At 41.0% G+C, this 288,358-nt stretch overlaps 1 protein-coding gene, 1 non-coding gene and 1 pseudogene across 5 annotated transcripts; 2 read left to right on the forward strand and 1 right to left on the reverse strand.

The window, feature by feature from the left end:
* Window positions 1-8,492: 8,492 nt before the first annotated feature.
* LOC130854723 (U6atac minor spliceosomal RNA) lies at window positions 8,493-8,593 on the reverse strand (annotated as a pseudogene).
* An 86,102-nt stretch (window positions 8,594-94,695) lies between these two features.
* PAG1 (phosphoprotein membrane anchor with glycosphingolipid microdomains 1) lies at window positions 94,696-233,986 on the forward strand. 4 transcript variants are annotated; one of them, XM_057735457.1, is made up of 9 exons: window positions 94,696-95,181; window positions 140,941-141,010; window positions 174,642-174,729; window positions 208,657-208,864; window positions 210,486-210,537; window positions 214,082-214,178; window positions 216,572-217,176; window positions 221,216-221,275; window positions 225,612-233,986. In XM_057735457.1, exons 4-9 carry the CDS (start codon window positions 208,740-208,742, stop codon window positions 225,978-225,980), a joined length of 1,308 nt encoding a protein of 435 aa, XP_057591440.1. In that variant the 5' UTR covers window positions 94,696-95,181; window positions 140,941-141,010; window positions 174,642-174,729; window positions 208,657-208,739; the 3' UTR covers window positions 225,981-233,986. The 4 variants fall into 4 exon arrangements, with proteins under 4 accessions (XP_057591440.1, XP_057591441.1, XP_057591442.1 ...); XM_057735458.1 differs by lacking the exon at window positions 140,941-141,010; XM_057735459.1 differs by lacking the exons at window positions 94,696-95,181; window positions 140,941-141,010; window positions 174,642-174,729 and adding an exon at window positions 178,826-178,891.
* A 33,274-nt stretch (window positions 233,987-267,260) lies between these two features.
* Window positions 267,261-267,457, forward strand: LOC130854746 (U2 spliceosomal RNA). The gene has a single exon (XR_009054177.1). It is a non-coding gene; the product is annotated as a U2 spliceosomal RNA (small nuclear RNA).
* Window positions 267,458-288,358: the final 20,901 nt, after the last annotated feature.

Here is a 288,358-nt window from a genome sequence, read left to right on the forward strand (position 1 = left end):
ATAAAAGGAATCCAAATTGGAAAAGAAGAAGTAAAACTGTCACTGTTTGCAGATGACATGATATTATACATAGAAAATCCTAAAGAAGCCACCAGAAAACTACTTGAGCTAATCAATGAATTTGGTAAAGTTACTGGATACAAAATTAACACACAGAAATCTCTTGCATTTCTATACACTAACAATAAAAGATCAGAAAGAGAAATTAAGGAAACAATCCCATTCACCATTGCAACAAACAGAATAAAATACCTAGGAATAAATCTAACCAAGGAGGTAAAAGACCTGTACTCAGAAAACTATAAGACACTAATGAAAGAAATCAAAGATGACACAAACAGATGGAGGGACATACCATGTTCTTGGATTGGAAGAATCAACATTGTGAAAATGAGTATACTACCCAAAGCAGTTTACAGATTTGATGCAATCCCTATCAAATTACCAATGGCATTTTTCACAGTACTAGAACAAGAAATTTTATGATTTGTATGGAAATGCAAAAGATCCTGAACAGCCAAAGCAATCTTGAGAAGGAAAGACAGAGTTGGTGGAATCAGGCTTCCTGACTTCAGGCTATACTACAAGGCTACAGTGATCAAGACAGTATGGTACTGGCACGAAAACAGAAATATAGATCAATGGAACAGGATAGAAAGCCCAGAGATAAACTATGGTCAACTAATCTATGACAATGGAGGCAAGGATATACAATGGAGAAAAGGCAGCCTCTTCAATAAGTGGTGCTGGGGAAAATGGACAGCTATATGTAAAAGAATGAAATTAGAACACTCCTTAACACCATATACAAAAATAAACTCCAAATGGATTAAAGACCTAAATATAAGGCCAGACACTATATAACTCCTAGAGGAAAACATAGGAAGAACACTTTTTGACATAAATAACAGCAAGATCTTTTTTGATCCATCCCCTAGAGTAATGGAAATAAAGCAAAAATGAATAAGTGGGACTTAATGAAACTTCAAAGCTTTTGCACAGCAAAGGAAACTATAAGCAAGACAAAAAGACAACCCTCAGAATGGGAGAAAATATGTGCAAACAAATCAACAGACAAAGGATTCATCTCCAAAATATATAAACAGTTCAGCCAGCTCAATATCAAAAAAACAAACAACCCAATCAAAAAATGGGCAGAAGACTTAAATAGGCATTTCTCCAAAGAAGACATACTGATGGCCAAGAGGCACATGAAAAGCTACTCAACATCACTAATTATTAGAGAAATGCGAATCAAAACTCCAATGACGTATCACCTCACCCCAGTTAGAATGGGCATCATCAGGAAATCTGCAAACAGTAAATGCTGGAGAGGGTGTGGAGAAAAGGGAACGCTCTTGCGCTGTTGGTGGGAATGTAAATTGATACACCCAGTATGGAGAACAGTATGGAGGTTCCTTGCAAAACTAAAAATAGAGTTACCATATGACCCAGCAATGCCACTCCTGGGTATATACCCAGAGAACACCATAATTCAAAAAGACACATGCACTCCAATGTTCATGGCAGCACTATTTACACTAGCCAGGACACTGAAGCAACCTAAATGTCCATCAACAGATGAATGGATGAAAAAGATGTGGTACATGTATACAATGGAATATTATTCAGCTGCAAAAAGCAATGAAACTGGGACATTTGTAGAGACATGGATAGACCTAGAGACTGTTATACAGAGTGAGTGAGTCAGAAAGAGAAAAACAAATATCGTATATTAACACATATATGCGGAATATAGAAAAATGGTACAAATCAACCGGTTTGCAAGGCAGAAATAGAGACACAGATGTAGAGAACAAACATATGGACTCCAAGTGGGGAAAGCGGGTGGGGGGGTGGTAGTTGAGGTGGGATGAATTGGGAGATTGGGATACCAAATTATACACTCAAAATATGTGCAATTTATTGTATGTTAACTGTATCTCAATAAATTTCTTTAAAAAAAATAAAAGGAATAAAGCATTGTGAGGTGTGTGAATCTATACACATGTGTAGCCTAAGTATAGGAGACAGCTGAACTTCACCTTCTCCAGGAAACTGTCCCTAATCCCTCTGCTGAGAGCAGTTGCTCCCTTCTGTGACTCCCAGGATCTCACTTGTTCTTTTCTCATATTCTTGTCATTTTCTTGCTTGTATAATATTCATAGACATGGCTTTCATATACTTTATTAGTCTTTAACTCTTCTTGGGAAAAATTCATGAAGAAATTACCCTGGAATAGTTAAAACTATCTTGAATGCCCTACATAGTAGTACCCAATAGTGGGTGCCCAATTAATACTTTGAAGAAAAGATAGTAACTCAAACAAGAAGGGAAGGTGGATGTGTTGAGTCACTGAGGTGCCCTCCATTCTCACTAAGGTCTTATATTCAGGAAACATTAGAGAAATAGAAAAAGGAATTATGAAACCCAGAGCTAGTACTATTGAGAGGCAGATAGGCTTGAGAAGATTGCTTCTAAACTAAACTACCTCTTTGGGGCAGAAATAAGACATCTAGTTAAGGATGTCAATTAGTCCCCTTAAGATGCCAAAGGATGCAACAATGTGATATACACTGAAGCATTTCATAGCTTGGTGTCCAACAGCATTCAAATTTGTGAAGATGTTTGTTTCATTAGTAAATATATTTCTTAATGATCTAACACCTGAGAATTAATCCATGTGGGTTTGATTTGTTACAATTTTCCTAAATCATACCAATTCTCTAGTCTGGGGTTTTGGTTAGAAAATATTATAGGCTGGAACTCAGAAAATAACTGTAACTTTAGCATTCAGCCCAGCCTCTTAATATTTCCTTTCAAAAGCAAATTCCAAATGACTGGATGGGAGAAAGAAGAAGAAAAGAAAACCTACATTTAGTTTCTGAAAGCTCTGAGGGAAAAAACCAGAGCAGCGTTAGCTCAGCAGTACCTCTGTTGTTTTACTGAAGAGTCTTTTCAACTGCTTCGTCACACACACACACACACACACACACACTCTTCAGGGAAATTAACATTTTCCGTAGGTGGGTTTTCTTATTCATTTTCCTGCTAATGGGAATAAATTTAGGATGATCTTACAAAATTTTGAGTGTTTCACATAGAGTTATTTTATTAGTGTTCAAGTTCCCTTCTAATAGATTTGATCCTTCTGAGAGAAATGAAAATTTATAAGCCTAATTAAATGTACATATCTTCCAGCCAAACTGGAAAAAAAAAAACCTTTTTTTTTCATTTTACGATTCTGTTATTTGGACCTTTCCCTTCAGAATCAAAACAAGCATTTCTAATTGGTAAAACAAAAGAGTGATATTTGAAGTAATCAGTTGGGACAAGCCATAGATGATAATTTAGGCAGTTAGGATATAGAAAAAATATCAGGTAGATAAAACAGAATACTTAGAGATACACAATTGGAAATGCAATTTTCAGATAAAATAAGCTATTTTGCCAAATATTTTCCGAAATTTTTTAAAGTTCCTCAAATATAAATTAGAGCAATTTTAAGAATTAACAACCTAAACCAAGATTTATAATATTAATTTTATGATATTTAGAGAATGATGATTAAGTCAGAAATGATTAATAGTTATATTTTTGATCTTGGGAAAAAAGTTACGCTCTCAAATTTATTTGAATTAAAATATGTATGAAGAGTATAAAGCTTGGAATGCATTAAATTTAGCTGTAAGATACAGCTGCATATTATAAAGCATAAAATATATAAAGCGTTTAGTAAATTCTAGAAAGAAGATACATTTGAGAGATATTGCTTTATTTATGAGAAGAACTTACTGTAATAAATTAGAGGAAGAATAGTTATTTTGAAGACATTTTATCAGCCTATCACAAAATTTCATATACTCTGAGTCTCAGTGCACAGGCAGTTATTTCAAAGGACCCTGAGTCAAACCTACTTGGAGATGCAGGAGAAAACTGAGACTCCCTCTGGGGACATAGACCCTGGCAGCAGCCATTTTTGGAAGCTCATCCTAACACAAGGACGCTAGTGCTGGCAAGAACCATTTTGGAATCCTCCCTCTAGCCTATAAACACTTACCTGCCAACCAGCAAACTGGTACCTGTCCTGGGACCCCAGGGCCCCACAACCACCAGCATGGGGACATGGACTCACCCACTAGTGTACTGGCACCAGCCCTGGGCCCCCTCAGGCCCCACAGCCAGTTGCCTTGGGACACAGCCCCACCCACCAGTGGGCCAGGAGTTATTGCATGAGACAGGGCCTGGCAGCCAACCAAGCTATGGACCAGCCCCACACATCAGCACACCTACCCTACTCCAACCCACCACAATAGAAAGGCCCACACAGACCACAGAGGGGGCACTCCAAGAGCATATAGCTCTGATGAACAGAAGGGAGTGTGCTGCTGGGCACCATGAGACATCTCCTACATAAGGCCCCTCCTCCAAGATTGAGAAATGTAACTGACCTGCCTAATACACAGAAATAAACACAGAGAATTAGGCAAAATGAGGAAACAGATGGATATGTTCCAAACAAAGGAACAAGATAAAGCCTCAGAAAACTAAATGAAGTGGAGAAAAGAAACCTATCTGATAAAGAGGTCAAAATAATGATCATAAAGATATCCAATGAACCTGGGAGAAGAATGGATAAACACAATGAAAACTTAATAAAGAGTTAGAAAATATAAGGTAGAGCTGAACAGAGCTGAGGAATACAGTAACTAAAATAAAAAGTACACTAAAAAATAATCAATGGTATTTTAGATGATAAAGAGTAACAGATCAGTGAACTGGAGATAGAGTAGTGGAAACCACCTAAACTAAACAGAAAGAAAAGAATTTTTAAAAATGAGGATAGTTTAAGAGACGTCTAGGGCAGTGCCAAGCATACTGACATTTGCATTAAAGGAGTCCCAGAAGGATAGGAGAGAAAGAAAAGAGTAGAAAGCATATTTGAAGAAATGATAGCTGGAAACTTCCCTAACCTGGATAACAAAACAGATATCCAGATCCAGGGAGCACAGAGACACCTAAACAAAATGAAACCAAAGAGATCCAAACCAAGAGATTATAATTAAAATGGAAAAAATTAAGATAAAAAGAGAATATTAAAATCAGTAAGGAAAAAGCAACAAGTTACAAACAAGTGAACTCCCATAAGTCTATCAGTTGACTTTTCTGCAGAAACTTTTCAGGCCAGAAGAAAGTGGCAATACATATTCAAAGTGATGAAAGAAAAAAAATCACACCAGAGAATACTCTACCTGGCAAGGCTATCATTCAGAGTTGAAAGAGAGAGAAAGAATTTTACAGACAATCAAAAACTGTGTTCAGTGCCACCAAGCCAGCTTTATAGGAAATGTTAAAGGGACTTCTCCAATCAAAAAAGAAAAGACCACAACTAGAAATATGAAAATTACAAAAGGAAAAATCTCATTGATCAAGGCAAACTTATAATAAATATGATAGATCAACCACTTATAAATCTAGTAGAAAGGTTAAAAGATAAAAGTAGCAAAATCATCTATATCAACAATAAGTAATTAAGGGATACACAAAGGGAAAAATGTAAAATAAGGTGTCAAAATATTAAATGTTACCAGCAGGGAGGTGAGGAGTAAAAATGCAGGGTGGTTAGAATGCATTCAAATTGAAGAAAACATCAACTTAAATCACACACACACACACACACACACACACACACACCCCTCATGGTAACCAAAAACTTATTATAGATACACACAAAAAAGAGATAAAGAAATTTAATACTTAACATAACACTGAAGATAGTCATCAAATCACAAAGGAAGACAGAAGAAGAAAGGAACAAAAAAGACAAAACAACCAAAAAAAATAAACAAAATGACAGAAGTATATATCTACCAATAATTACTTTAAATGTAAACGGACTAAATGCTCTTATCAAAAGGCACAGAGTGACTGAATCAATACAAAATCAAGATCATATATATGTTGCCTACAAGAGATTCACTTCAGATTTAAAGACATACATAGACTGAAAGTGAGAGGATGGGAAAAGTTATTCTATGCCAATGGAAATCAAAAGAAAGCTAGGGTAGCAGTAAATAATATATCAGTGAAAGCAGATTTAAAAATAAAGATTTTGACAAGAGATGAAAAAGGACTTACTTAGTGATAAAGGGATCAAACCAACAAGAAGATATAACAAGTGTAAGTGCACATGAACCTGACATAGGAGCACCTAAATACATAAAGCAAATATTAATAGATAAAAGGGATAATTTGAAAGTACACAGTAGAGGATTTTAGTACCACACATACATCAATAGAGAGACAATCCAGACAAAAGATCGATATGGAAACATTGGCCTTAAATAACATTAGACAACATGAACTTAATAAATATATGTAGCACACTCTGTCCAAAAGCAGTAGAATATGGATTCTTTTCAGTTGCACATGGAACACTCTCTAGAATAGATCACATGCTAGGCCACAAAACAAGTCTCAGTAAATTTACGAAAATTGAAATCATTTCAAGCATCTTTTCCTACCAAAGTGATATGAGACTAGAAATCAACTACAAGAAAAGAAAAAGCTACAAAAAACACAAATGTGTGGGGGCTAAACAATATGCTACTCAACAACAAATTGCTCACTGAAGAAGTCAAAGAGGAAGTAAAAACATACATGAAGACAAATGAAAATGGAAACACAATGATCCAAAATCTACAGGATGCAGAAAAGCATTTCTAAGAGGGAAGTTTATAGCAATACAAACCTACCTCAGGAAACAATAAAAATCTCAAATGAACAATCTAATCATACACTTAAATGAACTAGGAAAAGAAGAACAAAGAAAATCCAAACTTAGGAGAAGCAAAGAAATCATAAAGATAAGGGCAGGAAAAAAAATAGAGACTAAAAAATTGGTAGAAAACATTAAGGACACTAAGAGCCAGTTCTTTGAGAAAGATAAACAAAATTGATAAATCTTTAGCCAGACTCATCAAGAGAAAAGGGGAGAAGGCTCAAATAAATAAAATCAGAAATGAAGTTGCAACTGACACCAAAGAAATACAAGGGATCATAAGAGATTGCTATGAACAATTATATGCCAATAAAACGGACAATGTAGAGGAATGGATAAATTCCTAGAAATGAACAATCTCCCAAGACTGAACTAGAAAGAAACAAAAAATATAACAAATTACCAGTAACAGAATTGAATCAGTAATAAAAATTCCCAGCAAACAAAACTCTAGGAACAGATGGCTTCATGAGTGAATTCCAACAAATATTTAAAGAACAGTTAATACCTACCCATCTCAAATTATTGCAAAAAATTGAATAGGAAGGAACACTCCAACTCATTGTATGAAGCCAGCGTTACCCTGATACCAAAACCAGACAAAGACACTACAAAAAAAGGGAAATTACAGGCCAATACTACTGAAGAACATAGGTGCAAATATCTTCAACATTTTCAAGCCAAATTCAAGAATACATTAAAAGCATCATACATAATGATCCTGTGGGATTTATCCCAGGGATGAAAGTATGGTTCAATATATAAAAATCAATTAATGTGATACATCACATTAACAAATTGAAGAATAAAAATAATATGATTATCTCACTAGATGCAGAAAAAGCTTTTGACAAAATTCAATATTCATTTATGATAAAAAAAACTTTCAACAAAATGGGTATTGAGGGAATATAGCTCAACATAATAAAGGTCATATAGAACAAACCCACAGCCAAGATTATACTCAATTGTGAAAAACTGAAAGCATTTCCTCTAAGATCAGGAGCAGAACAAGTATGCTCACTCTCACCACTTTTATTCAACAGAGTGTTGAAAATCCTAGCCACAGCAATCAGATGAGAAAATGAGATAAAAGGAATCTGAATTGGAAAGAAAGATGTAAAACTATTACTGTTTTTAGATGACATGATACTATATATAGAAAATCCTAAAGATGACACCAAAAAACTATTGGAACTAATAAACAAATTCAGTAAAGTTACAGAATACAAAATTAATATACAAAAATCTGTTGTATTTCTATACACTAACAATGGACTATCAGAAAGAGAAATTAAGAAAACAATCCCATTTAAATTGCATCCAAAAGAATAAAATACCCAGGAATAAATCTAACCAAGGAGGTAAAAGATTTGTACTCAGAAAACTATAAGACACTGATGAAAGAAATTGAAGGCAACACAAACAGATGGAAAGATACACCTTGCTTAGGTACTGAAAGAATTAATATTATTAAAGTAACCATACTCCCCAAAGCAATCTACAGATTAAATGCAATCCCTATCAAAATACCAAAGCATTTTTATTAAAAAAAAAAAGAACAAATAATTCTAAAATTTGTTCAGAAACACTAAAGACTTTGAATAGCTAAAGCAATCTTGGAAAGAAGAAGAAAGCTAAGGATATTATGCTTCCTGATTTCAAACTACACTACAAAGCTACAGTAATCAAAGCCGTATGGAACTGACACAAAAACAGATACATATTTCACCATATGCATGTTGTCAGGTCCGAGGGCCTCTTCCATCCTTGTCAAGGGGAGTGCTAACCTTCTCTCCTTTCATGCAACACCAGATACATATTTCAATGGAACAGAATATACAGCCCAAAAATGAACCCACATTTATAAGGTCAATTAATCTATGACAATGGAGGCAAGAAAATATAATGGGGAAAAGAATCTTTTCAATAAATGGTGCTGGGAAAATTGGACAGCCACATGCAAGAGAATCAGACTGGACTACTTTTCTCACATTATGTACAAGAATATACTCAAAATAAAGACCTAAATGTAAAACCTGAAACCATAAAACTCCTGGAAGAAAACATAGGCAGGACACTCTTTAGCATCGGTTTTAGCAATGTTTCTTTGGATATGTCTCCTCAAGCAAGTGGAAAAAAAATAAACAAATGGGACTACATCAAACTGAAAAGCTTTTGTACAGCAAATGAAATTATCAATAAAATGAAAAGGCAGCCTACTGAATGGGAGAAGATATTTGCAAATGATATATTTGATAAGGAGTTAATATCTAAAATATACAAATAACTCGTACAACCCAAAATCAAAATCCAAACAACACAATTAAAAAATGGGCAGAATAAAATGCAAAAAAAAAAAAAAAATCACACGATGAAGCATTAGAAAAAAAGGGGGGGCAGAGAACTTGAACAGACATTTTTCCAAAGAATACATAGAGATGACCAATAGGCATGTGAAAGGATGTTCAACATCACTAGTCATCAGAGAAATGCAAATCTAAATCAGAGATACTACCACCCTTGTCTGACTGACTATCATCAAAAAGACATCAAATAACAAGGTAAGGGTTATGGAGAAAGAGAACCCTCATGCACTGCTTGTGGAATTGTAAATTGGTGCAGCTGTTACAGAAAACAGTATGGATTTTCCTCAAAAAATTAATAAAGAACTGCCACATGATCCAGCAATTTCACTTCTGGATATTTATACAAAGAAAACAAAAATAATATTCAAAAAATTGTATGCACTCCACTGTTTCATTGCACCCCATTGCAGCATTCTTTACAACAGCCAAGGTATGGAAGCAACCTAAGTGTCCACTGATAAAGGTATGGATAAAGAAGATGTGGTACATATATACAGTAGAATTGTACTCAGCCATTAAACTAAATGAAATCTTTCCATTTGTGAAAACATGGATGGATCTAGAAGGCATTATTCTAAGTGAAATAAATCAGACATAGAAAGACATATACCACATAATCTCACTTATATGTGGAATCTAAAAAACTAACCAAACCAAACAAAAACAGACTCATAGATGCAGAGAACAAATGGGTGACTGCCAGAAGAAAGGGGGTTGGGGAGATAGGCAAAATATGTGAAGGAGATTAAAACCTACATTTATATAATAAATAAGTCACAAAGATGTAATATGTAGCATAAGAAATATGGTCTATAATATTGTAATAACTTTATTTGGGGACAGATGGTTACTAGATTTATTGTGAAGATTATTTCATAATATATGCAAATATAATACTATTATGTAGCACACCTGAAACTAACATAATATTTTACATCATCTGTATTTCAATAAGAAACAACATACCAGAAAGAAAATAAAAGCACTTAGGTGACTTTTTTTTTAAATTTATTTATTTATTGGCTGTGTTGGGTCTTTGTTGCTGCGCGCAGGCTTTCTTTAGCTGTGGTAAGCAAGGGCCTACCTTTCATTGTGGTGCACAGGCTCCTCATTGCCATCGCTTCTCTTGTTGCTGAGCATGGACTCTAGGCCCGTGGGCTTCAGTAGCTGCAGCACATAGGCTCAATAGTTGTGGCTCACGGGCTCTAAAGCGCAGGCTCAATAGTTGTGGTGCACGGGCTTAGCTGCTCCGTGGCATGTTGAATCTTCCTGGATCAGGGATCGAACCTGTGTCCCCTGCATTGGCAGGCAGATTCTTAACCATTGCACCACCTAGGAAGCCCTTTGGTGACTTTTTTACCAATTCTATCACAATCTTTATTTTCTTGACTTTCTATGTTCCTTTTGAGTCAACTAAAGCAATATATAGTTTACTTAAAATTAGTATTTAATTAACATTTCAATTTTACTATTATCAAATAGTTTTATTACTTTTCTATATCCAGGTTTGTCAAAGAGAGTCCATTTTACTTTCTTTAGAGAACCAAATTATTTATTATTTTGGACGGTTTATGGTTTTAATTTATTAATATTTTATTATTACTTAATTCTTTCTCCATGCTTTTTAAATTTAAATCCTTAATTGAGTTGAATGCTGAACTCAGTGTTTCCTAAACTGCTCAGAAAAGCACCACTCTGAGATATTAATAAGTGTACTATGAAAACAATTTTCTCTGATCAAATAGTATGGGAAACAATGAACACTATATTTCCTCTTAGAGCTTCACAACTCTCACTATCATGTTAAAAACACCTTGGAATTCTCAAGTTAAGAAATGTATAACATTTTTAACACAGCATTTTCCAAATAATTTTTAGCCTAGAAACACTTTCTATAGTACAGTATGCTTTAGTATAGTATAGAACAGAATTCTACGGTGTAGTGTAGTATCATATATATACTTTCCGTAGTTTAGTATAGTTTCTGCCGTAGAGTATACTTTCTATAGTATACCACTAACATTTTGTGACATGGTGGTGTGCAGGACACCAGTCTGGGAAATTCTAGCCTCAGGTCTTTTAATAAGGACATTTAATTTTAAGTTGATTATCACAACTAATAGCTTTCATACTACTTTTTTAGCCTAATTCTGTGCCATTGGCTACTCTAAAGCTTTTAAGAACATACTTAACCAAATTCTTCAAATTATCAATCCCAAGAATAAAATTTCCCCCCTTATTCCACTCCTCCCTCCCTATAGTTGAAGCTGTAATATGTGATTCTGGACAGATATAGTTTTACAATTATTCTACATTATTCATCTTCTACTTCAATCATTTTTACTATTTTGTACTTGCGCATATATTTCTGCTTGCTTGGATGAGAAATGAACATTTTATGCTAAATTGCTCCCAAGAAGAAAATCTACAGCCAATAATAAAGAAGCTAAATCACACTTGTGAAAGTGTGAGGAATCAGGAGAGATATCAGAGAATGAAGCTTAGACTTTATTAAAATACCTTTACTGCCTCAACACCTTGTCTCCGATTCATTGGCTTGTCATGCGGCGAGCAGAGCAAGCTTGGACAAATTTGGCTTGCCAGCCAGGAGCCTTGCTGCTTGTGGCTAGCTACTGGTCAGGGTATATTGGGGGCAAGGCCCTAGTAGCTGCCAGGACCATCTGTCCTGATGATCCTCCCTTCAAAGTTCCCTGAAGCGGCACTGGCTACCTCAGTGCATGCCAGTTGAAGCAAGGAACCGACAAACTTCATTTTCAGGCTATGAGTCAACAGATTTGATTTGATTCGGTTCTATCTGGGGAACTTCGGTTCCATCTGGGGCTACAAGTTGATGGACTTGATTGATTCTGGAGGACTGAGTTTCATTGTGGTGTGTGGGATCATCGTTGCAGTGGCTTCTCTCAGGTGGTCTTCAACACTGGGGAAGTCCTGGGAAAACTGGGACTTAATATTCATTTAATCCAAAACTTGGACATTAGTCTGAGGCTTGGACAGTCTTCTATAAACACCTCTATCGCCAGGACAAGCAGCCCCAAAAGTTTGGACAACCATGAGGAAACAAAGAAACACCATGCAGGCAAAGGAGCAGGAAAAAAACCCACAAGACCAAATAAATGAGGAGGAAATAGGAAAAATGCCTGAAAAAGAATTTAGAGTCATGATAGTCAAAATGATACAAAATCTCGATAACAAAATAGAGAAAGTACAAGAAACAGTTCATAAGAACTCAGAAAAACAAACAGCAATGGATAACAAAATAACTGATATTAAAAATACTCTAGATGCTATAACCAGCAGAATGACTGAGGCAGAAGAACGAATAAGTGAGTTGGAAGATAGAATGGGGGAAATAACTGCCACAGAGCAGGAAAAAGAAAAAAGAATAAAAAGATTAGAAGACAGTCTCAGAGACCTCAGTGATAACCTTAAACATACCAACATTCGAATTATAGGCATCCCAGAAGAAGAAGAAAACAAGAAAGGGTCTGAGAAAATATTTGAAGAGGTGATAGTGGAAAACTTCTCCAACATGGGAAAGGAAATAATTAACCAAGTCCAAGAAGCACAGAGAGTCCCATAAAGAATAAACCCAAGGAGAAATACACCAAGACACATATTAATCAAACTAACGACAATTAAGCACAAAGAAAAAATATTAAAAGCAGCAAGAGAAAAGCAACAAACAACATATAAGGGAAAACCCATAAGGATAACAGCTGACCTTTCTACAGAAACTTTGCAGGCCAGAAGGGAATGGCAGGATATACTGAAAGTCCTGAAAGAGAGAAACCTACAGCCAAGAATACTCTACCCAGCAAGAATCTCATTCAGATTTGAGGGAGAAATCAAAAGCTTTCCAGACAAGCAAAAGTTAAGAGAATTCAGCACCACCAAACCAGCCTTACAACAAGTGCTAAAGGAACTTCTCTAAGCAGGAAACACAAGAAAAGGAAAACACCTACAAATACAAACCCAAAACAAATCAGAAAATGGTCATTGGAACACACATGTCAATAATCACTTTAAATGTAAATGGATTAAATTCTCCAACCAAAAGACACAGACTGGCTGAATGGATACAAAAACAAGACCCTTCTATATGCTGCCTACAAGAAACCCACTTCAGACCAAGGGATACATATAGACTGAAAGGAAAGGGATGGAAAAAGATATTCCATGCAAATGGAAGTCAAAAGAAAGCTGGAGTAGCAATACTCATATCAGACAAATTAGACTTGAAAGTAAAGACTATTAAAAGAGACAAGGAAGGACACTACATAATGATCAAGGGATCCATTCAAGAAGAACATATCACAATGGTAAATATCTATGCCCCCAATATAGGAGCACCTCAATACATAAGGCAAATGCTAACAGCTATAAAAGGGGACATCAACAGGAACACAATAATAGTGGGAGACTTGAACACCCCACTTACATCAATGGACAGATCATCCAAACAGAAAATAAATAAAGACACACAAGCTTTAAATGACACATTAGACCATCTTGACTTCATTGATATTTATAGGACATTCCATCCAAAAACGACAGACTACACTTTCTTCTCAAGTGCACACGGAACATTTTCCAGGATAGATCACATCTTGGGTCACAAATCAAACCTCAGCAAATTCAAGAAAATTGAAATCATATCAAGCATCTTCTCAGACCACACCGCCATGAGACTAGATATCAATTACAGGAAAAAAACTGCAAAAAATACAAACACATGGAGGCTAAACAATTCACTCTTAAACAACCAAGGAATCACTAAAGAAATCAAAGAGGAAATCAAAAAATATCTAGAAACAAATGACAACGAAAACACAACAACCCAAAACCTATGGGACGCAGCAAAAGCAGTTCTAAGAGGGAAGTTTATAGCAATACAGTCCTACCTTAAGAAACAAGAAAATGATCGAATAAACAACCTAACCTTACACCTAAAACAACTAGAGAAAGAAGAACAAAGAAACCCCAAAGTGAGTAGAAGGAAAGAAATCATAAAGATCAGAGCAGGAATAAATGAAAAAGAAAGGAAAGAAACCATAAGAAACGTAAATGAAACTAAAAGCTGGTTCTTTGAGAAGATTAACAAAATTGATAAACCATTAGCCAGACTCATCAAGAAAAAAAGGGAGAAGATGCAAATCAACAGAATTAGAAATGAAAAAGGAGAAGTAACAACGGACACCACAGAAATACAAAACATCATGAGAGACTACTACAAGCAACTACATGCCAATCAATTGGATAACCTGGAAGAAATGGATCAATTCTTAGAAAAATACAATCTTCCAAGACTGAACCAGGAAGAAATAGAAACCATGAGCAGACCAATCACAAGTACGGAAATTGAGGCAGTGATTAAAAATCTCCCAACGCACAAAAGCCCAGGACCAGATGGATTCACGGGCGAATTCTATCAAACATTTCAAGAAGAGTTAACACCTATCCTTCTCAAACTCTTCCAAAATATTGCAGAAGGCGGAGCACTCCCATACTCATTCTACGAGGCTACCATCACCCTGATACCAAAACCAGGCAAAGATGTCACAAAAAAAGAAAACTACAGACCAATATCACTGATGAATATAGATGCAAAAATCCTCAACAAAATACTAGCTAACAGACTGCAACAGCACATTAAAAAAATCATACACCATGATCAAGTGGGGTTTATCCCTGGGATGCAAGGATTCTTCAATATATGCAAATCAATCAACGTGATACATCATATCAACAACTTGAAGGATAAAAACCATATGATCATTTCAATAGATGCAGAAAAAGCTTTTGACAAAGTTCAACATCCATTTATGATAAAAGCTCTCCAGAAAATGGGCATAGAAGGAAATTACCTCAACATAATAAAAGCCATATATGCAAAACCAAAAGCCAACATTGTTCTCAATGGGGAAAAACTGGAAGAATTCCCTCTAAGAACAGGAACAAGGCAAGTGTGTCCACTCTCACCACTATTATTCAACATAGTTTTGGAAGTTTTAGACACAGCAATCAGAGAAGAAAAAGAAATCAAAGGAATCCAAATTGGAAAAGAAGAAGTAAAATTGTCACTCTTTGCAGATGACATGATATTATATATAGAAAACCCTAAAGACTCGACCAGAAAACTGCTAGCACTAATTGAAGAGTTTAGTAAAGTAGCAGGATACAAAATTAATGCACAGAAATCTCTTGCATTCCTATACACTAACAACAGAAGAGCAGAAAGAGAAATTAAGGAAACTCTCCCATTCACCATTGCAACCAAAAGAATAAAATACCTAGGAATAAACCTGCCTAAGGAGACAAAAGATCTGTATGCAGAAAACTTTAAGATATTGATGAAAGAAATCAAAGACGACACAAACAGATGGAGGGACATACCATGTTCCTGGATTGGAAGAATCAACATCATGAAAATGTCTGTACTACCCAAAGCAATTTACAGATTCAATGCAATCCCTATCAAATTACCAATGGCATTTTTCACAGAACTAGAACAAGAAATCTTACGATTTGTATGGAAACGCAAAAGACCCCGAATAGCCAAAGCAATCTTGAGAAGGAAAAATGGAGTTGGTGGAATCAGGCTTCCTGACTTCAAACTATACTACAAGGCCATAGTGATCAAGACAGTATGGTACTGGCCCAAAAATAGAAAGGATGATCAATGGAATAGAATAGAGAACTCAGAAGTAAGCCCAAACACTTATGGGCACCTTATCTTTGACAAAGGAGGCACGAGTATACAATTGAAAAAAGACAGCCTCTTCAATAAGTGGTGCTGGGAAAATTAGACAGCAACATGTCAAAGAATGAAATTAGAACACTTCCTAACACCATACACAAAAATAAACTCCAAATGGATTAAAGACCTACATGTAAGGCCAGACACTATCAAACTCCTAGAGGAAAACATAGGCAGAACACTCTTTGACATACATCAAAGCAACATCCTTTTTGACCCACCTCCTAGAATCAGGGAAATAAAATCAAGAATAAGTGAATGGGACCTCATGAAACTTAAAAGCTTTTGCACAGCAAAAGAAACCATAAACAAGACTAAAAGGCAACCCTCAGAATGGGAAAAAATAATTGCCTATGAAACAACGGACAAAGGATTAACCTCCAAAATATACAAGCAGCTCACGAAGCTTAATACCAAAAAAGCAAATAACCCAATCCACAAATGGGCGGAAGACCTAAATAGACATTTCTCCAAAGAAGACATACAGATGGCCAACAAACACATGAAAAGATGCTCAACATCACTAATCATCAAAGAAATGCAAGTCAAAGCCACAATGAGGTATCACCTCATACCTGTCAGAATGGCCATCATCACAGAATCTGGAAACCACAAATGTTGGAGAGGGTGTGGAGAAAAGGGAACTCTCCTGCACTGTTGGTGGGACTGTAAGTTGGTACAGCCACTATGGAAAACAATTTGGAGGTTCCTTAAAAAACTACAGATAGAACTACCATATGATCCAGTAATCCCACTACTGGGCATATACCCAAAGAAAACCATAATCCCAAAAGAAACTTGTACCATAATGTTTATTGCAGCACTCTTTACAATAGCCAGGACATGGAAGCAACCGAAATGCCCATCAACAAATGAATGGATACAGAAGATGTGGCATATATATACAATGGAATATTACTCAGCTATAAAAAGGGATGAGATGGAGCTATATGTAATGAGGTGGATAGAACTACAATCTGTCATACATAGTGAAGTAAGTCAGAAAGAGAAGGACAAATATTGTATGCTAACTCACATATACGGAATCTGAAAATGGTACTGATGAACTCAGTGACAAGAATAAGGATGCAGATACAGAGAATGGACTGGAGAACTCGAGATATGGGAGGGGGCAGGGGGTGAAGGGGAAACTGAGACGAAGCGAGAGAGTAGCACAGACATATATATACTACCAAGTGTAAAATAGTCAGTGGGAAGTTGTTGTATAACAAAGGGAGTCCAGCTCGAGAATGGAAGATGCCTTGGAGGACTGGGGCAGAGAGGGTGGGGGGGACTCAAGGAGGGGGGTCGGGGAAGGGGATGTGTGTATGGAAACAGATGATTGAACCTTGTGTACCCCCAAAAAAATAAAAAAAAAATAAAAAATAAATCTAAGGCACAAATAAAAAAAATAAAAATAAAAAAAAAATAAAATACCTCTACTCAGTTAGTACTAGAGAATGAGAGGAGAAAGAGGCCAGAGCAGCCAGTGGTTGTGGCCGAGGGGGTGTAGAAATTGACCGCTCAAATGTCACTTGGCTTTACCTCTTACAGTAAAGGGCTATCTCTCCATCCACAGCACGCAGAGACATGTCAGTGGGTATTTACTCTGAACATAGAGGTCACTCAGAAATTCCAGTTAGGAAGGCACACTACACGTACTACATTACACGCTGAAACTCAATCAACATGCTGCTGACATTTCAAGGTAAGCCTCTCACCCCTTGCTTTTTTCCAGGTTACACAAGATTCAACAAAAACTTATGCTTTCTCAGATAAAGTTCCACAAATGCTGGTCCCCCATAGAGAGGAGGACAGAGCTATTCCAAAAGGAATGACCAAATTGCTCTGTTCCCAGGTTAATGCTTCCAGTTCTTGGGGAAAGATTCTTTGCTCTCTCCAGATAGTTTTCTATATGGGGGGAGACTCACTTGTGCTGGGGAGCCTGCCTCAGGACAGAGACCCACTGTACCTAGTTTAAGACTTTATGTTATCATGGCTCATGGGGGGAAAGTTGGGAGTAAATTTTGTTCTCAGTTTGTGAAGACTTCCTAGGGGAAAAATAGGGCAAGATAATTTATTCACATTCATTTTTAAATTAAGACACTTCATTTTTTATACCAGAAATTTTCTGTTTCTCTTATTGAATTTGCTTTATGACCTGACAATAATTTATGATTAAGCCTAAGGAGCCTAACTCAGACCAGGCATCTGGAAAGCACTCAATAAATACTGGTGACTGATTTTCTAGACTCTCTCAAAGGCTACTTTCTATAGAATTAATTGTTAAAAGTTTGATGTCAACCTGGCATTTTGTGAAACTGAGTTATCTTTGGGATTTGTGATCTGCAAGACTCAAGTTTCACTCCACAGGGATGTGATTAACCATCAAGTTCTATTAGGAGCTTGTACCAAATTAGACTATTACATCCAAATGGAGGCCTGATGGGGCATTTCCATACCCAACACCGCTCTTCTCTTGACATCATGTCAATACAAATCTTCCTGTATTCTTTCCTTAACTCAGTTAGGCCCTCGGCTGACATTAGCATAATTGACCTAGAAATTATAGATAATAGAAGCAAGAAAAGGTTTTAACAGGCTAGAAAGCATCATTTAGTCTTTTTCTATTGTGCCCTTTTTATTACTGTTATTTCACTCTCTTTATTCTATTTGCCACCTCTTGTTGAAGCACTGAGGCTTGTGAGACCACTATGAAGCCCCCTTTCCCTCAAAGACAAGCCTTCTTAAAATGTCATCATTCCTCACAATAACCTTCAAGGTCAGTTACTTAATAATTTAATGTTGCAAAGAGACATGGGAGACTCTAGGTTAAATGCCGTTCCCCAGACACATCGGGAGCACAGCTGTGGACATAACTCTTGTCCTTTTGGCTTGCAGCTAGTGCAACAGGAAAACAATGCATCCCTCTGGCTGGGATTGCTACCAGGACCACTCAGAAGGTATAATATACTGTTCTGATTGTGGGCCCATTTTTAACTATAATAGGTATGAAGCCACAGTCCTTCTGGGATGGGACTTGAACCTAGATACACCACAGATTGGGACTTGAACCCACAATCCCTGACTTAGGAGGGGATTCATACCCACTGTCTTTTCATTGAAACCACTCGCCTGGTGTCAGGACTTATTGGAGCTCAGGTTCTTTTGTCTCCATGCAGAAGGAATTCAGCATGAGGCAACGTGGCAGGCAAAGAGTGAGTTTATTAGCATAGGATGCGTGTGAGAGATACAAACGGGCCAGCAAGGGAGTGTAGCCCTGATAACAAGAGGCCTACATTTTTATAATCAAAGAAAAAGTAGGGAGAGGGGAAGACTACCTTCTTCCCCATTCTTAGTTAGACATCAAAGCTTACATTATTAGTTCCTCCTTTGGCCCTATAGTTCTAACCAGGACTGTCATGGCACTATTTAAATTACATGTATATTAGCAAAAGGGTGATAATATATACTATCATCTCAGGTTTGGATATAACGTCCCCTCTCATCTAGTTTTCTTTCCCCTTTCACCTATATTTCTATCTTGGCTACATGCAAAAATGCTTATCTTCAAGGACTATTAACTCCCTGACTTCATGTAACAAGATTCAGACCCTATATCTATTGTCTTGTGTTTTAACTATCAGGACGTGTGTCTTGAGTGTGCCTGGTGCTTGAATCTGCCTGGTCTTCCTTCGAGGTAGTGTAGATTGGTGCTAGGTTACTGGATTCTTTTCTTGAGTGGTCATTAGCCTACAACAGTCTTCCAAATGTCCTTAAAATTTTCTTTCTGTCTTTAATCCCCTAGTGGGATTTCTAAACTAATTATCCTACCCTATCCCTATCAAACAGTCATGCTTATCCTTTTTAGGTGACCAATCACTGGGCCTTGGTCTTTCAACTTAGCTACTAAGGTTTACATCAGGATAGAATTGAGAGAACTTCATGAAATTACAGTAATAAGAACCTTTTGTCTGGAAGCTTTCAATCAGCATTAATGTGGAAAACTCAAAAAATACACTTCTTGCCATATGGGAAGCAGAATAACCTGGTTAATGAACATGGGCCCTGTTCTTCTGGCACATAAGCGCTTTGGCCATAGTCCCAACAAATCTTTGCAACTATCCAAGGTCAGGTTTTGTCAACACTTGGATGGAAGGCATCCAGAGAACACCCCAGGTGTGGCAGGAGATATGCTGATGATTCAGGAGTTGACATTCTCCCTTCCGAGTCAGTAATTAACCCCAGCATGCTATTATTGGCATTCTGAAGACTTCTGTAATCTGCATGGCTTAAAAATTAGACTCAGTAGAAGCTATTGGTGGTAAAAGTAGTCCAGAGAAAACAACAAACCTGGGTATAAGCACATTTCAGAATTAACTGACTACATAAGTTTTGTCGAGTTCTTCAGGATTTTCTGTAGAGAACTTTTTTTGCCACAATTTAACCATAAGATTATAATTCCCTAATAAAAATTACTGTGGGCATGACAGCTGTGATGTAACATCTTGATAGTATTGTGGGAATAGTTTTCTCACACCAGAGAATTGCTTGAGTTTCCCCCCAAAAAACTGCGAGTTGTTTGCAATCGGGCAATAAGGCTACAGAAACCCTTCTCTTCAGGGAAAAGTACATATTTGAAGAAATAGTAGCTGAAATGTTTACGACTTTTTACTGTAGCCTTTTTCACTTATATTCAGAATGTTGATACATAAGTTTCATAATTATACCTTCCCTTTATTGAACCATAAACTCTTAATGTTTAGGACTAACAGCCTCACCTCTCCTCTTACATAAGGGATGAACAGGGCAGACATATTGAGTTACAGCAGTAAATACAGACTGGATTTCTTCCTGGTTCATAGTCCAGATGATACATTCTAGGTTAACATGTTCATGACGGTAAAAAATTCAAGCATCTGAAGAAAATCACTTTCAATAAAGATCTCTGAGGAAAAGAGATGAACCTAAAGGAAGGGTGTGGGGATGTAACTGATCCAGACGTATTGGCCCTACCAAGTAATGCCTCTTGATTAAAGGCCACCAGAATTTGACACAGAGAGGATACTGATAAATTAAGAGGCCACTTAAAAGCCAAAATTGTAAATATGTAAGTATTAAAACTACTCTTATAAGGTCAAGAATTTTTTTCAAAATTTCAGCTCTACTAAGGAATAACTGACATACAAAATTGTAAGATATTTATTTTTTTAAGCTCTTTATTGGAATATAATTACTTTACATTCTTGTACCAGCTTATGAGGTACACCAAGGTGAATCAGCTGTATTTATATATATATCCCCATATCCCCTCCCTCCTGCGACTCCCCCCACCCTTCTTGTCCCGGCCCACCAAGGCATCACCCAACATCGAGTTGATCTCCCTGTGTTATACAGCAAATTCCCATTAGCTATCTATTTTATAGTTGGTAGTATATATATGTCTATGCTACTCTCTCACTTCGTCCCAGCTTCCCAAGAACAAGAATAAGGTTGCAGATGCAGAGAATGGACTGGAGGACACGGGGTTGAGGGGGCAGGGAGGGGGGAGGGCGAAGGGGAAGCTGGGACAGAATTGTAAGATATGTAAAGTGCATAGTGTGGTAATTTGATGTGCATATACACTGTGAAAAGATTCTCCCCATCAAGTTATTTAAGGCACCCATCCCCTCACAGTTATCTTTTTTGGGTTTTGGTGAAACCATTTAAATTCTACTCTCTTAGCAAATTTCAACTATTGTCACAATGTTTTACATTAGATATTAGATCCTCAGATCTTATTCACCTTATAGCTGAAAGTTTGTATATTTTTGCCAATCTATCCCTATTTTCCCAGCCCCAGTCCCTGGAAACCAGTTTTCTACTATCTCTTTCTCTGAGTTTACCTTTTTTTTTTTTAAGATTGCACATATAGGTGATATTACACTTGTCTTTGTCTGTCTGGCTTATTCACTTAGCATAATGCCCTCAAATTTCATCCAAGTTGTCACAAACAGCAAGACTTCCTTCTTTTTTTTTTTTTTTTTAGGATCTTATTTGATATTTTATTCTACAACATCCTTTTTTTCACTCAAAAATGTTTCACAAATAACTTTCTATTTTATTTTTAACGGCTGAATATCATTATGTAGTTCCTATGCTGACGTCGCATCCTTCTCCAATTGAACAATGTTTCTCCTATTGAACAAAGTTATTTTCAGGTCTTCCCTATTACAAAAATTACTTTAATTAACTTCATGCTGAAATCTTTACCACTTGTGTGCTTGTGAAGAATAGATATTGGAAATATGGAGTCAAAGAATATGCACAACTGAAATTCTGATAAATACTGCCAAGTTACATTATTAATCATTTAAGACTTCCTTCTTAAAGACTAAATAGTATTCCATTGATATCACATCTTCTTTATCCCTTCATGCATCTGCAGACACTTAGGTGATTTCCACATCTTACCTATTATAAATAACACTGCAGTGAACATGGAATGCAGCTATCTCTTCAATATCCTGTTTTCATTTCTTTTGGATATGTACCCAGAAATGGGACTGTTGGATCATATAATAGTGCTATTTCTTATTTTTTGAGAAACCCTCATACTGTTTTCCATAGCCACTATACATCACCACTAACAGTGCACAAGTGTTAGTTTTTCTCCTCATCCTTGCTAACTCTTGTTATCTCTTATCTTTTTGACAATAACCATTCTAACAGGTGTGGAGTGATATCTCATTATGCTTTTGATTTGCATTTCCCTGATGATTAGAGATGTGGAGCATCTTTTTCAGTACTATTGACCATTTGTATATCTTCCTTAGAAAAATGTTCAGTTCCTCTGGCCATTTTTAAATCAGGTTGTTTGGTTTTTTGCTATTGAGTTGTATGAGTTCTTTGTATATTTTGAATATTAACTCCTTATCAGATATGTAGTTTGCAAATATGTTCTCCCATTCTGTAGTTTGCCTTTTCATGTTGTTGATGGTTTCCTTTGCTATGCAAAAGCTTTTTAGTTTGATGTAGTCCCACATATTTACTTATTTATTTATTTATTTTTGGTTTTTGGTTTTGTTTGTTTGTTTTGTTTTTTTTAAGAACTTTTATTGAGATACAATTGACATACAATTAACTGCATACATTTAAAGTGTACACTTTGATTTTTTTTTCCTTATTAGTAATGTATATATGGCAATACCAATCTAGTCCCATTTATTTATTTTGCTTTTTTGTTTTGTTTTGCCTCCGGTGTCAAATCCAAAAAAATATTGCCAAGATTAATATCCAGGAGCTGGTCCTTTACAATTTCTTCTAAGAATTTTATGGTTTCAGGTCTTATGTTCAAGTCTTCAACCATGTTGAGTTGATTTTCGTATATGGTATAAGATAGGGGTCCAGTTCCATGCTTTTGCATGTGGCTGTCCAGTTTTCCCAGCACCATTCCTGAAAAAACTACCTTTCCCCATTGTACATTCTCACTTCTTTGTCATACATTAATTTACCATATATGCATTTATTTCTGGACTCTCTATTCTGTTCCACTGATCTATGTGTCTGTTTTTGTGCCAATATTGTATTGTTTTGATTGCTTTTTAATATAGCTTAAAATCAGAAAGTGTGATGCCTCCAGCTTTGTTCTTCTTTCACAAGATTGCTTTGGCTATTCAGAGTCTTTTGTGGTTCCACATAAATTTTAAGATCGTTTGTTCTATTTTTGTGAAAAATCCATTGGAATTTTCATAGGAATTGCACTGAATCTATAGATTGTTTTGGATAGTATGGACTTTTTTCACAATATCAATTCCTCCAATCTATGAGTGTGGAATATCTTTCTATTCATTTGTGTCTTCTTTAATGTCTTTCATCATTGTGCTATAGTTTTCAGTGTACAAATCTTTTGTCTCCTTAGGTAAATTTATTCCCTGGTATTTTATTCTTTCTGATACAATTGCAAATGGAATTGATTTCTCAATTTCTCTTTCTGATAGTTTGTTGTTAGTGTATAGAAATGCAACTTATTTTTATGTATTGATTTTGTATTGTGCAACTTTACTGAATCTGTTAGTATTGGTTTACTGGTTTATTGGTTCTAACATTTTTTTTGGTGGAGTCTTAAGGGTTTTTACATATAATATTACATCATCGCAAACAGAGATGGTTTTACTTCTTTTCCAATTTGGATGACTTTTATTTTCTTTATCTTGCTTAATTGCTCTAATCAATTATCTAATTCCAGTAGTATGTTAAATAAAAGTTACGAAAGTGGGCATCCAATCTCAGATTTCAACATTAGGTATGATGTTAGCTGTGGGCTGTCATATATAGACTTTATTATGTTGAGATATGTTCCCTCCGTATACAGTTTGTTGAGAGTTTTTATCATGATTGGATGTTGAATTCTATTAAATGCTTTTTTTCTACATATATTGAGATAATCAGATGATTTTTATCCTTTATTTTGAATGCAGTGTATCACATTGGTTGTGAATGTTACATCTACATCATCCTTGCATTCTTGGAATAAATCCCTCTTGATCATGGTGTGTGATTCTTTCAATGTACTGTTGAATTTGATTTGCTAGTATGTTGTTTTAAAGTTTTACATCTATGTTTATCAGGGATATTGGCCTGTAATTTTCTTTCTAGGGCACTAGATGTTGGGTCCAAACACTTTCCTCCTCAGGGAGAAACTGGGAGTCATTAATTCCCTCCCTGTTGTATGTCACTGTGCCAGTGGTGGGGATTATGGTGAGACTGTGTCAGACTTTCCTCTGCATTTTGATATGGGTATCTTCTCTTTAACCTGGTGTGTAAGAATCACTCAGCTGGTTTCTGGATTTCATTCAGAAGCAATTGCTCCATGTGTAATTGCAGATTGGGTGCATCCGTAGGAGGAGGTGGGTCCAGGAGTCTCCTACATCAACATCGTGGACCAGAACACAGTAATTTGTTTCAAAAAGCATTTAATTTCAGAGCTGAAAGGGGTCTTAGCAATTACTTAGTTCATACTTGAAGTTTAAAATAGGAAAATAACAGATTTATATGACTACCTTTCCTCATAGATATTCCCTGGGAACCCATGAAGAATAGGACAGTGTACATTTCTGACAACTCTAAGCAAAATGGGGCAGTGAAGATTTGTTCAGAGATCACAGTCAGCCTCTCGGTAGTCAGGCCCTCTTCCAATTCTAAGGCTCTCTCTTAGATTCTTCCATGGAGACATCCTTTCTTAGATTGTGCTTATCTGAATACTTTACAGCCTGCCTCCCCTGAAATGTGCCTGCTTTAGCTGCCCTTTCCCTCAGTACTGAGAGTAGACTGGCCTGATAGTAGACTGGCTGATCTACTAGACTCACTACGAAAAAATCTATTCACTGTTAATAGTAACATAATATGTTATCTCCTTAATGTTACATTTTAACAACTGCTATCCATGCTTTAACCCATTGCTTTTTGAATTACTTAAAAAATTAAAATTAAACAAATCTTTATCTGACTCATGTCCCTTTGATAACATGGGTGAGGAGGGAAGGGGTGATGGCTAACGATAATACGGAGGGCTCACATTTTACGTCTATATTTTTGGAAAAGTAAATCTAGAAAACTATGGGGTATTCATTTAAAACAACCTTTTTTTAGAAGTCACAATATGTTCATTGGTATTACTCTCTTTTTAAGCAAGAGAATTAGGAGGTGGAGTAGTATGAGTGGGAAGAAGTAAGGAGAAGCATTAGAAAGGAAGTATTGAATAAGAACGAGGAGCAGTGTCATTAGGAAAGGACAAAATAATTATATATAGTGGAAGCAGAGTGCTGTTCTTGTCAAATGAGAAGGAACATATAAATGCTTGCCTGAAAGTAAGAGACCTAGTAGTTAAAATTGGTAGAATATTCTTGAGAAAAAATAACCACCTCTGAAATTATGCTAGCAATTTAGTGTTATTTTATTTGTTATTTGTGGTAACCTAGAAAAAAGAATTTTGGCCTAGGAAGGACTCTTTAAAAAGTGATTAGTGTAAGTCCCTTGCTTTACAAATGTAGAAACTGAAGCACAGAAAATTTAAATAACTTGCTTAAGATGAAACATTAATAGAATTGACATGTGAGTAAATAACTAGCTCCTAAACTAATGTTCAGTGATAGGCTTAGTAATGACCACCCAAACTTGCCCACATGATAATCCCCAGAACCTGTGACTATGTCATCTCAAACATTTGGAAAAAAAAGAAAAGGACTTTAGAGATGTGATTAAGTTAAGGATTATAAAATGGGGAGATTATCCTGGTTTATCTGAATGGATCCAATGTAATCACAACGGTCCTTATAAGAGAAAAACAGACCAGTCAGAAGCAGAAAAGAGATGCAATTATGGAAGCAAAGCTCTGGGTGATGTGCTTTGAAAATGGAGGAAGGGACCACAGCCCAGGAATACAAGTGGCCTTGGGCAGCTGGAAAAGAAGAGGAATCACTCCCCTAGAGCCTCCAGTAGGAATGAAGCCCTGCCATCACCTTGATTTTAGCCCATAAAACCCATTTCAGATTTCTGAGCTCTAGAAATATAAGATATAAACTTGTGTTGTTTCCAGCCACCAGGGTTATGTGAACTTGCTACAGTGGCAATAGGAAACTAATAATAGGAAACGAATGCACTTTCCATTTGAACAGCTTACTTCCCTTCTTTAAAATAATCACAAGTGTTATTGAAAGGAGCAGAGAAATCCCGGAACTTTACTGAAAATTCAAGTTTCTATTACCAGGTGAACTGTGATGCACTTAGATGAACCAACTGGCTAGTTTCCCACAGGCTAACATATGAACTAAACTCACTATTTTAAATTAAAAAAAAAAAAAAAATTTAAAACAATTTCCAAAATATAATAAAAGGATTTTAAAATAAAATGAAAGAACTACTGTGTTAGAAATCAGTTGGTTGCAAGAAAACAAACTCTGGCTAGCTTAAATGGAAACTCGAGGCTGGAAAGGAAGCCAAACTGTAGAAGAAACAGGGAATCTTGTAAGAATCAAGGTGACCACTTTCTCTATCTTTCTGTCTCACTCTGCATAGTCTTTTGGTTCTTCCTCTTTTTGAGCACAGGCTTACCTGCAGCCTACCTTTTCTCATGCCACCCAAAATTTTTAATTATTTAATTCTATAATTAATAATTTAATTCTAATTGATTAAATTCTAATTAATTAATTCTAATTTAATTTAATTCTATAATTAAATAATTTAATAATTTAATTCTATAAATAAGAATTAAAATAAAACCACAGATACCCAAAAGAATTAGAAAAGCAAGAGAGTACCATGCACAGCATATGGGGAAAAGGTGAATATTATTTAAAAAATGACAAAATATTACTCCTGTTTGAATAGAAAACCAGTAATTCAGAATTTTTTATCTAAATAATAGCTCTCTTCCCATAGTTTTTCTTGTCTGCTACCCAGTAGACAAAAAATACCTAGTAACATCTTCTGATGAAAGGCCACTGTGATTTGACAGAACTCACTCCATATTATCATTCGCCATTATCTATCCCCTACTCACTCACTTCCAGCTCACAAAATAAGAAAGACTTACTTAGCCAATGATTTCTTTAAGCCTTTTATTTTATTTAATTTTATTTTTTTTTAGTTGCTCCGTGGCATATGGGATCTTCCCAGACCAGGGATCAAACCTATGTCCCCTGCATTGGCAGGCAGATTCTTTTTTTTTTTTTTTTTTTATTGGAATATAATTGCTTTACACTCTTGTGCCAGTTTATGAGGTACACCAAGGTCAATCATCTGTATTTATACACATATCCCTTTAGTCCCTCCCTCCCTCGACTCCCCCCCACCTCCCTGTCCCAGTCCTCTTCATCCATCATCGAGCTGAACTCCCTTTGTCATACAGCAACTTCCCACTGGCTATCTACTTTACAGTTGGTAGTATATATAAGTCTATGCTACTCTTTCATTTCGTCTCAGCTTCCCCCTTAAGCCTTTTAATAAAATGCTGTTTTCATAAACTAACTACTGTAGAAAATTTTGGAATTTTCATCCACATTTTTCCCTTCCTTGAAGTTGTTGCTCTTCTGAGATATTAATGTTTTAACCAGATAAGGCTCCCTTGTACTTCGACAGTACTGGAAATTGAACTGGAGGGAAATCCTTGATCAAACACAAGAAAGATGGAAGAAGTTAACCTGGTTACAAGATTAACCTTTTCAAGATCAGTTAGGAAGCAGAGCAAAGGGACTGGAGATCTCAGATGAGATGTAGACATTCACAGTGATCAAATTCTTTGAGAGGGGCCTGATGTCCAGGTGCTAGACCGCAGGTAGAACAGGAAGTCAGGTACAAGGTAGGCACCGTCCTTGCACACAATGTATGCTGGGAAGTGTGGAGGGGGGCACGTTATTCAGGTGGCAGATTGCAGGTCAGGCATGAGGTAGCTACTGCTCTCCTGTGATGTCCATTCCTAGCAATAATCACACCTCTGTGGAAACAAGGTCTAACTCTTTCCTTCTCCCTTAAAGAAACCCGTTGAATCTATTAATGTATTTCCTGCTTTTCAGGATTGATTTAGGAAGTAAAAGGAGGCCACTGAAAAGCAAAGACTGACTTTCACAACTAGCCCTTACTTTCAGAAATTGAGTTCCTTCCTTCTGAGATATTCCTCTTAATTCCATCCTGTGAACATCACAGCAACTGGAGAAACCAAGAGGACTGAAAAGACTCGGCAGAGATTAAATATAGGATATACGTGGCAATCTCTTTATACAGGAAAGAGAACAAGCTTAAGTGGATATTTTTTTTTAAATTCAGTAGTTTTTTTAATCCCTTGTCTAATACACACCACTCCCGTTAAAAGGAATTAAACCAACTGTGGCAAAATTAGCAAGAGCCAGGACTGACAAATTTCTTTGGTTTTCTCCTGGACCTATTTTCTATACTTCCATTATCCTAACTCTGAATTTGGTCTGAAAATACATTGCAATTAATGTCTAACATCATGAAGCTTATGATGTGGTTATAGATTTTTCAGGGAACAGAATTAAACCATCAAACCCAGTTTCCAAGTCCAGGGTGAAAGGTTAATGGATTTACTAAAATGCTAAACAAATTCAAAGTAGTATCCTTTAGGGAGAGAGAGAGATGAGGAAAAACATCAAATGCTTGTCTGGACAATTTTTTCTCCATTCTGAAAATAGTCTAAATAATGTCAAAGGAACTTCATAAAAATTATCAAGGCTAGACAACTAAATATTGATGAGTTCGTTACCGTCTTCCACTGAGGATTTCCTAGCAAATTCCAGATTTTCCTTGTTTCTTGGAAGGCACAGAATAGTAAGTCAACAGCAAATGTTATCTACATTTAGCAGATTGTAGAAATGAGATTCTGCAGAAAAGCGGATATGCTCAGCTTCTCACATTAGTGGTAGGACCTGGTGAGAGAGTAGCATTGATGTATATACACTACCAACTGTAAAATAGATAGCTAGTGGGAAGCTGCTGCATAACACAGGGAGATCAACTCAATGATGGGTGATGACGGAGGGCTGGGACAGGGAAGGTGGAAGGTGTCATGGGAGGGAGAGGATATGGGGATATATGTGTAAATACAGCTGATTCACTTTGTTGTACAGCAAAAACTGGCATAACAGTGTAAAGCAATTATATTCCAATAAAGAGCTAAAAAAAAAAATTCAGAACCTGGGAATCCAACAACATGACTCATTACCTGAACTATCCTTTCTCTCTCAGAATTAAAAATATCATATTGCAATTGAATACAAAAAGAAAGTTATATTCCATCAGAAAATCTGGACTCAGTTGGAGATGGTATAGTAGGTTACATTACTGTATAAAAATATTCTCCTCACTCCCTCTGTAGGAGAAGTACGCTTCCCTGTCTTTAGGCTTAGGGCTTGCCACGCAGCTTCGTTTGACCAATGGGCTGTTGGCAGATCTGATGTTAGCAAGAGCTTGTAATGTGTTTGTGCAATTATCTTCCTGTGCCTCTGCTATTCCCATAAAAAGAGATTTTTCTGTGTATCTGTTTGTCCCAGAATAAAGACAAGTGAAGCCAACCAAAGCCAAGCTTGCAGCTCAGGGCAGAGCCATCCAGCTGAACCTAGATTTGCCAAGTACCACCAACAGGGAGACCCATAAAAAAATAAGCACTTATTGTGGAATGGCACTGAGATTTTCTGGTCGCACGGTAAAAACTGACCAAACGAGAATTATATGGTCTATAGTCTAGGATCTGAAGAAGGTTGACTTCTTTTTAACTGTGTTTCCTGAGCTACTTTTCCTATTTTTAACTCACGAGCTTTAATTCCCCCAGGCTAAGTGTTTTCCTCCAGCTCCCAGACATTCCTCTAATTTTGCAGTCAGTTTTGTTGCCTATACTACTGCTCCAATATTTACAACTTCAATGACCACAGCCCCCGGTCCCGTGTTGATTGGCTTTTTCTGCTCTTGCCCGGAGACATTCACAGAATCCCCAGGAATGTACATGGGTTGAAGGTATTTACAGATGTGGTGTCTGCATATTTTTTATCTTCGGCTATATTTAGAAAGAGACAGTTCTAAGGTCACTATTGTACAAGATAGGTTTTATCACTGTGAAAATCTGGTTTGCACGTAACATTTAGAAAGCAGCTATTTATTAAATTATAGAATCTGAGTAGAGTCCCACATTATTAAAACTCATAGGATATAAAAATTACTTTATTATGTTATATGTTTTATATATATATATACACACATATATATTTATATGTAGATATATCTGTTAAAATACATAAGGGCGTGTAATTCAGACTTTCAAATTACAGGGTTCTCAGTATCAGCACTATTAACATTTGGGGCCAGTCTGCATTAGGAGAGACTGTCCTGTGCCTTGTTTAGCAGCTTCCCTGGCCTCTACCCACCAGATGCCAGCAGCACCCGCTCCCCAGCTGAACCAAAAACATCTCTAGATATTTCTAAATGCCCCTGAGCAAAATTACCCCAGTTGAGAGCCGCCGAATTAGAGGATACCCTATTTTCATGTATCAGCCACAGATACCTAACTCAGAAGTTGCTCCAATTTCCCTTTTCTTCCCAGTGACTGTGCTAATCTGACTGGTCTCTGTACGTTCCTCACACCCAAACGTAGTCATTCTTTTCTCATATCTGTCAAAGTTTAAAGAAATGTTCCGTAGCATTGAAGTCCAATTGCAATGCAATGATTAATGTCAAAGCAACATTCATGGAGATAAATTCTTAAATAGGAAGTGCCTGGTTAACATAGTGTCAGTTATGCTAACTTTTTGGTTCAATAGTATGTATTGAAATCAGATCAACAGAATACAATAACCATGGGTCACGTGTCTGAACCTGCACAGTCTTATTACAGAGATCTGGGCATCATAATGATATTCACTGAAGTGATAGTTTACCTGTATCTCATTGTCAATTGTATAGCGTCAAGGGTAGGAAATTTCTCTACTGATTTGAAGCTTTGCACTCCAAAACAGCTAAAACTAGTCTGATTCTTATAATTAGACAGTATAAGATTTTTGCATGCAAACACCATAATCATATTTTGTTTTCAATAAAAAACCATCTGTTTTCTAAAGGATGCACTCCCAGACATGCAATATTTCATTTCGATATTATGGTGTTGCTGTATTTTTCCTTGTCATGTGAATCATAGCTATTGCAAGTGTAAAGTCCACGAGCCTTGTATTGCAATAAGGTTATCTCCTTTTCCAATGTTAGTTTTCAGGCAACGTGTCAATATTTTATGCGTAGAGTGACAAAGCAAATACGGGGGTAATAAAAACAGTTCAGTGGCGAGCCAACTCCACCGGCAGATGGTAAATGCTTCTTCACCAACTGCCTTTAAGCAGAGGCTATAAAGTCAAGGATGTTTGCTTGGAGAGGGCATTGGCCAATCTAATCTCCACCATTCCCTCTGTATCTAATATTACACTATTCTTATTTTTAAACACTCTGATTTCATTCAATGAACCATTAAAGTATTCTTAGAAACAAAGTGCTGCGAAAGGTAATGCCTAACATTTATCACATACATTATCTCATTTTATCCTTCTCAAAGTCTGATAACATGGGTATCGTCTCCATTTTACGGATGAAACAATTGAGGCTCAAAAAATTAAGTACCTCCTTCCAATTCCGTGTCAAGCAGACATTTAAGCCCAGGTCTGATCTGACTATACCACCACTACCCTGAAGAGGTAGACTAGAGGTCAGAGTCAGGATCACATGATGAGTTTGTAGCCAAATCATAATATACAGGCACAGATTTTTGCCGCACACAACAAACTCTTTCTCCATCCTTCTTAAAATCCTATGCCTTGCATCACTTACGATAATGTTCTATATTAAATAAAAACTGACTAGGCAATGCAGAGAACAGTGTTAATAAGAGTGTCTTGTGACAAATAAAGCTTGTTCTCCAGTTTTTAAGTAATCATATTGGTTCAAAAATATAATTAAATTTTCTACTCAAAAACTCAGTTAAAAGGGAAGAATAAAGCCTTATTTCAATGTTGTTATTTCCTTTAAAACTGCATATACTAATTTGGTGAAATAGTTTGTGTGTATAATTTGTGTGTGCATGTGTGTGTATGTGTGTGTGTAATTTTAGAGAAGTAAGTTTTGAGTCTTAGTTTCATGTTTATGCCATTACTTTCCACATCTGTACAAAGCCTTGTAAAGAAACACAACTGAAAATAGATCAAGAACCTTGTTTATGGTATAACTATTTTCCTGATGGAAGTCAGAAAGCTATAAAATGAGATGGTTCATTGCAGTATATATATTATTTCAGAGCAGGATGAGGAAATATAATGTTAAAACCATGCACTAGAAATGCTATTTCTGTATAAAAATAATGAAATGTCAGGATCAAAGGGAATCCCATAAATCACTATTATTCACTTCTGTTTTTTATTTTATTACATGAAATGCAAGCAGCTATGGATCTGAGACCTTTTCCCCTATTAAACCAACAATCGACTAAATTGACACAATTCTACACTTTCATTTAAAAAAAAAAGCCACCCAATCCAAATTACATGATTTATTTTTTATCCATTATTCGACCTTTTTCTATCTCATATTTCTTATTTATAGTTTCAAGCTTTGAAAGCTGGCTTGATTTATAAAAATATTTTCCTTATGGCAAACAAAATAAAGCAAGACAGTGCCCACAGAGCACTTTATTGTATTTACATCTCATCTTGTTCCAAAAGATATTTGAGAAAACTTACAAAATGACGGTACTAATATGGCAATATTAAAAGGTAAAAAGTCAGAGCCAAGGAAAATAAGAATAACAAGAGGAAAAATTTTATAATGTGATTTACTTGAAAAGTGAAAGTGATTGACCCCTGAGTCCCTATTATTTAAGATTATAAACAAAAGAACCATTTCAGATGCCTGTGCTTTGCTGGTTTTACTCTACTAGGTTATTTCTCTCTTCTTATGGCCCACTCTTACCTATTTCATAGAAATCTTTCTGGAAGGATGCTAGACTAGTAGCAGTAAAATAATCATGGATACTGTTTATTGAGCACTTTCTCTGTGTTACACCCAAAATATCGCTTATTAAATTTTGTCACACTCAAACCTGAATTCAATTCAACTAGTAGACATTTGGGCACTCTCATTTCATCTTTTCCCCACACATTTATTTCTTGAGTGCCCCGTGAGTGTAAATCCTTCGAGAAAGCAAGGACAAGATATTTTACATTTTTGATATTATTCACAATGCCAGTTCCACTACCCACCCCCCTCAAAACAAAACAAAACAAAAGCAAAACAACTCTGTTACAGAAGCAGGCTGTGGGAAGAGCAGTCTTTACCCATCTTTATCATGCGTGCGTGTGTGTGTGTGTGTGTGCGTGTGTGCGTGTGTGTGTGTGTGTGTGTGTCTCCTATTCTAAGCCTACTCAGATCCAACCCCCAAGCCTATAGTCTATAAAGATATAAAAAGAAAACTTGCAAGGACAATCCAAAGAGGTTGTTATGGGTTGAATTGTGTCCTTCCCAAAAGTCATATGTTGACGTCTTAACCCCCAATACCTCAGACCTTATTTAAAATTAGGGTCTTGATAGAGGTAATCAAGTTAAAATAAGATCATTTCAGTGGGCACTAATCTAAAATCACTGAGGTCTTGATAAGAGGGGGAAATTTGCACACAGACATAGGGAGAGAAGACAGTGTGAAGACACAGGGAGAAGACAGCCATTTACAAGCCAAGGGGAGCGGCCCGGAATGGATTCGTCCATCATGGCGCTCAAAAAGAACAAACACGGCTGACAGCTTGCTCTCAGACTTCCAGCCTCCAGAACTGCGAGAAGATGCGTTTCCATTTAATTCTCGCCATTTGCGGTGCTTTGTTACAACAGCCCTAGCAAACTAATACAGAAGTTTTTTTGTTTGTATTTTTAAACTTGCAGAAGCTAGGTATTTTTGGAGAATGCCTGAACTCATTGAAATAAGACTTGTATACATTTCACTCTTTGTGTTTATATATAACAAACTATTAAGAAAATATGCACAGGAGAGTACAATATCAATATTTAGTTCCTACTCACTGATTAATGGGTGGTAATCTTTAACCAGTGTTTACAAGTGAAAACTATGTGTTCTGGTCCAGTGTGAAGGATAAATTTAAAGTATCATCCCCATCAATAATGACATTTCATTGAGGTTTGACTCTGCCTACTACCATTCTAAGCACTTCATGTTAAATCATTTAATCTTGGCAATTACACTAGGAGAGAAAGGCTGCTATTAACTCCACACCTCACTGCTGTGCACAGCCAGGCCTTTCCTTATAATGATGGAAAGTTCTGGTCTTCCCTTTTGTATTTGCCTAAAGTATATTTTTTCAAGAACTAATGTTTATTAGCTACTTTTCTCAGAAGACTTTCATTCTCTCTTATAAAATATATTTTGCAAAATGCTGGATATTAACGTTATAAGTTAATGAGTGTTTCTCATGAGAATGCAGGCCTATGTTGTTCTGTAGATCACCTATTTTGCAATCTCCTTGACTATTCATTTAAAATTCTGGTTTTAAATTCCAGACTCTAGTCCAGATCTAGTCTAGATCTAATAAATTAGTTTCTGTAGATAACATCCTGACAACTGCCTTTGTAAAGAAATTTTGGGGCAATTCTTCTACACATTCTGATTTGAAAACTGTAGTCTATTTTGAAAATGTCATCTGTGTTTTCACTAAATATTAATTTAATTAATTGATTAGTTAATTAATAGAAACCTTGCCTATTTATCATTCCAGAAGAGCCTTTTTAAATGATAAAAGAATAAACATAAATTACAATAAAAATTTTAAAAATCAGTGTAGCTTTAAGGAAGATTCCATGCACACTGTTAGGAAGGCAAGGAAAGCAAGCACTAATATTCAACAAACGAGCCTTAAAACATCACTAATCCATCTGCTTTACATTACATGTCTCATTAAGGAGGATAATTTTGGCGTATGGTTACTGACCCTGTGGATTTTACCAATTATTTTGTAATACTGCAATCTGAGTTACAAGTTCAGAGCATGTATTGACAATGAAATCTAATGGACCAGAAAGAAGGAAAGAATTCATTATAAAAGATATGTTATTCTCATTACTTCAGAAAAATTTCCTAGAAGTCAGTAGTTTTATAGGAAAGGCCACATATTTCTAAGTTCCTAGTTGAATTGGTAACAGGAAGAGGCATGTTGTGGTAGCCAACCTTTAAGATGCCCCCAGTGATGCTCACGTCCTGGCATTCACACCTTTGTCTAGTCCCCTCTGATACTGCATCAGGCTGACATGTCTAACCAATAGGATCTTGCAAAAGCTGAAGGAATGGGACTTCTGAGGCTAGATCAAAAAGGATTTTTGGTTTTTCCTGTTTTCTCTCTTGGATCACCTACTCTGGAGGAGGCCTGCTGCCATGCTGTAGGATGCTTGAGTAGCTCATGGAAAGACCCACATGGAGAAAAACTGAAGCCTCCTGCCAACAGCCAGAACCAACTTTCAACTCATGTGAGTGTGCTCTCTTAGAAGCAAAACCCTCAGCCCCGGTCAAGCTTTCAGATAACTGTAACCTCAGCTGTCACCTTGTTTCCAATCTCATAAGAGACCCCACCCCCCAAACCAGAATATTTCAGCTAAGCTACTTCTGAATTCCTAACCCACAGAAATTGTGTGATAATAGCAAATGTTTATTCTTTAGCATATTTTGTTATATAGCAATAGGTAATTAAATAAATTTTAAAATGCAATCCCAATAAATCCCGGGGATGTTTGGAAAATACTGGAATAGCATTTGACACTATTAATCCATCTATCCTGGCTTAGCCCTCCAAAACCAGGTTCCATTTTCACTTTCCCAACATTTTTTTCATATAGCTCCTGCTCAGTTGCCTTTTTTCTTCTTTTTCTTCCTATCACTTATGCATAGCCATTTTCCAGAGATCTACTTTTCATTCTCACTGGTTCATTCATCCCATATCATATCATCTTCTCTATGAGGATGGTTTTCAAATCTTTTAGGCGACAATATGCAAATGGCTCTCAGACATTTCCACTTAGATATTCAAAGTCAACATATTGGCACCTGGATTTTTCTTCTCGTCTATCAAATTGATTGTCTCCTTCTGACTTCACATCTATTAGTAGGGCTATTCTTCTCTCTTTTGACAAACCATCAAACCACTAATTGTCTACATATTTGTTTTCTCTTAACTTCCACGTCCTACCTTAAATTCTATGAATTTATGCTTCACGATATCTTGAGAACTGTCTGCTTCTTTTCATTCCTATTACCTGACTCACTGCCAGATCCTTGTGAGCTGATAATTACAATAACCCCACGAGGTGATAATTGAAGTAACCAACCTCTCTGGTCTTCTTGACTCCAGGATTTCTTCACTTCCATTCATTATGCACATGACTGTCAAATTAATCCTTCTAGACACCACATCCATTCCTCTTCCATGCACAAACTGTCGATGGCAACTCCTTGTCTTTAATTTTACCTTCCAACCCCTTCTCTAATTACTGTATTACTTTAATACTCCTCAAATGAACTCAAATTTTATTACCATCTTAACATGTCAAACACAGTTCCTTCTCCGTACACTTTGCCCAGTCTCTTTCTCACTCACTAATGACCTCCTGAGTCTTTTTGCATATTCATAATATCTAAATCCTTGTCAAGCATCACAAAATGTTGCCAGCCTAAAATGTTCACAAAACATTGCATAATGAATAAAAAGGCAATATTAGTCTGGAATTAAAAGAGAATGAAACTATCTATAAAGGATATCTGAACTACTCTTACACTTGTTACTTGTTGCATTTGTCTAGAAATATATAACTTATATCTTTGTATTTTCCACCAGTGACAATGTAGCTCAATAGGAATCAGCTGAAATAGAATGACATTACTAGAAACCTCCGGAAATTCCATAATTCTTTCTGGGATTATGAATGAAGGTGGATCATTAACAAACCAGTTCTAACCAGATCATGCCAAGATAACTGGGCCAGAGTAAATGTGTTGTAATTTAAAATGGAAAGACAGTGGCCCTGCTTACAGCTGTTTGTTTTTTGTGCCGTTGTTCAATAATGTAATGCTACATTGATTAAATTATACTTTCTATGCACTTTTTTTTAAGCTCTTTATTGGAATATAATTGCTTTACACTCTTGTACTAGCTTTTCAGGTACACCAAAGTGAGTCAACTGTATTTATACATATATCCCCATATCCCCTCCCTCCCACCCTCCCTGTCCTGGCCCTCCAAAGCGTCACCCATCATCAAGTTGATCTCCCTTTGTTATACAGCAACTTCCCACTGGCTATCTATTTTACAGTTGGTAGTGTATATATGTCTATACTACTCTCTCACTTCGTCCCAGCTTCCCCTTTGCCCCCCACTGCCCCCAACCCGGTGTCCTCCAGTCCATTCTCTGCATCTGCATCCTTATTCTTGCCCTGTCACTGGGTTCATTAGTACCATTTTTTTTTTTTTTTTAGATTCCATATATATGAGTTAGCACACAGTATTTGTTTTTCTCTATCTGGCTTACTTCACTCTGTATGACAGACTCTGGGTCTATCCACCTCATTACATATAGTTCCATTTCATTCCTTCTTATGGCTGAGTAATATTCCATTGTATATATGTGCCACATCTTCTTTATCCATTCATCTGTTGATGGGCATTTAGGTTGCTTCCATGTCCTGGCTATTGTAAATAGTGCTGCAGTGAACATTATGGTACATGTTTCTTTTTGGATTATGGTTTTCTCTGGGTATATGCCCAGGAGTGGGATTACTGGATCATATGGTAGTTCTATTTGCAGTTTTTTAAGGAACCTCCAAACTCTTTTCCATAGTCACTGTACCAACTTACATTCCCACCAACAGTATGCACTTTATTAATAAGAGCAAGCACAGCTATTTTTCTCTAAAAATTAAAATAATTTTTTATGTCCCTGAAATCTCTTAAATGCTATCCCTAAGGGCCAAGTCCACATAATGGTACTTCTCTAATTGCATCAACATAGAACATCTACCAAAATCCAAGGAGCACCTTACAAAGTTGTTTGTGATTTGTGCAACCCTAAAAGAGTGACAATAATATCATGACAATTTTTCATGTTTATGGATCTCTTCTCCCTCCTTAGTTGGCTTGTCCCTGGGAGTCAAAAACTAGGTTCAGTCATTCATTCAATAAATGTTTACTCAGCATTGGTTCATGAGGATTCATTGGAAGATGTGAAGCAAAAATGTCTGAAGTGTTCTGAGTTCTGAGCTGTAAGCAAGAGAAACCAACCCTGGTCTATTTCAGGAGGAAAGGAAAACAATATATTGAAAAGCCATTGGGTGGCACACACAATCGTGTGGAAGACTGGCAAAGCAGGCATAGAGAATAGGCAGGAAGAAAAGACATAAAATTGACTGGGCCCTAGAGGGATGGGATAGGGAGGGTGGGAGGGAGGCTCAAGAGGGAGGGGATATGGGGACATATGTATAAATACAGCTGATAGGCTTTGTTGTACAGTGGAAACTGACACAACAGTGTAAAGCTATTATACTCCAATAAAGATTGAAATAAATAAATAAATAAATAAATAAATAAATAAATAAATAAATAAAAACATGGTTACTAAAGGGGAAAGGTGGTGGGAGAGGGATAAATTAGGAGTTTGGGATCAGCAGATACAAACTACTGCATATAAAATAGATAAACAACAAGATCCTAGTGTGTAGCACGGAGAACTATATTCAATATCTTGTAATAAACCATAATGGAAAAGAATATAAATATATATATATGTAAAACTGAATCACTTTGCTGTACACCAGAAGCTAATACAATATTATAAATCAACTACACTTCCAAAAAAAATTTGCTGTTCCAAAAAAAAAAACATTGAATGGGCAAGAACACTGATGTCCTACATCTGACCACAGGACGCTAAAACTCTGGATTCAGGAGGCCACCCCTGGCACTTGCCTGGAAGACTGGTTGTTGCTGCCACTCGTTACCTTGGATTCAGATTCTGCAGCAGGCATGTCTGATTCGGCTAGGCTGGCTTATGCATGTGCACCCAGCTGCAGGAGGCTGGCAAACCAATGACAAATCTCAGCTTCAGTAGCAAGAGGCAATCCAAACAATGAAATGTTTTGCAGGCATTAAAAGTCATGTCAGCAAAGAATACTTGTTGACATGGAAAAACATGTATATTATTGAATTTAAAGCAAGTATGAACTCATTTTTGTATTTTCGGAAAATTCTAAAATACCCCTAGTGACTAGATCTAAGTAGGATTATTCTGAAGACTTGGGGGGGGGGGGGGATTTTGTTTGTTTTTCTATTTTTCCAAATTTTCTTTATTGAGTATTCTGGCTTTTAAAACGAGAAAAATCCTCCAAATAAAAAATAATTAAAAGGACAATTTTAAGAAAAGAAAAATAGCAAGCGGCAAAACAGGCCACACGTAACAGTGTGATCCAGATGCCAGACAACAAAAGGTACTTTTTTCATAAAGGATGTGCACCCACTATCATACATTTTCATCATTTGCACGTTAGAGAGATCAGCCTAACAGGAATGTAGACAATAGATTACAGAAGCAAAAGTAGAGTTTCAATTTGAAGCTCCGTGCAAAACATTATGAAGCTAAAGGGAGAGGGAGGAAACAGTGGGTTTGAGAGAAAGTAAAGTGATTACCTTGACAGAACCTAGAGACTGAATCTGATAAGCAGAGGAGAGTTGTTGATAATATCTGGCCTGGGGGACCATGTGACTTCAAACAGAAAATTCAGGAATATCAGCAAATTTAGGGAAGATAATAAGTATCCATTGGGGGCATGTCAGGTATACAGTGTATGTGGCAGTTTGACTCAGAGGCTAACTGAGCTGGAACTGTTAACTAAAGGATCTGCACACACACTGCATCTCCATCCAGCTTGGGGTTTCACAATGGATTTTATATAAGCAAGAAATGAAACTTTACTGTGCTAAGCCACTAACACTTTGGGATTTATTATTGTGGCAGAGCCTGCCTTACCCTGGACTACTACAGTGATTTCTGAATATATAGCTACATCATGTAATGAAATATACTTTCATTTACCTTGTCGTCTTGTGTCTGTTAGCCTGGAGGCCAACCTGAGGAACGGCCTTCTGTTCATTCACGGGCAATCTGGAAAGCTGAGTTTCTGCTCAGTGAGGCACATGAAATACACATGACTCGGACCAGGGTGCCCGCCCTGCCATGCCATCTACAAATCGTGGAGCCTTGGGTAAGTCAGAGAATATTTCTGAGCCTCAGTTTCCTCATCTGCAAATAAGGAAGGATGATTACAGTACTTGTCTCAGGATTGTGGTGAGAATTAAACAAGATGAGATATCTATTGCATGGCAGTTGGAAAAATATATGGCCATAAATTTTGTTAGCAAGACATGGAGTCTATTTCTTAGCAAGACAAGGAGTCTACTCCTTGAAATATACCTGGTCTGATGATTCAGTTTAACCAATTCAGTTTGACCAATAGAATGTGGTGGAAGTAACATGACTGGCAAGTCTCAGCCGCAAGTGGTCTTGTAGTTTCTGTTTTCACCCCCTTGGAATATTTTCATCACCTTGTGAAGAAGCTCAAGCTAACCTCCTGAGGAGAAGAGATCACGTGGATAAAGAGAGGTCCAGCCATTCCAAGGTTCTGAGCTGAGGCTTCAGATATGTGAATGAGGCCAGCCAACCCATCACCTGACTGCAGACACCTAAGTGACCCCAGGAAAGACCAGAAGAACCACTCAGTTGAAACCTGCCCGAACTGCAGAATCATGAGCAAGTAAGTTATTGTTTGTTAAAGATACTTTTATTATACAGCAGTAGAGCACTGATATATTGCCCACAGAATAGCCAGAACAAAATGTCCATTTGGGAGTTGGATATGCATCTAGAGCACAAAAGAGTGATAATGTGACCATCATCATAACGGTCAATGCCAAAGATTGCATGAGATCATCCAGCATGAGGTCATGTTGTTTTAGTCATGGGCAAAGGTGATAAATTTAAAAAATATTTTATTTATTTATTTATTTAGCTGCATTGGGTCTTAGTTGCTGCACGTGAGGTCTTCATTAAGGCATGCAGGGTCTTTCATTGCAGTGTATGGGCTCTTCATTGTGGCACGTGGGTTTCTCTAGTTACGGCATGTGAGTTTTCTCTTCTCTAGTTGTGGCATTTGGGCTTTCTCTCCTCTGATTGTGGCGTGCAGGCTCCAGGGTGCATGGGCTCCGTAGTTTGCAGCATGCAGGCTCTCTAGTTGAGGCATGTGAGCTCTGTAGTTGTGGTGCGTGGACTTGGTTGCCGCACAGCATGTGAGATCTTAGTTCGCTGACCAGGGACTGAACCTGCATCCCCTACATTGGAAGCCAGATTCTTTACCACTGGACCACTAGGGAAGTCCCAAAGGTGATAATTTAAACCAATATTTAAGGTATGAGTAGAGAAAAGAAATCAGTGAAGGAAATTATAAAGAAGGAGTCAGTGCTGCTTCAAGCAAATCCATTAGATTCAGCAACTAGGAAGTGACCTTGGTGGAAAAAAATTGTGTTTTTTGAGTTGGTATAAAACTAAATGGAGATAGCTTGAGACATCAATACAAAGTAAAGTAAAAGAGATACTAAGCAGAGATATCTTTTTGTAAATATTTTCTTATGGCTAAAAGAAAAGATAGGGTAGATGTTGGAGTATTTTTTTTTCCAAAGATGAGAAAAGATACATGCATGTTTATAAAATGGCATGAAGTGTTTTTAAATTATTTAAATTTTTCAAGGATTTCAATGAGATGTAAGGTCCCTAAGGGAAAAGTAGGGGAAGGGAATAGGCACAAGTGCGAAGAGACCATCCTTTTTCAGGAAGAGCTGAATATTCTCTGACCCTGGAATGAAGAATAGAAGGACAGGTATCAGAACAGCTGATTCCTGGGAATGGTACCAAGTTCTGGTGGAGGGGGATGCGAGAAACACAATCTACTGTAAATGAAGTGCCAGGTAACAGCAGGAAAGAGAATTAATTCCTGCCTAAGATCCTCTGTTTTCTCTGTGAAGTTAGAGATCATTTACCTTCCAAAAGTGAGGAAATAGCAAGAGTGGCAGAGATTTCAATAAAGAATGGGAGACAGCGTCTATAGTCATTTAAATGTGGCCGTAAATTCTTGGCAGTTCTTAGCAAGAGCTGTGGTCTGTTTCCCCAACCCTTGATATCCAGTTAGTCTTAGGACTTGTTTTGACCAGCAGAATGTGACTGAAATAAATGTGATTGGCAAGTCTAAGCGAGCTGGGTTCAAACGCTGGCTCTGCAACCTTTTAGTGGTGTGACCCATGGTAAATGTATTTGTTCATTCATTCATTCATTCATTTAGCACCTATTTGTTGGATCACAGACTCTCAGATGTGCCAGGTAGTGTGCAAAGTATTAGGCATACAGCAGTGAAAGAAAAAAGGTGGCAACAGAGTCACTCACTACCTGCTATGGTCCGAATATTATGTCCCCTTAAAATTCACTGTCCCATGTGAAATCCTAACGTCCAATGTGATGGCATTAGGAGGTGGGGCATTTGGCAGATTCTTAGGTCATGAGGTTGGAGTATTTGTGGGTGGGATTAGTGCTCTTATGAAAGAGACCCCACAGAGCTCCCGATCCCCTCCCACCATGGGAGGACACAGAGAGACATCAACAGTCTGCAATCCAGGAGGGGGCTTTCACCAGGACCCCACCCTGCTAGCACCCTGATCTTGGACTTCCAGCCCCCAGAACTGTGAGAAATAAATTTTTGTAGTTTATGAGCCACCAGTCTGTAGTATTTTGTTATAGCAGCCAGAACAAAGACACTACCTTTCTGGAATTTACAGTCCTTGGAAATTACTGTGTCTCATTTGTCTTGTCTGAAAACTGTCTTTAAAAATGTAGCAATTATACTTACAGTAAGTAGTTTAACACTCAGTTGAACTAGTGTGTAACACCACACTCAGCCTTAATTGTGTTATTTTACTCTATTCTTCCAAGAGCACTAAGAGGAAGATACTTTTGTTTTTTCCATTTTGTAGATAAGAAAACTGAGATCAAGATGTTAAATAACTTATCCAAAGTCACACAGCCAGTAAATCGTGGAGCTGGATTTCAAATCCAAGCAAAATGACTCCAAAGTCTCCCTTCCTATAGGGAAACTTTATATAAACTAATCAATTAATCTTAGTGAGGAAAGGAACAGAAGAACAAGGGGAAAATGAAAAGCTCAACAGAAAGAAGTTGCCATGGAGCAGAAAAAACTATGACCAAATATTTAACAGTGTGTTGGGGGGGCAGGGGGGGGAGATGCCTAATGAAGCAATCACCACTATGAAACAAGTACATAAGACGGAAATGCAGGAACTCAGAAAAGGGATGGTAAGATAACAGGAAGGGATGAATTATGAGCTAGAGGCGTTTAGGAATAAAGTAGAAGAAAAAATACAATCATAACAGAAATAAATGGAAAAATTGAAGGGGATTCAAGGGAAGTGAACACTGATGGAATTCCCATGATGGACGCAGAAATAAAAATTTAATGAATAAGCAAAATGAAACAGAAATAGTTACTCAAGAAAAGTTTTCTGAAATAAATGACTTCACACATATTGAAAATTGACCATTCCCTAGAGTAAATTTACCCAGAATGATCCATGCTGAGAAATACACTCATAAAGTTAATAAACTTTTAAAAGAAAGAAAAGATTTGGGGCATTCAGAAAAACAGATCTTAGATTGGTTTCAGGCGTTTTTACACCTTTCAACCTCAGAACACAATGGAGGAACAGCTACAAAATCTTCAAGGAAAAATTGTGACTTTAGCATTTTATATCCTATCTAATTGCTTTTCAGTTGTAAGGACAACAGACAAATGGTCTCGAACATTCAGGGAATATTGTTCCCATAAATCCTTATTAAGGGAATCAACTAGAGGAAAGACTTCAACCAACCGCTGGCAGTGAGAATTGAAACTAAATAACTATAAAACTGAGACTAAAATAAATATAGGAAATAGACTGACAAACTGGAAACATTCTAATTTCTGACAAATTATAAAAGGTATAATGAAAAAAGAGTTAAGAGGAGTGGTGTGGCTGGGTGAGGGCGGGGGGGAAGAGGTTAGATACAGAATACGTACCTTAGCCTGGGTTCCCTAGAAAACAGAGCTTGCAAGAAAGATTTTTGTGCAAGTATTTTATTGGAAAGTGTGGTCTAGAGAGTGAGACAAAGGACAGAAGAGGAACAGAAGGAGGGAGAGTCAATACAGAAATGCATTATGGAGTCATACATTGTTACAGACCCCTCCAACTGACCCAACATCATTCATTGAAAACTGTAGCTTCACCTTACTGATTTGGGCTGTCGCCTTTTTTCTTTGCTAAATCCTTCTATTTTAGACCTATTTCTGGTTTTTCTATTCAGTTCCATTGATCTGTTATTTGATTCATGTACTGGTACCATATTGTTTTTGTTATTGAAGATTTAAAATATGTTTGAATACGCGGAAGAACTAGTCCTCCTCATGACTCCTTCAGATTTTTCTTGACTATTTTTGTCTTTTATTTTTCCATTTGAACTTTAGTACCAGCCTGTCTGATTCCAAAATAAAAATGCTGTTGCCATTTTTATTGAATCACATCTTTACGATGTTGATTTTTTTATCCAAGAAATGACGCACCTTTCCATATGTGTTTCAGTAGCATTTTAAAATCTTAAGTAGATCTTTATATAGACTTCACTCTTATTCCTAGACATTTTATTTTTCTTGTTGAATAGAGTTTTTTCCTCCCTTTTAACAAGTATCTATAATTTCTATAGATTGTTTATTCATAACCTTACTAAGCAATCTTATTTTGATTGCTCTCTGAGTTTTTGTCAGAGAATCTGACTTGAGTCTATATTGACTCAATTTTAATAGATTTAATGTGTCTTAGATTCAAGAGCTACAGCAATCCTTTGCATTTGATAAATGATGTTATTTGAACCCAGATCACATCTTCTATGAAGGCATTATTCCATCCTAGTTTAGGCATATAAAGTAATGTTATGATTGCTCTTGATTTGTTTGCTTTTCTTCAAAATTGAAAACAATATTCAGCTGTTATTTTATTATCATCAAGTAATCCATGGGTATCCTGAGAGCATATTTACTATAATTTAGAACTTTATTGAAAGAGGAAGTATGTGGCTTTATCTTTAAAAGGGTTCAGTTATTCTGGGATATGTCTTCTCTCATATCAGGAAACACCCAACTGATTTTCCATGCGTGCCTCAAGCTGTACCGAATTCTTCTGGAGCAGCAGGGATCAGAAGCACCAACTATTTGGAGCCAGGAATGCAAAGGATGAGCAACTCTCATTGATCAGTGCTAAGGCGGGTAGGTGAATTGATGCATGTATAAATCACAAAAGTCAGAAACCAAGCAAACAGACAATAATCCAGGGGGAAGGGGCAGTATTTACTAGAGGATAAGAAAAATCAATGGCAGAAAGACTAGGCAGAAGCATCACATATAACTCATGGAAGACAAAAAACCAATTGTCCAACAAAAAAGGAAGGGCAATCAATAAATGTGATGGGCTACTATGCAGCTGTTAAAATGACAATTACAATAATTAGGTAGAAACACTGAAACATCTTTACAAATGATTCTAAGTGAATAAAATACATGAAGCTGACTACGTATTCAGTATTGTAATTTTTAATAAAAAATCAACTACACGTGGACAAAATTTGTGAGAGAATATGAACAAATAAATATTAGAGAGTTAGGATTATGTTTACATTAAGAAAATAAACTTTTCATTGGTTTGACAATAATTTTTAAACTCTATTACTAAGATATGAATTTAAGAGAAAGGGCAAAGTGATGGCAACAAGAGAACCTTTTACTAAGGTGGGCATTTGCATCCACCAAGATATTTTACATGTTTCCTGTTATCATTAATAAGAGCTCATGTTTTTTTTTTTTTTTTATCATCTCCTGTATGCTAAGTCCTTAAAGCAAAAGTCAGTTCTTAACCATGGTTAGTATCAGTTTGCAAATATCATTCCCTACATTCCAATAAGAAATGGACAAAATGAATATGCAGAGAATGAGAAAGACAGAGACCAAAATAAAGGCATTTCATGCCATTCTCTCAAGGAAGGTATGAAAGAAACATATGAGATGACATCTGTTCTCAACACATTGCGAATTTAGCAGAATGGGGGAGGGGGAGGAATGAACCTGAAATAATTGGCAGTAAAATACTCTGTTTTCTGTCGTCTCAAATTACAATTACAGGTTAAAAAAGAAAATACATAAAAGCAACTCCACCAGTGTTTCTTAACAGCAGTGTTGGGATTTGTGGCAGAACAGTTCTCCAATTGTTCAGGACTGTTTCATGCACTGCAAGATGGTTCACCCAGTACCTAGAGAAGTGTTTCTCAACTTTTATTTCATTATTCCTCAGAAGACTTTCTTCAGACACTTGTCTTTAGAAATCCACTGCGTGTTGCATACCGGGAACCTAATAAAGACTGTTGCAATGAATTAAGGCTGTATCTATTCAGGAAAAGTTTAGGAGAATCTAGAAATTAAAGAAAGACTGAAAGTATACATGGAATTTGCACAGGGGAAACATTTCTCCGTTGAGAGAGTATTAGGAAAAAAGATTGTCAATTGTATGTTTGGGATCACAGAGAAACCATATTGAGTACACAAAAAGATATCTGATTATGAAAAGCCTTAAAAACAAATGTTGGGAGTTTGGACTAAAAGCTGACAGTGAAAAGAAAGAAATCATTATGGAAATTTACAGAGTAACATGATGAAAATTGTCTTATAGGCAAATTGGCCTGGCAACAGTATAAAAGACAAATCAGAAAGAGGAGAGAATGAAAGTATGTAGAGTCACTAGAAGCCTGCCAGTAATTGCATGTGCATTCAAGAGATGACAATTGTATGCAGAAAAGTGGAGAGACTGAGGTTCTTCCAAAGAGAATATGGCAGAACATTTTCTCACTAAGAGCCTTTGGCTGCAAGTAACCAAAACTGGCTTAAGCAACCGGGAAAAATATTGACTCCCATCACTTGCTATCCAAAAGAAGTACACCCATTTGGAGGGACTTAATCCAGTTTCCTTAGCTCCATTTTCCCAAGAGTCGTTTGACTCAGTACTCGTCCACCTGTTGGATTCACCCCAAAGTGATATTAACATAATGACCTCCCTTCTAGATGTCACATCCACACAGAATGTATCCTGAGCAAAAGCAAGGAAAAAAAAAGATAATTGCTTCCAAAAGTTTTCCTGGAAAAGTAAGAATTTCCCCAGAATCTCCAGCAAATCTTTCCTCGAATCTCAGGAGACTGAACTGGTTTGTATGACAATTGCTGAATGAATTCAGCAAGAGGAGGAGATTCTCCTTAGACCATTCTGGTACATTCCTGGACTTAGGAAGAGATTCAACTTCTGAGGTGTGTGGGCTGCCTAGGAGATTAGCTGATGGGTTAATCAAGTGGACAGTCAGCAATGACCCTGGGACCTAGGGAAAGCAACAGAGCTGGAAACAGAAATTTAGATGTCATCCACACAGAAGGGAATGAGCTTGCCCAGAGAATGAGTATTAAAAAAGGAGATATGACAATTCTTGTTCTCAGATTGGAGGAAGGAAAAAGAGATACTAGTGGACTGAAAAAAAAAAGAAAAGAACTGTCAGATCAAAGGAGTAGTTAGTGTAGTATAATCATGGAAGTTAAAAAAAGAAAAAAAGTTCAGGAAGAAAAGTGTCAAATGGTCCAAAGATATATGGCAGAGAAGGCTGATAAAGCCAGGCTTGGGGTTAGAAAGGAATGAGAAATATATAAGGAAGTCATTAAAATATTCATGAAAGATTTCCAAAGAGTAGCAAAGGCTAAGTTCAAGTTCTCAGCATAAATCTGCAATAGGCCAGGTAGGTTGGGTTCCTCTCACAAGCCAATAGGACTTCTGCACAGACAACAATTACAACAAAAGGATGATTCCATCATTGGGGGTGTGTTATTGGGTTCGGGAAAAAATAAAATAGGGAGAGAATTTAGAGTCCTGATAAAGAAATATTAAATAGCTGACATGGAACTTAAAGTGGAAAAGGCATTGTAAGCCAAAGGATGCTGATGGACAGATGTCCCTTGTTTATTAGGTGACATAGCCAGCGTTGGGTTCTATTTAATTGGATTTGCAATATAACAGAGTAGACTTGCTAGCTTTGTGTTTCAGAGCTCCCTTGAAAGCAGAGCTTGAATGAGGACATGGGTCCAGGTGGTTTATTTCGGAGGCGCATCTAGAAAGAAGAAAGAGTCCTGGGAGTGAGGCAGGGAAGTGATAAAAAACCCATCACATATCTGTTATGGATTTCAACCAACTTTAGCAGACGGTTCAGTGTAGTTACCAATATCCCACCTCAAGCTCAGGTGGTGCTATCTCTGAATTTCTGCCCCAAAGTTTTCTCTGAAGCCCAGCGACAGACACAGCCTGGAATTGCAGAGGTATTGACAAGTCTGAGGCAACCCTCAGCAGTAGGAGGGCACTGGGTCCATCAATACCACGGGGTCAATCAGCACCTGTTGCACCAGTTGCTTACCAGTGTAGGCAACGGAGGCTCCGTTGCCTGGGGTCATGAGGAGAAACTGTGTAGAAGGCCTCCAAGTGTCCCTTCAGGTTGCACACTGGTGGAGGGTTGCCCCCAGTGTTAATTCCTGAAGAATCCTGCACCTGCACTGGTGTTTCAGAGAAAGCCCTGAAGCAGAAAACCAAAGATGCACAACCTGAGGTACTGGTGAGACCCTGGCACCCCTGTCCGCCACAGCTGCTCTGAAACCAGTCACCGAAGGAGCTGTGACACAGGCACCACGTGCAGCTACTAGCCCAGCGTTTCTCACCTGCAGCCCTATGGACGCTTTGGACCAGATAATTCTGTGTGATGGGGGCTGCCCTGTGCATTGTAGGATGTTTAGCAGCATCCTTGGCCTCTCTTCCTTAGATACAAGTTGCCCCCTGCCCAGTTGAGACAAGCAAAAATGTCTCTAGACATTGCCAAATGTCCCCAGAGAGGCAAAATTCCCTACAGTGGAGAACCTCTGTGCAACACTGTAAACTTGGGCAGGTGTCTTCACTTCTCTAAATCGCAGTTTCTCATCTGTAAAGTGAGGAGAGTAGAGGACCAACCTCAGGGGGTTTGGGGGAGGACTCAATCAGATGGAGAACACTCAGCACTGGGCAGAGTCCCTGCCCCACAGTACATGTATAACAACAACAACAATAATAATAAGGTAGAAAACTTTTGCACGTTAGAGTGTTGATTTTTTTTTTTTTTTTTTTTTTGACCTGGCTGAGTACGGGCACTCAGTAAGGTAGTGGTCGAGGGGACAGATGCTTGGAGATGTGGAAGATGGGTCAGGCACCTCCTGGAGCTTGGGCTTCCCCTCTCCCCCGACCCACAGTGGGGAGGGTGGTCACAATGTCGCTGTGGGGAACAAGGATGGGGGTAGGTAAGTACGCACCCAGCACAGTGCAGGGCTGGTGGACAGGGCGGGCTTTGGGGGAGCTGTTATTAACCACGAGCTAGAGCCCCACACCCGTGCGCTGGCACCTGTGCCGCAGCTGAAGGCTGGGGCAGAGCTAGGTCTGGGCCGAGGGGGCAGCGGTGGCCTGTAGATCAAACTGTAGAGGGGGTTACAGGGGGGAGGGCGGGAAGGGTGGTGAGAAGGACCCCAGGTGGAGAAGCCTCCTCCCTCTGGAGCCCCACATTCCCGCCCATCTTCCTGTGGTCCATCCGGGAGCCTTGCAGACCTCCCTCCTCCGAGCAGGTCACAGTCGTTGGAATCGGCCCTGGCTCTACGTTAGTGCTGAATTTTTATGGCTAGAATTCAAGGTTCATTTTCCCCTTCTCTGATTAAAAATAATGATAATAAAGTACTAAAGTAATAATGATAACAAAGTACTTATTCCTAATATTTGTTTCGGCAAGTGCATCAAAGGCTGAATTTCAATGTGAATAAATCAAAGTGCAAAAGGTTAACATCAATCACTTTTGATCTTCTTTCATTACCAAACACCAATTAATGCTTTTTTTTTTTTTTTTTTTTCAACTGGCTGCTTTGGGTCTTCGTTGCTGCGTGCAGGCTTTGTCTGGTTGCAGCAAGGGGGGCTACTCTTGGTTGCAGTGCACCGGGTTCTCATTGCGGTGGCTTCTCTTGTGGAGCACGGGCTCTGGCGCGTGGGCTTCAGTAGTTTGGGCACGCAGGCTCAGTAGTCGTGGCTCGTGGACTCTAGAGCGCAGGCTCCGTAGTTGTGGTGCACAGGCCTAGTTGCTCCATGGCATGTGGGATCTTCCCAGACCCAGGATGGAACCCACGTCCCCTGCATTGGCAGGTGGACTCTTAACCACTGTGCCACCAGGGATGTCCCCCAATTGATGCTCTTAAGTTGGGATGAAGTGAGAGAGTAGCACTGACATATATACACTACCAAATATAAAACAGCTGGTGGGAAGCTGCTGCATAACACAGGGAGATCAACTCGATGATGGGTGATGACTTAGAGGGCTGGGATAGGGAGAGTGGGAGGGCACTGCGGGAGGACGGGGATATGGGGATATATGTATAAATATAGCTGATTCACTTTGTTGTACAGCAAAAACTGGCACAACAAAGTGAGAAGCAATTATATTCTAATAAAGAGCTAAAAAAAACCCAGAAGTTAAACATGACCATGTGTCATTTGTTATAGCTAAGTGAGCTCGGGGTGTGAAGGAAATACAAGAACTCGGTTTAAGGACCGAACAGAAAATTAGAATATTCTATTCAAGAATAATCTTGCAGAGTTTACACTTCTGTATTTTACAAAAGGCAGATTTAAAATGTACGCTTACTAAAACAAATTTTTCGAATATCGTCGGCAATCTCAGACTTTAAGGCATGAATATTTTAGGTTTATTAGCATAACCTGAATACCACCATGCATACACTGAAATGAATGTATGGAAATTGTTAATGATTCATTACATAGAATAGTTAGATTTTTGTATGATCTGAGTAAATGCATTAGCAAAAACAATTATGCACTGATACAATGAAAAACCACTCTCAGGGAAAAAGCCATTAGTGTAATAAAAAGGACATTTTCCAGGGGCTCCTCCTGTTCTTTTTTTGACTCAATCCCAAACAGCTGTTGCCATCTGCCAGGGAGAGCCTTTGGCAGAGATATTTGACCAACCTCTGCCAAACCCTCCTCTGCTGAAAATGTCTACCCCAAAACTCTCAGAGGCTGAAGATCTTTGAGAAGTAGCAAATGGATACCCATTGAGACTGGCTTATCTCATTCCTAAAGGATTGTAGGAGAAAAATAAAACAGGATAAGAATGAAAAGTATATTCATGGGAAAGTGCTTATGGCTTCTGAATCAGTCTCTCTGAAACTTGTAGAGGGTTCATGCTTTTGCCCACAGTGGACTCATTGTTCAAACTTATTGCATTGTATTATAACTATTTCTTTTCCCTTATAGGTTATTACAAAATATTGAGTATAGTTTCCTGTACTACACAGCAGGCCCTTTTTCATATGCAGTAGTCTGTATGTGTTAATCCCAAACTCCTAATGTATCCTTCCTTCTCCCTTTCCCCTTTGGTAACCATAAGTTTGTTTTCTATGTCTGTGGGTCTGTTTCTGTTTTGTATGTAAGTTCCTTTGTATCCTTTTTTCAGACTCCACATATAAGTGATATCATATGATATTTGTCTTTCTCTGTCTGGCTTACTTCACTTAGTATGATAATCTCTAGGTCCATCCATGTTGCTGCAAATGGCATTATTTCATTCTTTTTTATGGCTGAGTAGTATTCCATTGTGTGTATCTTCTTCATCCATTCCTCTGTCAATAGACATTTAGGTTGCTTCCATGTCTTGGCTATGTATATAGTATATATTGCAATAAACATTGGTGTGCATGTATCTTTTCGAATTATGGTTTTCTCCAGATATATACCCAGGAGTGGGATTGCAGGAGCATATGGTAGTTCTATTTTTAGTTTTTTATAGTAGTAGTTTTCTAGTAGTAATTTGTAACTACTTTTTTTAATGTGTCTTTGAGCTCCTCAAGTGCTGGTACTTGATTGTCATTTTTGTATCCTGGGGACCTGGCACGAGTACTCAATAAATAATGAATGAATAAAAATGTCAGTTGGTCCAGTCCACCACGACTGGTGGAACAGACCCTAACATTAGTTAAGGACTTAAAATATCAAAGTGTTCACAGGGATATCTTTGTAAGTACTATATCTCAGAACCACTGAACCTTCCTATCACAGCTTAGCCTTCCTAGAATAGATACAGTCTGAGGCAGCAGGAAATGAGGCAATCATGTGTAGACACTGAATGCTCAGAGCCATGTGACAAGGACCAGATCTACATCCCCCAAGAAAAGAAGTTAGGCAATCTTCCAGATCGTTGAAACAGAAAAAGATGTCTGCCAGGAATTGCCAGATAACTCAGGCGATGTTTTGGGGTTTTTTTTCCTGCTCAAATTAACAGCATAATTGCCTCAATTCTCCATTTGTCTATTCATGTTCAGACATAGCTTCGGATAAAATAATTTGAGGCAGCGAGTCCTAGGGGAATAAAAGTGAAGGAGCCCAAAGACAAATGAGGAACTTTCAGAGCTAGCTCAACTGTGTCACAGAAGAGCCTGAGTGAATCCAGGTGGCAGTCTGGAAATTATGAAGCGAAACTGGATCTACACAAATGATTAGGAAGTGCTTCTTCGACTTTTACAGTTAAGAATGATAGCTATTTTCACACTGTGAAGCATTTGATTTTACCTGAATTTATCAGTATGTCAACAGCAAATCCCTGTATCAATCGTTTCTATTTCATTTCTGTGGATGTTGACTGCAAGGAGGAAAGCTTCAAACAAACGGTGGTGAAGATAAGATGGTTTGAAAAACTAAACTTAAATGAGAAGACAGTCTTCCGGGAAATGATTTTGAATAATAAAAAAAATCAAATTAAGAACAGTAGAGTCTCACGCTGATGAGAAGTGCGAGACTCTACTGAGTCCTGACCTGGAAGTCTTGACTCTGAGATCGTGCTAGAGATGGAATAGTATTTTGAACAAGGATTTTCTGGGGCTTCTATTATTGGTCTCTGTTATATTTCATCCAAGACAACTCACCCTCTATCTCCCTGGTTGTGTTTATAGCCAGCCACGAACTTCAGACTATGACCGATCACAACAGAGTTCTAAAATCTGACAGAAAAATAAGCAGGCACCATACAAATTAAAATGAGATTATCCGTGAGAAAGCTTTGTAAACCGCAGCACACCATGCAAATCTGAGTTATTACGGCACAGAAGGCTCACTGGAGTATTTATTTTTTCTTTTAATAAAATGATGTGACTAATTACGAGGACAAAACCTCATTAAATGTTTTAACCTGATTTTCCTTTTTAATTATTGGAAGCTTATCTATTTTCGGTGAGCAGATTTCTGAAACGAAATCCCTCCCTGCTGTGCTTGGATTTCACGGAGACCACTGAGATACATCACCTCTGGAACTGAGTCAAAAGAATATGGGATTATTCTACCTGCATTAAAGTAATTCACCATGGAAATCACAGACCAGGAAAAAAAGTGTGTGAGAGAAAAGTAAATGAAGATTACTGTGGACTCTTGAACCCAGGTGGTTAAAATTATAGCTAGGATCACCTTGCTTACTTGGAATTCTGCTCCTGGGCCTTGAAAACAATTCACAGACACACTGTGAGTCAGATTTGGGGCATAAAATGAAATAACTTTGTTATAGTCAGCTAAATGACCTGCAAAATATTTTTTTTCCTGAAGACTCAATCTTTCCCAGACCTCATAGTTTAAAGATGATTTGTGAAGTTGACATACATTTTAAAACAAAGCACATAAATGCTCATGCATTTTAAAAAATAGGCTTCAGGTGTCATAAGACCTTTGTGAATAACATTATAAACCAAATGGTCAAAGATTTTCTGTGTTTTAACTTTCTTTTTCATTCTTTAGGATGTTTTTTTCTCTTCAGAGTTTGCTACTCTGAGAGGAAAGTGTGCTTTTAAATGTCTCATCAGGTTAAATAATTTTAGTGTGAAATTCTTTTGAAAAATTTGTGCATGTACTTTTTGTCTCTCACCAGTTTTTAAAAAAATGAACATGTCCCCAATCAATTTATGTTAAAATATTTATAAAACTAGATATTTTAAAGGTGTTTTAATAAAAATACTTCATCCTAAGAAGAGGTAATCAACCTTATAACTAGGATATCTTTTATGATTACCTTTGATAGACTTAAGAAGAACACATGCTAATAACCATACTTTGTTATTTGTTTTCTTTTCCTTCACTGTTCCCTGGGGCTTACATCACTTCTTAAGTTGCTTCTAGATGCCTCTATTGCTACCCTGAGTCCCATCTGGGAGAGTCTGATATTTTGAACATATTATAATGCAGCTTGCAGCAATGCTGTTTCAGTAGAGATCAGTTTTTCCAAGACCTAGTCAAATTCAATTTGAATGAAATTTCGTGGGTTAATCAAATTCTCTTAACTAAAATTTGGTAGAGTTAAGTATTTTATAAAATGAGTGGTCTATTATCAACACAATTTTCTGTATTCAGAAATTTGGGTCACAATATTGCTCTAGTAAGGTATGCTTGGGAATATTTATTTTCATTCTTACTAGTTTCACTTTCTTTTAGATTTTTTTTAAATAAACAGGAAGATCAAAAGACACACTGTGGTGTTGATACTGGTGCTACTGTTTTCAAAATATTCTTTTTGATGGAGATTGAGGCGGACCAGAATTGGAAGCCTGTTATCTTTTTGTTGTTGTTGTTGTTTAAAACACTTTAAAAGAATGAAATAATGCCTTTTGCAGCAACATGGATGGACCTAGAGATTATTATACTACGTGAAGTAAGCCAGACAGAGACAAATATCATATCATCACTTATATGTGGAATCTAAAAAAAAAAATGATACAAATATACTTATTACAAAATAGAAACAGACTCACAGACATAGAAAACAAACTTATGGTTTCCAAAGGGGAAATGTGGTGGGGGAGGGATAAATTATGTATTTGGGATTCACAGGTACACATTATATATATAAATATATATATAAATTATATTTATATAAATATAAAACAGATAACTGACAAGGACCTACTGTACAGCACAGGGAACTATATTCAATACCTTGTAATAAACTATATTGGAAAAGAATCTGAATCACTTTGCTGTATGCCTGAAACTAACACAACATTGTAAATCAACCATACTTCAAAAAAATAATAAAAGTAAATAAGTAATAAAACACTTTAAACCATACTTAATAAGTTTACTCAAATATGTCTAAATATGTAGATGTCATAAGTTACTACAAGAGGAAGTAGTATGGGAAAATTACATTTCAGAATGATTTGGAGTGATCTCTCTCACTCACACACACACACACACACACACACACATCCATGAACTTTTTCCAAAGCTTAACCAAGAGCTTGTAGTATGCTGGGGTCCTACAATTAAATTATCTTAATAAGTGCAAAGGATTGGAATGAGATCTTCCAGTCACACCTGATTTAACTCCAAACATGGTCCAAGTCACTCTATATTCTTGTGCTGAAAATTTAGATAGTGTATTTAAAAATCAAATAAAAATGTTTAGAATCACGTGGTCATTACAATGTAATCAACATCAGACATTGTTTTCGTTTCCATAGATAATCAAGAGTTGGACATATATTCTATTTTTGACCATATTTCAGATCAAGTTTAGTTGATCATAACAAAGGAAAACTCAGTGAATGCTTTTCAATGCTTGGCCCTTTTTATTTAATGGATTATTGATGCTTGAGTAACAACTGAATGGGGAAGGGGACTTAGATACTACTGTCACAATGAGAGGAAGAAAATACATTCTATCAAATGTTTAGATGTGCCTGTTCTTAGCTTTTATTCTAATTTTGTAACATTAAAAATTAATCTTCTCTCTTTAGAGAAGTGAAAATTTTAGACAGGGGATTGGAGAAAAGATGTATGTGGATATTTAATTATTTAATTATTTATGTCTGTCGATGCTCCCAGAGCTGTAAATCAGTGTAGAGAGGGCTTGGTGCTTTGGGACAGTGAGGAGGAGGCATTTGGAAATCTTTCACGGGGTGCTGTAAAGCATAGGTATTACCCAACATCTTTATGGTAAGCATGGTAAGCAATTTCCCACAGCAAAGGGAAACCATTTTTCTAAAAGTGGACGGGGTGTTTCACAGGACTTTTGCTACAGCCAGTTTCATAATTTACTGCACCAGCTTTTATTTTCCACCCTCCTTGCTAACCAACCCCCACTGACTGAAAAAGATATAATCAAGGGAGATATGTCCTCTGTTTGATTTCATCTGCTCCTTACCTTCCTGCCTCCCCAGCTCACCTCCTTTGTGAAGACTGCTTACTGCTGACATCTAAGTGCCGGCCTCATCAGCCAACCTCAGAGATACAGGTTGGAGCACCTAGAATGTGACCTTCACCTACTGAGCTTCAGAAAATGCTCATATACCCTGTGGTCATGGCTTCGATTCCAGAAGGTTCCAGGGTCACATTTTATCCTTCTGAAAGTCTTTTCAGGATTTAGGTAAATTTCTCAGATGCAAGTAAAGAAATTGACATGAGGGTAACCAACGGGGGGTTAGAAACCAGAAGTAGGTTTGGATTAGGAAGCTTTTAGCCACTCACCACAGCCACGCTCTGACTTCTCAACTGTTCTTAAGGAAACGATGAAAAGAGAAAGGTCATCAAGAGGAATGATTTCTGACCATAAAGTAAGTGCTTTCTTTATTGGCAGGCAGGTACTTGTATCACGCTTTCCCCTTCTCCCTTCCTCCACATTCCTCTTCAGGAGGGAAGATGTCAGAAGAAAAGGTGGAGGTGGAGTAGGGAGAGGGCAGAGTCTGGGACGCGACATGAAATGCTATGGTTTCAGGGTCTCATCTCCTGCAGTCAACTTCCTGTGTCTCTGTCCTCTTCCCCCAAACACTTCCCTATTTTCTGTAAGGCTGAATGAACTGGAACGTTCGCTGGAGGATCTTTGCCTATTTCACGGGTTCTCTCTATTAACAGAAAACTACATCATCATAAAAAAAAAAGTGATAAAATGATCAGGCTATACACTCTTCTTAATTTAAATTTTGTCAGTTTTTAGGGGCTTTGTAACACCTCTTCCAGTGGCCTCCCAGATTTCATCTGATTTTTTGCTATGGTGGTTGTTCATCAAACCAGCAGAAGATCACCCTGCATATTCATTATTTAAAGAAAAAAAAACTGGAGGCCTATTTATAACTGACAGTTGTTGCGCTTAGAAGAATGAGGCAGGAGATTGTCTTGTGCCCAGGCTCTGCATCCAAGCAGGAGATGACGATGTGCCCAGTGCTCCCAAGGCTGCATTTCTCCATCTCTAATTAACCTGATTCACTGGCGGTTAATTCCATCAGGAATTTTTGACAGAAAACCAACACATCAGAGACAAAACTGAAGGCATGAATTCTGGTCTTTTAAGCCTAAAATATGAACATAGCAACCAATCTGATGGAGGGGACGAGGCTGAGAGGGAGGGGGTGATATCACAGCTGCACAATTGCATGTTGTAATCACTGCTGTTATCTTCTGTGCTTTATAGTCGATAGTCCTCTGATAGTTCTCTGTGCTGAACACTGCATATTGATTTGGAGAAAAAGGAATGAGTTTCTGAATACATAAGGCCTTTCTGATATACTTAGAATAATTCACTTCCCTTTTTTTCTTTTCTGATGTATTTTCTAACTTCAAAGGTCACGTGACACTTATTTTTAGCTTTTTTTTTTTTACATAGTTTATTCGGCAGGACATTTGATGGGGTAAGCATGCAAAAAAATTTTAAATTGAATTAGAAACAAATTTCTTTTTAATAAGAGCCCGATTCAAAGTCACATTTAAATGTTCTGATACAGTGTGTGGGATATTTATGTAAATCATCCTACTCAGACATCTAGAAGGTGTTAGAGGGTAGTGACTATGTTAAAAAGGCAGCACTTTGACTCAAAAGTGAGGCTCCACTGCTGGAAACCTCAGTGTTGTGGATTTCAGGTTGTGGATATGCCTGACAAGAGATTTCAGGTTGTGGATATGCCTGAGGCCATGAGTGTCATATGCCCCCCTGGCATTTCTGTCCCTGGTTGCAGACACGGGAAGTGTATGCTTTAATGAGGGTGACTGGACTGCTCACTGTCCACAGAGAGGGCTCAAGAGCAAGGAGCACCTGTCTTGGGAACAGCATCATATAGAGCCTGGTCCTCCATCGGATGTAACCGAGCTTAAGAAGAGCACCCTAAGTGCTAAATTCTCTCCTCTAAGATGATAATAGGCAGCTCCCATTATTGAGTGCCAAGTGTGCCAGGAATAACGTCAGATACTTGATATAAGAAACTAATCACATCCTTAAACAACCCTGAGAGGTAGGTTTTATTATTGGTCCCGTTTTAGAGATCAGGAGACTGAGGCTTAGGAAGGTTAAGTTACTGGGCACAAGCTCGCAGGGCTAGAAAGAAGTAAGGAATGATGAGATTCTTTTTTTTTTTTTTTTTTTGAGAGGGGGTATACTTGCTTTACAAGGTTATGTTAGCTTCTGCTGTGCAACGAAGTGAATCAGCTCTATGCATACATACAGCCCCTCCCTCTTGGACCTCCCTCCCCCCACCGCTCCATCCCACCCATCAAGGTCACCACAGAGCACCTCACTCACGCTGTTAACCAGGCTCAGTCGTCACTGCTCTGGACTCTTCCCCCGGCTGCCTCCCAACATGCTGCCATTGCCCTGAGTAGGAGCTGATGTTTCGCAAGATGACCCCAGAGGTCTATTATCAGACAGCTTGCATTCGCACCCCCGCCCTGCCTCTTTCTAATGCCTGTGGGCAGTTCCCGATCTCTTGCCAGTAAAACGGAGAAAATTTGACTGTGACTAAGGGCCACTGTAAGAGTTAAATTCATTTTCCAAGTCGAGTCCTTGGTATATAATAGGGGCTCAGTTAATGGTTATTGAGTCTGATTCTTTAATTCGATAAAGAAAAATGTATTTGCGTATTCAATATAGTTTCTCATTGTATAGCAACTTGATAACACCTCAGTTCATCTTTCACTGTAGCTGGATAAAGTCTCAGTTTATCTCTGAGAACGTAATTCTCCACTTTATCCTTAACCTGTGCGTGAGTAACGGTGCATTTGCTCCCACATTTAGAGCTCAGGGTCTCAGCTAAATGTTCACACGTATGTCAGGAAGATGCAAGCACTTGGCTCAGAGCCCACAATAGGAACTCAGTGACATGTTGTTGAACTGAATCTCAGGCCTGTCAGTGAACTCTGCCCAAGCTGATGTTTACACACACCCATTTCCTGACACAGCCTCGTTGGCCTCACAGGGTTCTTGCTCTTGGCTGTTTGCACCTCCTCCCAGCTTACAGCCCACAACGCTTCACCGTCCCTGCCTCAAGAAGGAGAAGGTGTTGCTGGCAGTGTAGCTGGAGTGGGAAGAAACGTTGCCCAGGGTGATGGGAAGAGAGGCAAGAGTCAAGGAGCTAGAGGAGCTGCAGCATGCATGGGTGACTTTGGCCTTCTGGAGATGGTGGGTGGACTGGCTAAGGACACGATGGAGTGAGGGGTGCTGGTGTGCTGTGGGACAGAGCGACCATGAGAATATTCCCAGCCTGGGTGACACTGGAAAGATCTGCACAGAACCGCAGATTTCAGAACCTTTGCACATGCTCTGTGGAAATGTTCTCACTCCCGGCTATGCAGCCAGTGTTTCTCTTCAAGAGCTTTCTCTGACTTCCCTATTGAAAGCAGTTGTTGTCACTCCCATGATATTGTGTCATCTTCACAGCGCCTTATCATGATCTGAAATTACAGTGTTTATTTACTTGTTTTGTGATTTCTTTTCCCCTTCTGGAGTGCGAGCTTCTTACTGCTCTCTCCCCAATGCCCAGAATGACTCAGTGCATATTTATGAAAAGAATGAATATTACCAGTGACCCTCTTAGGCTGTTAATTTCCTTTATTCTAGGAGATCTCCACTCAGATATCCCAGTTTTATTCAAAACCAAGCCTTAAAATTGAGCTACAGCTCCTCCTTTCAGTTCCCCAAAGAGCCAAGATATTTCCTTCTGGATGTTGTGCCCTCTGCTTGAACATCACCCTCCTCAATTCCTTCCTTCCCATAGAAAATGCTCTGCTTTTAGGATGGTTGGCTTCTTCTCATCCAAACCCAATGTCATTCCTCAGAAAGATCTTCCCCGATCACCCTGATCAACAAATCTGTCATCATTTTCTGTCAGAACAATCTGGATCCCCCCCTTTTTTATTTCATGTTAGTTTCAGGTGAACAACGTAATAAGTATATATTGTGAAATGATCACCATAAGCCTAGTTAACAATCATCACCACACAGTTACAAATTTTTTTGTAACAAAAGGTACAAACTTCTAGTTATAAAATAAATAAACCCTGGGGGTGTAATGTGCAGCACGGTGATGATAGTTAAGAATACTGTATAGGATATTTGAAAGTCCCTAAAAGAATAGATCTTAAAAGCTCTCATCACAAGAAAAAAAAAAACTGGATTTCTTTTGTGTATTGTTTTTCAATTCAATTGCTTATTTGTTTGTTTGTTTCTTAACTCTCTCCCCCACTAGACTCTAAGTTTTGCCAGGGCAGAGAGTGTGACTGTTTCATTTTATAATGCAAGCTGAAACTATAGCATGATGCCTAGATCAGAGTGGGTACTAAGTCAATTGTTGAATGAATGAGTGAGTAATCGTAAGTCCATCCGTCCCCTTTTGGATTAGGAGGCAACACTTTCTTCCAAATTTATTAATACTTATAACTCCTTACCTCTTTTAATTTCTAGATAGACTATTCCTCTGCTAAAGGACAGGTTAAAATTCTACTTTGGCCATGAGGCTTTGCTAAATTACTCCAGCCACTATCACTGTTCCCTTTGCCAGTCTCATTCGTTTAATTCACAAACTGGTACTCAGTGCTGTAAGGGGTAGAAAAGATGCATTGGATATGATTCCTGACCTCAAAGAGGTTTAAATATGTATCACATACTTTTGGACTTCAGTGTAACTCATATGTGCCAAATGAATAAATATAGGGGCTTAATTATAGCTTGGTTGACCTCAACTCATTTTTCATGATACTAAACACAAACACATAGCTTCTTCCCGTAATCATCCTGGGAAGGCTCAAGAAAGATCATCTTTCCAGAAAAATTGAGAAAGTGTTCTATTCGCAGTGAAGAATGGATACTGGGAAGTGAAGTAGCTTCCCAGCATCTCCTAAGTCCTATTTGCACCCTTTTAATTCATTATATTTAAATGAACTTCCTGATAAACCACAGCATCTTATATTTAAATGTAAACATGAAAACATTTCCAAGCCAAAAGGTGAAGGTTTTTAATTAGCTTTCATATGAAATGACGTTCTTTCATGGGTTCACATAACTCCATTAGTCTCTCTTTTATCTCCCCTGGTTTCTCAGGTCACATATGGTGGCACTGTATTTGCATCCCTACTAACTTGAAACCAAGTTCGAAATCAAATCCAGATTTTTTTTCCCCTGCTTCATCCATTACAGCCAATCCTTGAAGAAAGTTTTTGTCTGTGGTACGAAAACAAGTAGCTAAAATGTGGAAAATGTAGTCAATCTGTTGGCTATTTTGTCTACATGACGCTCTACCAGAGTTAAATGATTTTTCTCTGCATTAGATTAATGGAGCAGTTGTTTTGGCAGTATCTTGGCACAATTGGTAGGCTACCAATTTTCTGTAACACTTCTCAGCTTTTTTCTTCTCAGTGCTATTTTTTTTATTAGTCTCAGCAGCAAGCTGCTTGAACTGTCTTATCCTAATTTCTCCTCCTCCTTTCTGCCCTGCCCATCTCAGCCACAGTGATAAAATCCCAGTATCCTTTTAAAAATAATTTTTTTAAATCTATTTTGGCTGCATTGGGTCTTTGCTGCATGCAGGCTTTCTCTAGTTGCAGTGAGCAGGGTCTATTCTTCGTTTCAGTGCGCGGGCTTCTTCAGTATGGTGGCTTCTCTTGCTGCAGAGCACGGGCTCTAAGTGCGCAGGCTTCAATAATTGCAGCTCGTAGGCTCAGTAGTTGTGGCTCTGGGGCTCTAGAGCACAGGCTCAGTAGTTGTGGCACATAGCCTTATTTGCTCTGCAGCATGTGATATCTTCCTGGACCAGAGATCAAACCCATGTCCCCTGCATTGGCAGGCAGATTCTTAACCACTGCACCACCAGGGAAGTCCCAATCTCAGTATCCTTTATATATGTAAATTTCAGATTACTCCTCTTCACTAGCTCAGCGATTCGAACTTCCAAAGAACAGACCTTAGGAAGCTCACTGTTCCTCCTCACCTCCTATAATGTTCTGGCTATATTTTCTGCTTAACTAAAATCAACCTGTTTGTTACCCTCTGCTGTCCACTCACTCAGAGGTTCAATCTCCTCATTAAATCCTTCTTCAAGTCCTGTGAGTCCCACCCCCATAGTTTACCCCAGTACTAAGCACTCCTCTCTATCCTCACCGCTACAGCCTTAGCTGCCATCACGTCTCTCCTATGCTTGGCCGGGGCCTCCCTCCATCACCTTCTGCACAGTAACTGCAAACAACTCTGCAAATTTACTTTCTGAAACATAAATCAGATTATGTCCTTCCCCTGCTATAAGTGGGCTAGTGGCTTCCCTTTGCGTCCAGGATAAAATCCCAGGATTCTGGGACTTCCCAGCCCTCCGCCTCTTGCTTTGTAAATACATTGTGGACGCACTGGCCTGTCTGGCTCTTGACAATCCCCTTCTCAGAACCTGGACTGGCTCTTTCTTCCCCCTGATGTCCTCTTTCCCTGTACCTGCACGTGGCTTCCTGCATCTCGTGATCTCACAGCAATTCCAATGTCACCTTCTCAGAGAAGCCTCCTCTGTCCTCTGCTAAGCAACATCGCGCTATGACGTCTCCACCTCTGTTGTGTCGTTAGCGCCCACCTGTGTGTGGAATCATCATACTTCTCTGTATCGTCTACCTCTCCCCTCTTAGAATGTAAGCTGGCTATGGTCAGGCTGACTGTGAGTATTTACCGTTGTATCTCTAGCATCTAATGCAGCATCTGGCACACAGCTGGCATGCCTTTCATTCACTTGACAAAGGCTTATTTGGCAATGGCTATATGTCAACCACCATCCCAGTCACTAGGATATAGCTGTGAATAAAACTGAAAATTACCCATTTTCAGAGGGTCTGCGTTACGTGGGGTGGGGCTGGTGCACACTGGAAAAATTTTAAAATGCTGATTAATAAACAATATCTACTATATCACGTGATAGTAAGTGCTCTAAAAAAATAAGCTGGGAAGGGGATTAAGAGGTATCTTAGGGAACACTCTCCCCTAAAAAAATAAACTGTGTGCATTATACCTGCCTTTGTTTCCATAGCACTTTAGATATACTTTCCCCCCACACTTATCACACTCATCCTAGTTACAGGTTCACAAGACTTTCTTCATGTGAACTCATCTGACTCTGAGTTCAAAGTTAGTGATGTCGTTACACGTGTCATTCTTTGTGCCTGACAGACAGGGAGAGTCAATAAATGCAAGTAAATAAAAGAAGAAAAGAATTAATGTTTACATTTTCTACTCTTACCCGCTAGACTGTCTTCCATGTATAACTTCATGAAACAGCATCCCTAAGAGATCTGGAGAAAATATTTATTACTTCAAATGCACAGACAGTGCCACATTCGCTGTCTCTGTGTTTCATCTATTCTCGGTGCTGCATTTGCTGTCTCCTGTGCATCGATGCATGGAAGGATAGCCTCGTTAATGGCTGTGTATCTTTAACTTGTTAAAGCATCCTCTGACCATGGTTGGACAAAGGTCCGTCCTCCTTTCCTTCAGGCCACAGTGGTAGGGCTTACGCTCATTTACCCTTTTCAGGACACACACTAAATGTGTGCCCATAACGGAGATACACAATACACATCATGCACTCATTTGGCTTCCTTTGTTGCAGAGGAAACAGTTATAGAGCAGAAATTGTGTATTGTGTACTTCTAATCTAGGTCCTTGGCACCCAGCCAGGCATCAAGGGTACATCCAATATTCCTGCAGAAATGCTGTGATACATCTGAGGTCCTTTCTACAATGATGTTACACTGCTTTCCTAGACAAGCAAAAGCAAACGTCTTTCTTTTTCTGTGTATTTCAATATTAGAAGCAATAAAAGGCTTTAAGCCCTGTTTTATTCCTTAAGAATTGGTTCCCGGGTTGCATTTTGACATGGCTAAGGAAACTATAGATAAAAAAATAATGAAATCTGACTCTATATCCATATGAGGGGTAGTAAAAGGAAAATTAAGTTTCCCTCAAAGAATCTGGGTGGTGGGAAAGCACATCAGGAGAGCAAATGCTTCACCACCAGCCAAGCAGTTCATTTCATTATAAAGACACCTCACGTACCCCTATGAACAAAAAAAACCCAGCCCATTTCTCTAGTAAAAGAATATAGTGACCAATGCTGTGGGACAGAGAAAAGGAAGAGATTATTTTGATGTACATTATACCGGATTTCAAAACACATGTGGTTTCCTGCTAGAAACAATTTCTAGCCTCGTCTCCAAACAGCTTAGGTTGGGCTGTCACGTCATAGATTTCCTGTGTCCCTCGCTGATGGTATGTACACAAAAATAGAAAGTGAGAAGGAAACACTTCTCAGCCAAAATATATCACGTTGTGTTTCAAGAGTCAGGGAAGAGATAAAAAGACTACACTGTCAGTTAAATCTCTACTACACATTCAGCTTTTCTGCCCTTCAGAGTAGTTCCCTAATAGTGATCCGTGTGAAATGCCAGAGACTCTTTGGACTGAGCACCTATTCGGCATGTGTGATCCAAGTGTCTGGGGAAGATCTACGTCTTGCCAAACAGCCAGGGAAAAATCAATGCAAGTGTGCGTGCAATCTATATGGAAAGTGTCGTATGGAATCATTTTTGTTTCAGGCACTATAAGAACTACCATTTCATAAGGCCGGGAAATGTGGGTCTTTCATGCCAATCTGCCACTGGTGTGGGAACCACTAATGGATCCAATGAATCATGTTTAACTGGCTCATAAAAGGGATCCTTCGGAATGCTCAGCAAATAAAGCTTCTATTATTCATCCATCTTTGACCAGCCATTGTACACAGTTCACATCTTGTTTGCTGGGCCTGTGAAAAGAAGTTCTGAATGATGAGCACTATTGTCAAGAATTTTCCATATATTGAGAGGTTTTTTTCTTTAGAGTTTTAATTATTACACGTGTTTGGCCAAAAAACATCTCAGATGTGGTCATTTCTGCTCCTCTGTAGGTGAGAGAGGGATGCACACATGTAGAATAAAATTGCATCAGATCAGATTGGAATGTTTTGACAGCAAAAACCAGCAAAAGGGTATGCTGGTATTATAAAGCAGGGGAGCATAACAAGTGATTTACGACAGCAGCAGAGGCGCAAATGCGAATCACAATGAATAGAGCCAGCTGGCTATTAAAAGTACAGAGTAGTTAATAAAACTGCACTTGATTAGATGAAAATTTGGGGGATCATCTCTCATGCATCATAGATAACGGTTCCAATAATGCCAAGTGGATTTTTAAATTTTGATTTATATTACCCGCTCTTTGACGGACCCTCCGGGCATGTGTATGGCAGCCCAGCAGAATTCAAATAAGTCAAATTGTCAAGAGAATCCATGTTCATTTTTATCAGGAAAATCCTGATTTAACAGATGTGCTTTGTGTAACGCCCTGAAGGACAACAGGTTTAGATTTTTCTGAAGCAAAAGAAAGAAAATTCCAGAGACTTACATTTCTTTATAAAACGCTCCTATTCTCACTCCTTAACTAAAAGACAACTGAGTCAAATTCTCAATTTTGACTTTAGAATAAGAGGTCCTTCCCTAAGCCTGAAGACAATTGAATGGCAATCCAGGAGAATGGCACAGACGTTATTTGCATTATTTAAAAAAATAAATTTTTATGAGGCATAGAAAAAGAGTATGTGGATGGATTTGAAATGGGTTAGATCAGACTGTGAGGATGTCATTGATGAAACAAAAATAAACAAAAGCAATGATCGTGCTGTGGAGTAATCATATTTTCTGTCTTTTTTTTTAATATTATGTTCAGAAGAATGATTGAGCTAATTTATGGAGGACAAAGAGAGTGATAGATCCCATTTTGGAAAACACTTTTATTTTTTGAGTATGTTCCTTAAAAATCTTAATGCAACAGTTTCACTATTAGAACACAAAACTGAAATCTCCCAATCGCTGCAGGCCAACATTGCAACATTAGGGACTAATAGAGATCGCTGTTCTTGATGCTGCATGTAGAATTCCACGCTAAGGAGAGAAGAGTCAAGGGGGAAATATGAGGAATAAGTGCTTTTTAATTTTTTTAATTTTACTATTTTTATTGAGGTATAATTGTTTTACAATATTGCCTTAGTTCTAGGTACACAGCATAGTGACTCACAATTTTTGCAGATTATATTCCATTATAGAATATTACAAGGTACTGGGTATGATTCCTTGCGCTGTATAGTAAATCTTATTGCTCATCTATTTTATGTACAGTATTGAATAGTTTGCATCTGTTAATCCCATACCCCTAACTTGTCCCTTCCCCCCCGCTCCTCTTTGGTAACCATACGTTTGTTTTCTATGTCTATGAATCTGTTTCTGTTCTGTACATACATTCGAGTCATTTTTTAGATTCTACATATAAGTAATATCATATAGTATGTCTTTCTTTGCCTGACCTATTTTACTAAGTGTCATATTCTCTAAGTCCATCAATGTTGTTATAAATGGCAGAGCGGTAAGTCGCCTATATACAAACTTTCAAGTTGCAAACTTTCAAAGATGCAAACGTGTGTTCTGTCAACATCAGGCAGGAGGGAAATTGCAGCTCGCCCTCCAGCTCCTATCTCTGAGGATCCTTCAGCTCTCCCTCCTCCCATCAGTAACTTTTCTTGCCTGTGCACGCGATGCCAGCCCCTGTATGCCAGATGTTGTACTGTACTACTGTACTTTTCAAGGTACTGTACAGTAGGATTGAAAATGTTTTCTCTATTTTTGTCTTTGTTTTTTATGTATTATTTGTGTGGAAAGTACTATAAACCTATTACAGTACAGTACTATATGGCCGATTGTGTTAGTTGGCTACCTAGGCCAACTTTGTTGGCCTTAGAACAAATTAGACTTACAAACGTGCTCTTGGAGCAGAACTCATTCATATGTAGGGGACTCAATGTATTTCTTTTTATTTTGTGGCTGAGTAATATCCCAGTGTCTGTGTGTGTGTGTGTGTGTGTGTGTATCACATCTTCTTAAGCCAATCATCTGTTGATGAGCACTTGGGTTGCTTCCACGTCTTGGCTATTGTAGATAGTGCTGCTATAAACACTGGGGTGCGTGTGTCTTTTTGAATTAGTGTTTTCATTTTTTCTGCATATATACCCAAGTGTGGAATTGCTGGATCACATGGTAGTTTTATTTTTAGTTTTCTGAGAAACCTCTACACTGTTTTCCGTAGTGACTGTACTGATTTACATTCCCACCAATAGTGTACAAGGGTTCCCCTTTCTCCACTTCTTCACCAACATTTGTTATTTGTAGACTTTTTGATGATAGCCATTCGGACTGGTGTGTGGTGCCATCTCATTGTGGTTTTGACTTGAATTTCCCTATGCAAGTCGAATAAGTGCTTTTTTAAATCGGCAGAATTTTAATTCTTTTTTCTTCTGAACAAACAATATGTTATATGATTGATTGTTCATCCAAGATTTCTCTCAGAAACATGTGGGTTTTGTTAATTTTCTTAGAGTTAGGAACTGGGTAATGTACAGACAAACATGATTGCCTCTTGACTGTAGCAAAAAAATAATCTCCAGGTATAATGAAATAGTCCATCTTATTGCAATAAAAAGCAAGAAAACCAGGGCAGTGAGATTTGGTGCTTTCTGTAGTTTATGTCCCTGAAGACCTTTGGAGGTAATATTCATTCCACCTTCCATTTCCGTAGTGCCTGATGGTTCGGAAAGTACTTTCACATATATTATTTCATTCAAGGAAAAGAAGGGCATATTCTATAAGGGCCATTCCTGAAAGAAAATAAAATGTCAAGTAAATGAAAACTACTCTTAGATTGAATAATTCAGAAAGCTGCTCTGTCCAAACAGTGAACTACTTCATGAGAAACAGAGGAGCCAGAAAATAAGATATCATCACCATGAGCAGAGCTACGAAATACATGGGCCTTGCTAAATTTTTTTCACTATGTTTATTATTCGGGGACTATAATTTGTTCCAGATTTATTGAAATTGCAAAGAAGATGAAAAACAGACATCCTAGATCTCAGGTGCCTGGTGGAATTTTAATGGTTTGCCACCTGAGGCAAAATGCCCATACATTATTTGGCAGTGTAATGACTTTCCTTTGCCCTCTGATTCCATCCAAATTCCACTCCCTGCCTCATCCTTACCTCTGTGTACCTTCTGCTCCAGCCAGGCCAGGATGCTCCCTTTGAAAATAATGTGCACATTCCTGCCCCTAACTCTTTGCTCCTTGAAACATTCTTCACAGCTAAAACCATCCTTCTTCCTCCAAGTACATTCCCCAACTACTCTGAGACACAGTTTCCTTTCTTTGTCTTCCAGTAGCTCATATTTTTCGCTCATGCATTCAACAACTATTTAAAGAGAATTAACTATGCACAGGGCATCAGCTAGGCACCGGAAATGGAATAATGAAAAAGACCAACAAGACCTCTGCTCTCAGGGAGCTGACATCCTCTAGGAGAAGAGCAGACGATAAACACATACACCATAAAAGATTATTTTAGGTGCTGCTAGGTGTTCTGAAGACCTATAAAGGGGTGATATGAGGAAGTGGCTGAAGGGAGGATCGATAGCTGAGATTGGGGGACCAGGGAGGACTCCACTGAGGAGATGACATCTGAGCTGGGACCTGAATGAAAAGAGGGAGCCAGCCCTTCAAAGTTGAGGTGCAAAGCGTCCCAGGCAGAATGGACATCTGCTAAGGTCCCAAGGAGGGACTAAGCATGGAAGTTTCCAGGAAGAGAAAGAAGGGAGGTATGGCCAGAGGGTAGCAAGTGAAGGGAAGCATGGTAGAGATGCAGCTGAGAGGTAGGCTAGTGTTAGATCACGTAGGGACTTAGTTTTTTACTAAGTGCATCCAGAAGCCATGAGGGGGTTTCAGGCAGGAGATAACAAGAGAGTATTTGTGTTTTTTGAAAGCTCTCTCTGACTACTGGGCAGAGAGTGGACCATAAGGGTAAAATATTAGAGCACAGGTGACCAGTAGGGAGATTATTGCAGGCCCATGGGGTACAAGTGAGGTTAGGACTAAGGTTGTGTGTGAAGATAAAGAAAAGCTGACAGATTTGAAATATATTATGCAGGTAAGGTTAAACCATCAGGACTTATTGGTAAATTAAGTGCAGAAGGAAGAAGAAATTCAAATTCATGTTCTACCCTGTCCTAATTAAGCTATTTAATGTGTTTGTACATGTGTTCCCAACAAGATTATAATGACTTTGCAACCAGAGATTACTTTTATCCTACTTTTTTTTTTTAAATCTCAATCATAGAAATGAGGATCGCTCTTTTCAAAAATAAGCACACAACAAAGACAACTTGTAGCCAATGAATATTTTTACCTCTGTCGTGAGGCCAAAAATCATCCAATCCAACTGACCATTGCAAAGCACAGTGTCTCCCCTCTATTTTTTTCTGCATGCTACCATGTGTCCCTTCACCGCTGGCTACTTTTCCTGTAACTGTAATTCTCCCTGTGATTTCTTGGCACCCACCCTCTGCTGATGAGATCTCTGCTTATGTAAGGGTGCCCACTTCCTTTCTCGCTGCACGCCACCCTGATGCAGCTCACTGCAGCCACGAACTCTGCACTCCCTCCCTGCCAGGCCCTCTGCGGATGATGGGGACCCAAAGATCAACAAGAGGAGGCATGAGGAACCTTGCCATCTAGTCTTCACTAAGAACTAGGTGGGAGAATCCTAGACCACATGGATATGCATAAGAAAGAATGGGAAGAGTTATAAAAGAAAACACAGATGTGAGTCTCTCTGAGGGCTATATATAAAAAGGAAGCTCCAACTGCTTCCCCATCCCTTATCTCTTGACTTTTGTAAACACTACATGATTCCAGTTCCAGGAAAGGGAATCTTTAATCCCTCCACGAGAGGCAAAGAGGATTCCGTGAACACGTTTGCAGAAATGTCTTTGAGGTTGCTTAGATAACTCCATTGTTCATCCCACATCCTCTCTCCTGGAAAACAAATGTCTTTTCTTGTATTGGAGTTCATTTCTTTTCAATAAATATTTATTATATTATGACTACTATACACAAGACCCTGGACGTATCCTAGAAATACAGTCCTTGTCCTCTAGATCTTTGAAGAAAATGCATAAAACAAAGTAAAATGAAATCCATGGCAAGTAGACACCTGCATATGATTTTTGAACACAAAGGAAAGGTAATGCATCCTGAATGGATGGTGCAAGAGAGATGCTTCAGAGGAGAAGGAGTCTGGATGGATGTGGAAAGGCGAGTAGTATTTTGAGCGGCTGAGAAGAGTATGCAGGTGCAGAACCAGCTGGAGCAAATCTCAGCGGCATGACCCTGCATTGGAATGCCACAGGCTGGTGTGGAGTTTCCTGGCTGGAGAACAGGAACCGGGAGGAAGTACGCTAAAAGTAGGCAAGGTAAATGAATTCCATGTCAGGGTTGCAGAATCCTTCAATGCATGTTGGACATCATTTTGTAACCAACAGGGAGCGATCACAGACTTTTAGATGGCAGGGGTGGAGGCACTATGATCTGGTCCAGAATAAGGAAAATAATTCTGCCATGCCGTAGGCATGTCCCTCTCAGATGTCCCTTTAAGAAAATCTGTTAGGCATAGAAAACAAACTTATACTTGCCAAAGGGAAAGGAGGAGGGATAAATTGAAAGTATGGGATTAACAGATGCACACTACCATATATTGAATAAATAACAAAGATTTACTGTAGAGCACAGGGAACTATATTTAATATCCTGTAATAAACTGTAATGGAAAAGAATTGAAAAAAGCAAATATATATATAACCGAATCACTGGGTGTGCACCTCAAATTAACACAATATTGTAAATCAACTACACTTCAATTTAAAAAAAGAAGGAAAAAGAAAATCTCTTGGGGAGCAGAGATGATTGATGGTCTCCAGCAGTCTCTCCTTTGGGTTCAACCCAATGGTGAACACCCCAAAGCTGCCCACCCTGACCAACAGGGAAGCTCTTCAATGGGAAACTTTGTCTTAGCTATTTCCCATCATTCTGGCTGAGACTGTCTCCACACTGTGCTGTGCTCTGTGGCTCTGGGTACCAATCCTTTCTCCTCTTTCTCGTTTCACAGGTGTCAGGTCTGCAGGGCAGTCTGAAGCTCCCCTCACCCCCGTCTGTTCCTGCTCTCTCTCCTAGTTTTCTCCATAGACAATGCCCCAAATAAACCTCTTGCATGCTTTCCACCAGCTTCCCAGTGGACCAGACTGACACAGCTGGTAATGCAAGAAGGATGAACAGCCTCGACCCATTTTAGGGGTAATAACTAAAGAACCACAGGCTGTGGCAGTACCGACAGACAGAAAGGGGAAGTAGAAGGGAAGTGAAAGAGAAGGGAACACTTTTTATAACAAAAAAGTACACGTTTGGTTGATCATCTCCAAAAGCCTTGTGGGAGGGAGGGTCATGCTTGATACTTTGAAATCACTCAGTCGTCAATGTGTTTTTCATCTGTGGTGGGGATGGATACGTATTGGTGTTTGTGTCATTGCTGACTCATTGCCTGTCCCCCCCCACCCCGCCTTATGTCCCTGTAATGGGGCCTTTAGGATGGGATTGACTTAGTAACTGAGATCAAATGTAAGAAAATGTTTGTTATTGAAAGTTTTAACATTTATGCCCTTTTATTGATATCAATAACAACATGAAATAACATTTCATATAGTCAAATTTTCCCAATTAAAGAATACTACTACCATTCATATGCTCTGAAAAACAACCCTGAAGAGGCTGTATAGAGAATACAGTTAGACTTGCACTCTATCTACTAGCATTTCACAGAAGAAATCATGGCTTTAAAAAAGTGTTTTGTTAAAAAAAAAGCAATAGTCTATTTAAGAAAATAACTTTCCTCTCATCCTAAAATACTTTTAATGTTTAACAAGAGAATAGTAATTATAATACCTAAGACCAGTTCAGTAATTTCCAAACATTCTCTTTAAGTTTTTATCGTTACTTTTAATATTTAATTCATGTAGAATTCATAGTGGACTTTCTATTCTGATTTTCTACGTTCCCATTTGTTTCTCTACTAAATATAAACATATCAACATTCAGAGTGAAAGAATATGAACTTATAGAAAAATTAAATGGAGTAGTAGTCCTCAACTACTGTGAGTTGATGAGAACAAAAATTACATTTAAGAAAAACTATGAGGGGAACCATAAAAACTATGGGATATTTGAGCTGACCATATGACCACCTAATTAAAGATATTTCTAAATCTAAAATAACTTGATAGTAATTATACACTTGTGTGTTAGTATGGAATTTTTTAACTAAAAAGGGATTGTTGTTTCATCCCCTATGATTCTTCCTAAACTGTTGCATATAAACTGGTTTCATGACTTGTTTTCATCTCCACATCCTGTGAAGTGCTTTTGTTTATAATATTCTTTTTGAAGTCAAGGAAAGCTTTGCAGATGAAAGAGATAGCACAATCTTGTACTTTCATATCATAAAGTAAATAAGGGGAATTGTTCCCTTGATCAGTAGCTGTCGCTTTGAAATAATTTTCCCCAAGTCCAGAGTCTTGGAATTATTTGGAAGAGAACAGTCACCCCTAGCAACCTGTATAAACCACAGGGAAAACTGAGTGGTTGATTGCCTTTGGCGTATGAAGAAGTTCATGTTCCAGTAGAGTGACAAGGTCCTTCAAAATCTAACCCACAATGATTATGTTCCATTTATAGTTAATATAAAATATTGGCTATATTCCCTATGTTGTACAATATATTCTTGTAGCTTATTTCTTTTACATATAGTAGTTTGTATCTCTTAATCCCATACCCTGTCTTTCCCTCCCCCCGTCCCATTCCCCATTTATAACCACTGATTTGTTCTCTATATCGGTAAGTCTGTTTCTGTTTTGCTATATACATTTGTTTGTTTTATTTTTCAGATTCCACATGTAAGTGATATCATACAGTGTTCATCACTCTCTGTCTGACTTCTTTCACTAGGCATAATATTCTCTAGGTCCATCCAACATTGCTGCAAATGGCAGAATTTCATTCTTTTCTTATAGCTGGGTAATATTCCACAAAAACCCTTTCCCTCCGAAATTCTGCTCATTAAAATGACTCAGCTCAAATGAGAAACTTTCCCCAAACTCATCAGCTCCCCACCATGCTCCCTTAATGCTTTGCACTAGCCTCACATTTACCAACCAGGCCAAGGGAGTGATCCTGGAGGAGAGGACTCAGTTCCTATTCTTCGAATCATCCCAATACCATCACGCTGTTCCCAGCACCTAACACAGCACAGGAAGCACTGGGACAAATGTTTCCTATTTGTTAAATCTTACACTTTCCAGACTACTTCAGGAGATAACCTCGGTCTCATCTCAGAATTTTTCAGAGGGGATTTCCTTTAGTTCTAACTGAAGTTTTATTCTTCCTCCACCTGCCACTCCCAGATTAGGTTAAAAAAAATACTGCAATAGTCTTTTTGAAGGACAGTTTATAACAATTAAAATTTTAAATGTATATAACTTTTGATCCAGCAGTTCCAATGCTAGAGAGTTACCCCAGAGATACATTGTACAGCTGGACCAAGACATCTGTACCTAGATATGGATTAGAGCATTGTTTATAACAGCAAAAATTGAAAACACGCTAAATGGCCACTAATAAGAGACAGGTTAAATAAACTATGGCACATTCACTTATAAAGAGAATATTGTGCCCCTGCGTAAAAGAACCAGAAAATCTATATATGGTGGCGTGTAAGGATTGCCAACATATATCACTAAGGAAAATAATCCAGTTGTAGAAGAGTATATTTTTATCCCTTTTCTGTAAAAAATATTTACATACACTGAAAGAAGCAAGATGAATGAACTCTAACTTATAAACTGTCGTTAGTTCTGAGGTTGGGACATTTACTGTCTTAGATTTAGATATCTGTGTTGAAAGGATTTCTATAAGCCATATTTGTATAATATTTATAATCAGAAACACATTACTAAGGAAACATCTTCTCTGGTATTTGTCACTAAGAATGGTAGGAGGCCAGCAGCGTCTGCAGGGGTGCTGCCTTTATGCAGAAGGGAATAAGCAGGGTCAGTTTGAAATGTAGGCTAGAGAAGGGCTGGAAATGGGCAGTAAGACTGGAGGTCTAGGGAAGAAGAATACATGATGAAAACTGTCCAAAAATAGGGCAAGTTGCATTGTTAGGTAGTGAGCTCCCCACTCATCCAACTGTGCAAACAATAAGAACCTTGGAAGTTTCCTTTATACCTTTCTCTCCCTTATTCCTCGATTCCTTTGATACAGACACTCCCTTTAACACACTGTTTAGCTCTCTTTAACACTCCCCATCTGTTCCAACACTCCCCTAACCCAGATAACCAACCTCTCCTGCTTAAACTATTAGAATAACTTTCTAATTGGTATCCCTAGATCAAGTGTAATAGGCAGAATTCTGGCCATGACCTTCATCCCCAATGTCATGACTGTGACTAACACACTACATGGCAAAAGGGCCTCTGCAGGTGTCATGGTTATTACTGAGCTTGGCTTTAAAATATGGAGAGTATCCTGGATTATCCAGGTGAACTCGGTATCATCACCTGAATCCTTCCAAGGGGAGCTGCCTGTCAGCCCAAGAAGAGGAAATCAGAGAGAGGCAGCAGAAGAAGAAGTTGGAGAGACTGAACTTGACCTGCAGGAGTTATTGGCTCAAAGACAGGGGGAGTTGCATGGAGAGCAGGAGAGGGAAATAAAATCCAACAACCTGTGAGCTCGGGATGGGAACCTCAGCCCCAGGTGATACCTTGATTCCTAGCTGGTGAGATCCTGGACAGAGAGCCCTGTTGAGCCTCGCCGTGACCAACCCTCTGACCTATGAAAACTGTGGTGTTGCTTTAAATGCCTAATTTGTGATAGTTTCTTTCAGATGCAATAGAAAAATAATACATCAACCCTGGCCCATGTCTGGTCTATTTTTCCAAACATGAGAGTGATTTTTTCCCCAAAAATGCAAATCTGGTCATGACACACTCATTTACAATCCTTATTTGCTTTCCACCGCTTTTCAGAAACACTGTGTACCCTAACCCTGACCCTTAACACAGCCTTCAAGTCTTGCATGGTTTCCAGCTCCCATGAACCTCTCCAGCCTCATCTTCTTCCACCAGCCCCCAACTCTGAGACTCAGCCAGAAAGGCAAGGCTTAGTTCCTACCTGGAAAATCTATGCTGTTAAAACCTGGCCATGGAACAGGAAGACCTGAGATAGAGTTCTGTCAACTTCAAGTTTTACTGAACTTCAACGTGTCAGTTAACCTCTGAGCAGTCAATCTCTGCTTGATCTGTGCTGAATTGCTAAAAGCTTAACTCCCCCCACCCCACATCAAAAAAAAAAAACCCAAGCACTTTACAAAGTTAGTGCCTTTTCTAATTTACTCAGACTGCAGTGCTCCTTTGCATGCACGACCTTTACACAAGCTGTCCCTCTGCCTAGAATGTTCTCCACTCTTCTGTTCATCTTCTGGCCACTACCTTTCATCCTTTGGGTTTAAGTCCACACAGCTCTCACTCGGAGAAGTCTCTCCTGACCTCTCTGACTAAATCAAACATAGAAATTACAGGCTCCTGTGGAAGTACGTATCTGTCCTTCCAAGCAATTGTCATGGTTACAATGGTTTGTGTGATTACACGACAATTACCTGTCTTCAGTGCCAAGCTGTAACCTCCATAAGGACAGGGAGTGTGTTTGTCTTTCCTCACCATTGTATCATCAGCTCTTAGTAGAGTGTCTGAAACATAATTAGTTCTCAAATGATATTTCCTGGCTGAATAATTGAATCAATGAGTCACATGGAATCAATGAACCAGTGCTCTAGGATAGAATAGATGAGAAAATAAGTACCAGCCACCAGTAGAAGGTTGAATCAAGTGACCATATGTTATCCTACTGGTCCTAAGATTGCACCATGTTAAGTATTTTGTGGTCGTACAAAGTGTAACTGCCTTTTAATTTTACCTTACCCAGGGAACCTTGGTTTTTCTAATGAAAATAGCTGCCGAAGCGTCACTTTATCACCAATACATGTCTTGACTCACCAAATAAATTTAATAAATACTTAATGGGGAATGAATGACCAAGTGGAAGACACTGTATGTGTCCCAAGTGGTACATCATGCCCTTGATTATTGATATATCCAACTTATGTATTGAACTTCACACTTTATAAAATATAATACTGCAAATATCATCTCCTTTAATCCTCACAATAACTTTGTAAAGTGCTTGGTTGGTTGTTTGTTTGTTTGTTTGGTGCGGGGGTGTTAAGCTTTATTCAATTCAGCACAGATCAAGCAGAGATTGACTGCTCAGAGGTTAACTGACATGTTCAAGTTCAGTAAAACTTGAAATTGACAGAACTCTATCTCAGGTCTTCCTGCTCCATGGCCAGGTTTTAACAGCATAGATTTTCCAGGTAGGAACTAAGCCTTGTATTTCTTTTTTCTCCATCCCTACCCCCTGGCGCCCAGCCCAAGTGCCTCAGAATTGGTCTGGGCAACAGTGGACCATACCTGGTGTAATTTCTGTTTACATCTGCCCCTGCGCTTCCCAGCAGTGAGCAGAGGAACCATGGCTGGCAATCGATAGTGTTTGCCCAGTGGATTGTCTGCTTTACCCTCACACTTCACACTCACACAGTAAGCAATTATTCAAGCTTTAAGTGCCTCAGCAAGTATAAATTTTTACACAGGAAGCATTCTCTTTATTATTGATTATTTTGGGGTTGGCTTTAGAGCATGCCTCTTCTTAAGTAGTTATGATTAGAGGGAAAAGACTGGTGTAATTTCTGAGGGATGTGCTTTTCTTCTATGAATTTACATCATGATACTACAGATTAGTGTGGAGTGGGCCTTACCCAGAATGACTGGAACATGGTTAGCACACAGACATGAGCTCAAACATAAGCTTCTGTTTAATTGGTGTGGATATAATATTCCAATGATTCTGCTGAATGCACTGAAACATCCAAAAAACAGTTTTAAATAATTATTTCTGGACGCAGGGCATAGTTTCACCTTATAATTAGTTTTTAAAAGAAATTACTCTCATTTGGGTTCTTCTGGTATATTCTATTTTCAACAAGAAACTTAAGAATGGAGTTAAGTCAAAGGGCACAAACATCTTCCTTATAATTTTCTTTCTTTCTGATTTTTACATTATTGCATGCTTCTGTAGAAAATACAGAAAATAGAGGAAAGGGTCCAGAGGGAGAGAAAAAATTTACTAAAAATGATCCTTATTCTATCCCGAGGCAAATATTAATGTCTTGACACACTCATCTCCAGCATACTCCTGTTTATTTTTCTTACTTTAGATGTAGTCTATTTTTTTCTACTTAATATTATGTATTTTTTCACCAGTAAAGCATTTGGGTCAATGCTTTTAATTAAAAGTACTACTTCTCTGAGTTATGATTCAAAAGTTTGCCCGACTGATGTAACCACTGTTAAAAATTTGGCATGCACCTTCCTTACTTATTCCTTTGCTAAACTAACATATACAGTATATATATAAATACTACTGCTACCATTGTCTTTTGTTTTACAAAAACGGAATTGTACACATAACTATTTTTTCCTTAATATATCATTACATTTTCCCAATCCCTTCACATAGATCTACCTCATGCTATCAAAGAACTGCATGATATTCCATTGAGTGTAAGTATAATAATTTTAAGAAACCATCTCCTATTGATGAAAGCTCAGGATTTTGTCTTATTTTCCTATTATAAGAAAAAATGCAATAAAAATCATAGTGCCTATATTTAAATAATTCCACTTTTAATTTTATGAACTATTTCTTTGCTAATAATTACAAATTTAACAAATACAACTGGGTTCTTTCCATTGTTTTCCCATGAGGGTATGACCCATATTTGTCCTGATCATTGCTCTTTTGCCCAAACAGAAAGAAGAACATGGCATATAGAAAGTGTGAGTCAATTAAATATTTACCCAGTTGAATTGAACAGATGATGCTACTGTGGGAGCCCTGAATGTAAAAGTGGTCAATATGTGAGCTATGCTGTATGATGTTTAGGTAGGACATCGGGGTCAGGGTTTACTCTGTACATTCAACACCCACCGTGTGCATCCAGCTTAGCCATCAGTGGGCAGTATGTCTTTGAACTTGGTCTCCTTCCACTTTATCCTCTCTTTATTTATAAATTGGTTAAATGGCATGCATCTCATGTGGCATAGACATGCCCTTCTTTCACATGCATTTTGTTCTTATCAGATGCCTGATGACAATATAAGTTCCTTTAGCATTAGAGTAATAAGTTAAAATAATTCATTTGTAATTATGAGTGTGCTCACTGACATCTCTTTATAGCACATTTCACATGCAGAGGATGAAATGATGATTAAGTTAAATTCTTCCCTCATTGACTGAGCTTTAATGTACTCAAAACCTATGTGAGAATTAGCGCCGTTAGTCCACAGTCACCCTGAAAAATATATGGACCAACTGAGGTGATGAGAGAAGGTGATGTGAATGGGTCACTAGAAACCTACCAATCCGAGCCGGAAAACCAGAGGCCTCCTGGGGAAGAGTCAACAACTTCTTCTTGAATGTCAGAAATCAAAGGTACTCAATAATTAATGTCTTTTTTCCCCCTCACTTGAATTCCAAATAATTTAAGACATAGATAGAGAAGTCAGGTAGATGGAGGCCACAAAATAGCATTTATTACCAATAAAGATGTTAACAGAGGATGTGACTTAACACATCGATGGGCCAGCAGGCATCCTGACACAGCAGGCTCGCCTTTTCCGGAATTAGAGGCTCCCCCTCCCTGCTGTGGGGGTGCCGGACTCCCAGAGCACATCCGTCTCCACCATTCAACCCAGAGGTGGGCAGAGGAGAGGGTTCACTTCCTACCAGCAGCTCCCACCTAAAAGAGAAGAGGAAGGGGTAGGCTGTACATGCCCTGTTTTTTCTTCCAACCTCACCAGTCAGAAAGGCACTCTCTCTCCCTGGGTCGGAACCAGCAAGGGAGAGAAGAGAGCCCAGACTGTTTATGCTAGTGGAACCCCTTTTACATGGAAGAAAGTGTCACGTATGGGAAAGAAGAGCTTACGCCTTGCTGCTCACTATTGAAAAGTACGTTGTTTTGCTTATACACATGTTGCTGCCTTTTACAGGGACCTGAGTTTTGAGTTAGCAGACAACCTATGCATCCTCTGACTTCTTCCACAAAAGACACTCCACACACAGCACAGGTGAGCGCAGACACACCCTCTGCTGAAGTATGTGGTGAAGGCGTTCCTAGAAGTCATGAGCTAGAAGCCATCCTAACTGTTGAATTTTGTTTGGCGTCTGGACTTTAAATTCTCAACCAGTTTAAAGTGCATTCTGGAATATAACCTCTTATTGAGTTTATCTTGAAAACAGAGCATGGAAATTAATTTTGTCCATAAGTCCATACACTTTTAAAGTCTTCACAGTATTGTATATTTTTCCTGCTGACATCCCTATACTTTTCCTTTTAAATAATGTATTTATTCAAAGCATTTATTGAATACTTTTAATAACATTTATGAGTATCAGCAGTGATTCAAATTTTATAAGGAAGGTATTATCAAGTCTATTTTTCAAATGAGAAAATTAAGGATCGGATAGATAATTCATTTAAGGTAATACACAGACAGGAAAGGAAACTTGTGTTTGCACCCAGGTCTTGCCAGCTCTCATAGGCACTCCACCCTGGTTATTTGTATAGGCATCGTATCATCCTAGATGCAAATTACTTGCGGTTGGGATCATAGCTTCTATTGATTCTTTTTTTTTCTACCCACAGCAAAGTATACAATGCTCTCACTTAGTAGGTATTCAGGAAGTATTTAAGTTCAGGCAAATAGATTTATCGTGAAATTCTAGATATGAAAGATGCATAGAAATATTCCAGTTTGAATTTGTTTATGTAGCCAGGAGAGTGTCAGAATCCGAACAAGAGTTTAACTTCTTATGTACGGCCTTTCAGCTCTCCTGGCTACCATTTTCCCTTTACCATGGAAATCATGCAAGTGACAAGTGGCTTGTCATGGACTACCCTAGCTTAGCAATAGGAGGGGCCAACTGCTGCTTCTCCCGCAACAAGAGACCTGAGGCAACAGAGGTCATGCTGGTGTCACGGAGTTGGAAAGCCTTACAGGAAGGAAAATAACAATAATAAAACATCACATTTATTTGCAAAGCAGCAGAAAATTGTGGCTAACTGCGTGGACTCTGGAGCCATAGGACCCAGGTTAAGATGAGTACAGGTAATCTGCTGTTAACCAGCTGTGTGATCCTGGATGAGTTACTTAGTCTGTATTTGCCTCCGTTTCTTCATCTGTAATATGGGAATGCAGTAATTCGTACAATTTTTATGAGAATGAAATGTTACATATACAAAATGCACAGACTTCACCCAGCACACCCAGCACTATTGGTTGTTATACGAGCACTTTCTAGGTTCCAGAAACTGTGCCAAAAGTTTAAAAACCAGTAGTTACATTGATCATATAATTAAATATTAAATAAGAAAAGCCATTGTTACATTTTACAAACCAGGAATCTTGAGGCAGAAAGAGAATAAGCAACTTGATTAAGGTTCTAGTACCTGTCAGTGGAGGCATATAAACCTGGGGTACCTTCCCCCAGAGCCCACTCTGCTAATCACTGTGCTGGGGGCTGAAATCATCAACAAAAAAGGAAGACTGCTTTGGGGTCCCTATTTTAGCAGGCGCGGAATTCTCTAGCCAAGGCTACCTTTTTCTAACCAAACTCCATCAATTCTTCTGTGGCCCCAGGAGGGTGGGCCTGAAGCAGGCCAAATCATTCCTAATTCAGAAGAGCCTAAATTAGCCTGGACACTGAATTCTGGAGTTTTGAAATTGCTCTAATTGGGTCTTGAAAGAGAACCGATCTGGACTCCCCTGGAATTAAATACTGTTGACATAACCAAAATCAGGCCAATCTCTGAGGCCTTCCCTTGAGAAGTCAAATCCCCCAGGTGTTCTTCCATGTGAAAGCATATGCATACAAAAGCTTGTTTGGAACAGACATCCCTATTTATCCAGGAGTCTCCTAGAAGGAAAGGACCATGCACCTTTCTCTTAACTGCAAAAGTTTTACTAAAACCATCTGCTTTGACTCAGAGAAAGTGTCCCAAGTATGTCTGAATTTAAGACTCCAGGAAGCAATCCTTCCTGTCCACGTTTGCCATTTAGATAAAGCTCTTAGGGAAATGCATTGAGAGTCCGCGTATCAAGGCAAGTTTATTATTGAGCTTGTTAGCACTGGGTTAAATACACTTTGATGTTTCCTACCACATGTTTGAGGGGAATTTAAAGCTCTTAATGGACATGATTACATGTTGTCAAGTAGAATGTTACAGTAATGACTGTTCCCTAACTCCAGTTGCTGTCATTTTCAGAGATTCTGTTAGTAATAAAGTAAAGTTTGGTGTGTTAGAAAAGCAAGTCATTACCTCTGAAGAGCAGCGTTAAATAAGATAAAATAAAACAATATTTCTCTTCTCTTCTCCCTCCTGAAATAAATGGTTAGCTGCTATCCCCCCAAGACATTAGAAACTCCTTTGGCTGCAAAGTTATTGTTTCAGTTCTGATACACAACATGAGAAAGACTCCAAGAGTGAGTCCAGCTACAATTCAAAAGAGCTAATTAAATTTTATCCTGCTACACAGCCAATACAGTTATTTTTATATACCTGAGATTCCTTTTTTAAAATTTCTGTTTTGGTCAATGCTTAAAGTCTATTTCTTTTCCTTTTTTAAGAGTGTTTGTCTTAAGTTAGATTCCTAACATTTTGAATCACTATAAATGACTTACTAACTTAATTTGGCAAAATGACATTGAGTTTAATTACTAGCATAAACTTAAGGCTAAATGAACAATTCAAAGATAAACGACAAGCTCACTACGCATTATAGAACCTGCTTCTTAACTTCAGTGGCTATATCAGTGTCTATCATCATTCATAGAATGATTGGAACTAAAAAAGACCAGTATCTCTTAAGACTTAAGGAGGGTGTGATAAGCTAAGCCATAGGCTTGGAAACCCAAGTGAGATAGACTTTTAATTTCAGGTCTGGTCCTGACATATTCTCAGATTTTAGGAAAGAGGCTTATCTATGGCTTAGCTTTTCCTATTTGTGAAATGAGGGAGAAAAAAAAAGCATTAAAGTAGTGTCCATAGAAACAAGACTGTTAAATAGGCATGAAATGAAAGATGAGTATTATAATTAATAAGTACTTATTTGTACATCATCATATCAACCATAAAGCATGTCATTAGTACTCAGGATTTTTTAAGACAATTCATGAGGCATGGTTTGAAATATAAAGACATAGGAAATGTGGATTTAACTTCCACAAGTCCAGATGGAGAGATGGGATGCACATACTAAAATGCATTGATTATTTCACCGGCCACCAATCAACTTGAGCAGATTGACTGACGTAGACATAATCACCTGATATCATTGGTCTCTTCTTCACCTGGAGATGGTGATGTCATTTCTGCTCTATGTTAATCAACACTATAAATAAGACAACACAAAAACATCATGTGTCTTTTTAATCACACAATGTAATTTTGTGTTCTGACGCCAAATCCCTGACACCAACTGGGGGTCCTACAATTCAATTCAATTTTAACACTGACTGGGGTTAGCATCAGATACCACAAGCCAAGGTCCGCAACAGACTTCCCTTGCATCAGATGCCAGCTGCAAGAGGGGCCCCCAGGCTACCCACACTTCTGTCTGACTTGGCTACAAATTCAGAAGTTCCTACAATGCTCCTTTAGATTCAATAATTGGCTAGAATGACTCACAGAACTTAGGAAAACATTATATTTAAGGTTACCAGTTTATTATCATCGTTTTAAGATTCCCAGATTATTCTCATTGTATTTGGGCTGAAACCCAAATGAAGTATAATGCAGGACAGAACAGCCAGATGGGGGGTTACATAGCACAAGGTATGGAAGAGTGAGGCAAGTAGGAGCCTCTGTCTGTGTGGAGTCAGGTGCATGACCCTCTGAGTCACTGATATGTTCATCAACCAGGAAGCTCCCCAAGCCCCGGTGTCTTGACTTTCTTTTATTGCGGTTTCATTGCAGAGGCATGCCTGATTAAATCACTGGCCATTTTATTGAACTTGATCTCTAGTCCCTCTCCCCTCCCCAGAGTCAGGGAGTGGGGCTGAAAGTTCCAGCCTTCTAAGCACATGGCAGGTGTGCTCCATATCTCACTAGCATAAACTCAAGTATGGTCCCCAGAGGTTCGTTATATATATCATAAGATGCTCTTATCACCCAAGAAACTCCAAGGGTTTTTGAAGATCTGTGCTAGGAACTAGGGAGAGTTTGGGATAAGCGCCATGTAGATGATATAGACAGTAGGTGTTATAGATGCCCACAGGAGGAGAGAGTCCTCCAGAAGGAGAGCTAGGATGACCAAGGTCAACTACATGGACATAGTGAGATATGCATTAGGTATTAAAGCATGGCTGGTATTTGAAGGACAGAGGTGGGAAAGGAGAACTTGGGTAAAAAAAAATGGTGAAGAAATAAAATATCCAAACAAAACAAAACAAAAACAAACAAACAAAAAACAACAAATCAAAAAAAATGTGGAGGTTAAGCATTATGCTGGATATTAACCAATGGGTCACTGAAAGAATCAAAGAAGAATTAAAAAAAAAAGTACATGGGGACAAATGAATATGGAAACACAATGACTTAAAATCCATGGTAAACAGCAAAAGCAGTTCTAAGAGGAAGTTTATAGCAATAAAAACCTACCTCAGAAAAGAAGAAAAATCTCAAAAATAACCTAACCTTACACCTAAAAGAACTGGAAAAAAGAAGAACAAACAAAACTAAAACTTAGTAGAAGCAAAGAAATCATAAAGATCAGAGCAGAAACAATGCACTAGAGATTTTAAAAAGTAGTAGAAAAGATCAAGAAAAATTAAGAGCTGGTTCTTTGCAAAGATGAACAAAATTGATAAACCTTCAGCCAGACTCATCAAACAAAAAAGAGAGAAGCCTCAAATAAGTAAAATCAGAAATGAAAGAGAAGTTACGACCGACACCACAGAAATACAAAGGATCATAAGAGATTACGATAAACAATTATATGCCAATAAAATGGGCAACTTAGTGGAAACAGATAAATTCTTAAAAATGTACAATCACCCAAGACTGAATCAGAAAAAAATAGAAAATAGAAACAGACTGATTAAATTGAATCAATGATTTTTAAAAAGTCCCAAAAAACAAAAATCCAGGACCAGATGGCTTTAAAGGCAAATTCCACCAAACATTTAAAGAGCTAATAACATACTTCTCAAACCATTCCAAAAAAATGCAGAGGAAAGAACACTTTTGAACTTATTCTATGAGGCCAGCATCACTCTGGTACCAAAGCCAGTGAATGATACCACACAAAAAAAGGAAAATTACAGGACAATATCACTGACGAACAAAGAGGCATAAACCCTCAACAAGATATTAGCAAACCAAATTCAAGAATACCTTAAAAAGATCATACACCATAAGTGGGATTTACCCCAGGGACACAAGGAGGGTTTGATTCTTGCAAATTAATCAATGTGGTCCACCCATTAACAAATTTAAGGAAAAAAATCATATGATAATCTCAATAGAGGAAGAAAAAGCTTTTGACAAAATTCAACATTCGTTTATGATAAAAGAACTTTCAACAAAGTGTGTATTGAGGGAATATACCTCAACATAATAAAAGCCATATATGACAAACCCACAGCCAACATTATACTCAGTGGTAAAAAGCTGAAAGCAGTTCCTCTAAGATGAGGAACAAGACAAGTATGCCCACTCTCACCACTTTATTCAATAGCAATCAGACAAGGAAAAGAAATAAAAAGAGCCCAAATTGGAAAGGAACAAGTAAAATTATCACTATTTTCAGATGATATGATATTATTAAAGAAGATCCTAAAGACACCACTGAAAAACTGTTAGAATAAATGAATTCAGTCAAGTGGCAGGATACAAGAGTAATATAAAGAAATCTTGTTGCATTTCCATACACTAACAACTAACTATCAAACAGAGAAATTAAGAAAACAATCCATTTGCAATTTCATCCAAAAGAATAAAATACCTAGGAATAAATCTAAGTAAGGAGATAAAAGACCTGTACTCAGAAATTATAAGACGTTGATGAAAGAAGTCGAAGACAAGACAACAAATGGAAAGATATACCATGCTCATGGATTGGAAGAATTAATAGTTAAAATGATCATACTTCCCAAGGCAATCTATAGATTCAATGCAATCCTTGTTTAAAAACTAGTGGCGTTTCTCACAGAACCAGAACAAATAATTCTACAATTTGTGTGAAAACTCAAGACTTCAAATAGCCAAAGTGATCTTGAGAAAGAAGAACAAAGGTGGAGGCATCAAGCACCCTGATTTCCAATTATATTACAAAGTTACAGTAATCAAAACAGTACAGTACTGGCACAAAAACAGATACATAGTTCAATGGAACAGAATAGAGAGCCCAGAAATGAACCCACACTCTATGGACTATGACAAAGGAGGTAAGGATATACAGTGGGGAAGAGACTGCCTTATCAATAATGATACTGAGAAAACTGAGCAGCTACATGCAAAAGAATCAAACTGGACTACTTTCTCACACCACATACAAAAACAAACTCAAAATGGATTAAAGATTTAAATGTAAGACCTGAGCCCATAAAATACCTAGAAAAAAACATAGGCAGTACTCTATCAACATTGGTCTTAGCAATATTTTTTTGTATATGTCTCCTCAGGCAAGGGAAACAAAAGCAGAAATAAACAAATTAGATTACATCAAACTAAAAAACTTTCACACAGTAAAGGAAACGCTCAACAAAACAAAATGGCAGCCTAATAAATGGGAGAGATATTTGCAAATGATATATCTGATAAGGGGTTAATATCCAAAATATACAAAGAATGCATACAAATCAACATTAAAAAAAAAAAAAAAGCAAAAGAACCTGATTAAAAAATGAGTAGAGGACGTGAACAGACAATTACTAAAAGGACAACAAATAAAAAGTTTTGGCGAGGATGTAGAGAAAAGGGAATACTTGTGCACCGTTTGTGGGAATGCAAATTAGTACAACCACTATGAAAAACAATATGGAGGTTCCTGAAAAAATTAAAAATAGGACTATCATATGATCCAGCAATTCCACTTATGAGTGTTTTTCCAAAAAAAAAATTACTTCAAAAAGATATATGCACCCCTTTGTTCACTGCAGCATTATTTACAATAGCCAAGATTAGGAAGCAACCTAATTGTCCATTGACAGATGAATGGAAAAGATGTGATATATATGTATATATATGCATACACACACACACACACACACACACACACACACAATAAAATACTAACCATAGAAAAGAATGAAATCTTGCCATTCGCAACAACATGAATGGACCTAGAGGGTGTTACGCTAAGTGAAATCACACAAGGAAAGACAAATACTGTATGATTTCACTTATACGTGGAATCTAAAAACCAAAACAAATAAATAAACGTAACAAAACAGAAAGGGAACTCACAGATACAGAGAACAAATAGATGGTTGCCAGAGGAGTGGGGGCGGGAGGCTAAGTGAAATAGGTGAGAGAGATTAAGAGGTATAAACAGTTACAAGATACATGAGTCATGGGGATGAAATGTACAGCAAGGGGAATACAGTCAGTAGTATTGTAACAATTGCATGGTGACAGATGGTAACTAGCCATATCCTGGTGATTCTTTCCTAATGTATAGAAATATTGAATCACTACCTTGTGCACCTGGAATTAACATAGGGTTCTAGGTCAATTATACTTCAATTTTTTAAAAGAGGGGAAATAAATAAATTGTTAAAGTGGAAACATTTTATCAGCATAGAATTGAAACTGAATATAATTAAATAACACAGGGAATCAAAAAATAAATAAACAGTGAAACACTAAAGCAAAGAAGTACAAAGGATATGAAGCAATGAAGAGCAAACCAGTTTGACCAAAGTAGAGGAATCAGGATGGGGTATAGTAAAGGATACAGTAGGTTTGAATCACTCCTGTATACCAAAGCTCTTTTTATCAAGAAGCACAATCATGTATTTTCGAAACAAAACTCTAATTACTAATATAGACAAAGCAAACTACTATCAAATTGCCTATCATTGGTTTTAAAACCTGATAGTCTAGTATTTTCTGGGAAAAAAAGATTACTGTAGAATGGCATTATGGTTGGCTGGATACTGAACATTCCTCAAATAAGCGACTTGGACAAAGTATGTCAAAGAAATATAAGGGATATGTAAAGTTGCTGTTGCTGGCTCTACAAACCAAAATAATGTCTCTTGGGCTCAGCTGTCTGTTGCATATATAAACAAAACAGCCTCTACACTTTGTTTCTTTTCTAGCCAAGAGAAATTAGGCTCCCATGGCTTCAGACAGCTGTCACGCATTTCCCCGACTGCTGCCACATGAGTGTCAGGCTCTGTAGATCATTAGCAACCCCAACATCTGGCTCTGCTCGCTTCTTTCAAACACTGCTTAATTTTCTTCTGTGTTTCCAGAAACAGGAAATACCACGTGCACTTCAGTGGAATTTGGGATTAAACATTTCTAAAACCAACTGCTGTTTTTACAAGACATCTTGGAGTGATGGTTTATTTTATGGTTTTGCCTCTGGGAATTTTTCTTTGTGAATTGCTGTGAAATCTCCAAGGTCTGCCTTTCCATCCGGCTACATGCTTGTGCTTTTTTTTTCATCTCCCAAAGAATATGTTTGAGACTCCACTGACAGTGTGACCACCAACCACACGAGTAACATCTCAAATTCCAGGAGTTTTTGTTGCCTGTTCAGAACAGTAGGGTTGTCCACTGCCAAGTGTGTGGAAACTGTCCCTAGTCCTCCCTAGCATCCCTCTCTAGAGGTGTTCTCTTTGGGAGTTAGGAAGGGAAGAGAGTTGAGCAGAAACTAAATGCTCCTTTTTCATGGGGAAGTAGGAATAGGTAAATAGGTGACTGTTTCAGAGAATAATAAGAGCTACTTTTAATATTCCCATTTTCCAGATAAGTAACCTTAGGCAGACTGAGAAAGAAAGTCAAGTAAACACAGTGCATATTCCTCCAGTCCCAGATGGGCTTCTGACTCAAAGAAAAAGCCACAGCACACTGAATATCCCCTCCCTGTCATCTTGTGTCCTTCCATAACTAGATATGCCTCCACTCCAGAAAGGTTACAGGACTGAGAGCAGAAAAGTCTGTTTGCTGTAAAAAACGTTGAGAGGGTAGGAATGGAGAAAGAAATGACAGCAATGCTTTAGCCCCTGAAAGCTTCTCATGTCTTTCTGACTTTGGAGAGCGAGCAACTATCTCCTCCTGGAAGTAAAACCTTCGATAACTTTATACATCTTCCTTTCTCAATTCTGGATTTTTCTGTTGTCATTATTGGCTGATAATGAAACACACGGTTTTCTCTGATACTTACTTTGAACTTGAGTTTGTGAGAACTGTATTCTATGGAAGTGATAAAGGCAGAAGGGGTAAAAAGTGCATCTAAGGAGTCTCTGTCAACATTGTAACACATTCTCACATCACTTTTACAGCCACGAATCTTGAACAGTGATGTCAGGATAAAAATTTAAGGAATATGTAAGGTCGGGATGACAAAGGATGATGGGAATATCCGTTCTTTAATCTGTAATATAAAGACATTTTCTTAAGGCACTCTGTGTTGTCACTTTTTTAAGTACTGTCTGTTTTCCCACCATAATTTCTTTCTCCCAGTAGAAAGATCTGCAAGTGTCAAGTCCTAAGCCCTGCCTTTTCCTTTGCAGTACAGTGTGAGGCCACAGAGTAACATTAGAAGGCTTTGTCTTGATCTCCCCTGAAAGCCTTTTCTACAAGGTTTCCCTGTTCTCAGAGGAGCCCTAAAGTCATCCCTAAGTCTTCTGTCAAAAAGGGAAAGCACTCTCTTACAAACTACAGTTAATAATTGCTTACATTAAAATGATAAAACGAGCATTAGGAGACATCCAGCTACAGATTTTAATTCTAGCAACAACAACAAAAAAATCTAACCCTAATATCTGGAATTCATTAGGAACCTACTATGTGCTTAACACTATTGTTATTCCATAGTAGGTAATCAAAGATGGTAGCCCTGTGATTCCAGCAGACAGCTGGGGATGCTGGAAGCCAGAGCCAGAAAATTCTGTGTGGTTCCAGCTGTGCACATGGCCTCTCCACTGGCCGCCTCCTCCTTCTACTAGTGGGCAACTTGCTTGGGAGGGAGGGGTAGGTAATTCTTAGAGATTAAAATTGAATGTACATTTCCGTAGTAGTTCTTTAAAGCATGTGTCTATTTATAAGGGATTTAAAACCTATTTAGTAATCTCTGATCATTCATTCCTATAGATTAAGTCAAACGTGAGACCCTTAATACTTTAAGGAAATGCAAATGCTAAGTTGCAGGTACAGTTTCAACTGCTATTTCTCTTCTTGGTCACAGGCTCATACATCTCCTAAGTCTATCTCAGAGGCTACTTAAACAATCTTTGCCAGCCTCTGCTTCTCAGCCACCAAGACCATAGGCAGTCTTCCTCTTTGGTCCCTAAATTCCATTCTCCTCTGCCCCAGACCCTTCTCTTACCCCTGGGCCAGAATCCTCACCCAGTACTTATTTCCTCTTAAGCTTGGAGTTGCAATAAACACTATATTAATTTATTTGTAGGTTTAAAAAACATTTTGGAGCTAGCCTGAAAATCCAGATCAGGCTGTCCTAAGTACTAAACAAACTATTTAGAACAAATAATTGAGAAGTAAGTGTTTGAAATTCAGGCACTTCTTAATTTTCCCGTGTCAGGGAAAGAGGAATTGGGCTTTTCAATAGTTTTCAAAAGTTGCCCAGGATAAAAAAAGACAGAATGCGAACCTACCTATCTCCACTCCCACCTCTGCCCATCCCCACATCCCACCAGGGATTCAGTTATGGTTTCCAGGGAAGTTACTAGCAGCTGCACGTGTTCAAACAAGGCAAACTTGGTTATAAACCATGTCCAAAAATCAAGCACAATTTGTATTAATTTTTACAGCAATCTCATTGTTTCCCAAGTGAAATCTAATTCTGTGTTCCCACTTCTGTCTCAGCTTTGCCAGTCTCTTGGACTCCCCACAGTTCTCTGATCTGAACTATAACTATGAAGTAGGCAGAGGGTGGAAGATTTTCACGTCAAAGAATCTCTTTGAGTGAAATGGATGAAGAAATGCGACTAACAAACACAGAGAATTTGGGGGCCAAAACCTCTCAACTCAGTGACAAGCCTGTGATTCTTAGCATAAAGAGTTTAACAAAAATCTATTCGAGGTATAGTTTCTTGAATGAGCAGAGAATAGGTTCAATGGAGTCGCTAGCATCTGTATAATTGAAATCCTCACTATTGGGACTTTTAGAGGCATTGAATGAAGAAATTCTCAACCAAAGAGCAGGCTTTGCTGACCCATGAGGAATACAAACCTCAGAGAAAAGAAAAGCATAGTTGCTATTCCTGCCAGACAACAACAGCAGCTAATGAGAAATAAATTATAAATCAGACACAATCAATATTAATACACAGTAAATATTAAGGCAATATTACATATTTCATGTGTTTAATGCCAATCAATGATAGTGGCTTAAAATACAATGGCAGTGGTCATACTAATTAACTTTTTATAAAATTAAATCTTGGCTTTCTTAAAGTCAATATTCAAATGAATTCATGCATTATGCAGATAAATATTTTGATTGGAGGTTCTAATACCTAAGAAAACAGGATGACAACTTTGGACGCCTCTCCCAGAAGTCCCAACATGACTATTATGCTAACTTTGTGGACTTTTTTAATTTAAAATATTTTCTTATTAAAAACTGCACTAACAGCGCTTCCCTGGTGGTGCAGTGGTTAAGAATCCGCCTGTCAATGCAGGGGACACGGGTTCAATTATTGGTCTGGGAAGATCCCACATGCTGCGGAGCAACTAAGCCCGTGCGCCACAACTGCTGAGATCATGTGCCACAACTACTGAAGCCCACGTGCCTAGAGCCTGAGTTCCACAGTAAGAGACACTACAGCAATGAGAAGCCCACACAGCGCCACGAAGAGTAGCGCCACGAAGAGTAGCCCCACTCGCTGCAACTAGAGAAAGCCCACTCACAGCAACAAAGAGCCAACGCAGCCAAAAATTTAAAAATTAAAAAAAAACAACTGAACTAACAAAGTTCTACAACCAACTCCCTCATTTACAGAGAATTCTCTTTTAATTAGGCATTCATTTATTAGTTATTTCATTATCACACAGAGGAGTAGCTCTAATGGAAGAGTTACATTGGAAGTAAAGACAAAGGCGGGTCAGACATAGTTTACAGTGTAGCATTCCAAAGCAAACCTTTTGATTGGGAGACTGCATATAAATATCACACACTTTCTTCCAATACTTAACTCACACTGGGAATATAGACCAGAGCATTTACCACAAGCACAAGAATTGTTCCTGATACTTCTGGTTCTATATCAAGAAGCGACTTCGGAATAACTTTGGATTCTAATTTACTGATGGCAAATCAGTAAAAATTTGGAAATGGAAAACCATCTTCAGGAGGTCATTTGGTGACAGGAGAGCAGAGGAGGACAAAGGCCTGAGACTGGCTTTTGTCTGGATTTTGTCTAAATCTCTTACCTTCTTTGGGCCTGGATAAAATGAGGATGGTAATCATACTTGTCACCAGAAAATATGAGTGTTGCTCGCTCTTTGAACCTCTCAGTGAAGCCTGCACTATGTAACTGTAATGTCCTAAGACTGGGATGCTCTTAGGACAACATTTTGCATCCCAGTGTGTGGAGCTGCAAAACTAGGGTGAAGGCACAAAATAGATTATTTCCCTCCAAAAGTGAAAGCTTTTCTAACTCAAAACTTAGGCACAGCCTTTAAAGAATGTCAATAATAAAAGAGAAACCATTTTCCTTGTAAGATCTGAATCATTTTCCTTAGAGTTATAGAAGCTGCGTCTAACACTCAGATCTGTACTCTCTTTCAAATTCTACTGTCTGAGCGAGTCAACTTTTTTAAATCTGTAAATTGAGCATAAATCTTTTTTATCCAATTTACTAGACCATTGTGAGATTTCAGTGAGGTAACGTATCTGACGTACCACACATTCGTAAGTTCTGGAACACCTGAGTTTCACTCTGGGCTACTGGGCAGGGGACCAAATCTGGTTCCTGGATCTTCTTCTCCAAGGCACCTTTCCAGGACCTAGGCTGAGTCCAAGGTTTGTTTGCTGCTACATACCCTTCCCTCTGTGATGCTCTATGGAACAGGCCATCTAACATCCCTTACTCCATCACTTTGCTCCCTACACCCATACCTCCACTCCTCATCAGCCTTCTTCGTAGGCCAGATTTAAGCCTCCTTTAATGATATGTGTAAGGAATACAACATGTGTGTTGTGTGTGTTTTATATACTTTTCCTAAGTAATGCATAATAATTGTAGAAAATTTGGACTAGTCAGGTAAAGCACCAACTGGAGTTGGACTTGGGAGTCAGATGTCCTGAGTTCAAAACCAGACTTAGTGCTTCTCACTGCAAAGGTCATTCCCAACTTCTAGTTGCTGGTCTAATATCCTGAAGTTTGGTTCAAACAACACCTATATCAGGCTCATCTAGAGTGCTCCTTAGGATTCCAGAACCCCACCTCTGCCCAGAGGCTAAACCATAACCACTGTAAATAGGGCCCCGGAATATGCTCTGTATTTTAGAAAGCTACTCAGGTGATTCTCACACAGATTAGTACCTCTGCTCTAGGATCGCCATCACACTTCGAGTAGCAAAGACAGAGTGGTCTAGATTTGCAGCGCGGACATCATCTGAGAGCTCCTTAGACATGAAGAATCTCCCCATAGCACCCAAACCTACTGAATCAGAACCAGCATTTTAACAAAATCCCCAGAAGATTCTGTCACACATTTCAGAAGCTTTGCTGCACCTTGGTATCACCTGGGAAGCTTTACAACCTAATGATACCTGCGCCGCATCCAGAAATTCTCATGTACTTATTATTCTGGATCCTGGGGTGCAGCAAGGGCAAAAGGGCTCTTACTAGCTCCGTAAGTTGTTTTAACTTACAGCCAAGGTACATTGTGCCTTCAATCCCAGTTCTTTACGGTGAAACTATAACCTGAGTTAAATTGGCTTTTGTTGGCTTGCCCCTCGCCCTAAGGATCGCTTAGAGTAAACAGTGCTTTTTAAGGGACAATGGATTCTGGAGACAAACAAATGCAACCACACAGCTGAAGGTTCACAGAACCCCGGGCGGGAGACTTCCTGTACCTTCCCTCGAGGGCGCAGCGCGTGGCGCCGGGGTCCGCCCAGCGCCCGCACCCGGCCCCGCCCGGAGCACCCCCTCCCCGCCCCACCCGGCCCCGCCCCGCCCCGCCCTCCCCCGTGACGTGCCGCAGCGGGCCGGGCTCATGCGCACTCGCTCCCCGCGCCCCGTACGGCCGCACCGCCTCGGAGCCTGTCATTCTCCGCGGCGCGGCGCCGAGTGCCGACTGCGGCGCCTGCCTCCCCGGCCGCCTGCCCGCCGGCGCGCCCGCGATGTGACCGACCGCCTGGGAGCGGGCTGGCAGCTCTCCCCGCCGCAGCGCCTCGGCTTTTCCCTGGCCGCCTTCCTCGTGGAGCCGCGGTTCCCGCGGAGCCGGAGACACGCACCAGGGGCTCGAGGCGCCGCACTCCGGGGCGGGCGGCAGCTGCCGCGCTCGGGACCGCGCGGCCGGGTGCAGCTACTGTCGCCGCCGCCGCCGCCGCCGGGCGGTGCGCCCTGGCGAGTGCCGGGCACCGCGGGCACCGCAGAGCCAGGGCGGCTGGTGCAGAGCGGCAGCGCCTCGCCCCGCACCCGCCGCCGCCCGGGCAGTACGGGGCCAGCGGGGCTGTGCGCCCCCGGAGCGCGGTCCCCCCAAAAAGCTCCCTGTCGCCTGCGTGCCAGTAAGTTGACTGTAGTTTCTGAAGTTGGTGGGCGCCACGGGAAGGGGAGGTTCGTTTTTATTACCTTCACGTCGTGGGAAGCTGGGGGTGGCACCTCTTGTCAGAGGTGAGTTGGGGAATTGAAGGTGCGATGCCGCGGACGGGGCACGCACGGAGAGGCTGCAGTCCCGGGCGGGCTGGCTCCAGCCTCCGCTGAACGTGCCAGTTGGAAATGTGCTGGGAGAGGACAGGTGCTCTGAGGACATTTCGCCTGCTGCTGATTGCACATTCCGAGCCCACTGATTGTGTGTGTGTGTGTGTGTGTGTGTGTGTGCGCGCGCGCGCGCCGGCGGGGGTGAGCGGGGGGTACGGGGGTCTTGTCACCTCCATCCCGAATCCTCGAGGGAGTGACTCCAGTAATATTCCTGGGTGCGATAGAGCTTAGGGGATGGGGGCTAAGTCATTCCTTCTCAGGCCTCCAGGCTTCCCGCGCATCCCCTAGGCAGAAGTTGCCAACGTTTCCGTAATTGGAGCCCAGTCCTTTAGGGAAAAACAACTTATATGTCAACCTAGAGTTTTGTGCTATAAGGCAAATAAAATGAGAAATCCGCTCAGCGTGTGTGATTTCATACACTTTAAGAATGTGAGCAAGTCTCAAAGCAATAGTGTTCAGATGATGGCACTTGGGTTTCACCCTCACTGTCCTGCACCTCTTATGTAAGCCTCCCGGCGGGATAACTGTGTCTCTCTGCAGTGGCTGCAGCTGTGGCTCTCCATTCCATTTGTTTAAGGTTCAGCTTGAACGTATTTAATGAAAATGCTGACATGATATAGCGCCCTGCCGTCTGAAACAGAGTGCACTCTTCAAATTGGAGTGTCTTCTTCTAATAGGGAGCATGCAAGGAAAAACCCATTATATTTTTCAAGGCAGCTCCAGGAATTAGACACATAAATCATGTTTTAAAATAGCATGCATTGTGCAGAGAGCTTGCAGAGGACCCCTTTGAACACATCCCCTTTGTTTTAGAAAAAGTAGAAATTGTTCATGCCAGACAATTGTTGAGTCTGAAAGTTAAGTGTACTGATAGGCCTAATTATCTTAATAAACAAAGAGTGTGATTTATAGGTAGTTGCCCTGCCCTACTTTGAAGGATAGAATATAGAATTCTTTAACCTTTCTCGCTCATCTATCCCCTAGAGATTCCTTTTAAGCAGAGCAATAGATTATCATCATTGATGTTTAATATTTGAGTTGATTAAATTTCTCAGAGGAATACTTTGAAATACCATACAGAACTGCTATGACTTAAGACTGAATATTAGAAATAAGGAGAATATTCATATTTTTTGGTACAGAAGTCATTAGTTTAACAAAACAGACAACATTGGCTGCCCTAATAAATCTTTTTTTTAAATTTGGACTTGTAATAAACATTTAAACCAAAACTCAGGGTTGTGTTTTAATGTAAGATTTATTTAGGTACTCTTTAGAAAAAGAAGCACATTTATTTATAGTATTCTGGTACATGGAACAAGATGAACTAGTTATAGATACCTCATTTAAAAACATCATAGTTTTTTAAGGAATTCTAAGAAAATACACACAATGTTATTTCAGAAGTTGAAAAGTTAGTCAACACATTGTAGGTGGTGAGAATATCCATTGCTTATCTCTAGAAGAGATTACATCTGAGCATGGTAGCTCAAACAGGTTGACCCCCATATGCACCGTCACATCATGGTTAGGACGACAGAGTAGGGAGCTGTGCTGGTGGCTCAAGTACCATCTTTTTGAATCTGGGCAAGTCACCTAAACTCTGTGCCTCAGTGTCTTTGTAAAATGAGGATAATAGTACCCATTTTACCAAGGGACTGTGATGAGGATTAAATGAGTTCATAGATGTAGAGCTATTGAATCAGTGTCTGGCTTATTAAACTGAGTAAAATTATCATTGTGAGGAAAGGAAATTCATTTTTGGATACTGTGAACATTGAATGGCTGCTGATGGAGGTTAGCAGAGGCATTTCACATGTGTCATAGGCGAGAGGCTATGAGCATTTATTGAACACCTCCTGTTAATGCAGACACCAGCTGGTGTTTGACCTACTGTCTCTTTCGATTCCTCTCCAAGGTAGGTGGCTTCATCACCGCTTTGGAGAAGAGGAAACTGGTACTCAACAAGATCAAATAGTAGAAATCGCATTTATGATTTTAACCCATGTCTGTCTCTTTCAAACCGTGTCCTTTTTGGCCCTGCTGCCTCAACTTGCAGAGTGCTTTTTCCATCTCTTCTCTTTGAATCCTCATAATAACAGAAGAAAATGGGTACATTATTCTCTTTAATTTACAGATGAGGAGATTTACCGTAAGCAGTAAAGTATGCAAAGTGCTTAACTCACACAATAGTTCTCCATGACTGGGAACTATCATCCTTATCATAATTATTGGTGAAAAGCTTGCCTAGCTTAACGCGTGGTAGAGATGTCAGCAGGTGAAATGAGTTTTCTCCTTCCTTTTAAAGTGGATTCCATTGCTTTTTACTTCGCTATTCACATATTCAGAGAATCGAGAAAAAGAAAATGGTATGTTACAGTTACCACTGGAGGACAGCACTCCCGGGTTTGTTTCCCGCCTGCAGATGTAGTTGCAGGGTCCACACAGCCTAGTGAACCACCACAAGCAGGTCATCGATCCACAATCATTGTCATCTGTGAGCGTGAATTCAGCCCCAGCACTTAGGAGAGCACCCCTGGGGCAGAGAGAGAGAGGCCTTGCGCTTTCCTACATATTGTATTGTATGTTCAGAAATGGAGATAATTTATATTTCAAATAAGCATGCTTCCTCTGGGCCTTTGTACTAGTGTGATGGGGAGCAGTTTCAGGAGTCCTGTGTGAGCAGTCCAGTCAGCCTTCCATATATGAGGGTTTCACATCTATGGATTCAACTAACCTTGGGTTGAAAATATTTTTAAAAAATTCCAGAAAGGTCCAAAAAGCAAAACTTGAATTTGTTTTGCTCCAGCAGCTATTTACATATTTTAGCATTTACATATTTACTGTTTACATGGCATTTATACTGTATTAGGTATTATAAGTAATCTAGAGATGATTTAAAGTATGTGGGAAAATGTACTTTAAGGCTCTATGCAAATATAATGCTATTTTATATAAGGAACTTGAGCATCCACTGTTTTGGTACCCTCGGTGGTCCTGGAACCAAACCCCCATGGATTCTTCTTTGTTAAAAGTCTGGTCCGCAGCCTGTCAAACTTTTCACTTGACTTCCAAAAGTTGGCAATGATTAAAAGGCTATTTTTTTTTTCCTGTGGCTTTCTTAGATTATCATCCAGATCAACATAGTATTCTGGTCCTTGGTAAACATTTACTCTCTTTTCTAGATATAAAGTCTAATTGCCGTAAAGGGCACATAAGCCACAGACAGCTTACAGACTGATTTACTATTTAATGAAATGTGGTATCCTACGACTGAAAGGTGCTTTTAAAAGACAGATGTTCTAAGTTGGCTTTTTTTTAAAAGTCAAAACTCTCTGCACAGCATGGTGATTATAGTTAATGATACTGCATTGCATATTTGTAAGTTGCTAAGAGAGATCTTAAAAGTTCTCATTAGAAGAAAAAAAAATTGTAACTGTGTGAGGTGACGGATGTTAACTACTCACTGCGGTGATCATTTTGCAGTATGTACAAATGTTGATGCATTTTGTTATATGCCTGAAATGAGTAGCATTAGGTGTTAATTATATCTCAATTAAAAAAATAAAAATCAAATCTAAAGTCTCTGGGTGTGAGCTTCCAGGAGGGTGCCAGATAGAGTCCTTGCCATCAACTGAGTCTCTCTGTGTCTCTCTGAAATATCTTCTACTTCAGTTTTAGCCCTCCTTGTCAAAGAACCAATATTCCCTTTTACTCTTCGAAGTGCTTTTACATACATTTCAAATGCTCCTCTGCTCTGGGTCATTCCATAGTAAAAGTCTTCCTCGGTCACTTTTGTGACTCGAGCTGGGTCCATCACTTACTTTTAACTCATTCTTTAGACTGTATATAGTTCTGTTTTCTCTTTTGTTTATGTTAACTGTTTATTTCCTTATCTGTGGCCACCTCGAAATCTCCAAATAACTTTCCTCCAACATCCAGCTATTCTTGCTGTCAGAAGGTATATGTACAAGAAATGCAAGCTAATGTCAATATGGATGAAGTGAATGGAGACCCTTTACTCTCCCCAGTCATCTCTGCTGTGTTGAATTATCCTCCCTTTGGGCTTGGGACATCGGGGGCTGATTGTGTTTCTCGAGCTCTCGCCTCATACATCCGGGAGAAACGCGTTGGAGGTAATACGCCTTGGAGGTTATTCCAGTCTTGGTCCTCCAAGCAAGCTGTTCACGTGCAACATGGCAGAGACAGTCCCTCAGGACTGGGGTGTTGCTGAATTTGAGGGTGAGGGGTGGGTGTGGGGAAAGATAGCTCCGAGCATGATTTATCTGCCACATCCTTACTGGATGGAGTGAGAAGCTGACACAGGGCCCTTGCTGTGGGCTGGCTGCCATGCTAAGAACTGTACATACGGTATTTACTTGAATCCCCAGTGACCTTATGTGGTTACATTGTTATCCTTTTTTGCACAAGCGGAAACGGGGCCTTGAGAGGTCAGAGTACTTGTCCAGGATCACTAGTGAGTGGAGCCCAGGAGTCTGATGAGGCCTAGCATTGTACTGCATCCAATCTGGGGGGCCTTCATGATGGTTCAGCTATGTCGTGTAGATATCCTATATTGTGCTTCTCAAAATAATCCTATACTGTCTCACTCCATCCCCACAGTGACCCTGGGATAGAACTAAAGGGGTGGTAGAAAGGTCTGTGCCCACCGTCTTCCAGATCTTTATGGAGGAAGAGCTTAAAGCTTAGTTCATGCAGTGAGCTCGAAAAAGAAGCCCCCGTGTTAGCCCTGTGCAATAGGAAGCATAAAGCCTTCCACTGATAATGGGACACGGTGGAGAGGTGTGCGAACTTTATCTGTGTTTGATGTCACATACTTATATCTTTCTTATCGAAGAGAGAAATGTGGCAATCTGAGATTTTCTCAGGTGATTTCTAAAAAATTACATCAAAAATGATTTAATCAGCAATGAACATTGCTACAGCAGTGTTGTGTGTCGTTCCCAATAAGACGATGGTTTTTAAAGTAAATGAACACGTATGTCTCACAAGTAAGGTGCAAGCGTGTTGTCTCAGAAAAGGGACATTGCGTCCGATCTTCTGTGTCTGCATCGCAGGCTCCCTGACTCCACTCGAAACGCAGAGGGAAAGGGCAGAATTTAAAACCAACGTGTGATAGTTTCACAACCCTTTCCTTGAGCCCCACCTTCTCTATTTTTTCATGATTTCACACTGGAGCCAACGTTGGTTGCAGAGGTCTCTGTATTTTACAGCTGCCCTTTGGTAAGAAGTACTTTTCCCAAATAAAACCCATTTTAAAAAAAGCTTTTCATATCCGTTGGGTTTTGAGTTACTATTTTTGTTGTTGTTATAATATTGTAGTATATCGTACTAATGCCTCACCCACTCCCCCTCCTTGGTTTTATAGAACTGTATAATTTTCAAGCCTGTGAGTGACTAAAAACTTAGGAAAAAATCAGTTTTCTAAGTGTGGATTTTATGGAAGGGGACAGGGAAATTTGTCCTGATTGGGGGGGCCTTTACTTACTAAACTGCAGAGCACTTGAAACCCTGTGTCCCTTATGGAGTAGGCAGGTGTTTTTAAAAAAGTGTTTTAATTGATCAACAGCAGCTTTGTACTTTTCTATTTCATAGGACTCGGTCCCTGCATGTCATATCTTGTATTCTTTGTAAGTGATCAACTACAATTGATTTTCTAAAAGTACCCAAAGGTGTGACTAGTCAGCATTGCTGTATCTGTCATTTTAGTCTTCAGGGAGCCCCAGGGTTGCATATGGAAGCCTTTCTTGTAAATTTGTTCTCCGAGGATTGAAGGGCATTCAGATGGGTCCTTGGGGTTCAGGTCTTGCTGTATTTGTGACTCAATCATTGCTGTTAATGCTGTGTCCACTCACTGTGGCTTTTCACCCCGACTCGTACTCATTCCTCCATCACCTCACCTCCATGTGGTTGAACCTGCTGAAGCTACTGGGAAACGTTAATGTTGAAGCAGTTCATGTTATAGGTCAGAGGCAATAAAACCACACAGACAATTTTTTAAAAAACTATAAAAAAGCCAATCTGTAACTTGGCTACACACAAGAACACCACCACTTCTGTATTTAGCACTTGGGAATTGCAGCCAGAGTGGGCTTAGGATATTTTCCATGACACCTTCTCAAAAGAGCTGTGAACCTCTCATTCGCACATAATCAGTCACTAGCAGCTTGGCAGTGTTTGAGTCAAATTTAGTTGGAGTGATATTTACTCATTTATACATTCACCAGATATATATTGATATACCAGGCATAGTGTTAGATGAAGAAACCTCAGACATGAGAGGATTCCTTTCACTTCCCTCAAGAATCTCAGTCTTGGGAGGGGAAAAGATGCTTAACAGCAGTTGGAACCAGTGCATAGAAGATGCTGGGATCTATTAGAGGTACCTGACTCCAAAGAGATGATTTTTCCTTAGGGAATAGGGCTGGATCTGAGTCTGGAAGAGCGAGTTGGAGGGAACCAGGCAGCTGAGGATGGGAATGAGCTGGCAAAAGTCATTCTGAGCAGAGGGAACAGGGGAGAGCAGTGCAGTGAGGGCGCTGAAGAGGGCGGTACGTCTGTGGAACAGCTGTTTTTTCCCCCCTGTGGCTGGTGCTCATCAGGGGCAGTAGGTGAGGCTGGAAATGGAGAGTGGAGGCTGGAGCCACTTTGAGAAGGGTCTTGTGGGCCATATTTGGTCCAGATGAGTTTGAGCACTTCAGGTTGTGCTTTTAGAAGGATTGCTCTGGGTGTGTTGTAGAGAATGGATCAGCTGTGAGGATGGTGGTGTGGAGAAGAGCAGCTGTGTGAAAAAAGCTGTTGAGTCCTAGTGTGGATTTAAGGTCTGAACTTCGACTGATCAAGGCGAGGGGATCGGAGAAAGAGAAAAAAGCAGGGAGAGGATGGTGACTTCAGGGATGGATGATTCCCAGGGCTGTGGCTCGGGTGACTGAAAGGACAGATGTGTCCTTGGTCGTGATAGTGAATGCAGTGGATGGTGCACTATGCGGGAGAAGGTGGTGAATTCAGGTGTGGATTTGTGTAATGTGAGGCATCAGAGGGACACCCAGGGCCTGAGATTCAGTGGACAGTTGCACAAGCCTGTGGTTCTGGAATTCAAGGCAGAGGCTGAACTGGAGGTATAGGTTTGCAAGTCTTCTGTGTATTTGAAGTTGTTGTTGAGGTTGCGATCTGCCTGGGAGGGTGCATAGAATGAAAAAAAGATGAAGGCGGAGGTGGCAGAAAGAAGAAAGGGAGATGAGATGGTAAGATTAAGTGAGGGAAGTTTTTGACAAGTGCTTGGACACAGAGTGGCAGAAGCCAGAGACAAAGCAGGGTGAGGTGCCTGGTAGAATGGGAACCAGTGACAAAAGGAATGAAATAGAAAGAAAAGGCAGAGTGCAAGGGGGCAGGTCTGACTGTTAACTCACTTGCATCTGTACCAGTGATGGTGGCTATTTCTCATATAAGCTTTCAGGGCCTGTCAATAAGTATTAAGACCCACTATGTGGAAAGTGGATGGGGAGTGGGGTAAAGGAACGAAAGAAGAAATAAAATCATAAATAAAGCATGATCCTTGATCTCCAGCTGCTTATAGGATAGAATTGTCCTTTCTTGTTTTCCTTTTTCATTCATTTTTCTCCTTCGTTGACAGCAGGAAACACGTGGGAAAGTGGGACGAATGAAAGAATCACTTTCTTAGCACATAAAGTGCTTGGTTCTCCATAAGAGACATGCGTTGTTGTATCCATGAATAAGCACACAGAAAGGAAGAGTGATTAATGACACATTATTTGATAGCTTACAAAAACTAAGCTTTTATCATGGGCACAGCATCCTTGGAGGGTTGGGACCTCTGAACCAGTCAGAGTTATTAATGAGCCTTTTGGCTCATTGGTTTATTTGAGATATATTAAGTACCGTTTCCTGTAATTTTCATTTGTCTTATAAAAACAGTCATCATTAAGTTATAGACAAGCTGGAGTATTTGGGGGCTGGTGGAAATGATTACCATATGTTTTAGTTAATATCACACATTGCATTTCAGTCCTCACTTGTTTTATCCTTTGATTGTGACCTAAAGGTGGAATTACTCCCATTGTAGAAATGAGGGAACTGAGCTGCAGGGTTAGGATAACTGCATGGAAATAACATAGCTAGTAAATGGTAGAGGTCTTAGGACCTCAAATAAGGCGTTCTGATTTCAAATTCTGGCTTTTTGCCACTCCATCATGTTGCCTCTGTCTTCATGAATAGCTACTGAAGAAAAATTAGGATGTGGAATATTTAAGAGGTTTTTTAATTAGTCTGCTCAAAGCACCAATAGTGGAAACTGTATTGGCCACAGTCTTTATATTTGATGGGCCACAGGTTCTTTATGCAAATATATGTGATTAAGTAAGACTGGGGGAAAGCTTTTTTCACAGATCAACATCTTTTTCTTTCATTATCTTAAAAGCTTTAGAAAAGCATCTGAGTTATAAAGGCATTCAGCATTTTAAACTGTAAAATTATTGTAGTCAAATTTGCTGTCTGTGATACAATGGAAATTTATTTTTCAGTTGTTGCAGTGGCTGTTGCAAGTGAGGAGCGTTCTGTGTGTACATGTACATGTGCGTGTATGTGAAATAAGTAAGCCAAATTAAGTTGAAACTATTGGGTTTCCTTTTATATCATTCCTGAATTCTGCAAATACATTAAGTGATGTAGCTTGCTTTATCTTGCCAAAGCAGCTATTATGTTCCCTTTTAATGCCAAAATATTAAAGCATTTGTCTTTTTTTTAAGCAGTGTAAAATGATGCAGGATAAATCAAAAGGGCTTATTTTAGTTTTACAACTTGTGTTTTGGCTTCTGATATTCTAAAATTGTGATTTACCTGAGTTCCTACTGTTAAAGCAGATATTAACTATTAATATACGGAAGTGTTAGAATCATGAAATGTACATGAAATTTTATGGCTGTTTGAAAGTTTATGATGCTACCTTTTTTTGTTTCATAAAAAATATCTGTGAGCCTTGCTAAATGGCAATTGCCAGACGAAAGCAATTTCTAGCAAGTAGCAAAATGCTGGTACCAGTGCTTATCTTTAAATCTCAATTTCAAGCTTCATGGTGCCAATTTTACATTTTTGCTTTAGTGGAAAAAAATTGAATCCAAAAGCACTTATGCATTTGTGACATTCAGTGGGTTGATCTTTTGTTATTAGTGATGATTTTTTAAAATAACCATATGCTTATAAATTTTTTACAGTTTCCTAAAAATGTTAGGCAACTATCTTAGTTTTAGTAATTATCATTACACAGGGTGTATTGTAGTACCCTAGTCCATTGTAGTTGAGAAATTACATTATAGGCATAGGAGAATTTAAATAACAATATAAAATAATATGGTGTTTTATATGTGGTTTTATTGCATTTTATATTTATAATTATATGTGAGGAGATTCAAATGAAGTAAAATGAAAGTTAATTTGGCCATTTCATGCCTCATGTGTCCCAGTTTCATCCAAATGCAAATATGATAATCCCGGGCACAGAGTTAGTATCCTGTCGAGGCGATTTGACACTACTGTATTTACTGCTCACCACCAAGATGAATAATTAAGCTGCATTTCCCACTAATCTTTCCAGAAGTATATATTTTAGTATTATGTACTAGGAGTTTTCATTTTCTAAAAAGAGTAATTAAATTTTCTTTACCTTTTTTCTCTTCCCATTGAATTTTATTCTGACATGTTTTTTATGTTAGTGTGTACTTGACATGAGGACACATCTAAATTAGTAATCTAATTTGAATACCATAATTATGTGTACAGTTACAGCTTGATGGAATAGAGGACTTTTGCATGTTGTTTATTTTCTTTCTCATAGTGGATTTAGGAATTATATGCTTAATATTTCAGAGTCCTAAACCTGCTTATGTTTACCAATAGACATGAAGAGAAAAATACAAATATTTTCACAAACATAATTCTAAAAGACATGCTTCCTTTTCTTTTTTTTTAATTTATTTATTTATTTTATTTTTTAATTTATTGGCTGCATTGGGTCTTCGTTGCTGTGCACGGGCTTTTTGTAGTTGGGGCGAGCGGGGGCTACTCTTCATTGCAGTGCACGGGCTTCTTATTGTGGTGGCTTCTCTTGTTGAGGAGCACAGGCTCTAGGCGCGTGGACGTCAGTAGCTGTGGCACATGGGCTCAATAGTTGTGGCTCACGGGCTCTAGAGCATAGGCTCAGTAGTTGTGGCACATGGGCTTAGTTGCTCCGTGGCATGTGGGATCTTCCCAGCCCAGGGCTCGAACCCGTGTCCCCTACATTGGCAGGTGGATTCTTAACCACTGCGCCACCAGGGAAGCCCCTGTGATTCCTTTTCAAATGTTAGGAATTGACAGGTAACTGTCTACTGTACCTTTTTCTTATATGCAATAGATTGATAAATACAGAAGAGGCTGAAACCTGCAATGATGTCATTTGTAGTGCCGAAATTGTTAGTGTTGAGGTTAGGAGCGTACTTCTTTGTTGTCTGAATAAAAAACAGTGATCCTTTGCAGTAAAGTATTGAGTCTTGATAAATATTTAAGCATATTCAGGTAACGTTAAGAATATTTTTTCCTTGCTATATTATATAATAGTTACTTTGCCCAAAATATACATCTTGAACTTTTAGCATCAGCATGAAATTCCCAGTAAGAATTGACACTAAAAAGTTTGGAGAATCATTAAAAGCATACGATATGGGTACCAGCCTTTCAGATTTTGTGCCAGGGTGTGTGGGGGAGGATTGCTAAACACTGTGGTGGTTGAGAAAAATGAAACGCGGAAGTTTTATTAAAGCTTAAAACAAACTTACACTTATTTTAATAGTTTCTGTCACCACAGATCTTAACCTTTAAGTTCCAGCTGGCTGAGTGATTTACTAATAGCAGCTGCTCAGGACCTGAATTATTATGGATCATTTCCTTTGATCAATGTCCAATAGCATTTTCCAAATTGTTCTCCTAGATACAGTTCATAATAAACAGCCCAGTGCTGGCAGTGAACATGCTGCTTTTATACCGTTTCACAGCCATAGGCCATTTGACATTCGGACCCTTCCCTTATGGATTTTCCCAGCTCTGCATATCCTGAAAACCGTCAGCCTTGGGTCAAAGCAAGCCTTTTGCATCTCCACAGTTACAAGGAGAGTAGAAATAACTTCCTTTCTTCTCCCCATTATATGCCAAGGCCTGTGGTCAGAGAATCATCATTTGCTAGTCATATGCTTTTTTTCTCTTGATGTTCTCACTAGCTTTAGGAAGTGATAATATGAAAAGCACTGTCGAAACATGAACACAACAGTTCAATTTGTTCTGTCTTATACTCTCTGTTTAAAGCTATGGTTCTCAACGAAGGGTGACTTTGCCACCCGGAGGACCTGTGGCAATGTCTGAAGACATTTTTGGTTGTCACAGCTGTTGGGCGAGGGTAGTGGGGAGGGATGCGAGGGCTATTACTGACATCTAGTGAATGAGTAGAGGCCAGGGATGCCTCTATCCATCCTGCAGTGCACAAAACAGCCTTCCACGGGGAAGAATCATCAGGGTCAGAATGTCAGTAGTGCTGTGGTTGAGAAACCCTGATCTAGAAAGTAGGGAATGTCTTTTTAATTGGCTTTATATTGTTCAAGCAAGTGGAAATATGTTCAGTGGTTCTGGTAAAGAGATCCTTGCATTAAATATAATCATATATTGAATACCTACTAGGTCCTGAAAATACGGTGAAGACTATGACGTGGTCCTCAGGAGTTTCCACTGTCTTTGTGAGATGAGTGGTAGACAAAATCCTATTGTTTGATGTGATGCATGCTGTAATTAGAGAGGCATGTGTGGCATGTTAAATAGAAATAATTTCTGTTTCATTTGCTAAACATAGAGGAATATCTGGAAGAACTCATCTTCTCTGTCTAGAAGTAAAATTAGTCATTTGGGAGCAAAATTTTTCCTTTTCCCTTAATAATCAAGCGTGGGTCCAATTTATTGCACCCTTCTCCCTCTATTTGGACTGGTATTAATTTGAAACATCAGGGAAAAAGATGAGGTGTTGACAGAAAAAGTGTTACTTTAGAAATTTAGGATATTAGTTTTTTCATACCTTCATTGAGGTACAATTTACATGCCATAAAATTCTCCTGTTTTAAGTGTACAAGTCACAGATTTGTAGTAAACTTATAGAGTTATGGGACTATCCTCATGATTCAATTTTAGGACTTTTCCATCACCCCAGAAAGATTCCTGGTACCCGTTTGTTGTCATTCTGTGTTTTCGCTGGCAGCCCCAGGCAAGCACTAATCTTTCCGTCTTTTTCTCTCATCTGCCTCACTTTCTGTCTGCATTTGCTAAAAGGCAAATCTATGGACGTTTCATTTGGAATATTAACTTTTACAGTTAAAAATGTAGTTTAGTATCTTCTTTTTGAAGATCAGTATCATGTTTCTGGTTTTCGTGTTCCCTGTACCAGGCACATGCTGTGGTGCAGGAGTGGGTACACTCAGCATCAGAACTCCCAGACAGATGCAGTGAAAAGTGTGACAAAGGAAGAGATACGCACGTGTGTTTAAGGCAGCCTATGTGAAATCATATGAGATATGCCTGTTTTTCAGCTTTGTCTGGTTTTGCTCCCTGTGAATCTGTCTACTAAAATACTGCTATAGAAATCACTGAAAAACTGGGGTCGGATACACACCTGCATGATGTGGAAAGACGATAGACGGATTAGATCTGGAGAACTTACCTGTCTGGGGAGTTGTATGCAGGTCAGCAGTTCTTTAGCCAAACCCTTTGGGGCCAGATATCTTTGAGCATCCAGCTTTGAGAAAGGGAATGCGGTTTGTATACTGCAGGTTCTGTAATACTCCCATAGGACTCAGGAAACACAGTCATTTCTGGAGCAAAGTAGATGAATATTCACATTTAGTTGGACAGAAAAAGTCCTGGCAGCTCAGGTCAGGGTTTGGAACAAGTTGGTTTGATAGCAAAGTAACAGAGAAACGCTTGTTTTCACAAAATTTTGCATTTCACAGTTGTGACTGAAGGTTTATGAACCTGTCCCAGTGTATCCCAGGATATTACATTTCAGATAACTGCCCCATCCTTTTTTCAGCACCCCTCCCCCTGGGCTCCTCCACCACATACACGCTTCATACAGCTTAGCCATGGGTATACGTGTCTTTCTTTCACATCATTAACGTCCCATCAGACTTGACAGAATGCCAAGTTAGCTGTTCAGTTTCGGTGGATGAAGGCCAGGTATGGATTTGTTATGGCCAGCCAGACCTGCATTCTCTTGTGGTTTGAGGTTTCCCCTCCACTACTACAGGACTGGAGCGTAGCTGTGTCCATCTAGCCCAGCCCCCCAGGCCCAGGGCCCCAGAGGACGAAGATAGCTTTTGGGGGGTCACAAAAGATGACCTTGAAGAAAAAGCCAAAGGTAGCTGTCATTCCGGGCAGCCCCAGACTCACGTTTGGTAATCTTCACACCTGTCGCAAAATCGTGGGCAGTGAGACTCAACAGCTGTAGGAAGAGAGAAAAACCAGGGTAGGGGATCCACTACAGTCAATTCTCTTGAGATAAAGATATTTAGAATTTAAGAAAGGTAGACGTGAAGAAAATGACGAGGGTATTTACTGGGCTCACAACTTAGAAGAAGGAGGACACCTATCCAAAGCAAGACATTTCAGACTTGTTCTGAATTGTTAAAAATCCTGCATAATAGAGACTCCCCTGGTAGTCCAGTGGTTAAGACTTCACCTTCCAGTGCAGGGGGTTCAATCCCTGGTTGGGGAGCTAAGATCCCACATGCCTCACACATGCCTCACCGGCCAAAGAACCAAAACATAAAATAGAAGCAATATTGTAACAAATTCAATAAAGACTTTAAAAATGGTCCACATCAAAAAAAAATCTGTAAAAAAAATCCTACATAATCATCTTATACAATTTGCCTAATGGTGTTTAGCAAACCTTGTTGGTCTTTGAATCATAAATTTCACATCTCTGTTAATTTCCAGATTCCAGTGGTGAAATTGTAACTGTGTGGCAATGGGTTTTAGCTGGTCTTCCATGGCACTCCTAGGGAACTGTAAAATGAGTATTGAATATTTTGATCAATGTGCAAATTTCCTTTTTTTTTTTTAATTGATTGATTTTATTGGCTGTGTTGGGTCTTTTTTTGCTGTGTGCAGGCTTTCTTTTTTTAGTTATGGTGAGTGGGGGCTACTCTTTGTTGTGGTGTGTGGGTTCCTCATTGCCATGGCTTCTCTTGTTGCAGAGCATGGGTTCTAGGCATGTGGGCTTCAGTAGTTGAAGCACATGGGCTCAATAGTTGTGGCTCATGGGCTCTAAAGCGCAGGCTCAGTATTTGTGGCACACAGGCTTAGCTGCTCCACGGCATGTGGGATCTTCCTGGAGCAGGGATCGAACCCATGTCCCCTGCATTGGCAGGCGGATTCTTAACCACTGCGCCACCTAGGAAGCCCCTAAATTTCCTTTTGTGGCCTGTGAGTGTGCATGCCCTTATGGCAGCATTACTTAGGCAGAACATACTGCAGACTGTGGGGCCCATTTACAAGCAAGGGAATCCAATTTCTGCAAATGGGGAAAAAGAGGAGAGTGTAGCGTTGCACCGGGATCAGAGAAAAATTGCACATTTATAGGGACATCCAAGAAGTTTGCCTTCTGAAGACACAAAACATCATCAAGGCAGTAGTACTAAGTTCCTGAAGAGCAATGTGAGCCAAAGGTAGTAGGCACTCAGGAACATACTATTATTTGCTCCCTTTTTTTTTTTCCATTCTTAATTGCTTCAAGTATGATACCAACATTTCTTTTTTTTTTTTTTTTTAAGTCATTTTTGGCTGCATTGGGTCTTCATTGCTGCGTGCGGGCTTTCCCTAGTTGTGGCGAGCGGGGGCTACACTTTGTTGCAGTGCTCGGGCTTCTCATTGCAGTGGCTTCTCTAGTTGCGGAGCTCTGGCTCCAGGCGCGCGGGCTTCAGTAGTTGCGGCACATGGGCTCAGTAGTTGTGGTTCTCGGGCTCTAGCGCTCAGGCTCAGTAGTTGTGGCTCACAGGCTTAGTTTCTCCATGGTATGTGGGACCTTCCCGCACCAGGGATCGAACCCATGTCCCTCTGCATTGGTAGATGGATTCCTGACCACTGTGCCACCAACACCAACATTTTTATCTAAAGGGGGACCATCAGTGTGCAAAGCTGTTGAATCATTGCCGTTTGGTAGTGGAAGTACACACCTCGCCTTTTCTCGTGTAGACTTCCTTCCAGGGTGTCTTGGTTGACACCCACCTCCTGCTCCAGCTTCAGCTGACAGTTTCCTCACAGGTTTTACAGCCTCTTCCCAAGATTCATTTTCTCTCTCATCTCCCAACTTTAAATAGCTCAGCTTGTCCTGTCTTGGTTTGCCAGGACAAGTTTGTCTTCTGTTGCCAGGCATCTTCCTTGAGTTTTCAAACATGTCTTGTTGTTACCACATTTCCTGTCATCAAAGGGGTGGCAGTGCACAGGGGCCCACCTTGCTACTGCTGCACTTTCTTCCTGGTTTAAATATGCTCCCCACCCTCCTCATGCTGCGGGGATGCTGTGCCCCTCTGTTGGGGTGAACCCTCTGATCCCTCTTACCGTGTCTCTCTCCCTCTTTCTCTCCCACTGTCTTGAGAGCAGCAGTGTTCCACACTGGCTGCAGAAAGCATCGCCTGGGAGGTTTGATACTTTGTGATGCCCAGGGCCTTCCCGCAGTAGTTTTGATTATGTTACCCTGGGGTGGTGGTCCTCTGCCATGGTGGTACTTGAAAGCTCCTGCAGGTGATGTAGCCGTCACTGAGAACCACCCATGTACAGGGTGTGACACCTGTCTGGTGTTATAAGTAACAAGCCATCGTAGAAGGACCACCAGGGAAGTTTGGTTGCCAAGGGCGAGGGCGTTGGGGGAGGGATGGGGTGGGAAGTTGGGGTTAGCAGATAAAAGCTTTTATGTATAGAATAGATAAACGAGGTCCTACTGTATAGCACAGAGAACGATAGTCAATATCCTATGATAAACCATAATGGAAAAGAATATTAAAAAAAGGATGTGTGTGTGTGTATGTGTGTATATATATATATACACATTTGCTGTGTAGCAGAAATTAATGCAACACTGTAAATCAACTGTACTTCAATTAAAAATATTGATTAAAAAAAAGGATGAGAAGAGATTAAACAATAGCAACATCCCTCAGTTTATTTTATGATCAGTTTCAGCTCAGGGGTATGGGTTTCTGTAAGTGGCACCTACACCCCCCCGGCTGGTGTGACAGCTTCTCCCCCTTGGACTGTGTTCTCATCAGTAAATCCCTGGTGGCCCTGTGTCCCAGCAGGCCACAAGCCATTTCGGGCAAAGCCTGTACTTATCTCCTCGTGAGGCTGGCACCCAGGGGCCTGATTTTCCTTTTATAATTTTGCTTCCAGCCTTGCAACCAGCTATTTTCCGTTTTGTAACTCTTTGTAAACCGAAGCCAGGCACCCTCCTCCCTCATCTGCTGCTAGTTCACTTGCAACTCACTCTCCACAAAGACACACACAGGAGAACCAATTAAAGTTCCCAAGTGGAGATTTTCACTTTGCCTTTCCTTTTTGAGAAAGATGGGTGGCAGGGTCTTTGCTGGGAGACTATTGTATAGAATATAATTTTTCTGAATTAGTGAGAGAGGGGAAGCCAGTGCTAAAATGGAACTGCCACCTATTCACGGTTTTCTTTTATTCTTAATGTACCTGTGGGTCTCTGAAATCTTTCCTACATAATATTGAGTCCGGGAGTTGGACAGAAATGCATTCGAATAGGCTTCTTTATAAAGCTCTCTTTACAAAGCCTCTTCTCTAGACGTTCTGTGGTCAGAATGCACGTCCATTTTTCTGAGAGCAGTGCACAAGAGCCTTTGGATGTACTGCATTGTCCCACAGTTTCTAAAGGAGCTGAGAACAGTTATAACATGAGTGGGTTTCCAATACTGTCTGGACCCTACTGCTTTCTTGTTAAGGAATATTTTGTTCCAAAGACAATGACGATACTTTTATTTGTATCAGTAAGTAGGAAAATGCAAGTGAGGTGATTTGGGCGTGAGTCACAAGTATGCACAGCTAACTGTTTTAGGGGCGTCTCATGAAAATTTCGGAAAATTCGGTTGTGCAAAGGAGAAGAAAAAAAAGAAGAAATGCTTCCCTTTACAAACCACTGGGAAGATATAGGAATGATTTAAATGCCAGCTTTCTTTGATGGGATCAGTTTACAGAAATTGTATTTCTGTAACACTTTCCCCTGAGCACAGATACTGTATCATGCAAACCCTGCCCCTGCAGTTGTCTGCTTGCATGTAAAAAGGCAACTTTTCTGTCAGCCTCCTGCACACAGTGTGAGAGCCTGGCCAGGGCTGGCAGTGCAGGCCCATGATTAATTAATGTGTTCATCTATTCAGCATGCGTCAATTGAGTTCTCTCTGTTCCATGCACGGTGATAGGCAGTGGACAGTGCAACAAATGAGCTCTATCTACCCTGACTTTCTAGTGGGAGGCGACAACCACAGAAACAAGGGAATATCAGCAGGTATTAGGTTCTAGGCAGAAAAGTGAAATATATTAATGTTATTGGGAGTGACGGGGCAGTTAGGGAGGGCTTCCCGGAGGAGCTGCCATTTAGGCTGAAATGTGAACAGAACAAGCAGAGCTGGCCAGAATCCAGAGACCCGCCTGGCCAGAGCCGGCTCAGGTAGTCGGAGGGGACCAGGAGGCAGAGAGTTGCTGTGCGGGTGCTCTGCAGCAGGAAGCAGCCTGGCCAGGTTTGTATTTTAAGGTCACTTAGGAGCCGGACAGAAGGTGAACAAGAAACAGGACGGGGATGCTGGTGGCTTGGGCTGGAGCCCGGATCCTAGAACCAGCGTACCTGCTGAGAGCAGAGCAGGCAGCACGCCGATGTGATGCTAAAACGCTGATCTTGGGCTCTTCTTCTGCCCTCTGTCCTGATCAGAAGGGGCCTCATGGCCTTAATTCACTTGTTAAAATGCGTGTTCAAAGTGCTGATTTCCAGACTCCAACCTGGTCTAGTGGCGTGAAGTGGGACCCAAGACCTCATTAAGCCTCCAGGTGTCTAATGTGTGGAGTCCGTGGACTGATTTTTTTGAGAAATATTGTGTCTAAGGACTGTGTTTACTTGAATAGCCCATGTAATTCTCACAACAACTCTGTAAAAGAAATGTGTGCTCCCTGGGTTACAGATTAGGAAACAGGCTGTGTGATTAAGCATCTGGCCCAAGGTCGTACCGCTGGTGCATGTTTTGACTGGCAAAGCGACCTGGCCCTTTTTGTAGCCAGTGCTGCCTGCGTGAAGATGGGAAGAGCAGCTCTGCAAAATTCAGAAATCCTTTTGCGAGCTAATCCATCTCATGAATGAACATGGCCTTCTCTCAAATCCAGGACTCAATAAATCCCATCTTGGGAGAGAACCAGAAATGTCCATTTTTTGCTGGCTTTTCTGAAGGAAAAGTTTAATTTTCTTTCTTAAAGGTAGAATTTTAAGTCTGGGTTGGCGGGGGGAGTGTGTGTATTACAAAGGCGAGATTCGATCTTCATCAGTCTTTCTGGGTCTTGTTTTGCTTTTTTTACATAAAAGAAGAGAGTTAAGGGGTAGCATCTCTTTTAGTCACCAGTAGACCCGGAAACCCAACCATCACGCCTCACAGAAAATTGTGGTGCTTTCAGTTGCCATGAATCATTTATTTCTTAAGTGGCTCTTGAACCAAGAGTTGTGAAAATGATGTTGAAGAGGTGGAGGAGGGTTGCTGTGTGAAAAGCACACTGGTAATTAGAAATCTTGTGTAAAAGCTGGCATGAAAACACATTGGCTTAAATAAATTATCCGCCTGCCCCCATCTGACAGTGTGAGGAAGCTGCCAGCTTTATTTTCTTCTCTTGATAGAACGTATTTATCTGGAGATTTAATTTCATAATAAAGTTTAGGTTGACCTGGCTTTGGGGAAGGAAGGCATCCTGTATTATTAGTTTGTTAGGGTTCCCCTAACAAAATACCACAGACTGGATGGCTTGAACAACAGAAATGTATATCCTCCCAGTTCTGGAGGCTGCAAGTCCAAGACCAGTGTGTCAGCAGGTTGGTTTCCTCTGAGGCCTCTCCTTGGCTGGCATGTGCCTGTCCCCTCGCTGCTTCTTCATGTCGTTGTCCCTCTGGGCACATCCCTAATGTCTGTCTGTGTGTCCTTATCGCCTCTTCGTATAAGGACACTCATCAGATGAGATTAGGGCCCACCCTAATGACTTCATTTTAACTTAATTACCTCTTCGAAGGCCATATCTCCAAATACAGCCACACTCTGGGGTACTGGGAATTAACACTTCAACATACGAATTTTGGGGAAACACAACTCAGCTCGTAACACATGTTCCCTAAGCCCTGTGGAATATGTAGAGAGGCGGAGCGTGAAAAAAGAGCACGAAAAAATTCTCCCAGAGCAGCAGATTCTCCCTGCACGTCCATGCCCCTCTGCTGGGGCCCTGCAGCAGGCTGAGGGCAGGATGGCTGTAGACTAGCAGCTACTAGGATGTCAGCCACCACCCACACTGGCCTCAGGCATGAACCCAGTTTAAATGAGCTTCCTGGAAGCGATGGAGGGCCTCTGTCTCCCTCGAAGCTTGTCTGTTGTGTCCTGCAGAATTGGCAGGGAGAGGGCTGGCCTTTACAGGGCCCAGCCTGATTGTCACAGGTTTTCCCACAGGAGCATTTTGTTGCTTATTGTTGGCGGTCAGCCTCATTTCCATCATTAATGGTGGGAGGTGGACTTAGGGCCGCCTTTAGGGGTGTAGCATACAAGGCATCGTATTGTGAAAGTAAAATGTCCCCCCACCTGCCTGCATGTGAGCGAAAGAGGAACCTCAGTGACAATCTTGAAATGAAAAGAAAAGCAAAGGTTTAACTGTAGTTTAAAGAACGGAGGATTTGTAGAGTGGGAAGAGACTGTGGCTTTGTGATTGTCGTGAAGCATTCTGTGTTGACTGTGTAGGTTGCCTGTAAAGTCTGGAAACAGACATATATATCCTAGAACATATTGTATATTGTAAAGTAATATTAATATACCATATGTTATGTGTATTCACGGATTTAGAGATTTTATGACCACCCTCAGATTAAAATTAATTGTACTAGGTTATTGCCCCAAGTGCTAGTTGCACCCTGGATTCCCGGCTCAGCCTCTGGAGGTAAGATGACTTTACCTGGGGCAGCCTCAGGTCAGGTACATAGTCAGTTCTTTTTTTGTGCAGTGGGTTTGATGACACCAGAAAGGTTATATACTGTTAGCATATTATTTTCTTTGTTTTATACTTTGTTTAGTATATGTCTTGGTGGCTTCATTCATTAAACATTAATTGAAAACCAAGTATTTTTCAAGCACATTAATATACAGTGTATCATTAAGGCCTCAGAATTCCCACGTTGTAGGAGAGGAAATCTAGTTGAAGTGGTGGTGTGACTTGCCTGTGTCATGAAGCAAGGAAGTCCAAGTTGGGGTTTAAGGGAGATCTGATCATGCTCTGTGCTTCACCCCCTCTATTTTCCTGTGCTTTCTCTCTGGAAGCTCACCACCACAGGAAATTGACACTAGTTTTTAGATCAGTTAGGGATTAAAGAATGAATTGTTAAATAGGATTACATGTCCTTCTAATCTAGGTAAAACGGTAGAACTATGCCATTGACTTGAGAAATAATCTTCTTCTTTCTTTTTTCTGTATGATCTTGGCAAACACACGCTCCTAATGGTGAACTTAATTTACAAGGCAGTTGTCAGATCAGTTCCGTGACAAAGGATAAAATTTTGGACCGAGCTAGTATTGCTGAATCTGTGGAGAGACATCGACATTTGATGGTTACTTGATTGACATTTAGAAACCTCTTTGCTCTGAGATGCAAAGATTCTGTGGATTTGTCATATTTGACAAAGATGAAATCATATTCAGAATAAATGTTTTGCTCTGAAGCCTCATTGTAGAAAATGATGTCTTTTTAATATTCATAAATGGATTTATCTTTATTTAGACAGATGTCCAAACTAATATTGTCAGGGTTTTTTGCTTCACCATATGATCTAGGATACAGCTACCGTGGTACAACTCATTGATAAAATTGGCCACTCACTGTTGAAGATTTCGTTGACCCTAGCATTTATCAAGTATTGCCCTGAATAGTTTATTCATATATGTTTATTCTTAACCAGACCATAGAGGAAAAGAAGTGTGTTTAGTGCTTTTTCTTTTTTTTTAATAATTTATACCCTACTCCTGAAATTAGATCGTTGTTGAAATTTTTATTTTTATTTTTTTGAAAAATACATTTTCTTTCTTTTTTTCATGTTTTATTTTATTATTTATTTACTTATTTTTTTGGTTGCATTGGGTCTTGGTTGCTGTGTGCAGGCTTTCTGTAGTTGTGGCAAGCGGGGGCTGCTGTTCGTTGCAGTGTGTGGGCTTCACATTGCAGTGGCTTCTCTTGTTGTGGAGCACAGGCTGTAGGTGCGTGGGCTTCAGTACTTGCGGCACGTGGGTTCAGTAGTTGCGGTGCACAGGCTTAGTTGCTCTGTGGCATGTGGGATCTTCCCGGACCAGGGATGGAACCTGTGTCCCCTGCATTGGAAGGCAGATTCTTAACCACTGAGCCACCAGGGGAGTCCTTCAGTCCTGCTTTTTGGAGTTCCCCTTGGTGCCTGACACAAAATGAATATTTGCTGTATGATATCCTAACTCAACATGTTCGAACACCCAGATGATGGGTCTGCCCCTGTATACTGTCTTGTGCCACGTTTTATCTCTTCCTGAAGTCTTTGCCTTCCTTACCATCACCCATTCAGTAGATCTGACAAATAAGAGAGGAAGTCACTCTGATGCCTCTATATCCTTCCCTCTTCACAGGCCATGGCCACCAGGGTTTATACACTATGTCTGTTAAATACTGAATCTGCCTTTGAACATCAAATCCCATTGCCATTCTGTTAGTTCAGAGTCTTATCTGGATGACATATGGCCCAATATGATTTTTAAAGTTTTCTAACGGGTCTCCATTCTGCTGTACGTAGACAGAACTACATTGTTTTCTACCCTGGTGCTGGGAAGAATTATCTAACATGCAGACTTGTTCATGCCATTCTTTAAAAGTCTTCACTGATATTTCTGAAAGGGTCTCCCGGAAAGAGCGCTAACTCCTTAGCATGGCATACAGAGTTTTCAGTGATCCGGTCCCTGATAGTCAATCTGTAACCGAAAGTGAGGTCCGGCTGCTCATCATTCAAAAGCCAATAAAGAGGCAAGGTTAGTGGAAAGGAAAGTTTGCTTTGTTTTGGATGCCGGCATCCTGGGGTGGGGAAGGGCAGACACTTGCCCAGAGGCCGACTCCCCTCCCACTGACAGTCAGTGGACAAGAGCTGGTATAGGAGAAGGGAGGGGGCTACAGGCAGTAACAGCACAGTCACCTCTGGCAGTCATCTTGGTCACGTGGTGGTCTGGCCAGCCTCATCTTGACTGTTTTAATAAGTACAGTTGATCTTCAGTTCCAGGGTCGGTTTGTTCCTGTTTTCATGAGGCGACTTCTTGGAACTGTGGCCGCTTATGTCATGGCTACAGTCTGGTCATCATGTAGTTAACGTCTTCCACCTGGTGGGGGTTTCAGTATCTATATGGCAGCTCACAGGATACGGCTCAGAATATTATCTGTAGCCTTGAGAAGGAACCAAGGGTCCTTAACTGTGGCTTGCTGACTAAACTCTTATGGTTTTGTCCTGTTCGACTGCTTTCCTTTGTTTCTGTGTTTTCTCACTTCTCTGATTACACTTATTCTTTGGCTAAGGTTTTTCCACAGACAAAAGGCAGACAGAGGACATGGGGGGAAGGACCATAGGGTCCTGCTCCATTTCAAACCCAGCCTCATCTGTTACTCTTTCCTGGGTGTCCTGTGTCCTAGTTACACATCAACTCAGAGTTCCTTAAATGTGGCCCAAGACTTTACATGGACTCTTCCCTGGGACCCGTACCTGACTCACGCCTGCTTCCCTCTTCAGGTGTGCCTTTCTCTGAGCAGCTGGCCCTGCTTGTGCAGCCACCCCAAGTGAATCTGGTTTAGGTGTCTTTTGTTTGCATTCCCGTAATGCTTTGTTTAGCGTATCCCTTATCAAGAGCAGCTCACACGTTAATGTAATCGCCCCGTTGGTGGTCTCTCTTTCTCCCTCTGGACTATGAGTTCCTTGAGGGCAGACATCACAGCGTATTAGTGTTTATTTCCCCAGTATCTAGCACTGAATCTGATCTATAGTAAGCAATCAAACATTTGCTGAATCGATTCTGAAGTGAACTGAAGATAAAAACAGGATGACTGTTTTAGAGACATTGCCTAAATCAGAGAGTAAGGATCAATACCTGCGTTTTTAGAACAATTTGCACTTTATCTACATTGTATGACATTTTTACACAGTTCGCTGTTATTTTCTCACTTTCCCTTCAAAGCCTGTGAAATTGATAGAGCAAGCAACATTTTCATCGTGGTGTTGAAAACAAAGGTTTACGCAGGTACGTTGCTTGCCTGTACTCATCAAAAACCTAAGAGGTTCTGGGGCAGAACTTTAGAACTTTAGAGTAAGCTTCCTGACTTGAGGTCCAGAGCTACCTTTCAGCCTATCCCAGAAACTCCTAACTAGAGAGGAAAATCACTGTTATTCAGGAATTGAAATTTTCATGCATACATAAATCATAAGGCTGGACTGACTGGAAATTCTTTGAGCACATTTAGCATATTCGTCCACTTACCAATGGGGAAGGGTTACATATTCTATTTTGTTGCCCGTATCTAAACAACAGAATTTATCTTATTCAGTGTTTTGAGAAATGGAAGGGCTACCACATAGAAAGCGTAAGTATAGTACCTGGGATGCAGTAAGAGCTCCATAAATGCTGTGTGTATAGTCCACTCCAAGGACATATAGTAAGGTCCTCACCGAATATTTGTGGAGTGCTGTTGACTGATTGATAAAGCAGAGAGGGAGTTCCAGAAGTTACCCTGGGAGACAGTTCAGAGAGGTTATGGGATATATCATCATTGTGTTCCTATATACCAGGGAGAATTAGTTGTTTCAGATTGTTTTAGGTAATATAAAAATATAATTTATGTTAGCAATAGAAACCTACAAAAGGCTCAAGAAAAATCTTTATGAAGAGAATTATGAAACTTTATTTGAAACACATAAAAAAGACCTAAGTAAATGAAAAGACATACCGTGCTCAGGGATCAGAAAACTCAATATAGGAAAGATGCTGGCCTTCGCCAAATTGATCTGTAACTGTCGTGCGATTTCAGTGTCTTCACAGGTTTTATTGTTTGTTTCTGTTTGTTTTCAGTGAGTGTTGCAAGAGGTCTCTCACATAACCGCATGTCTTGCGAGTAGAAACACTATTTTTTCAAGGATGTCTGTGATGTGAACAGCCTTAGAAGACAGAGATAGTGTCTACATTCAGAGCAAAGGGTAGGTTTATTTACTGTCCAGTATAAAAATGTCTCCATCCAGGGCAAGGCTCCATTATGAACAATTCATGTTCCCCAAACTCAGGGCTTTTTAGGTGTGATGCAAACCCACTGCAAGCACAGCACCCACCTGAATCCCTCTGTAGCACCCTTGGGACCTGAGCACCAAGCAGAAGTGACTAAACAGGAAACTCATGCTGCTTGCTTGCCAGGTTGCAAGTAATACAACCCTTTGCCTCTGACCCAGAAATCTTGTGTCTTCTTACAGCATCCATGAAATGTAGCGGGCCAACTTGTTAGCTTAAAAGTTGGATAAGATCTCAGAGCCTTCACAGCTCTTGACAGAGTTGTGATAAATCTCCACTTGTAAAATAATTTAACATATTGAATTTCAAGAGGGAACACTAAGAATTTGGTACAGTGATTTCCAAGAAAGTGAAAAACAAATAGACCAGCCTTTATTGCCAAGAAAGAAACAGTTCTTTACTGATTTAACTTTTTTCCCCTAAGGATGGTGAATGAACCTCTTCATTTTGTCCAAAGCCTTTCATTTTGACATTTTTGGTAATAACTTTCCCTTGCCCTTGTTAGAGCTTAGCGTGTCTGGTTCTTTCTACTGGCATGTTAAGCTAGCCTTTTTTCTGAATGTGTGCATGGTGGTTTCATTTAAATATTTGGCAAGGCAGATTCATTTGGCTTCTTTTGAAAGGCTTAGGACTTTCCAACTATTTTTCCACATCTTCTTACCCAGTTTACGCTTATTACACCTAAAGATCACATAATCATTTTGCTATTTACCCATAACAAGGATAAACACATTAGGGTTATATGCATTAGAGGAAAAAATAGAAATGTGAAAAAAAAATTCCCCAATTAATAATGATTATAGAATGTTAATTTTAGTACCAGGAGCTCTTCTTTTGGAGAAAAATGGACGGTGGGTGATTGAAGGTGATCATAAAGGTACCACTGATATCCAGTTCTAATTTTAGTGAGTCACTAGAACAACACTTGCACTTGGGTTTAGTACCTTTTTTCATAAATTGATAAATCATTGAGACTGTTTCAAATCCTTTTAGGAAGGAGTCAGCATGTAAATAATATATAATCAGAGACACACCCAAACCTGAAGCTCTCTTGAGATAATAGATGTTGAAGAGTTATTTTTGATAACACATGAGGGTAATTAAGCAATATTAAAATGTCTTAAACTTAGAGTAAATGTGGAGTGCTGAACAACCTTAAGTTTTTTGTTTTTTTTTTTCTTTTGGTTTTTGTGTGTGTGTTTTTTTTTTTTGGCCACGCCGTGTGGCTTGTGGGATCTTAGTTCCCTGACCAGGGCTCGAATCCAGGTCCACAGCAGTGAAAGCCCAAGTCCTAACCACTGGACCGCCAGAGGAGTCCCAAGAACCTTAAATTTTATTTTTTTTTAAGTTTTATTTATTTATTCTCATTTGGAGTCATTTTCCTTTATTTCTTTAAGCTGTTTATTGGAATTTAATTGCTTTACACTGTTGTGTCAGTTTTTGCTGTACAACAAAGTGAATCAGCTGTATTTGTACATATATCCCCCGTGTCCCCTCCCTCCGGTGACTCCTTCCCACCCTCCCAATCCCAGCCTTCTAAGTCCTCACCCATCATCCAGTTGATCTCCCTGTGCTATGCAGCAGCTTCCCACTAGCGATCTATTTTACATATGGTAGCGTGTATATGTCAATGCTGCTCTCTCACTTTGTCCCAGCTTCCCCTTTGTGCTCCCCTCCCCGCCCCGCCCCGTGTCCTCAAGTCCGTTCTCTACATCTGCATCTTTATTCTTGTCCTGTCACTGGGTTCTTTAAATCAGTGTTATTTCGCTGATCCTTGATGTATCTTAGGACGAACCCAGTGGTATTAAAATGCCTCCCCTTCCTACCACTGTCTGAAGTCTTAAAACCACGGTGGGCAGCACATAGAAGACCGCCTTCTGTGTCTCCAGCAGCGCTGGCAGCCTGGCACGTCCACGTGACTGCCCGCAGTGCCGCGCCGCAGGCTGAGCTTCCTCCTCCTGCTGCCACACCTGGGCTCGGAAAGGGTCTCTCACGTGTCCTTTTCACAGAAAGGGAAAATAAGTCTCCACGCCATCCTCTGTGTTTCTCTCCACTGATAAACTGTCTTCTGTGGAGATAGGTAGGGGAATGTACTGTTTGTTTCCTTAAGCAGATTTTACAGTGGGCCAGTGAGCTGTTTTGGACTAGCTTTTGGAGTACAGAATGGACTCTTGTTATTCTAGTAATGGACTTGGTTGATCACAGAACACAATACAACTTTTCATGATTTTAATGCTTCTGTGAGTTATTTTGTTTTTTTTTGTGCTGCTTGTCACTTGACTGTTAGTTTGCTTTCTAGGATGCTTTTTTGCCAGATTGGCTGTGAGTCAAGGTGGTTGATGAAGCTTAATTTTTGCTAAATCTCCAGAATGGCTTGTTAATCCTTATTTTACATCTCACTGAGTACCATAGCATGCAGTTTCCTTCTGTTCACCCAAGGAAGAGAAAATGGCTACGTGAAGAAATAATGTGGTGAATTTAGAGTCTACCCTGAGGAGTCCCCATTTGCTTCTCATTGGCAAGTGGAACAGAAAATTCAAACCCTGATTTTCCCACAACTGTTCCAAGTAAATGCACAAACGTCCTAACTCAGAGCTGCCCTTAGGTTGTTTTCAAGTGCCTTTATGTCTTTGGAGGTTATTCTGATGTACACATTTCTTGTTACTTACTATATCTAATTTGGACTCTTTTTAAAATGAAATTTAGAGAGTAACCTTTCACATTGATCTGCAAAAAGGAATTTCTGTTGAGAACAGGCTTCATCTCAATGCGCTTTCAGCAGACTTTTATTTTCTTTTAGCTGTGCTTTTGCCACTCTGTCCATTTCATCTAAAAATAAAGGGCTGATTAAAGGAAAGTGGATGTAATGTTAGAACTCTGTCTGCTCTTTAATAATGACTGCCATTTTGTAGCACGCATCTAGTTCTCTTAAAATCTATAAGGAGGTGATGTAGGAGAAAAGCTTTCAGATAATATAACTGTAATCACACAGAATATCCACGCAGCTAATTCTTACAGACAGCTTAGGAAAGGAAGAAGCCTTCAGATAATGACTAAAGCAGGAAAAAAATTAAAAACCTCAGTGTTGTAGGTAACTAATTACAAAACATCACCCACAGAGAAAAAGTCCCTTTCTTTTTCTTGAAATATCCTCAAATACAAAGTTAACTAAAATTATTGGGTCTTTTGTGAGAACAGTTAAAATATACTCTTTGTCAGTTTGGTTTTCTTAGGGGTTAAACGCCGTGGCAAATTTTTAAACTTTTCCTTCAATTATTTGATAACTATTTGAAATTGATTTCATGGAAACTTTTGCAGCTATGTGATGTAGCATCCTCAGCACAGTAACTGCAACTTCCCTGTTTGATAAGGTTTCTAATTTTAACCTCAGAATGAAAGGAAGGACCACTTATGCTTCTGGAAAGGTGGAGCAGACATACTTTTCCCTGTTATTCTGGCAAAGTACAACTAAAACCCCTAGACACTCTCTGAAACAAACATAAGAAGACTATGAAAGGTGGAGAAGAGAAGGCAGATCATCTATGGACCTCAAGACCCAACCAGCGACACGATGATTAGTTACATGGGTTTTCTTTTTGCCTGATTATTTGGCAAAATACATCAAATTTAGAGTCGGAGAAGCCAGCAATCAGGAAACACCAACAGGAACTGACACAACAACAATGAGAACAACAAAAGCCTGTCCTCTTTAGCCAAAGGACTGGAAAAGGGACACCCTAGCAAGACAGAAAACTTTTCAATAACAACTGCTGTCCTCCAGCCAAACATCACAGAAAAAAACTGTGGCCCCACCCTGCCAGCAAAGGCTGATTGGGAAGCCTGGTCTTCCACCCTTGCTAGGCTCTAAGGAGGCACCCCAGCCCCCTCCCACGGTGGGTGGTGTTACAGAAGGCTGAGCAGTAGGGAGCCAAGACTTTGATTTCTGCTGGGTAGTAACAAAACTTGCCACCTTCACCCTTATGTAAGTGGAAACCACACGGGGAGTCTGGATTTGCACACCTCCCAACCACTAGGGTGGTGTCAGTGAAGACCACATAGGAAACAGTAACACTGCTCCTCCCAGCCAGGAAGGCATGGGTGGGGACCTAGTAGAGAGATAGAACTCCCCTTGTCCAGCGGTAAGGGGGGAGCCCCTCTCTCCGATGTCAGTGGAGGTGTAGAAGGGAACCTGATTCTTCCCCAAAGTGACAATAATGATATAGTCTTTCCCTTCCCTCGCCAGAGTGGTATCAGAGGAAGGCAGCTAAAACAGAAAGCTTAAATAACACCCAGAGTCTCATAAAATCATACTCCAAATGTCCAGATTTCAATTTAAAAAAAAATCACATCATACCAAGAACCAGGAAGATCTCAAACTGAGTGAAAAAAACGCAATCAATAGAGGCCAATACTGAGATAACAGAGATGGTAGAATTATCTGACAAAGAATTTAAAGAGCCATCATAAACACGCCTCACTGAGCAATTATGAACAGGCTGGCTACAAACGAGGAAATAGAAAGCAAAATAGGAAATATAATGACGAGCTTGGTGGACATTTTAGGCTGGAAAAATACAACAACCGAAACGAAAATCTCAGTGGATAGGCTGAACAGCAGAATGGAGGGAACAGAAGAAGGAATCAGTGCCCTGGAAGATAGAACAATGCAGATCACCCAAATCAGAACAAAGAGAGAAACAGACTGAAGAAAACATGAAAACAGACTCTCGGGGACCTGTGGGATCTAACATTGTGGCGTTGGAGTCTCAGGAGAAGAGGAAGAAGAGAGAAGGGCTGAACAAGTACTTTAAGAAATAAAGGCTGCAAACTTGCCAAATTTGGCAAAAGATATAAACGTACAGTTACGAGAAGCTAAGTGTGGTCAGCTGAATGAAAGTCCACTAAAGATGTCCACATCATAATTCCAAGGACCTGTAAATCTGTTACTTTACATGGTCAAGGGATTTTGCAGAGGTGATTAATTTAAGAATTGTGAGATGGAAAGAATCTCCTGGATTTTGGGTGGGCACAGTGTATTCACAAGAGCTCTTTTAAGAGGGAGGTAGAGCCAGGCAGAGATGCAAGGATGGAAGCAGGGGGACAGAAGGTGATGTGATGCAGGGTCGCAAGAACAGATTTACAGACAGCCTCTAGAAGCTGGAAAAAGTGAGAGAACTGATTCTCCCTTAGCACCACCAAAGGGAATGCAGTGGGTCTTTTGACTTCCAGACCTGTGAGGTTATATACTGCCATAGTCCATTTGAGCTGGTCTAGCAGAATACTAGGGACTGTATGGCTTATAAACAACATAAAGCGATTCTAACTTTTGACAAAGATGTGCAAAAGCAATGCAGTGAAGGAAAGTTAGCCTTTTCAATAAATAACACTGGAACGTTTGGGCATCCTTATGTTAAAAAGAAATGAACTATGACCTGTGTCACATCTGCTACAAAAATGAACTCAAAATGGATCATGGATGTAAATGTAAAACATAAAACTATAAAACTTTGGGGGAAAATATAGAAACAACTCTTTAAGATCTAGGTAAAAAGTTTTTAGACTTGACACCAAAAGAACAGTCTATAAAAGGAAAATTTGATAAATTTGACCTAATATTTTTTCTCAGCAAAAGACTCTGCTAAGAGGATGAAAAGGCAAGTTACCAAGTGGGAAAAAAAAAAAATTGCAAACCATGGGTCTAACAAAGGACTGGCACAACTCAATAATAAAAAGAAACAAATAATACAATTATAAAATGGACAAAAGAAATAGACATTTCACTGAAGATGGCAAATAAACACATGAAAAGATGTTCAACATTATTAGCCATTAGGAAAATGCAAATTAAAACAAAATTGAAATCACTCTACACACTTACCAGGATGGCTAAAATATAAAATAGTGACAACACCAAATGCTGGTGAGGATGTGGGAAAACTGGATCACTCACATATTGCTATAGAAACGTAAAATGTTGTAGCCACTCTGGATCCCAGAGAAGGTAATAAGTATGTTCTCAAAAAACTCTCTACACAGATATTTGTAGTATCTTTATTTGTAACAGCCAAAACTGGAACCAAGCCCGATACCCTTCAACAGATGAATGGTTAAACAAACGTGGTACGTGCAAACCGTGGAATACTACTCAACAACAAAAAGGAGCCAGCTACTGATACATGCAACTTGGATGGATCTCCAGGGAATGATGCTAAGTGAATAAGATCAGTCATAAATGGTAACATACTGTATGGTACCATTTATATAACATTCTTTAAAAATGACAAAATTATAGAAATAGAGAACATATTAGTGGTTGACAGGGGTTAAGGGTGTGGTAGGGGCAGGAGGGAAGTAGGTGTGGCCATAGAAGGGCAATGTGTGTAATCCTGGTGGTGATGAAAATGTTTTGTATCTTCACTGTATCATTGTCAATATCCTGGTTATAATATTGTACTGCAGTGTTTCCAGGAATTACCATTGGGGGAACCTGAGCAGTGGGTACATGGGATCTCCCTGTATTATAAGCAACTGCACATGAATCTACAATTATCTAAAAATAAAAATTTAGGGACTTCCCTGGTGGCGAAGTGGTTAAGAATTCACCTGCCAGTGCAGGGGACATGGGTTCGATCCCTGGTCCCAGAAGATCCCACATGCTGTGGAACAACGAAGCCCATGCACCACAACTACTGAGCCTGCACTCTAGAGACTGCATGCCACAACTACTGAGCCCATGAGCCTCAACTACTGAAGCCTGCGTGCTCTAGGGCCCATATGCCACAACTACTGAGCCTGCATGCTGCAACTACTGAAGCCCGAGCACCCAGAGCCCATGTTCTGTAACAAGAGAAGCCACCGCACTGAGAAGCCCACACATCACAACAGAGTGGCCCCCGCTCGCCACAATTAGAGAAAGCCCGCACACAGCAGTGAAGACCCAATGCAGCCAAAAGTAATAATAATAATAAATTTTTTAAAATAATAATAAATTAAAATAAAAATTAATTAAAAAATAAAGTGAAGAACTTTTAAAACTTCTTGTAGAACATTTCAATTTGAAAACTTGATTCAGTGTCATACTGTACAGAACTTGCCATGTGCAAATTCAGAAAGATGTTAGGATGAAATTGCCTCTTAAAGTATAGGTATTCTTTGTTTGGTGTGGGGAAGGAAGGCAAGGGGATTCTGTTACATTGATCATATGTGTCAAGAAATAGTTAATACGTGTTGAATCCCCAATACCATTTGAGGTCAGTAGCATTTTAAAGAAGAGGACACTGTGACACAGAGAGGGGAAATAACTTGTCCTGATGAATAGGGAGGCCCCATTTGAACTGGTTGCAAAGCCTGCATTCTTTATTCATGCCTACACTCTTCTGCCTGTTCACACAGGTTGCTAATTTAGTCTCTAAGCATCTTTCTGGCACAACGTGCTGACCTCAGGAAGTTTAAGCACTTTTCCTAGGCCACAGAGTAGTACATCTGAGGTTGAAATTCCAGGCCTTTGCTATCCAAATTCCATCCTACTCCCACCTCAACAGAAGCCATATATCAAATGGCCCTCAGACCTGATCCTCAAGCCTGTTTTCTTGGCCCACTTAATGTTGGGAGGTGGAGTTTTATTTTTCAATTTCTATTAGTAGCGTATATTTAAACATTTTGAGGTAGGATGTGAAAATACAGGTTTCTACCTTCTCTTTAAAAAAAAAAAAATCTGCAACACTGGGTTCACATTCCCAGATTCCCCCAAAGGAGTTGGATACATAATGCCTAGTGGCTGCCTGTTTAGATGAGGCATGTTTGCCACAGTCCTCACCACTCCTTATTGCCTTCCAGATAATGCAACCAACCATCAGCAGCCTTTTTATCATTGTGTGACACTGTTGTTTTTCTTAAAGCAGAGTAGAGGAAAGTAACATTTTTACTCACCTTCCTACCATACCATAGACATCCTAAGAAGGCTGTGAGTTCCTCTGGCGCATTTGGCTCATATATGGTACCTGCCTAATCCTGGTCAGCACTTGAATTTATGACTCACTCTTCATGATAGAGTCAAAGGCGTTACCACTGCTGGCACCGTGTTCTCCTTCCCTTCCTTACTTGCCCACAGGGGCCTCATTCATCTCTTCAGTAAGAATCTATTGCTTCATTTTATTTTCTTTTTTTTACATACAAGTCACATTTATTTCTCATAGCTTTAATATTCTACCTTTTTATCTTAGCAATTTGTATATATGTATCTTCCCTAACTGTAAATTGTTTAAAGTTATATTTCCGAAAACCTCCATTATTAGAGAGGTTTACAGTTATCAAACTTAAGACTCCCGTAGAATTGGAGGAGCTGAAATCATTAGTCCATTGAGGAAAGCTGTTCCCTGAAATGAAATAGGCATACATGAAATCGAATGTCTTCTTTGGCATTTCTTAAATTAGTAATAATGACTGTTGTGCAGTTTCTTCATTGCTACAGTTACTTTAATATTGCTTGCCAAAGGCTTTCTATCAGAGTTACAGTGAGGTGCTCATAAATTGATTTAATTTCATGACACATAATATGCATAATAAGTGGTAATATGTCTTCCGCATCTGGCTTTCTAACATATCATTCAAGGTGTTTTCAGCTTCACGAGTCAGAGGCCCCACCCCTCTCCAGAGGAGCCCAGTTCTGAGTGTCTCCCCTGATTCTCAGATACTCAGTCTGAAATAGCTGACCTAGAAGGAAGTGGAAGTAAAGGTTTCACAGATGGGGAATTTACCACCAGGGAAGGATTAATGTTACTCGTATTGACATATTTTGTAGCACTTAACGTATTTTCGTTGCAGAATGGACATTCAGAAGGAACTGATGATATTCCATATTGAGCTCCTGAGTAATTCAGTGTTGTCTGAGGATAATGGTATTGCACACTCTATCATGATTTGAAGTTTTTTTGTTTTGTTTTGTGTTTCCTGTCCAAACTGTAGATGACAAGAGGCTGCCTTGTTTGTACACATTGTGTTAGGTTTAAGGGATGACGGAAAATTCCATGAAGATGATAACCTTTCAGGCTGGGCATGTGACTCATGCTGCTAGAAGATGGGAATGGGGTGGGGGGCTCCTGGAATGGAAAGGCTGCTTGGGATCTAATATGTGGACTCTTTTCACTCATCTCACTGCCAGTCCATGTTATCTTTATTGGAAGGGAAGGTCTGAGAAGGCTGAGACCTGGCTAGGATTTCACCAGATCCAGACATCAGCGACTTCTTAACTTACAATGCCACTGTGGGTGAAACTTGAGCATTTGCAGAGGAGAAGGAAGGTGATGGAGAAGTGGGTGAAAGGGTGCGGAATAAAGGTTGAGAGGTTAAGAGCCAGCCTGTTTGTTGTTGTGTGTCGGCCTCTCTACCTCTCCCCCTACCAACTCTACGACCTTGAGCAAATAATTAACCTCTCTGTACTTTAGTTTCTGCATTTTTAAAATGGGGATAATAATTATATTTCTCTCATAGGGTTGTTGTCACCTGAAAAGTGCATCAAACAGAGCCTGGTATACGCTGTTAGCCCACTGTCAGTGTTTCTGTTACAGGAGGAAGGGCTCAAAGGGCCAGGACAGAAGACAGACTTGCTCTCTCCTGCACCAAACAGTCAATGTTTCCTTTCATAAATAGCAACATCTCTGCACTGTACAATTTTTTCCCTTCTTTGTCAATTGCTCTGTTTATTCTGTACCTACAAGGTCATCTGAAACAGCCAGTCTTTTAATGTAAATAGTCAGGAGCCTGGGAAGTAACTTAGATAAAATAAGCAAGGATAAAGAACGGCCAGTCAAAGCTCCACGTGCTTTTAGGACACTTATCAACGTGTGTTTTCAGACATCTCTTTGGAGAACCTATTTCCAGCCTTAGAGTTTTTTTTAGGCTTAGTCTTTGCATTAAACCCAAATATCTTCTCATTTCCAAAACATGTTCATTCATGACTTGTAAAATATTAGGGAGATCTTTGGCCCTGTTGAGAAAGGCTTTAGTTCTTATCTCTACTTTCCTAAGGACTAGAGAAGAAAAACCTTCATATTACAGTGGAATTGATTGTCCTCAATTTTTTTCAAGATGTTGGTTTTTAAAGTATCTTTCGTAATAGATTTAAATCTTTTTGCAGTTGATTTTATTAAAAAGACTACAAGTTTGTCACTTTATCTCAAGAAACAAGTACATGAGGAATAATATACAGCTGAGTGTGTAATTTGAACCTAGAAACACTGGCATTGAAAGAAGTAAAATAGCAGACAGTTCCTGTATTTTTCCTCCTTCTTTGTGTCAAGAGGTTTGCTGAATACATTTATAACAATGATCCTATAAGGAAAACTGTTTCTGAGTTCAGGGGTTCTCATTAATCTAGTTCTGTTCACTGGGCTTGATTCCTGTGGGCCAGACAATAGTAGGCATGGTTCTCACCAGTTGAACAAGATGGGATTCCTGTCTTCAGGGAGCTGCTCTTCTAGCCTCTTGTGGCTCCTTTGAGTGGACTTAGGGATGGAGGAGAAGAAGCAGAGTGAATTGTGGGAAGAGGCATTCATGTTGCCATGGAGACATTTGGGACTAAGAAACAAGTGGGCGTAGGAGTGAAGGAGGTTGAAAGGCTTTTGAGATGGTAGGGAAGGGTGCGTGTGAGCTTTGAGTGCCTTCTGTTCTCTATCTTCCCTCTTTCCTGTTCTTTCAGCAGCTACAGACTTTCTCTCTGAGGTGGGGGATTGTGGAGAGCGGATTAGGAAGTCACTAGGAGTAAAAGTGGGGACGTTTCTTTCTCCTCTTGCCCCTCCTCCTCCTCGCTCTTGATCCCACCTTGTCACATAGGCCTGACTTCCCCACTGGGTTGCAGAGTGGAAGCCAGGGAGAGGAGTTTCAGAAGTACCAGAAGAAAATGAAGCAACTTTGTTTCCTTCATCTCTTCTGGTCTGGCTTACCACTTCTCTTCTTTCCAGGTCCTGTGGGGATGGGAGCTCCAAATGAGGAAGGCCTAGGAACACCTCCTCTGTCTTATTTACCTCCCTCCTTCCTCCCTGCCTCACTCCCAGCAGTTGCGCACCCACACACACACACACTCACACTATAGGTCCATGCTGAGGTGTGCGTATGTGTACGATGGAGGAAATTAGGACTCCGATACTAAAGAGTTTGAGAAGCTGTAGCTGGATCTTGTGAGCAACAGAAGGCCTTAAAGTTATGAAGGAGAAGATCAGAAGATTCAAACATTGGCCTAAAATGTCCTGTAGTCCGGAGAACTAGTTCTAAAATTTTAGTACGCAACAGTAAAGCAGAAGAGTCCAAGTGACTAGGTCAGAAAGACTGCATAAGCCTTGAAAAGTGAATTCTAATTGGGCAGATGGGAGAGAAGAGGGGAGAGCATGTTTGCAGCAGTAGTAGCTTTATCCAGGTAATAGCATTAGCCAGGGCAAGAAACTCAGGTGGGTACCAGAAATAAGTGAACCAAAGGTTCTCAGAGCCCTCTCAGGAGGTCAGTGATTTGGTAGAGAGACAGGTAAAAGTACAGCCCTTTCCTCTTAATCTACTTTAAGAACAACAGTGCCATTTATAATATCCAGGAGACAAGCTAAATGTCCATCGATAGATGAATGGATAAAGATGTGGCACATATACACAATGGAATATTACTCAGCCATAAAAAGGAATGAAACTGAGTTATTTGTAGTGAGGTGGATGGACCTGGAGTCTGTCATACAGAGTGAAGTAAATCAGAAAGAGAAAAACAAATACCATATGCTAATGCATATATATGGAATCTAGAAACGTGGTACTGATGAAACTAGTGGCAGGGCAGGAGTAAAGACGCAGACTTAGAGAATGGACTTGAGGACACAGTGGGGGAAGGGGAGGCTGGGACGTAGCAAGAAAGTAGCATTGACATACATAAACCAGCAAATGTAAAATAGATAGCTGGGGGAAGCTGCTGCATAGCATAGAGAGATCAGTTCTGTGCTTTGTGATGAACTAGAGGGGTGGGAGAGGGAGGGTGGGAGGCAGGCTCAAGAGGGAGAGGGTATAGGGATATATGTGTACATATAGCTGATTCACTTTGTTGTACAGCTGAAACTAATCCAACATTGTAAAGCAATTATACTCCAATAAAGATGTGTGTGTATATATATATATATATATATATACATGAAAAAAAAAGAACAACAGTGCGATGCAGTGATCAAAAGCAGCTGGTGCTTGGCTGCAGTATCTGGGAGACAATAGGGAGTGGTAAGGACTGTGGCAAACCGTGAACACATGCCTCATCTAAAGGGTAGCAGTTAAATAGTTTCATTCAGTTGCTGCTTTGGGGGAAATTTGGGAATGTGAGTCCAGTGCTGATTGATTTTATGTTCCACTTAATATAGACTAGGCCCTGTTCTAAGTGCTTAGTATACTGTTTTAACACATCCCCAAAGATGCAGTGAAGGTTTCCTCAAACCTGTTACCCCAGCCAGTTCATGATAGACTTCCTGGGATGTGCACATCAGCAGGATCTTCTCTTTGTACTTTTTTTCCTTCATCTTTACTGGTATTTTCTATGATACTTTGACTCCAAATGAGAGACTGATGTTCTCTTATGAAGGATGTTACCTTGAGAAAGAGGAGGATGCTTCCAAGGTAGGCCTGGGTCCTCCTGCTCTCTTTGATTGGCAGTCTCTCTCAAGGTTTATTGGGGAAGTGCTACCCACAACAAAGTCAGTCTGTCCTGGTCTCCAACTAATCTAAATGTTTTGCTTTCAGCAAAATGTTCACATTCTTTCCAGACCTTAACTCCAAACTTTGAATTTTGATTCAATTCATCTTTTGTGTTTTTATAACATGCCTTCTTCAATGCAGTGTTTTTCTTTTATAGCCGATGAATTCTTTTCTGATTTCTAAATGTGTAGAAAAGAACTTAGATTTGTGGATAAAAGTACAGCCAATCTTTCCAATACCTGGAGAAATTAATATATTTTCCAGAAAAGTCACCGTATATTGGGAGGGTGCCAGTTGGTATTCAAATGTGAGTCAAGGCAGATGTTTGCCATGTCCAGACCTGTTGAAAGTGCATGTCAGTCCTTCTTTTTTAGCATTTTGGAAAATAATGGCCCAACAGTGATGACATTTGAATATTACTGAATATTCTTCACTAACTGCTTTTTGTGGCTGGAATCCAGAGGGAAAACTCGTAATAAAATTCCCCTAATTAGAAATGAATGGCTCCTAATCTGATGGAGGAAGGATGTAATACAGCCAGACAGGGAAGCTGTGGAGGGAACTTGTGTAAAAGATGCAGTGACAGACCAGCAGATCAAGAGCAACTCAGAGTTTTTACAAGTTTTCAAATGATTCTGGCTTTGTTTTGTTTTTCTTGGAATACGTATCCTTGAAGGTTTGAATTATATACATTTGGTTGGACTCCAGAACTCCAAGGCAGAGCCACGTGTCAGCCAGGACTTAGGAACAGTTAATGAAGTAGAGACCAGAGGTCAAAAGCAAACGGCAGCCTGGGCCACATCACCGGACCCGAAAGGTACCAAAAATGTGGTGTGTCGTGAGCGAGTCCACGACTGTAAGATGATTTTCTAGATCTCTGTTTCCAGCGTCTCTAAGTGTATTCAAAATGTTGAAACATTAAACATGTTGAAACATTAAACGATTCACTGGCAAACAAAAACAACCAATGTTCTCAGCAAGCTGCAGAGACACAGAAGAGTAATTTAAAGAGGAGGAGTCCCGAAGGAGCAAGTGGGGTCAGACGGTACCAGGCCTAGTCCGGGATCTGTCACTGCAGAGACGTCACTGAGCCTTGCCTTGCCTGTGAAAGGAAGCCAGTGAACTAGATGGTTCTCTGGGCTGTGCTGCTCAGACTGGAACGTGCGTGCAGAATGCCTGGGCATCCTGTGAAATTGCACCTCCGCATTTACGAGGTCTGGGGTGGGGCCCCAGGTTTGCCTTTCTGAGGAGCTTCGGGGCAGTGCCGCTGCGGCAGCTGCTGGGGCCACAGACCGCAGGGCGTTCAGCTCGCTCCACGCGATCCCGCGGCCCAGCCTTCCATGAGCGCTGCACCGCTGTGAGCGTGTGATCTTCTGACATGTGAGAAAGACAGGAAGGTTTCAGGAAACATGCCTTCCGTGGTATTAACTGTTCTCATTCTTCGTAATCAGCTTCATCAAAAACCTTTTACGTGCCTAATTATGCATGACAATTTCACATGCTTTACAAAAAGAACTAACTCAGTTTGGCCCTTGCCTTATCAGACTTGACAACCTCAGACAGCTGGAGAAATATGCATAGAGACAGTAATAAATATTGAGGCAGTCATCAATACAGAGTGATGAATATTCATCCATATATAAAACTTATTACAATAAAAAGGTCATGTAGTTAGCATGGGCCGTAAGGTATTTATATTCTTAAAGCTTTTTTCCTATTTAAAATCTGGGAAACTAAAAAGGTTGCCCTGTAATTGTTACTTAAAGACAAGGAGTTTCTGTTTCTGTTTTACAGGTGGGGACTGGGGAAGGGAGGGTCGGTTTCCGAGGCTTCTTTGGTTGTTGTTGTTGTTTCGTTCATTTTGGTTTTCCTAACGTGAAAAGGAATATTTTATCAGCCCCACATGCCTAACCCTGATTACCAAGTGCATGTGTCTTGGCCTGATTTTGTTCATGAATGTCAGCTTTTTCTACCCAAGGGTCTTGAGCCCGACAAGTCAACTTAACACCATCCTTGGGAAGCAGAGAAGGCAGGACCAGATATTGTTATCTCTGAATCGTGAGTGGTTAAGTGATACAGGGAAGGAAGCTGGTGTGTCCAAAGGGTCATAGTCATTAACTCAACACAGGAAGGTTTGGACTCCATTCTGTTTCTTCTGTACACTCGCTAAATAAATTACTCATCCGAGGTCTCGGCTGCCTTGGTGGAGGAAGGGATCCGGCGAGGGGCCATTGCCAGCATTTTCTTCCGACAACGGAACAAACTCTGTTCCTGGCAGGCCACCCGCCTACTGGAGATTGCATTCAGCTCCCCGTGGTGATGAGCAGGTTTGTTATAACTTATCACAGTTTAGCAGAGTGATGCCAGATTGACTCTGGTCATTGATTTCTTCTAGCTGAGAAACAGCTGAAAGAATTATCACAGAGCTAGAACGTGGTCACATCTCACCAAGGATGTCTGTGTCAAAAATTTAGTATAATGGGATTAGAAACCATTGGTTTATACTTTCTTGATTCAAGTAATGCAATATTTAGCCGTGCCTATGTATATGCTTAGGGATGCAGAGGTGCAGAGAAACTATATCTGGCCACACTCGGGCAACAGCTGTGTGTTATCCAGAATGATGTGAGTGAGGCGTTGCTTTGGCGTCAGGTACCCTTGAGTTTGAAACTTGGCTCCACCACTCACGGGCTGTCATTTAACCTTTCCAAGCTTCTGTTTCCCCATCTGTAGAGCCAGCATAACAATAGTACAGATCCCATGGAATCCCCACGAGCATCCCATGAGATGAAGATGTATGGAATGTGTAGCACAGGGTCTGCAAGTAGTAAGACTCTGAAGTGGTAATTTTTAGTAGTCATAATAAAACTATTACAAGTGACAGCATCTGAAATCATTTGAGTCTTGAAAGAGAAGAGCCAAAGATTCTAAATTCAGTATTTTCATATTATTTCATGAGTAAGTATCTGCGTGGGCGTTTGTATCTAGGTTAATGAAAATGTCACACTCTGTTTATTAGGAATAAAGCTGTGATTGAAGCAAAGCCTGCCTTAATTATACTCAACTTCATCTTTCATTCTGTAATGTCTTATACAAATGTTTCTCTTGTTTTGTAAAATTAACTATAAAGAGTGAAGGCAAGTCTGCTCATATTAAAGAAGATGTGAAAACCCTGAGTAATTATTAGAGCAGGAAGCTAAACCTTTAAAAAGCCACAATGGCAATACTATATATTTTGCATTAGTGCCCAGTAATAGATCTCTGTGGGCACAGGAAACCATGCAGGCTAGATCCAGGGCACTGAGTATCTGGTTTCCCCCTCAAAGGCAAATGAGAGCAAGGGGGTGCGGTATCTGGAACTTGGTCTCAGGAAGTGAGGGGATGCCATTTGCTACAGACAGGGGAGGAATGTGGGTGAGGTGCTGGGGGCGGGGGGGCATCAGTAAATAGAATCCAAAGCCTGCCAACGATGTATTGTAAGGCTGCAAGGCAGGACTGTGCAAGGGCAGGAGGCAGCTGAATAGAAACCCAAGAAGCCAAAAAGAGCCGTTTAAAGTGGAGGAGGGGAAGCCCAGCGCCAGGGAAGTCCCTAACCTCAGAAACCCTTTCAATAGCACCTTTTTATAGAGTGCCTGGGGCTTCTGGGCAAGTGGAGGCTCACACGGAAGCCAGTTCTTCCCCAAATTTAGTGTGCATGTGGGTGACCTGTTAAAATGTAGCTTCTGATGCAGTAGGGCTGAGATTCTGCGTTTCATGCAAGTCCGCAGGTGTTGCTGATGCTGCTGTTTCAGGGACTGCACTTGGAGCAGCAAGGGTTTAACCCACCCTCTCTCCAGGCCTCCCATTCTTTGGTCGCCATCCCTTTCTAGTCAACCCTCCCCTGCACTTGAACTCCAGCCATTCTTGCACTCCACCAGCACCTGCGATCCATCGATCCCGCTGATTTCCACCGTCTGTCACCCCCTCCGCTCTCCTTTCCCAGTTACTCAGCTTAGATCCCATGATCTCTCTCTGTAACACTCCTTTGCACACACCTTCAAGTGCGTTGCTTCTTTCTCTCTTTCCTCGTTACACTTATGGGCGTAACTCATTGCTCTACATACCCCACGTCTTCACCTGTGCTGTGACATGGCTGAAAGAACATACACCGCTGTGCTAGTAGGTCTCACTTTCATCTCCGTGGGCCCCTCAGGCTGCTCGTTCCTTGTCCATTTACTCTTTCCTTCTCCTGGAGGACTTCTTCCTCCTCCCTGCTCTCCTATCAAACCTCCACTACTTCCTTCCCCATCCTTAGTCTCAGCTGATAACCTTGCTTCCACTTTTCTTCTTCGTATCGTGACTTAGGAAAAACTTCCTCCTGTTTCCTCTACTGGATGTACGTGGGGCCAGGCCTTTCCTTCGCTGGCCATGGGAGCACTGGGCATGCTCTGATGCATCGTGCATCACAGTGGTCCCATCCGTGGGCCTGGGGTGACCAGCCCCACTCTGACTTGCCTTCCCACCGCTCTCCAGGGGGTGCACATTTGGCCACTTATGGTACCCCCCCTCCCCCCCAGCACTTCTTACTTCCCCACCCAGCCCCTCCCACCCTCATCCAGCCCCACCCACCCTCACCTAGCCCCTCCCACCCCTCACCTAGCCCCTCCCACCTCCCCACGCAGCCCCTCCCACCCCGTTGGGCAGCCCCTCCCACCACCTTCAGGGCTCTACTCAACCTCATTTTCCCCCTGAGGTCTTTCCCAACTCCCTACTTAAAGTGGCCTACCCCAGGGCAGTACCCAGCTCCAAACTGGCTTCAGTTCTTTTCTTCAGTGGTGATCATAGCTTTCCCAGATGGCTGGTTTGTCTCCCACCTGCATCAGAATGCACCGGAGGGCCGGGAATTGTGTGTCTCTGTCAGTACTGAAACCCCACCTAGAACAGTGGGCAGCACATGAAGACGTCTCTTATTTTTTTATTTTTTTTTTATTTTTTGGGGGGTACACCAAGTTCAATCATCTGTTTTTATACACATATCCCCATATTCCCTCCCTCCCTCAACTCCCCCCCCACCTTCCCTCGAGTCCCCCCCACCCTCCCCATCCCAGTCCTCTAAGGCATCTTCCATCCTCGGAGTTGGACTCCCTTTGTTATACAACAACTTCCCACTGGCTATCTATTTAACAGTTGGTACTGTATATATGTCTGTGCTACTCTCTCGCTTCGAGACGTCTCTTAAATAAAATATTTGATATTAGAGTGGAAGATGTGATTAAATTAGAACAGAGTCATAAAAAGCCAATTAGTAAAAACTACATACCAACATATGTTTTCATAAAGCCACTCTGGTCCATTTGAATTGACACAGCTACCTATTTTGGGACCCTTTTGGACCTGACTGTGCTGAATGTAATAGAAATCATTGAGCCTGTCAGGTCCTTGGGGATCAGGAGGGAAAATGACTTAACATCGAATTCTATCCAGGAATCCCTATCCCTTCCTTCCCTCTTTAACTGCTCTCAGGGAGCTAAGTAGGTAAGTCAGGATTTAACCCACCCATCTGCTCTGGGCTGCGGGGCTTGGTATCTTCATATGGGATGTGGACAAAGAGCTGTAACTGGTTAGCACTTAACAGCAATTCCTTAGGCCAAAAGCCTACTTCCCTGGGAGTTTAGGAAAGGTGCTATTTCGAGCATGCATGCGACTCCATTTGGGTCTACACTTATGGACAACTATGTGGCTTTCAGATGATAAAAGAAATAGCCTATGAAGTCACAAATGGAGGTACCACCTTGAGAATGTAAAGTGCTGCTCATTTCCGAAGTTAGGCGGTTGGTCCTTTGAAATTGAAAGAAACGCATCTCAATGTCTATGTGAAGTTCTAGAAATACTTTTATTTTATTCTGAAAAGTTTTGCTTTTAATAACATCGTCAGCATAAATGATTGCTTCACCCGGTTTTAAGCAAGCTTGGATTTAGGAAGAGAAAGCACAGAGTGCCCTGTGAGTATTAAATAAGATGACCCCGCACAGAGCCAGGAATACAGTAATACCCGTGCTTTCCTCCCTCTCTCCTCCCCGATCTGTGCCTTTTCTGATGGTCCGCATGCAAACTGTTGCCTTTTTGCATAATGTGGCAGTTAGGATATAAATAGTATTCTGTTTTAGTAAGTCATCATTTATTTACGACCAGTGATTCCCAACCGGGGAATGATTTTGCCCTTCATGGGACATTTGTCAAGATCTGGAGACATTTTCAGTGATCACGATTCTGGAGTGGAGGAATGCTAACTCTTCAAAACAAAGAATTGTACAGACTCCGATACCAGCACTCTGTACTTCACACGGGTGTTTACAGTTTATTTCTTCACTGGACGCTAAACAAAAGAAGATTCAGAAGGATGTGGCAGGCTGAGGACCCAAGTTGGGACAAGTGGGTGGACCCACCTATGGTAGAAGCACACTGGGAATGGTTTCCGGCTTACAGACAAATGCTGCATTAGATACTCATGTCTACGTTCATTGTTTAGCCTCTAAAAAAACAAAGCAAACAGTGTGGCAGAGGCATGGAGAAGTCCAGCTCCGGATGGGAGGTGAGGATGATGAGACGTGGCGGGCGGGCGCGCAGGCACCAGGGCGGGAGCTCGCTTGAGTTTTATCCCAAAAGCTACCGAGAGCTGTACATACGGGACCTCCTGCTCTTTTCTGTACCCTATGCACAGCCTATACGTAGTTGTATTATTAGTTGTGCCTCTCTCTGTCACATATGTTGGTAACTTGGTTTCCTCAGCTGGGCCTCTTCATCTTTGCTTTTGTATGTAGCACAGAGGTTTATCAGTAGTATTTATCTCAAAATAGTTATTTCTTTGGCAGTTGTTCAGAGCTTGAAATGCATCGTTCTGGTTTCATAAACAGCGGGTTTTCAGGCTGATGTGGAAACCTTCCAGAACTCACAGTGTTGCTAAGCTGTCATGCTTAGTAGTTCAGAATGGGGAATTTCCCACAAAAGGGCAAAGAGGAGAGAATTTCCATTGCCTTTCTTCGTTGAGTGCGGACTCTTGGCAAATGTGATCTTTACCCTTTTCCTCCTGACCTGACGTGTAACTCTCCCTCACCTTCTACTGAACCTTTCTCTTGCAGTTCCCAACCAGGAGGCTCCCAGCCAGGTGGGGTGAGGGCTGAGGAGCTCTCGTCTTGCTGGCCTCTGGAGAGCCTGACGTGGCAGGTCATGGAGGGACCACCACCTTGCTTGCTGTCAACTTACTATTTCTCTTTGATCTTTCTAGGATTGCCTTGCATTTCATTTCTTTCTAAGAAACAGCTCTTTCTTTTCTCTTTTAAACTCTTACCAAAAAGAAAAAAATATTGCTTTGGTTTACTTCAGTGGATATTTTTTTCTGAGAATATTCAATCTAGTTACTGGGTCATTCTTTCACTCCCAATGCTTTTTACTTCCACTCGGCATACTTTAAGATGCCTTCTTAGATTCTACAGTCTACAAAAACAGAATATTCGATTTGAGATTACATTCCTCAAACGTGAATCACACATCCTCTTGGAGGAAGTGATCTTTGTTAAGTGATAGAGTTTTATCTTAACTATAGGAAACCATGCTAACAAAAATATAGCATGTTTCAAGATGAAGACATAAAATATTATGGCGAAATCTGTTCTAACAATTATCAAATGATTTGTGCAATTTTGTTCCAGCCGTCTTTGTTCTGATAAGGCTGTCATCTTCTTGAGGCATGCAGCCGTTTTTGTTTCTGTTTCAATCCGTAAGCACCTTGCAGTACTGGAAGGGTGCACGTGTGTGGTGTGCGGTGCTAACCCGTAGTTACCTTACCGTCAGTGTCTGTGAGAAGAGGTAGAATGAAGCAATGAGTAAAAAGCAAAGCATGGACATAATTATTCATCATTGAGAGCACATGTGATTAATGGCATCGTTTTTGCTTTCCTACTGATATAAAATTTGTGATCGTATATAGGTCTGTGGATATTGGAAGAGCAAGTTTTAACTTTTGTTCTTCAACATTATTTTTTATCATACTGAAGGTTAATTAAATCATTATTTCTCACTTTCTTTATCGCTCAGAACTTTCACAGGTAAGTGAAAAGATCATCATTTTACTCTTAGTTACTGCAGTTTTAATCCAGTTCAGAGTTGTGAAATTGTTTCCTGTTGTGTTTCCTTTCCAGAAAACACGAGGTCATTCTCTTATTTCGACAGTTGAGTGCAGCTTCAGAGCTGGGAGAGAGTGATTGCAAGGTATTCGGTTATCTGGTTTATTCTACATTGTCCATGCTTGCTTTCAGCTTAACTTTGTACAGGCATCAGGGGTGTATTTGGGGACTGAGTTGTGGGACTGCAGACACACAGCTTTGAAGCTGAAAAATCTCAAGGGTATTAGCTAATCCAATTTTGAATCTAGCACCGTGGGGCTTCTGCCACAGCCACCGAGATACCACTGGCCATGCTTCCTACAACATGGTGTTTCTCTTTGGTCAGTGATGTGCAGTGAGCCTGGCTGTTCCTTGTAATGCCTGTGTGAGATTAGGCAAAATGCCTACCCTCCCTCAAGCTCTTTCCTCATCTTTGAGATGGCGACTATAATCGGATAGCCTGATGGGTTTCCAGTTCCAAGCAGTGCTCCCCATCACCACCATCACCAACCAAAAATACATGAGGCTGCGTTTTGCTGTTATCGTTACTAGTGGTATTAGTCATCTCATTTAGCGCTGATAGTAAAGTTACATAAAAATTCATCCATGACTTTAGGTCATCTTTGAACAGAGCCAAAACCAGAAAAAAAAGTCAGCCAACCTAAACGAACGATGTTAGCACAAAGGCATTCTTTATTTGAAGTTAGCAGTTAGTTTGCTACATGGCTATCCATTTTTCTACTGAATCCTGGACTTTGAAGTGCTATGCCCACCCATTGAAAAGATTTACCAACCTCAAGCACTGTGACCTGACTGACCCCTATCTATCATACATCATTATCCAATTCCTCTTACAGGCCAGAGAAGAAAGAGTACATCTGGCCTGAATGTTCCTGATCTCTTCACAGAAGGAATCTTGTAAAATAGGCCACTGTCTTTCAATCACATCTTTCCTTTAACTTGTTGAGAAGTTCTTTCTCTTGCCGGAGAAACCCTTTCCTCTTAGGAGAGCAGGGAGCTGTTTCAGGGTCATTTGGGTTCCCCTCAGAGGTCTTTCTAAATACAACCACAGATCCTGGAAAACAGCCTGTTTTTTGTTAGTTAACTTCGACTTGAGAGTCAGTGCATTAACAGCTTTAATTATCCATGCTCCAAAAATGCCTTCCTCTGATCTCCCAACATTTGACAAGAATCTCGAATCAGGGATTAAACATCGTTTTGTCGGATGCACTTCCAGTTCCATAAGAGCTGCTTGCCTTACACATTTTATTTGTGGGCCTGAAATATAGAGCATTTTCTAGTTAGGGGCATTAAGATTTAACTCAAGAACTTATATGTTACATTTTAGAGTAAGAATTTATAAGTTATATTTTAGAATACGGCTCAGATGTTCCTGTAGTAGAATCACACAGCCTTCTCAAGTTTCTAGAAAGCACTGTATTAGGTGCTTTTTTTGTATGTGGCAGATTGCTTCAATCTTAGTATGAGAATCTTTTTCTACCTTTTAAAGAAAATTTGGCTCTCTGCCAAATTCCTGACCCCAGCATTTGGTTATCATCATTTATATATCCCAAGCAGCTCTCAAAATTAATCTGTATACAGTGAAACCTTCTTCCCCATCCCCCTTACTCATCTTCTACTCAAAACTGATTCCTTCTCCTGGAATCAATATTTTAATTAAAGGCATCCCTCTCGACCTCGTAACTCAAGCCAGAAATCTCCATCCTGACATTGCTTCACCCTTTGCATTCAGTTCACACTGGATTCTCGATTTAAGATAACTTGTGAAAGTTCCCCAAACAGTGACTGGTGCTCGGTGAGGTCAAATATTAATTGCCAGCTGTCACAAATGTTAATTGTAAATATCTTTCCAGCCTTCCTCTCCTCTGACTCCCATGGCACCACATGAGTTCTGGGCCTCATCAGCTCCGTACCAGTTGCTGGAGATAACTAGTATAGCTCTCTTCCACAGACTGTCTCCACTCTAGGTACTCTGCTCCCCAGTGTATAAGGTGATTTCCCACTCAGTGACCTCTGTGCGCCCTGGTAACCTTGAGAAGAGACCCAAACACCTTGGTGTGGACCTCCACAGTCAGCTTGTGCGCCTCTCCAGCACACTGTCTGCCTTCCCCTGCTTCGCCGTCTGTGCTTCATTAAGACTGAATTTCTTGGGATGTTCCAACACATGTTTTATTCAGGCAGACACATTTTTTTCCTTGATAAATTTCAGTACATCCTTCAAGGTCCACCTCAATTTCCATCTCCTCTGAGAAGCTCTCCCTGATTCCCCCATGTGTACTGGGCACCCACAGTGCCTCAGTTGTATCTCTCATCATGCTGTACTTAATTATCCACTTATATGTCTGAGCCTCTTATGGCCACTAAGCTTGAGGGTAAGATTCAGATCTTATCATGTTTGTGTCTACAACATCTCATAGATGCCTTGCACATAGTAGCACACAGTAGATGCTCTAATTTCTTTAAATGAGTGCATCTCTGACACGGTAATAAAAAGGAAGATAGTATTTTGTAAAAAGTTACCTCAAGCTGTGCTTATTCCCTAAGTCCAAGCGTTTTTCTCAACAATAATGTTTTGCTTTTCTACTTGCCTTTTAGTATCCCTGCATTAAAGAAGAGCTGCTAAAACCAGTTTACAGCTCCTTTCCCTCTTCTGCTGCTGTCAGTACTAAAATGGTAGCTAGGTATTTTTGGAACCTGTAGCTGTGTATCATTTCCACTTGGAAGTAGATTTAGTCAATATCATCACCAGTTTGGGTGATGATAGTAGTTACTTGTATGATGTTTGAATTTGAGATTCAAAATTTAAGTTACCCCAACCCATTTTCAGGCTTCTCATGTGCCCATGTCTTGGAAGTATGTTTCAGATTTCCAGAGTTGTTCTTTCCACTTACCAGAGAGACGAGCGATGAGAACAGCATCTGCTGACACAGGAGCCCTAATCCAAAGCAACACGGCCGCAGTTAACACAATTAGCAATGAACTGCATCTTTGAGGAGCTAGGGAAACATAATGGGATTCATTTTTAATTCCCACCAATTCTGAGCAAGAAAGCAAAAGCCTTTGGCTCTCCAGAGTGGCTTTGTAATTAAAGGTTACCACAGGCCTGTCAGAACTTTTAACAGCTGTCTCCACTGTGAAAATAGGCTTAGGTTGTAAGGTGATTGCAGAACTGAGGAAATGATGACTTCAGGCAGCTTTTGTCTCTCATATGAACTTTGGCTCGCAAAGATGAGGTTAATTTCTGTGTACACTATTCGTTTTGTTTTTCAAATCAATTTTAACAGCAACCTGCAGGTATCCTGAAAAAAAAGTTCAAGAGCAGTAAGAAAGAATTGATATATGTTACGGTGTATATCTTAGCTATCTGTAGGCCAGTAGTCAACAAAATACTTTGCAATCAATCTAATTAATCCTCTCCCTCCCTTTTATTTTTTTTGGTATCCTGCCTTGGATTTATTGCATGTGTGTTTTCTGAATTATAAAAGCAGTATACATGTTAACTACAGTGTATTGGAAGATACAAAACTCCCAAGGAAGAAAAAAAGCTTCCCTATGAGGCCATTACCCCCAAAGAACCCTCGTCAGCTTCTTGGTTGATACTAGCCTTACAGAGTTTCCCCCAAGCAAGCATACACACTTTTCAGATTCTTATTATGAAAACTTTTGCATACCCGAGAGAATGAATAATACAGTGAGTTCTCATATACTCACTATGTTAGTTCACAGTTTACCAAGATTTTGCCATCGTTGGTTTGTCCATCTCTTTTTTCTCTTTCCCTTCCTCTTTCCTTTTGGAAGTATCATCTAACTACTTTGTAAAGGAAAGGGGAATCCTGATAAACTAAGGGCTGTGGAAGACAGGCATTTGCCTGCCAATTTTGTATACCTTCACCCACCTTTTACTTAGGAAGCAAAAAAGTATGGTTTTACATTTCGTATTGTATTGTACTTGGGGGCTAAGTAGCCTTAAAGCTCAGGTCTATCCCATGCTAGATGGGTATTGATTTTTCCTCTTAAATCAATGTTTCCCTAGAGCATAGTTTTATTTATTCATAAAGCCAAGATGATGTCTGACAGGAGTGATGGCAGTGTAAATCTGTGATGCAGGCACAATACGAAGAGCTCTTGTAAGACTCAAAAATCAATGATGCTAGAGGGTTACTTCATAAGCCTGAGAAAGTGCATTTGCTGTGCTTCCAAGTGTAAAGGGAGAATTTCAGCCTATGGTTAAGTTTCATTCCTCTGTTTTCTAGGCCACTTTTCAAATGGACCTAAATGAAGTACAGTTGACCCTTGGATAACATGTTTGAACTGTGCAGATTCACATATACGTGGATTTTTTCCAATAGTAAATACTATATATAGTGCTAAATGATCCGTGGTTGGTTGAATCCATGGAAGCAGAACTGTCTGTGCAGAGCAACCGTGGTTACAGAGGGCCCACTGTAAATTATACACAGATTTTCAACTGTGTGGAGGGTTGGCACCCCTAGCCCCACATTGGTCAAGGGTCAACTGTGTAGCATCAGACTGGACAGAACCAAGCTGCAGTGATCATCCTTTGTTGACAGCGAATCTGTCGACTTACTCGCACAAGCTATGCTGGCCCTGTTGGTCTTAACACTGCAGTTTTGCCTCGTGATGCAGAATATAATACATCCTGAAAGTATTCGCTTTTTGTCAATATATGTGTGTGTGTTTTCTGTTTTCTTTTAAAAGTTTTGAACATATGAAAATTACTGTTAGAATTTTTTAACTTAAATATGTCTCAGATAGTTTCCCCAACCTCAACTGATTTTTCTAGTGGTTAAAAATGCATCTAATGGCTAGAATGTCACCATCTGGAACTTTAAATATCAGTTTTCTATTAGCTGTCTGATCTTAGCAAGGTAGAACTTGGTTGGGGAGTCAGATGGCCTAGACACTAGTTTCATTATTTATTCCTGGCTTCTGCATGACCCAAGGTGAGTTCCTGAACTTCTCTAGGACTGTTTAGGATTATATCGTTTTGATGTTTTCATTTAAATAAAGGTGAGTGAGGGTGTGTGAAATTGGCAGGCATTCACTTGGCTTGCATAATTTTCTGTGTATCAGGACTTTTTTTTTTTTCTTTTGAAAGTGACTAGTTGATATTAAAAAAAAAAAGGAGGGAGGAAATGAAAGAACAGAAAAGGGACAGATGAAGTGGGGATTATTTCTTCATGAAGATTAAAGTTTCTTCCAGTTTTAAAGGTCCGTGGTTTTCTGTGAAAAGAAAAGATTTCAGACAATTAGCTCAGCTACCAGTCGTCACAACTTTCCTTAGAACCTTCGGAGCCGTCGAGGACACACCTTGAGTTTAGAGTCAAGGATCTCCAGCACCTGCTACTGAGAGCAGCTGGGGGCTCCCGCCAGGTCTGGGGCTCCCTGAGGACCCCAGTCCCTCACTAGAGGTTTGGGAGGAGACACTGCAATACTGTCCCTTTGGGTCTCAGCTGTTTCCTCTCTCCTGGTAGCTCTCCTGAGAGCTCCTCAGAGGAGGGTTCTGGGAATTAGAAGGGAAGGATATAAACACTGTTCACTGAAGCAGCTGTTCACTTCTGGTCCCATTTGCCTCCCTTTGCCTCACAGATGCAGACATTGTAGCAACCTGGTGGCACGTCAGTGTTTCAGGGTCTTTCCCGTTACGCCCCAGGAACACTACTGTTCATTTCATGAATGGAGGTCTAACTTGGCGAAAATGGGAAGATTCTAAGAGCTGTTTTTTGGAGTCGTGGGCTGAGATTCAGCTTCAGCAGAAACCCGAGTTACCTAGTGTTGAGGGACACACCAGAGGAGCTGTCTGAAGAGAGACTTGGCTGTTTGGAATCTAACCATTATATTAAGGTTATTTGTTATGTTTTCTAAGCAGTTTTAGCTGCATCCTCCAAAGTCTTAACATTCCTCGCGTATGCTTGGCTTTATACTCTTTAATACTCCCTTTTTGCTCTGTTTTTTTAATCAGCTTCCACTCTAGGAAGCTGATTAGGAAAGGAGAATGTTCCTTGACCCTGTGTTCCTTTAGAGGCCCCCTGAGCTCACCACATCAACCCTGGTCATCAGTGGAGGGACCCATGTTACTGTTAGACAGCCCTACATCCACATAGTTAACCCCCCTGGGCTTCCCTGGTGGTGCAGTGGTTAAAAATCCACCTGCCTATGCAGAGGATGCAGGTTCGAGCCCTGGTCCGGGAAGATCCCACATGCCGAAGAGCAACTAAGCCCGTGCTTCACAACTGCTGAGCCCACGCTCTACAGCCCTCAAGTCACAGCTATTGAGTCCACGTGCCGCAACTACTAGAGCCTGTGCGCCTAGAGCCCATGCTCTGCCACAAGAGAAGCCACCACACTGAGAAGCCCTTGCACTGCAATGAAGAGTAGCCCCCGCTCTCCGCAACTAGAGAATGCCTGCGTGCAGCAACGAAGACCCAATGCAGCCAATAAATAAAAAATTAAATAAATAAATAATTTTTAAAAGTTTAGAGAAAAGAAAAAGAAACTGGCCATCTGTTAAAAAAAAAAAGTTAACACGATAATTTTGAATGGTGGACTTCTGAGATCAACCATACTTACTTCTCTGGAGGTGCCTCCCTCATCTCTGCAGGCTTCGGGCAAGCTATTCTGATGGCCTGTCTCTGATGGTTTTAACTATAGAGAATCACAAAATGGTGGGGAAAAATAAAATAACTAAAACGTTTCCTATAACATCATGTAGGGGGAGAACCAAAAAGTTGGGGATTCTGTGAAAATGAATGCTGTTTCCTATGGAACAGCCAGAAAATGTGAACACTCAAAAGTGCCAAGCCAGGGTTTGCCATTTCATGATCATGGTGCTTTGTCGTTGCCCAGCAGATGCCCCAGAGCACAAAGGTATGCTGTCCAATGTTAATGTCTACAATTTATTTTTCCACATTTGAATATATGTCATTTATAAAATGTGTAGATACGGTTACAGGTATTGTTAGGTAATACAAGTATGTTTGCAGAGGACAAAGGAAGTTTAATTTTTAGTTGATTGTCTTCTTGAATGTCTTCTAAAGAAAGATCTCCTGTTTACTTTAACTGGAGACAAGTTTGCCTCCTGGGCGTATATGTGTGTGGTGTGGGCTGCAAATAGCAACTCGGAATTGCAGCAGAGTGGTGACCATGGGGATGAGGCATGCTTTTATAAGATACCCGAGGCATTGTTAGCTGAGCTGTTGGGAGCGATGGTTGAATTACTGTTGACTGACTTCAAATTGCTTTGTTTTATTATCCCTGTATATAATCTAATAAATATTCTGATATTTGAAAACGTGCCTCAAACACACATAGAAAAGTGATGGAAACCCCTGAATGATGAAACTGGATCACAGCTCTCCAATTTGCCATCTAATTGGAGACAGTTTTTATAGGTTGACAGAATAGAGGATGGTTCCTTCTTGTCATTCACATCTGCACTTAAGTGTTCCCTCCTCAAAAAGGGCTTCCCCAGGCAGCCATGGCTCGGGAAACCCTCACAACTCTCTGTCACTCCTTTTTCCTTTCCCTGTTTAATTTACTTTCTCTGTCTGGTACTCCAGTGTTAATTGGTCTTTCGTCAGTCTTCACCTACAGGGAGGTCAGCTGAGATTTCATCAGTTTTGTTTGCCTCGTGTCCTCAGTGCCTAGAGCAGTGCCCAGCATTGAATACGCACTTGAAGGTTCTTCCCGTTCGCCTGCTTTCCTCTGTGGATCTTCCCTTCTTCCCATCTCTGAGGCCATTTCACCATCACTGCCTGGAGTCAGGCCTTCCTGTCTCCTCCCCTTGCTACGGGGTCCATTCTGCGTTTCTCTCATTAACCAGCAGTTCCTTTCTGGTGGTGGCATTTGATTGGCAGGCACAATGATAACACGTCGACTGTCTGTTACCATGGTAGGCATTTGAGGAAAGTGGTTCCTATCAAATTTTCCAACCACAAGGTAGCTATATATAAAATAAACAGCAAGGACTTACTGTACAGCACAGGGAACTATATTCAGTATCTTGTAATGTAACCTATAATGGAAAATAATCTGAAAAAGAATATATATATGTATAACTGAATCACTTTGCTGTACACTTGAAACCAGCACAACATTGTAAATCAGCTATACTCCAGTTAATTAAAAAATCCCAATTATAGAGGGTATGGGGAGCTTCCAGGTTGAGCTGGGATGCTCCTGGGTGTGGGACTCTCCCAGACATCACCTTATGTATCTTTTCATCTGGTTGTTAATATGTATCCTTTATCATATCCTTTAATAAATTGGGAAATGTTAAAAAAAAAAAGATTCTGAAAGAGAAAGATACAAGTTTTAAGACTTACCCATACACTGGTATTACTCCTAAGGGTCAGTTGGATAGAATGTTCTCCTTTGATGGTAGACTCAAGAAATGGCTAATGGCCTGCTGTGGCTCCTGTTTTTTAAGGAATTGTAAAAATCCTTTAATTTACCCCTGTGAATACCTCTGTCAGAAGGAAGACTTTTCTTTTTTTAGAAACACTCCACCTCTCATTTCTCAACTCTAGCCAGGAAGCCTTATCCTGTTATGTCTGGGAATATGGTTACTAGATTTTTCTACTAATGGCTGTATTTTACATGATAATGAATCAGTCTTTTCTACAAGTCTGCTTCACTTATGCAATACAGATATAAATTGAAACCGGTATGAATCATACTATTCTTTCAGGGAGCAGAGAAGCTGCTGTAGAGCCTGACTACAATTTTATGGGCCCTTATGTCAAGTTAACCAAGGAAATGTTGGTTCTGTGGTCATCAAAGATAAGTTTATTGGACAGTCTTAGGGAAACAGAAACAGCTTTTGAATTCCTGGCTTTGGCTACTTACTTCCTAATTTAGGAAGGTCAACTCATTTTCGACCATCTTTTATACTTTGAAGTAATAACCTCTTGTGCATTAGTGACCTGAAAGCATTAATGACATTACTGCCCACTGATTTTCAATAATATGGAAAAGGTATTCCAAATTGGTTTTGGCTCTCAGCAAGGAAAAAGGCAGAAAATTAAATTAGGAGGATATAGCAAAAGCCTTTTGTAATGCCACAGAGTCTCTCAAAATCTAATCCTTGGTAGACATTTATTTTGTTCTGGAAAGAATAGGTTTCTGTCCCAAGAGAACCTAAAACATCTTTCAATTATAAGAGATGGATTATAGCCTATGAATGAAATAGTGGGAATTCTCTGTTCTTAATTTGTCATCAGCTTGCTATGATTTACCTAAAAAAAGAAAAAAAAAAATCAACCTGTAAGAAAAACATTCTGATACTGCTGTGTCCTTTGACCTATTAGAGTTAACTCTGCAGATTAATTGGAAGATAAAAGTCCATGGAATTCTGAATTTCTATTTTTTTTAGAATTCCATGTTTTCAAATTTCATCTCCTACTACTTTGCCTTACATATGTTCTTCCTGGGTGAGCTCATCCATTCCCAGGACTTTATTTGTTGTCTGACTCAGGGCTTAGCAAACTATGACCTGCAGCCCAGTACAGTCTGGCACCTGTTTTTATAAATAAAGTTTTATTGGAACATAGGCACGCTCATTCTATGCTATCTTGTGACTGCTTTTGTGCTCCAATGGCAGAAGTGAGGGGTTGGGATAGATTGTGAGGCCTGCAAAGCCTAAAGTATTTGGCCCGTTACAGAAAATGTTTGCATATCCTGATCTTACTCACTACTCTCAGCCTTTCTCCTAAGATCTTAATTCCTAGTGTAACCACCCACCAGATTTCCTTACCTCCGTGCCCCACATCGGCCTTAAAAATCAACATTTACCAAACTAAATCCTTTCTGTGTTTATTTTCCACCATCATCAGTTCCTTCTTCTGGTTTCCGGTCCCAGTTAATGGTACCACCACATGCCCAAGGTGCTTCCTTCCTTTATATTTCTCATGCCTGATCTGTCACCAAGGCCTGTCCGTCAACCATCCAAAGTACATGAATGCCTTGAAGATAGTAATCTAGGCTTTTAAGTAACCGATTCTTTATCATTCTTGTATTCTCAGGCCCCAACTGCATTCAATCAGAAATTCCTTTTAACAGCCCCTTAGAAGTTGCCATAAAGCATATTCAACAAGAAATAACTGTTAGTATGTCTTCATCAAATAAACCATGGAGACATTGGTCCATGTCTTAACTTTAGATACTGCCTCGCAAGTAAGAATTTACGAATGCTAGGAAGTCAGAATATTGTAAAATTTGTAATGTTATGATTCAAACCCACAGAAGAGAGCATGACCGTTTGATTTATTGAGTTGTCATTTTAAAACTATTCATCATTGATGTTTTAAAATTAAACCTCTGTTCTGTATGTAGGGCCTCATTGGCCAGGGCGTGAGGAGTTAAAATTCCAACGTTAGGTTATCATTTTTTCTGATTCAGCCAGAGAACATTTTCAGATAACAAATGGATTTCCATCCTTTTCAGTATCACTTGGATATTATTGTAAAGCTCATGATATTATTAACTCTGCATCATCTTTTATGAATTTAAAATTATTCTACAATAACTAATGAAGAGCAGAGTAAAAATAAATAAACTTTGAAACGCAAAGGGATTAGTGGGGATAATAAATATCCACTCAGTGTCTTAGCATTTTTGATCTCGGCATTTGTTTTATCCAGTAAATATTTTCATAGTACTTTAACTTTAGTCTCCCGTTTGAGAAATTATGCAGGGGCAGCCTTTGTTTTCAAGAACAGGAGAGATGTTTATAGCATTTAGGTCAAAAGCAAAGGTCATAAATTAATTCAGATCGCCTGAGCAAAGACATTAGCCTTTGTGTAACATAAGGATTTGGGTTTGTTTACACAAAATAATCCCAAGAGTAATAGATTCCCATGCTCAACAGGGGGATCGTAAAGATTAATATTTTTCTTTGGTTAATGATTATGTAATACGTTAATAAGCTTCACTGAATACTTTTAATTGTAGACTTTCGAAGCTATCTTTTGATCAGACGTGTAAAGAAATGACGTAGCTCAGTTACTGTCAGTTAAGGGTGATTTTACAATATGATATGGAGAAAAATGCCATCTACCATCAGACTTCAAAATAGCTGAAATAGAGAAAAAAAGTGAGTGGTGAAGGACATCAAGCTAAAATATTGTTCCAGTGCCCCGTTGGTCATGTCACCTCCTACAGTGGAGGTGGCTGCTGCTGGCACTGTTACTAGGTCACTGGTCCATCTATTGGGGGTACTGGTGCCCCCAGCAGACCTCCCACCTAAGCTGGAGGCTGGCACATAAAGTCTCGCTACAGAGTCTCACGTAAGAATCACTTTCAAGTCTTTAGTGAATAGGTTTTAGCAGGTTGATTGTCCCATCCAGTGACATTTTTCTAAGAACTAGACATTTGCGGGCAGAACAAAGAGAGACTTCCATTAGAAGTGCAGCTCTAATGGAGATTCTGTAGCTTTAGATGAGTCCCTTAACCCCTCTCCATATTTAACTGGGAATAATGATCCCTACTTTGTAAAAGTTGTAAAGGGTGGGAATGATGCTTGCAAAGCACCTGGCAGGTGGTAGATGCTTAGGAAACTGTGGTGTCGTGGTTGTTGATGTTATAATAATAATAAAAATCAGCACTGTATTTGAGATGTTATGCTTGTTAATTATTCAGTATCTCCATTCAGTTTTCTCATGTCGTCCTTGTCACTCACAGGTGCTCCAGTTAGCTGAGTGAAAGAAGTTTAATCTCAGTCTTGAGAAATATAAATGGCTCTTCTCCGATGCTATGTTTCTATCATATGAGAGTGTGACTTCGTGTCATGGAGAAAAATGTGCAAAAGGCACTGTGCAGCCGTTCGTAATGGCATGTTGTTTTAAACATGAAAATTTGAAAACCTCTTGCCTTAACAATAAAGAATGACTAAGGATATAAAAATAAACAAAATTTTATAATTTTTAAATGACATATGCAGACTGTTTTGGATCATGGAAATGCGTATTTGACATATTAACCGAAAATGGTACATAACAGTATTTCTTCGCTGGTGGCAACTTGGTGAATGTTTCTATAAAATTAAAGATCAAGAAAACTTCAAAATGCAATAAATAGGGTTTGTTTTTTTAATAAATTTATTTATTTATTTTATTGGCTGTGTTGGGTCTTTTTTGCTGTGTGCGGACTTTCTTTAGTTGCAGTGAGTGGGGGCTACTCTTCGTTATGGTGCACGGGCTCCTCATTGCCGTGGCTTCTCTTGTGGAGCACGGGCGCTAGAGCACAGTAGTTGCAGCACATGGGCTCAATAGTTGTGGCTCACGGGCTCTAAAGCGCAGGCTCAGTAGTTGCGGTGCGCAGGCTTAGTTGCTTCACGGCATGTGGGGGGATTGAACTCATGTCCCCTGCATTGGCAGGCAGGTTCTTAACCACTGCGCCACCTAGGAAGCCCAATAAATAGGGTTTTAATGTTCATTGGTTTCTTTGCTTTCCACAAAGCTGTTTAACTTGATAAAAATTATGACCTCTTATTAACCTTCATTTACTCATTCTAATGTGACAGTGCATTCAGTGTTCCTAATGACAGGCTTGAAGGTGAACTTTTGGAATATAATTTTTTTGGTAAATTAGGCCTCTTCAGCTGTTTTTATTTTCTTTCTAGGTTGCCAAAATCTTGTGTATGTACGATAAGCTAGAGAAGGTGGGAAGTCTGAACAGAAGTTTTCAATTTTTAATTAATCCCATACCAATAGAGAAATGTATAAATTGCTGTTTCACTCTATAGAAATTTATGTGGCAGTTTGGGACCTGATGGTTTAAAAAAGCTGAAGTCGTTTTTAAAGGGCACCTGACAGTGATTTATATAAATTAGGGTCTCATTTTTCTGTTTCCTCCGATCGCGTCTAACAGGACTCGAATAAGTTCGGGCTCATTTTGCATGAGAGCAGTGCCTGCAAGTACTGTGGATGATGCTGAACTTGGGTTTGTGATATAGTTGGCATCACAGTTACCTACTCAGAGACAGCTGACAGATTGACCCAGAAACATACGCTACATAAGAAATAATGCTGCATTAGTTAAGAGGTTTTTTAAAAAGTATATAGACTGTCTCAAAAAAAAAAAGAAAAAATGTGAGACAAATATCAAGTTACAGTCCTTTAGAGAAAGAAAGAGTGGAGGAAGGAGACAGACAATTAAATTGCGCTTTGGCACTCTTCTCTGCTTGCTGAATTCCAGAAGGTTGATGACTCTTGGAGGCGTGAAGTGTTGGGTTTGTGTTTCATTTGTAATGTGTCCCGGTTCTACTGTGTTCTGCCCGCTTGTCAGCAAGAGTGTGATTGTGAAATCAACACACTGGCTGATTGACTCAGTCACCTGCTTTTCTCCTTTCATTGACTCGGTGGGTTTCTCTATGTCAGGATTGCTGGTTTCTCTGAGTCATATCTGCCTGTCTGTCTTGTCTGTCTGTCTGTCTGTCTGTCTTCCTGCCTGAAAGGAAACCTGCCTTAAATGCAGGTGTCTTTGATTAACTAATTTATGGGCAGAGATAGAGAAAAAGCCATGTGGGTGCCCAGTCTTTTCCGTTCAGGACGCGCAACATGGATCTTCTCTCTCATGTTTTATGACATTTTATGACAGCTGCACTTATGAAGGGGCGATCTCATATTAAAACCGTGTTTTGAGAGCTGCAGGGTGGTACTGGAAACTCAGATCCCAGTGATGTGAGATATGTGAATCCCAAAACTGAATTTCAAAACGGGTCATGTTCTCCAGCAATATTCTCATCACTGTTCCTGTGAACATTTACATCTAAGTTTGTCTCCTTAGATAAATTCTGATTTTGGAACATGAATGAAGTAGACTAATTTATGTGATTAAATTCTCATTCATTTGATAGAGGACTAAATGCTTCATTGAAAAATGCCAAAGGCTATTTTTAATTTGGAATCTCAATTTTAATGGAAACACTATCATTCTAATTGGAGCCCTTGAGGAAACACGTTCTTAATTTCTAAAGCAAATGATTAAGCTGTAGTAATTTTAAGGAAGACTTCCATAGTTTTGTTTTTACAGGAAAAATATTTGCAGATTTCTTTCTGCTTTTATCCAGGTATAAAATAAAAATCCTGTGTTGAACGCATGTGCATGTTGATGGCTGGTCCTGTGTCGAATAGAATGACCTGGGGAGAGACCAGAAGGGCAGGGACCATGTCCATCCTCAGCTGCAACATGGGGTTTGCTGCCTAGTTGGTGCTGAATAACTATTTATTAAATCTCCAAATGACCGATTAAGTCCTGGGAGTCAGCGGTCTGGACTGTAGTACCAGCCCTGCCACTGGTCAAGACCTCTCTAGGCCTCAGTTTCCCTGTTTGTAAAGTGGGCATGAGAGTGTTTGCGCTGTTGTTGTAACAGGAGACAGTGCAAGTCAAAGGAAAAATGTGTGAAATCTTTGAAAACTGGAAAGGGCTTTACATAAGCAATCATTTCTAGAATTATTATCATGTTGCTACGTACTGCTTCTTGGTACCATGCACTAGTTAGTACTAGTGTCCAGTTAGCATTCAGTAAATGCATACTTAAGTAAAAAGAAAAAAAGATTGTGTTTAAACTACTAGGTATAAAATAGATAAGCTACAAGGATGTAATGTACAGCATAGCGAATACAGCCAGTATTTTATAATATTATACAATCTATAAAAATATTGAATCACTGTTGTACATCTAAAACTATTATAATATTGTCAACTGTACTTCAATTAAAAATAAATAAATAAATAAAAATAGACTTGGAAACTTAAAAAAAGTACTAAAACTACAATTGAAGAGAAATTAGTGGTTTAATCACACTAATTGACCCCAAGTTTTTTGAAACACTGTCTTTATTTTGACATAATTGTAAATCATGTATGTATTTAATCTACCTTTGTTATTTCATGGGGGGGTACTCAAAACCATATACTTAGACAACTGAACCGTTATTTCTCAGCAATGTTGCACGTTAATAGCTCTTTAAATATACGTGAAGCTTTTTATGTAAGAGTGAGCAAAGGATAATGGAACCGATAATAGGAAGGTTTAAGATGTGGGTAAATGAAAATTTGGCTTCTGAGAGATTGCCATCACTGCTTTGGAAATTAGATTCAGATATATATCACATAACATTCACTGTTAGTGTGCTGGAAATTTAATGACAGGGTTTTGTTGAAATGAGATCTTTTGGGTTTTGATGAAGAAAGTCAATCAGTATATGCCTTATCTTGTATACTCTCTTCTTGCTGCTCAGTGTGCAGTTAAATCGACTCTGCAGGATCACAGTGTGTCACGTGTATTAATTTTATACTCACCCTGCCTATATTAACTTTATGCTCACACTGCTGATAAGTGACACCACAAATGTGTCAATAAAGTTAGAGCCATTAGCTGGAATCACAAGTATTGTCGTCCTGAGTTTTGTTTTTAATCTTCTCCCTATATATCTTTAATTAGATGATGTATTCATGATTGAACCCATCCAAGTTTATTTCTGCTGTACATTGGGCATTGTGCTGAAGCGCTGGGTGGCAAAGATGTATGAGACATGACCCAAAATTACGTCCAGGCAGGGAGATGGGACACAATCTCACATCGATTTTGAAAGCCATCTAATCAATATATGTGAACTTATATATACGAATGATGCTGGAGCCTTTCATGAAAACCACAATCACGACGCCCCTCTGGCCCTCCCAAGTTCTGAGAAAATTAAGAGAGAGGATAAGATAATTGGCAGATAAGGTTCAGCTATCATCGTTACTACTGGTATAGGCCAGGTCGGAGGGTAGGGTTATTTGTTGTACTGAATGCGAGTGGAACCCCAGAATGAAGCACAAGCCGCAGTAGCTGGGACAGGTCTGTGGGCCAAAAGATCAGATGATGGATAGAGGGTCAGAGGAAAATTCCCAGAGGGCAACCCCATCCCTAAAGGAAGAAGGGAGGAGCTACGTCCAGGGTACCAAGTTTATGCTTCCCCGAATCACCCATTAAATGAGTTACTCCACCTCTCTCCCCTTAAATGAAGAGGTAGAAAGAGCCAGAAGTGTTATCTGCTTGAACTGCTTGATCAGGGGGAAAAGGATTTAACCCCCAGTGCAGGACAGGTAAGGTAATATTTGATGTCAAATGAACTGGGCAGAAAGTAAGGACAGAAGGAAAAGAGCAAGCCTTACTGAGAAGGATGGTCAGGACTTAAAGATAAGGGGAGAAGGGGTAGAACTTTCCAGGCAAGAAGAGTGTCAGCAGAGGCAGGGGAAGGTGAGTTTGTTTTGGAAAGGAGCTAGGCTGCCAGGTCAGGTCACAGAGGTCTGGGAAGTCCCTGCTGCAGGAACTAGGGCGCTCCCTCCTTACCCAGGGAGCTTTCAGAAGTAGGATGCTTGAGTATTTCTTTCTGAATGTGTGGAATAGAGATTTTTTTTTTCTTTATTGCATCCTAGCACATTGAACTCTGAGAATGTTTTCATGTATTTGCATGGTTCTGTCTATAATTTATCTTGGCTAATTGCATTTAACTATAGGCTTTCAAGTATGTATTGAACTTGGTGAGTAATCATCAGATGTCAATAGCAAAGAGTCTGTAATTTTTTGGAGTTGTGTGACCTGTGTAAGGACATGTTGCAGAGAGAAATTATTCCCTCCCTTTCTGTGATAAAAATCTTGTCTGTGGTTATAGGAAAAGCTACCTTTAACGCATACTACTATATGTAAAATAGATAAGCAACAAAGACTTACTCTATAGCACAGGGAGCCCTACTCAATATCCTATAATAACCTATATGGGAAAAGAATCTGAAAAAAGAATGAATAATGTGTATAATTGAATCACTGTACTGTATACCCAAAACGAACACAACATTGTAAATCAACTATACGGCAATAAAATTTTTTTCAAAAAAAGCTACCTTTACAAAAGGTGTAGTTCTGAGATGGTTTTCAAAACCGAAGTCTGTGCGATTGTGTCCGTCTGGGTGGACCCAGTGGAATCCTGCCCAGGGAGCCATGCTCTGATTCAATCAGAAACCAGCAGTCCATCGATTTTTGGAGGCTTTTTCTGTTGTTTACATGATTATAATATACATTTCTCCAAAATAAAGTCCTTAAAAATGGGGCTTCAAGGTAACCGTCAGTTACCAAATTGTTTATTACATAGATTTTGTTATTCCGTGCATTAAATTATGTTTGCTCTAAAACATTACTAAAAAGGAAAAAATCTCTTCAGCACTGCAAGACTCTTAAGATGGGTCTATCCTAAACCCCACACAGCAGTTTTGACTCTTTGCCGAATGCTTTGGGTATGGAATGGTGGGAGGAGAGAAAACCCATTAGGTATTTTGCGTGTCTTCGAAGAGTTTGGAATTTCACTGGGGAGATGTGACAAACATTTGAATGACAGGTGATCAATAGGTAGCGGTGTATGAAGAAGCACCAGGGTGTCTGTTTTAGTCACTCAATGCCTGGACTGTTCAGAAGACTTACTGAACAGTTTGGCAAGCGTTAAAAGTGTTGTGTTCCTTTGCCTGACATCCTGACAAATGCGAGTGTCTTGCCTGATCACAGAGCTCATTGGTTCAGCATAGAACCAATATTACCTTCGGTAGCTAAAGCTTGGTAGTTTTTAAGAGTTTGGTTTTTGGCTATCATTTATCATTTTATCTTACTTCCCTCCTGGCTGTCACGTTTACTGAACTAAGTGTATCTCTGGTGACACAGAAAGAAGAGAGAACTGGAAGTTTTTGACAAAAGGGAAGTTCTGAGGCCTACTTACGCTGCTACAACTAGGCAGTAGAGTGAATGGGCCTGATGGGAAATGGCCTGGGGTCCATGATGTTTTCTGTAGGATGCCACATACAATCCAGGCTGTGGTTTAGTTTGGTTGGTTGGTTGGTTGTTTTTTTAGTGCAGAAGGTTTATTTTATTTTATCTTTGTGGCTGTTTGGCTACTAAAGAGTTGACTTGTTTTAACAACGATTCTTATGGACTAGATTGGATTAAATGAACCATGCCTTTTTTTTAAACAGCTTTATTGAATTATAATTCTCATATCATACAATTCACTCATTTAAAGTGTACAGTTGCATATATTCACAGAGTTTTGCAGCCATCATCACAATCAATTTTAGAACATTCTTACAAATCTAAAAGGAAATCCCTCACCCCTTAGCGGTCGCCACCCCCTTCAATTCCCCTATCTCCTGCACTGCCCCGAGCCCTAGGCAACCACTGGTCTACTTTCTTCCTCTAATAAACCACTCTAATCAAGGACGCAGTCAGTGGACATCAGGGTCCAAGTGATGGACTTACCTCTGATGACTGGAGCTGTTAGAGTTTACAGTATCTGAAGGAAAAGTCTGATGTTCCTAAGTGCGACTGGTTAGAAGAATGAGTCGCATCAAAAATACTAACAAGCCACAAATTCAGTGTGTGGAAAAGTACTTTTCAGCCAGTGTCACCTCTGTGCGTTAACCATTTGTAGTCAGGCCAGACCTACTCTGCTCCAACTCTGCGTGAGAGACATTCACAGAATAAAGTCAACATACACACAGCTATGTATAAAATAAAGAATCAACAAGGACCTACTGTATACCACAGGGAACTCTACTCAATACTCTGTAATAACCTATATGGGAAAAGAATCTGAAAGAGAATAGATACATATGTGTTTATGTGTAACTGAATCACTTTGCTGTACACCTGAAACTAACACATTGTAAATCAACTATACTCCAATATAAAATAAAAATTTAAAAAATTAAATTGCATACAGTTTTTGTATTTTCATAGCATTGTTCACTGAGCAAAATCACAGTTTGACATGCTGCATGCCAGGATTTTGCTAGAACATGTCAGATGGCTCTTCTGTCGAGGAGCTCGCAGCATGGCAGAGGGGGATGGGTATGTATAAACAAGTAAGTGCAAAACAATGTCAACATACTCGAGAGCCAGCACAGAGGGAACTCACGAGGCCAGGCAGTTGTGTCTGAGGACACTGGTGGAGAAAGAGATGTCAGAAACAGCTCGTAATGGAGGTGACCCTGGAAATTAGCTAAGGCACGTTAGTAGTGCTTGGGGAGTAAAGAAGGGAATATAGGTAGAAGGAGCAGGGTGTTCCAAAGCATGGCTATCAGAAGCATCCTAGAACTTGAGGACGTGAGCAGATAAGGAAGTAGCGTATTGGTAGGAAAGGTAGTGAGGAGGATGCTGAAGGCGGTGAGCCACTGCATGAAAGGTGACATGTGAGTTGCTTTAGAGGCTGGACTTTACCCACTGTATTAGTCTTCTGTGGCTGCTGTAACAAAGTACCAAAAAGCACTGGGTGACTTAGAACAACTGAGATTCATTGTCTCAGAGTTCTGGAGGCTAGAATTCCAAATCAACGTGTCTGCAGGGCTGTGCTTCCTCTGAAACCTGTGGAGTTGGATCGTTCCTTGCCTCTTCCAGCTTCTGGTAGCTCCAGACGTTCCTTGGCTTGGGGCAGCATGATTCCAACCCCTGCCTGCATCTTCGCGTGTTGTTCTCCCTGTGTTTCTCCCCATCATCTTCCCTTGATTATTTTTGCATATCAGAAGGTTACTTGGACAGCTGTGGAGGGGGATACAAAAGATGCAAGTGTAGTCGGGCAAGGGCTTGCTAGGTGACGCAGTGGTTAAGGATCCGCCTGCCAATGCAGGGAACACGGGTTCGAGCCCTGCTCCAGGAAGATCCCACGTGCCACAGAGCAACTAAGCCCGTGTGCCACAACTATTGAGCCCATGTGCTGCAACTACTGAAGCCCACATGCCTAGAGTCCGTGCTCTGCAACAAGAGAAGCCACGGCAGTGAGGAGCCCGCGCACCACAACGAAGAGTAGCCCCCACTCACCACAACTAAAAGAAAGCCCGCTCACAGCAAAAAAGACCCAACACAGCCAATTAAATAAATAAATAAATAAATAAATTTGTAAAAAAAAAAAGAAGAGTAGTCGGGCAAGAGGTCTTATGGCTGACCAAGTATGCAGGGTGCTTCTTGGTCCTTCACCAAACTGAAAAAAAAAGAAAAAGAAATGAAGAAATTCAGAAGTCCACAGCAGCACTGAAAAGCCAGGAAGAGATATCCTCAGCAGACAAGGATATCTAAGAATCCCAGAAGGTGTTAAGAGAAATGAATCTAAGTAGCGGTGAAACCCAGCAGAACTGAGAAGTGTACTGTCTTTCACAGTTACATAGACTGTGTATTAATGCAACTTTGGTTTTAGGTCAACAAGGAGAGAGAGAATGAAACAAAAAGTGCACATGCTCTGTGACCCATCAGTTCCGTGTCTGGGAATCTGCCCCATCAATGTACTCCCTCCTGTACTGAGATATATATGCAAGAGTCATCTTTGTAACATTGCTTCTAATTGAGGAAAGCAACCTAAGTATCCACTGGCATGGAAATGTCTACATATAGTATATGTATACCATTGAATGCTCTATAGTTAAAAGAAATGCGGTAACTCAGTATTTAGTAACATGGAAAGTTCTCTAAGATATAGTGAATGAACACAAGGAAACAGTTGAACAATGCCTTGTGTGGAATACCATATCTGTAACAAAGAAAAAAATACCTCTAGGTTTTCATATCTGTCGAGACCTTTTTTAAGTGTTTTTTTACTCAGCTCTAACAGTGCTAACCTATAAGGAAGGAAATGGGATTGGGGGGGTAAGGTGAAAAGGAACTTTCATTTTGCATGGTATATGTTTCTGTATTCTGTGAACCTTTTCAATAAGCATGTGTTATAATAGGCCGGAGATTTACTATAACAAAAATGTAAGGAGGTAGAATCCATGGGACTTGGCCAGCAGTTGAATGTGATGAACAGCAGACTTTAAGGAAAGGGGAAAGCGGGAGACAGAATGGAAGGGATGAAGTGGGAGCCATGAATTCAAAACACTCAAAAGTAAAAGGACAGCATTTTAGAGGGGGAGCTGTTCTTTAATAAAACAAGCACACGCAAAAGACAAGGTATGTATCTTACTGTAAAAGAGATCTAGGGGTTTCTGTTTGAGAAACAAAAGGATGTATGCGTCTTGAACCACAACTGGCAAAGCCCTTTGGCCTGAAAATGGAGAAACAGAGCCCCTTGAGAGGAGAGTCAGTGGCAGACATCAGTGTCATCCCAAGAATTGCTTCTCCTGAAGAGTGTGTAAGGCCACCAGGAACATATGCCTGGTGCTCTACAGATTGCAAATAACAGTGAAATAACAGACACCATCAGGGATGGTTACATATCTGGGGAACGGGAAGGAAAGCTCTTTCCCACTTTGTTAACTCATTTGTTCCTCTCGTTTTTTCTTCCTTTCTCTCTTCCCTCTCTTACTCCTCTTCCTCTTTTACACACGCACATGCACACATGCACCCCCTGATACAAATCTCCCAGCCCAAGAACAGGAACTAATGGAAGACAATGACATCCAGATCAGATAAGCGCCTCCAGCTGATAACAGGGAAAGAGATTTTCTGCCAAAAACATCATGTGACTATTTCGTGACCTACTTATCCTCAAAAATGTGAATTGGGTAATACCAACATAGCAGAAAGTTTGAAAAACAAGTGACAATCATATTTCCAACGTCAGCTTCTATCTGCCTAGTGTTTAATGTTTACGAACAAAATAATGCTTTCATAGGCATTATTTCATCTGAGCCTCACATCAACCCTTTGAAGGAGGTGGAGCTTCTGTCTCTTTAGGGAACAGGACCCTGAGTCCCAGGAATGGGCATGAGAGGTAGAGTCAGGTCCCAGAGCCATCTCTGCTAACACCTCAGCTGCCTTATTGTCCACGGCACTCTGATGCCTGCTTGGCCTTACAGCGTATCCTTGGTATCACACTGATGTGTGTCTCAGGCCAAACCTTCAGACGTTAGCCTTCAAAAACATGTTTCGTCAGCTCTCCTGACTTTAAAGAATCACAGAAGTTAGCAAACTATTTATCCATGTTATTTATTTATAAAATGGAGTGGTCATTTGAGCAACGACAGAAAGCTGGGTAAACGAAGGGGATAGATTTTGCCCTTTCAGGGTGGGGGGGGGTCATCAACAATAGCTTACAAAATAAAAATGCAGAATGTAATTTCAGAAATAATAATCACTTCATCATTCGTGATGCTACTGTATTTAGGATGCTCAATGTGTGGGACACTTATCATTAGCTGTGAGTCATGGAGGAAGGACCATAAAATGGGCTTCTAATCCTAGCCAGGCTCTGAGGTACGTCCTGGTACCAGGGCTACGGATGTTGTCTGTAGTTGTTCATAGGAAGAAACAGCTGTTATTATCCACTAATTCATTGCGTGCAAACCCTAGCTTCTCCATATGGAGGGAAAAAGCAAAGAAATTGTTACTAAACACACTACCTGTGAGACGTAGAAGGACAATAAGGAAGTTGTTCACTGATATATGTTCCCTTTCTAGAGGTTTCCAGGCACAACTTTACAAAACTGTAATCTTCCCCCCAAAGTTATCAAAAAGCTGAAATGTACACACGGGAGCGGGGATGTAAATTAGCACCTAAGATAAATTAAGGGCCACAACAGCCCCCCTGAGAGTTCCCTGGCTCTTCCGAGGACCATGCTCTTGGGCTGAGCCCTTTTCCAGCAACACAGAGAGCTGGCAAATGGGAGAGCGAGTCCCTGGCTGCTCGTTCTGTGAGGTCTGAGGTTAGTTTTACACACCTTTCTTATTTTCCCCTGTAGGGTGGTTTTGTATAGATTTTCTTACCTCTACTACTTCTTAACTATAGGATAGTTACCATGGCAACACCTGTTGATGGCAGACCAAAGAAAAATGTACTTCTGCAGTAAGGAAGCTGCTACTGTGTTTCTCGTTTCTCTCTCTCACAGATTTGGGGATGGTTTTGTTTCTTCTTTCTAGGCTTGTGGGTGACACCAGTTTTCTCCATTTGGGCAGATTGATATGGAAACTACTCTCAGATGTTTCCATTTTATATGTGATGATACAGCCGTGTTACCTCCTGGAGCATTTGGTGATTTTTACCACCTGTAATTTTAGAAACTGTTTCTTTGTCTAAGGGAGTTCAAAATCTTTAAAGCTTATTTTTTCCTTTCTCCTTTTCTTTTATTTCTTTCTTTCCCCTTCCTGCCTTACTTAACCGAATAAATAGACTTAACCTCTTTGACCAGACACCCAGACAAAGGGCCGCAGTAGTAAAGCCCAGATTTCACATCTCACTTAAAATGCCATTAGCCTGAGAAGATAAAACCTGGGTTATATATAATGCCGATTAGTTCTATGGTCAGGTTAAAGGAAATGTATTCTAGATTGTAAATAAATTGAAGAGACTTTTAAAAAAGTAACAACGTACTGAGGAGCAGTCATGTACGATCAGCTGCTAGTATCTTCGTACAGAAACTTAGCTCTATCATCAGTAGTCCACATATAAACAGGCATTTTGGTGTGCCTGCTCTGGATGTGGCATTGCAGGAGACTCTTTGGATGAGATTTAAAAAAAAAAAAGGCACCAACCTTGAAGCCAGATTATATGATTAGGGAGACACACGCAGGTAGCATCCGTGAAACATGGTGACACCAGGGCCGTAGATCTGGAGGTAATGAAAGGTGGTCGCGTTCTGCTCCAGCCTCTACCTTAATGAGCTGTGTGATCACAGCTGGGCATCGGCTTCCTTGTTGCTAAAATTAGTTGAGCTAAAATATTATGGAGTTTCTTTTAACTCTAAAATTACATTAATCCAACTCTGAAATACACACAAGTGCTAAACAGTAGAGCAGGGCAAACTTTTAAGGATGAATTCAAGGAAAAACCTGAATTAACCAAGAGGAGCAGTGAAAGAAAATAAATGGAGGTATGACATCAATCTACATAGATGTCCCAATAAAGAAAAAAAAAATTCCCTAGGAATTTTGGTCAGTCAGATTCTTAGCGAATCCTCTCAAAACTTTCCTCAAGATTAAAAGAAATGATTGAAAGTTTTCTCTTTAATTCTGCTTCATGATGTTTGGGTAATTAGGCCCTCTATCTATTATTGACAGCAGTGTTTACAAATACAAATTCCTTCTTTGAAATTGTATCATGAGTTATGCAAACCTGTTTGTTATTTCCGTGTTTACTTGAATTCATATACTTAAGAAATAGCTGCGTCGTAGCATCTGTATTGACGTGCAGACTCTTGATGTGAACTGTGTAACGTCATGATCGTGACCTTGCTCATCCTTACCTCTATTCCTTTTTTTAAATAAAAAAAAAATTATTGAAGTATAATTGAATATTGATTTACAATCTTTTGTTAGTTTCAGGTGTACAGCAAAGTGATTCAGTTACACATATATTCTTTTTCAGATTCTTTTCCCTCATTGAATATAGTTCCCTATGCTATACAGTAGGTCCTTGTTGGTTATCTATTTTATATCACCTCTGTTCCTTTAAGTCAGGACTACAATATTAGGAAACATGATCATTTTTTTCATGTACTGGCTCCGTATTAATGTCCTAGGATTGCCATAATAAAGTATCATAGACTGGGTAGCTTAAACATCAGAAATTTATTGTCCCACAAGCTAGGAGTCCAAGATGAAGGTTTCAGCCAGGGCCATTTCCCCTTCTGAAGGTGCTAGGACAGGACCTGTTGCAGACCTCTCTGCTTGCTGTTGGTACATCCTTGGCTTGTGGCTGTGTAACTCCTATCTTCCCAGGGCCTTCTTCCTGTGTGCATCTCTCAAATTTCCTCTTTTTATAAGGACCCAATCATATTAGATCAGGACTCACCCTACTCCAGTAGGACTTCATCTCAACTAATCATACCTATGATGCCCCGGGTTCCAAAGAAGGTCACATTCTGAGGTACTGCGGGTTAGGACTTGGCAGCATATGAATTTGGAGAGGACACAATTCAACCCATAATATATACAAAAAGGTCACACACAGGCAAGTGTATACACACACCTATAGTGCAGGATCCTGTGTGGCCTCCCTGCAGGAATGAGCTTAGGAGACTATAGTCCATTACAGCACTTCCAGTTCTGCTGAATATGCCGTCCCTTACAGATCATAATAGACCTGACATTTGCTGAGCACTGATTATCTCGAGGTTCTTGCTAGCAAGTGTAAGCATGTGTACATTAGTTCTCGTGTAATTTCCGTTCCATTGAATTTCCTTGGCTTTCTCTGGGATACTGAACACTGCATCTCACTAAGTGGCTCAGAATTTCTCTAAAGCTCAACTTCGGTCATCTAATAGTTATTTTCCATCAGATAAATGATGAAATGCCATACATATGATAGCATCTCATAAAACTAGCCCTAGGTCATAAGAGACTGGCCACATGGGTAATGGATCAATGGCATAGTTCTGATATGCCATCTGCAGGCAGTGTGAAAGTCTGAGATTGAAGTGGTCAGATGTGTGTGTGTTTGTGTGTATATTCTCTCACTCGTTACAGATAAAATATATATTCTCTATGTACACACATGTATATGTGGAGAGAGAGAAAGAGATGGATATAGATATATAATCTCTATATATACACATATGGAGAGGAAAGGGCCACCATAAAGTTACTGTGTCCTGTATGTCCGTCTACAAAATGCCAACCTACCCCATCACACCGCTACACAGAAACTCAGAGACTTTTTAGACAACACTTTTTCCATAATGGGGAAAATAACCAGAGCCAAAGTGCAATCTGTTCTCTGACCCCCACCAGCAAAGCCATTGCCTCAGGTCAACGCAAACAACACAGCCAGTTCTTCAGAACTTTAAGAACAGAGGGAAGGGCCCTTTCTGTCTTGATTTCCTTTGTGGCTGGGACTCCTAGCAGTAAGTATCTTTCTATGGACTTTTGGATCTTGAAAATATACATGGACAAACGTCAAGTTTCCTTCCTCAGCTTCCTACACAAGAGGAAGTCTTCTTGCATCCCCCGCTCTGCCCACCACCACACACATGTATACACCCATTTGCACAACTTCTGGAAAAGATCAGTGATCAGCAACCCTCCAACTTCCCTACCCCTTGGGTGGTCCCAAAACTCGATAAAACAGTAGTTATTTCTCATCAGGAAATGTCTGAAGGCTGATCCGAAGCTCTGTGATAAACAAAATGCAGTGGCCCTGGTGGCTACCCAGTGAAGTATCTGTCATTAGGCAAAAACAAGCCAAAGCTATGGGCTAAATATATGACAGCCTAAGTCCCAATCCAAAAGACAGCTTTTCAGATACACAGAGTGGAAGGGAATGGAGTAATAGTTAGTTTTTGGTTTTTTTAGCGAGGAAATATCATTGAAAGGTGAATAAGGAAATGAATGAATGAGTGACCTCTTTGGTTGCCCTGTTTATTTACATTGCCTAAAGGAAGATGTTTTAAATATTTTTTTTACTTCCAATTCATAAACTAGTAATTAGAGGAGTCGGTTTATTTTCTGTACACTGCAGCAACATTTAAGTTCTGAAACTAATCTTTTTAATGTTAGTGTTTATGCTGTCTTGCTTTTTGTTCAGATATCTGAAAAGCATGCAACTTTCCTTAAATACATTAAATTTGCATATTGTAAACTGTTTTTTGCCATCAAGAAAGGATTACTTTTTCTGTTGAGCACTTTGGTCATTTTGATTTTTTCTCTGTCAATATTGAAACTGCAAGGAATTCAAGTCCAAGCCTTACTCACTTGGGTTGCAGGCTTACAGATAAGGCTTATAGTAAAAGGTGTCATTTTAAACCTCTTTCCAGATAACATACTGACAGAATGCTTTGCTAATAAAATGTCATTTGTTAATAACTTAGTATGTGTATCATAACTGTATCGGTGCTTACCTGGGTTCTGTATATTGTAGATAGTATAAGGATACGTGTTTAAGGATTTTTATCATCCGTTCCCTAGAATATATTCTCCTTGGAAAGGGGATTATTTTCATTAAACCATTGAAGGGGATTTTCAGAAGGATTATTTTCCCAGTGTCATAATCTTTTTGATGCTTAAAAAAAATCCTTTTTTTTTTTTAACCTTCATCTTATCTTCATAGTGGCCTCTCTTTGGCACCTCTGTGAACTACCCTTTCTTGCCTTTTCCATTTTTTTTTTTGTTCTCAATAAGGAAAACGAAACCCCAGAAAACACTCTTTTCTTAATGGACTGTTGCTTTGCATACATCAGGGATTTCAGCTGTTAGATTGTGTGAAAAATGAAGCAGGAGACATCAGATGGCGTGACGACTGGAACTGTAAACACAGTAAATACCAGGAAGGCTGGAAGTGTGAGCTAAAGCAGCTGCGGGGTGGGGGGGTGGGCGAGAAGGGGGGGGGAGCAGAGGTGGAAAAAATGAGAGACACAGCTGGGAGAACCAGCAAGAAAAAATGGCCAAAAAACATGAGGGAGCTTGGCAAGAGAAGTGCAGCCCAAGGAAAATAAGAATGCAGGAGGAGGTGGTGTCATAGTTATATTTTTTTCCAATATTGCGCAGTATATCTTAGCCCGTATGCATTGTCCTTAGCTACTCCTTTAATTGCCGTACCATTGAGCAAATGTAGTAAGTAGTTTTCCTGGATGATTACTGTCAAAGGCTGAATACTGAAAGTTTAATGGAAGGATATGTCTTTGCTTTGAAGTTGAATCTCTATTATACTGACAATTTAGTAAACCCATCATAGGAGTCAGGAGGATTAATAACAAATAGCATGCACTCATTTAGAGATATATTTGATTTTTTTTCACCAAAGGGGTATCCCATTGTTAGCATTTAACATTTGGACAGATCGGAGGGGGGGTGTATAATGAACTTGATTAATAACTGGTTTGTTAGTATATCCAGAGGGAACTGATTAATAAATTGCTTTCTTCCTGGAAAAAGGTTTCTGGTATTTGAACCTAATCTTGTTCTAGTCAACATGCGGATTCACTTGGGTAAAACAGTGTAAATGAGTGGCCCCAAACTGGGAGAGATGGCTCACGTAATAACAAACGAAGAAACAGAATTCAAGAACATCTTGACACTTAACGCACTGATGCAAATCTAAGAGGCAGAAATGACACAGGGGTAATGAAAACACCTCACCACCACCACCAGCAACAGCAGCAATTAAATTGCAGAAAGGGAGTAAAGAGAGATGTGGCTTAGCAGCATCATACGTGAAACAAATTTAGGTTGTGTGTTAATCAAGTAAAAGATTCATAGATGGCCACAGTGTAATGTAGCTGGGGAGAAAAGCTTCGGTGATCTTAGGCTTTCTAAATAAAAGTGTCGTATCTGGACCGACACAAGTGAGTCCCGTGCTTCTGTTCATGGGTACGGTGTTACTTCTGGAGAACTGCCTTAGAACTTAGTCACTTAGAAGAGAGCACCAGCAAATGAAAGTGTCAGCCCTGAGCATGCCTCCTCTTACCTTCCCTGTTTGCTCCCTGCTTGGTCCTCTTGCGTGCACCGTCTCGCCCTCCCCAGATCTGAATCCGTCCTCACTAAAGCAGGAAACACTTAAGATGTTTAAGCCTGCCCGCAGTGCAGTGGGGCATACCACTCATCACGTTCTCTCTGTGCCTCGCCCACAGTCACCTTGCTCAAATGCTGGCTGAGTGCGTTTGATGGATTTTGATCTCCCACGTTGAGAACGGTATTGCCTCAGTGCTGACCGTCGGGCTGATCACCACCGCATTCCAAGTGGCGAGCCTTGGATGTAGGATCTGGTATCCCAGGAATGACTTCTGGGTTCCCATGAGACTCACTCAGCCCTTTCTCCTGCTTTGTATCTAAGTGTCTGGGACACCGTGTCTACTTTGGGTACCATGGTCTATCTTGGACGTGCCAGGAGGTCTTTGAGAATTGCGGCTCTTACCTGGGGTCCCTGCCCAGTGGCCAGATTCTGTACTGTGACGAGACCTCCAGGGCGGTAGCGGACCGCCCTCCTGACCCCACCAGCGTGTTGCTCCCTGCTGATAGCTCTGCCCTCCCTGTGATAGCTGGGTGCTGAGAATTCCCTACCAGCCATCACCAAAGCCCAGATAAGGACTGTTCCCCAAATCAGGTCGAGGTCACCTTATCCTCTGGATGTTGTGTTTGATTCCTAGGTTGGGCTTTGTAGCTGGATTGGGCTCTCAGCCTGCTCTGGTCTTGTGAGCAGGCTGGCCAGGACTCAGCTCCTGTCCCCTTATAGCCTTTGCGCTCTTTGGAGTCATAGTAGGTGGTACTCAAAACTATGCTCTTTGAAATGGGCAGGGGAAGAGGGACCTCTTTAAATATGTATCTTCAAGTATCTCAAAGGTTGCTGTGTAGGGAGAGTACTGGACTTGCTCTGCATAGCCCTGGAAATCAGAACCAGGACTCAAACTCAGTTGCAGCCACTAAGCCTTCCTTACTCCTGGCTCAAACCTAACAGTGCTTCCCAGAGGTAGAAAGGGATTCCTTCTGGAAGCCTTTCCTTATGGGAGGGAGTCTGGCATAGGCTGGAATAATAGGTCTAAGCTTTGCTTATTGGTTTATTTCCACTACAGTATGGATAAGGATAGTATTTACTTGGCTGGCATTTGCATACGTGATATATTGCCATGGTAATCTGCCCATATAAGCGACCTGCGATCCTACTCCTTTCTCTGTCTTCAGAGACTACAAGTGAGAGCGGCTTTATTATAGCAATAGCCTCGAGTGTGCTCTGATTTTTTAAAATTCACTCCATCAATGAATAAATATTGAGTGATTATTATATGTTAAGCACTGTGATTCATTCAATGCTCAGTACTTGTAACTGCTACGTTTAGCCAAGTATTTTTGACATTGCACTCATGAACTGGATGTTACAGACATTGTAGAAAGGGTACAAGTATCAAGTGAGGTTGATTGTATAGCTCACCTTTAAATTTCTTTTAAATTTGAAAATTATTCATTGAACTCCTTGAGTCTAGTCTTGTATTGAGTAGATGTCTAGCCTCTCAAACATGAATTTGGAGTCGAGTTGCTCAAGTCTGTGCTACCAGATCCCGGTATTTATCTGCACAGACAGCAGGGAGTTTTGCTGTCAATGTCATCACTACTGCCCTAGGAGGAACTGAAGGGCATAGTTTTGAAGAAATGCTCTAAAATTCTCTTCAGCAGTGACAGCTGGGGCTTGGGCCAGGCCACCTGTCAGGTGCACAGTCCCAGTGGCCCAGAAATCGAATTCTATTTCAGCTCCCCTGAGAGGCTTGAACCAGAACAAGGCTTCAGATTAGTTGGCAAAAAGCATCGTGGATTACTGGAGTTTGCTGGAGCCTCTTACGAATGACATCATCCGTGTTAAGAACCTAGTAAGAGTCCTCGTGAGAGCTGTCAGTGAAATCAGTACGGAAGACGCAGTGCTGAGATTGGCCTTCTGCTGACTTAGTGTATGCAGGAAGTGGGGGCGGGGGGGCAATCATATTTGCGTAGCTACCTGGTTTCAGAAGTCCTAAATTCCATTCAGTGGGAAAAGAAATCATCGTTGAAAGCATGGGATTTCTGTTTGATTGGGTCAGTCATTGTTCGCATCATGAACTGCTGTCCGCACTCAGAGATGGTGATGGGGATGAGAGGGGACCTGAAGGAACGTGTGGTCCACACAGAATTATACTCAGGTTGTCTCAGTCAGACTGTGACAGTTTGCAGTAGAGCCAGGTGACCTGCCTCAGTGCAACAACTCCAGTGCGTCCAGCTACAGTTATACTTGGGCATGCCGTATTTCTTTCAGATTGATCTAGAAAATGACTGACATTGTAATGTGTAATGTCCACATTCCTTGTTTCGGTAACACCTTTATTGGGATGCAATTCACATTCCATACAGTCCACCCATTTAAAGTGTGCAGTTTAATGGTTTTCAGTATATTCACGGAGTTGTGCAACTGTCATCGCCACAGTCAATTTTAGAACCTTCTCTTGCCTCAAAAAGGAACCACACAGCTCTTAGCTGTCATCCCCAGGATGACCATCCCCCAGCCCTAAGCAACCTATATATCTGCCCATTTTGGACATTTCATGTAAACAGAATCAGATAACATGTGGGGGTTTTTTGTGACTGACTTCTTTCACTTACGATGTTTTCAAGGTTTGTCCATGTTGTAACATGTATCAGTACTTCATTTCATGTTATGGTCAAACCATATTCTTTCATATGGATATACTGTATTTTGTTTATCCATTCACCAGTTGATGGACACTTGTATGGTTTCCACTCTGGGGCTGCTATGGATAAGGCTGCTGTGAATACCCACGTACAAGTTTTTGTGTGGATATACATTTTCATTTCTCTTGGTATGTACCTAGAAGTGGAATTACTGGGTAAAATGATAACTCGGTATTTCACTTTCTGAGGAACAACCAGGCTGTTTTCAAAGTGGCTGTACCATTTTACATTCCCATCAGTCGGTAGGAGTGTTCTGATTCCTCCACATCTTTGCCAACACTTGCTCCCGTCTTAGACTTTTTGATTATAGCCGTCCTAGTGGGTATGAAGTGGTGTCTCGTGGTTTTGATTTGCCTTTCTTTGATGAGGCATCTTTTCATGTGTTTATGTGGTCATATTTATTTGGATAAATGTCCATTCAAATCCTTTGCCTGTTTTTGGTTGGGTTATTTGTCTTTTCATTATTGAGTTATCGGTTCTTTGTATAGTCTAGATAAAAGTCCTTTATCAGATATGATTTGCACATATATTTTTTTCATTCTTTGGGTTGTCTTTTCACTTTCTTAATAGTATCCTTTAAAACATAAAAATGTTTTTAATTTTGATGAAGCTTAATTTATCTATTTTTCTTTTGTTATTTATGCTTTTGGTATTACATCTAAAACGCCAGTGCCAAATCTGAACTCATGAATTTACCCCTATGTCTTCTTCTAAGAGTTTTGTAGTTTTAGCTCTTAAACTTAGGCATTGGGTCCATTTGGGGCTAACTTTTTTAGACAGTCTGAGTTGAGGATCCAACTTCTTCATTTAGCATGGGGCTAACAAGTTGCCGCAGGATCTTTTGTTGAAAAGACTGTTCTTTCCCCATTGAAAATCAATTGACCATAGACATATGGATTTATTTCTGGTTGCTAAATTCTATTCCATTGATTAAGATGTCCGACCTAGGCCAGTACCACACTGTCTTGATTACCTTGTTTCCTTGGAATGTTTCTAACTTGTGAAAATGCATGTTCTGAAAATGCAAAATTATGTACCACTTTTCATATTATTAAATTAGCTGTCAAATCGTGTTCAATTTTAAAATCAGACTCTTTACTCCTGTCAACTAATAGAGAAAGTATATGCAAACATATTTCTAATACACATTAAGATTTAGCCTTTTATGAAAAATATTCTCATTTTATTTTTTTACTGTTGCAATTCACTTTAGATAATGAATCTTGCTCATATTTCTAATGAATTCGAGAAAGTTTTCAGGGATTGACAATGCAGACGTGGGGAGGTGGAGAGATTTGGAATCCACATCTAAATATGTCTGTACGTCAGGAGTTCAAGAGAAGGTTTGATTTGAAATCTAATGAAAGATTGAGAGATGGCTTGGGAAAGGCTCTTGTCTGTCAATCCCTTCACCCAGTGAAGCCCTGCCCTCTTAATTTGCATGTTTGACAGCGGGAAGACCTGAAGTCGAGTTAGAAAAAGACAGCCCATGACTGCGTGTCTTGTTCCAATCTTTTTAGACTTATTTTAAAAGAAAAAATAATAATGTAGCTGAATGCAGCGGTAAACCAAAGGCAGCCGTTTCTCACTTGGTAACTGTCGAGAAACAATAGATGTACCTGAAGATAATATAAACAATCTGCTGAGTCTGCTGTGGAAGATAGCAACCCTCAGTCTGAGAGATCATATGTGGTCCTAAGAGAAGAACATCACTAGATGCAAATCTAGAAGGTTCACGTTCTATTCAGTGTTTTATATTGTAAGTCAGGAATTACACCTCAGTCTGTTAAATAATTGAATGGTTCTGAATCTTAGTCAACAGCCAGGATATTCTCCTTTAGAGACTCATTCATTCGTTCTTTTCATCCTTCTCCCCTCCTCCGTCACTGCACTTATCATGGTGTCTTACGTAAAACAGAGGTTCCGTGCAGGAGGTGTTTGTTAGAGGATGGGAAGAGAACTGAGGAGGAAAGGCGGGGGGTGGGGGGTGGAGGAAAGACAGGGCACCGGCCATAGAGCAGGGACACAGGTGGGAGATGACCGGAAGTCATCCCTGTGGTCTCCTCCATTCCTGCGCATCTTCCCCGTCTCCGCAGTGGGGGATGAAGGTAGTAGATCTGTGTGTCATTCGGGCCACCCTGTTCATGCTTCACCAGAGATTCCACGGTTAATAAGACATTTTTGCAGTTACATTGCAGCTTACCTTACCTCAAAGCATAAATACTCTCTTCAAATAAATCACTTGTTTTATCTCAAATTCAAACAACAGTTATTTGAATTTTAATATCATTACAATAACACATAGATGTCTGTCATAAACCTAAGAAAAATAGGGAAAGAGCAAGTAAATTGATGTGTATTTGATTAGCCATTGAATTGACTGCTATTTTGGAGAAATTTTTTTATTCGCTCACTACCATGTGTAGCTTTTCCCTTGCTTTGTAGTTTGCTTTGTTCAGAAAGGAATATAAAGCTCAGTGTTTGGCATAAATTTGCCAGCATTTTTACAGTGAACTGGACGAGTATCTGTCACAGTCTCTATCCATCTGTCTTTTTTTTTTTTTTCTCTAACTTTCTTTCTTTTTGGTTGTAGGCCAGGAAGGAAGAGAGAACATTCACCACCACAAAGGGAATACGCTGCCAGCAGTTTGAATACTTATTTGGACAGACATTGCTCCAAGGTAAATATTACCATTGTACCAGTGATGCGGGCACATCATTAGAATTTCCAGATTGCCGTGGTCGTGCACAAAGGCTTAATTGTTTAGTCTAGCACAAACCTAAAGTGCTAGGAGAGAAAGAAGGAGAGGGGGCCAGAAGGAAGAAAGCAGCGCTGTTGGGATATCCTGCAGTCTCTTCTAAATATGTTACCAGGAGAATGCCGTCAGAATCTGGGAGCCCATTGAACTGGACTCAGAATGTGTGGGAAAAGGGGGAGAAAAGGGGAAGCTGTATTTCTTTCTTCATGTCAGTGTCCTTCAGATATTCATGAAAACAAAAGCATTGTGGTCTAATTGTGAAAATAGCGTTTCTTCTTTCATGGGGAAAGAGTTGGGAATTCCTTTTAGGGGTTAAAATAAGATACATGCTGTATTCACCTCACAAGGAGAAAAAACCCCAATGGTAGTATTTTACACCAATGAAGACTTAGCGAATACAGAAGACTTTAAAGAAATCCATGTTCTTCTTTTATGAAAATACCTACTAAGTAAAGCTTTCGTTGGCGGGTGATAAATGCTTCCTGAATGAATGTTTTTGTTTAGAAGATTATATACTTTATGCCTTTTGGCAGGGGGTTGTGGGGTGTGGGGGAAGGGGTGTGTGTGTGTTTGTGTGTGTGTGTGTGTGTGTGTGAGAGAGAGAGAGAGAGAGAGAGAGAGACAGAGACACCAAAGAGAAATTTGTCAGCATCATACAGTAAGTTTCAGAGAAGAAACTCCAGGCATTTTCCTTCTGAATCGTGAGCTTAGCGGAAATAAAGATCGTCACAGAAGCAGCTTAATTCCCAGTCGTCTCCAGCATTCATGAATTAGCTGCCAATATTTTAATACAAATTGCTGTGTCATTTCTGTGAAGTTCCCCTGTCCCTGCTCAGTCTGTAGCGAAAAGCTGTTTTTGCCAAGCCCTGAAATTATAGCTGATGAACTGCCTCCTTCCTTAGAGAAAGACATTCGTGTGCACACACACACAGAAATGCAAACATCTACCATCCAATTTAAAAGAAAATAAACTTGTCAACGTTCTCTGCTTAGCAGTTGATATAGAGTTGACATTACTTAGTCCGGAGCCGGCTAGACTGCAATTCCAGATTGGCAGGGGGAGAAGAATGCTTTCTTCCCCAGTCCTCGTTCTGCCTGTTCTCTTCTGAAGGGGTTGGGTCGGGGAAGTGGAGCCTGTACATTAAAGGAGAATTTTGTGATACCATTCATTCTCTGTTCTGACAGAGAAGACATTGTTTATTCACTGTAACAGGCTTGGCAGGCATCTGTGCTGTGCATGCAGAATGGGGACATCACAAAGCAGTGGGAAATCTCGAAATCCTAAGCAACAGATCAGCTTAGCGCTTTCTAAAAACTACATTCTGATAGCCTCCATGATGGTAGATGCAAGTCCTAATTTGGGGAGATAGCTTTCCTTGAAGTGACCGCTCGCTTCACGTCGCATTATGCATGTCTCACGTGGAAAAAGCCGTTAAGATAGCAGTCTGCCTTTCAAAATACTGTAGTAACAAAAATTAAAATCATGAAAGGTGAGAAATACGTTCTAAACACACAAGACCTGCTTTGAGGTTGCTCCCTGCATATTAGCATTCAGGTGTCAGTATCAACGAAAAATAACCCGTGCATGTCATCAGATGATTCACAGGAACAGGTGGGAGCTGCCTGAGATAAGAGAAGAAAGACACATTCAAAGATGTGCCTTGAGGTAAGAAGTGCCCCGCCAGAGACAGTGTGAGAGGGCGCCATGCTCAGAATGTTCCAGAACTTTAAAGGCAACAACTATAAAAAGCCAAGGTTCAAAGCAGCCTGCAAACCCTGCACTGGAAACCGAGCTGGCGGAAATGTCAACCCAGACTGAGGCCTGGGGCTCGTGCTTCTTGAAGGCTCTGCGTTCACCCCACTCCCCCGCCTCCCTGAGCACAGCCCCAGGTGTCTGGGGACTCGGGCCGTGTGCGTGTGTGTTTCTTACCAGAGCAGATAAAGGCGTTGCCAGGCTGCAGGCTGCTGTGTTCACAGACACAGCACGTGAGCTGGTCCAGGGCAGCCCTGAGAGCAGGTGCGCCTGGCCACCCCCAGCCAAGTTCACGGGCCCCTCGTCCTTATGCTCAGAGAGAGATTTGTCATATTCCCCAACCTTGGCTGTTATTTGTAAGAAGAACTCTCTGCATCTTTTTTTTACAAGAACCATATGATATAAATCTGACATTTCTAAAATTACAGTTATGATGACATCAGTATACGATCAGCTATGAGATGATAAAAAACCCGTCTTAGCCTTTTATGTAACTTATATAAGGATTAGTCTTGCACACCTAATGAAGATCCTTTACTTAGAACGTCATTCATGTACATTACCTGCTTTTTTTTAAAGAAATATACATTTCCTTAAAACATATTTGACAATCTTTATAAATATGTATTTGTTAACCTTTTAAAAATATATGAAATATATTTATATGATGCTATTTGTAAGTAAATACCAAAGACATCAAGGAAAATTAAGGTGTTAGTAAACTGTTTCCCTCCATTGCATCAATCTTTGTTTTAAGAGTGGTTTTTATTTTATTATTGTTAACAACTGAGTTCAGGACGACAAAGGGAGGTGAGGCAGAGGCAGGACCAGCCGCTACTGCTTCCGCCCGGGGCTCCTGGGAGGCACTGCCCCTGGAGCGGGACGGGCGAGCCCTGAAAGATGCAGTTTGCAGGGCAATCACTGGTCCATCTGTGATTCTGGCAGCGCTGCCTCTCGTCCTGCCTCCTTATTCTTGTTCTGCTGGAATCCCTGGGAACGGTACACAAGGCTTGATCATTAGCGTGTGCGAGTGGCAGCCAGGCTCTCCATCACAGACGACCCCAGCCAGCTAGGAAGTCCGCATGTGCACCTCTGGAAGCAGCACCACCCAGGCTGGCCTCTTTGTATCCTTGTAATTAGTCAGGCCTGGCTGTCTCAAAACGAGGAGTGCAGGATCTTGTTCTCAGCAACGTTGTGTGTCATCTTTGTCTATTATGAAAGGAGACATATACCAATAGAGGGAAATTGGAGTAAACACTTAATGATACTATTCTGTTTAACAAACGCTTATATTGTATGTACAATGAGGCAAGCACTGGTCTCAGGACTTGGCAAATATTAAATTATTTAATCCACCTGACTACTCTACTGCTACTATTATGATTATTCCCATTTTACTGAAGAGGCGACTAAAGCTCAGAGAGGGTGAGTAACTTGTCCTAGGTCCCACAGGCGGTGAGGGCAGACAGCACAGCAGCTGGGCCACCTGCCCAGAGTCTAGGCCTTTGGGCTCCGTGTGCCCCGCCCCAGGTGGCTACTATGCCACAGCAGAGCTTGCTGAACTGTCACAACTCTTCAGGGTCTATAAACACACCTGCAGAGGTACGCACGATGTGTGACATTGTCGGTTTTGAAACTGTACACCCTTTGTTTCTTAGTATCTATGTCAGTGGAAAAAGAATTCGTAACTTCTGTCCTTGCAGAATTCAAAGTGAGTGCAGGTTAATGCTGCATGGTAAACCCAGGCTTCCAGGCCCCGAATCCCTAGGCTGTCAGGTGAACTGTACTACACAGCATCACCCAGCAGCACTAGGAGAAAGGCCAAGGGTGGTTGCTGTCCCTGCTCCTCTGCACTTTTTCACTGGGTGGGCCCTGTACCTTGACAGACAGTGGCTCTGAGGCCAGCAGTGTTGCTGGACTTGAACACGTTGAGAGAAGCCCCTATTCAGGCTGATGTGTCCATGGACTGGACGTTGAACCATTCCTCCTGTCACCTGTCATGGGGATTTAGACGGCTGCCTTCTGGAAGCCTTGCCTTCACCCAGCCCTTTCTGAGGGGTGTTCATGGCTGCAGCTCTCCACCGTGCCCCTAGAAAAGAAAAGGGAAAAAAAAGCATTTATTTATGATCAGATATATTTGACAGATGTGGTTTAAACAAAAATGGATTTACTTACTGCAGGTTTCTCAGAATTTTCTTGTGTCCCTCCAAAGCAAGATGTAGAAGCCAGAAGTTCCTGATTTTTTTTTTTTTTTATTCTCTCAGGTAGGGAGAAATGTCTAGCAACATTCCTTGGGTGGAAGAGAGACAAGAAACCCCAGTGTCATAGGAGGTAATCAGGTATCGAGGAGAAACCAATACGCTACATTTGGGATTCCTAAATTCCAGCTCATCTTTAAATATGGAGGATAGGATGGGGTTATCTCTAAGGTCTTTTCAACTTTATCAGCTGGGAACTGTTTGTTTATAACCTGGCCTTCTCCAAAAGGGCTTTCAAGAGTTGGACGCGATATACAACACATCAAGACAGGGTACATTTTAAAAGGTGGGGCTAAAATGAGTCACAGGGAATAGAAGGTAGGAAAGATGGGGGAAGGAGGGAAGTTAGTGTGCAGAATGAATTCTGTGGAAGCCTTCATGGCTGATCTGAAAGAACCGAATGTTGTTCTGTGTTTTCTCACGAAGAGTTTTAAAAGAACTATGATCATAGCTTTAAGAGTAACAGGGTTCTAAGCTAGGAACAAACAGATTTTCCCTGGAGAAACAACTATTCCCAGTTTTGAGATCAAAATTTCCCCATGCTTTTTTTAAAATTAATTAATTTATTTATTGGCTGCATTGGGTCTTCATTGCTGTGCACAGGCTTTCTCTAGTTGCGGCGAGTGGGTGGGGGCTACTCTTGGTTGCGCTGCACAGGCTTCTCATTGCAGTGGCTTCTCTTGTTGCCGAGCATGGGCTATAGGCATGCGGGCTTCAGTAGTTGTGGCATGCGGGCTCAATAGTTGTGGCTCACATGTCCCCTGCATTGGCAGGCAGATTCTTAACCACTGCACCACCAGGGAAGCCCTCTCATGCTTTCTAAATTCTGTGCCTTTTGGTCTTTTAGGTAGAAATTTTGGCTCTGTGACAGGCCAATACCAACGAGATTAGGAACCTCTATAGACATGTTTCAGAGGTAGCCATGGGTACCTCAACTCATTTATTAAACATTACACATGTTGCAGAGACCAGCTCTGCTTTGGTGTACACGGAGATGTCTGGGTTCTGATGCTCTGGACTCTGGAGTCTTTTTCAGAACCCAGAGGGCTGTGTGATAGAGGGCCAAGGTTTGAGTCGCACTTCCAGGGCGGACTCGTTTGTGTGACTTTGTACATGGTCATCACATTCATTCTGTGTTTCCAGAATTCTCATCCCTCTTCCCCAACCATCTGTAACTTTTTACTATCTGTCATAGGCTGCATCAGGGTTTCCCAGCAGCCACTTGACAAGATCATTGGGAGTCAAAGTTGTCCCAGGGGTTTTACATTGTCCAGGGTGGTAAAGGTTCAAATCCAAGTTCTATTTTTAAAGTATCAGTAAATATCACAGACAGGAAACAAACTTTGGGTTGCCAAAGGGGAAAGAGGGTGGGGAGTAAACTAGGAGTTTGGGATTAACATATATGCACTAATATATATGTATAATAGACAACCAACAAGGACCTGTATAGCACAGGGAACTATATTCAATATCTTGTAATCACCTATGATGAGAAAGAATCTGAAAAAAGAATATGTATGTGTATATATACATATATACATATATATGTACATGTATAACTAAAGCACTTTGCTGCACACCTGAAACTAACACAACATTGTAAATCAACGATGTTTCAATTATAATTAAAAAAAGAAGAAATAAAGTATTAGTAAATAAAGTGATTACATAAATGGTTTTAAAGAACATAATACTGTTTGAGACCTCTTTGGAGTATACAAAGCCATTAGGAACAGTCAGATGAGCAAGCCTGCTTATGACCCTGGCAGTGAACGCTGCAAGCTCCCCTGGAGGTTTTACTTATAATTAGTCATGTATTGTAACCTTATACGTATCATGGATAGCTGACTAGTGAGACAATAAGCATAAGAGACATTGATATGATGTTATAAGCTACAGTCATCTGGTCAACATTCTTACATACTTTTCATAGTGTTGACAACGTTTTATTTCCTAAACTGAGTAGTGGTTACATGGGTTTTTGAATTATACTTTTTGTACACCTTGACTGTCTTAGTATACTTGCTAAGTTTTATATTAGCCTATGAGGATATCTGTCTGGTATAGAATTCAATGTTAAAAAAAGCAAAAGGAGTGACAATTGTGTACAATTTGGCTTATTTATTAGAAATAAATGTCATTCATAGCCTTAATATATATGTCCTCACCTCCTCCTGATAAGCTACCAATACAGTCAAATGAAATAAAATATATATTAATTGCAGAGAAATGCTTACAAACTGCCACCTAAAACTTTTTGTCTTGTTGTTTTATACATAAACACAAAATTCTCATAGCTTGATTATTTTTGTTCAAAATGTAAGATACCCAGACATATGTAAATGAAAACAATTATTTTCTATTTTGATATCAGAATATATTAAATATAGTTTAAAACGTATATATTTGGGCCCCAAATCAATCTTACACCAGTGTGCCTTTTCAAAGTTTGTCTGCAAGTCATGTATTTTATTAGCTAATGAATGTAAAGTTAAGTAAATACTATATCACTTATTAAATAGGAAAAAGTCAAATTAGGATTATTAAAATTTGTATTTAAATTAATATGATAGTATAATCTGTAATAACTTATCTAAAATCAAGTAATTTTTCCTAAGTCACTTCTTTCTTATATACTATAAAATGTTTACATAATTGAAATATCTCCCCTCCACAGTTTGTAAAAGTGTAGGTATGCAAGTCAAAACAGGTGAAAAAGCCTTTAATGAAGCCAGGAAAAGAGGTTGCAATAATTATTTGTATTCAATTTAAAGAGACTCTAGCCATTCTCCAGTAAATGATTGGCAATTGGATAATATGAGGTCTAGTGAGTTGCAGAAGGAAGATGAAAGTCCAGTGGTATCGTCAGTTGATTAGAAGAAAATGTGAATCCACTTTTGGCCTGCCTTGCTCCAACCACATCAAATGAGCATCTCCTGTAGTTTCCTGTCCCAGCTCTCAGTGAAAATCAGCAGTTACCTCTCCAAATGAGTGCTAACCTCAAATGTACAAATCCCTGTACTATTTATGTTCTCTTTACTTATTGCAAGATATATATAGATACATATACTACTTTGAAATACCAGTCATAAATCAATGGCATTTTCTCCATTTATTATTCTTTTTACAACAAAGGATGCTTTCTTCCCAAGAGTCCTATGTTTTTTTAATCAGGTAAAATTTCTTAGAGTTTAATTTCCTTGTGTTCTTGGGCATTGGGGCATTATTTGTACCATCTTGTTTGGTGAGCTTATTCGTTTTCATGTTATGACTTCACTAGTAACTTATTTTTATCACAGTAAATACATTTTACATTTATTATATCCAAATGAAGCTAAATAATTTCAAAATGATTTAAATCAGCATCATTATTTTCCAACAACATTCATGTTTGTTGGTTGTTCTACTTGTTAATTTAAAAACAGTCATGAGAGTAACCACTCTTTAATAGAATTTCAATAACATTCTGAAGAGTTCCAATGGACATGATCAAGGAAAAAGAAATACATAAATGAAATATTTTTGCTGTTTAATCGATGTATGCTACAACATTTCTCTGTGACTTGTAACTAGCTTTCATTTTCAAACTTTGGAAGAATGAGTCATTTGTAGTAGGAAGTTGATGCTAAAGAACTATGTTTGGCAACTTGAAGGACGTTTTTAGCATTTGGGTTTCCCTATTTATAGTACAGCATCAGGCAGAGTAAAATGTTTGGCATTTCTATAAGGGATGCAAACTCTTTAACATTCTCTGTTGTGATCTAACAATTCATTTCCGAGTAAGATGAATCAGTCTTGTTTGTAAAATGTTTTATACAAATATTGGCAAGGAAACTGTGACTGCATTTCTGTGAATTTTAAAAATGTACACTCCCCTAAAGTAAATGGTGATAAATTACACAATATTACATCTTTCTTCTGCATTATTATAGTTCTGTGTGAACTGCCTTTTACTACTCTAAACTCTCACACTTCTCTGCCCCATTCCTTGCTTTTTAGATCCTGTTAATCCATGTTGAAGTCAGAGACCATGTTTCTAGGTCCCTCTGAATGTCAAATTCTTTTTAATCTAACCTTCCTCTTATCCACAGTGTTTTTCTCATAATTAAAACTTCAGATTGCTTCATTAACATATGCCCTTTTCTTTTACATTAGACCATGAGAACAGTAATTTGTAGGATTTTGCCCTTAATTGGCTACATAGAAGAGAGAGATTCATACTCCACCCCCAGAAACACACACCCACGCACAGACAGTTGAACTAATGAAAAATAGAGCAAACTAAATGTAACATGGGATCCTGGATGGGTCCTGAAACAAACAAACAAAAAGAAAAGACATTAAGTAAGACTAAAGAAATCTGAATTAAATATGGACTTGAGTTAATAATAATGTACCAACATTGGTTCATTGATTCTAACAAAAGTACCATGTTAATGTAAAATGTTAATAATAGACCAGAAAAAAATACAGTAACTGTGTTTATACCTAATGTCGTAAAGGGCTAGAGTTGACTCCAGCCTGTTTTGTCATAAGAGGAAACAGAATAGAAAGTGATAACTAGTTCTCCTGTTGCCAAGGTCTTCTAGGGACATAGCCACCTATAGCAGAGGGGGGGAAAATCCGGGGTCAGTCCCAGCCAGCGGTGACTGTGGGGCTTGACTATGCTGCTGTCTTCCCTGTGTCCATCTCTGGAGATGTGAGAGGGTGTAAGCCCAGACTTCCTGGGCTCGATTCCCAGCCATTCGGTATTGGGGGCTTTGCTTGACTTGTTAACCTGTCTGAACCTCATTTTCCATTTCTATGAAATGAGAGGGTCAAACCAGATTTTTCTCTCCTGAAATCTGTGGCTTAGAAAAATTCTGACTCTCTGAATATGTGCTAGAGGACTATTTGTAATTGCAGCTGTGGAATTCATTAAGGATGAAATTTTGGTACTAAAGCAATTTGCATGCACTATGTAGTTTATAGCATAAGGTTATTATTTATCATTTTCTAGCACTTTTGTACTCTACACTCCCCTCCAAAAAAATAATCCTTATAACTAATACTGTTGCCATATGAGAGCCACTTACACTTTAAAAAGTTAAGACCGCAGTTTTTGGAAATGCCCACATTGAATCTGAACTCAAAATCATATTAAATATTAAATTACGCCTTAATTTGTGATAAATTATTATTCATATAAGGTACATTTTCAAACAAAGATTTAGGTCAATGTGCTTCATTGCAATTTAGTTTGAATTTAATATAATTTATAGTGTTATGTGGTGCTTTAATTTAGGGCAATAAAATTGTGAGTACCTAATTATACTTAAGGCCTTGAAGACATTTAAGGCCCTGCCAAGTGTTCATATTATGCTTGTTGAGTTAATCATCAGGAAGTTACTCATCTGATAATTCTTCTTAATTCCTTTTGAGTCAGTCATTGTCCATTATAAGAAATTAGTATTTTCTAGCTAAAGGTTTTCAGTGCTGTGTTTAGACTAGAGGCATGTAAAAAAGCTAACTTTGGTCTGCCTTAAAAGTTAAATCCAGGGCTTCCTAGGTGGCTCAGTAGTTAAGAATCCGCCTGCCAATGCAGAGGTCACAGGTTCGATCCCAGCTCCAGGAAGATCCCACATGCCGCGGAGCAACTAAGCCCGTGTGCCAAAAAAAAAAAAAAGTTAAATCCAATAATAACCACTCGACTGATGGAAGCACTCTGGGAAGGGGCTGAATAGTGGTTCTCAACTTTGACTAATTCAATAAAGTCAATCCAGGGGCTTTTGAAAGTCCCTGTGTGCAGGATGTACCTCAAACTAATTAAACTATTCTCTAGAGATATTTTTTTTTTTAACTTCCCCGGTGTTTCTTCTCTGCAGCAAAGTTAAGAACCACTAGCCTTAAGGGAGTGGGAAATGCATCCTGTGATAGTCTTTCTATGGCAGAATTCTCCCATTCTTTGAAATTGGGTGACTTGAGTAGCTATGGATCATTTAAAGAGTGTAGACTTTCAAAAAGAAAGAAGCTTGCCTACATTCAGGGGAAAAACGCATGTCCCTTGCCCTAGATCTCCACCTCACAAATACCAGGAGAGTTCATCCTGATTTCGAAAGGTCTTAGGAGAAAAATCCCCTGCATGCCTCAGTGCTACAGTGTTTTCTTTAGCTTCCGTTTTGTTTGGCATTTCAGTTCACGTACAGGATCAATGAGAGCTAACATTTATTGAGCACCCCTGGTAAGTATCAAGCCATGTAAATATGACTTTGTCTCACAGACAGGAAACATAGAAGTTATTCACTTCAAAATACAGATAAAGAGTCAAAGTTCTGTTTTGTTAGAAAAATCTTATTTCAGTGTAATTGAATACTTAATCATTTATCCATTCATTGATTGAACATTTATCAAAAATATATGCTATTCCAAAAATAAGTTTAAAAATGCCAGAAGAGTACAAAGGGGTCTGTATCTATTATCTTTTGTTTCATGACAAATTTGGTGACTTAATATAACCATTTATTTAGCTTTTGATTCTGCAATTGGCAATTTAGGCTGGACTCAGCTGAGCAGTTCCTCTGGTCTCAACTAACCACCCACATATAGCAGTGTTCACTGTGGTCTGGCTTTACTGATCTTGGCTGGGTCCTCACATGTCTGGGGGCTTCAGCTGGGACAGCCTGGCTGATGGAACACTGGTCCGTATGGTTTCTCATCCTTTAGCAGGGCTAGCCTAGTCTTGTTCACATGATGGAGTTAGGGTTACCTATGGAATGAATGCAAGGATGCAAGGCTCCTTAGGGCCTAATCTCAGACCTGGCACCCCATCACATCTGCCATTTCTTGGCCAGAGCAAGTCACAAGCCCAGTCTAGGTTCAGGCGGTAGAGAAATAGCTTTCATCTCGTAATGGATGGTCCTGGAAAGTCACATTACAAAGGATGAGGATAAAAGCAGGAGTGAGTAATTCTGGTTATTTTTGCAGTCAACCACAGGCGGAAACTCTAATAATTCTGTCTTAGGACACTAGAAAGGTTTCTGAGAGATGGTTACATTTGAGCAGGTTTCAAAGGTGAAAAATAAGTTGAAAATGTATTTCAAGTGAAAGCAACAGTATGAACAAAACTATCACATTGTAAGTTCCTTAGTGAAAAACAAAGTGGAGATTGTAAATTTCCTAAATGTAGGAAATATGTCTAGCCCAACACAGAGCAGGTAGGAGGTACTTACCACAGACTTTTTCATTTGCATCAAAAAGAGTCAGCACAGTGGAGTAACTAAGAGTGTGGGCCCCTAAGACAGATGTAATACCTGATAGCTTTACCGCTTACTGGTTAAGTGACCTTGGACAAGTTGCTAACCTTTCCATACCTCTCTTTAGTACAGGGATGAGAATAATGCCTTTTGTATCAGTTAGCTTTGGCTACATAACAAAGTATCCCACAGTTTAACAGCCATTTACTTAGCTCCTGGTTCTGTGGGTTTATAGTTTGGGCTGGCTCGGTTCTTCTGGTTTCAGTTGGGCTCACGAATGTGTCTACAGTCAGCTTGCAGTCAGTTAGGTATCTCTGTTTCTGGCAATTGGCTGACTTTTGGGGGACAGTTGCGGACACCTGGATCACATGTCTCTTATCCAGCAGGCTAGTCAGGGCTTATTCACACAAAGGACCAGCAGGGTCCCCAAAGTGAGAGTGGAAACATGCAAAGCTATGGTCTCCGTTCAGAACTGACCCTGTTGCTTGCACTGCATTCCATGGGACAAAGTGAGTCCAAAACCAACCAAGAATTAAATGTATAGAAATGGACAACATTTCTTGCTGGAAGGACCTACAAAGTCAGAGTGCAAGGAGTAAGGATACAGGGAGGGGAAGCCTTGTGACCATTGATAGAATCTCCTACACCTACCTCTAGCTCACAACAATCCTATGAAGAATAAGTGAAATGTAATTTGATCTTTCTAGGTGAGGCTCCAAGTTAAAAAGTATCTGGCAAATACTGGATGTTCAATAAGTGGAAGCTATTAACTTTTTCTTACATATATTAAAAATCAGATTTTCAGCCAAATTCTTTCATTGCCTGCTTTTAAAGAGTATCAGATGAACCTCCAAATGGTGTTCACGAAGTCTAAATGTTACGCATTTTTTCTCTGCTGCAGAAAGATAATATAAGTAGAGGAACACTCAGTGCCTATGAGGGCATGTGTATCTTGGCACAGAATTCAGGTGTCGTCACCCAATGAGGCTGACAAAGCCTGGCAGCGACAGCCAGGCAGCCTCACAGCTGTCCGTGAGAAGAACAATACTTCATCGACGTGAAGGGTCAACTCAAGAAAAGAACCAGAGACAGTAAAGAGTAATATTTCAACTCCAAAAATATTAAAGGCATTTTTAATGGGTCAGAACCCATTTTTAAACCTATGCAAAGAAAGAAAAACCTTTATACATCTTTATTGATTCCTTTCACTGTTGTGTTATAACTGTTTTCACAAAACCAGCCAAGCCCCATATAATTCCAGATTGATCCATAAGTTGCTCTTAGATCCCACAAATTGGATTCAGTGGAGATTTATTTTTCTGACAGCTAGACTATCTCTAATCAGTGATGTGAACTGGGTCCAAAATAATCTGTCTTCTTTGAAATAAATGGAGCATCAAAGGTTATTCAGGAATGTGTGGTACAGAAATATGGCAAATGTTCATTGAGGATCGTGTCTGCTTTTCATAACTGTGGGGCTTGAGGCTCCTTAAAGATATGTCAGGTGATCACTGGGCCCTGCGTCCCAACTCGAGCCTGCATCGCCCAGCCCCCCACCTCTAGGAGGCCCGAGGCCCTCAAAAGGCTATCCACCTGCTTACACTTAGCTTTCAAGCACTGAGTTTCCATTGCGCTGCAGGTCCTTTTATGATTTTAGCAAGTCCTGATGGTGGAGTGATTGAGACCTGTGGCTCTCATCCTCATCTCTCTTACTTGCTTTCTCTCTGAGTGATGGGGAGTCGGGTGGGGGTGGGGATGGGTACCTGCTGAAACTCCGTAAGCCGCAGTTTCTATTCCATTAATCACGATCATACAAAGACACTTCTGTTTACATGGCAGTTCTGTCACATTCATAGTCCCAAATACTGAATCCCAGAAATTTAGGTTAAATAGATTATCAGAAAGAAACAGGCAATATAAGTTACAATGTTCAAAGCAGCCCCATCCAAACAGGTTTGTGGATGGCCTTGCTTATGCTTTTAAATCCCGCTGGTCCTGTGTGTACTCACCACCCTCTCTCCCTCTAAAACACAAGAGCACGGGTCATTCTTTCCATAAAGAGTAAACAGTTCATTGTGAACACTCAGTGTTTGTTTTTAAAGTAATGTTTTATGGGCCCCGTAATAAAGTCCCTAACCTGGTGCTGAGCATATGGCCATAAGTATGCATGGACTTGATGTGTCTGTCTCTGCGTGCCTGAGAATGATTTCTGCTTTACAAAATTCATGTTGGCAAGGAAAGTGGCTTTTGTTGATGCTGCTAGACCATCTGGGGCTTGCTGTTCTAAATTTGATGACTTTATTTATACATAATATCTTTACGGGAATTCCATATTTTTGACATTTGATTGCCAAAGTAGAAGCTGTATAAAGGTTTCTGAATCAAAATGAAAAAAATTTGCCTTTGCAAAACCTGCAAATATCTTAAATTACTGCAATTATTTTTTATAGATAAAAATTAATTGCAAATATGTTGGACTCAATCTCAAAGATCCCTGGACAGTGTAAGGTTTTTAATATTGTTACTGTAGAGGATTTATAATATATTAAACATTTTATATTAAGCACATGTCTTGAAAGCTGTTGGAACCCCTATTCAAATGAAAGCCACCCACAAATTTAGTAAGCATAGTCTATTTCATCCTTCAGATTTTAGAAGATGATTAGTAAAACATAAATATTAGCTCTGTGTCACACATCTGTATACATTCTGTACTTTAAGACTATAGAACTTTGTCCCTTTTGTCTCTTAAAAGAATGAAATTATTATTCCAGACCTTTTAACTTGCAGGGTGTGGAAGAATAATTTGCCTCTGTCCCTACCCTGCTCTATTATTCCCCAGCCATCAAATTGAGGGTTGATCACCACTTCTCCTTATTTTTGTGCTCTGGTTTTCTTGAGGTAAAGAAAAAGCAAAAGATAGAATGAGCGGATTATATCTTCAAAGAAAAATGAGAAACATCGTGTTTCTTTGAGGAGAAAATGTTTCCACATGGTTAACCTGGCCTCTAGGTGTTTGAATTACCTGCCAGGCCCTGTGCAAATGGGCCCTCTTTTAAATCTGACCTTATGCTTCCCAACTCACTATGGAAACGAAAACAAACAAAAACCAATACAGACCAGAGTCTCCAGATTCAGCAAGATTACTCAAGCATGACTGGAGGAGAGACTGTCACGTTCTACCGGATGACAGATCGCAGTGTCTACTGACAGTTCAGGTGTGATTTCATAATAGGGTTTCCATGCAGTCTAGAAGGTATGGCAGACATCAATCAAACCTATGGCACAAATACCTGAACATAGAAAAAAGAGGTGTTGTGAAAGAGAAACACGTACAGCAATGAGGGATGGCCTTGTGCTTGGGAAGTCCTTCCTGGCGTCTGATGGGGGGTAGAACTTAACTAGAGGAGGGACTGGGGCAGCGTTTTAGAGGTTCCAGGTAAGGAGCAAGTGAGTGGAGTAGAGGTAGTGAGAGGGTAGAAAGAGATGAGGGAGGGAGGGAGGGGGGCCAAAGTCAGAACTTGTAGAAAGTGGCAGCCTGCTTTGTATGATTTCATTTTCTTTATCCTTTGATCAGTGGGAAACCATTAAAGGGGTTTAAGCAGAGTGCTTGGTGTGATCAAATTTTCTTCTTGGAAGGATCTCTCTGGCTGGGGCTTGAAGAAGGAATTGGAAGGCAGCAGGGTGAATGTGGTAGCCAAGACAAGAGATGCTGGTTACTTGACTAGAGATGCTGGTTACTTGACTAGAGGGCTGACCCTGGGGTGCAGAGACAAGGACTAGTTTTAAGAGATGGATTTGAAAGTCATCTTGGAGATGAAATCAAGAGGGCTTGGTGTGCTGAATTAGATATGGGGCGAAACTGAGAGGGTGGTAAAGGGGAGAACCCTGGAATGCTAGCTTGTGCAGTGAGCTGAAGGTAGCACCATTCACGAGAGAGGAGAGAGGGCGCCCTGGAGGAGGGCCCATGTGCAGGGAAGATGGAGAGTCTGGTCCATTGTACAGACATGCTGAAACCAAGGGCCTGGAGACATCCTCGGGGGGGTGGGGAGGTCCTGTGGCAGCTGGATATGGGATCTAGAGCTCAGAAAGCAAGGCTTTGACTGGAGATACCCATGGGGAATGAAGGCAGCCTGAAGGGACCTGAACTTATGGGTGTGGATAAGACGCCAGGAAGCAAATATGAGGCAAAATAAGGAAAAAGGCCTAAGACTGAACCTCCAAGAGCGAGGATCACGTATTTCACAACCCGGGAGAGGAGGGAAGCTCTGGGAGTGTCTTCTCAAATGTGTAAGTTACCACCAGAGCTTGTCATTCTCATGTCCTTCCATTCGATACACTGGCATTTTAGTGGACACATTGATGACAGCCATTATGAGTAGTTACACAAGTTGCAGATAAAAAATTTGTAATGATTTTTTTTTTTTACACAAATAGTCACACACAGGAAGTTATGCACCAACCTCACAATCCTGTGAATGTGAGTTAACTGACGAGGGTGGACAAAACCCTTGCTTGTTATTTGATTATTTAAATGATAGAATTAAAAAAGTAACTAAATAAAAGCCTGGTAGCGACATCCGGAGGCTTGATCGGCTCAGGTCCTCATTTTTGGCAGGAAGGCTTCGTAGTTCACGCTCCCGCTTACAACACACAGCCCAGTGTCTGGTTGTGACTCTTTGCACGGAGTTAAGATTCATCAGTGGGGACCGGGTGTGGTCATCCTGACTCACCCGGGACAGTTTCCCATCCGCCTCAGCCCTCTGGTTTGAATAGCCTTGTATCACTGCTGAGAACTAATCATTAGTTCCGAGTTGGCTTTGTGTCTATATATGGCCTCCTAGATGGCACTGCATAGGTTCCTGTAAATTTCTGTGCAAGTCTATTTGAAATTGAATTATATTTTAAGGAAATTTGAATGGATCATTCAAAATAGTAGATTTGGAAAATATTCAAAATATTTCATAAAGCTACTCTTTTATGAATACAAATGTATGCATCTTGGGTTTGGTTGAAGCAGGATCCACCATCTGTTAGAACTTTAGACTGTCATCAGACCTCCTGCATTGGAAGCAGCTGATTCTGATGTTGGTAATGATTACAGTTTCTGGTTTGAATTTAATGTAACTCTGGTTAGCTAACAGAAATAACTGAGGACCTCGTGGCGCAACGGTAGTGCACCTGACTCCAGAAAATTAAGCAGATACAAGCTGTACATTGAATATTTCAGATACGTTGAGTTTTTAAAAGATGCAGATTCTTCTTTAAGATTATTTTTGAATAAACTAAGTTGTTAAAATAGCAAGGAAAGCAGCAGAAGGAACGAATCTTTATTTATTGGGTGCCTTTTCTGAGCAAGGGCACCAAGCTATGCATGTTTCACAAGATACAAATGTAGCTGATGTTGTTAGGGATATCAAATATACTTTTCTAGACTGAATGGAAGACTGAAATACTGAAGATGCTGAAAGGAGCTGACATGCAAACATAGGCGCGTGTTTGGAAGGCTGCAGAGTGCGGTATCACTATGGCTTAATGTGCTAGCCGAGACCAAACAGAAGTGCCTTGCAATAGAGGTAGTATCCAACTGTCGAGTCCACGTGCCAGGAGGATTTGTCCTCAAAATATTACAGCTGACTTCCTGTCCAGTACTGTTGGTATCACATGATAATAATAGAAGGGTAAGATTAGTGACAAAAGATCCCAGGCTGTAATAAACCCATCAACACTGAGTGGATGCTTTTTGCAGGGTAACTCCCATCCCAAGCTAGACGTTTGTGGGAATGAACAATAGCAAGAGACCCAAAAACTCTTCCATGGTAGACAGAGGACCCTACGCTAAATAAACATGGTTGTTAGCCTCAATAAAGTCGTGTAAAGAAACCTTCATAGACCATTAAAAGCGCAGTTTCAAACATTAATGTCTAGCTGCTTTCTGCTGGGAATTGAAAGGAACAGCCAAGACTGCAAAAAGAGAAGCTCTCTCTGGCAGAAACAGAGCCAGCGAAGGCACAGGGTACAAATCGCCTTCTGTGCAAAAGTGGCTGGCACTGTGGGTCCAATTAAAATCCCGACACGTGCATATTGTGTGGGGAACAATAGGTTAAAATGGCAGCAGTACACACTCATTTATTATCTGTTCAGTAGTTTCAGCCTTAAAGAGGACAGGACTATTTTAGAAAGTATTCTTGGTAAGACTGCAAAGACGCGCGTTCGTTCGCTCCATCGATACTCACTGAGTGTGTGTGACTCTTGTAGGTGCTAGAGTTACAGCTGCCCAGACAGAGGGCCCGTGCTCATGGAGGTTACGTTCTAGAGAGCATCTTGCAACCATGAACGCAAAGACCAACACATAAGATGCTTTCGGATGGGATATCAGTAAAGGAAGAGGGGGTAATAGGATAAGGCTGAGTTGGGGGTGCACAGGAGGGCTGTGGAATGGTTGGTCAGAGAAGGCTTCTCTGAGGATGTGATGTTTGAACAGGATGAAAAAAAGGACAGGGGACCAGCTGTGTGATGACCTGAAAAATGATCATTCCAGTAGATAAACAGCTAGTATAAAAGGGTGAGGACAAACTCAATATGTCCAAGAGCTAGAAAGAAATAGCCTGTGGGTTTGAAAGGTCATGGCCAAGGAGACTAAGGAACCAGCTGAGGCTGGATCATCATTTAAGCAATGATGATAAGCTAAAGTAGCCTAAAGCATAAAGATATTGTCATAATCATGTACTGATTTCTAGTGTATTCTTTACCTCTAATAATTATGGATCATTTTGTGACTGGAAACATTATGAGTGCTTAGAGCATCTTTGACATGCAACCTAAAAATAGTGAGAATCAATATCAGACCAGGAGATTTTTTGTAATTCTTGTTGAAAGGCTTACATTTCAAAATACTTTAAAATAATGCTGTTTTAATTTATCTAGTGAGTTATGTTTAGCCCTACAACTTTTGGATCAGTATTTTGAGGGATGCAGAGATAAACATGTAGACATAATCTAGTAGACAGTCAAAGAATGTGGCTCAATGTCCATATCTTCTGATTCTATGTCTTTGTGTTGCAAGGTCAGAGACTACCTTGTGGAACAGAGTATACATGCTCTGTTTGGGCCTCGGCTCTGAGGTTATACATTTGCTGCCAAAAGCTTGGTTTGTATGGTTCCCAGTGTGGACTTGTACAGGAAGAGGAAAGAAGAGCTGTATCTGTTTTATATTGTCATATCCTGACTATGCAGTGTTCCAATGATGTCGGAAATAAAATGAAGTAGCATCAGTCAGTTAAAAGCTTAGAAATATGAATGAAAAGTCTACCTGAGTGACTCTCAGCCTAAACTATACTTTCAGATGCTCTGGGGACACATTTACAACGATAAATGTCCAGACCAAATCCCTGCTCAATTAAGCCAATTTCAGGGGTTAGGCCTGTGCGTTGGTATATTGTAAAAAGTTTCCCAAGTGATTCTAATCTGTAGCTAGGGTTGACAATTCTAATTTAATTCAGAGAAATTTAATAATTCTCTGTAGCCTTTAGGATAAAGTTGGTTTGATTTTAATCATCTAAGTCTTTGCATCTCATATATCATCTGAATACTTCTTTTATTATTTCCTTAGCGTAGAGATCAGAACTTATGATGCCAAGGATTAGTTTAGTGGGAAGGTCTTCTTTTCCTTCCTTCCTTCTTCCTTCCTTCATCCTTTGTTTTTTTAAAAATGTATCTGGACATTGAGAGCTTTTCAAATCTATAAAGCAATAGTACGTGGCAATTAAATTTAAAGCTTCATATAAACAATATTTAGAAATTAAGATCTGCTTCTAAGAAATATTGAGGTTATTATAATAAAGACGCTTGCATAAGGCACTTCAAAATGTGTGAAATCGAAAACTTGGGATTGAGGTTGGTGTAGAGAGAAGAAAGAAAGCGCTATACTAAGGTCATTGCTGCAATTGAAGGATAATTACAGCATGGAGCTTCCAGCCAGAGAAAAGGAAATATGATTTTTGTATGTATAGTTTAATTGTTATAAAAAAAAAACAACTAACTAACTTAGGATAAAAAAACACCTTCCAAGCACTAAAAATCTGAGTTTATCACACAAAGCTTCATGTACTACACAATAGAACAGTGTCATTAATCGTTTTACCCCAAAATGCAGATAAACAAATCATGACAGTTCCTTATATTGATATTTTATTATAGCCATCTTTAAGACGTTAATTAGTCAGTGGGTTCAGCTGCTATGCAATCTAGCCCCCAGCTCGTAACAACAGGACAGTGTCAGCCACAATGCAGAGCGCGTTTGTGTTCCAGTTAGCGCTGGCAAGCGGCTATCCTTCAGTTCGTCGAAAAGCCGTGTCCAGTAATAAATTAGGGAAAATGGCATCAGATTACAACTCGGTTCATAATGTGAACGGTTAGGATTTGATTTTTCAGCCTATCCCCACCCTGTCTAATCTTAACAATGGGAGTACTAAGACCCAGTCTGGGAGGGTATTCCTAGTTTGGCGACTATGCTGAAATCATACACCTTGGTGTCTTAGATGAATCCTGGCTACAGAATTAAAGACTTGGGGTAGGTTAGTGAATGTTGCAGAATGTCTTAAGATTGTTCTTAATCATGTTCTCAGTAAAATGGAACACAGTGTATCAGTGACTGCTGGTGGACCACTTGTCCCTAAAATTGGCTTGTTCCTGATATATCATAGCATGACAAGGTATTGGGAAGTAAGATGAAGTAGGGTTTCAGAGGGTTTGGAGAAAGTCTTAAGAAAAAGTAATGTAAAAAAGACTGAATCTTTCTCTTAAATTTAAAGTATACTAATGTATTGTTTTATAGTTTGTGCTGAGAAATCACATAACCATTAGAAATAATTGCTTACAGAAAGAACTGGAATGAAGCCACTTGGCTTAGATTATCTAATCCAATAAATTAAAATAATACTGATTTATATCCCGAATAGCAATAACTAGGTGTCAGTGACTGCTTTGATATTTCTAAATGAGTTTTCTTTTTGTCCTGAAAACACAGCTTCTTGTTCTATTTTGTAAGTATATGTTTCTTGAAGTTTTCCTGTAATAGAGGCATGAGAAATAATTCAACAGTGACCTTCTCAGGATCAAATTCCACTGTTCTACTTCCATAATGTGCATCTACGAAGCTGCTGTTACAGCTGTGCAGTGCATACCTCACACCTCTAGGAGGCATCACTCACGTGCTGTAGTCTGTGCTCTTAGCACAACCAGAGCTACTTAAAGTCTCGTGACAGAGAAGAGTGAACTCAATTGACTCCATGTGCAAAATTTCTTTGAATTCCAATATTCCATTTTTTAAGTTCTTAGTAATTTTACCTTATACTGCATAAATATCTGTGTTTCTTTTATTAACAAGTGAAAGTTAAAATAGAGGAACTTGGACAGTTGGGTAGAGGCTGGCACCTTTTCCTGAATTTATCGCAACATGCCTCTAAGATATGTCTCCCCCAATCTGCCACTTCACCATAGGCCACTCCCCTACCTTTCAATTTAACGTCTTTGAAATGTTCCTTCCCCAAAAGGGGTGAAAACATAGGATAGGGAAGTGCAGGGTGGGGGGAGGGTGTCAAAGCTATACCCTGATATTAGCTCTCATTGCTCTCTACTTTCCAAAAAAAACAAAAATGGACATTGGGGCAGAGTGGCTATATTGCCAACTTGACGTACAAAATGCTTTAAACTCATCCATTTTCTTTTAAAGATCATGTTATAAGTCCATATTCTAGGTCTCTCCAAAAAGTTCTTAATACTGTGGTATATAATGTACATTCCAAATGTGACCCTTCTGCTTGGAAACCACTGTGACATTCAAAATATCAAACTCTCCAAATTATAAAGACTTTTCATAAACACAGCCTTAACCCATGACTTCATTTCATTCATGATTTGTAAACAGGAAAAAAAAATGGGAAATCTTGAGGGAGAAGATGGGATTTTCATTAGCTATGAAGATTTTCAAAATTGCGTTCGTCTCAGCTCATTAGGTCTTATAATCATATTAGCTACGTGGCTTTGTAAGGGAAGAAACGCCCTGCGGAGATTTCCCCGTGGATTTCCCCAGAGTTTCACTACTCCTGCCCACTGGGACTCAACACGGGATTAGATTTTTCCTTTCATAAGATGAACCAATGAAAAGGCTACAGCTTGTAGGAACCATGTTTACACAGACTCTCACTCTTTCCGAATTCCTTCTACTGTGATTCCCCTCGCCAAATGTTATGTCAGTTTTGAGTAATTCTGACCCTGTGACGGCTTGATAGGGTAAGTAACTCCCACCTCACTGGCATTCCCCGTGGGACTGCTAACAAATTCCGAGCCTGGGGTTTTCAGCGAACTACTTACTTCAGTATCCCTTAGGACGTGTTAAAAATACAGGTTCTTGGGCCCCACTTTAACTCTATTATATCAGAATATCTGAGGGTCAGGCCTGGGCATCAGCAGTGTAGCAGGTGCCCGGGGCTGTGAGCAGGACTGAGGGGCTTCTGGGGGCATCTGTGCAGTGGCTGGTGCTCTCACGTGGCCTGGGAAGGGAGCCGAGTGAAACCAATGGGGCCGATAGATGGAGGGGCCGGACGCCGTGCCGTTTGATACCAGTCAAGGCTGGTTATGCGGTAGGACCACAGTCAAAACACTCATCCATTGAAGGGGAGAAAACATTCTCTTGCTCACAAGTGAGATGCTGTTCTATCCTGTCTTGTCTGTACTCAAGACCCTACAGTTGACTCCATATTGCCCTTTTATTTCAAAACAACATTTTTGATGGAAATATAGTTGGTTTACAATCGTGTTAGTTTCAAGTGTACAGCAAAGTGATTCAGTTATATATATTTTTTAGGTTATTTTCCACTTCTCTCTGCTATACAGTAAATCCTTTTTGCTTATCTATTTTGTGTATGTATGTATCTGTTAATCCCAAACTCCTAATTTTTCCCTAGCCCCCGACCCCTGCTTTCCCCTTTGGTAAACATAAGTTTGTTTTCTATGTCTGTGAGTCTGTTTCTGTTCTGTATATGGGTTCATTTGTATTATGTTTTAGATTCCACATATAAGTGGTACCGTATAATAATTGTCTTTGTCTGACTTACTTCACTTGGTATGATATTCTGTGGGTCCATCCACGTTGCTGCAGATAGCAATATTTCATTCTCTTTTATGGCTGAGTAATATTTCATTGTGCGAAATATACACCGCATCTTCTCAAATACTCCATATTGCCTCTGTATCTAGCTCAAAGTGGTTTTGGCTGTCCATGGTATTAATGGCTAAAGAGCATGACAGATTCTGATTGTTGAGTTCCGTGTTTAGTCACGTCACACCACGTACGAACAGAATCTCCGCAGGGGTTGCTGTTCTGTTATACCCATCTCCGCATTTCCGTCAAGAGACTGTTATCCTCCCTCAAATGGGAAAAGGAGAAGAAAATAAATGTACTGAAGTATGTAGACATGTATATGCATACGTTATTCTTTAGCTCCCAAAGTACCCCGTGGAGTAAGGGCAGCTGTAGACAAAGTGGTTAAAGCAGGAAAAAAATCCCAGAAAAGTCCTCTGAGGGTTCCCCTCGCCTCGCTCCACGAACGGTGTGTCTGCGCTGTGGCCTCAGCCCTCTCATCTTCTCCTTCCCTCCCTTTTCCTCACCTGGTAACTTGCTCTGTTCCATCATTTATGCCCTAATGGGATTTTTCATGCGTGTGCCACTTCCTCCATGAATATTTGTTTTTTTTCAGCTTTGCTTTAACTGTAAAGTGAAAGCAGTTTTCCCCCATGGGGTGGGGAGCAAGGGGTGCTCTCTCCAGGTCCTCGAAATCTGGCCTGTCCTCAGCGGCTGGCTCACCCTGACTGTGCTGAGTAGCTGTGTGGGTTCGCGGAGGTGGTTCTGTCCACCCCGTGCACACGCGAAGGCTGCCTCTGGAATCCCCCAGACACAACGAGGACAGTTCTCAGCTTGAAACACCGTCAGTCCAAGGGCACTGCTGTTGCATCAGGGCCACGGTGCCCCTGCTGTCAAGCTGAACAGAATCACGCAGCAATTACTGCGACTAGATGTTGTTTCTCATGCAAAGTGGTGGAAATGAAAGGCTTTTTTTCTGGCTCTTTTTCCCTGACTTCCCATGCTTGGAATTCCACAACAAATTGTTTTTCATCTTTGATCAAAATATATCGCTGTATTAGGAACTTAACCCTACATGTGTTTCACCTCTTGCCAGTTGAATTTGGCGGCTGAATTGCAGCAGACCAGTGTCATCTCATATTCAAGGTGTGATTAGAAGATGAAACAGTCCTTGGCACAGAGTAGGTAGTTAGCAATTATTTGTTCAGTGAATTACAGAGTGTCAAAGAGTAAAATACAGTGTGTGCCTCAGTGTCAAAGAGTAAGAAATATCAGAGGTGTTAGTCAAGAAACCAATGAAATCGCCCCAAAGAGCTGAGCATCTTTAATAATAAAGACAGAGAAAGTCTCCAGAATGTTCTGTCACATTTGGAATCTCCTCAGGCTTATCAAGTATTGAGATTGGAAATTAGACGGATCCCTTTCAGACTTGCTGTCTTTGTAAGATTTTCCTAGATTGGGGCATATGCCTTTTTTTTTTTTTGGGGGGGGGGGGGCATATGCCTTTTAAAAGCCTCAGAAGCTTCCAGGAGCAATGTCTTCTCTCTACATTACCTGGGCACGGCCACCCACATACTTTGGTTTGATCTTCACACTTTGTTGAAAGGCTTTTATAACTATGAATAGTAAAAGTGTAAATGTATCAACTAGACGTGAATGAGAAGATAAAGAGACTCATCCGTCAGCCCTGCAGCCAGGGTGCAGTGGTGCTGTTACCAGATGCGCTGTTGATATTCTGGGCGTTGTCGGGATTGACTCCCGGCACTGGACACTGACCGTAAAGACCGCCCGTGATGTTCTCTCCTGACATCTGTGTGACCGGCATGACCTCATCAGATTTTCTCATGAATTACTAAGACTGTGCTTCTTGGGAAGTCGAAACTATCGATCACGCTGAGAATTCCCGGTTCTTGCCGAGTCAGCACTTCCTGTTGTGTGGGAAGGTCTGGATTTGTGTCTTAGAACTTAGGAATCACCAGCTACTTTTATAAAAGAATCTCAGAGCTGAAAAGGAACTTTATAAATGACCTCACTTTTCAGAAGGAGAAACTGAGGCACAGGGGGTTTGGGCTCATCTCAGGCCACATTTCAGCAACGTGGCGGGAAGGGATGGAGTGGAAGCTGGGTCTGTGGCTCCACACACCAGCGACTCGTCCGCTCGCCGCCGTCTCATTAGACCCTGTGGGGAGCAGCCTTGTGTTAGGGCGCCTCTGTGGCACTCAGGACGCCTCCTAGGGGACAGGAGCTCTGACCTCATCTCACGTAAGTTTGAGTAAGATGAAGGCCAAGTTTCAGCCCCAGGGATCTGGCGGGATGACCCTTCAGCCCTAGTTGAAAGAAGATGAACATGGACGCCAGTATTATTCATATGTGACCCTCAGACCAGCAGCCTGGACCTCACCTGAGGGCCAGGTAGAAACACAGGATTCAGGGGAACATAGAGAATAGATTGGTGGTTACCAAGGGGGAGGGGTTGGGGGAGGGATGGAGTGGGAGGTTGGGGTTAGCAGGTGTAAGCTTTTATATATAGCATGGATAAACAACAGTGTCCTACTGTATAGCACAGAGAACTGTATTCAATATCTTATGATAAACCTTAATGGAAAAGAATATGAAAGAAAAGAATGTACATATATGTGTAACTGAATCACTTTGCTGTACAGCAAAGTAAATTATAAATCAACTATACTTCAATAAAAAAATATTAAAACCGGGGGAAAAAAAAAGGAAAGCAGGATCCAGAATCTGCAGCTTAACAAGATCCCCAGGTGGTCTGGAGAGGCAGGAAGGTGCTATTCTAGAACAGTCTTCTCCCGTTTCAGCGTGCATCACAATCTCCGGGAGGGCCTGTTAAAACAGAGATTGCCGGGCCTCACCCCAGATTCTCTGATTCATAAGCCTCAGGGAAGGCCCAGAATTCTGCACTTCTGATGAGTTCCCAGATGATGGTGAGGTTTCTGCTCAGAACCACCCCTGGAGAAGCTCTGCTCTACAAGGTCCATGGCCCTGTGGCTTCCTCTGCAGAGGGTTTGTGAGTCATACCCCTTGAGTCGCCACTCCCCCCACCCTCCCGGCAGAAAGCCTGGAGGATGAGCCCCAGGAACCTACATTTTCAAATACAAGTTCTGACTCATTCTAATCAAGCTGTTACTCTGTCTCCCAGCCCTGAGTAATTCCCGGGAACACTAGCGAGTCACTTGCAGGGATGTTTTTCGGAAGATTTTGCTTTCTAGAAGTCAATGAAAAGTACTTTGTCGGCCAATTTTATGATGTAAAGAATTCTGAATGTTTTTTAAATGGAGGAAAGGTGAGAATTAGCGATCGCTTTGATGGGCGAAGCACTGGGTACTAAGTTGAGCTACCTTCTTGCTAGTGCCTGGTGCTGCTCTTAAGTCAGAGTCCTTACATCCGGGTGTGGTTTACATCAGAAGGTGTGGCTGATCTAACTCACAATGAAACCAGCACTGTGAACTAGGATTCCCCTTGGGCATGGCTTAAATTGCTATCTAACTCTGAAATTCTACTTCGTCCATCGTGACGGTTTCCTTTTCCCAGAATAAGCGTCCTTTGACGTGCAGTCTCCACGAGGTAGCGTGGTCCGGTGAGGGCTTGGTGAAAGCTAATGGGGATGTGACAGATACTAGAGCATTTGTAATTAGCTGTCCAGCCACAGTCCAGGTGTTAAAATGAATTTGATCTTTTAAATATCATGATCCATGAGTGGAGGATCTGAGAGGCATTTATGCCACACGGTACATTTCGGAACCTTTCAGCAAAAACCCTGAAGGGTTTTTTTTGGGTTTTTTTTTTTTTTGGTTAAGTCTTTTACTATTATGAAAAAAAAGTGGCTGAATCACCCGTGCATCAGAAGCCAAATAAAAACAGTGCAAAGCAGTGCTTAACAGAGTAAGATGTGGAAATCCTGATCTCACGTAGAGAACAAACTGTGATTGCCGAGGGGGGGTGGGGGAGGGGAGGGGTGGATTGGGAGTGTGAGGTTAGCAGATGTAAACTATTATATGTGGAATGGATAAACAACAAGGTCCTAGTGTATAGCACAGGGAACTATATTCAGTATCCTGTGATAAACCATACTGGAAAAGAATATGAAAAAGAGTATATATGTATAACTGCATCACTTTGCCGTACAGTAGAAATTAACACAACACTGTAAATCAACTGTACTTCAACAAAATAAATTTTAAAAAAAAGAATAAATAAATTAAAAGTCCTGACCTCAGTACACCAGCCTGTGTGTAAACACCACATCCCCACTGGACTCCAGCAAAGTGGGTGGTGTCAGGGCTGCAAAGTGCTCTGATTCCCTTGGAAGGGAGACCCATGAGGACGTAGCTGGGAGTGAACAGCGGGCGGACCAGGGGAGAGTGAGCTTTCTTCTCTCTGGTGCAGAAAACAAGTCACCATAAAGTGACGCTGAGCTTGTCTGGAAGGTGGCAGAGCTCCCATGTCCTCACCTGTCTGCTCTTGTCCCAGGCGGGCACACACCTGGGGGTTATGAACATGGTGGGGATGGCAGGTTTTTTTTTTTAAGCCTATGAGTCAACATGAATATGCACTGGGCCCCTTCAGGACCCTGGGAGGAACCTGGGAAGAGGCCAGTTGATCGTGTGTAGGATGGAAGCAGCACCATGCAGATTTCCCCACCAGGTAGTCAGGCAGGCAAGCCGACTTCTGGAACCCCTTGTATCCCTATGGAATTTCAGCTTTATTTGAGAAGACTGAGGAAAAGAATTTCTTCTTCTGGGTCTTACCATTTTGAAGGGCTGGTCAATATCCACCTCCTCTTAGATCCTTGGAACTATTCATTCATCCAGCTTGTGTATTAAGCACCTACGGATCGCTGCACACTAGGGCTACAGCTGTGAACCAGATACATCTGTCCACACCCTCCCTCTTGGGGCTCAGACCAGTGGAGGAGACATACTCCACTTTTGAGTGATGCTATGAAGGGAAAGTCTTGTTAAGAAAAAAAGGCGGGGGGGGGGGCTAAACTAAACTGGGGAGGGGGAAGCAGCATCAGAAAAGCTCCTCCAAGGAAGTGACATTTAAGCTGAGACCCGAAGGATGGTTAGGCTTCCATCAGATGAAAAATGTGGGAAGAAGGCCAAGAACAGTCAAGGCTTCCCTTTCCTTTAAGAAATGTAAGGCCCAGGGCTTGTGAGGGAGGGAAGAGAGAGGTGTGTATCAGGGTTCCTAGGAGAGGAGGAAGGTGTGACGTGTCATGGCTGAGAAGGGGCCAGAGGAATGCTAAGCTTGGGGACACAGATCGCCAGTGTGGAGACCTGGTAAGAGTGACGCGTCACATACAGAGAAGCAGGTAGTTCCAGTGTTGGGACCTTTTTCAAGAGACATCAGGCTGCTTCGGTGACAATACAAAAAAGGCAGGTGGCTGTGTTTGTTCCAGAGCTGAGATTTTGCCTTAAGACATACCTGGCTTATTTTTTGTTTGCTTGATGTGCTCTTCTCTTTCATTCTCCTTCTCTCCCTTACCTCATAAATTACTCATTAAAATTGCATTTTGAGAGTCAGCTTCGGAGTCCACCTCTCACAGAAATATGTATTCAATAAAAATTTCTTGACGGGCTCCTGTTTTCCAGCTCATGGAGATGCTGAAAATATGGTGGGGTATGAGATGGATCTATCCCTGCCTTCAAGGAATAAAAGTTCCTTTTAATTCTGATCAGATGAGCCAGCTTGCAAGACAGGAAGAAACAGAACCTAACGTTCAAACTGCACACTTTGTGAAACAACCCATTAAGGCTTGCTTATACAAATTGAAGACCCTTTACCTGGGCTTCTCACCCACGTCTGTCAGAATCATTTTCTCTCCCTCTCTCTCTCTCTCTCTCTCTCCCCACCTCCCCCACGCCTCTCCTGTTCTCTGGTAAGATGTACCATTAAAAATAAAAAAATGTACCTTGGGGTTGGCGTTCAAGTCAGGATATGTGGAACAGCAACCTTAGAAGGCAGTCCTTACTCACCAAAGTCACTCTCCTGTTGGCTTTTCTGAAGGCAAAACCAAAATGGCGGCAGGGCTTTGGTAAGCAATAAACGATATTACTTCTGTAATGTAAGTTTAATGTATTTTTGAAGACAACGGACATCCACACCCCCCCCCCCCCCCCCCGCCAGAAGGTCAGATTTCCCGTTTCCTGTGGGGATCAATAGGTTTGGTTTATACAAGAAGAAATCAGGTTACGCTGACAGATGGCCTGAAGGATTTATAACCTGCTCTTGGGATGAACACCCGGCTCTTTCTGCAGCAGCTGCGAGCCTTGATGGCGGGGCCCGTTTAGTGATGTCAAGGCTTCCCAGCTTCCTTTCTCTCCTGCTTCAAGCTGCTGCAGGAAGAAATGTCAGGATACTGCTCCACAGTGATGTCAAATGCTTCGGGAATCCATAAAGAAAATCTTAGCTTGGAGTCCTTTACCGCCCTCTCCTCTTTGGGTGTGTTCCTCCCTGACTCAGGGAAAGAGAGAAATGGGGAGATCTTTGTAACAACTGGTTTTTCAGAGACCCTAGGGCCTTAGTAGGGCCCGTGAGGACAGTGGGCATTTGCTGAGGTGGCCCCGTGTTTACAGCAGACCTGCTTGACTCTCACACAGAGTTCAGTGTAGGCTTCCCTATTGCAGAGCCCCTTTAGTCTGAGGAGAAATCGACCCGAATTTAAATACTTGAGCTTAAAACTCTTTCAGGAGACCGGAGAATTCAGTGGAGAGGTTTATGCTGCCTGTAGCCTGGGCATGTGCCCACATGTTTCAGTGGACAGAAGCCCAGCAGAGAATTTAGGTCCTCAGCCCTGTTACATGTGCTTACTTAATCTGTTGCTCCTCAAATGTCATTTTACTGTGTGGTTCCCACGCATGGTGATGACTGGGAAGGGGACGTTCCCGTGGGAATGGGTCCTTGACCTCCTTATTTAGGCCACTGGTGAGGGGTCTTGCGTGGAGCTGGTTTCCATCACGCTTAATTATGAGTCAACCAGGACAGCTGGGAATGGTAATGACCATCATTACTGACCTCGACCGGTTTCAGAGGAACTAAGGGTCTGCTTCTATAGCTAATCTCACCAGCCGTCCCAACTCTACCAAGTTACTATTTACAGAATCTGCAGCCATCAGAGCCCCTACCTGTTAAATGTGTTTGGCTAAAGAAATAAATAGCTGGTATTTGGGCTGCAACTTTCATTCCTTTCATCTGGTTTTTGTTGTTGTTGGAATCGATTGGGGTGGCTGATAGTCCAAGCTAATGGAGACCGTTAAGATGCTCAGCAGAGGCATAAACAGCAAGGATAACTGCGGTCTGTCCTGGGGGAGCCTGCGGGTTCGGGCTGAGAATAGAATTATACTGCCCCCTTGTGGTCAAAAGTGGCAGCTGCTTTTAAAGTAAGAGGCCCTGGTTTTTCTCAAGATTGAATCACTTATTGATTAAAATCATGAAATGAATGGTTATAAAAGGATGAGTGATTACGGAGCTTTTAGTTCAAAACAGTTATCCAGCCCAACTTCTAAAAGAATCCCCAACATCAGTCCTATAAACTCAGGCACCGACCTTTCTCAGGGCCAAATGACAATTTCCTACAGTAGTCTGAAATGATATAAAATTGGGGGCTGGGAGGGATGCTGCTGCCTCTTGTCAATATCATACATTAAATTACAGTCTCTGGTCATGATCGTATGTCAGCGCAGCCAATGGTGAAGCCTATTCTAAAACAAAAAGAATTGATGTACAACTACTAAACTAAATCTGCTATTTCATTAATATTCTCTTTTACACCACATCTTAGTGGGGCATTTAGGTGCTGTAATAAATGTTTATTGAGGTGCAGTGAATGGTCCTTCTTTACCCTGTGTTGAATAACTCATATAATATTTACACGTGTGGTCTGACAATGGGATTTTTTTTAACTTTGAAGAAAGAGTATTCTGTAATTGAATGCAGTTTTATTGAGATAGATAGGAAGAAAATTGAGAGAAATAGGCTTAAATATCTTCTTGAAGAAATCATGAGAGATCACCTCCAAATTGTTCATGTATTTCTGCTGGTGTGTATTGATTCTGGATGCTCAGGAAACATCTTACTTGATATAGGAATTAGCAGAAAATTAGCTGGTCCCCAAGACCAGTAACAGCATCAGCCGTGGATTATCTTGTCCATGTCAACCCTAGTTGGTCTGGAAAACCCTCACTCTTTCAGGGGCCCTTCCTTTTCAGGGTGACTTCTTACTGCCTGGACCCTGTTTCTTGTCCTTATTTTCTTTGCCGCTAAACCTGAGAGAAGCCTTGAGTCTCGGGGAAGGACACCAATGCCCCCACTCCTCAAATTATACTACGTGAAGGACCCCTGAGCACTGCATTTAAGCTCCGTGAAGCCAGTGCAGGAGGGTCCAGACTTGGGGGAAAGTCCACTCCACTTCTTGGAAAGCCCTGGACCATCCACACAAAGCTTCTGCTCTCATCCCCACTAAGAAGCAGGAATGTGGAAGCCACACATGTGCATCTATACACACAGCGGGGGGGTGGGGGGGTGGCGGACAGTCCATCTGCACACACAAGATGGGAGGAGGGGACTGTGCCTCTACACACACACAGAGGGGCAGCTCGTCAACACACATGGGGGAAGAACAGGCCATCCTCACACATCGGGGAGGGGTAGTCTCTACACACATGGTGGGGACAGTCCCTCTACACACAACTGGGGGTGGTCAATCAACCCACATGAGGGAGGGGCAGCCCATCTACACTCATGGGGGGGTGGAGTCAAGTCTTAATAGTAGATAAGCCACCAAAATTTAAGAAGGAGATGGCCAGAGAAGAAATGGGCAGGAGAATTATGGAAACAGAAGATCAGAAAGAGAAGAAGATCAGGAGACAAGAGAAACAGGGGTGCAGACCTTCTCTAAAACCAGAATAATCCCACCAGGAGGGAGGTCATGTGTGCGTAGACCACCAGCTCCCCCAACACGTAGACCACCAGCTCCCCCAACACACTGGCCCCTGCAAGAGTAGCTGCTCCTGCCATGCTGCCACCGCAGCTATGACCTGTGTGGCTCCTGGTCCTGCCCTCGACTTGCAGGTAGAGGTGTCTGAGAGATGGAAGCTAGGCACACCATTGGCGCCCTTGTCCTTTGGGGTTACAATGTATCTGACTCAGAAACACCTACCAAATGATGATGATTCTTTCCAGTCTGAGATTCTTTGGTCCACGAAGAGCACTTTTGTAAAAAGTATTTCTGTCATAGCTTTTTTGCAAATTCTAGTTGAAAGGGAGTGAGCCAGGAGTTTTGACACATTTTCTCTGAGCTACATCCCTTATTACCAGGAGCTGGTAATAATCTGCTTTCATCCTTTTTTTCTCCTCACACTGTTCTGCTAGGCGGAGCACTACATGATTCATTACATTCTATCGCCTCCCCCTGTTGAGAGAGAGAGAGAAAAGAGCAGCGTGTACAGAGATGGAGAGAGGGGCTTGCAGGATGGATGTGTGGCTTTCGAATAATACATTCAGCAAACTATTTGCTAAGAACCTGGCACTTTATAAATAGACATTGATTAATCGTTGTACGAATGAATGAGTGAGCAAAAGAAGGAACACACAGATGCCTGTACAGCAGATAGCTTTTGTTTGTACCTCCTAAAATGTGTTATGCATGGACCTGGATATAAAGCTTTACTGCATCTATATTCATAGGTTCCACGATTCATATGCTGACTTGAATGTATTTTAATAACTTACTGTGGTGCCAATTTGTAGTCCGTGTTTAAAGTGAATTATTCATTGTTTCAACAAATCATAGGAGAAGTGCTGGTGATTTTCATTCCATTACAGCTGTCCAGGGGCAAACAGGCAAAGGCAGTTTGGCCATGCATTAGTCTATGCATGTAGTGTTTACAGGCATAATATATAACCAACACAGGAAGAAAGAAGTTCTGTATTACCCAGGAAGTTGTACATTTATGTATTTATAGAGCATTAGGAAGTGTTCATGTTGGTTCAAGGCCGTGTAGAAAGTAATCGACTTCATCTCCTAGAATTCTTGGTGCACGCTTGTAGATAAAAGGTTTTTTTTCTCCAGCTTTGTATCATTTTTCACCCTTAATATTCAAATAAATGTGAAATGTGTCACCTGGAGAAAATTTGGGCCCGTTGAGCCACCAGGTGCTGGCTTGATGTAGATGCTTAATGATGGCTACATGGCGTCTCAGGTCTGTCAGGGAAGCAAATGGAAATGCACACATCAACCATCTTTTTTCAAGAACAAAATGTTTTGAGTTCTGATGAATTGTCATGACAAAAATATTTATTTGCTGACTTTATTGATGAAACTGGAGATGAAGTTAAAGGCTGTTTGAGAATGTTCTAGAATTGAGCACAGCAAATGTTCTTTAATCGAGGCATCTCTGATGAGAGATCATCGTTAATTTGATATACTACTCCTTTTTTAAAATCTAAAAGTCTTAAAATATTTCACAAGACACGTTAGCCATTTTCATTTAGAAGCCTGGTGGCTGGACCAGGGAGTGGCAGCGCCCAGTGAGAAGGAGCGCCCTCTAGGGGCTGAGACCACTGGGGCTAGAGTCAGAGCAGGCTGGACTCAGGTTCTCTCCTGCCACTGAGCGTGGTGACACCGTGGGGGAACTTAGTGTCTCTGCATTCAGCTTCCTTGTCTGAAAAATGGGGATGAGCCGTGCCTTCTTCACAGGCTGGTGGCAGCGATCAAATGAGAAAAGCCCTTGAGGCCCCGGGCACATGCCGGGTACTAACAGGTCCTAGCTTTTAGACCCAGTTTGCAGTTGTTTATAAATAGGTCTTATGTGCTGCCGGGGATGCAGCCTTAGCACAGACTTTCATGCATCCCTTTGAAAGTGGACTCATTGAGTGCTTACAAAATTTGGTGAGAGCCAGCCCTGAAAATAAACAGTCACAGACTCAGAACAGATGACTCTTTATGAAAGTGCATGTAAAGACATTCTATTTCATCAATTGTATTAACCATAAAACTTCTTGAAGAGAAGCAGGTTTGGGGAGTTGGGGATCCAGGGTGGGGAAGATGCAAACTACATAAATGATTTACACTGTTCTGGAAAAAAAAAGGAATCTATATAAGCGTTTATTTGTTTGTTGTGGAGTACTTGGAATCTTACTTTATTTGAAGACTTAAGAATCTATCCCCAAACATATCAAAATAACAGGACATCCGTTGCCTCAAACACTTTGCTAGGCAGTGTATACTTTGCGTTTTGTGCGAGAAGACAAAGGCCTGGACCACAGAGGGGAACTTGTCCAGGGCCGGTTTCAAGTTGAGTCCAGTGCATTCTGTGCACACCTCCCTGCTCTGCTCGGACCCCCCCCCCTTCACATCCCGCCCCCCACAGGAATGTACTACCAGATTCTGGCACTTCACGTGAGCAGCTGTCAAAACACACGTTGTTCTCTCTGCAGGAGGACGCAGCCCTCTGCCCCCATGTCGCCACCTTGGAAGGACTGACCGACTCCAGCAGCCTGTGCCACTTCGCACTCCCACCATGGGGCCCGAGGGGAGCTTGCTGAATGAGGGACAAACGCAGATCATCGTGTGCGGGAGCCTGGCAGCGGTGGCCACCTTCTTCTTCATCACCTTCCTCATCTTCCTGTGCTCCAGTTGTAACAGGTGAGAGCGCTGTGTGTCTACTGGAGCCTTAAAATAACACGTTCCCCGGACCCAGAAGACTCTCCATATGAAAAGCCTGTGATGAATGGCATCTCACTGCACAGACGTTCACAGAAACTCGTGTGTTAAGATTAACTGCCTTCTCTGCTGCAAAAGGGCCCAGGACACTTTTTATTAGTTCAGTGAAGAGCCATGTTTGATTTTCCTGGGGAGCACCTGGAAAAGCCCTTATATGTGAGACTTCTCAGAAGGAAATTTTTGCTGTGCTTTTGAGCACACGCTTGTCAACATTTATATTGTCTTTTTCCATCTGTGGACATTTGGAAATCTAAGTATGATGTGCATTAAAGATACTTTTTTTTTGCTACTATTTGAGAGTTGCTGAGAATTTTTGCAGCTGTGTAGCTTTGGAGGGGTCATTTTATTGAAGATTTGTAATCTAGAACTGCAGTTTCTTAAGAAACAGAGTCATTTTTTCTAAAAGAGAAACATCCTGTGTAGGAAATAACCATCTTGTCTTATTTTAGAATTATACTTCTTCCCTCTCTCTCACCCTCTCCCCACCCCTTGCTCCCTCTTTGTCTCCCCCATATAAAATGAGATCTTTGCTTGGAGAGAAAGCAAAGTCCTTTCTGACCAGGAGTGATTTTCCAGGTGTTCAGACATTGCTACCACATATTCCACTCTCTGGTGAGTCAGCTGCTGCTGAGAGCCAGTGCAGACCAGCTGACAGCCAGCCCTGTTCCAGACTTCGCAATAACCTTGCAAGAGGCTGGACAAGTGTCATTTAAAAGCCTGGATGTGGCTTCCTGCCCTAAAGTCTCAGTCAGGAGGATAAAATTCGGACTTCCTGAACTCGGGTAGCCTCCAAATCCCTGCCCGGTTTGGACCAGGCCTCCAGAGCTGGGAGAGAGATTAATTGTCCAGGAAGGTGAAGAAATAGACGCAAGGCCAGAAGAGTGTTTGCTCCCCTGGGCCTGGGAAGGCCTGCCTCTGTAATATTGACACTCCCACTAGGTGTCACTGTTGCCTTATACATCTATGGGAAAGGCAGCCTCTAGTACTGAAGGCTTTCTTTAGCCTCTCCTGAGTAAAAATAAATTCTATTTTTACTCGTTGGACTTTTCCATAGACTGGAAGTACATATGACTCATCCTGAGAGCATGTACCCTTCCCGACGAACCAAAAGTTGTATTTTCTTTATTTTCTCAATCCCATTGCGGTGTGTGACTTTGCAGAGACTGAATTAAGAAAAATGAAGAGACGAGAATTGTCAGGACTTCCTTTAAAAAAGAAAAGCATACCTCATTCCAGTATTCTAGGTATAAACAGTTTCTTCTCAGGAAACGAGTCCTCTTATTAACTTGTATTTTCTACTCCTGGGGGGGGGGGGGGCAAGAGAGGTGACCAGCCCCTTGCTAGGACTTGACCCCCTGAGCCCCTGCTGCCTGCAGAGGAGGCACAGAGTAAATGGTCTGGGTTCTGCTTCCTTGCCAAAATAAACTTGGTTCTTAAAGGAGAGCTTTACATGTTGATAAAAGCTTGGATAGGAAAGCGGAGTGTATGTTCGATTTTCGATGGCATGTTGGATGTTACAGCCACATTCCCTTTCCTGTTTCAGAGAAAAGAAGCCCAGACAACACAGCGGGGACCATGAGAACCTGATGAATGTGGTGAGCGCGCGTGCATGGGGGGGGGGGGGGGTGTGCGCACGCGCATATTTTAAAGCATCAGCCGCTTATCTGAGTGGGTCCCTACAAGCTTACGGCCTGAAGAAACCGAGGGAAGCAACTGCACCAGGGTTAACTGGCTGCCTGAGCTGTGTCCTCATGCTGCAGGTTTATATTCACTGTGGCTAGAGGCCTGTGTCATTAGCTGGGTTGTTGGGAGACTTTCTGGAACGGATGCCACTGTGCCACTGCCGGGAAGATCCTCAGATGGTTCCAACCTGCCGCAGGGATGTTTCCGTTTTGCCTCTGCCCAGGCTCCGGCCGGTATATTAGCTGGCTAGAGCGGTTGTAACAAAGGACCACGAACTGAGTGGCTTAAATAATAAATTGATCGTCTCACCGTTCTGGAGGCTAGGAATTCGAGATCAAGGTGGCAGCAGGCTTGGTTCCTTCTGAGAGCTGCAAGGGTTAATCTGTTCCAGGCTGCTCTCCTAGTTTCCGGTGGTCGGTGGTGGGCTGGCAGTCTTTGGCGATGCTTGGTTTGAAGATCTCTTCCGTCACTGTCACATCGTGTTCTCCTTGTGACTCTTCACACCGTCTTTCCTCTGTGTGTGTCTGTCCACGTCCTCCTTTTTTAAAGCCTCTGATACGACCTCATCTTAACCTGTTTCATCTGCAAGGATCCTGTTTCTAAGGTATTGAGGGTTAGGACTTCAGTACAGGAATTAGGAGAGGATAAAAGTCAAGCCATGGCAGCTGATCATTAAGGACTGGGACTCCCAGCATCCTAGCTGTGGCCTGGCCTGGCTGGGTTTTCTTACTCTGTGTTCTAAAGGGTCCTGACAAGCCCCGCGGGCCTCTCGGATCCACCCAGGTGGGGAGCCGCCCTCACGTTCACAGGCTTAAAATGGTGAAGATGCTTCCTGTCCCAGACACGATTTCTCAAGATCAGGCATAGACTGGTCGGAGGACGAAGGGGCAAAAGGGAGGGTGGATAAGAGAAGTATGTGAGTCTGGGATGAAACATGCAGCCAGCAGCCAGGTTCCAAGCTCACCCAGTAGGCGTCTTCAGGGCACCGTGAATGGAGGGATGCTTCCAGCGCAGGCAACGAGTGGTCAGACCTCCTCTCTAGGAGCCCCTGGGGGAGGTCCTTCCTCTCGTCTGTGTGCAGGCGACTCACCCCACCCGTTGCTTTCCGGACCTCTCAGCACCTCCCCCCACCTTACCCGCATTGTCACCCCCACTGCAGTCTCTGGCTATCTATGTCCCCACTCCCCTGTCCCCAGCGCCTCTGTGGGATTGTTCTTGTGCAGGCACCCAGAGGGCAGGCGGGGAGAAGGCGGTGCCTCCTCCGCGGCTCCTCCCACACTCAGGTCCCAGGCCCCGGCTTTCTTCCCCTCCCCCACTCTCCTCGGTGCCCTTTGGCAGAAAAGGTGGGGACTGGGGGAGGGGCTTCCATCTCCATCATCCTCCCCGCCTCTTGTCCTTCTAGGGCAGCTCTTTTCCAGCTTGGCCTGGACCAGCGGCACCACCTGGAGCTTGTTAGAAGAGCGCAGTCTCCTGGGGTGGGGGAGGGGCAGGACTGGAGGCAAGCCCTCCAGGTGATGTTGATGTCTGCTCAGGTTTGAGAAGCTGTGTTCTAGACCTTCAGTTCCTGCTCTTCTGCTAACAGCCAGCAGCAGCCCTGGGTGAGACAGGAAGAGAGTGGTGGGTGGATAAAAGGAAGCGCTGACTCTCCATGTGCTGTATCCTTCATTAATAACCACCCCCCCTCGCCTCTCTCATAGGAATGCGTGAGCAGGGCATGCACGCTAGAGCACATTTGCACACACACACATCACAGGGCTCTCTTGATGAGCTTCTCTTCTAGCTTCTCAATCTTGTACAACTTGCAGATTCTCCATCCCAGGCTGGAGAAGCCCCTGTAGTCAGCCAGCTCTCCCCACCCCTCTCCCCGGCTCTGACACAGCCCCCCTGATCAGTCCCCAGTCCCAGAGGAGCTACCTTTAAATCCTAGTGGCAAAAGGCCAGGGGGGCGTCGTCCCATGGCTGCACCTGGAGCTGCAGTGAGAGGGAGGCGGCCTCCCTGCTTCTGTGTTGGGAGCTCCAGCAGGCGTTTTCTCATAGAAGCTGAGAGAAGAAATGGTGGTTAGAGTCAAGGTTATGGTAATTCCGCTGTGATGGCTAGATTGTGCTGTGGTGGGTCTCCCTGGGAGCCGTCCTCCGCCACGCCTGACTCCTGCCCAGGTGTGACATAATTTCAGTGAATCAGCACCTGCGTTTTCAGCTCCCGGCAACCTAACAAAACGACCCATTTCGTGGGCTGCTCGGGACTGAAACAGCTAATTCCCTGCAAGCCTTTGGATGATGACATGGCATGAGCTATTTGCTCTCTTGGTTCCCCATCAGGAGTCAGAGAATTTGTGAAGCCAACAGCCAAGGTTGCGGTGCTGTTTACTTCAGAACATCCCCTGTGGACTCCTGGATCACGGTCTGGTGTGGCCTTCTGGTTCCCACGGACCGTATACTCCATGAGCGGGATGGAGGAGCAGATCCTATCAGCAGTGATTCAGCCGCTACATGGGATCAGCTGCGTATTTGAAGAAATACGTGAGCTACCAACTTACTTTCTAACTAGTCATAGCTAGTAGCTCAGCCTGGCGTGTCCTGCCAGGTACTGTCCACTCATGCTAGCCCAAAAGAAAACAGTCAATGCCATTCTTCTCCCCAATGTCCTGAATTTGTTTCTGAGAATAAGAAAGGTTTGCAAACCTACTTTTTAGCAGATATTGGTTTTGGTGAACCTTGAAGCAGAGACGTGGCTGATTATGAAAGTCTCAGACGTCAGTGACATTATCTTTGATCAGGTTTAAGTCTCTTCCCTTCAATGACAAAGGTGATGCTTTCCCATGTTTTCCTCAGCACAACACACACTTAAGAAGAGTACCATTTGCAGCACCCCTGGGAGAAGGATGAGGCCACTCTCCACTGGAGCTGATTCTGATCAGCCCTGGGGCTTCTGGTCCCTCCTTGCCTTGAGCTAAGGGACTGATACTGTAGCCCATTTGTGACCACCAGATGGGCAGCTCTGTGGATGGCAGCCTCGGAAGATTCCCAGGACAGCCCTGTCCAATAGAACCTTGCATGAAGATGGAAGTGTTCTGTGACTGTACTGATAGGGTAACCACTGTCGACGTGTGGTTGTTGAGCCCTTGAAGTGTGACTAGTACAGCTGAGGGACTCGATTTTATTTCATTTCACTTAATTTAAATCTAAGTAGCAGATTTGGGTTTTGTTGTTGCTGTATTAATTTTTAGAAAAAGCCGTGGAGAGAATTCCTTGGTGGTCCAGTGGTTAGGACTCTGTGCTCAAGGGCCGAGCTCAATCACTGGTCTGGGGACTAAGATTCCGCAAGCCACGCGGTTTGGCAAAATAATTAATTAATTAAATGATTTTAAAAAATCAAACCAGAAAAAAAAAAAACAACGCCCTGGATATTCTCCTCTGCCACGCAGTCTGATTCTTTTGGTGTCTTTGTTTTTGCAGCCTTCCGACAAGGAGATGTTCAGCCGTTCAATCACCAGCCTGGCCACAGACGTGCCTGCCAGCAGCGAACAGAATGGGGCACTCACCAACGGCGACAGTAAGTTCTGCAGAAATACCAGCTTTCCGTGCAGGTCTCATCACCTGAGAAAGGACGGGATCTCACAAAATGTAGCTCAAAAACTAGGAAATGTGTTCTGCTCACCGTTTGCATTACCACCAGTTGTAGCAAAAATAATCTCATTTGGATGAGAAATGAATATCTGTGAATCAGCTTGTGTGCCCTTGCTCTAAGATGTGTGTGTGTGCTAACTCGTTTATGCGCACAACTGTACAAGTACTATCACTTACCCTATAAGATTACTAGCACTAATATTATTACTGCCCTGTAAGGTAGGGATTATAACTCCTCACAATTTGTGGATGAGGTAACTGAAACATTGCTACTGCAACAAATCACCGCAAATGTAGTGCCTTTGAACAGCACAGATTTATTGACTTATAGCTCGGGAGGTCGGAGTCTGAGCCAGGTCTCCCTGGGTTAAAATCAAAGTATCAGCAAGGCTACACGTCTTCCCCAAGGCTTTAGGGAAGAATCTAGTTCCTTGCCTGTTTCAGTTTCTAGAAGCCACCCGCCTTCCTTGGTGCTGGCCTTTCCCTCCATCTTCGAGTCTCTCTCCAATTCTCCCACCTCCCTCTTTCACTTATAAGGACCCTCCTAATTACACCAGGCCCACCTGGATGCCCCAGACTCCTCCCCGTCTCAAGATCAGCTAATAGTTCATTTGTATCCTTAATTCCTCCCTTGGCAGTGATGAAACACACTCACGGAATCCAGGGATTTGCACGTGGACACCTGTAGGGGGGCGGGGGCGGGGGGGGGGGATTTTTCTGCCTGGCACAGAGAGATTAAGAATTTGCATAAGGTGTTAGGGTTAGTGCCCTGAGGCTCTGTAATTCGAACCCTCCATCTGAGTCCTGGACACACCCTTGGGACCACGCTGCACACTGCCTGTTTCACGCCCAGGACGTGCTTGCTGACCAGAGTCACAGCTACCTTTCCACTCCCCAGCTTACCGAGCCCTTTCGCCTGGGGTAGCAGGTCCTCCTTTACCTTCATTTACAGACAAGGAAACTGTGGGACAGTCAGGATTGGCACCAGAGTCTTCACACTGCATTGCCTGTTCTCTGTCCACCGTGACACAGATGTCTAAATCCAGAGGGCGAAAGTTCACCCCCTCCTTGACGATCAAGCGTTTAGAACACAATGGCTGGTGATGGGAACTTGGGAAGAGAGATGAGACATCCATTATCATTTTCCCCAGATACTCCTTAGGGATACTATTTCTAGTCCCCCCAAAGAGGAGTAGTCTTTTTTTTTTTTTTTCAGGACAGGAAGTAAGTATTTTATTCATTCTTTCACTCATTTAGTTTTTCATGTAAAAACATAGCGGAGCCAGCCGTGCTCTTCTGGACTCCAGGGTCTTAGAGAATCCCAGTAAAAACAAGGGGGTTAAAAACTGTACGTTATAAACACACACACATACATGTATGAAGAATACTTATAATATATATGGAATATATATTATATAAAGAATATATAAAGTAAATATATGAATATACCAGTATAAATATGTTTAAGTGTACACTTACATGCACATGTGTATAAGGAATGTAGTAGGTAAAGAACACACAGTGGAGACACGGTAATTTAATAGCTGGCTCCCTGCAGTGTAAGTACCTGAAAGGCAGAACTCATTGGACCTCATTGATGAATGGTGTATCCCCAGCACTTCAGCCATCCCTGGTGTCTAGCAGGCACTCAAAAAACATTTGATAAACAGATGACTGAATGACTCCACACAGTCACATTTCCATGGCAATCTAAGAATTTCAAATATAGATTTTCTAATTTGAGGTAGAAATATTGAGGCCGGGGGACAGTGAGATGGAAGGAAGAGCTTTAAAGAGGCACAGGGTAGGCGGACCCTGTGGGATACTGCTTTGGGCACATTTTTGCCCCGTCGTTTCCATCATCTGTCAGACAAAAGTGACCCAGGAAAGGGGCTGGCTCCCAATTATTTCCTCCACACAAGAGGAGGCCAGTAGAGCCGGGAGAGTGGCCACCACACATGCCCCCCTTTGGAGTCCAGCCTCCCACAGTTTGGCCCCATGGAGTGTCACCTTCATCCTCTGGTTACATGGGAAACTCTGCCTATCAGGCGTAACAGCAAATACTGTATAACTGTGACCCAAATTGATACCCAAGACAATTTATTAAATACTGTACTGGAAACATGGAATGGATGGCTTTAGTTTACGTTGTGATTAAAATAAGAATATCCGCTAACAAGCAAAACATCTGTAATTTATAGCCTCGAGTAAAATAAAAAGGCAACACCTTGATTTCACCTAGCTTGAGATTATCTGATTCACTGTAATAATTAGGTCAAAAGTCGTCTTTCTCCACTTTTAACACTCCCGCTGCTTTAGTTCTTTCAGAAGACAGCACGATGACCTGCATGCAGCATTATGAGGAAGTCCAGACCTCGGCTTCGGATCTGCTGGACTCCCAGGACAGCACAGGGAAGCCGAAATGTCATCAGAGCCGGGAGTTGCCCAGAATTCCTCCTGAGAGTGAAGTGGACGCGACGCTCAATGGGAGAAGCGCAGACGGGGACCAGGGTCTGGGGATGGAGGGGCCGTATGAAGTGCTCAAGGATAGTTCCTCCCAGGAAAACATGGTGGAGGACTGCTTATATGAAACCGTGAAAGAAATCAAGGAGGTGACGTCAGCTGCCCACCCGGCTCAAGGCCACAACAGCAAGTCGAAGTCGACTTCCGCTGTGAAAGAGCTTCCGGGGCCCCAGGCCGATGGCAAGACAGACTTCGTGGAATATGCCTCTGTGGACAGAAACAAAAAGTGTCGACAGAGTGCTAATGCAGAGAGTATTCTTGGAAATTCACGCGATCCAGAAGAGGAGGCCCCACCCCCTGTCCCCGTTAAACTTCTGGATGAAAATGAAAACCTTCGGGAGAAGGCAGAGCGTAAAGCAGAAGACGGAGCCGCCGCCGAGGGGACCAGTGAAACCAACAAGGTGGGCTCCAGCGCTTTGGTTTCAGTGCTTTTGTCACGATTGGGAATCTAGCTAAACCTGAGGCTTTTGCTTGCACGTTGTTCTGAGAAATACGTGCTAACACCTTCACGTGCATTGAGTGGTGAAAGCTGTTTTAGTGTAAGCGTGTGTGACTTTTTTTTTCCCCCTAAGTAATAAAATACTGAAAGCTCATGTTTACAAAATATTTCTCTCTTGGCTCATTCCTTGGATATTTTCCAGTTTTTGTATCATGTCTAATTGGGGCCAAGTATTATTTTCTTCATTTTGAAGACCAAAAACGACAAAGATGAGACTCGCTGCCCATTTAGCCTCTTCTACTTGTTGCCAGCCCAGGCAGCAGGGTGAATTCCCTCCTCCCCGGGTCTCAGAAATCAGAGCACAGGAACAGACAGAGGGGACCGGCCCTCAGGTTCCACTGGCCATATCTGATAATGTAGAGACTTTTGTGTGAATCAAGTAAGAGGTTTTATTTTGTGACAGTTTCTAAACAATAACCTGTAATTCTTAAGTGTAGATATTCAGCAGAGCTCTAAAATGTGCTAGCAGTCCCCAAGCCTTCTCTGTGGGTGTCTCATAAGCTGATATCTGAGCCACGGTAGCTTGGAATTCACATCTCCAGCTGTCAGCATTTCCTTGGGATTTAAACTAGGCCCCATCTTCTTTGGGCAGCTGTTATCTAATTTCCCCTCACTGCAGAGAATAAAGCAGAGTTCTCTTCTCAGGTTTTGGTAGGAAGGCCAAGTAGGGGCTAGTCAGTCAACAGTAGCCTTAAAAAACTTCTGGAGTTCATGATCAAAAGGTGAACCCTGGCTAGGATTATACAGGTTATACCAGGGAGTAATTTTGTATGGTATTCTCTGAATGCATTTCAGTTTCTCATGTTATGCATGAAGCCAGCCATTGAGAGCACCAATAACAGCGTGTATGAACATATTTGTAAAACGCAAAAACACAGCCTAATGTTTTGCCCTTTGTATAACCAGAGATTATAAAACTAATGTGAAGTTTATGCTGCCTAAAGCAATTAAAGCTTTTTTTACTTACAAGCATTTGATCGATAAAGAGTCGATTGTCTATCTACTGCTAAGTAAGCAATTCTCCAGACGTCCCATTAGAAACTGGAAATAACCGTCTAGGAACCAGATTACCTTTCTATAGTAATATGAGAATGAATGACCCATCATTTCCATGGAAACCATCCTAACTTTAAGTGATCAGGGGAACTTGAAATGTTTAATATCCTTTCACTCATTCGCAAGAAGTTTTCCATGAGCACCTACTATATAAGCCATGTGATCTAGGTGCTGGGAATACGCTAAGTGAACAAAACATTAACAAAAATTTTTGCCCCCATGGAGCTTACATTTTACTGAGGCAGTAGAGACATAAATATGTATGTAAGTAAAGTATATGGTATCTTAGAAGGCTTTAAAGTTTAAAGGACAAAATTAGAGCAGAATCAGAGGGATTGGGAGAGTTCGGTGGGAGTACAATTATGAACAGAGTGGTCAGGGTGTGCCTGGCTGGGAAGGGGCATTTGAACAAAAAGTTAAACGAGGTGAGAGAGTGAGTTGTACACATCTGGGGGAAGAGCACAGGAAGCAGAGGGAACAGCCAGTGTGAAGGCCCTGAGGCTGCAGCATGGTCAGCCTCTCTAGGAAAGAGGAGGGGTGGGTGTGGCTGGAGAGGGGAGAGCAAAACTAACAGGAGTAGGAAGAAAGGTAACCAGGGGCCCAGCCCTGTATGGCCTTGGTGTATAATCTGAATAAAATGGGGTCACTAGAAGGCCTTAAGCAGAAGAATGGCTTAATCTGGGTTTGGAAAGGATCCCTCTGATGGAGGTGAAATTCACCTGTGAAGAATGGAAGCAAGGGAACCAGTCAGTACCCATGCTAATAAACAAATGAGACGGTGCGGCTCAGATCCGGGCAGGAGAAGCAGAAGTGACGGAAGACAGTAAACTAGAGCCAGGAGGTTTGTTAATGGATCAGATGTGGATGAAAGAAAGAGGAAACAGTGATGAATCCAGGGTTTGGCCTGAGCCACTGGAAGGATGGAATTGCCATTAACCGAAGTAGAAAGGACTGCAGGCAGAGCAGATTTGGGAGGAAACTTGGGTGTTCAGGGCTGGACATATTGGCGTCAGGTAGATGTTGGTCGTCCAAGTGGAGACATCAGAGAACAGCTGGATGGAGGAGCAGGTGTATGAGGAAGAGCCTGGGCTGGGTTTGTGCATCTGGACGTCAGCAGCAGAAATTTGTTTTTAAAGCTGACATCGGATGAGATCACTGCGTGAGTGCATGGGAATGGGGCCTAAAAGAGTTCAAGGACGCAGGTCCAGGATAGAAAAGGGACCAGCAGAAGAGAACAAAATAGACAGAAAAACAGGAAAGTACAGTGTCCTAGAAGCCAAGGGTCGAATGTTCAGGGAGGAAGGGGTGACCCCTACAGCAGATGCGGCAGGTGGGTCAGGAGAGATCGGTTACACAGTGGACATCAATGTCCTTGACAAGAGCAGTCTCATTGAAGTAAAGGAGGCAGAAACTGGACTAAACTGGGCTTAGAGCGAAAATAGGAAGAGAAAAATTACTTGAATGACTTTTTCAGACAACGCTCTGAAGGGATTTTGCTATGAAGGAGTGAATAATGGAACTGGGAGAAGGGTGCGTTGGTTTTGTTTTCTTTGTGGAATAGATACGTAGCCTGTTTTTACGTGGATGGGGATGATTCCAGAGAGGGCAAAGCTGATGATGTAGACAAAATGGGAGAGTTGCTGGATCTCATATCCATGAGTGGGTGTGTCGGGTCAGGATCTAGTGCACAGGAGGAAGGGATCACCTTAAGGAGAAGCATGGAAAGTTTATCTGTGGCAACTGGCAGGAAGATATGTGAATGCAGAGCCTGGGGGTAGGGCGGGGGGAGGTAGAATTTTATAGAAATTTCCTTTGTTTCCTTCCGTTTCCTCAAGGTCTTCAGCTATGGATGAGGGTGAATGAGGAGGTGTTGGGGGTTTGGAGAGAAAGGAGAAGATGTGAAGTAGGCAGCTGGGAGACCAGGGAACAGGTGTACAAGCAGGTATAGTAGGATTCAGAGCCACATTAAGGACTCACTTGAGGGATGAATTCACCAGTGACCAGAAAGGGAGTGGAGTATTCAAAGTATGACAATGGAATTTGATAGGGCAGAAAGGAAGGACACCAAGGAGAAGCAATGCATAGAAAAAAGTGGTTGGGGCCCCACAGTTTTACATTATTGTTGGAATTGGATTACAGTGAGCTTGAACAAGGAGTGCTGGTCTGAAGGGGACTGCAGGGAGTCGGGATGGTGGAGCGGCTGTGGTTTAGGGTGAGGGAAGTCTCAGGTGCCGCTGGGCACGTGAGCAGAGAGATGGAGGGAGGACATGGTTGGTGCAGGGAGGTCAGGGAGCTGGGGCAGGTTTGGAAGTAGAGGTGCTGGTTGAAATCAGCAAGAATTCAGGCAGGAGTTGTGTTACGGAGAGAATCAGTGAACCGGGAGCCAAAATCATTGAGAAATGAGGCAGGGAGCACGCCACAGAACGTGAGTTGATTTCTCCACTAGCTGAGAAAAGTTTCCAGATGACTTAAGAATCTTCCTGATGACTCATGCAAACTGTAAAGATATAAAATTCAGACATTTGATAAAGAAGCCTTGTTTTTTTCTTAATCAATCTTTCCATCTCTCATTGATGATCAATCCTTCAGTGACAATTAGAAGTTGAAACAGTAGTCTTCATAATTATTTGGTTTATTTGTACCTACGGATTCAAAAAAGAATTAGAAGAAAGTTCTCTAAGTGTAATAATACTGGGTGTGTAAAAACATACTTTTTATGTGTTTATTCCTTGGGTGCTTTATATAATTTCTTCGCAGAAAACCATTTCTTCCCTAAAAATCATTTGAAAACACTTTTGTAGATGGATGCGTCAGAGTATATGCACAAGAAAGGTTAGATCATTGGCTTCACAATCCCTTCTCTTGGTTTATGTCTGTTCTAACAGAGACTTAGTTCGATGTCATACAAGTCCCGGGAAGAAGACCCAACTCTCACAGAAGAAGAGGTGAGTTTTGTTACTTTTTAAATAACCAGAAAGCTGTTGTAATAGAGAATAGCACTTCCTTCCTTGAGTAAACGCACTGTCATGTTACCCCTCGACTGAAAAAGCTAAAGCATATGGTTGGAGGTCGGGGTTTGGGAATGTTGGCTTTATAATGGCTCAGAGAGAGTGACTGGCAGATGGTAAGACAAGAAAGAGGGCAAGATGTACATGTCAGCTAAGTAAAGAAAACTCCCTAGGCAAGAAGGAGTGGACAAAAATAGAAAGGGAATGAGAAGACCGAAATGTAAGCATGGGAATTTTAATCAGTCAGGAAGTCCCCATCAGAAGGAGGTTAATAGTGAGTTGGAAAATACAGGAAATTGGAGCAGGTGAGTATAGAGAATTTGCTCCAGGCTGGGAGACAGAGGGAGAAGGGCTTAGAGATTTGAGAAGCAGAGATCAGGGAACTTCACATCCAGGCTGGAAGTAGGGTCAGACGTGGCCACCAACAAGAAAGGATGATGTATTCTCCCAAGCCGCAGGGCTGAAGATTCACTGGTTAAACTTTCAGCGAAGCATTAAAATTGTAAAAGCCAGTATTTATGTTGTTTTGTCAAGCTAGACTCAGAGGAAACTGAGCACCTTAATTTATCTAGCTACTTATAACCTCTTTCTGGAATGCCTGGCTTAGTAAATTTTGTACATGTACAAAAGCAATGTACGTATGTGGATACATCACCTCCTATATAGGACTCTGAGTATTAAAATATGAAGCTAGACTACAATTCCACGTTGAACGTTGAAGGAGCAGAAATGCTTTCCTTAGGTGATACTTCCCAACCGCCTCCATGTTTCCTGCTCCAGGGAATGGTCCTGCTGTCTGTCCACCTGATTGCACGAGGCAAAACCCTGGGGTCATCCTTCATACCCCATTTCCCTCACTGTCCTCAGATGAAGTCAGTAACCAGTCCCTTCAGTTCCACTTCCAAAGTAACTTTCATGCGCCCCCCACCACTCTCCATCTCCAGTGGGCCCACCCCTCACGAGACTAAGGCAGGGCCCTCCTGCCAGGGCCTGTGGCAGCTCCTTTGCCTCCTCCAGCATTTTTCACAGTCCTGGAGCCATTCCATTTGGGATAAGAAATATGAGAATTCCCCAGCGGTCCAGTGGTTAGGACTCTGCGCTTTCACTGCTGAGGGTGCAGATTCAATCCCTGGCGGGGGAACTAAGATCCCACAAGCCTCGAGGCAAGATAAAAAGAGAGAGAGAGGGAGAGAGAGAAGGAGGGAGGGAGGGAGGAAGGAAGGAGGATCTGGAAACTAATCCTTTAAAATGGAGACTGTAAAATTTTAAAGGGCTTTTCTTCTTATCTTACATTTGTTTGTGGCTTTTGAAAATAGGACCTTGTTATACTGATGGATGTTTAATATATAATAAAGAACTGTAATTCCCATATATTCATTTTAGGAAGAAGATATAGAAAAAATATGGAAATCATTTATTTTTATATTCATGTAATATAATGTTACAGTCCAGACTGAAACTGAGACCTGAATTTTAAGTACTATTATCCCAGTTTAACAGAATGATGGGGGGAAGGGTGGAATATTAAAAAAAGAGAGAGAGAGAGGGAAGTGGAGAAAATGGAGTTCTTTATGAGGACATCATAACAATTTACAGACCGAATAATAATGATGAAAAATTTTAAAGAGAAAAACTGCAAAGCTAAATAGCAAGAGGGCTTGAAGAGAAACCTTTTATTTATACAAAATATAAACAGTCATAGGAGACAAATATTCAAAAGCAATATTAGAAGACTTGAGAAACGTTGATAAGCGTTCAAATTTTTGACACCCTCTGTACATTTGGTTCATGTCCAGAGATACTATTAAGTTGCACGTTAACGAAAGAGCCTGTAATTTTAAAAAAATTTTTTAAAAGACTATAAAGGCCAAGAAGACCCAAACACTTACAGAGGGGGAGGGGGGAGGCGTTTATGGCAGGAACCATGGAGAAGAAAGTAGGGAAGAGAAACAGAAACAGTGGTGAGGGGCCAGCTCTCATCCCGTTGTCCTCCTGCTGTCACCCCCGAAGGTGAGGACTGAATGTCTAGAATGCTGGTCGCCTTCATCTCCATCGTCCGTGACTTACTCCTTTATAATCTGTCCACATTTTTGGCTTGGACCACCTTTTCAAGAAAAGCTTCCATATGTTTGCACCTCACTATGAAAAAGCAGAGGATTTTTTTTGCTTCCTACATTGAAAGAAATTCTAATTCTTCATTTTAAGAGTAATATTTTCTCTAAAACCTCTAAGGTGAGAATGTTAATTTCATAGTCATGAAAATGGTCAGATCAATGGGGCGAGCGTTTCCCAAAGATGATTTCTCTGACTCGAAACCTTTGGATTGTCAAGGCCTGGCAGATCTGAGCCACCAGCCTATAGTGAAAAGTTCTCATGCAAATGACCGGTTAACATGCGGCAGGGGTGTCTTAAGAAGCTTTGGAAGCCAGCTGGAAGCTTCCTGCACAGTATGTGAGATGTGTGAGAGCAGGACATCTCTCCCTGCACTTGCAAAGCCAAGCATCTGTCAGGAAGTATGTTCATTTATTTCCTGGGTATTTGAATAAATCAGTTGCTGCGGCAAAGACAAATACAGGTAATGAAGGATATTTTTATTTATTTCCAACCATGCTTTCTAACAGTAAAACAATACCCCCCAAAATCTCTTAATTGGTCCATTTACTCTATCAGTCCATCTTTCTATCAAAGAAAATGAAATCTCTCCTGATATTAGTGGCTAGATGAGCTATATTAGTGAGACTGAGAAGGTGTGCTGAGAAAATAGTTTGCTCTTCCCATAGGAAAGAACATCCCATAAGTTGATTGTCTCCCCATTTCAATTCTGAGTTGGTTTCAAATAAGAATGAATTTTTCCACTGAAGAAAACTTAGCCCTGTCTGTAAATGTCTGTTTAACCAATTGTATGCAATGAAGTAAAAAAGAAAAGAAAGAAAGAAGTGGAACGTGATACTCTGACAGATATATGTATATTGCCAACCAGAGTCCAAGAACTACTCTTTAGACCTTTGTGATGCAGGAAGCGTGGATCAAACAGTCTCGTTCAGTGGTTCTCACGCTTTAGTGGACATCAGAACCAGCCCTTCTGAGTCCCACCGCCAGAGTTTGTGACTCAGTGGTTCTGGGGTGGGGCCCCAGCGTTTGCCTTTCCCGTAAGTGTCCAGATTCTGCTGCTGCTGGTTTGAAGCCCACCCTTTTGAGAATCGCTGGTCTAATACATGTTTGTTACCCTTTTTTGTGAAGCAGTCAAACCTTTTTGCAGCTGAAATATCATTCTGATAAAGAAATCAAATAAAACCTGATGCTGTGGTCAGGTCCTGGGGGTCTTGAGCTGCTCTGCTCACACCAGCTGCTCTCCTCACACCCTCAGCAGACCCAGAGAGAACCTGGTTTTCATGGAATTATGCTACTTACAAAGTTGGAGGTGACCATGGGTAATTGTTCTGTAGTTATGTACTCCGGGATTAATATAGCTAATGAAGAACCCATTTCTGGGTATATATTCAAAGGAAATAAAACCACTGTCTGGAAGAGATACCTGTACCCCAAGTTCACTGCAGCATTATTCATGACAGCCAAGTCACGGAAACAACCTAAATGAATAGATAAAGAAAATGTAATTTTATACACACACACACACACACACACACACACACACAATGGAATACTATTCAGCCATAAAAAAGAAGAAAATCCTGCCATTTGCAACAACATAGATGGACTTGGAGGGCATTATGCTGAGTGAAATGTCTGACAGAGAAAGACAAATACTGTATGGTCTCACATATATGTGGAATCTGGAAAAGCCAGTCTCATAGATATGAGTAGAATGGTGGTTGCCACAGGCTGGGGACTGGGGGAAATGGGGAGATGTTAGTCCAAGAGTCAAACTTGCATATATAATACATTCTGGGAATATAATGTACAGCATGGTGACTAGAATTGACAATACTGTATTATATACTTGAAAGTTGTTAAGAGAATAGAGCTTAAATGTTATCACCACACACCCCAAAAATGGTAATTACAGCATGGAGTTAACTAACCTTATTGTGGTAATCATTTCACAATACATGTTTCACATCATCACAATATACACCTTAAACTTACGTGTGTTGTGTGTCAGTAATATCTCAGTAAAGCTTGGGAATCAGAAAGGAAGTCTTAAAGGGACACACACTCCCCCGTAGTCCTAAGAATCTAGCTTGTCAGTAAAAAGGGGGAGGGAGAAAACAAGTTTGAAGCCTGTTTATTCACGTCACCCTTTGTTTTCTAGATCTCGGCCATGTATTCATCAGTACATAAAAAAGGACAAGCAGGGAACAAATCAGGACAGTCACTGAAACCACCGGAGTCCACCTCCACCTCCACCCAAGGAGCCGCACCGAGGTCACCCTCCTCCTGTAACGATCTCTATGCTACTGTTAAAGACCTTGAGAAAGCTCCCGACAGCATCAGCACACTTCCAGCAGCAGGGAGGCCCAGCGAGGAGCCTGAGCCAGATTATGAAGCAATACAGGCTCTAAACAGAGAGGAAGAGAAGGCTGCCCCGGAAACCAACAGTCACCACGGCCTTTTCCCCAAGGAGAACGACTACGAGAGCATCGGGGACTTGCAGCAGTGCCGAGACATCACCAGGCTCTAGCAGCCCGGAAGACGACCCAGCTAGCATAGGACCAGCCGGCGGGGCCCGTGCTGCTGCAGAAGACAAGAAGCGATGTCCACCACACTTCACATGCTGCTTTAGGAAATGGAAGACGATGGGAGATGCCGGTACGGCTTCTCGGTCTGGGGAATAGTGACGTATGCACCCTGCTGCCGGGGCATTGGCCCACCCAAGCACACCTCCCTCGTGCACCCGCACCCTCTGGAAGGATCCCAGCTGTCAGGGGTCTCCCCCTCTTCATGAAGAAAGCCACGTGCTAAGGAAGAACAGCGCTCATCACAAACCACAGCCCACCTGCCTGAAACACTGCCATTCACAGAAGCCCGGTTTCTCTCCCACTCTCCCCTTTTTGCTGCCTGTTACTAATGGTAAAATGAATGGCTTTTTCCCCCTTGAAAGCTTCCAGTGTATAATCGTTCCGAGGATATTCTTCTACCAGCCTGGCCTTTGCCTTCAACGTGGCTGTTTTCCGATGGTAAGAAATTGTGGTTGCTGCTTCCAGACCATCCCCCAGCCGCCTTGGAAGAGCGGCACCTGGGATTCCAAGCCCGGCCAGTGACTAGGATTGGGGACGCCCCTGGAGCGTCTTAGCTCTTCATTCCTTCTGATTTGGGCACTTCATGTCAGCAACGTCTTCCAAAGTACTTGACGTTGTTGTTAGATGCTTTATTTTATTTTTATAGTCAAAATGGGTTTCTTTCCCCCAGTGTTTGAAACTCTTCAGAGCCTTTGCAGTATTTTCAATGAATGTCATGGTACTTCTACACTTGTTTTAGCCCAGAGCTCATTCCTCCAAAACAGAGAGCCTTAATCTCTAAGTTGGGACAGACCACATATTTGGACGGTAGCCGCGGCATCCACCTCCCAAGGGCTGTGGGCGTGAATGTGTATTTCTGATGGTCTCCACTGCCACACCAGCCGTGTGGGATTTCATAAATGAACTGCTCCCCGAAGGTAATCTATCTGAGATTGAAATATAAACATTTATTTTTGTTATATAAATTTATAAGGTATTTTATGTTTAACGCCTAATTTCTAGAAAGTGCCAGACAAAATGTATATTAACTATTTTGATTTGATGTACAGTGATTTGTATTCTCATTTGGAAAAGACACCATAAAGCACATAAGCTAGATAATCACAAGCAGTTGCTATCTTTTTTCTAACCAAGTGTTGAAAACATTGAAGGTTTTTAAAGACTCGACTTTCCAAATGGTACTTGGAGCTCCTGATCAAAATCATCTGGCTCACTGGAGAAATAAGTGGACTAAACATAAGTGATCATTTTCAGTGGTTTGTGGTGGAAAGTACTGAAATATTTGAAATGGTAAAAATGGAAAGAGGAACTAGATATGACTAGGGATGACTGTGAACGATTAACCTCAAGAAGGTATTATAATTCCATTAAGTTTTAGCTACTTTTTTTGAGAAAAAGGTGATGAATTCTGCAGCCTGGTGCTTGCAAATGTAAATTGCCTATTGGGACTTTTTTTTCCCTTCATTTTACAAAAATCGGTGGCTGAAATAACTCAGATTGAGAGCTCAGCGCAGTTTGAATTTAATCATCTCTTTAGATTTAATAAGGGCAACATTGGGAAACTTGTTCACTTTTCATTTGAAAAGGAACCTGGTTGAAGTGCTATTATGCAGTGTGGGCTGCAGAAAAGGAGCTTTTCCTACGCTGCTAAAGAAAAATAAAAAGACGCAATTATTCTATACTGCTGTGATATCTGTGACTTTTCAGATTGAATAATCTTACTGTTTTCACTCATTATGACAAAGAATGCAATTGGAAGGATGAAGCATCTTGAAAATTGTAGGGACCAGCTCCTGGGCATGTGTTTTCCATTCCTTGCATTCATGGCTTGATTTTGTGACTGCTCTGTAATACGTTTCTGAAATTGTAAAGTAGCTCGGTTGGGGTAAATTGGTTGGTTGTCATTTTTTTTCAGTCACCCTGGTCTCTCCCATGAAGACTTCGTGTACATAAGCACAGTCATCACTGATCAAAAGATCATGGCAGAATAACCTTAGAATAGGAAGTTTATCAGGAAGGTGCAAGGCCCCATGCTCTCTGAATTCACATCCTTTATAAGCACTGGTTTGGCCCAGTGATTCTCATTGCTTAGTATGAATAAGTTTGACCCAACAATCTCAACATCATGGGGTTGCTTTGGTACCGGGTGACAGCTGTGTCACTCTGCACACCTAGCATTGTGCATGCTGCAGTCATATCATATCCTTTATGAGCCCCTGGCAGCTCAAAAGTTGTATTTCATGATGTCTTCCTTATTGCCAGGGAAGTGGGTATGATCTCTGAAGAGTGAAACCATTTCTAGAGTAGAGAAGTTCTTTATAAATAGTCATATCATCTTGAAATTTCATTATCAGAATTCCACCAGACTTTTCAAAATAAAGGCTATGCCTGTGGCCGTAAAGTATGCAGTGAAATCTCTCTCTTGATTTGAAAACCTGTGCTAAGAATAAGTGGTGATGTAAAGTGTTAAAAGGGACTCCAAGGCCCTCCAGAACAGATCCTAAAAGAGTGAGTGATAGCACAGTCCATGAGGGGGAGGGGAGGGAGAAGCAGAGTAAACCTGAGGAGATGGCTCTGCTCTTCACCATTGCCTTACTGAAGTATCGCTATGGATGTAGCTTCACTGTTTAGACTCTATCGTACAGTACGTCATAAATTCCATCACTTTTTACTTTACTTGTTGAAACTTTGTGCTAGAATCTTTGAGTTGGAAGCCTATGGCTTCTTTTTAAAAAAAAGTTCATCTTGAGTTAAATGCTACATAGTTTAAATGTATGAAAGGATATTATCCAAAAAAAAAGAGTTTACTATATCTTCAAATGTAATTTGGGCACCCACATTATGTATGCATTCAACTATAATAACCTAGGTATTGGAAATTATACAAAAAGGTAAAAACAAGTTTTTAGGAAATTTTTTTTCTTATAAATCAGAATTATAAACCTATCTTGCCTAAAAGTAGGATCTTTTGTTTTTATTCAGAATTTTGAAGGTTTTAAAGAATTTGTTATGCTGCTTTTACTATTTCTCAGATATTGTCAGCAGGGAAGTGTAACCTGTTTTATGTGAAATGTTTGAGGAAATTTTGAATTCTAGAAGAAAGTAATTTTTACAAATATGTTTGCCAGAAAAATTTTTTCTTTCCTGCCCTGCACTAAATTATGTCATTATGGCTGTTAAAGCTTCTAAAGGTACCACTCTCCTTTGTGGGAAAAAGGCTAATTACTGATTTATCTGCCCTTAAAATCCAAGAGTTAATTCTAATGCAGTGCTAAATTAACAATAAGTAGTCAACACAAAGAACTGAAATTTAACCTCAGCATGTCACTAGATCTATTTCTGCTATTTGATTTTCATTTTTCAAATTAGAGCATTCACTTACTTTTACCAATAACAAAATATATATATGTTGTATATATATATGACATTGTATGTATATATGATACACACACGTACATATATACACATGTATATATATAAAGTCGCTCTGGTGCTTCATTAATTAGGATACATCCTATTATGTATTTGAATGTTTATCCTACTGGTGTGATGACTATTGTCATAAAAACAGAATAGAAGAAACAGTTCTCCAATCATTTTCATTTGGTAATTACAGGAAAACCTTCTTAAGTTGCCCTCATTGAATTTTTCCAGTTAGTGAGCCCAAATTTTCATTTATGTCCATCATTCTCTTAGCTGAAAAACAGTGGTATGTTTAAATAGTTTTAGACTCCCTACATATTCAACCTGACAGAAGGAAATGAAAATAGATGTCCTCCTCAGACGGGCGTTTGAGGAGAGATTTGGCCAAAGGCAACAAGAGCCACGTGAGCCAGGGTGGCGTCACGGCACGGTGACCCTCCCACCAGCTGGCAGAAGCAGGGGCCCTTTATCACGTGAGGGCATTTTATTTCACTGTCTTCAAAAACCATGAGATTTTAGCACAGAATCAGCAGGCAGTGGTAGAGAACGGTGTGCAGAAGAGCTGCTCTGAGATGGTGATAGAACGTGGCTAGAATCCCAGAGCCTCAGTTCAAGACTGACTTAGGATTTTGTAAATGAGTGAATGCACCTTGTGATAGTTGGCTATGAGTCCGTGTGGTCTCGTGATGCCATTCTTCTGAAAGTGTTGGTTTCTGGTACCCGGCCAGCTTAGCTTTGGCTCCTGGAAGCACAGTAGGTACTGATGGTTATTTCCTGGAAATCTTGACAGGCTTATTGTACTGTGTAACTGGGAAAAGTTAAAGTATAATGTTTGGTGTTAATAAGTGACTGATGTGAAAATAGGAACATGTGTCTATAATATCAAATATGGCTTTATTTACAGTGAAGTCTAAATTTCTCGTCCTGTAGTAGTATTTTCTTGCTCTGTGTTGTACCTTTTCTTAAATACATTATTCCTACAGTATCATTAGATGAGTTGTATACACTTAGAAAGTATTAGACTTGAAGAGATCAATCCAGAAACTGTGTTAAATTAGAGTCTTCAGCAGGAATTACCAAAGTAAATTAAATAAAATCATGGTCCAGAAGAGAACAAACATTCATAAATGTGTTTTTTCCCCTACTGCTCATTTTAAAGTTGTATTTACATCCAGTCTCTGATGTTTATAAAATATTTCATTGTTTTTCCAGGTTCTTCTTTTGTTTTACTGGGAAATAATAGTTCGGGTTTTTCTTAATGCCAGATGAAATGAGAAATACAATTTTTTCTTTAAAAAGGCAATTTTCTAAAAAGCATTCACTTTGGTAATCATGTATCTTAATGCAGTTAGATTCGACTTTTCCTTGCTTGCCACTTATATACTATGGGTGTTTTTGAAAAAATGTATTGTGCTCTGACTGTCTGAGATCACCTAGCATAATGGATTATAAAGGTTGGTAATTGTCATTCCTCAGACTTCTATATGTTCAATTGGCAACAGTAAACTGTTTCAGTGTTGTTACCTTTTAAATATTGCATCGTATTAACATGCGTCATGTTTTCAGGGGAAGTTTGAAATATAACTAAACAAATAGGAATTTGCATTTCACTGTGCATGCATTTTTTTTCCTCATAAAAATAGTTTCCCAGAAAAGTGCCATTATCTGTTAGGTGGCCCCAATCAATTTCAAAGTACTCCCCCTGCTCAAAAGTAATTCATGACAGTCAGTGTCATTGTGCCCCATTGTCTCCAAAGGTCTTGGTTATGGTCAGATTGTCCAATCCGCAAAAGAGTGGGAAATTTGTTTTCAGTACTGGGAATGTTTAAACCATCTGTCACTTTGCATTGTACCCCCAGGATGTTCCACTCCCTCTTTTCTAATACCAGTTACAATCATCAGTGTCACAGATGCTGCCTGGAAGCATGGAACCGTCCCCCACCACTGCAGACGGCTCTGCCCAGCTCATGTTTTCTGGCGTCACAGGCTGTCTAGATAAGGCACAGATCCACCTGGGGAAGCAGATGCTGGGTGTTATTTGCCATGAACTTTGCTAAACTGTATACACTCTTGCCCACATCTTTCATGAGAATGGTTGGCACTAAGGAGCCATGGAAAAGAACTTTGTTGAGGACTCAGACTCACAAATGCAGAAAAATGAGCCCTGTGCCCTCACTGGGTAAGCTCTCGGGTCCCCTGCAAGGTAAATCCCTAGAACAGCAGACCAACAGCTACCTGTAAAGCAGGACAGTGATTAATTTGAGAGGAAAAACAACCCTTTCCTGTAAGAAATAATCACTTTTAAAGTAAAACGAGTGTCACATTTTGTGAGCCGTGTAACTATTGCACCACACCCCCTGAGAAATAGTGTTTATGAGTTATGTTAGTTCTAACTAGTTTGAGCTCCTCTCCAGGGTTCAGGGAAAGTAGGAGAAGGTTCAGGCATCTTAACTGTGGAGTTACCAGATGTTGAAAATCAATTGGGCATTTATAGGCAAAATCTCTGCTGTTTGGCATGAACGGGTAATCCAGTGACTGGGGGGGGTCTCTCTTTGTGCACACCTGAGGATCCAGAATGGGTTTAGTTTTGACTTTTTTTAACTTCACTCTCATCATAGCTTAATTATTTGAATGGGTATTCTAGTGTGTAACATGGTTTCCAAATTAACAGAACAGATATCTGTTCATTCTTATATGCGAATTCTTAAAAGCCTACCTAGTATACCAGTTAGGCACCCATCACAGGACAATTAAGGCTAAAAGAGAGAGACCAGCATTGGCCCCTGGAGCCTGCATTTCAGAACCGACTTGTGGCAATGTCTGGTTTTATTTCGTTTTGTTTTCTCACTCAGCAAGTGGGAAACGATGAGTGCAAACTCTTTCCTTTTCCTTTTTTAAGCTTCAGGAGAAAAAGAAATGTAATTTTAGGTAGTAAAGTCTTCCCTGACAGACAGCGGTGCCTTTACCTAGGCAAAGAGACTAGAACCAAAGGCCTGAGTCGGTCTTTGAACATTCCTGTGACAAGTTTTTATGTATTTTTAATATAAAACCCATTGATGGACCTCACATGGTGATCGTGACCCATCCAGTAAGTTCGCCTGCTTTTTTTTTTTTCGCATTCATCTTTTTAAATATAAGCGTCTCTTGTTTTTCCTGGAGCCATACCAGAAACTTAATTCCTGTGGGCTACTCCACGGCTGCCTTCTGATGTCCTGGAAGCCTGGCACCACCATTAGCAGTGCTCGCCTCTCAGGGAGAAGCTTGTGGAACATGTTGAACTTTACATCCAAGTCAACAAGTGTTTGAAAGAGTCCGGTATGCCTCAGATTTTGACATTTGTTAAAGTTTTTTCTTTATTTTTGTCTGAGTACCAACTACACATTTGATTCTCAGGAGGTGGGTAGGGCAGGAATTAGAAGTCAAATTTGAACTAAGTGATGTGGGAGAGGCTTCCTGCCTCTGTGTGTGCCACTCTGGAAAAGGTTTTATTCCAACGCCCTACCTACCACTCTGAGTCTCTTGAGGAGCACACTGTAAATGTGTATAAGATTGAGAAGGATTATCTCAAAGACTTAAATTATTGTGTAGGTGTTTTCTTCTTTGTAAACTCAGGAATAAACCTGGTTTGTGGATAGCAAATATGGCTACTAAAGCTATAATTTGTAGGTAGCTAGGTTCATCCTTTCAAACATGCTTCAGTCTAACTCTTTTTTTAAACTGGGGAAAGAAACTCCTAGTCATGAAAAAACAAAACCAGCAAGAGACTTCCATAAACTCTTTCTAGAGGAAGTAGCATCAGTCTAACATCTGCCCCAGAGTGTTTGTTTCTTGGCTATAGTATTTCAGTCATTTTTGTGGGAGGAAAAAAAATGCACATTTTTTATTTCTTGGAAAAGCGAAGTATTGAATTAAATTCTCAGAGGGGACAATTTCGTTTAAAGAGAAGCATTGGTTTTGGAGACGAGCTCATGGCTCTCTGGTCCCTGTTCCAGCATTGACTTTACTGTGTGACCTTGAGCAAGTGATTAACTACTCTGTGCCTCAGTTTCTCCATATACAAAATGGGGATAATTATACCAACCATTGCCTACCTCATAGGGATGTCATGGGGACAAATGAGATGATATAAATACAAATGCTTTGAACTCTGGAAGAAAGGTGCTATATTAATTGAAATTGTGTTGTTTTTAATGATCCAATTATTATGTTTAGGGTTTAAATAATAGCAGTACTGTTAGTCATGTTAAGAATAAGTTTCAATTTGATGCATATTTACAATTCTCTTCTGTGGCCAGATCTTGATCATCTATCCAGTAATGGCACCTAAGGAACTGAAATGGATATTTCGTTTTCTGTGTTTCTGCCCATAGTATTTCTATTCTGAATGTTCCCGAAAGGCTGGAGTTTAACTTGTTGTACCTTATAGTTTACAGTAATGAACCTTACCCAAGCTGTGTATAAAAGTATAATTACATGTAAATAGCAGGTACATTGTAATTAAAGGCACTTATCAAATTGTCTTTGTTCTTTTTTAATTGCAATAAAGTTCAGTTTTATATAAACACTTGTTAAAATTCATTTGATATTTGGAAAAATCAAGAATGGCTACTTTGTAGGCCCTTAGGGCATCACCAGGGTTTGGGGGTTTTAACAATCAGCTCACTACCTGGCAGGAAAGAGGTTGTGCCTGATGAGCAGGCTATGGGGTGGAGTAGTTAGTGTCACAAACTCTGCAGAAAAGGACCTGAGTTTGAATCCCAGCTCCATGATGACTTTGAGGAAGCTTGGGGACTTCCCTGTGCCCCTGTTTCCACCTAAGAAGTGAAGGATCATAGTATAGAACCTGCTAGCAAGGTTGTCTTGGTCATCCCCAGTAAGGTACTGAGCATGGCACTCGAAGATGCTAAATGCTCTGTAAATGCCAACAGACCCTCTTCACAAGAAGTCTGGGAAAATGTTGATGACATCTACCCACAGGGCCAGCCATCCCTGTGGAGAAGTGCAAGCTGAGAGCAAATAATGCCCCAGGCCACGAGGAAAGCCCACCTGCTTGAGGGCAGAAGGGGGCATAACCCAGCAGGAAGTCTCAGAGCAAACGGCTTTGGTCAGCCTCTGACACTGGCTGCCCCTTTCCTAATCACCAAAGACAGGCCTGGGGGCCAAAAGGTGAAGCAAGAATGGGTTCTCTTTGTGCATGCTCCCGTCTCCTTTGTGTCTTTGCTCCTCAACTCCAGGATGCCCCCAAACCCACAAATTGCCTCTTATAAGACACCCCACGTCCCCAGACCCAGTCCCCCTGTCCGGGCCGTTTCCACATTCCTTCCTTCTGCCGCATCCCATCTGCACAATTATAAATACTTACCCTGTCCCAAATTTGCCCTGGACTGACCCTGCTTATTTTTAAAGAACCAACGCCTCCCTGTACAGGAGGTTACTATCCTCACTTACTCCTAGACTGTTGACGGTTTAAGGCGTTTGCTGCCTGTCTCAGTCTTGAGCCCAAACTACCCTTAACGCACCCTTGCCTCGCATGATGGGCATTGCAAACCCGTGCGCCATGTCTGAGTCTGAGCTCACCCTGGGGCTTTGCTTTCTTGCGTGTGACACAAAGCAATGACAGCAGCCTCGAGGCAAAAGCAGCAAGAGCCTGACCATCTTGGTTTCACTCCCCTGCTTCATTTCTCACCACTTAGGCAGAATTGCCTCTCCCTTCCCAGCGCTGTTTGGCCCAACTCCATTCTGTGTGCTGAGGCTCCCAGTTAAAAGTTTGTTCTGGGTCTCTGGATCTCAGAATCAGGTTTGCTACCCGGCTATCTGGGGTAACTGACTTTCTGGGGCTCAGAAGTTTGGCAGGTGTCCAGTCACCTAGGGAATGGAGGAGTTTTGGCAGTTCTGCCCGAGGTGGGCTGCCAATTCCAGGACATGTGTTCATGAAGAGGACTGGAGAATGCTGAGTCCCTAGGTAAGCTGAGCCAGACATACTCCACTCTAGTTTCCTATTGTTAAAAATTCTTCATAGGTTTACCTTTCTACCTCTGTCCATCTGCACTGTGATTCTTTTTAATTTTTTTTTAATAACGCAGGATATTACTGTCCCTTAAAGTCACCATTCTGAATCTTTGCTCTCATCTAAGATGATTCTTAAAATCTCAAGGCTGGACCTCGGGGGCTCCAGAGCCAACTGTTTACCAGGCATCACATCTGTTTCCAAGATTTCTCCATCTGCATGTCCTAATGTCATCTCAAATGTGATCGTTCTGGAGTGGAGAGCATCTTTCCCAGCTGCACCTTTGCCCTTTGAGACATGGTTTAGCTTTTAAGTGTTCCCTGTGGCATATACCACAGTTTCCTGCACACAGCAAGCACTAAACAAACGTCTGATCTGATCTGAATTCTCGTACCTCTCTGTCATCCATCATCTTGTGAGCCTCTCTTGGACTAATGTTTATAAACTCTTAGGGTTTTATACTTGAGTTCTTCTCCTCCCCAAAGCCTCTCTGTGACTGAATTTCTGAAGAGATGGCAGAGTGACAAGGTAGGGATGTCCTCCAAGTTAAACCAGCCCCAAAATTGGTGGCCAGGGGAGGAGGGGAAACATCTGACATGTAGATAAACAGCACCACAACCTGGCAGAGTTGTCTTCTAAAATAGACAAGGCGTTCAAAGCAAACAGCTTTAAATGTTCATGCCCACAATAGAAAGATAATACTAATTGCAACATCAAAATAGAGAAACAAGCTAACAGGAAAACAAAGGAAACCACAGAAAAACCACTGATTGGTTCAGTCCATAAATATGTACTGAGCGCTTACAATGTGCCAGGCGCTGGGGAACCGTGATAGATGAAAAACAAACTCTTGCCTCATGGGAGCTCACCTTCTGACAGCCCCAGGGCTTACCTTTACATGCCTGACATGCCCATTTAAATTCTCAGGGTATTCACTATCTCAGTGTCTCAACTGGTTGTACCAAGTCTCTGGAGAATCATGTTGGATTCCAGGGTCCAGACAGGCCTCTGTGAACAGGCTGCAGTTAACGTGAGACTCAAAGGATGAGCCAGAGAGACAGTGGTCCAGGCATGGGATAAACCAACCTCCATAGTGTCACCAGCATTATCCTTCTAAAACAAGCAAGGTTGGGAGAAAAGGAGAGACTTCCTGATATGGTAATTATTAAGTACCTACTAGTTCCTAGGCACTAGTCTGGATTCTGAGAATACCACACTACATAAAACAGGCAAGAATTGCTCTTCCAATGAAGCTGATGTTCCAGTGAAGAAAGAAAAGAATGATTTATCAAAACCAATTCCAGATCATAAGGGTGATGAATGCAATAAGATGGAGGAAAGAAAACAAAATAGAGAGAGAGTAAGGAGTGGTTTGGGGGTGAGGGGTAGGGGGAGTGGGGAGGCATATGTTTAATCTTGAGTGGACAGGGAAGGCCCGAATGCCCGTACAAAACTCGGGAAGAAAAACATTCCAAGGAAAGGCAATAGTAAGTGCAAAGGCCCTGGGGAGGAAAAGAGGCTGGTGTGTCCCAGGACCACAGAGGAGGCAAGGGTGGCTGTAGCACAGCAGAGGAGAGTGGTAAGAGCAGGTGGGCCAAGAGCCCATGCAGCTGCACAGATTAAGATGAGGAGCTGTCCTATGATTCTAGGAGCAAAGAGAGACCATTGAAAGGTTACAAACAAAACTCTGGGGACAATTGGTTTTCCATATGAAGAATAACATAAAATTGGACTCCCAATTTACCCCACAAATGAAAATAAATTTTATATGGATTCAATGGGCAATCATAAAGGACATAGTAAAATAATAGCTATATAACACAAGCTTGCAATGTATCCGACACAATTCTATATATATTTAATTGTATTAGCTCACTTGATCTCCAGAACTGCAATGTGTTAAATACCCTTAAATACTCATATTTGTACAAATGATCAAGCTGAAGTACAGAATAGTTGGCTAAATTACCCAGCTTTTACTGGCAAAGATAGGACTTGAACTCAGACAGTTTCACTGCAGGCCTGAGTTCTTAATCATAATTGTTCTATGGGAGATTTTTATTATCATTTAGAACCCAAGGATTTCTTAAGCAGTTGACCCTTGAATAATGTGGGGAGTTAGGGGTGCTGACCCCACACAGTCGAAAATCGGAGTAGGTATGTGTTTATAGTTGGCCTTCCCTATCCACGGTTCCACATCCCCAGACTCAACCAATTGTGGGTCACGTTGTACTGTAGTACCTATTTATTGAAAAGAATCTGCATGTAAGCGGACCCATTGCAGTTCAAACCCGTGCTATTCAAGGGTCAACTGTCCACAAAAAACACAAATAATAATTCCTCTAAAGGACACTGATATGTTAGACTCCATCAATGTGCAAAACTTCTTTATTAAAGTTTAAATATATGCATCAGTGTGAGAAGCAACATATGTAAGGACAGCAGTATCTGTTTCGTTCATTGCCATGTTCTCACTCCCCCACAGGTGTGTGTGCACAGAGTAGGAGCTCAATAAACATCTGTTGCAAGGATGGATGATGGATGTGTGGAGGTTTCTGTGGCGCCATTGTACCAGGCTCTATGCTAGATGCTGGCAACACAAGTGTGATTCAGACAGACGTCCCGCATTTCCCCTTGAGCTCTCAATCTTGTGAGTGACACAGGTGACATTTGCAGATACAATGGCAAGGAGCTGAGAGGCTTCAGTCTGAGGTACCTGGAGTTTGTACTGGAGGATGCTGAGACCAGTTTGAACATAATGAGGGCTTGACCAGAATAAAGGGAATGGGGAAAACAAAGCTGCTAATTCTAGATGTAAGTCGGTAGTAGGAAAGAAGTGATCTGGTGACTGATAATCTAGAGGGTTTTGGGCATAGATGAAACCCCTTGGGTTCCTGAATGATAATATTAATGAATTAGAAATACAGAAGGAGAGGGTTTGAAGGGGGATAAGTAATGATTTCAGTTTGAGCTTTGAATAGTTGCATCTCCATTTCCACAACTAGTAGTGTAATATTTACCTATTGGTTTTAATATTTACCTATTGGTTTTATAATTAAGCAATAATATTGTTTTGAGCTTCTTGGTGAAAGATATCATGTAATACGATACATGAGGGGGGGAGATGTAAACTCTCCAATCATAATACATTGGAAAACTGGAGTTTCCACTGAAACATGATTAACCAGCCATGATCCAAATCCGTGGGTCCTCCCACCTGAGGGCTTGAAGAGGAGGTTGGCTGAAAACTCATAGTTCTCTTCCATCACCTTAGTTTGTATTAACCGCAGCCCCAACGAGTAGGTGTTCTGTTATAATCACAACCCGTGCTGGCTGAAAGAATCTCCAGTCACCTGAATGGGGACTATCACAGCAGCTGGACGGAGACTCAATAAAGCAGAGTGAGCAGCGGTTATCGGGAAGACGGAATGCACAGGGGATTAAAATCTCTCCACTGATCAGTTCAGTAACACCCAGCAGCAATTTTTAAATTGAGGTAAAAATAATTCTCCCACAAACATACTCCCTACTCTCTTACTCATTATTCATTAATGGCTGGGAAGCGTTTGAAAACAAAATGTTTTTAGTTCAGAGATTCTGGTTGTCAATTACAATTACTGTTAGCGTTTTTTTTCCTACATGGTCTTCAATCCTGCAGTGCTTCTCACTTCATTCTTTTTCATGACTAGTTGGATCTGATGACCTTCAATCGTCCCCCGTGACGTTCACTTGCTCATCATCTACATCTTGTGATACGCAGAAGGGTAAACCTGACAGATTGACTGTTTCCCCGGGAAAACGTTAAATATTCATATACTTTGGCACCAGTGGTTTCCCACTGAGTCTTGAAATCAAGCAGCCGTGTGCACGCGGGGCTCTGCTTTGTGATTCCTAAAGCACATGCCCTCTCTCCCTGCCTTGGCGGTGCCCCGCACACCCAGGGCTCTGTGGCCAGGCTGCAAGATGTCAGCTACGGTCATGGTCATGTTCTTTTGAAATGTAACAAAATCAGCACTGGTATATAGTGGGAAGTCCCAGGTTGTCCTGAGGCTTCCGTGGAGTGCCGGGGCTTTGGGGACACACCACTCCTTGTTAGACCATCCATCTCTCTTTCTCCTTCGCCCCTGCAGGTGTTCTCCTTCCTGTTCTTCCATGACCCAGAGCCCATCTTTTAAATTTCCCTCAAAAATCACTCACGCAAAGTGCTTCTGAAGGTGACAGATGTCGCTGCAGGTAAAAGTGAGAACTGCTTCTTAAGCATCTCAGCCGTGCCGCAGGTACCTACCTCCCCCTCCCCCCACCGCCCACCCCCACGTCCTTCCTCCCCACCCTCTCGCCTCCCAATCTCCTGATTTGAACATGCTGTGCAATTCCGTTCTCCACTCCCAGCAGAGTCCGAGACCTTCCGTTACACATTCCAAGACTGATTAATGGGCCTCCTAGATACAAAAGATCACCTACTCTGGTCTCCCTCTTTGCACCAAAGATAAACAGGCAGTAGCTTTAACGTTTGACTTCTTCTCTTCCCCAAAACAGCCTGTGCTGAGCTGAATAACTCCATCTACAAAATAGCCACATCAAAGTAAGTCATTTAACCAACCCACTGAAACTGGATCTTTGTTTGCTTTTAAAAAAAAAACAAAATAAAAACCAAACTGCACCACGTGGCCCCGGTAATAAATATCATTTTAAGGTCTGTTATGTCCAGGTGTGTCCCTATGCGCCTCCGCACACAGGTCCTTCACTCCCCTCCCCTACTCCCCACCCCCACACACAGGGCCAAATGAGCGCTGGGTTCCATTCAATCTTTCATTCATTTGTCAAATAATTGCTGAGTGTTTAATGTGCCAGGCACTATGTTTCCCTCTAAAAGCAGTAGGGCTGCCGTTGAAGAGAGCGGGGATTAGTGTGCGATTCCAAGTCAGCTTTTGAGAAACTAAATGCCATTCTGTGCGCCTGGGACATGATGACGAGGTAAGGTTTCCACCCCGATCAGCTTAGTCTAGAGTTTGGGTTACCTTCCCCACTCTCCAAATCCGCCAGTCTTCACAAACAGAATATTAGAGCTAAAAGGAATCTTGAGCTCACCTGATTCATCTGCCTCCTTTCACCATGAAGGCCCAGAGGTCTAGAAAGGCAAAGTGATGTTCCTCTGGAGCTCTGCTTAAGTCACCACCGTACACAGCCCGTGGAAGGCACTACAAGAAGGGGTCACAGGGGAGGCGGTGTGCAGAAGGGCATGTGCAGGCTCGCTTTGCTGTCAAAGACCAGAAGTCAAATCCCAATAATTGAACTTGCTCACCTTTTAACTTTTGTCAGCGGAACTGGCCCCTCTGTCTACCTTTCCCCGCTCATCTCTAAAAGTGGGACAACACTCACTTCAGTGAATGACACCAAATAACATTGATGAAAGCATCTGACATTTTCCTCCCAACACGTTTAGTTTAGTTTACTAGTTTTGTTCTTTCCTTCAGAGACCTATCTATCCCTTTACACTGGAAGGAAGAAAAGGTGCCTGTTTATCACCATCAAGACTCTTTTAACGTCCTTCTTCCCCTTACCCAGCCCAGGTCCTACACAAATGCTCACACACACACACACACACACCCCACCGACTCCCTTGCTGTGGGCACGGGCACCAACCTGCGCAGTGGTGGCAGCCACCTATCCTGTGAGGGGCTCTCCGTTAACCTCAAGGTCTGGCTTAGGTTTTCAACAACCACCTGCCACATCCCACCCTCCCTGTCGGCGCCAGCAAACGCGAGAGAGGGTGCAATGCCAGACACCACACCGGAGATGCTTCCTGTCTGGCTTTAATTAATTTCTTTGTTTCCCCTGAAAAGACATCTTTAGTTGTCTAATCCACACTGTGTTTTGGCTGCAGTACAAGCCTTTAATTCAGCTGCGGAAAGCGGTTCGCTTCTAATTTAGCGATGGAGAGGTGAGAAACAGCCCCCTTCTTCCGGGATCTGAGGTAGGAGCAGAGTGGTGGGTGGTTAGTACTTCTGAGCCTATCAGGCAGGATTCGGAGGGATTAAAGTTTCTCCGTTTCTGAGTACTTGACTGGTTTAGAAATATTTAGGAAATAAAGTGCCAGAGTGCAATGATAAGATATTCCCTCCTCAGTTCAGAACCGCTCATTTGATTTATCGTGTGTGCACTTTAGATTAAACAATGTTGGTCATAACAAGAAAGGACACGTTAGTGTCTTCTGGAAGATGGATCTAAGGACCGCCAGGGGCATCTTGTCAACAGCTGTAGAAACTCAAGAAAGGGCTTGAGCCCTCTCAATGCTAAACACAGAAACACCAGCTCTGCAGATATAGCCGTCACGTGGCAAGGATTCAATTAATATTTGTTAAATAAATAAATGAATGAGTGAATAGAAATGAGATTGCCACCTTTCACCATTTTCATTCTAGTCATGTATATTCTCGTGATCACACCTTATAAAAGACTCTGCTCATTGAGTCCTAGTCTCAATAACTCAGACAACTATTTCCTAACTAAATATCAACTTGGACCTAATTCCCTCCCAAACGTGCTAGCTGCCCTCTCCCTTGACAGTGGCCCTCTTCAGAGCTCCGAAGCAATGGAGGTGGGGAGTCTGTTCTTTCCCTCTCCTTACCTGAATCTTCTTCTGTTACTTTACCTCTGCTTGCCACTTCAGGCCACTCCAGGGATTGGAGAGAGTAAAAGCACAGGAAAGGAGGGTGAAAAGAAGTAAAACATCTTTAGCCTAGCTGTTCAGTCTCTCAGCCATGGGAGGCATCCAAAATCCAGCTCTTTGATGGGAAGGATCTGTGAGACCGTCAAAGATGGCCCAAGGGCACATGTACACGCACCAGAGTCAACCTCTCATCCTGGCCTCAATTCCACCCCCTGGTGCTACCCCACAGCCCCACACAGGCCGAGTGACGGCCCAGATGGGCAGGTCTCCATTCTTTCTAAATGGTGCCTGTGGGCATGCTGACGTCCCTGACCCACCCAGCAGCGCAAGAGCAGCCGCTGCCTCTCTCCTCACCTGCTCTCCACAGCATTCCTCCAGGCCTCCCAGTTTCTGGTTGTCAAGGTGGGGATCAGTCCTGGTCTTTGGGAGGTAATGTCAGTTCCTCCCAGGACCGCTCACTGCACTCATCCCTACCTCCAGTGTCTATGCTGAGATGGGTGTCTGAGGATCTGCCCCTCAGCCAGCCTCCAGCCACTGTGGGAGAGGCTGGCCCGCCCTTGCCATAGACCTTGCCAATCACTACCTTGCCAATTACTACTCTCAACTCCTTCCCTGGCCAAGCTTGGGGAGGGACTTACAGCCCCTGCAGTGCATACAAAGAGGACAAGAGAAGAGCCAAAGCTTTAACCTCCTGAGGGCGCGGCTACTGCTGCTTTCCGTTGCAAAATCTCTGGCTTTGAGTACTTCTGCACCATTCTAATGATGCAGACAGAGGAAAAAGTGGTTGTTCTGTCTGCTTTTCTGCAACCAGCATGGGGACCACCACAGAACTGGAGTCATCAAGCCTGGCCCACCAGCTCCTCTCCTGCTGGCCAGCCTGCCGGTTCCAGCCTCTCAGCCAGACGCAAAGGGTGGCCCTTAAAAGTTTGATCTTTTCATTCCCAAGTGGCTGGGTTTCATCTAGATTCCTTACTTTGGACCAACATCCAATATCGTGGTGAAAGTTAGCAGTGATAACTATCCCTCTCTATCTCTGGTCCTCTTCAGACACTTCCAGAGAACAAAGCAGTCAATGTAACTCTGCATTGAGTGCTGACTACATGCACACAAGGATGATACTGAACCCAACAGGCATCTGGGTGTGTGGTCAAACATCACTGCTACAAATGCACCCATCTCCCAAAGTGATGGTCCCTGAAGACTATTCTCCACGCCTGTCCTGTCTGTCCACACAGCTTTAACTGGAGAGCTACAAGAAACTGCATCTGTACCACAAACACAAATTAGAAACTGGCTTAAAAATTTCATTTCGGTTGCGTTTAGATTTGCGGCATCCAGGATGCTATATCAGGATAGCAATCTCAAAAAAGAATCAAAGTGACTCTTAAAATCTTATCTTCTAACTCACCCTGGCAATTGGGAACCTATTTACACCAGTCTAAATTGATGTGGCATACCTCCCATACACTAAGTTAATAAACTGAAAGGCAGCCAAGAGGAGACAAATGGGCCAGAGACAAAAACCAAGATAGATGGGTTAGAAGACATTGGTCATTTTTTGGCTACCTAGCAACCAACCATCCTCCAGCTCCACTCCCACAACATACCGCACTTGTTGGAATCTGCTCTTCCGCATAGGAGATTTCTCCTTGTGAATAGTGGGCTAGTTTGGAGGCCAAACTGAGGGGCAAGATTCTTCCTCTCCAACTAAGGGAATGGTTCCATGACCAATCAGCCCAATCAGGGGTTTGAATCTCCAGCTGGTAATCTGAAGATGGCGAGAACAATATGCGGTCAGATACTCTGCAGAAATCCCTGACATTTCTGCAGCATCCTTGTGTGTGTTCTCAGCTCTGGGGCCCCTGTGCTCCCTTGCTTCCTGGGGGTCCTCTAGCCCAGACTTCAGCCCCTCAGCCAAGCTCTGTGTCCTCAAGATGCCCCAAGGCAGAGGCAGCTCCCCTCGGTTGCCACCAAGGGTCCTGATGGACACAGTAGGAATCCACTCCTCACTGCGTTCTTCCCATCTGCAAGGTTGAAAAGAACTGAAACTAAAACCTGTGCAGTTTCCTTTAGAAACACTCTGAGAATTTCAGAGTCTCCCAGCTCTCAGATTCACTGAGTCGTTCACATTCCCTACATTGGCGTGTTTGCTCTCGTCTTCTGTAGTTAGGTAGGTTGATGGCACTTAGCCCAGCATTAGCTCTGTTGTTATATCTGCAAAGGTCTTTTCAGTCATGTGTTCATTTATTTTTAAGCCACAATCTAAATAAGGTGGAAACAACCCCCATCTCCTTTTCACAGAATCAGAGAAGTTAGGATGGAGAAAACTTTAGAGATGACCTAGTCCAACACACCCATTTTACAAACTAAGCAAAACTTTCTTCTTAGGAAAGGTAAGGAAATTCTCTACAAAGACTTAGCCTTTGTTCCAAAGTTATTCATGCCTTAAACCAGGATTAAAAAACAATTTCCTTTTCTCCACGCTGTGGGGTGTGTCCCAAACTTAATGAGATTAATTTTTTCTAACAATCCTAGGGGTACATTACCTAGAGTGTGTGTATACAGGCACTCATCATTTTTCACTTAATTACTGAATTGGTCTCTTAACTGGGCTTTTTGGTTATAGCCTCTATATCCCCACCTCATGCCACCCCCAGTCCAATTTCCACACGACCATAAAAGCTGTTCCTCTGAATGTAAATCTGATCACATTGCTCCTCTGCTTCTATCCTTCTGTACCTCCCCACCTGTGGTAGAAAGAATGATGTCCCCCCACCCAAATGTCCAGGTCCTGATTCCCAGAACCTGTGAATATGCAAATCTTACTTGTCAAGGGGGAATTAAGATTGCAGATGAAACTAAGGCTGCTATTCAGTGGACCTCGAGATGGGGAGATTATCTTGTACTATTCACATGGGCCCAATCTAATCACGAGGGTCCTTAAAAGTAGAAGAGGGAAGCAGAAGGCACAGAGAGCTTCGGAGATGCTATGCTGACTGTTTGAAGATGGAGAAGAGGCCACAAGCCAAAGAATGTGGTGGCCTCTAGAAGCTGGAAAAGGCAAGGAAATGGACTCTCTTCTAGAGCCTCCAGAAAGGAATGCAGCACTGTGGGCACCTTGACTTTGGACCAGTGAGATCCTTTCAGACTTTGACCTCCAGAACTATAAGATGATAAACTTGTATTTCGGGAATGTGTTGCAGCAGCCATAAGAAACTATTAGACCATCACATACAAGGTCTTTGATGAGGAAACCTTGCTTACAGTTCCAGCCTCCACTGCCCCTCTCCTCCCCATCCCCCCACACCAGAGTCACGCTGGGGTAGTCCCCCAGGCTGCTGTGTGTACCACTGTCCCTCTGCCAGGAACATCTGCCCCATTTTCTCACCTAGCTAATTCCTACTTGGAAGAATTCAAGACATGCCACCCCAAAATATGCCACTTTGGGATACTGTTTATTTTGAATTAGAGACACTTGAAAAACAGCAAATGCAAGGAAAGCACTCTGACCCTCCTTTTTCTTCCTAAAAAACAGGAGATAAAATTCCCACGTGAATGGTGTCCTCACTACCAGTAGAAAAAAAATTCTCATCATCAGAGACAGGGAGTAGAGGCCTAGAGAAATCTGACAAACAGACTTTGTTAAAATAACTCATATCTTGGGACTTCCCGGTGGTCCAGTGGTAAAGATTCCACCTACCAATGCAGGAGATGGGGTTTCCATCCCTGGTTGGAGAACTAAGATCCCACATGCCACGGGGCAACTAAGCCCTCGTGCCACAACTACTGAGCTCACGCACATCAACTAGAGAGCTTAGGTGCCACAAACTACAGAGCCCACGTGCTCTGGACCCCACGCGACACAACTAGAGAGAAGCCCGCACATCGCAACGAAAAGCCCAAGCAGCAACGAAAAGATCCCGCAGTCCTCAACAAAGACCCCGCATGCTGCAACTAAGATCAACACAGCCAAAAAAAAAAAAAAAAAGAAAGAAAATTAATTAATTGAATTAAAAAAAAAACTCTTATCTTCCTTTAGTTCCCCCATAGGTATTAGTTACTCTTATACTATGACAAAAATGGCTAGGCTTTGTTCAACCTGCCATATTAACACTAAAGCCTTGTCATTTCTTTGGGTCTTCATTTTCCTTGTGGCTCCACGTAAATGGAATTTATATGCATTTCCTCTGTTCATCTGTCTTATGCCAGCCCCAGCTGGAACCCCTAGGAGGGTGGAGGGAAATTTTACCTGCCTTCCATTCTCTTCCTACCCAGGGCTGACACCACCTTCAGGAAGCCCTCCCTGATTACCTAGGATAGGTTCGCTAATTCCACAGTAGCCTGCACTTACCTCACATTGGGGCATTTATCAGCCTGTATGATATGTAGCTATTTTCTCCACCCCCAAGTGACACTGAAATCAGTACAAATGGTTGCTGAAGAAATGGTTTAACATAAACTCCATGAAGATAAGTAGATTTGTCTGTTTTTTTAAAAAAATGAACTCAATTTACTTTATATATATATATATATATATTCGTTTCCGGATTCTTTTTATTTATTTATTTGTTTATTTTATCTTTTACTTGTTTTTGGCTGCGTTGCTGCACATGGGCTTTCTCCAGTTGTGGAGAGCAGAGGCTACTCTTCGTTGTGGTGCATGGCTTCTCATTGCCATGGCTTGTCTTGCTTCAGAACACAGGCTCTAGGCACATAGGCTTTAGTAGTTGCAGCAAGTGGGCTCAGTAGTTGTGGCACACGGGCTTAGTTGCTCTGTGGCATGTGGGATCTTCCCAGACCAGGGATCAAACCCGTCACCCCTGCATTGGCAGCTGGATTCTTAACCACTGGGCCACCAGGGAAGTCCCGTTTTGTCTCTTTTATTTGCTCTGAATCCCCAGCTCTTAAAACAATGCCAGGCATATAGCGGCTTCTCGATACTTTTTTTAAATTAATGAGTGAATAAATGAATGAACAAAATATCTGGGCATAGCCTCTGACGTGGAGTTAAAATGATCAGAGAGAACAGGGAGGTCCCCTATAAATGCTCTCCGAACAGCCCCTCAAGGAGGTGGAGAAGAGACCAGAAAATGTGAGGTTCTAGGATTGTGGAATTGCCTTAACTCTTACTCTGACAAACCCTCTCCAAAATCACAAACGGGCACATTTCCCAACACAGCTGTGAAGATAGGAGGTGAGACAGAAAGATGCAGCCTTTGTGGCTACATGTGAATTCCAGATGTTTGCTGGAATAGCCTGGCCCATGAGTTATGGATGAGGTCAGCTTGACCTCTTTTGCCATGCCCTGCAGAGGTCCAAAATCTGCCAAATTTTTCCCTTTATTGTCATGACCACTGCTTGGCTCTGGCCCATGCCACTGCAATCAACCATAACACTTAACTATTCAAACATCAACAACAAAAACAAAAACTCTCTGTAGTTTTTAATATAATTGACTAAGCATTTGTGGTGTGGGGAATGCTTGCAGGGTTTGTGGGGAAAAGGGAGACTAGAGGCATGGAATTTCTGCAAGATACTTTGTTTTCAATTAGTTTTCAGTCCACGATTTCATTAAATTCTCATTAAATTAAATTATCTCGCTCTCTCTCTCTAACACACACACACACACACACACACAGCACAAGCACAGGAAAAAAATGAAATCCCCCCCTTTGTTGAGATTCTGGTTACCTTTTATTCCAAGCGGCTTACCAAGGACCACCTGCCTTAAAAGGTTTGGTGAGGCAGGATCAAGATGGTGGAAGAGGAGGATGCTAAGCTCACCCCTCCACAGAACACATCAAAACTACAACTACGTAAAAAACAACTCTTGCTGAAATAGGCTTGAAGACTAGCAAGATGGCTCTTCTAAGACCAAGGCTGTAAAAAAAAAAGTGGAGTCTGGTAGGAGAAGAGAAGTTGTCTGGTTGGGACCCACACCCCTGGTGCGAGACCCAGAAGAAGAGGGGGGATGTCGCAGGCTCAAGGAACCTCACTAGGAGCAAGGGTTTGGAGCCACTGATTAGGCATGCCTGCCCTGGGGTCCCACACGGGGAAGAGGAGCCCCCCTTAGCTGGTTTGAAAACCAGAGAGGCTACCAGAGGGCTGTAAGAAACCTAGACCTGCTCTTGAAGTGCACGCACACAGGCTTGCTCGCCCCCAGGCACAGCACAGAGGTTGCTGATACAAAAGTGCTGGGGCTCTAGCCAGCTTCCCAGGCCCACCCCAGGGCGCCCCCCGAGCCCACACTGGCTCCGGGGCGGCTCCCACTAAGGTGGTGGCTGCCATTGCCCACGAGAGCAGACACACTTAGAAGGGGTAAGCCACCTCGGCCCAGCCCTGCCTGCGACCAGGGTGGGGGCAGCCGTCACCTCGCACATCTGTGCAGGCACTCAGGAGGGAGCAAAACAGCTCCAGAGCTGAGCCCACCATTGCCAGTGCGTTTGTCTGGGAGCACACTCGGGAGGGAGCGAAACCAGCCTAGGAGTGTGGCTCCAACCCCTCAAGCCCTGACCCGGCTTCTAACCAAGACATGCTCGCTGAGAAAAATATGACGTCAGAAGAGACGTGCAGCCCTAAGCTCCCGGCCCTGGCCACAACCCTAACCAAGGAGGAGGCTGCATCCTGCCCAGGAGAAACCCAATTCCCTCGAGGCTCCTGCTCCAACCCCTGGGTCCCCAACCCTGCCCCCAATGGGGTGATGACTGCATTTGAGCCTAGGAGAAGCTCAGGCTCACACCCGGCTCAGGCTCTAGCCCTTCCAACTCCAGCCCTACCTCCTGTCAAGGCTGTGGCTGCCAGCACATTCCAGGGGAAGGTGAAGTCAGTGCTCACTTCAGAGCCAGCTCTCCCACCAAAGCCACTGGGCACACACAGATTGGATAGGGATTCTCCCACAAAAGGACACCCCTTCAAGAACAGGACAGGGTCTTGTTTCACCTAATTTCCTAGAGACAGAGAAAGGTAAACAAAGTGAGAAGACAGAGGAATATGTTTCAAATGAAAGAACAAGAAAAGAAAACTTAAAAAAAAAAAAACCTAATGAAACAGAGATAAATAATTTACCTGGTGAAGAATTCAAAGAAATAGGAATAAGAATGCTAACTGAGCTTGGGAAAAGTATAGAGGAGCACAGTGAGAATTTCAGCAAAGAACTAAAAAATATTAAAAGAGATTATCTCCCTATGTTATGCAGCAACTTCCCACTAGCTATCTATTTTACATTTGGTGGTGTATATATGTCAATGCTACTCTCTCATTTCATTCCAGCTTCCCCCCACCCACCCAGTGTCCTCAGGTCCATTCTCTACATCTGCATCCTTATTCTTGCCCTGTCACTGGGTTCATCAGTACCATTTTGTTTTTTTTAGATTTCATATATATGAGTTAGCATACAGTATTTGTTTTTCTCTTTCTGGCTTACTTCGCTCTGTATGACAGCCTCTAGATCCATCCACCTCACTACAAATAACTCAGTTTCATTCCTTTTTATGGCTAATATTCCATTGTATATATGTGCCACATCTTCTTTATCCATTCATCTGTTGATGGGCATTTAGGTTGCTTCCATGTCCTGGCTATTGCAAATAGTGCTGCAATGAACATTGTGGTACATGCTTCTTTTTGGATGATGGTTTTCTCTGCGTATGTGCCTAGGAGTGGGATTGCTGGGTCATATGGTAGTTCCATTTTTAGCTTTTTAAGGAACTTCCAAACTGTTTTCCATAGTGGCTGTACCAACGTACATTCCCACCAACAGTGCAGGAGGGTTCCCTTTTCCCCACACCCTCCTCAGCATTTATTGTTTCTAGATGTTTTGATGATGGCCATTCTGACCAGTGTGAGGTGATACCTCACTGTGCCTTTGACTTGCATTTCTCTAATGATTAGTAGTTAGATGCTGAGCATCTTTTCATGTGTTTGTTGGACATCTGCATGTTTTCTTTGAAGAAATGTCTATTTAGCTCTTCTGTCTATTTGTGGATTAGGTGATGCCTTAGAGGGCCAGGATAGGGAGGGTGGGAGGGAGTCGCAGGAGGGAGGGGATATGGGGATATATATTTATAAATACAGCTGCTTCAATTTGGTGTACCTCAACAACTGGCACAACAGTGTAAAACAATTATATTCCAATAAAGAGCTTTAAAAAAAACTGGGAATGGTTATATTAAAATGAGAAAATATATTCTTGAATTCAAGGAGTGTAACTAGAGATAAAGAGGCCAAGTTCATAGTCATAAAATGATCAATTCATCAGAATGCTAGACACTAGTGGATAAAAGGTCCTTAATATATTCTGTAAATGAATAAATAAACCTTAGAAAACACACTCTTATGTGAGCTTAAAAAAATATTAAAAGAGAGATAAGATGAAGAATACAATAAGTGAAATGAAAAATACACTGGAAGGAATTAAGAGCAGATTAGCTAATACAGAACAACGCATAAGCAATCTGGATGATAGAATAATAAAATCACCCAATCAGAAAAGCACAAAGAAAAAAAAATTTTTAAAGAAGATAGTTTAAGGGACCTTTGGGGGTAATATCAAGCATACTAACATTCACATTATAGGGATCCCAGAAGAAGAGGCGAGAGAGAAAAAGGTAAACAATATATTTAATGAAATTATAGCTGAAAACGTCCCAAACCTGAAGAAGGAAACAGATATTCAGGTACAGGAAGCACAGAGAGTTCCAAGCAAGATGAATCCAAAGGGATCCACACCAAGACATATCATAATTTAAATGGCAAAAGTTATAGACAAAGAGAGAATTTTAAAGGCAGCAAGGAAAAACAGTCACATACAAGGAAACCTCCCATAATGCTGATTTTTCAGCACCAGCTTTGCAGGCAAGAAGGGAGTGACATGGTATATTTAAAGTGCTGAAAGGGAAAAACATACAACCTAGGATACTCTACCCAGCAAGATTATTATTCAGAATTGAAGGGGAGATAAAGAGCTTCTTTAAAAAGCACAAACTAAAAAAGTTCATTAATACTGAACCAACCTTACAAGAAGAATTAAAAGGTCTTCTTTAAGTGATAAAGAAAAGGCTAAAACAAGAAATAAGAAATTATAGGAAGGGAAAGATTCCACTTGTAAAGGCAAATATATAGTAAAAACAGTGGATCAATCACTTAAATAAGCTAGTACAAAGATTAAACGACAAATATTGTAAAATCTGCTATAACTATAATAAACAGTTAAGGGATAGACTTGCAAGATATAAAATATGGCATCAAAAACATAAAACATTGAGGGGGAGGAGTGAAAAATGTAGATCTTTTAGAATGTGTTTGAGGTTAAATGACTATCAGTTTAAAACAAGTAGCTGGAGGTATAGGTCAACATGTATAAACTCCATGGTAACCACAAGTCAAAAGCCTACAACAGATACATTAAAAACTAGAGAAAAAGGAACACAAACATAACGTTAAAGAAAGTCAAACCACAAGGGAAGAGACTACAAGAAGAAGAAATGAGAAGAAACAGAAAAATAAGCAGAAAACAAGTAACAAAATGGCAATAAGTACATTGTTATCAATAATCACTTTAAATGTCAATAGACAAAATGTGCCAATCAAAAGACATAGGGTGGCTGATTGGATAAAAAAAAAAAAACAAGACCTATCTATATTCTGCCTACAAGGGACTTACTTCAGAGTTAAACTCATGTACATATTGAAAGAGAGAAGATGGAAAAATGGAAATACAAATGGAAATGAAGAGAAAGCTGGGGAAGCAATACTCATACCAGACAAAGTAGAATTTAAAACAAAGTCTAGAATCACCTCACACCTGTCAAAATGGCTACCATCAAAACGTCTACAAATGACAAATGTTGGCAAGAATGTGGAGAAAGGGAACCCTAATACGCTGTTGGTGGGAATGTAAATTAGTACAGCTGCTATGAAAAACAGTGTGGAGGTTCCTCGAAAAACTAAAAATAGAACTACCGTGTGATCCAGCAATTCCACTCCTGGGCATACACTCAAAGAAAACAAAAACACTAATTAGAAAAGATATATGTACCCCAATGTTTACAGCAGCATTATTTATAGTAGCCAAGATATTGAAACAACCAAAGTGTCCATCAAGAAATGAATGGATAAAATAGATATGGTATATATATATATACCAACAACAACATGGATGGACCTGGAGGGTATTATACTTAATAAAAGTTAGACAAAGACAAATACTGTATGTTTTCACTTATATGTGACATCTAAAAAATACAATAAAAGAGAAGCAGACTCACAGATACGGAGAACAAACTAGTGGTTATCAGTGGGGAGAGGGGTGGGGGGATGGGCAAGATGGGGAACGGGATTAAGAGGTGCAAATTATTAGGTATAAAATAAATAAGGTACAAGGATATAACGTACAGCACAGGGAATATACTTTATAATCCTTTATAACTGTAAATGGAATTTAATCTATAAAAATATCAAATCATTATGTTCTACACCTGAAATTAGTATAATATTATAAATCATCTGTACTTCCATTTTTTAAAAAAAGGTTTTAGTGGAACAGCTTCTTTAGTCTTTGCTGCAAATAAGAATCTTGCGTCTTATCAGCTTCTCCATCCCAAAAACTGATAGTCCTTTATCCAAACATGACTCATCGGTTAGCTCTTCAGGATGAAGACCCAACGCAGCCAATGAATGAATGAATAAATAAATAAATTTATTAAAACAAACAAAAAACAAAATCAAAAGGATTGCTATATATAACCAATAAAAAATTAGAAAATAAACTTTTAGAAAAAGTCACTTACAGTAGCATTAAAAACATGAAATGTTTAGGAATAAATTTAATAAAATGCATGAGACATGTAAACCAAAAACTTTAAAACATTGATAAGAGAAATTAAAGAAGACCGAAATAAATGGAAAGATATACAATGCTCATGGATCAGAAGACTCAATATTTCTTAGATGTAAGGTCTCCACAAATTGATTTATAGATTTAATGCAATCCCCATCAAAACCCCAGCAGGTTTTTTTGTAGAAATTGATAAGTGATTCTAAATTCATACATCAAGTCAAAGAACTTCAAATAGCCAAACGACTTTATTTTTAAAAGAGCAAATTTGGAGAATTTACACTCCCTGATTCCAAGACTCACTATGAAGCTATGGCACTAGTAAAAAGAGAAACATAGAGATCAATGCTTCAGAATGGAAACAGAGACACACATATAGGATCAACTGATTTTTTCTTTTAACAAAGATTATTCAATGGAAAAAGGATAGTCTTTTCAACAACTGATGCAACAACTAGATACCTTTTGGGGAAAAAAAATGTACACTGACCTTTACCTTAAAATAAATGCAAAAATTAACTCAAAGTAGATCATAGACACAAACGTAAAAGCTAAAACTATAAAACTCTTAAAAGAAAACCAGAGAAAAATCTATGAGACCTTGGTGAATATGTATGTCGAAATTCATTGAATTTTATTCTTAAACTACATGCATTTTATTTTACATAAATTATGCTTCAATAAAGTTGACCAAAAGAAAAGAAAAAAACAGTCCATCTAAATTTGGAGCTTAAATGGATAACTTTCCATTTTCTTTCCCCTTTTATTCTGCTTTAGTCACTCTTGCCTTCATTCTAGTCTTGACCTCAAAGTCTTTGCTCTTGCTGTTCTTGTGCCTAGAATGTTCTCCTGCCACCTTCACAGGACTGGCTATTTCTCATGATTCAGCTGTAGTTCAGATGCGGTTTCCACAGAGAAGTCTCCTCTAACTGTCCTAGGTGGTGCTCACTGAGTCCACACCCAGTCCACATCAGTCATGCTCTATCCTGTTTTTCTGTTCACATTCTTAATAAAATAAGAATTGTTGCCAATAAGAGAAAAATGATTTATTTCATTTATGTAAATTGTCTGTCTCCCACTGGAAAATGAATTGCACAAGGACAGGGACTGTCTTTTCACCACTCTGTTCTTAGCATGTGGGATGGTTCCTGGTGTATAGCAGGGAACGTAATAATTTTTTTAATGAATGAGTGAATGGATATGATCTAGATATTTTACCAGTGTGAAGTTTCCCTTTTTCCTTGATGAGTTCAGATCAGTGGGGTGTTACTGGACCTGCTATGCTGTAATTTTCTGCTTTGGATCACCAATGACCTGCTTTCTCGTATAAAGTACATCATTTTAATATCTTACTGGATCCAGTCTTGGTCTGGGAAGCTTCTGTGTCAGGGATTAGTCTTCTCTTTCCCTGCATACACAGTCAAGTTGTAATCAAGTCCTTCCTTGTGCCCTAATACAACTGTGTAAAGGGAAAATTTCTCTGAGACCTTTAAAAAAAACCCAAGATGACCACTGTGTCTACTTTCTGTTTACCCTGGCACTAAGACCTTTCAAGATTTCCAGACATAGACAAAGTCATGGTCTTCCCTTCCTAAATCCCAGTGAGTTTTTTGAAACCAGTTGTGCTTGTCTGACTTCTTCCCTATGACAATTTCTACCACTCCCAGTAGTGACAATCAGAGCTCTTCTATTGGCTCAAGGGCTCATTTCCATTTCCATTACATCTTACACTTCCTAATGGATTAGTAGAGTTCTATTCCTGCTACTCTATTAATGTGCTAGTATCTGATGCCATGAAAATACATGAGACCCACCTAAAAGTACATATTATTTTGAATAAACTTGTCTCACTCAAGTGAGAGAATTTAAATATAAAATTAGTTTAGATCAGACTAAGATAGTAAAAGAAAGATGAGTACCTTGGGACCCAAATACCTCAGGTAAAACTCATCTTCTTAGATGAGCTCCAAGCCATATCCCAAGCAGAGAGGACCAGAGAATGAAGATGTCTTTTATTTTGATTTGTTTTTTAAAGAAATCCAGGAACAGACGGAAGAATTACTTTACTCTAGACGTGGAAGAGCTACATGAGCTTCAAAAGGAAGATCAAATAAAAAAATATTTGAAAGCACACTGAGGGTTGCAAACCAAGAACTTTAACCCTAGAAAAAGCAAAAGCAAATGTCTATGAGTGGAATACCAAGACAATACTATTTTTTTCATGGAAAATATTGAGGCTGCCTGAATGCCATCTAATCTGAACGTATGGGTAAGTCCTGAAGAAGCCAGAAAGAAAAGACCTGTGTAATTATTATTCAGAGAAAATAAGAATTAGGTGGGCTCTGGTGTGTACCCTATCATTGCTTCCATTGCAGTGAAGTGGTTTAGCAAGTCTCTGATCAAAGAGATATTTTATGCTGGATCTAGCCAGCTTTCACTCATTGTATTTTTAGACCCGGTGATATGACATGTACTGTCTACGACCTGTAGGATCCTGTAAAAAAATTAAAAGATTCTGCTCCCTAGGACAAAATCGTCAGAGGAGAAACCCATGAGCCATTGTGTAGCAAAAGAATTTATAAACCGAAGAGTAATATTGAAGCTTGAGGAGGAGAGTAATGTGCTGTACTGCCACATAGGGATAAGATGGCTCTTATACACTGCAGTGCCCAAAATAAATTTCAGGAAATTATTCCTGAAAGAAAAATCAGGGCATTTTATCAGAAGGGGAAATAAATGCTGGACATGAAAAACCAATAGCCTTATGTTCCCTAGCCACTGCGCTCTGCTCATCTCATTAGAAACCCTACCCACCCAATGGCTGGTCCCCGAGAATTGGGATTGACACTCTTGTATCCCTCAGACACTGACAAGGGTGTAGCAATGGGTCCCAACTTTTTCCACTCATGGAACCCTTTCAAATATTAGAATTGTGGGCGGTACTCTCCAAAGGAGTAATGGTTCAAATCAACACTAAACAAGTTAGTAAAAATGACGACTCCGTCACTATGAGAGTTTAACAATGTCTCACAGAGTTTATAGAACAATCCACTACTTACAGTGCTGCAAGGATTTAGGAGTCTAACCACCCTATCTTTTCTACTCTTGAAGTGGCATTTTGGGTGTTTTAGTAAATATTCAATCAAGGGCTCTTTCCTTTTGCCTCCTGCTAGCAGAGAGCTGAACCCTGCTCTCTATCGTGTCCTGCTCAGCTCAGTGTTCCACATGCAAGATTTATTGTCACACCATACATACTCATTAGTAGCAAAAATACACTCTATATCTTGACCCCAATGACAGCAAAACCGTATAAATCATCTTCGATCTATAGCCCAATATAGCACTTTCCAAACTGCTGTCTCCTGCAGGATGTCAATATGTGTGATGTTACAGGGGAGAAGAGGGGTTTTACCTGTCAAATAAGTTTGAGAAATACTGTATTGAACAACGTTAAACCAATTTCTATCCTGCAGAGCCTTTGATATGCCAATGTGCATACAAATCTCCAAGAAGTAATTATCAGTTGTTTACCAAAGTTATTTGACCATGAAACTCTTTGATTTACAAAAACATCTTAGGACCAGTGTACCATGGAATATACTTTGGCCTCCTCTCTCTTCCCAATCTTTATGCTGTCATGATGCTCTGATCAAATATCCCCCTTGCTTCCTCTCTCTCACATTCTTTCCCACCTTGGTGATATTGTCTGCCCAGTATCCCATGCTCTAACCAAAATAAGCTTGCCACTCCCCAAAACATCCAAGTACATTAAAAAACCAAACAAACAACAACAACAACAAAATAAAAACAAAATCTCAGTTTGGAACATGTTGCACTTATATTTCTGTCTTGAAAAGCTTCCTAGCTCTCTTCAGAAAAATATTAAGCACTGCCTCCTCTGTACTCCTTCTGCAATTAAAGTGTGCATTTATTACTACAATTATGTTTTGTTGTAATTATTTATTTGTATGTCTTTTTCTCCACTGTCTTTGGAACTACACATAGGCAGACAATATATTATTTATATATGTATTTTCAGTGCCTAGCACAATGCTAGCTGTAGCAGAAGGAGAAAACATTCTGAATTTAATTCAATTGAAACAATCATGCAAATATCCATCTCTGCTATTAGTTTGCTTGATATAGGTGTGTCCAATATAATATGATAGTTGGTTTATTGACTCATTAATTCATTTGAAGATTATTGTTCAGTGAACATATGTTTTGTGCAGGCTACTCAGGAGACATGCAAAATTTAATCAAGCATAGTTACAATCTCAAAGCTTTGGAAAGTCTGAAAAGTAGACATCATCCTTGACAGTGCCCTCAGCTGGATGCCTGCATCCAATCCATCATCAAAAATCATCCATCTTCAGTATATCTCAACTCTGACATTTTTTCCATCACCACTGCTTCCTCCCTAGTCCAAGGAACCAGCCTCTCCCACCTGGACCAGTGTGACCACTTGGTTTCCCCACACCCACTCTAACACCATCCAATCCCTTCTCCACACATCAGCAGAATGATCTTCTCTAAATGCCAGTCCAAGTTTGTCACCCCACTGCTTGAAACCCTTCAATGGCTCTTATTGCTCTTACATAAAGACCAAAACCATTAAAATATCTGCAAGTTCTTAGATCATCCATCCCCTGCAAATAGCCAGTTTTATCTTGCAATATTGGCCCCTTGCTTCCCATATCCTAGACAAACTGACCTTCTTTCATCCATTCTGTTTCACATTTATTTTACCTGGAATGATCTTCCTTCTCACTAAATGCTTACATTACTCCTCATCTTTTAGAATTAAACCCCAGTATCTCTTTCTTAGGGAAGACTCCCTGACCCCAACTCCAGTCTAAGTCAATTTATTTTTTAATTTGCCCTCAATAGAACCATGTTTCTTTCTTTCACAGTAGAGAATTCAGTTTGTAATTATACATTTATATGATTGTGTAATTAATATCTGTCTCTTCCACTTAATTGCAAGCTTCGTGAAAGCAGTTAGTTTTGGGGGCTTGTGCTTGTCACTGTATACTCAGCCTCTAGCACAAATAATATGTATAACAATATAAATTACACAACATAGAAATAAAGAGATGCCATAACAAAAGTTCATTAAAATACTAACTGAGCTCAGAAGTAGAAGAGATTTCATTTAGCTGAAAGGATCAGGTAAGGCTTGATGGCAGTGAAAGTCAACTGGGCTGCACCCTGGCGTCATGTGGGGAAATTTAAGGCATACTGATGTAGGTGTCTTGAAAAGTTAAACACAGAATTACCATATGATCCACCAATTCCACTCCTGGGTATATAACAAAAGAATTGAGGGCAGGGACTCAAACACAGATTCCTATACCAAAGTTCAATAGAGCATGTTCACAATAAAAGGTAAAAGCAAATGTCCATTGACAGACAATGTGGTAGATACATACAATGAAATATTGTTCACTCTTAAAAAGCCCGAAAATTCTGACACATGTTACAACATGGATGAAATTTGAAGACTTTATACTAAGTGAATAAGGCAGATACAAAAAGACAAATGTATGATTCCACTTATATGAAATACCTAGAATAGGCAAAATCCTAGAGGCAGAAAGAAGAAGAGTGATTACCATGTTGGAGAGGAAAAGGGAAGAAAGAGTTCGTGTTCAATGGGGACAAAAGTTTCTGTTTGGAATAATTAAGTTCTGGAGGCAGATGGTAATGATGGTTGCACAACTCATGAATGTACTTAAGTGAATGATTTAATGAACTTGACCCTGAAATTTACCAATGGACAAAATGGTAAATTTTATCTGTCTGTATTTCACCACAATAAGAAAAAAGTCTCAAAAAAGAAAAAAGGGACTTCCTAGGTGCACAGTGGTTAAGAATCCACCTGCCAATGCAGAAGACATAGGTTCAATCCCTACCCCGGGAAGATACCACATGCCACGGAGCAGCCAAGCCCGTGTGCCACAACTGTTGAGCCTACACTCTAGAGCCCGTGAGCCACAACTATTGAGCCCTTGTGCCACAACTACTGAAGTCCACGTGCCTAGAGCCTGTGTTCCGCAGCAAGAGGCCACCGCAATGAGAAGCCCATGCACCACAACAAAGAGTAGTCCCGGCTTGTTGCAACTAGAGAAAGCCCGTGTGCAGCAACGAAGACCCAACACAGCCAATAAAATAAATAAATAAATGAATGAATAGAAAGAAAGAAAGAAAGAAAGAAAGAAAGAAAGAAAGAAAGAAAGAAAGAAAGAAAGAAGGAAGGAAGGAAAGAAGGAAAGAATAAAGAAAAAGGAAAAGAAAGAAATCCCGATGACCATGTCCAACCTCCGTAGGTTCTGATTGAATTGGTCTGGGGTGTGACTTAGACATTGGGATTTTTCTTAAAACTCCCCAGATGATCTACTGTGCAGCCAAGGGTGAGAGACACTGCTGCTGGAGCCCAAGCAGCACACACAGCTGTGAGAGACTCAAAAATGGTGGAACAGGGCACTGACATCAGCAGGATGGCAGACTAGGAAGCTACAGGTGTTCTTTCATGGAAACACCAAATAACATACAAACCAGTTTGGTGAGAACTATAGACACTGGTTGGGATCTACAGCAACAAATCAAATCCCTAAACAAAAGAAGCCTCACTCGAAGTGGAAGGAAATTTCAGTGTTTGTGCTCACCCTTGCCCCATCTCCACCCCCACGTGGTGAAATAAGAAGGAAGCCACCCAATTCCCAGTTCCTTTCTCAGGATGGAAGGAAAAAAGTGGAAATTGTTTGCACCTTTCAGGCTTGTCTGGGGGTTACCCAAGTGACTGGTTTCAGTCTTGCCTGACACAGAGGGCTGCTAGGAATCCTGACGTAATTGGGATATCAAACTGGAGGCGGCTAGAAGCACAGGCTGCAGGGGGAGCTGCAGGAGGACTGCAGACCCATGGGTGCCTGGAACCAAGAGATTGCAGGCAGAGGAGTGCAATAGGACATCCAAAGCCCTGAGAAGAAGGAGAGGTGAGACTCTAAGGGAAATTATGCCATCTAAAAGTAGCCATGTGTATGGATGAATTGGGGTGGCAGGGGAGAGGAACAGGGCACACATAGGCCCGGGAAGAGGCATCAGTAATTACCATGAGAACAGACACATAGTTCAATGGAATAGGACTAAGAATTCAGGGGGGAAAAGAACACCCTCATACTTTTTGTCAACTGATTTTTGTCAAGGCTACCAAGACAATGCAACAGGGAAAGAATAGTCATTTCACCGAATGGTGCTAGAACAACTGAATATTCACATACAAAAGAATGAAACTGGACCCCTAATTTATACCATACACAAAAATTAACTCAGAAATTCTTAGAAGAAAACATAGGCGTAAATCTTCATGACTTTGGATTAGATGGTGATTTCTTAGGTATGACAAAAGCACAAGCAACAAAATAAAAAATAAATTGGACTTCATCAAAATTAAAAACTTTTATGCTTCAAAGAACACCATCAAGAAAGTTAAAAAAAACACCTCACAAAACTGGAGAAATTTTTTTTAAATCACGTGTCTTACAAGAGACTTGTATTTAGAATATATAAAGAACTCTTACAACTCAATAACAAGAAAATAACCCAATTTAAAAATGAGCCAAAATTTGAATAAATTTTTGGGCAAAGACATATGAATGGACGAAAAGCACATAAAAAGGTGCTCAACATCATAAACCATCAGAGAAATACAAATTAAAACCACAGTGAGGGACTTCCCAGGTGGCACAGTGGTTGGGAATCTGCTTGCCAAAGCAGGGAACACGGGTTCAAGCCCTGGGCGGGGAAGATTCCACATGCCATGGAGGAACTAAGCCCATGTGCCACAACTACTGAAACCTGCGAGCGCCTAGAGTCTGTGCTCCACAACAAGAGAAGCCACTGCACTGAGAAGCCCACACACTGCAACTCACAACAATTAGAGAAAGCCCAAGCATAGCAATGAAGACCCAACGCAGCCAAAAATAAAAAATTAATTAATTTAAAAAAAAAACCCCACAATGAAATACCACTCTACTCCTGGTGAAAATGTTGTGAAGATTGTTGAAATGACAATAAAGGGTTTAGAATATCACATAAACTTAGTTGATAAAGCAGTGTCTGGGTTTGAGAGGGCTGACTTCAATTTTGAAAGAAGGTAAGATGCTACCAAAGAGCATTGCACGCTACAGAGAAATCTTCCATGAAATTAACCAATGCAAAAAATGTCATGACTGTCTTATTTTAAGAAGTTGCCACAGCCATCCCAATATTCAGCGACCACCACCTGATTAGGCAGCAGTCATCAACATTGAGGCAAGACCCTACATCAGTTGTGAAGGCACAGATGCTGGTTAGCATTTTTAAGCAATAAAGAATTTTTTAATGAAGGTATGTACATTGATTTTTTTTTAGACATAATGCTATTGCACACTTAATAGATTACAGTTTGATATAAACATAACTTTTATATGCACTCAGAAACCAAAAAATTCATGTGAGTTGCTTCATTGCAGTACTCACTCTGGTGCAGTGGTCTGGAACCAAACCCAAAATAGGTTTGAGATATGCCTATACAAGTAAAACCGGAAATCTGAATAAGATTGATTGTAGTAATGTCAATATCCTTGTTGTGATATTGTACCATAGTTTTTACAAGGTATTATCACTGAGGGAAACCAACAACCAATACCTTAAATTTCTCTGTATTATTTCTTACAACTGCATGTGCAACTACAATTATCTCAAAATAAAAAGTTTAATTAAAAATACATAAAAGAATATGATAAAATAAATATAAAATAAAATAAAAATTTTGACTTAAAACATTAAGCAGAAAAAAATAAAGGGAGAAAAAGACATCATAGCATGCAAAAGACAAAAATGTCTAATCTAGATAAAAACTTAATTCAAGCTACAGAAGCATATTACTCAACTCCCTTCTCAATATAGTACAATCAAATAAAAACATCAAATCAGTAGGATAGAAAGGCAATGAAATTTTTAAAAAGACAATTTCTAGATGAAGTAAATGAATTGAAAGACAAAACAGCAATATTTTAGAGCTAATAAAATTAAAACACAATAAAAACACTGAAAATTCAATTACTGACCCAGCAAATGAAAAAAACAAAGAGATTATATATATACGGTTGATAAACATAATCCAATATAAGAATAAATGATACATTTGAGTGGAAAAACCTCAAAATAGAAGATTTATTCAAAGATATAATACATCCCAGCAGGGCCTCCAAAAAAAAAAAAGATATAATACAAAAGAATTGTCTGAATTTTGACATTACTGAAGTTGTAGATGAAAAGTGAATACCATGTTCCAGGAATATTTAAATTAGAATACCAATATCAAAGTTTATCCTAAGTACACCACTGAACTTGAAGAAAATCATCAGGCATCTACCAGGCAAAATAAATCACCTATAAAGAAGAAAATCAAGTTGGTCTCAGACTTGCCTCAACATCGTTTACTGCCAAAAATAATGGAGTGATGAAATCAGGTTTGCTCACCACAAAATATAGTTCCATATACTTCTTTTCCCAGATGAGTATAAATAATAGACACAATAACCAGAATACTGGAGCCATAAATACATGTCATAGCAATATAGGAAAGGAGCATGAGACGTTGAAATGAGCTCATGTTCTGAAACCTTTGCTGGGACCAAATAATGAGCTATGATCAGTAATTCAGGAGGTAAAATACAGATTATCAAACAGCAATTATTTTGTACTCCAAAACTTTGCCGCAGCCTTTCAACACTTCTATAATATAGATATCTCACTTTACAGAGAGAAAATTAATGCTAAGGTAAATGAACTTGCTCTGAATCATACCGTTAAACCCATATTTTTTTTCATAAATTATTTATTTATTTTCTTGGCTGTGTTGGGTCTTTTTTTTTTTTGCTGTGCACGGGCTTTCTTTAGTTGCAGTGAGTGGAGGCTACTCTTCATTGTGGTGCACAGCCTCCTCATTGCTGTGGCTTCTCTTGTTGCGGAGCACGGGCTCTAGGCATGTGGGCTTCAGTAGTTGCAGCACATGGGCTCGATGGTTGTGGCTCACAGGCTCTAAAGCGCAGGCTCAATAGTTGTAGAGCACAGGCTTAGTTGCTCCATGGCATGTGGGATCTTCCTGGAGCAGGGATCGAACCCGTGTCCCCTGCATTGGCAGGTGGATTCTCAACCACTGCACTGCCTAGGAAGCCATAATTTGAATTTTGCTCTACCTAACTCGAAGCCAAGTCTTACCTAACATAACAGTGTAATCTTATATATAGATAGTGCAAATACACGATTTTAATTTTCTTCTTTTTGCTTATTTCTTTTAAAGTTTCAACAATATGTGTTGCTTTTGCTACTAAAAAAAACAGTAGGCTTTTTAAAGATTCACACAAAGTTTCTTTTTCATAGATGAAATGTATAAATCCAATCCTTGGAATTTTAACTCTTTTGATGCCAGTATAGCAGTTGAAATTTGTTGGTCATTTGAAAGCCTGATGCACATAGTTTTTCTCACTTTTTAACTCACCTTCAGGGGGGTTAAATATAATATAAATATGGAAATAATGATCACAAATTCAGAAATTAAGTTGGCTGGATTTTCCTAGTCTAGACTAACACAGTCTGTTTCCTGGAAATCTGTCTAAGCCTTCTGTCTTTTTTTTTTTTAACTGTTTGGATAAAACATACACACACACACACACACACACACACTACCGGTACTCCTGCAGTGCACTATGAAGCTATATGGATTAGGACACTGGAGGGACCCAGGACTCACCCCAGCACAGGGCCAGTGCCACCCATGAAAGGCAAAGGTCTTCTCACATCTAATACAGCATTGTAAGCCTGGTGGGAAACAAGCTTCCCTGGAAGGAGACAGAAGGTGCCGGCACGAGATGGCAGACTCAACCCGGCCAGTTCACATCTCTCGCCAGACAGACAGCCTCTGTCTGTCAAGTTCCTTGAACTTTGAGTAACTGGCTGAGACGCCAAGCTAAGAACGCGGCCAAGTCCTGAGCAGAACTCCTTTTCTCCCCAAAGAGCCAGCGAGGAATCAATGATGAGGAACCTGCCAACTTTCTGTCATTTGGAGGGCTTCCAAACCCAGGATCACACTCAGGGAACCGAAGTCCAAGAGGCCTGTGTGTGGAGGCAAACAGGACTCTTTTTCCTCTTTCAAAACATTGCTACAAGTAGGTCTGAAATACTGTGAGGAAATAACGTATTTTTAATTTGTCAGATAAGCAAAAGCAGGCAGTTGGTAGAGAAAAAGTGATCTCGTGAACTGGCAAGTTTTTCTTCCTTCTCTCTCTCTCATACTCCTTTCTGTCGGGGTAAATCATTTTAAACAATTTCCTCTGACTTGGAAGTTTTGAAACACAAGGGAATTCAAAGCACGGTTTGGTTTGGTTTGGTTTGGTTTGGTTTGGTTTGGTTTGGTTTGGTTTGGTTTGGTTTGGTTTGGTTTGGTTTGGTTTGGTTTGGTTTGGTTTGGTAGCTGTTGCTGAGAGTTCATTAAGGGAGGAGAGAGTGGGAAGTTGAGAGATTTAACGTCCCAGACTGATTTTAAAGCCAAAGGTTAAGAAATATTACCTCATACACAAGCAGGAATTTTCAGTTACACTCAGGCAATCTATTATACTGTTACCTTGTAAAGGGTCTATGATCTGGGACTGTTTGTGGTTCCCTCTTCCTACTCCACCCCCCTTTTTAAACAGGTACCCCAGGAGCAATCCCTTTGATCACACAACGGCTAGAAATAATCTTTAAAGAAGTGATGATTTCACCAGAACAGGGGCTCAGATATCCACACTGTAACCTTCTGAAAGACTGAGAGCAGTAATCAGAGGGTGACTTTTTTGAGGGACTTTATTTTCTTAGATTAGAAAACATCTATTTTTGAAAACAAGAAAAAAAATGGGTACCTTAGAATGAGCAAAGCCCTTTGCAACTATGGTCGTGGTGAATGGATGAAATGAAACTCTCACCTAGTTTATAACAAGAACTTCAATTTCCCTGAAATTTCATCTGGAAAGCAACAGGAAGCAGCTGGTTGAATGAATGCCTCTGGAATGTAATCTTCCTAAATCAATTGCTCTCAAGTCCTTGTAAGAGTTCTCTTAGCTTTCGAACTTCCCAGAATATTGGCTGCTTCTACCACTGTTGATACGTTTCAGGGCATGTTCTTAGTGGGGGAGGGGCAATTTCTCTGAAAGAAACCTGATTTGCAGAGATACAGCTCTATCTGATACAATCACAGAAAAACAGTGCTGCTGCAAAAACAACCCCTTTAAGCATCTCAGTCTAAATCATTCAGAACAAGTTTCCAAGGTCTCATAGGAGAGTTTAGCTTCTTAGAGCTATCGGCTTCTCATCAATCTTTATTTCAGTCAATGATCTTTGCATCATTTGAGTTTTTTTCTTAGAACAAAGAGAATGCATACTAGAGGATATTCAAGTCTCTGCCTTCGTTGTGTAACCCAAATAGAAGTGGATATCCTGTGGTCTCATCTCTATATTCAAAGGACCAGTCCATCTGCCGAGCAGCAATTTCAGAGGATTTGAATCTTTATTTTCGTCTCTCTTAGAGGTTCTAACTGAGAAGCCCCAAGCCCCTTCTACACTCACAGGTTTTGTACACTCCTGCAGAGCCTCTCACCTGCAAAATCCAAAACTCCCTCTCCAGCATAGCCCACCCCACCTTCTCTCCCTTCTTCTTCCTATGTAGGTCAGCATTGCCACACTAAGCAATTTGCTCCATCCCACTGCCTTTCCACCGACCTTTCCATTTCAGTCCTTACTTCTCTGACCCCCTATTAACCCAAATGGATTCTCACTTAGCAGATGGAAAGGGAGAAGCAGAAATCTGTGGATGAGGTGAGGGCCTGAGAGGGAGGAAACTGAAAATATTTGCCCATAAAAACTCCACCCACTGCCCTTGCAAGACAGAGCATAGCTTGCCAACACAGCTGATACCATCTTTCCCCAGATTCTAGAGCACCCGTCAAGGCCTCCTGGACCCTAACCTGCTGCAAATCTGTATTCTATTTCCCCTCTCAAGGGAGCATCTGCCAGAAAGAAGCCTCTGAGCGCCAAGGAGCATGGAGCAAGTTAGCTGTGAGTCCCAATGGTCTGTAGCCACTCATACCTTATTCCCTCCCCCTTCTCCCTTCTGCATTTTGACCCTAAGAATTACAGTTTTTTCCTGCATGCAAGTTATGGAATTCACACCTAGTCTAACATGGCCGGAATATTTGGGGAGTGAAGGCGGGTGAAGGTGAAGTGGAAATTTTTTCATTAGAGGACCCTCAGAGTCGGGACTTCCCTGGTGGCCCAGTGGTTAAGAATCCACCTGCCAATGCAGGGGACACGAGTTCAAATCCTGGTCTGGGAAGATCCCACATGCTGCAGAGCAACTAAGCCCCTGCGCCACAATTACTGAGCCTGTGCTCTAGAGCCTGCGAGCCACAACTACTGAGCCCACTTGCCACAACTACTGAAGCCCTCGAGCCTAGAGCCTGTGCTCCACAACAAGAGAAGCCACCACATTGAGAAGCCCACGCACAGCAACGAAGAGTAGCCACCACTCTCTGCAACTAGAGAAAGCCTGTGTGCAGCAGTGAACACCCAACACAGCCAATAAATAAATAAATTTATTTTAAAAAAAAGGACCCTCAGAGCCAATTTGGGTTGCAGTCTCTGTCATGGCCCTGTTATTCTTTTCCCCTGGAGTCACATCTTGGAAGGTGCTTATTGAGAACACTGTAATCAGAGCTGCCGCTCCACAGAAGTGGGGCCGATTATTGGAGCCTCATGTCCTGAAATCTGTTGTACTGCCTGGTAAACGTGTCCATACTCACCAAAGTGCCCTGACTATTCTTTTTTTATTGCACCCAGGCATGTTAAAATATGAGGCCCTTTGACATGAGCATTCTCTCTAGGACTGAAAGGTGGATTACTTCCCAAGTCGGGGTTTGCAAAGCTATGCAGGTGCCGCTGAACTCACTGACTCTCTTCTCACCACAAAATATTAACCACGCCATTGCCTTTCAAATGGCTTTGTGTAAACTAGTCCACTGCTTAGACTTAATGTAACAGTTGCTCTCTCTCTCGTTGAATACACACATGTAGACATTTTTTTTTCCTATTCACATTACCTTTTCCGTGTCCTCCTACATAATTCCTGCACTCATCTCTCATGCCTTGGTCCCGCAAGCCTCAACTTATTTCTTCCCTCATCCACCTTTTGAATCCTGAATTAGCTGACCATCGCTTCTCGGCCTTTTGGCTAAGATCAAGTGTAGTATCTGAATTAGCTGACCCCCAACCCTCTCTACCTTCTCCCATCCTTTGTCCCGGCCAATACCGTCACAGACAACATATATTTGGTGCTTATTATGTGCTCTGCACAGCTCTGTTCATTTGGAGAAACAGCAATCAGAGGTTTCCAAAGAGCGGCAGCACACCCTGAAAATAGGGCTCAAAACAGGCAACCTTGCGTACATGCTTGAATAAATCCACATCTCTCGGACCTCGTTGCTAAGTTTGGGTTAAATAGGAAATCAGGCTCTGATTCAAGTCAGGAAATTTTAAAAGCAAACGAAGCAAATGGGTGCAGGTCAAGAGATTAAACCGAACTACTTTCTATGGAAGAGCCAGTGCCTTTACCCTGGTACCCCTCCCGAGGGATAGCTCCGCCCGCATGGTGTGTGGACCTGCTGTTTTATTTGTTTGATTGATTGATTGTTTTGACCATCACACATTTCATTCATTTAAACCAGGGTTGCCTGAGTGGCATTGATTTCCAGGAGTGCAGGTGTGCAACAGGGAGAAAGGGGCTTTGTTGGGGAATTAGGCATCCAGAGACCTGATTTCATCAAATTGCTTAAACCTTTCTGGGTCTCAGTTTCATCTATAAAATGAAGAAGTCACATCGAGTGACCTGCTAGATTCCTTGAAGAGCTGCTGATCTGTGACTCTTATTGGTTAAGACCTGCAATGCTTTGCTAGCAAAATAACGTGGAAAGGGATGCGTCATACGAGGGTGAGTCAAAAATTCTCCACACTCTGGTTATATTAAAACTTCTATAAATTCTACACCCAGAGTGCAGAGGATTTTTGACTCCCCCTTGTAGTTTGATGGCCCTGCAGGTGAGTAGTGAGGGGCGGGCATAAGAAAAGCAAAGTCAGAAAGTCTACAGGGTTTTGGCATTTGTAGATAAAAAGTAGTATACTCAAACTCCTTTCCTCACATCGGAAAGGAATGCTACAAAATGATGATTTATTTACTTATGAGAGAGATAGATTAACACAAATTGAGAGTGTATTAGCTTGTTTAGGTTGTGACTGTGATTGCTGAGGAAAAAAAAGCTTTAAAATGCTTGGGGTAGGGGTGGGGGTGGGGGTCTAATTTAAAAGAAACAAATGGATTACATTTTCCCAATTTAGCAGTCGGTTGACTGTGACTCATCCTCCTCTCTCTGCTCATGCGACCAGGATAGTAAATATGTATTGACAAGAAAATCTAGCCCGACTGTCAGCAGATGCCAGCCCTCCTCAGAGTGAAACCGCAGTGAAAATGTGCTTGTTTCCTGTTTTCTTTGCATAACTAAATTGCAGGGACTGTGCCAGTGTTTATTATAGTGCCCCACGTGAAAAGGGGCTGATTGCTTATTTCTAACTTATGCACTGCAAATATTGTGGCAAACCCTCGCGCCTTCCACTTCCTGCTTTTAGAGAGCCCTGAGTCTAAATGAATAGAGATAAATAGATGCTTGTCTGCCTCCAATTCCTGAGGTGATCTGCCCAAGCTCTGGAAAAGCTCCGTCCTTTTCCAGGTGTTTTTCAACAATAAGAGCTTTAAGACAGACGCGTACTGGTTCATATCCCAGCTCTGCCTCCTACCGTCTGTGGGACTTTGGAAAAGTTACTGATACTCTCATTACTTGGTTTCCTCATCTGTTACAATAAAGATCAAAGTACATTTCGTTCATACAAGTGTTGAAAGTAAACGGTGCTTTTTTAAAAATGTATTTACAAACGTTGAATCTTTAGGGTAAATATTGAAGAGATAGTAAGTACTAATGGTGTACGATTAGCTAACATTCATTGGTATGAGTTGTAACTAAGGTAATAATATAAATACATCCCCATCAGGCAAAGGGACAGAAATACAAAGACATGTCCCCATATGGAGAGAAACTACCCAGCTCCATGCAGGGTGGCAGGCAGGGAGTTTTGTTTCTTCAAGGAGAAAATGTGGATTCACTTACTGGATTTTGAACCAAAGTCCTCCAAGGTGAGTTGATATTGCTGCATTTGAGTGATGACTTATGCTACACAAGTACCAATGAGACAGGCTGGGACCTGGGACAGGGGACCCTTTGCTGCAGTGCGTGCACCTGGACAACTGTCTCCTCAAGCAACAAAATACAAAGAAACTATAAGGGATGAAAATTAACCACATGCTGGTGCTATTGGGGCAAATTATGGACAACAAGATACAAAAAGACTCAAAACCCAACCGCCACTTCTGAAGAGCTGGGAGCAAAAGCAGGGGACTGTGTGTGCCCCCAGCACACAACACCAACTAAGGGGTTGGCAAACCACCTAAGCCACCGCTCCAGCCCAACCCTGGACACACCCCTACCCTCACCCTTATAAGGAACTAGCTCACCTCCCCCCCCCACCGCTGCCCCCCCCACCCCAAGAAGTAAGCAAGGAAAACTGTTGCTTGTTCTCACTCCCCACTGCGGCAGCAGGGGACCCAATAAAGCCATGCCTGAATTTTTTGTCTGGCCTCTTATCAATTTCTATTGATTAAGGAAGCCAAGAACCCTGCGGTAATACCAGGAAAGCAGGAAAGTGTCTGTCTTGTGCTTGGGCCAAATATGGAAGCACACCAGGGAGCCCCTTCCTACCATGCTGGTGTGGGGGTTAGGCTCTTTGCTTTCTTAGTCTAATGAGAGAAGGAATTCCTTGTGGAGTTGCAATTGCCAGGAAGCCTGAACAGTAAAATTGAGGTACCTCTCCTCTCTTCTCCTTCCCTTCTCTCTCACCCCCAACCAAGCAAACCAAAACTATTTCTCCTCCTAGCCTGTCATGAAGCTTGACTTCTGGAGAGTGATGAAGTATTTGTTTGGAACTCAAGAGTTTGAAATTTTCAAAAGTCTTCTACTAAAACGCAAAGACCAATGGAACACGTAACACTCAAATCACAGTACTGAAAGAAACTTAAAGAAAATATAATATAATGCCCTTATTTTTCCAAACTCAAAAAGTGAAACCCAAGAGTGTTCAGTGATTTGTTTAAAACTACACAATGGGATGGTGGCAGAGATGGGAGGAGATTGCTCCGTCAAATACCCTTTCTGCTGCCCATTCAGAACCATCCTTAGCTGTGAATATTCTTGGGGAGCTAGGAGTATCCGTGGATTGGCTTATAACACTGGTTTTCAAGCTCAATGTGGGCCAGAGCAGCTGCTCTTTTATCTGATACACATATTATTCCTATAAGGCTTTGTTTCAGGAGTATTCTATCATTTAAAATATATGGTTTTATGGTATCCCTCTACAACCATGAAGACCTGCTGGACAGCAGCCCTTACTGAAGAAAACACAAAATATGTTGTTATGTGGATTGTGGTAAAAAGTGGAGAAGGAAACCTACACCTCTCAGTTCTGGAGAGGGAAGCTTAGTAAAATGAGTGTTGTGAGAGGGCCTCTGCAGTGAGGGCAGTACCAGACCCATGAGGACTTGGGAGCAGAGAAGAAGCTAAGAGGAAGGGGAACGAAAAGTAGAGAAAAGGGGCCACAAAGATGTTCTTGCTACATTTACATTGTAAATCCGTGTGCATTTCAGTCTGGCTTCTTGATAGTGTGCAACAGAAATGCACCCTGATTATTTTACATAAAAGGTCATTTATTGAAAGGATACAGCTCAGAGAATTAGCTAGAGGCTTAGACACTGCAGACATTAAGGGCAGTGTGAGGGCCAGGCCTCAGGACTCATGGCAGGAGCTGTCCTGTCAGCAGGCAGCATTTCTACTGGGACAGACTCACCTGATAACTCCCCACCCCTTTGGTCTTTGTATCACTCACTCAGATTCAAAGTTTCAGAGGAGAGCACTGATTGGTCAAGTGAGGTCACATGCTCACTCCCTGGCTGCAGGAGAGGCGGCTCTGGCCCCTCAGCTTCCCTAGTAGGAGGCAGGTGTTACCCTCCACCCAGGCCATATAGTTTGGGAAAAAGGAATTTCCCCCCAAAAGAATTAGAGGCTCTTGGGTACCAGCCTACATCTTAGTCCATGGATGATTCTGAATACAGAATGCCACCTGCCATGTGGTCCTGATCCCTACCCTGGTCCCCAAATGCACTCATAGCTGAGTCAGATATTAGACGGGCTATAAATGAAAAGCAAAAGAGCTTTTCTTGGGACTTCTCTGGTGGCACAGCGGTTAAGAATCTGCCTACCAGTGCAGGGGACACAGGTTCAATCCGTGGTCCAGGAAGATCTCACATGTCACAGAGCAGCTATGCCCGTGCACCACAACTGCTGAGCCTGGGCTCTAGAGCCTGCAAGCCACAACTACTGAGCTTGAGTGCTGCAACTACTGAAGCCCGCATGCCTAGAGCCCGTGCTCCGCAACAAGAGAAGCCACCGCAATGAGATGCCTGTGCACCACAACCAAGAGTAGCCCCTACTCGCCACAACTAGAGAAAGCCCACACACAACAATGCAGAACCAACACAGCCAAAAATAAATAAAAATTTAAAAAATCAAATCAAATAAAATATTCAGGGCCTGTGATTGTATTAATAGAAAAATAACACAGTGGTATTAAAAAAAAAAAGGAAAGAATAAAAAAAGAAAAGCCAAAGAGCTTTTCTTACATATTTAGGAAAACACTAAAACTATAACTCTAGACATCAGAGCACCTGGGCACAAGCAATACTGCTTGAGTTAAGGCTGATGTGAGTCTTCCCTCTTCCCCATTTGCCTCAGACCACTGGACAACATGCCCCCTAGGGGAGGGGATTCCATGAGGCAGCAGTGCCCCCACAGAGCAGGAACAGCTCCCAGAAAGAGGAGAAGTGTGTCAGCCAGGCTGATGCAAGTGGAAACGCCAGTCACTGATGGCCGAGGTTATCACCATCAATATGACCTCACTGGATGCTAAAACCTAACGAGGAAACATGCAATATGTCTTCCAAAGAAAACTTTGAAGAGGAATGAAAGGGGCGTGGGGGCTAGCTGGAGTGCCCAGGGGCTTTCCTTCTTACTAGAGCTGAGTAAGCTTGGGCAAGTTACAGAAGGCCTTTGAGATTCAGTTTCCTTGAATGGAAACAGTAATTCCATGGGTTATTGTGAAAATTAAACGAGGTTGCCAGCCAAAAATTGGCACTTGCCATGTGCCTCTCTAAGGATGAAGTCACTGATGGCTGCAGTCACTGACCTTCAACACACCCGGAAAGGAGTTCAAGGTGGAGATCAGGCATGAGGCCCTCTGTGCTCTGGGAAAAACAGGCAGAACAGGTCTTCAGACAGTGAGGTATTTTCAGAAGAAGATTTTATGAGTCCAAATTCTTGCCTCTTCTCAGATCTAGAAGAGCACTGGAATCATCAGTAGAGACATCTGCTCCTCGTGACCAGCAGCAACCATTAGGAGACTAGCCGCGAGCCTCTGCAAAGGGTGTGCTTGCTTGAACGCATCCCCCTGCACAAAATCACAAATGCGCTGACTTCCCCACCGCCTGCCTCTTCAGAGCAGTTCCTCAGAGCTCTCTGACACGCCGTCTCCTGGGCTGTAGTCCTTGCAACTCTTACATTGTGGTGTGTTTTTTGTTTTTTGTTTTTTTCAGTTGATGAGCTGAAAAGGTCAAACAGCCTAATGTGCAGTAGGACTCAACACATGGGGGAGAAATATCTGAATAATAATCACCATAAAATGCTAACAGTTCACTGAGTGCTTCCCCTGCACAGGCAGAGTGTAGTTCCAGCTCTGCCGGCGGACATCCCAGGTTCAAATCCTGCACCTGCTAGTCAGCAGCTAGCTGTGGGGCCGTAGGCATGTTCCTCAACCTCTCTGAGTTCTCAGGGTCCACCTCCATGCTATTACTTACCTCACCAGATTGTTAGGAAGATAAACCGAGATGAAACATGTAGAGCAGATGGAACAGTACCTGGCATACACTTGTTGCAGAAAACCGATCCCACGAGAGACCAAGCACCACACTCAGAGGGTTGGAGAACTCGGGTTTATTGAGCCAGTGGACCCACATGAGCTAACCCTCCAAAATTCTGGGCCCCGTTTCAGGGGAATCTTTTCCTTATATAGGTTAAGGCATATAGCTATAATTGGCACAGACTGATTGGCTGGTTTAAACAAGGCTCTAGTTGAGTTTGGCACAAACTGATTGGTTACACAATTACTATAGGTTACGGGCAATTACAGAGCGAAGGAGTTGCTATGGGTTACACGCGGGGGTGGGGGGGTTCCAAACAGAAACTTGCAGGAGCAGGAGCAGGAGATTCCATACTTATCAAAACATCTTAAGGTTACAGTTGATTGCTAGGTCATCTTGTTCTTATCGTGGCACAGCAAGCAGATTTTACAGAAACAGAGCTGGCATAAAGTTATAAACTTAACAATTCCCTCATCATACTAAGCTCTCAATAATGTGAGACATTGTTGCTGCTGGTATTATCCTCATTTTTTACAATGCTGCCTACCCAGTATGAATAAAGGGGCTGCACTACCTTCACCTCAGTACGCTCCTCCTCATATTTGGCCCAACTGAGTTAAAGCAATGAGGAGTGACCAAAGATGCTGACCTCACGGAGGAGAGGGGAAAATAAGGCCAGAGGAGATAAGAGAAGAAATTTGTGCATTGATATCTGATCATGGAAGATGGGCCCCCAAGTCACATCCATGCACCTGTTTGGGTTCCAGCATTTTCCTTCAAGCCCTATGGCCTAGAAGAGCCCGCTGAATGTGATTTCTTCTAAATTTTGTAAGCAGATAGGGTAGGGGGACCCCTGGAGAAAGAGAAGCAGGCATGGCTTTCTTGACATGAGAAGCCATTTTTGGCCTAAGCCATTTTGTGATCTAAGCCTGGCCACAATGCTTGTCCTTGAACAGGTCTCAGTAATTAATGATGTCAAAGGAAGAAAGGGAATACAGGATCCAAGGAAAAGCAGTCAAGAAACAGTAGTTCAGTGATAAACACAGTCCTAGTTCCTCCTTAAGGGATATACATAATTTGGCCCTTGTGACTTCAGTCAACTAAAGCTTGGACTCTGGCAACCTTTGCCCCAATTCTATGCTAAATGCTCCTCTGCTCAAGGCCCTTCATGAATATGCATGGACTCTTGGCTTGAAACTTCCCCAATTTTGCTCCCGGGGGAGACAATGCCTTGGGAAAAATCCTTGGTATTCTCCTTACTCGCTGCATGCAATAAATCCTTCCTTCTCCCGACCTTTGGCTTGGTTGTAACTTTTAGCTCAACACCCACCAAAAGGTGAACTCAGTTTTTGGGTAATAATATGACTAATCTTAGAAGGCGAATATTTAATTAGTACTCTCTAGGTGTGAGGACTGCTAGAGGGTTATTAAATTGGGTGGATATCCACAAGATTTAAGGAGGAAGAGCCTGATTTGGGGGAAAAGTCATTCCAGTGCAATGATTAACGAATGGATTAGAAGTGTAGAGTGTTCTGGGAAGGTCATCTGTATGTTCGAGATGCCCCAAAGTGCCTGGTACCAAGACTGCTAACAAACATTGTAACATCTTGGGAAGTATATGTATGAGGAAAAGGGAAAACTGAAAAATGAAAAGAGAAAGAAGCTTAAAAACAGCAAGGTTACGAAACCCAACTGCCTGCATATTTTCAGGCTTTTAAGTAATGAGTGAAGGAGACATTTAGAATCAGACAATGGAAAGAAGAGAAAAAAGTTCCAGACGATGGTAAAATCACTAAACATGTAACAAATTCAAATGGGGGAACACACAAAAAACATGTCACTTAGGAATATATGGGTGTCTGCTGTCTTGAACGTCTTTGAGATCAGCAAAGCAGAGAGATGCAAGGAGACAACAGTGCTCACCATCAACTCATCTCTAAGAGCAGACTGATATTCAAAGAGGAATGGAGCAGAAGTCTTTGTTAATCACAATAAAGAATTTGCTGTATTCAAATGAAATAACAGCAAAGTGGAAGTATGCCAGGGCAATACCAGTTTTCCAAGCAGGAATAAAGGGAACGCTGGGAAATTACAGAGCCTTCATCTCAATGTCTGTAATTTGCAAAATAATGGAAACAATAGCAGGGTAAGTTTGCCAAATGCATTTACAAATGAGTATCATTCCCTTTAATCAAGCTAGAGATAACCAACAAGGCAGCATAGAGGATTGAATCTCTCTTTTTTTTTTTTTTTTTTTGATGGGGCTATGACACAATTAATAATTACATATGACTTCTTTTGCTTTAGTGTCCAGATTATTTTTTACATGGTAGCTACTTCTCATGTGCGCATTAGAGAAGAGAGTAAGAAAAAAGGTAAAGCAAAGGAAAACAAAGTACTCTGTGCTGTCTCCATTGTATGGGGTGTGCTGCTGTATATTCTTTTTGCTTAGCATCAAACTGTGGTGTAGAGCTAAAAGAGAATGTAGAAAATCCAAATAAACCATCCTCCGAGCATGGAATCAGAACCACCCGAGGTGCATTTATTCCTGAGGATCACCCAGGCAGGTTGCTCTCTGTCCTTGCTCACAGCCCACTCTTAGAACATCATCCTTTCTTGACACTTTGCTGCAATTTAATCCCATTGTCTACTGTCCTGTTTTCAATGAAGACTAAACAGCTAGACAGCAGTCTCCTGATGCTGGAAAAGCTGCCTTCGGTCACCACTAACAGAGTCCACTCATTCAATGATTTTACTGTACTCCTTTGGCATTGGTTTTATATTAATTTATTAACTTTATTAACTTAGCTCATTGGGAAAAAACCCTGAGCTTCTAGAAATTAGACAGCCTGGTTAAATGTGTATCGGACAAAGGTTTAGTAGCATGAGATGAGCAAGGCACTGGAACCTCTGGACTGCTGAAAGGTGCCTCCATGAACCTATGATCCCTCCAGTGGTCTCAGTGCCCGGTTAGCTCCACTTTGTGAGTTTCATTCCTCCAATGTCCACAGCAGCTATAAAAACAGTCTGCCCTCCAGTGCCTATCTTCTTTCTCGATTCTTCAGCCTTGAAAATGGACTTCTTCTTGAGTAATGGAGGCCATCAGGCTTAAAATTCCTAAATTTTCCTTACACACACACACACACACACAACCTTTTTACATCCATTGCCACTCTTACAATTTCAGGGGAAGATGTGTTCTTTTCTTTGTTGAAGATAAATATCTCCAAATGTGCTTCAGAGTCCGTCCCCTTCTGTCTCTCTGAGAGCCTCTCGCTCTTCAGCTCCCCTTTCAACAGGCTTTCCCCTCCATCTATAAACATGTTCAAGACTCTGACGCATAAAACCCTTCCCGAAACCCAGTGCCTCCCTCTAACTACTGACTTTCTTCTCTCCATGCCTTCAAAGACAAGTTTCTTGATGGAATAACTTCTACTCACAACTGCACTTCCTCACCCCCAATCCTGGACATAACTGGTTTCTCATTTCCAACAATGCAGGGAAAGATACTGGGCAAAGATTTCCAGTCTGGTACATAACACTCACGAATGCTCTGGGTAAGTAATATGTTTGCCAAACGAGTGATGGTTGTTCTGTCTTAGAGTGAGAGACTGCCACTCCATGAAGCTGTTTAAAAATCTGTGTGTTTCCTCACTGCATAAGAACATGTAGATGTGTCATTACATATTAGTGAAAAATATGGGGAGGCTGGCCCACCGATCCCCTTCCCTGAGAATTCTGGGGGTGAGACACTAGAGTCACCTGTGATCCCACCACATGCTCCTCCCTCCAAGTTGTGAGTCTCAGCCAATTCAGCAAGGAATCAACAAGGGTGGGGTGGGGAGTTGCATTGTTGCGGAAATCAAATCGGTCCATCGAGAAACCAAGCACCACACTCGGAGGGTCGGAGAACTCAGGTTTATTAAGCCGGCAGTCCCAGACGAGCTAATGCTCGAAAGTTCTGGGGCCCCGAGCTCAGGGTGAGCTTTACTTTTATAGGGGTCAGTGCATATGGTTACAGTTAGCATTAATTGATTGGTTACCTGGTTAGTATAGGTTACAGACAGTTACAGAGCACGGGAGTTACTATGGGTTACATGCAGGGGGTTTCCAAACAGAATCTTGCAGGAGCAGGAGCAGAACATTCCATACTTATCAGAACATCTTAAGGTTACAGTTGATTGCTAGGTCATCTTGTTCTTATCTCAGCACAGCAAACAGATTTTACAGAAGCAGAGCAAGCATGAAGTTATTTCTAGCTGAGCGCAAATTTCTAATTTTCCTCTTCAGCAAGAGATTCAGTCTTCTCTGGATCTTCAAACTTGGAAGATCAGATAAGGTCCAATAGGGGATGCAGAGACAGGAAAGAGGATCACGGGCATGTGAAGGAGGTGTGGAAAGAATGTGTGGGAGAGAGAGAGACAAAGAGACAGAGAGAAGCTTTCCAGACCAGGCTCCAGGCTTTCCTGAGGCCCAGCTGTGCTTCCAGACTTGAGGTTCTGTAAGCCACCATGTGTCCTCCTGAAAAATTCTCTCTGTCTACTTTGGATCCAATCCATAGAGCTACCAGAGTGATTTTTTTTTTAAAAAATCAAATCTAGTAATGGCCACTGGCCTTCTTTTAATCTCTCCAAGTTGCCATGTCCTTCTGGCCACAGGACCTTGGTATGTGATGTCCTCTTTACCCAGACGTGCTTCCACCCCTGACTCCAGCCCTAACTTCTCTTCTCTAGCACACGGTGGTAACTTTACATTTATTTATATGATTCTTTGATGTCTGTCTCCTTTGTGTAGTTACCCATCAGCGTCGCACAAATGCTTAGGCCAGTGCCAAATACGTAGCACACATTCAACGGTTTGTTGAAGAAAAGAAGAAAGAAAAGATCAAAATCACTGATTTTGCTGTGGTTTGAGATTTTCTGTTAAATCCCCAAAATACCTCCCCTGGCTCATCTCATGATTTCAGATTAGTTCTCCTATTAGAGAGTAGTTCTTCTGGGTTAGCAAGCATCTTCTTTCATTACGTCATCATTCACAGGTTGAGGTAGAGTCCAGTCCTCCTGAAGGGTCTCCGAGCACAAGCAAGCTTTGAGACACAAGCAAGAAAGGAAGGGGAAAGGCATCAAAGCAAGCCTTCCGAAGCTTGCTTGTTACAGAGAGAGAGAGAAAGAGGAAACCATAGGCACTAAAATAAATAAAAATATGCATAATAAATAAGCCACATCCTTACCCCAAGAGCTTACAAATGTCTTTCATCAGATATCAAAAGAGAGGTGATTTCCTCTCACACACACCAGAAATAGGGTGTTAGGTTTTGGTTTTGGTTTTGTTTTCATTGTCTTCTGGGAATTGTGGCCCATTGGAGTAAGGTGAGGAAAGTGTCCTCTGCTTTCTACTAATCCACACTGAGCCTCTGTGGAGCACATCCTGCCACCTCCCTTGGGAAGCCTTCACGATGCTCCATCTGAGAGCAAGACAGAGTAAGGAAGAGAGCAAAACAAACCGTACTTTCCTACCTTCTTTTTATTTTGATTCCATAATTGACTTGGTGTGCCTAGCAGGGTTTCCATCTCCCTATTCCTCACAAAACGGGATTTGGGGTTTGGAAGGGAACTTCCACTGGAGTCGTAAAATTTCTTAGATTACTATATGTCTTTAATACCAGTACAAGCAGAAAACACAATTATTGAAGTGCATCCCACCAGGATCAAAGAATTCCCTTGCCTCCCCTTGAAAATCTTAAAATTCTCTCCCACGTGTTAGAGCCTTCAAGTTCTTTACCTCTCATGGAGAGCCACTTTCCCTCCTTACCCTGAACCAGCACTAGTCACTACCTCTCTACTCCGCAAAGTTTGCCTTTGATTAGCTTTAACCCACTTGCGATGATGTTGATGACAGTGGTGGTGATGATTCAATCCACTCTACTCTGTGAGCCATCAGTCTTCACTTAATTGGTTTGCAGTAGACCATTGGACATTTACTAATAATAGTGAGATTCTTAATTGTTTTTGTGTGCTTGTTTCTTTATTCAGTGTCTAAAGTCCTTAAAGAAAAGGATGCTTATATACACACGCAACAACACACACACACACACTTTTTTTTTTTCGCCTGCAGCCTTAGTTGGTCTGGTCTTAGTTGCGGCACGTGGGATCCTCTACTGTGGTGTGCAGGCTCCTCACTGCGGCACGCAGGCTTCTCTCTAGTTGTGGCATGAGGGCTCCAGAGCGCGTGGTTCTGTAGTTGTGGTGCATGGTCTTAGTTGTCCCAGGGCTTGTGGGATCTTAGCTCCCCGACCAGGTATCAAACCGGTGTCCCCTGCATTGAAAGGTGGATTCTAAACCACTGGACCACCAGGGAAATCCCACACATGGATACTTCTAATTCAATTACATTCAGAAAGCATTTACTCCATGGTATCTGTGCCCAGCAGGTGGGTAAGTATATACTGTGTACAGAAAATATAGTAACTACTGAGAAAAACATTGTTAGAATAGATATGACACTCTCCCTGCCTTGGGTATGTTGATAGACACATAATTCTTTAGGAAATACATATACATTTTATATTATATATATGTGTGAGTGTGTGTATTCATATACACAGGGAAATAGCTCAAAACTCTTAGTTGATTTGTAAACATATGTGAATGTATAGAATGCACACCTATCTGTACCAACAATGAGAGATCATAGAAGCTGCAGAGGGGATTAGGAAACCTTGCAGAAACAACACCTGAGCTGGGCACAGACAGATGAAGAACTCTCCAAGGAGAGAGGAGGTGGTTCATCCCAGGTGAGAGAAGAACCATAACAAAGCTAAGAGGAGACATGGAAAACTTGAGCTTAGGAGAACAGGGAAGAGTTGAACATGACTAGTGATGCAGAGGTACATTTTAGTGAGGGAAAGACTATGAGATGGGTCTGGAAAGACAGGCTGGGACCTGTTTGTTGAGAAATGTGTTCTTTACCCTAAAGATAAAGAGCCTTGGAAGGCTTCTTGGTAGGAATGAAAAGGGAGAGAATATGTGTTTCAGCAAGATTTTCCCTGGCAACAGTTTGGAGGATGATTGGAGGTAGTGGTTTGTGAAAATGTAGAACAGTTAGGTGATGTGGCTCTTCATAACCTGGATGAAGGCAGTGGCAGTGAAAGGGGTGAGCGTAGAAGGGCATCTCAGAGGAGGGTGGAGGACCTGTGGGATGGGGCAGATAGGTGTGGAGGAGTTGGCAGTGAGTGCCCTTGAAGCTGCACAGCTTGCTTGGTGACAGAATTCCTTAATCCTATAGAGATATGGGTGGCTGGGTTTCTGCACCTATTAATATAGGGGTGGCATCCAGGTTTTGTGGGACCTGAAGTGTAATTAACTTTAAGAACCCTCTTAGGGAAAAAAAAATACAAGATAGGTACGAAAATGAATATTCATTTAGAGGGAGAGAAGAAATCACAACAAATTACAAATAAAAAGCTGAAAAGCCCCACAAAATTCATAAAATGACATCATAATTTTATTATAACTATTATCCATTAGCTGCCTGACCCACCTCTACAACACTTTTCCCCTACATCTTTTCACTGAGTACTTTTTAAACTTGAGATAACATTAATATAACATAAAGTTCACTGTTTGAAAGCATACAATTCAGTGGTTTTTAGTATATTCACTGTCATGCAAGCATCACCATTATCTAATTGCAAACCACTTCTATCATGCCTCCAAATCTCTGTCACTGTTAGCACTCAGCCCAATTGCCCCATCTCCCTGTCCCCTGGGAACACTAATCTATTTTCTGTCCTTATGGATTTGCCTATCCTGGTCATTTCATGTAAATGATGCCCATACAGTATGTGGTCTTTTTTTGTCAGGCTTCTTTCAATTCCCATACCATTTTTAAGGTTCATCCATGTTGCAGAAGACTTTATATCTTTTAAAAATTGTATTGAAGTGAAATTTCCATCACATAAAATTAAGCATTTTAAAGTGAGCAATTCACATGGGATTTAGCATTGATACATTCTCAGTGTTGTGCAACCATCACCTCTATCTAGTTCCAGAACAGTGCTATAACCCACAATGGAAACCCCATACTCATTAAGCAGTTATTTCCCATTTCCCCCTCCCCCAGCCCCTGGCAACTACCACTCTACTCTCTGTCTCAATGGATGTACCTACTCTAGATATTTCATATAAATGGAATTATATGGGATGTGACCATCTGTGTCTGGTTGCTGTCACTTCGCATAATGTTTTGTAGCATGTATTGATACTTCATTGCTTTTTATGGCTGAATAATATTCCATTGTATGAATATATCATAATTTGTTTATCCATTCCTATGTTGATGGAAATATGGGTTTTTTTTTTCTGCCTTTTGGCTATTGTAAATAGAACTACTATGAACATATGTGTATGTGGATTTCTTTGAGTAGCAATTTTCAGTTCTTTGGGGTTTATACCTAGGAGTGGAATTGCCAAGTCATATGGTAATTCTACGTCAACTTTCTGAAGAAGTGCTAAACCGTTTTCCAAAGCAACTATGCCATTTTATGTTCCTACCTGAATGTATCAGAGTTCTAATTTCTCTACATCTTCCTCAGTATTTGTTGTTTTCCTTTTTTTTTTTTTCCATTATAGTCTTCCTCATGGGTGTGAGGTTGTATCTCATTATTGTTTTGACTTGCATTTTCCTAATAACTAATGATGCTGGGCATCTTTGTGTATACTTGTTGACCATTTGCATATCTTCTTTGGAGAAATATATATTCAGATCCTTTACCTATTTTTAACTAGGGTGTTTGTCCTTTTGCTGTTGAGTTGTAAATATTCTTTATTTGCTACTATCAATTCTTCTATTTCCTTGCTGACCTTCTGTCTCGTTGTAGCCATTATTGAAAGTGGGACATGGAAGTCTCCCACAATTACTGTTGAATTGTTTATTTCTTCCTTCAATTCTGTTAGCTTTTGTTTCCATATTTTGGAGTTCCATCATTAGGTGTATGCATGTTTATAATTGTTATACCTTCCTGATAGATTGATTCTTTTATTATAAAGTATTCTTTGCCCTAATAACAATTAAAGTCTATTTTGTCTGATATTTCTATAGCAACTTGAGCTCTTTTACTTACCATTTATACAGAATATCTTTTGCCATCCTTTTACTTTCGATCTACTTGTAATCTTTGAATCTAAAATGTATCTTTTGTAAGACAACATATAGTTGGATCTTCTTTAAAATCCATTTTATCAACTTCTATCTTTTCATTGGAGAGTTTAATTCATTTACATTTAATGTAACTACTGATAAGAAAGGAGAACTTCTGCCATTTTGCTATTTGTTTTCATATGTCTTAGATATTTTTTGTCCCTCAATTCCTCCATTACTGCTCTCTTTTATGTTAAATAGATATTTTCTAGGTGCCATTTTAATTCCCTGGTTATTCCTTCTCCTATATATTTTTGAGTTACTTTCCTAGCGGTTACCCTGGGGATTACAATAAATCTCTTAGTTTATAACAATCTAATTAACATTAACACCAACTGAATTTTAGTATTCCAAATCTTTGCTCCTACACAGCTCAGTTCTTCCTCCTCTCCTGCTCAATGCTGTTACTATTACACATTATATCTTTATATATTGTGTGCCTATTAACATAGGTTGATTAATATTGCTTTATGCAGTTGTCTTTAAATGAGATAGAAAAAAACGTAGTTTCAAACAAAAAATACAGTCATACTGCCTTTTATATTTACTCATGTAATTATCTTTATCAGAGATCTTTATTTCTCCATATGGCTATAAATTACCATCTAGGCATCCTTTTATTTCAGCCTAAAGAAATTTCTTTAGCATTTCTTGTAGGATAAGTCTGCTAGCAACAGACTCTCTTTTTGTTTATCTGTGAATATCTTAATTTCTCTTCATTTTTAAGAGATACTTTTGCCAGATATAAAATTTTTCATTGACTTCTTTTTCTCTTTGAGCACTGTCTATGCTTGTTCTACTGCTTCCTGGCCTCCATGGTTTCTGATGAGAAATCAGCTGTTTATCTTATTGAGGTGCACTTGTACGTGATGAGTCATTTTTCACTTTGCACACTCAAGATCCTTTGGCTTTGGTTTTTGATTGTTTAGTTATGGTGTGTATTATTGTGGATCTCTTTGAGTTTATCCTACTTGGAGTTTATTGAGATTTTGGATTTGTAGACAATACTTTTCATCAAATTTTAGTTTTCTGCCATTATTTCTTCAAATTTTTTTTGCTCCTCTCTTTTTTTCCCTCTGCTAGGACTAGCATTATATGATGGTGTCCCACGGGTTTCTAAAATTTTAGCCACTTTTTGCTTCATTCTTTTTTCTTTTGTTCCTCAGACTCGATAGTATCAATTGACTTGTCTGCAAGTTGTTGATTCTTCTACCTGCTCAAACCTGTTGTTAAACTCCTCTGGTAAATTTTTTATTTCAGTTATTGTGCTTTTCAGTTCTAGAATTTCTATTTGGTTCTTTTAAAAATATAATTTGTTTTTATTGACATTCTTTATTTGGTAAGACATTATTCTGATTCTTCTAGTTCTTTAGGTATGGTTTCCCTTAGCTCTTTAAACATATTTCAAGTAGTTCATTTAAAGTCTTTTACTAGTAAGGCCAATGTCTGCACCTCCTTGGGGACAGCATCTATTAATGTTTATTTTTCCTGTTTGCACCTTGTATTCTTTTTTCTTTGCATGCTGCATAATTTTTAGTTGAAAATTGGACATGTATATTATAATGTGGAAACTCAAGAAATAGGGTTCTCTCCTCTTTTCAAGGTTTGTTGTTTGCTGTTTATTTTACTTATTTTTGTCTATTTATTTAATGACTTTTATAAACTAATACTGAAAACTCTGTATTCTTTGTCATATTCGGACATTGAAGTCAATTTTCTGTTAGATTAGTAGTCAGCTAATGATTAAACAGATATTTCCTTAAATACCTGATACCAAAAACATTTCAAGGTTTCGGCCAAGGGGCTCTGTGTGTGTGGGTGGCATGCCTTCATCACTCAGCCTGGCAGTTTACAACTGTGCCTTAGCATTCACTTTCTTCTTGTGCAGAACCTTAAGGTCAGCCAGAGGTCAGATCCTACAGTCTTCTCATGTTGCTCCTAAGCACCCATGGTATTCTAGAGTCCCAGGAATACATGCAAGCTTTTCAAAGCCTTTATGGACATCTCATTTTCCAGCCTTTTCTCCCAAGCTTTGTGGTTTATGCCAACTGTTATCTATAGCCTCAGGCAGCAGCAGCTAAAACATTTGCCTGTAAATGCTTTGGACAAATGCCATACTCCCTCCCCGTAGCTTTTGAATTGGACCAGTTCCAAATCAGGGCAAATAAAGACAAGTGTTTTGAGCTGGTCTTCCATGAAGCCACCAGATAAAAAGAAAATAATTACAATTCTTTGCAAATGATGTCCATTCTGTCCCTCCAGTACTGGAAATGCAGGCTGTTTTTTCAAGGTTACCTCTGAGCTGGGGTGTGGGGAAGGGCTCAGGCTAGAATAAAATGCCACAAAGCTCACTGTTCTTACTGAGATTCACCATTTTCCTTGAATAAGCACTCCCTAATTACTGTAAGCCCTTAGTTAATTTCCAGGGTTGTGGAAAAGTTGATTCTGACATCTTTTGCCAGGTTTTTTTTTGATTTTATGGAAAAGCAGAATATTGGCATTCCTTTCCATTTTCCCCACTGACACCACCACTGACACCACTACTCCTCACTGTATACTCTTTTATTATTTCTTCATATGAAAACAGTTTTGTAATGTGTTTCTATTGAAAAAGTAGAAGGATAATCCAGTATTTTGTTTTTTTTAGAATAGTTGACCAAACTTTAAAAGAAGTTGACAGTTTAGAACAATTTCTTGCAGCTACTAGGAATGCCACATTTATAACTTCCTCCAGTTTCTTGCTCAGGCAGGGCTTCTTGCTAGAGCAAGCCCTCAGAGAACTCCAGCTCTTTGATTATAGTTGGCATGGCTCCTGCAACCGGCACCTTAGCAGCTGGTTCGGTTTGGTCAGGTCCTTTCACCTCTTCCTCATACTCACATTGGGCTGGTCCTGGGGTTGAGGGAAGACACCTGGAAGCCTGGGTCCTTTTTTTTTTTTTTAAAACATATACATTTCTTTTTTTAATAAATTTATTTATTTGTTTATTAATTTATTTCATTTATTGGCTTTGTTGGGTTTTAGTTGCTGCACACGGGCTTTCTCTAGTTGCAGCGAGTGGGGGCCACTCCTCATTGTGGTGCTTGGGCTCCTCATTGCAGCAGCCTCTCTTGTTGCAGAGCATAGGCTCTAGGCACCTGGGCTTCAGTAGTTGTGGCACACGGGCTCAGAAGGTGTGGTGCACAGACCCAGTTGCTTTGCAGCATGTGGGGTCTTCCTGGAGCAGGGCTCAAACCAGGGTCCCCTGCATTGGCAGGCAGATTCCCAACCACTGCGCCACCCAGGAAGTCCCTGGAAGCCTCGATCTTAATGTACCCTGAGCAGGGTGCAGTGCAGCCTCAGTCTCAGATCCTTCTCCAAGGCTCAAAAATGAGGTCCAAATGCTCCCTGACAACTTCCGGAGGCTTGTTGTCACAAGAGGCCAAGTGGATATGAAGGCAGTGCTGGCAGTCTGACAACCCTACCCACAACTCTGGGACAAACTGGTAGGGCACATACAAAATCAACACAAAAGTGATTATACAATCGACCCAAATGCCCAACAATTGACGACTGGATAAAGAAAATGTGGTTCATACTATGGACTATTATTCGGCAATAAAAAGCAATAAAGTTCTGATACATGCTGCGACACAGGTGAACCTTGAAAACTTTTTGCTAAATGAAAGAAACCAGTCACAACAAAGCACATGTTACACGATTCAATTTATATGAAATTTCCAGAATGGGCAAATCTATAGAAACAGAAAGTAGTTAAAGGTGTGGGGATGGGAATGGGGAGAGACTGCTAATTGGTCCAGGGTTTCTTTTTGGGGCGATGAAAACGCACTAAAGTTAGATTATGGTGATGATTGCACAACTCTGTGAATATACTAAAAGACACTGAATTGTACAGTTTAAGTGGATGTGTTTTATCTTATTGTATAATATCTCAGTAAAGCTTTTAAAAATTATGTATATACAGGGGAAGCCCAGACTAAGGCAGCACTCCTGACCTCAGGTATGTGCTAGAGCTACCACTTCTTTTGCTTCTCTCTGGAGGGAAGCATGCAACCTCGGAAGGGGTGCCAACCAGTGAGGAGCCCTGAAGCTTAAGCTGCATTTTTTCCTAGGAAATCTGTCTTTGGATGTGCTCCAAACATTCTTCTCTTTCCTCTCATTCTTTCTTTTCTTCTTTCTTTTCCTTCCCTTCCTTCCTACCTTCCTTCTTTCCTTCCTTGCTTTCTTTCTCTCTTGGTTATGTGACTACTTCAGGGTGCCAAAACTTTTTTTTTAAAGTAATGTTGACAGATACATACTCAGTTAAATGAGCTTTCCCATCTTCACTAACTCATTTTTTGGGAACAAGCTACAGGTTAGGGTGAAGGGAAGTGAGCCCAAGGAGATGAAAGGAGGAGTGACATTTTAAAAATGTATCGATATATGAGTGATATCTCCTCAATTTAAAACAACAAAAATCCATCAAACCAATCTTTTCTTTATCTATAGACAATAGGACAGATGGTGACACTGAGGGCAGCAGCTGAAAAATCCAAGTTGGCCTCAGAAGCAATGATAGATTTAAAAATTTTTTTTAATTAATTAATTAATTGGCTGTTTTGGGTCTTTGTTGCTGTGTGCAGGTTTTCTCTAGTTGCAGTGAGCAGGGGCTACTCTTTGTTGCAGTTTGTGGGCTTCTCATTGAGGTGGCTTCTCTTGTTGCGGAGCACGGACTCTAGGCACCCGGGCTTCAGTAGTTGTGGCGCACAGACTTAGTTGCTCCACGGCATGTGGGATCTTCCCAGACCAGGGATCGAACCTGTGTCTCCTGCATTGGCAGGTGGATTCTTAACCACTGTGCCACCAGGGAAGTCCCAGTAATGATAAGTTTGACAGTACCTTTGAAACCACATCTGAGGGGTGCCTTGGCTCATGAAATTCCACCCCAGATCCCACTCTGTAGTTCCCAAGCCCCCTTTGAACAAGCACAGACATCTTTTCCTGATTCTTCCATAGTCATTTCCAGAACTGTGCCCATACCTTCCTATAAACAATTCTGATTTGGTTAACTTGGCACTGACTCATAGACAATTATAGGACTAGAAAGTTCTGACAACTTTGGCGAATGCCCCTCTTGGGCTGGGAGCACAGTCAGTTTCTTTCCCATTCTGTCATCACCATCACTATTTGTGAAGAGATGCTTGCCTGCAAGAGCCTGGGGTTTGACAAGGCACGAAAAGGCGTATTTTTGTCAAGGAGCTTACCTCCCAAAAGGATAGTGTGCCGTGGCAAAACCTGCCAGCTGATCCCAGATCTGCTTCTCCTTCACCCTGGACACACAGGCTACGTCTTCTGGTCTGACTGAGAGTTCGGTGGGATTGTTTGACTGAGGTCTGGCCAGTAGAATGTGGGCAGAGATGACATGCACCCTCTCCAGGTCTGTTCCCCTACCAAAACAGCTCACCCATGGCTCTACTCTCCAATTTTCACCTTCTTGTGGGCAACTTGAGCAGCTGTAAGTTAAAGATGGCAGAGCCAAAACCAAAAAGGGGCTGGGCCCCTGAATCACCATCAGAAGACTGCCCACATTGGACTGCTGAAAAAATGGAACTTTTATTGCATTGGACATTGATATTTGGAGGTTTCTCTGGATCTAGGGATGTCCTAACTAGTACAAATGTATTTTATTTTTATTTATTTATTTTTATTTTTTCATTTATTTAGGCTGCTCTGGGTCTTAGTTGCGGCACGGGGGATCTTTGTTGCTGCATGCGGGATCTTTGTTGCGGCGTGCGGGATCTAGTTCCCTGACCAGGGATCGAACCCAGGCCCCCTGCATTGGGAGCACAGAGTCTTAGCCACTGGACCTTCAGAGATGTCCCTAAAAATGTATTTTAAATGGGCCTAACCATATTACAATCAAATTTCATTGCTGTGTAACACATTTCCTCAAAATGTAGTGACTTAAAACAACACACGTTTATTATCTCACATTTTCTGAAAGT

The sequence above is a fragment of the Hippopotamus amphibius genome, chromosome 5 (genome assembly GCF_030028045.1).
Source record: "Hippopotamus amphibius kiboko isolate mHipAmp2 chromosome 5, mHipAmp2.hap2, whole genome shotgun sequence".
NCBI lineage: Eukaryota > Metazoa > Chordata > Mammalia > Artiodactyla > Hippopotamidae > Hippopotamus > Hippopotamus amphibius.

Excerpts from the sequence above, each read along its gene's own strand:
- PAG1 (XM_057735457.1), top strand. The coding sequence starts at position 208,740 with ATGGGGCCCGAGGGGAGCTTGCTGAATGAGGGACAAACGCAGATCATC. Across the intron at positions 217,177-221,215 it reads GGACCAGTGAAACCAACAAG|AGACTTAGTTCGATGTCATA; the intron begins GTGGGCTCCAGC and ends CTGTTCTAACAG. Across the intron at positions 221,276-225,611 it reads CAACTCTCACAGAAGAAGAG|ATCTCGGCCATGTATTCATC; the intron begins GTGAGTTTTGTT and ends TTTGTTTTCTAG.